We start from the raw sequence: 266,921 nt of genomic DNA, 5'->3' as shown, positions 1-266,921 counted from the left end.
CAGGCTTCTAACCGCAACCTTTCTTTTGGGGTAGTTCTTTCCTTTTCAGGTTGAGCCCTGAGCTGCATCCCCCTGTGATTACTCAAGAGATCTGACTTGGCTTCAGCCCCTGCACCTCTGTCCCTCTGGGAGCAATAACAATGGCAACCTGAGAGTAAAATTTCCTTCTAGCAAAGTATTTAGAACAAAGGAATTTCAGATAAAACAGGGCTTAAAAACAATAAAGAGCCTCTACTCTTGCTGGGCTTTCCCAAGAGCCATTTCAATCTGTTCTACCTCGGAGTAGCCCCTGACCTCTGCCCCCACCTGTGACTTTTTAACTGTTCAGTATTCCTTTGGTTTCCAGGGTGTGTCAGCCTCACAAAACAAGTTCTTGCATCTTTATCGGAGACCGGAGAGAGGCTCCTCGGTGCTGAGATCTTCCTCACTGACTTCCAGGTATGTGCTGAAGATCTAGGTCAGTGTTTCCCAAGGTCTGCTACATGTACCACCAGTGGTACGCGAAAGGATTTCAAGGGGTCCATGGCAGAAAATAAATGACTTACAAGCGTAGGGACAGCACTGGGCGAGGGGGGCATGCCAATAAGTCCCAGGTCCCAAAAGAGGTATGCAAATGGTTTGTTTGAAAAACACTGACCTAGTGTGTTGCTTTCCTGCTAGTTCTTCCCTTTTAAATCAGCTCAGGACAGTCATGAATTTTAATAACCCACCACTGGGCTCACTGGCTGGGCAGTGGGTGGGGGAGGGGGGCCCCGACTTTGGCAGTGATGGCGGCAGGAGCTGTGGGCCCCTTTGCAGTGCCATGGCAGTACTGCTCCAGTTGCAGGCAGCTGGCGGGGGGGCAGCAGTGCCACGGTTTGTGCAGCACTGGGGGCTGACTGCCCTAGGCCCCGTCCCAGCTGCTCTTGGCCCTGCCTGATACCAATCCTATTTTGAAGGCTGATCAGTCAAACCTTGACTCATCAGAGTAGCCTGTCTGAGAGTTGGATTCAATGGTGCATGGGAGCGAAAAGGTGGCCGTGTGGGACCTAGCATTAGTTACGTTGCATGCAGTATGATTCCAGCCGGACTCCTCCCCACCCCAACGCAAGCAATTGGTTCTTTTTGAAACTACAGGAAGTGTCAACATTGCAGTGATGTGCTCAGACACACCCAGCACAGCCAGAGCTGCCCTGAGCTTTCAGGTATCTATACGCACCTCATGCCTTGTTTTGGGCTTCAGCCTGAGGCGGGGTGGAGGTGAGGCTGAATGCTCAAAGCTCCCACTGACCGCACCTGGAGCGACACGTGGTTGGCACTTTTCAGGGACGGGTCTGGAGAGAGAGGTAAAGAAAGCACCGGAGAGGAGTCACTGTCGAGAGTAGAAAGAGCACATTGGGTTTCACCTACTCACCTCGACCTTGCCGGCTTTCACTCCGATTTTCCCAGTGCACAAAGCGTATTATTAATACAATACTTCTCGCTTCTTGTATCTATCATTTGTTAGGTGCTGCCATCAGCGTGCTTTCAGCACTGGACTAGACAAAACCCAGGCAGCCCCTCCCCAAAGCTCTACCAATGTCACGGACGGACGGAGAAGGCAGGAGGAACATGGTGGTGTGGTTCCTCATGAGTGTTGTGGGAGAAGTGTCTCTTGGAGGGACCTCTGCACAGCGTGGGCAATGGCTGGGAGCTGTGCCTTGGTGATGGAGCCAGAGGAGGTGAGCAGAGCACTGAAGCTCACCTGGGGGCAGCAGAAGGGGGAATGTGGGTCCAAGTTGCTCAGGTGCAGCAATGTGCAGAGCTGGGCTTGTTAGGTTGTATATGTGATTTTATTGCTGGCAATGGCCCTTTAAGGAAGAATGCGACTAGTGGCCCAGACATCACCCATTCAGACTAGAGCCAGCACATGAACCCTACCCCTGGCTTCCAGACTGGCACAGCAAAGAAACCCCTCCAAATGTCTGAGGATGCCTGATTGGAGCCACTGATTCACACCCACTCTGCTCACCTTTCCCCACGAGCCAATCAGAAGCACTTCTGTGCCGGCACAAGACTTTGGGGCATGTGTCACAGAAACAAGCCTGGCAATTTTCAGCCTCACCCCTCACATGTGGGGCTCCTGAGTGTTCCTGGCAACAGCTGCCCTTATGGCCTGGCACTGACATGGAGAATTAGGTGGGCTGTGTTATTTCAGAGTGCATGCTTGCTCTGCGTAACTCACAGGCTTGCAGCTCTTTTCAGCCGTCGGTCGCATGGGCTGGGAGGTTTGTGTGCTCGGCAAGGCATCACCAAGTGATGTGAAATGAAAGCCCTCACCTCATGTCTGCATCGTGGAGGGGAATGATTGCCAGAGCACTAAGCAGTCCTCTTATTGATTTAAAGCATCGCCTCAGTCTCTGTCAGAGCGGCTGGTGCTGTCCTTCTGGGTCGCTGCATTTAATCGGATTCCCTCAGCTGCCAGGCAAAGTGGGAGAGCTGGAACAAAAATCCATCTACAATGTTCACTTCAAAATCCAACTCTGTCTCCCCGTCCCCATCCATGGAACAGGCCGACTCGGATGCCTTGGATATCAGCACCAAAGTGCAGCTGTATGGCGTGCTCTGGAAGAGACCCTTTGGGAGGCAGTCTGCCAAATGGTCCAGGAGGTAAGCTGCCGGATTTGTCTGTGATGCGATGCAGTCACTGCGGGACTCCCTGGCTGGCTGGGGGAAAAGGCAAAGTTCCAGCGGTGGAGAGGAGGATTAGAAAAGCTGCTAGACCTGCTGAGAGAGCGGGACAAGTTTTGGGCTGAGCTGGTAAAACAGCAGGTGTTCAAATTGATGGGTGGGGTGGGCCTCTGAAGGTGGTATAGGCTGAATGGGAAAGGAAATTAATGGCAAGTGCCAAGTGGGGTTGTGAGGAGTCAAAGGCAGGTATTAGATTAGCAGCATGGACCTCTGAGGACAGCTCCCCCATTCTTGGACCACTCTATGCATAGGATGTCTCAGCCTCTTTCCCTCCAGTTCTGCTTAACCCCTGCGCCATACATACATCACTTTAGCCCTGGCACTGGTTCGGGATGTCACACTGTGATAACTGTAACAGAGAGGTGGCCATGCTAGTCTTTAACTGTGTGTCGGCTGCAGGTCATTACCTAAGAAATAAATTTATAAGGTGCTACAGGACAGCGTGTTATTTGTCTTGCAGTTGTGAGCCTTGATTCTTTCATGTTTGTAAAACTCCCGGAGATACCTGGATGAAAGATTATTATAGTGAGCTGCCTCTTGTGTATGTATACTGCTGTCTTCTGGGGGGTGAAATCAGAACCACTTCATTGTGTGCCATAGATAATATACAGCTAACAGCAAAAAGAGATTCTTCTTTTGTTCCTGGAGATGGAAAGGATGAGTTGTGGCCCCACCGTTGCTATTAAGTTGTACTGCAGAATAAGAACTGGGAAGTTTGTAGATGGCTATGCCTTCGTTACTGAATTACCTGAGTAAAAAGTATGTACTTTATTATAGAAACAGCAGGTGGTTCTTTGTTTACAGTTAGTTATTTCAATGTAAGTTTCAATACTTCTAAATTTTTTTCCAATAGTGATCAAACAACAAAAAGCAACTATTTACATATCTGTGCTGATCTCTAACGTAGCATGCTTTCACTGGGGCTTTCCTGTAGGCTCTCCATGCATTACTCCAATGCATTAAGCCTTTCAACACCCGGAGAGGCAGGGAATTAACATTATCAGTCCATATTGTGGTCTAATGGTTCAGATCTGGGACTATTGGCCAGGAAGGGTGTATTTCCCTCATGCTACTTGCCCTTCTGTAAAAAGGAGATAAAATTCTGCCCCTTGAAGGGGCTTTGCCTCCCCTGTTGAGAGCACCATAAAAGGCAGAGAAATTATTTTTTTTAGTCCTATTTTTCAACTAGGGAAACTGAGGGACATAATGGTTATCACTTGCAGAAGGCCACACAAGAAGACTGCAACAGAGCTGTTAGTTGGATTCAGGTCTCCTGACTCTCAGTTCTGTGCTTTAACTGCAAGTCCTCCTGTTGGTAATATATCAGTAAAATAGTCTGACCTTGCCAGAAAGGTGGCTTCACTCGGCAACGGTGATTCCCCCACCCCCACTTGTGTGTACTGCAGATTTTTTCTGCAAACTGTGGCCCTCTCTTCGGGGAGGTGATTTCTGATGAGTAACGGTGGCTCAGCTGACGAACGTTAGTTAAATGAATTATGTTTTGAAACAAATGTGATTGTGCTACTGAGAGGAGCCAGGCATTGGTGTTTTCCAGCAAGAGAGAATAACCAAGGGCAAGAGCTCCTCCAAGGCAGATTAGACAGAGTCTTTAAAAGGCTCATTTCCTCTTAATCAGAATCTCTTGCTACCAAACTGTCCAGCTCTAGTTGACAGTTGAGTCATTATTTATTTAACACTGTTCTATTCCTAGAAGTCACCCCCTTCTGCAGAGAGTTGTAAATATTTTAGTGATAGCAGGTGGCAAGAGGTGGGGGAGACAAGCACAAGATGGTGATGGGATGGGATGGCTGTTCCAACCGGAACAAGGAGGCACCTTAAGAGAAATGAAGTAGGGAGGGATTTGGACTTGGAAGGAGAGGAACTTCTGGGATATCCCAGAGTCAGGAGGCTGCGTAAATGCTGAATGGGAACAAGAGGGAATCAGGTGGCATGGAGACAATGCACAGGTGCCTGGAGGCATGTCTTCACTGCTTTCCTCTTTGGTCACCTAGGTCTGAGCACCCAGATTAGCTCAGCCACAGGGTCAAGTGCCCCCAGAACAAAGCCCTGCTTGTGGTATTGTGTCCTCACTGTTTCTGTATTTGCCCGTGTGTGGCTGTAGGCATAGCCCATGGTTCTTTGCACTGAGATGCTCAAGGATTCCCCCCATTCCCACCAGTTACATCAATTGCAAGCAACATTCGCTTTCCTTTGCAAGGAATTGTAGGAAAGTATTGGAGGACTGTCAGCACTTTGGTGATTTTTCGCCTACATCCTCACTGCAAAATGTTTGGGTTCTAGTGAATGAAAGTGAAGCCTAGACTCTTAACACCTCACTTCACCCAGTCCAATAAGTTAGCTCAGTCCTAAAAGAATGCCGCACCGGGGTCAGATGCTTTGCATGGTTGGTAGAGGGCTAAAACCCGCATAAGATCCTGGGCTGATTCTGCAGTGAAGACATACGCTAGGTAGAACAGGGAGAAGCCAGGAAGCAAAGCAAATGGAAGGCTGTGACACACAAGCCAGAGGCAACAGAGATCTTGAAAGCAAAGGACCTGGAAGAAAAGCAAAAATGGAAGACAAAAAGAGAGCTTGAGCAGAAGTGAGATGGCTCAGTGGAAGAAAAGGGGACACAGAAGGGTTGGGGCTCTCGGGTTCTGCCGCACGTGGAGCCATTCCCAGACTTTCCCATTGCAACCATGATCCCCGTAGGAGCTATCTGAGGTCACTCAGTTAGGGTGCACGGCAAATAGAAAGGGAGGACAGTCCTCCGAAACTGGTGGATATTCCAGTATTTAGAGATTTAACCGATAATCTCTGTATTGGAATATTTCAGAGATTGTTGGTTAAAAAATCAATATATGTAGAGACGGGAATTCAGTTCTTCAGCTTGAGATAGGTAAAGTTGTTGATGGTGTATAGTTGCAGATGGATCTTTTCAGATCAGTCCAGAGTTAAATCAATGTGCCTTATAGGGGCACTGGGATATCCTGGGCTTTCATCCTTTATGGCTTGCAGCTTTCCTAATTAGCACTCACAGAACTATGAGATGAAAAAGGATCCTGTCCAAAGGACTTTATACATGTGCAGCAGCCCATTGGCCTGGGAGAACAATATGCTGTTTGGTGTAACTTTCTCTCAAGCATCATGGCAATTAGCATAGGGTAATTTATCCATTAAACAGTGTATATGAAGTTTACCACAACTTTGCAAGGGATTTATATATATCAGTAATACTACTTCAGTCAATATTCCTTTTTGATCTTGAATCAGAGCTGTAGTAACAGACACGGATTGTTCACATCACAAGACCTGAGCAAACACCTACCATTTCAATGCCCTAACAATGCCCTTACGTATCTTCCTAACAAATCTTTAAAGGTGGACCCTGGGCCTGTCAGCCCATGAGCTGGTTGACTCTCTTTGGCTGTGTGTCATACTTGGCATAAGATTTGTTGCAATTCTGCAACAGTGATCGCAACAATGGTTATACGGAGACATATAAATCATCAACGATTCAGATATTGGCATAGAAAGTACGCTTATTAAGTTTGCAGATGATACCAAGCTGGGAGGGCTGCAACTGCTTTGGAGGGTAGGGTCATAATTCAAAATTATCTGGACAAATTGGAGAAATGGTCTGAGGTAAACAGGATGAAGTTTAATAAAGACAAATGCAAAGTGCTGCTCTTAGGAAGGAACAATCAGTTTCACACATACAGAATGGGAAGTGACTGTCTAGGAAAGAAGACAGCAGAAAGGGATTTAGGGATTATAGTGGACCACAAGCTACAGATGAGTCAACAGTGTGATGCTGCTGCTGCTGCTGCAAAAAAAAAAGCAACTGTGATTCTGGGATGCATGAACAGGAGCTTTGTGAACAAGATACGAGAAGTCATTCTTCCGCTCTGCTCTGCGCTGGTTAGGCCTCAGTTGCAGTATTGTGTCCAGTTGTGGACATTGCATTTCAAGAAAGGTGTGGTGAAATTGAAGAGGGTCCAGGAAAGAGCAACAAGAATGATCAAAGGTCTACAAAACATGATGTATGAAGAAAGGCTGAAAGAACTGGGCTTATTTAGTTTGGAAAAGAGAAGATTGAGGTGGGGACGTGATAGTGGTTTTCAGGGTGTCATAAGGAGGAGGGAGAAAACTTGTTCTTCTTGGCCTCTGAGGATAGAACAAGAAACAATGGGCTTAAACTGCAGCAAGGCAGGTTTAGGTTGGACATTAGGAAAACGTTCCTAACTGTCAGGGTGGTCAAACACTGGATTAAATTGCCTAGGGAGGCTGTGGAATTTCCATCTCTGGAGATATTTAAGAACAGGTTAGATATGTCTATCAAGGATGGTCTAGACAGTACTTGGTCCTGCCATGAGGGCAGGGGGCTGGACTCGATGACCTCTCGAGGTCCCTTCCAGTCCTATGATTATTATCCGATAACATCACATCCAACCCATCTTTCTTTCTGCTGTCCTTCCTCCCAGGGCTTTTAACATGTCTGGATTTGCCGAGGGGCTGGATATGAAGATGCTGTATTACCAGTTTCTGCCAAAAGATGCTAATTCTTGATGTTCAGAGAACTAGTGTTACTTTCTTGAGCACAAAAGGGTTTTGCTGTGAAGCGAATCACTCACATGCTTGTGTAAACTGGTTGGGGGGCTAGAACAATTTGTATGGGGGGGTGCAAAGAGCTGTTGAACCAAACTGGATACAGTGGAAGCCATTTCAACCTGTAGTTCCAGCACCTATGAAACTGATCACTGTGAGGCTCAAAAATGATCAAAGCACCCCAAGTCACAGCAAAACATGGCTGGTCAGGTGTGTTAATTCTGAGGGTAGGGGGACCAAGGTTTTTCATTTTAATTTAAATGAATGGACATTATTGGCCAATGCTGTAGATAAGTGACGATGCACTAGTGGTCTGTTGATTACAACAAAGCCTTTGTTCTTATGCAGTCCTATTATTCTTGTTTGACTATTATTTGTCCAGTTTGTGTTTATACACAGCACAGATGGGCATTGTACTGTGCATAGAATGCACAGGCCCATTCCCTGCCCTGAGATGCCTACAACCTAAGTAAAGACCAACATCAAGTGACATGGGGACAAAGCAAATCAGGATGTGGTAGAAGAAGGTTTACACAGCTAAGGGGTTGTGCTGACAAGTTTCTGCTGATCGGGGTGAAAATAACTTAAATTTCTAACAAGTACAATCATATTGCAACCCACCGGGGGGGGAGGGGCCTCATGACAGGTGTTGGGGGTTGATTGGGATGGAATGTGGGGGCTCAAGACAGGGTTTGGGGAGTGTTGGGTTAGGTAGGGGTTCAGGGCAGAAGGTGAGGAAGTGAGGGGAGTGCAGGAGTCAGGGCAAAGGACTGTGGGGTGGAAGCACCGGAGTCAGGGTTGGGGGTTGTGAGGAGAGGTTTGGGGCAAGGGATTGGAATGTGAAAAGCACAGGAGTCACAGTAGGGGTATAATGAAGGCCTCAGAGCAGGGGACTGGAGGGTGTGGGAGGAGTAAGCGTTGGGGTGAGGAGGAGCTCAGGGCAGAGGATTGGGGCATGAAGGGATGCAGGGGGCTGCGCATCGGTGTGCTCAGTGCAGAGGATTGAAGTGTGGGTATGTGTAGAGATGTATGTGGGTCAGGTGGGGGGGACTGAAGCGCCCTTCCCCAGCCCCTGAGATTCATACCAGGACGTTGGTCTTCTCCTTCCCATCACTGTTAGGGAGCAAGAGGAAAGTGCATGGCTCATCTGCCTCCTGCCCTCCTGAGCCTATCTGAATCCTGCCTATGGCCCCAAGCCGGCAGGTGGTAGCACGTGGGCAGCCTGCTGTGTCCGTGTGGAGCTCGTTACAATAGAGGAGGCTCCATGTAGCAGCTGCAGCTCAGGAGTCAGGTGTGAGTCGAAGGGGTGTGGAGAAGTTGTTGCTGTTTCTGTGGATGAGCAGAGGTCGTCGGACTCCAGAGCTCTCCTCAGCTCAGGAAATCACCTGGAAGCACTCAGCACGGCGAGGGCTGGTTTTCACTGTGTGACCTCACTGAGAAGGACTGCCAATGCTGGCTCCCAGCCCTGGAGGGCGGAAGAAACCATCAGGCAAAAGGCCCCACCTGGGGTGTTATTTAGGAGATCCACACGCCTGTTGCCCAGAGCTGAGGTCCCCTCATGCTGCTGGAATTCTCCAGAACATAAGCCAAGAAAAGAAAGCCCAACTATCCGAAGTGGCAGAAGACAGGGTGTTTCTGCCTCGGAGATCACTTGTTTGTCAGGTCAGTACTGTCTCAGGGAATGAAAATCATGCTAGTCCAGCATCTCAGACTCACTATATTTAATCCTGGACTCATGCCAAAAAAGCACTGGTAAACTAAAGGCTCAGTGACCTCTTTGCACTCTGATGAGCCTGACGCTGAGTGTGTGGCCTGTTAGCGCTTCAGAATATTTTGCAGACATCGACTAACCAGCCTCATTAGCCATCAGTGCTACAGAAAAGGCACTTTGTCAGCAGAGACGGGGTACTTGGCTGCTGAGTGGTACGTCGCTTTGCTTTCTAACTCGAGAAGAGCCACCTCTGACCTTCACCTCATTCAGATAATTCTGAAGCCTATAATTTCTTCTCTGTTACTCTTTTAGTTGCAATGTGATTTCAGCGGCCATTACCTTGAGATTGGCTACAGCTAGAAACAAATATGGCAGCTGGAACCTCTTTGACAGCTGGGCATGCGGCTCCCAAATGACAAAGAACAACTGGGCAAACTCTTGTTTCTGTGACTTTGATGTGTCAGCGGCCTCTGGCTCATTGTTCCAAATTGAACCCAGGTGTAATTCCAGTGAAGTCTGTTAGGTAGGGTGACCATCCATCCTGTATTAGGCGGGATGTCACCACTTACTTTTTAAAAGCGACTAATTGTCCTGTATTTGGGCCCTCCCCCTTGCCCCCCTGCTGATCTTTTCCGCCAGCAGCTTTGCAGGCAGGTCATTTCCCTGAACCTCAGGGAAGCGCAGGGAGTGTGGGTGCCTGCTGCATCCTGCCGCTTCCCCGGGGTTCCCAGAGATAGCTGGGGGCTGTGGCTTCCCCGGGCTCACAGGGAGGGCCAGTGGCTGCCACTTCCTGGTGGCTTGGTGGAGCCGGGAGGAGCTGCCCCCCACCCCATATCTCCCATCCCGTATTTGGGACAGGGGGATATGGTCACCCTACTTTTAGGGAGAAATCTAGCCCATAGTTTCAGACATTAGTGTTATGAACCTAAGGCTGGAGCCTATGTAAGAGAATTTTAGGGAGCCAGCTGCTGTAACTGAGAGGGGTGGATTTAAAAGCAAGGTTTCATGGGCAAATGACAGCGTCCAAAGGCAGGTGTCACGGCTGGGGCATGGAAAGCCCAAGGTGACCAAACAGTCACAAAGGACTAATGTTTCCATTGTCCAATATTTTGCTTTTCATTTCTTTCAGGCTCTTCTCTCCTGTCTCTCACCTTTTACTTTCACGCCCCTGCAGGTCTGTTTTTCCCCTCTCACTGCCCCTCCCACAATCTCATTCTATCTCCCCACCATCTCTGCAGTCCTTCCTTCTCACCAGGACATCTCCACCTATGTTCTCTGCCTGTTCTGTCTCTCTCACTCCCTGCTATAAGTCTGGGTCTCAGCTCCCATATTTCTCTGGGTCTTCTGCTCCCCTCTTCACACTACCTTAGCCAGCTCCCCCTTCGGTGTCTCCCAAGGTCCTTACATAGTAACATGATGACTTTGCCCTGTAAGTCCACATGTATAAAGTGGCAAGCTTAACGACAGCAGCCTTCCTTGTAGGGAAAGACCCTGACGTGTATGACATGTCACGAGGTGCCCACCTATAACCCAAGCTTGAAATGCTTTTTCCCCCTCCTCTATTATTATATGCGATGTATTGTAGTATTATCTATCACTGAATTCTATTTCGTTCCAAATCCCCATGGGGTTTGCCAGCCTCTCAGGGGTCAGGACTTTAACATTTCATTAATCCCCCAGAAGCACAACCCTGAGCAGAGCTCAAATCTGCTTTCTCAGGAGCAAAATTTAAATCGTAGGGATTATTGGGAGCACTAAGCAGTCAAACAAACAAACAAAGGCCCCTAATAGTAAACCATAGAGCTTGGATTTGAAGGGTGGGTTTCTACTCACTTATGAATTATACATATCTTTAAAAATAAGATGTCCTTACTGGTGTTGCAAATAACACAAGCTGTTGAAACTGCGATAATAATTTTAAAATGAATGTACTTTTCACCATTCATGCTACAGTGCTGATTGCATTTTTCTCAGTGCAATAGACTTGTGGCTAGTCAGTTTCACATTCTGAATTCCATGAGCTGGAATGGTGCTGCAGTGTGTGAGCTGCAAGCCCTGCAGGAGGAGATCCGTTTGAAAACTAATTTGTTGCAGGAGTGGTGCAGGATCCAAATCAGGCATTGAGTCCTCACTGTGCTAGAGACTGTAGAAGCATGTTGCAAAAAGACAGCTCCTGAAGGAAGGAGCGTACAATCTGAGCTAATGATCGAGGATAACAGGTGGATGAAACAAACAAATAGGTCGGATGCTGGCGTGCAGCTGATGGGAAGAAAGGACTGGAGCAAGGAGCTTCACCCTCAAAACTAGCCAGTCAGACTGTGTGGATATTTCTGATGTCTTGCCTGGGCACCCCTATGGGGTGCATTAGATTCAGCGAGGTAGAATGAATCCCTGGGTGTCAGCAGGTCTGGAGTTGCTGCAGCAATAAATGCTGATGTATTTTCCATTAATGTAAATGTATTGAAAAATCCTGACTCGTGTCACCCAGAGGTGAAACCTAAATGGAACTACTCCAGGATGGAGGGGGAGGGAAGGGGACACACAGAGCCATATTCAGCTTTGGAAAATGGGCATTAGTCTTTTTGAAATGTAATGGCAAAGACTGTTAGAGGCATGGGGATGTCTCAGCCTTATCTGGGTCCCCCCAGTCCCTCCCCATGCTGTCCCTAGGAATTAGTGTAAACTGTGGTCTCTGACATGGGTCAGTGCGTAACTCATGGCATACACCTGAGGTCATGTTGGTATATGTGTGTTGGTACTCTGAAAAACTCTTTGAAAAGCATTGTGGGACTCTCAGATTTTGTTTCCCTCAATAGTTTCAGTTCCAAAATAATGCTACAAAGAAGAGAGAGAATTTTTCTTACTCCAAGGCCTGCAACTATAACATGAGGTCTGGGGGAAGGTCTACGCGGCAAAGTTATTTTGAAATAATAGCCATGATTTCAAAATAACTATCCTAGCATCTACACAATGCAACCGCTATTTTGAAAGAATTTCAAAATAGCAGTCGGCTCATTTTGAAGTTGGTAAACCTCATTCTACGTGGAACAGCGCCTATCTCAAAATAGCTACTTCGAAATAGGTGCTATTGAGACAGTGAATAGATCCTATTTTGAAATAACCCACAGCATGTCCAGTGGTTCTATTTTGAAATAGGCTGTGTGTGTGCAGACACTGTGTTTCAAAATAGCTAAGTGTGATTTCAAAATGCATTTTTAGCTGTCTACCCATGCCCCCTCCTTTCAGAGGGGGCATGTTAATGAGGCAGTTTGGAAGATGCTAATGAGGCGCTGCCATGAATATGCAGTGCCTCATTAGCAGAATGGTGGCTGCAAGTGGTTCAAAAGTGCTGTTTTCGGAACACATGCTGCCCTTGTAGACAGGGGCCTTTCAAAAGGACCCTTGACTTCAAACGCCCCTTTTCCCTAAAACCAAATGGGAAGAAGAGGTGTTTGAAGTCAGGGGGTCCTTTTGAAAGGCCTCTGCCTACACGAGCAGCATGTGTTCTGAAAGCGGCACGTTCAAATTGCGCGTGGCTGGCCTTATGCTAATGAGACACTGCATATTCATGTCAGCGCCTCATTAGCATCTCCTGAACTGCCTCATTAACATGCCCCCTCTGAAAGGAGAGGACATGTCTAGACCCAGCTTTTGTGTGTAGCAATGTTATTGCAAAATAAGCTCGCTGGGAATAGTTCATCCGGAACAATTTATTTCAAAATTGGCGGCTGTGTAGGCACACCCTGACAGGCAAGCTGTGTTTTTTCCTTGTAGTAGTACCTCATCACCCATAATAAGATTAAATACCTGGTGACCCCTATTGACTTCAAGAGGTTTACATAGGTACATTTATGTGGAACTGTATTAAGAATTCTGTGGCTGATGCACAATGTGAAATGACTCCAAGTTGCTCTCTCTTGTGGGTAAGGCAAGTTAAGATTTCGTTCTTATGTCACCAAGAAAGTGCCATTGTTACTGTCATTTCTCACTGGCCTCTGGATTGAGATTTTTCCAGTGTCAAGATGTTTCTTCCTCACTCTACCTCTGGTGCAGTTTAATTTAATCTCACTCAGTGGAGGCGGTTGTTTTCTCGAGTTCTAATTTGCACGTAGCCGATGAAATGTCTGCACTCCAAACACAAAAGAGAAGAGCCTGTGTTTCAGTTATGAGAGGGGGAGCCGTGTTAGTCTGTATCTTCAAAAACAGCAAGAAGTCCTGTGGCACCTTGTAGACTAACAAATATTTTGGAGCATGAGCTTTCGTGGGCAAAGACCTGGCATCTGATGAAGCGGGTCTTCGTCCATGAAAGCTTACGCTCCCAAATATCTGTTAGTCTGTAAGGTGCCACAGGACTTCTTGTTGTGTTTTGTTTCAATTAGAGGAGCAGCAAAAATATTAAATGATCAAATTTAGAAAGCAGCCCCGAGGTCGGCACTTTGTGCTGGTTCTGCGAGAGGGTACGCTAATTGCCTTGCTCATATGTCGCCATTTGGAAACAGTGACGGTGGCGGCACAGTAGGCCACCCATCGCTGTACCAACTGGAGGAACAGTGTTTCTAAGGGTCCTCTGAGGAGTAAGTAGAGAAATTGATAACTGCTGGGCAGGGGACAGATACATGAGAATGGAGTGGCCGGGAACACTGCTTAGGTGATTGGTTGTAGAGGGAGCTACTGTGGCCCCTGACCCTTCTTTGATCCTTGGATAACTAAGGAATGAGTGGTACGCTTACATCCTGAGAGATACTGCTGGACAGAGTGCAGGGCCAGGTGCTTGTGTAGGGAACAACTGAGGCACAATTTAAGAGAGTAGGAGGGGGCTGTAGCCCTTCCTGAATTTGAACCCTTGAACTTTGTTCTCCAGATCATGCCCCATATGCAGCTTCTAACTGCAACAATGCTTGTTCTGCTCCCAGCTTTGCCTTTGGGGCAGGGAGTTTGTTTCTAAGCAGAGGGAGGCAGGGTGATTAAGAAAGGCCTGCAGATCAAGTAAGTGAAAGATCATTAGATGATCATGAAAACATTGCCAGCTACTCCACTTAAAAGATGGGAAACAAAGGCTAGGAATAAACAGTGCTGTGGTCCAGGGATCTGTAATGGACCAGGGCTGTTCAACCGATTTGTAAATGATCAGGGGAAGGGGGGTAATCGGTGAGGTGCAAAAGTTGCAGATGATACAAAATTCCTTAAAACAATTAAGTCCAAAGCTGGCTGCCAAGAATTACAGATGGGTCTCACAAAACTGGGCAACACAGTGACAATCAGAATTCAAGTGCTAATATAAATGCAAAGTAATCCACATGGAAAAATATAATCCCAACTGTCCATACAAAATGATGAGCTCTAAATTAGCTGCTACAACTCAAGAAAGGGATCTTGGAATCACTGTGTTTTCATTCCCTGAAAACATCTGCTCAGTATGTAGGGGCAATTTAAAAGATCTAACAGAATATTGGAAATCATCAGGAAAGAAACAGATGATAACAGCAAATATCTTATTTCCTCTGTATAAATTCATGGAATGCTCACATCTTGAATACTGCATGCAGATCTGGTCACCTCACCTAAAAAGATACATTGGATTTGGAAAAAGTACGCAGAAGAACAACAGAAATGAGTAGGAGTAAGGAAGAGCCTCTGTGTGAGGAGAGACTAAAAAGACTGAAATTTTCTGCTCAGAAAAGAAAAGACGAAGGTGGGGAGGGGAATATGTTAGAGGTCTATAAAACCATGACTGGTGCGGAGAAATTGAAAAAGAAAATGTTAGGTACTCCTTCACTATCAAAACACAAGAAGGTCACCTAAAGAAATTTATAGGCAGCAGCTTTAAAGCAAACACATGAAATTATTTTTTCACTGTCAACCTATGGAACTCTTTGCCGCGAGTTGGTGGAAAGGCCCAAACTATACCAGAGTTCCAATAAAAATGAAATAAATTCAGAGAGGATCGGTCCATGAAAGGCTACTAGCTTGGGTATCCCTAGCCTCTGTTTGCCAGATGCTGTGAATCGGATGGGGTATGGATCACTTGATGATTGCCTCTTCTGCTTATCCCTTCTGAAGCACTGGACAGAGTTGGTAACAAACTAGGAATACACATTAAAATGTTAAGGCTAACCAGTGTCCCTTAAGTAATTTGCAACAAGACATCAGAATGTTAATATTAGAATGGAGTAGAGCTAATATTTGTTTAATTTTACTACTTTTCTATAGGAATTAGATACCGAGCTCCTGCCAGCTAATTGCTAAGTCATCTGTCAAAAATCTAGACTTTTCAAGTGCCTTAATAGCCCCTGGAAACAGCTGATGTGTATGTGGGGGGTGGGTGGGAGGGGAGGATGAGCAGAGTCACCTACCTCCTCCCCTGATTTGCTGCTTGTCTTGTACTGTCCATGTTCAGTAACACCGCTGAAGCTGCTGGCCTCGGTTTATCCCCACCCTTATCACAGCATGCACAGGTCCCCCACAGCAAACTCTGGATTGGCACACCTGGCAGAATGCAGAGCAGCCAGCCAAGCCTGGGGCTCTGTGGGTAGGTCTGTGCTGCCAGCTGGAGCAAAGGGCACGATTCATCCTGCGGGGGTCTATTTAGCATATCTAATGTAGCCGTGATAATTCAACTGCCAACTGCTCTCAGCATCAGCTCTGGTACTCCACCTCAAGGGCAAATGAAAACTCCCATTGACACGCCACAGTAAAGACGCTGTGCGTGGTAAGTAGATCTAAGTATGTCGATTGCATCTATGTTATCCACATAGCTGAAGCTGTGTTACTTAGATCCACCTGCCCAGGCAGTGCCGTAGACCAATCAAAGAGCATGAACTAAAAGGGCTACGTGTTCTGCTGGCTCAGCAAACTGCCTTCGTCTTTCCAGACTCTGGAAATGTGCATGCTCCAAAATATACTCCTGGGCCAGGGTGGCTGGAGTCTGAGGTTTTCAAGCCTCTCTGATTGCTTTGAGGATCACAAGCTTTTGGATACAACACGAGGGCACTGACCCGCTGGCCATTGCTAAAGAGCTCATGGCACTTTTCAGAAGATAAAGTGCTGACCAAATGACAAGCTGGATAATTGCCCTTCGCCTAATTCAAATTCTCACTGCAGTTTCAGTGGAGTAGAAGAAGGTTGTTTGCTTGGCATCTTGCACTGCTGCATTGTGCTGCTGGGTCCTGCTGTGGTAGGACACGGCTGCTTAGTTCCATCCCATAGCTGTCTGCATTGCAGTACTGGGCAGAGCGTGTTACGCAGGAACTTCCATTCTGGATCAGAGCTGGGACCACGTAGCCTGGATCCAGTCTGGCAGTGGCCGGAATCCGATACTTCAGAGGACGATGGAAGAATTGTGAAAAAAGCACAGCTATTGTGTGTTTGTTTATTATTTTTAGCAGGCCTGTGGTGCTAGGGCTTCTCTTCTCTTTACATGAGCAGGAGGAGATAAAAGGGGGGGGGCCCAGGTGGGCCTACCCATTCCCCTAGCACAGAAGCATAAAGGGGAGACCCCCTACAGACTGTGAGGACAGTATTATCCAGGGGTGACACCCCCCACGTGGCTTTTGGGATAAACCACAGAGGATCCTGCCTCACTCCAGCTGGTAGGGGCACAAGAGGCCAATGCAGGGTCTTCTAGGCATTCAGAGAACTTTCCATGGTGTTGACTGGGCTTTCTCTATTCCTGCTTTGATTGGCTGTTTGCTCCAGCCTTTCCTCCTCCCTCTTCCCCATCACCTCAGTTTCATTTCACACTTGCCTCAGCCTCTCACCTCCTGTCCTTCTCTTTTTTTCCCTCCATTTGGTTTATTCCCTCCTAAAACTCCCTTCCCCACTACACAATCAATCCATCAATCCTGGCACTAACATCCCCTTTGCTGCTGTTGCACTGATCACTATTTATGCATCCTTCTCAATCCTGCTGGAAAGGTATAACAAGTGGTCTGTTTTGGGACCAGTTCTGTTCAATATCTTCATCAACAATTTAGATATTGACATAGAAAGCACACTTTGTAAGTTTGCAGATGATGCCAATTTGGGAGGGGTTGCAACTGCTTGGGAGGATAGGGTCATAATTCAAAATGATCTGGATAAATTGGAGAAATGTTCTAAGGTAAACAGGAAGAAGTTTAATAAAGAAAAATGCAAAGTGCTCCACTTGGGAAGGAACAATCAGTTTCACACATACAGAATGGGAAGCGGCGGTCTAGGAAGGAGTATGGCAGAAAGGAATCTAGGGGTTACAGTGGACCACAAGCCAAATATGAGTAAAAAGTGTGATGCAAAAAAAGCAAACATGATTCTGGTATGCATTAACTGGTGTGTTGTGAGCAAGACACAAGAAGTCATTCTTCCTCTCTACGCTGCGCTGGTTAGGCCTCAGTTGCAGTATTGTGTCCAGTTCTGGGCACCGCATTTCTAGAAAGATGTGGAGAAATTGAAGACAGTCTGGAGAAGAGCAGCAAGAATGATTAAAGGTCTAGAGAATGTGGCCTATGAAGGAAGGTTGAAAGACTTGGGCTTGTTTAGTTTGGAAAAGAGAAGATTGAGGGGCGACATAATAGCAGTTTTCAGGTATCTAAAAGGGTGTCATAAGAAGGAGGGAGAAAACTTGTTCTTCTCGGCCTCTGAGGATCGAGCAAGAAGCAATGGGCTTAAACTGCAGCAAGAAAGGTTTAGGCTGGACATTAGGAAAAAGTTCCTAACTGTCAGTGTGGTCAGACACTGGAATAAATTGCCTGGGGAGGTTGTGGAATCTCCATCTCTGGAGATATTTAAGAACAGGTTAGATAAATGTCTACCAAGGATGGTCTAGACAGTACTTGGTCCTGCCATGAGGGCAGGGGATGGGACTCGATGTGACCTCTCGAGGTCCCTCTCAGCCCTAGTATTCCCTTCCCCAGCCTGTGTCTCCCTTGACATCAATTCTTCAGGACACGGACCATCAATTACTCCCTTTTTCTACCGTGCCCACCACAATGGAGTCCTGGCTGGCTTAGCTATTAGGCACTACTATAATAAACATTATTGTTCATGATAAAAATAATGGTGGGATTAGCCTGCCTCCGGGTGAGGGAAGTTTCTTTCTGACTCCCTTTCCTGCCAGTGGGTGGTTTATGCCCTGTACGTGAGGGGATATCACACCTCTAAATGTTTGTTATCTTGTCTAATGGAACTTGGTGATATTTTCATTCTTCACCTAAACACCGAATTCTTTTTTAAATTTTACTAAGCCCTTGGCCTGCAGATGTTGGAATAGTGACTTCCATAGGTGTGTTTTGCATTGTGGAAAAATGTATTTCCTCTCACAGGTTTAAGTGTGCTGCCTTTCATTTCCAACAAGCCTGCCCTGGTTCTTGGAGAGGGCAAGGCGTGCTTTCTTCACCCCACTAGTTATTTTTTAAAGCTCTGACATATCCCCGCTAAAGGAATGAATCTTGTCATCTGCTCTTTGGGCAGCACTCTTCCCATGCCTCTCATCACTGTACTCCTTTCATTGATGCTACATCCTATTTGAGCTAGGGCAGGGGTTGGCAACCTGCAGCTCCAGAGCCCCATGCGGATCTTTGAGAGGTCATTCACGGCTCTGGATGCTGCCGCCGCTAACTCCTCTGCGGCTCTCTATTGTGCCCCCTGGCAAGAGCCCCCCCCCCCGCCCCCGCATGCAAGACCTGGCCACAGAGCTCACCTCAGCTTGCTGACTCTGGGATGCGAGAGGAGTCTGGGGTGGGGCAGGGGAGGTACACATGCCCAAGCTGCACGCCGCTCTTTGAGCAGTAGCATGCTCAGAGCCATGAGAGTGCTGTGCCGTGCTATGCCTCCCACCCCAGCACCTCGAGGGAGAAGCATGTGGCTGTGGTGGCTCTGGTAAATCGCTGGCTTTGGATAACAGCTGGGGGTGCCTGGCTCCGGAGGAGGGGTGGGAGCTGGGGGTGCCTGGCTCTGGAGGAGGGGTGGGGGCTGGGGATGCCTGGCTTTGAGGAGGGGTGGGGGCTGGGGGTGCCTGGCTCCGGAGGAGGGGAGGGGGCTGGGGGTGCCTGGCTCTGAGGAGGGGTGGGGGCTGGGGGTGCCTGGCTCCGGAGGAGGGGAGGGGGCTGGGGGTGCCTGGCTGTGGAGGAGGGGAGGAGAAATTTGGTTAAAGCAGGGGAGGGAGCTGGGAGTGCCTGGTTCTGGAGGAGAGGAGGGGGCAGGGGGTTCCTGGCTCTGGAGGAAGGGAGCAGGCGAATAGCAAGCTCCCATTGGCAGGCTTCCAGCCTAAAGCAGCTGAGAGATTTTGCTGCGGGTAGAGGCATGTGTGAAGCCCTCTCCCCCCATGCAGAGCCACGTGGAACAGCCAGTGGAACTCTAGGAAGAGCCTGCCTCTGGCACCCCATCCCCTCCTATACCCTAACTCCCTCCCAAACCAGGCACCCCTTCTTACACTCCTCCCCCAGGCCAGAATCCTCTCCTGCACCCATACCCCCTCCCTGACTCTGCACCCCAATACCCTGGTCAGGTCTCAACCCCTTCCTTCACCCAAACTCCCTCCCAGACCCCACACCCTATCCTGCACCCCAGTTACCTACCCCAAGCTCCCTGTGGCACCCAACCTCCCTCCCAAACCCCGTACCTTCTCCACAGAAAAGTGCAGCTCTTGACCGCTTACCAAAATCTTGGAGTGACACCCCCCTTAAAAAATTAATGCCCACCCCTGCTTTAGAGAATGACCGTCTGATACTTTCTGCATTATTTTCTCTCTCCTTCTCTAGTTATGTTAACAAAAATGTTAACTGGAAATAATACATTAAAAAAGAGGCCCTGTAACTAACAAATTGACTCACTCACCAAATAAAACAAACAAAAATACCCTATTAGAAGGGAATTTCCCCCCAAAAGGAGAACTAGAGAGTCTTTTAAATCACCTTGGGATTTTGCTATTGTATTCTGACTGTTGCTTCATATTGATCAGAAGGTTTTTTTGTTAAGCCATCATAGTGACACCCACATCCCACTCACCTCTGCCTGTGTCTTTGCTAAGTAGTTGTGCTTACATTTGAATGCTCTTATGGAAATTCATTATTCCTTACCCTGAGTACGCCTTATGATATTTTTCAACACTGGAGTCCATCTGCTATCATGTCTGTCCTTTCGCTTAACTTTGGTGGGTCCCTTGGAAGTTTCTCACTGTTTGCTCTAGATTCAACTAATCTACATAATTTTATCTTGAATTTTTTGCCTTTAGCCAGTTCACCCCTTTTTGCAGGTTATTGGTGAATATACTGAAGAACACCATTCCTAAGACCAGAAGCTGGTGTAAATTGTGATAGCTCCATTGACTTTCCTGCCCACTATGAAATGTTGGGCCCATGTTTTATCGTGTTGAAAACCAACCACTTTCACACGGCTTTGTTTTTTGTTACTTAGTTCGCTTCTGCACCCTGAAGTACTTTATCTCTTAATTCATGAATTCCTATATAGAGGATGTCCTTTGTTAACAGTATTTTCACAGTTCAAAAAAGTTACAGTTGGCGCACCTTCATTCCCAATTTTGTGGCAATATTCAAAGAATTCTAATAGATCAGGGAGGCTGGATTTTTCCTTTTATAGAAGTGATGATGTTTTGCGCCTATTCGCCTGTGCACTGCTAACTCCCTAACTAACACAGGACAAGAAAAGTTAATTGGCTACATATTTGAGGGAATTCTATTTCAGATGACAATGGATGACAACTTTGACAGAATCACTGCGTAGTAATTCCTGGAAAACAATCTTCCATTCTTTAGTGGAGTGAGCGCAGGACAGGGCACAAGGAACTTAGACACTCTAATCCCACTGCTGATGCTGGTTCACTGGGCCAGCCTTGCCACCAGTACACGCCACCACAACTCTATTGTCTCTGACAACGCTGTACCCTCATACGCCAATCATAAATTTGAATTGCCGAGACACCTTGAGCAAGTCACTTAACGTGTCTGCCCAGGTTTTTCCATCCCTGGAATGGAAATAATAAAACCTCCCAGCTCACACAGCTGTTGTAAGGCTACATTAGGTAGTTTGTTCAGTGCTCTGATGAAGTGAGTGCTTTGTAAACGATAAATAGTGGTAGGCATTTGTTGCTTTCCTTCTCTTCCCCTTTCCAGGTTCTTCATCATCAAGGAGAGCTTTCTGCTGTACTACTCTGAGAGTGAAAAGAAGAACTTTGAAAGCAATAAGTACTTCAATATCCACCCCAAGGTGAGCACCCCCCAGCGACTGCCTGTCTGACTCCTGGTGGCCTCTTGGAGGCACATGGAGAGCAGAAGGGGAACACTTCTGACTCCAGCCTTGTAGTTAGATCCAGACAAACTGCCAAGTAGCATGGGGATGTGGATTAATTCAGGTTCCCCACTACCTCGCCAGCTGCTTGGCAGGATATACATCTAACCTCATGATACTGGATTTATACCCTGCTTTGTTTTGGTAATTTACTAATGAGACAGTCAGTCCTGCAGCCACTGGAACAGAGCTCTGCGATGCCAGCCTGCTAATCAGGGAATTGAGTGTATTACTAGTCACTAACTGTAATTAACTCGTAGTCACATACGTGGATACCATTAGAAGCCCACAGAACCGTACATCTGCAGCATAGGGAAAAGGATTCAGGATCTTTCAGCTCACTGGGCTTTATCACCTGAACTGAAGCAGAACGCGTGTTTCTGTTAGTGGTATTAGTCTCTGATTCTCTGTGGATTTCCAGTCTCTTCAGGGCAGCATAATCGCATGCACTTCGGCCGCTCTGATCCCATCCGGGACTGGGTAGCGGTGACACACTAGCCGTCCCTCAGTACATGGGAAACAGAAGCCACACAGGGAAAAGAAGTTGCAGGGCTACAAGTGGGGACACCATCTCCTCATCTGTGCTCCAGTGGAACTTGTGGGCCATCAGGAAGAACTGCGCATCCCTGATTAAAATAGCCCCTACTCCCTATCACCTAGGTACCCCAGCCACCCCCGTCACAGGGCAGGTGGACAGGAGGACACTCCCTTTGAAGTCAGTTAATGCCTCTCTTTAGTCAGCAGCAGGGAGCTCCCTGGGTGATGTGAGGCGCACCTGCTTCCCAGGACCTCCGCATGCTGCCCTTGGGATGCTTCCAGAACACAAGGGGGGGCTAGGTCTCAGGGTCCAGTCCCTGGGCTTAATCGCTTCTCAATGTGCCTGGCAGCTGCTCAGAGAAGTGTCATGGACTGATTTAAATTCTCTGGTTCATCACTAGGGCGTCATACCCCTGGGGGGCTGCATCGTGGAAGCCAAAGAAGAGCCCAACATGCCTTTTGCCATGAAGATCTCCCATGAGGACTTCCATGTGTGTGAGCTTTTCCCTTTTCAGGGCAATGAAAAGGATGTGGGTGCATGTTGCTGAATTGACAGCTATGGATAGTGCTGTCCTGTGTTTTGCAACCCCCACCAGCCATGGCCCACGGCCTTCCCAGTCTGCCTAAACATCTCCCCGACAGCCTCCCTGGAAGCAAAGCATCCGAATGGGCTAACAGGAGGAAACCAGTTAGAACCACTTGGCATGGTGGCAATTCCTATATTATGGATACCAGCCTCCACTAGGAACCTGAATAGGGATGGGGGTTGTTTGTGTGTGACAATTGGCATGTCTGCCTGTGCTCACACCAGTATTTCTCATGTGATTCTTCTTTCCTAGGGTAACATTGTGCTGGCAGCGGAGTCAGAATTCGAGCAGGCTCAGTGGCTTGAGATGCTGCAGGAATCTGGAAAAGTGTAAGCACCCAGGGGCTATTTCCATAAAGTTCTCTTTGAAGTAGTGCATTGCGGGAGGTGCTGAGTATTTGGGGAGAACCAGGCCCAACTAGAGTAACCGCTTGGAAGAGTTCAGCTGCTCCTCCATAGCAAAGCAAATCCTTTTTACCTCCTTGATTTCTGCTCCCAACTGAAACCAAAATGTTCTGAAGCTCACACTCAGCCTTGTTCAGCATACTAATGTTCCACTGATCTGGAGGAAGGGAAGTGGTAATATACTATATAGCCTCGGCTGTCCTGCTCCTTCTCACATCATAGAAGCAGGGCAATTCTGCTGTGTGTGCAGAGCAAGATGCTGCTCAGGGGGTCATGCTTCTCAAAGCTCCCTGGGCTTCAGGGAGAAGGACTTTTGGGTGAGATGGGGGCAGGATGAGGGAGACCTAGTGGTGAAATCACGACTGCGTCCATGTACCAGTCAACCTGCCCCTTCCCTCCCACCGCCCTCATTGAGGTGGAGCACACGTGTCACAAAGGCTACTTCAACCCTGAGACATGGGGTTATTTTGCCCAGATCTCAGCATGCTCAGGCTGTACGGGGCAGAGGGTAGGGTGTATTTAGCTCTGCAAGAGTGTCAACACTTCCTGAAATCAGGAAGTAAAGCAAATCCCTTGAGAGTCTGTTATCGCAGGATTTCCAGCCCATTTCCACCAAGGTCCAGCGCTATAAGCATCTGCATGTTGGATTGCTTACCTGGCTGGAACCTTGAAAAGACCGAAGGTTAATCCAGCATTAGTCCTACAGGTTGCACCTCTCAGATCCGATACTCTCTCATTGCTGGCAGAGAGAGTACCGGGCCGGTGCAGCAGCCCCAGTGGGGCTGGCCCAAGGGTCTGCAACCGAAATCACGAGGAGAGCCATTTTTTCAAATTCATTTAGAAAATCCCTGCCTCAAGAGCTGCAATGCACGTGAATACAAGACAATCCTTAATAAATAATGGCAAACTGTGCTTTTTTGTCGCCCCTTTTTTAAGAACAGCGCACACACAATTTGTACCAGTTAGAAAGTTGTTACCACCGTCTTGAGGCTTTACCTGCCTCAGCTCCCAAATCCATCCCCCAACCCCAGGCTTAACCCCTTCAGCCCCAAACCACCCCCATTACCAGGCTTAACTCCTCCAGCCCCCTAAAACACCAGGTTTAACCCCTTCAGCCCCAAGATTTACCTGCCTCAGCCAATGAGCTCTGCACACTGCCGCTGCTCTGCCATGGCCCCCGCCTTCCCTGGCCTGTCAGCTTCCCCCTGCTGTGGCTCACTGCTGAGTGGCTCTGGAGGCTGCCCCTGCTTAAACAAACAAACAAAATTCTGTTTAAGTGGTGTCAGCCTTCGGAGCCACAAGAGGAGTCAGCAGCAGCAGTGCCCAGAGCCGCAAGTGACTCCTTAAAGAGCCACATGCAGCTCCAGAGCTGCAGCTTGCTGACCGCTGCGCTAGGAGGAGCCCCTGCCTGCAGCATGGCGTTCAGGAGCCAGAACTCCTGCCAGCCCTGCAGCAGTCCCAGAGCACAGAGATGTCTGAGTGCAGAAGCCCTAGACTTCCCCTCATCCGGCAAATTCTCTTGTTGGACACCTGTCAGGTCCCAATCATGCTGGATAAGCGAGGTGCAACCTGCAGCATGTTCTCACTGCTAAGTGCTGCAAAGGACATACGCAGCCAGCTCCAGCACCAACATGTTTCCCCTTCAGTTGTAGCAGCGATATCAAAAGGCAGGCGTGAGGGAGGCGCTGAGTACAGGGGACTCCCACAAAGCAGCCAGCAAAACACTCAGAGGAAAGAGCATGTTGCAGCTTTTCCTCAGGGCCCCAGTACACTGGATGTGTTGCCTTGAGCCCTGCTAGAAAAAGGTCTTCAGATGAGTTTATCTTATGGCATCAGCCCGTGCAGCTGGGGAATGCCCATTTCTGTGAAGAGGGAAGTGTGGGTGAGGAGGGGATAGGCGTGAGTGTGCACGGGCATATCACAGTCAAGTGGAAAGGGCTGGGAAGGCTCACTTTTTATGAGCGCTGACCACAAGGCAAAGCACCCACACAGGGCTCCATGCTCCGCCCCAGCAGCCTGGTGCCCCACATGGAGCTCATCCCTCCCACCAGCCAGGAGAGCTCACGCACAAGAGGAGACGAGTTTCCCTTTGGTTTTGTCCATCCCATCATTTTGTTCCACGGTCTCTGCTCGGCAGTGTCCCTGGTGCAGCTCCCCTCATGCTAGCCTCAGCTGAGGGGCTTGTGTTGATTGGCTGCTGGGTATTTATCTTCTGGTTTTTGAACACCGCTAGACACGGATCTAGATGATGTGGTTCTTAATACCCCTTGAGAGCAGCGCTGGGGCCGGGGACATGGGAGGGAGACTTTAACAGGAGTGCTAGTGCAGGCAAGGGGTTTGAGCCCTCTGTGTACTGACTAGAGGTGGGGCTGGTTTGACGGGGCGAGGTACAAGATAATCCAGGCCTGAGGCAGATCTCAGACACCAACAAAGCGTATTTGGGGATGGAAGGGTTTGGCTGTGGGAGAGGATGAGGGAAGTAGGACAGGTTCTGTTGAGGTCCACAGAGCTGCACTCACTCAGATCAGGGTTGAATTTGGCCCTGGGACTCAAGGTTCTTGCAGGAGACAGGTGGCTTTACCTTTCCAAGCATGGGGAGGGGAGGGGTTGCAGTGGGCACAGGCTGGGATGGGCACTAACAAAGAGAGGGTACCAAAAGCATGAGACCCTGTGTGACTTTACCTTTCCATGCCTAGCCTCCAATTCTGTTCCTCCAACCCCAAGGCTGTGTCTACACTTCGAGAAGTCTTCAAAAGAGCCATGCTAATGGCCATGTCAGAGAATACTAATGAAGTGCTGAAATGCATATTCAGCACCTCATTAGCATGCCGCTGTACATGGCACTTCAAAATTGCCACTTTTTGCTCCCGTGCGGCTCATCCAGCAGATAGGAAGAAGGGGATTTCGAAGCTGGCGAGGTCCTCTCGAAAAGGACCCCATCTCGATGAGCCACGCAGGAGCGAAATGCGGCAATTCCAAAGTGCCGTGGCTGGCAGCATGCCAATGAGGCGCCAAATATGCATTTCATTGCCTCATTAGTATTCTTTAATATGGCCATTAGCATGGCTCTTTCAAAGATTTCTCTAAGTGTAGACGTAGCCCACATGTTTGATGCAGAAGCTGAGAAGGCCACTGGCCCATTTCTAGCCATGCAGCAGGGTTACCCACTGTGCTGGATGAAAATAGGCTTGTGGTATCCACCTTTCCTCCCTGGGCACAATCACTGCAGGAATGATTTAGCTCCGGTGTTCCCCTAGTTGGTTCCTATGACTCTGTGCATGTGAAGAACGAAGATAAGGTGACTTGTGGCAGCCAGGTCAGGAGTAGAGCTGAGCAACAGCCAAAAAAATGTACAGTGTGTCCAGCAAATTGAGCAGGGATGAAAGGGAAAAATAAAGGGACACTGGTTGAGTCATTTAGACACCACATTTAATGCCCTTTTGTTTCTAGAGGAAAAATGTGCTGCTTAGCCCACTGTAGGGTTTCCCTTCATGGTTGTTATTGCAGCCGACCTCTTAACAGCCATAACATAAGGGTGTATAGCTAGACAAGGGTTACAGTAAATAAAGAAGGAAAATGGGAAAGAATGAGACAGGAGCTGGGTAACATCCTCTCCCCTGACTCCTTTGCTTGCACTGTGTGCAGATATGGGCGTCCTTTCTTTAAATCTGGAGCAGGGAGCATATGCAAGTGTATGGGGACACAGACCACTAGGAATATCAGGATGGGATAGTCTGGTGGCTCAGTGAAAATGCCCACCTCCTGGGGGGATGTTTGAGTTGATTGCGTGTCCTGGGCTCTCATTCCCTAGCTTAATGATTAAGCCCAAACATGCCTGATAGATTAAGTTTATGGCTTCTCAAGGGGAAGCTCCCCTCCACTCCTAGAAGGGCAGCAGCCATGGCATGCGTCACTCCTTGAAAGCATTTGAATGTGAAGTGGTGTAAACAGGACGGGGACCTTCTAGCTCTGACAGGCATTCAGAGGGCTTGGTCAGTCTGGAAAATGGGGCCACTGTGCCCATGATAAGGTGATGCATGCTGTCTTTTTAGCTGCTTCTATTAGAAGTAGGTCTGGTCAGAAAACTGAGAACAGTCACAAAAAGTTCATTAATGAACACCTTTGTTCAGCAAAAACATACTAACCACCTCAAGCTGGAAGTGTCTAAGGCCAATGGTGAATAACCAGACTAGTTCTAAAGGGACTGGCCTTGTTGACTGGGATCACAAGTTCTTGCCATAAAGCAGGCAAACCTGCATAACGTCAACTGCTAACAGGGGATCAAAGGGCAAGCTATTCGAAGACCCATAAGAACGTTAGGGTCCCAACTGCCTTTGATTTTTTCAGTGGGCGTTGGGCACCTTATTGACCTTTGTGCCTTTCTCTCCCTAAATCACTCATTCCTGCTGTCATTTAGTGCAGCCCTTTCAGTTTCCAATCGGCACAGAAAACTTTAACCATCATTCAGAAAATGAGCAGCAGTAGGTTTTCTTGGGTCTATTCTGGCTTCAACCAGCGGTCAGCTATCATTGGCAGGGCAGCTAACAAATCTGCTGCTAATTTAACAATGGGCTACTATAGCGTAGCAGCCGCTGGAATTCTTGGGCCCTTTCAATCACTGCCACCACACATGCTCTGGGCAGCTGTGAGGGCTACTGGAGGTGAGGTGCCCCAGCCCTGCTACTTCTGAGACCTCGGATCCAGGCCTCCTCCTTTTGCCCGGGGGTCTAGCAAGGCTAAGTGTATCTCATAGCGCTGAAAGGGGCCTTGAGAGGTCATCAAGTCCAGTCCCCTGAACCCACAGCAGGGCCTATCTCCAACCCTGACAGAAGTTTTTATTTATTTATTTTTTTAAAAAACTTATTTGCTCCAGATCCCTAAATGGCCCCCTCAAGGGCTGAGCTCTCAGCCCTGCATTTAGCAGGCCAATGCTCAAACCGCTGAGCTACACCTCCCCCGACAGCTTGGTCTGTGGCAGAATTTAAAATCAAAGAGTACAGCCGCAAATTTATCACACATCTTCCTTGGAAAGCAATGGCCATCGTAAATAGAAATAGTTAAAAGCCCAGGAAGAAAGAAACTCTTTAAAATATAAGCAACACTTTTGATGGGTTACAAAAACAGGGTTAAGACCCCAATTTAGCAGAGCACTTAAGCACGTTTACAAAATTTAACATATATGTAAAGCTTTGTTGAAAAGGGATAGAGTTAAGTATGTGGTTAAGTTCTTTGCTGTAGCAGGCTTAAAATTCTATAAAAGCCAAATGGTACAAAATGACCAGGAGTTCTCTCTCCTTATGCAAACAATCCAAGGTAACTAATTTCTAAATCCATAAACATGCAGTCCCCAAACCCCAGCTAAACATGTCCTCATACTAGTTGATTTAATATTTTATGGAGAACAACTCAGCCACACAAGCACAGATTCCAAATACCCAAAAAATGGTTCTCAGTTGACCCGCTACAGTACGAGTTTAAATATCAATTATTTAATGTCCCAAAGATCTAAGGAAAATTGTTTGAAAATAGTTGGTTTCTGATTGAATTTCCAAGGCAACTGGCCCACTGGTCATAAGACTGCAGCTTTCATTTGTAACACACGTAAATAAATGGGTTGGTAACTTTTGAAATAAGAGTCAGGCTATGCAGATGTAGGAAACCCATCTTCTTTTAAGTTCAGCTTCAGTAGGCTTCATGTGATTGTATTACAGGGTCAGGTGAGGGGATGACAATTTCAGGGCAGTATAGGTAATAGGATTTGTCAGGACATTTTCCAATGTATTTTAGGAGAAACTTTATTTAACAAAAGAGAGAGTTCATCAAATGCATGAGATTCTTCTTGGAGTTGTAGGCATAAGGTAAACCTGAGTATCCCTCCTCACTCCATAACTCCCAGTCCTGCTACCTTCCCAATTCTCTTTCTTTCTGTTCATTCTCTCTTCAGGACCTGGAAGAATGCTCAACTGGGAGAAGCCATGATTGAGAGCCTGGAAGCTCAGGGGCTCCAGCTGGCCAAGGAGAAACAGGAGTACCTAGGTTGGCTTGAGCAGCTTGTTGTCCTGGGGACTCTTTAGGCTCAGGAGAGCCCCTGGGTGGCAGAATCCTCAATAGCACTGTGGGCTCTGCTTCCTGTTTACTGCTGGTGAGGTCCAGTCTGATCAGCTGCAATTTTTAAACCTGATTAACTTTAAAAAAACAACAACAAAAAAAAGTCAAAAAAACCCCAGCAATTTCTATTCAGCTATCAAGGGGGAGATCAAAATAGAAGCAAATACTAGGGGGTGATTCAGAACATTTATTTTAGGTGCTTAAAAGTATGCACATGTCCAGTCAGTTGTGATCATTAGACTCCTTGATAAATGGACAATTTGACCCTTGTTCTTATAAAGTTTGATCTTCCTGACATGGGGAGTTAGCACCAGGCAGCTGCATTCTGGGCATACCCAGGTACTTGGGTGTTGGTTTTAATTTCTCAGAACTTGCCTTTCTTGTGGTGACTACAGTTCTAGAGTTGTTGGGTGTTTTTAATCCGAGTTTTTATTCTCATATTGCTGGATCCCTCTCTAAATTCTCCCATGTGTCAGTGGCAACAATGCATCTGATGGTTATTCTAGAATATGGGTTTGTGGGGAGGCAAATGGCTCAGTTCACACGTGTACCTTTCAGATCAATAGTGGCTTCTCTGTGTAACTCAGAATACTTACACCTTAGGCTAAGCCACCTATTAAAATAATAATTAATAGGAATACCATGAGCTACACTCTGCCAGCCAGTTTCTGCTAATAGCTGTTTAATATATTTAGCTATTATGAAAAACTTGCACACTAGAAGTGTTGTTAAGTTCGGGAATAGCTTCCAAGGGAATCTCTATCCTTGGAGGCTTCTAAGAACAGGTTGGACAAATAGATGTGGTCTAGGGATGCTTGGTTCCCCCCCCCGGTACTGGGAGCTGGATCTGATGACCTCTCATGGCCCCTTCCAGTCCTGGCCTTGTTTTATAACCTTCCATGGACTCACCTGGGACTGATCTATGGGAGGTTTCTCTCAAGCAAATCCTCTTTCTCCAGGACCTTTCTGGACAGCCACATCTCCCAATTCCCTCCCCGTGTGGTATAATACCATTAACAAATTTTGTAGGGAGGCTGTAGAATGTGATGTAGCTTTGTGGGACTGGAACCCTGGTGGAATGTGATAGACTAGGGAGAGATTCTGCCTATAAGGGCACAAGATTTTGGTGGAGAGACCCAGCCCTCACCCCTGAATGTCATAGGTTAGCCGATTTTTGCTATTAGTGGCCATACATTCCCTCCATAACCCCCAGGAAAGAGGGAGAATTGTTAGTTCCTTTCTCAGATGACAGTCATATATGGGGGAGGGGAAAAGACATCTTCCCTGTTAATTAGCTGATAGCAGTATAAATGTATAGCTGTCTGGATCATTGATCCATAGAAGGGATGTTCAGGGTGACTATTCAGTACTGTCATGCCTGGCCGCTTTTATTAGACAGCTTTTGCTGTGTCTTGCTTTGTTCCAGTAAACTGCCGAGGTTTCTGGTTTATTATTAGCATCCTGGTCAACAGGACAGGAGAGTTTCTGGCTACTGGGAGGTCAGGTCAAGACTCTGGGAGGTGCACCTACTGCCCTAGCTCCCTTCTATTGGGATCCCCTGTACTCCCCCTGGAATGACCATCTGCCCTCCCTCACCTCTGGGGCCCAGTCTTCCCCTTGGGCTGAGAAGCAGCAGGGATTGGCAGATTGCATCAGGAGGTCAGACCATGTGAGACCTGGTCCTTCTGAGACAGGGCAAGAATTATAAGAAAGGGAAGAAATGGCATGGGGTGGGCAGCACAGGTTCCTCAGCTTGCAGCATGAGTAGGGAGCCATGGTTTTCACACCATCTTCCAGCGCTCACGGGGGAATAGTGGGAGGGGCTTGTTTTGTTTTTGGATGGGAGACAGAAAACAGGAGAGGAAAGGAGAGGAGAAGATGCTCTCAGAAAAGAGAGAGTCATGATATTATTATCCATTTGTATTACCAGCTATAGACCTGGGCCCCACTGTGCCACATAATAATCCCCAGCTCTTAGCTGGTGCTTTTAGCCTTTAGCTCTCAAAGTGCTTTCCACAGGAGGTCAATTTCGTCATCACCATCTGACAGATGGAAAACTGAGGCAGGCTGAGGCTTCACGGTCTCCCTAACTTGAAACAATGTCTGCAATTTGTGCAAAGCAAAGTGCATATATTATTTTGAGTTAACTTATTTTGGACTTTGGTGCTGTCCAAACGGCACCAAAGTTCGAAATAAGCGGCTATTTTGAGGTTTCCACGACCCCTCCCACTACGAGTAGTGGCAACAGAATACGCCGCTCGAAATAGCCACGCTAGCCGCGGAGGTGCTCTTTCAGGAAGCATTTGTATCCTGAAGGAGCAACAATAGTCTAGCCATAGCAGCACTGTGACTTACCCAAAGTCACCCAGTAGGGCAAAAGAGACTTAGGAATCGAACCCATTCTGGTGAGTCTGAGTTCAGTTCCCTACGCACTAATGCTCTAAGGGTCACTCAGAGTGTGCAGGACCGCTGGGTACAGACCTGGCTAATAAACCCATGGGAGCTCTTTTTGGCATGTCCAAAGTCTAGCTGCAGCCCTTAGGAAAGGGCAGGGTTGGGATACTTCCTTCCACATAGGAATCTTCTTGGGTTTCAAGCTTTGCATGACAATTGAAGGGACCCAGTTTTAGCTGGGGCACCATAATAGTGTGACCCAGTTTCTTCACAACATCATGCCCCAGAGATGGAAGTGGGACCATAGGTGCTATAGTCATCTGCATGGATGGTGGGTAGCATGCCTGGTAGTAGCGGGTGATCAGCATGACAGAGACAATGGCAACCTTGGAAAGAGCCTTGAATAAAGAGGTGAAGTGAGCAGAATAGTGAACCTGCAAGGAAACGAGGGCTTACACAATGGTGGCTAGTAGCAGACAGCTGAGATTGTGGCTCAGCGTCTAGTCCTAGCTTAAGGAAAGTGTGTGGCCTGCTACTTTGGGTGAGGAACAAAGAGTCAGACACCTGGATGATGTTCTTGGCTCTGCTGCTGACCCGTGTAAAATGCTGGGGAAGTCGCTGAAGTCATCTTTGCGTCAGTTCCTCCAGCTGTGAAGTGGAGAGAGAATGATAGTTTCCCACCTCACGTGGGAGTTGAGGGTCCCCTCACTAATATGCTATAAGAGGCGCAGAAGAAAGACATCCGAGGGAGTGCAAAGTATTAGTGTTGTTAAATATTTGGCAGGAGAAGGATAATAGAAAATCCCATTAAAGTCATGTTGGCCTTAGGATACTCCCAGACCAATGTATACAACAAAGTAGGGAGGTCTGCCTTTTCCATCTCTGTGTGATCAGTGCCCCAGGAACATAAGCATCCCGTTGCGTTACGGATTGCTTTCCTTCCTGCATCGGGCCTGTGTTTGTGTGTGTTTGCAGACAAGCTGATGGAAGAGACAGAGGAGCTGTGTCTGCAGAGGGAGCAAAAAGAGGTGAGTTCCCATTCAAAGCCAATTAAATCATACCCTTTCTATCCTGGGCAGAGACTAGGGCACTCTGCGATTGGAAGGGTTAGCACCGGGCAAAGCCCAAAGGCAGCCATGCTCCTAGCTGCCCCTTGGATGAATGAAGGTACGGCAGCCCAGCCCTTGAGATGGAGTCTGTGCACTTTCTGCTTCACCTCTTCTCACTGCCCCCTATTGCTTTCCTTGGTGGTCGCATCCATGCACGTGGGGAAGGCTGAAAGTCGTTGGGACAGAGAACAAAGACACTTTGAATTACAGCCTGGGCCAAGGAGCTACCTGCAGGTCAGGACTCTCTCTGGTGTCCTTGCCCCCTCCTTAGCCTTGACTGGTGGTACCTGGCCCATTTCTGTCCTTCAGCAGAGACAGACAGTTAGTTCTGGGTGAAATCCCAGAGGTTTGGGGCTGTGTTTTTGGTTCAAATATATCACTCCAATGCTGATAGGAAACTTACCTGCATTATTGGAACTTTTTCAGCAGCTGCTGTCTCCCACTGCACCACCACAAAGCCCTTTCAGAAACCCCTCCTACTTCATTTTGTCTTCTGGTGCATGTCGGGGGTGGGTTCGTAAAGTCTCTGCTTCTTTCTGGGGTCTATAGAAGTGGCTGGTCTAATTCTCCCTCTTTCAGGGCTAACCTCCAGTCCCCTCCAGCGCCTTGGGAGCAGCTGGCTAGGAGACGTGCTGGACAGCAGTGGAGAGGGAGTAATTTTGGCCATGAGCACAGGGCTGGATCCCTACTCTTACAAAGCCTGCCCTGGGCGCTTTCATATTCACAGATTGCAGACAGGAGCAAGGGCAGTTCTGAGGGCCTTTATGCCAAAAGTAGGAACGAAAATGTAATCTACACGGAGTGTAATTGGTCTGACATTCTCCAGGCCCACAGGGCTTTACAAGAATGGTCTGGGAATGCACTTTGTTTGAACTGTTGGATCTGCCATATGGATGTACACTCTTTTATTATTAGTTTGTCTTGTCAGTTTCAGTCAATAGTTTCATAACACTAATGGAGTCACTGTCAGAGCCGTACCTACTGGCTAACTTCAGTACATTATTAAACCAAGATTCCTGGAACACAAGTCCTTCACTGGTCCTCTGTGAGAGCCAGAACCTGCTTCTACGCAGTGTTCCCAGCACTGGTGTTAAAAAATAGTCATTCTGACTGGGTAGCATGAGACCATGGAGAGTGGGAAGATGATTAGTGTTTTTAAACATCTTAGCTAATGTGTGTTGATTACCAGCCTTTTCAAACACTGCTTATTACCTATTGTAGACAAAGACATCGATGATTAAAAACATGTTAGCTGGTTATGGATAGCCGCTAGTACAAATTTCAAATGCCACTCAGTGTCAGTATTCAGAAGCATACAAGGTAGATGTGGTCTAGATGAATTTAATGTAAAGTCGATGCACAACTGGTTGAAAACACGTGTGCAGCCAAAGATGACGTCTGTCTGGATCTGGGCAAGTTTTTTCATGTAGTTGATGGATCTCTATTCCATCAACTACATGAAAAAACCTGCCCAGATCCAAACAGAAGTCATCTTTCTCTCCAAATGCAAGAAAATGTGTGCAGACAGTAATCATCAATGGTTTTCTGTCCAAGTGGAAATATGTATCAAGCGAGGTCCTGCAGGGGTCAGTGCTGCGATCAGTACTAGTCAGTATTTTCATTAACCACTTGGATAGTAGAGTGGAGAATATGCTTCTGAAGTCTGTGGATGGCACTAAGCGAAGAAGAGTTGCAAGCACTTTAGAGGGCTGGATTAGAATTCAAAACAACGGTGTCAAATCAGAGTATTACTTTGGATTCCACAAAATGAAACTGAATACTAAGAAATGCAAAGTATTACGCTTAGAAAAGAAAACCCAATGCACAACTACAAATGGGGAATAACTGGTTAGGTGGTGGTGCTGCTGAAAGGGATCTAGGAGTTGTTGTGGGTCAAACATCAAATATGAACCACCACTGCACTGCAGTTGTGAAAAAGGCTAATATCTCTCTGGAGTGTATTAAAGGGAGTATCAGGTGTAAAACATGGGAGGTAATGGTCCGGCTCTACTCAGCACTGATGAAGCTCCAGGTGGTGTACTGAGTGCAGCTTTGGGCTCCACACTTTAAGAAAGATGTGAAGAAACTGGAAAGAGCCCAGAGGAGAAAAACAAACAAACATAATAAAAGGTTTAGACTAGCCAAGGAGAAAAAGTTAAGAACACTGGGCATGTTTAGTCTTGAAGAGAATCATAGAATACTAGGACTGGAAGGGACCTCGAGAGGCCATCGAGTCCAGCCGCCTGCCCCAATGGCAGGACCAAGTACTGTCTAAACCATCCCTGATAGACATCTATCTAACCTGTCCTTAAATATCTCCAGCGATGGAGATTCCACAACCTCCCTTGGCAATTTATTCCACTGTTTGACCACCCTGACAGGAACTTTTTTCTAATGTCCAACCTAAACCTCCCTTGCTGCAGTTTGTCCACTGCCTCTTGCTCTATCCTCAGAGGCCAAAAAGAACAAGTTTTCTCCCTCCTCCTTATGACACCCTTTTAGATACCTGAAAACCGCTATCATGTTGCCCCTCAGTCTTTTCTTTTCCAAACTAAACAAGCCCAGTTCTTTCAGCCTTTCATCATAGGTCACATTCTCTAGACCTTTAATCATTCTTGTTGCTCTTTTCTGGACCCTCTCTAATTTTTCCACATCTTTCTTGAACTGCGGTGCCCAGAACTGGACACAATACTCCATCTGAGGCCTAACCAGCGCAGAGTAGAGCAGAAGAATGACTCCTTGTGTCTTGTTCACAACACACCTGTTAATGCATCCCAGAATCATGTTTGCTTTTTTTTTTTGCAACAGCATCACACTGTTGACAATTTAGCTTGTGGTCCACTGTAACGCTAGATTCCTTTCTGCTGTAGTCATTCCTAGACAGTCTCTCCCCGTTCTGTATGTGTGAAACTGATTGTTCCTTCCCAAGTGGAGCACTTTGCATTTGTCCTTATTAAACTTCATCCTGTTTACCTCAGACCATTTCTCCAATTTATCCAGATCATTTTGAATTATGACCCTATCCTCCAAAGCAGTTGCAACCCCTCCCAGCTTGGTATCATCTGCAAACATCATAAGCATACATTCTATGCCAATATCTAAATCGTTGATGAAGATATTGAACAGAACTGGTCCTAAAACAGACCTCTGCGGAACCCCACTTGCTATACTTTTCGAGCAGGATTGTGAACCATTAAGAACTACTCTCTGGGTATGGTTATCCAGCCAGTTATGCACCCACCTTATAGTAGCCTCATCTAAATTGTATTTGCCTAGTTTTTTTATAAGAATGTCATGTGAGACTGTATCAAATGCTTTAGTTAAGTCTAGGTATACTACATCTACTGCTTCTCCCTTATCCACAAGACTCGTTGTCCTATCAAAGAAAGCTATCAGATGGGTTTGACATGATTTGTTCTTACAAATCCATGCTGGCTCTTCCCTATCCCCTTACCGCCTTCCAAGCGTTTGCAGATGGTTTCTTTAATTACCTGCTCCATTATCTTTACTGGCACAGAAGTTGAGCTGACTGGCCTGTAGTTTCCTGGGTTATTCTTATTCCCCTTTTTATAGATGGGCACTATATTTGCCCTTTTCCAGTCTTCTGGAATCTCTTCTGTTTCCCATGATTTTCCAAAGATGATAGATAAAGGCTCAAATACCTCCTCTATCAGCTCCTTGAGTATTCTAGGATGCATTTCATCAGGCCCTGGTGACTTGCAGACATCTAACTTTTCTAAGTGATTTTTAACTTGTTCTTTTTTTATTTCAACTTCTAACCGTACCCCTTTCCCTCTAGTGTTCACTGTGTTAGGCATTCCTTCATCAGACTTCTCGGTGAAGACCGAAAAAAGAAGTCATTAAGCATCTCTGCCATTTCCAAGTTCCCTGTTACTGTTTCTCCCTCCTCACTGAGCAATGGCCCTACCCTGTCCCTGGTCTTCCTCTTGTTTCTAATGTATTTATAAAAAGACTTCTTGTTTCCCTTTATGCCTGTAGCTAGTTTGAGCTCATTTTGTGCCTTCGCCTTTCTAAACTTGCTCCTGAATTCTTGACTTGTTTGTCTATATGCGTCCTTTGTAATTTGTCCTTGTTTCCATTTTTTATGAGATTCCTTTTTTATTTTGAGATCACACAAGATCTCCTGGTTAAACCAAGGCGGTCTTTTGCCATATTTTCTATCTTTCCTACTCAGCAAGATAGCTTGCTTTTGGGCCCTTAATAATGTCCCTCTGAAAAACTGCCAACTCTCCTCAGCTGTTTTTCCCCTCAGTTTTGCTTCCCAAGACTGAAGAGGGTCCTGATAACAACCTAAAAATATGTTAAGGGATGTTATTTAAAGAGGATGGTGATCAGTTGTTCCTCATGTCCATTCAAGGTAGCAGGTGAAGAAGGAATTGATTTCAACTCATGTATGGGAGATAGCTAGTAGAGAACTCTATCTAACTACAAGGAGAGTTAAGCTCTGGAGTGGGTTACCAAAGGATGTTATGGAATCTCTGTCACTGGCAGCTTTTAGCAACAGGTTAAGCAAACATCTGTCAGGAGTTGTCCAGGTCTACTGGGTCTGGCCTCAGTGGAGGGGATGGAGTAGATGTCTTGAGAGCTCTTCCAGCCACACATTCCTTTGAGGCTGCGACATCACAATTACTCATTTCATGTCTGCTGTGTTGGATTTGGAAGCCAGACTAGTGTTCATGTGGGATGGTGAGAGAGGCAAGTTAGAGGAGGGTAGTGTGGCTATAGCATAAAATGAACTGAGTTACTGTGGTGGGAGGGGGCTGGAGGTGTCACCATTTAACCTCCTGTGCTGTGCATCCTAGAGAACTTATCTCCTCATGTTACTTCTCAGGAGCTGGAGCGTCTTAACCAGGTACTAGAGGCAGAAAAGCAGCAGTTTGAGGAGGTGGTGCAGGAGCTGCGGCTGGAGCAAGAGCAGATCAAAGGGTAAGGAACCCCTGGTGGGAAGGAACACTTGTTCCTGATGAGACAGCTGGCACTTCCACAGGTGGAGCAAAGCAATCTCAGGTCACTTAGAGTTCGAGACCCCAACAGCCTTTTTAGAGCGGTGTAAATAGGGCGCAAAGGTGATCACCCCATAAACTCTGTGTAGTCTGGTGATAAGTGTACACCTGGATGCCTAGTCCAGACGGTAGCTCAGCAGATTTACTGCTGTTGTGTCCTCATGGGGCTTTGTCTCCCTTGATGATGACCAGAAGGCTGCTTGCATGTGTGTTGAATGATAGGGGCCCAATCATCACAGCACACCCTGGGAAGTTCCCCAAAGAGCACAGACCAGATAAGGATTGAAGGTGTCTGGCCAGGGTTTATTGCCAAGCAAGGTACAAATAACAGTTGGCAAGTAGAGCTTACGGTACTGATGCACTGTGTATATGCACCTGCTGCAATGGACTGGCCCAGTCAGTGGGAATTCCACTGCCCCCCCAGATCAGACAAAGAGGGTCCCCAAGACACCACGTTATATGCACGTACAAACAAAGCACACCTCACTGCTGACGTGAAAGGTTGCCACCCTCTGATGTTATCAGGTTACCACCTTCTGGTGCTACGTAGATACCACCCCTCACCCTGTACCTTGTGGTTTGGGTAGATAATCTCTCATCCATCATGCTGGCATTTTAGACCCTTTCCAGAACCTAGGTCTATATCTGTGAGAAGATGGTGCCAAGGTCTTTTTTAATGAGCTGGTAGTACCTTGTGATTTCAACTTATGACCTGTACCCATTGTCGTTCTGCACCTGGGCCAATTACCAATTAGCGCATCGTGCTCTCAGCCCTGTCTGTGCCCAGTTCTGTCGGCAGAGGCCTGCCTCTCGCTCATAGCTTAGCTTTGCTTTGCGCCACGTTTCGTCCATTGTTGCTAGGCCTTAGGCCTCAGACCAGGCCTGTGCTGTATGGGCTTAGGCCTTCCATCTTATTACACGGACTTAAGCATCTCTCTGTCTCTTGGGTCGAAAAGCCTCCTGGCCAGTTACGGCATTGGGCAGTATTTGTGCCTTGTTGGCACATATGTGCCACAATTCTAGACAGTGGAAGTGCCTGTGCCACAATTGCACCAAACTCAGTGGAGTGACGTTGTGGAGGGATTTGGAGCTTATGTGCCCAGATTGCATAACGCCCGCCTGCAGCGGTTACAATTGATTGAAAGAGGCTTTCACCCACACTGCCAAGGCGGGAGGGGAATTGGGGAGCACTGCCTACCCAAGACAAGGACAGGTGGAGGAGGAGGAGGAGGAACGCTTCCTCTCCTTTTAGTAAAGGGAGAGAGCTTTGGGCGTCCCCCCCGCCATTCCTCCTTAAGCTAGCTTGTGCCTGGCATTTCTGATTCTTGACAGCAGCCCTTCCCAATCGATACTAGAGCGTCCCATGGTCATGGCCAACTCTACAGCCTATGGCAGAGCAAGTGTTGAGTGTGGGGCTGTTATACCCCCACAAAGCACATCATCATTATTGGCTTTTAGGGAGCTGGAACTGACAGCCCAGTCCCTCACAGGAGTGGAGGAGGAGAAGAAGGAACTGCGGAGCCTGACAAAGTCCTTACAGAAAACCCTGGAGGTGAGTGACAGATTTTTCCCCTCTTGGGGACTGCCTTTAGGGGAAAGTCTGATGGAACTAACCAGATTAAACCAATAGGGCCTTGCAGGAATTGCTCTGAAAGTCCATAGAGTTTGGTAGAGATGCAGAACCATCCTAGAGAACTCTCTAGCTGGGATTGAGGGCAAAATCTCCTCTCTTCAGGACAGGGCTGGAGCTGTCAGGGTCCAGTAAGCCACGACAGCTCCCTGAGTCTCTAACTGCAGGTCTAACTGGCCCTACCCGGTCTAAATTACAGCAACCTGCTGGCAACTGTGATGTAAAGCTGCATATGGTCTCTGAGGAATCCTGTGCCAGCAAAGAATGTGGCACAGAGTGGAGCGGCATTGCCATCTCCCTCCCACCCCCAATCCCTGTCCCTGTGTCAGGGTGACTCTTCTAGATTTATGCCCTCTGAGAGAGCCCTCCCTGCCACACGAGGAATTCTCAGCTAGGAAGCAGCACCCTGAATATGGTCTATTTTCCATTCCCCTCTGTGGGATAGGCTGAAAATGTTATGGAAAGGGTTTCATTCTGTATTACTTTCGGTGGATTCTTAGAGAAATGGCCATAGAACCACGTTGGTTTAATTCCTTTTTGATCCTGTAGGACTTTCCCCAATGTAGGTTCCCTCTCATGTGCCTCTTCTTTAGGTTTTTTGGCAGGTGGTTTGCATTTCAGTCTGAGCAGTGGGCAAAAACCAGGAGCTCAATTCCTGCCTGGGCCGGGCTTCAAAGGAGGGTTTGAGTGTCGGGTCATGATTCAGGTCACTCAGTTCCCCCGCCCTGGCAAGACAATGTTTGGGAGTGACAGTGTTAAGGATGGAATAATTTTGTCTTGAAACAGCCAATAGGTTGAGCAGCGCAGGGGAAAACAATGTCATGGGCCCAGCCCCTGTAGCTGATAGCACCCACAGGGTAAGGGGGGTGCTCACTGCCATTCACAGGAAACAGGGGCAAAGAGAGACCTGAAGGGAAGAGGAGGCAGGGGAGTGAGGTTGCACAGTATCAGTGCTGAATGGAGGAAGCAAAGCTCCCCTTTCTTGGAGCACCCTCTGCTGAACGATATGGAGCCAACACGGGCAGATTCCTGTAGAGAAGCCCCAGATGATGATCCATATGCCTGCAAAAAGAAGATTATTAAGGAAGTGATTGCTCCCAGGGTTGTACAGGAAAGGGGTGCGGGGGTCCAAGGTTAAGTGGATGGGGGAAGGAGGGGCAATGGGAAGCCATTAGAGAGGAGTTACCTGGGAAGGTGCCTAGCCAGAGGAGCACCAGTGTCAGCATGTTGGTGGCCTGGCTAGTGATGATGTGCTCTGTTCCAAGGAGCTCTCCTTGGAAAAGCAGAGAACTCTGGAGATGCTGGAGGAGAACGAGAGCCGGCTTGAGCCCCTGCCCAGTGCTAGCAAGCAGCTCAGCAGGGGTCTGCACAGCAACCTGCAGCAGATTGAGGAGAAGATGCACCAGCTGCTGGAGGAGAAAGTCTTGGCCGAGAGAAGGTGAGTTGGGGAAAGTAGCTTATAGGGTCCCAGAGAAGGAAGGAGGTGTTGGGAAGGAGCTTCCATTACCCCTGCAGTGGGAAGGTCATAGTAAGAGGAGACACTAGACTCCCATTCCCGACCTAGAACTGTGATTATTGTGAAGCATTTTCTCTGTTTTCTCTGTTTTCCAGAGAAAAAAAGGTGGGACGCCTGCCTAAAATGCAGGAGTGTCCCGGTGAGAAGGGGACAGATGGTCACCTTATTCATATTAGCCTAACAGCAGGCTAGGAGCATGCTCTAGAGATGGACCTGTTGTGTGGATAGAGAACTTCATCTCCCAGAGCTGTTATTCTGGAGTCCCTACAGTTACCTATTTCAAAAGAGACGCGAAGGGAAACAATTTGCCCTCAGTGAATATGTGGAACTAAAACTGAGGCTGATTGGATTTGCAAGACCAGCCCTGCTTTACCTGACTCTCCAGAGCAGCTGTCACCCAGGTCTTCTTTCACTTCCTTTCTGGGAGCGACAAAGGCCAGGCAGAGGCCTCTTCTAATGATCCTTTCTCACACTGTGTGGCAGGATGAAGGAGAATGAGGAGCGGTCCCAAGCCTTGGAGGAGGAGCGGGAGTTTTACTCTTCTCAGTCGCAGGCGCTGCAGAACTCGCTCTCGGCGCTGACTGCAGAGAAACAGCAGACGGAGAGAGACCTTAAGGTACTGCGTGCGTTGCTCACTCAGTCTGCCCTGGCTTCAGGCCTGGCTAACTATCCTCTTCTTCTTCCGCGTTCACTGCAGCTGGAGGCTTCCTCTCAGTTCTCGGAGCGTGATGTAGCTTTTCTTTGGAGACCTAAGATGGGAGAGGGTAAAGCTTTGGGGCCCACTTGGTCAGAGAAATACTTACTGACAATGTCAGCCTAAATGAACTCAATCTCTGTAGAACAATTCTCCATGGTCAGCCCTTCCACTCCACAGGCAAGCAGCACGAGCGGATGGAGCAGAGACTTTTGCCATACCTTTAGGTCAACAGGGTTTTTAGACTGTGATGGGAGAACCAAGTAAATTCCTCTGAGTAGGGCCATCCCCTAAGAGATTGCCCTGCCTCTGCTATCAGATGCTCATATCGTGGGACTCCTAGACACTCCAGATGATCTCAGCTGTCAGAGAGCTGCAGAGAGTGACCGCCCTCAGCTACCCAGGACCCAAATATTGTAGGTATTTACAGATAAACACCAGAACTGAACAGGGTCAATGCGGTCTCTGTAGAGTGGGGCTTACCGGTTCCCAACTGCTGACGTGATTGCACTGCAACCTGCACCAAGTGATTCATAAGAAGGGTCTTAGCTGTCCCATGTCAAGCTCATTGCAATAAATGGGCCACATGGCACACTTTGGGAACCACTTTTCAGTTAGTAACAGAGAGGTAGCTGTGTTAGTCTGTACTCCAACAAAACAAAGCAGCGGAAATGTAGCGCTTTAAAAACTAACAGAATGATTTATTTGGTGATGAGCTTTCTTGGGACAGACCCACTTCTTCAGATGAATCTCATTTCCAATACAGACTGACATCTGTAAGTACAGAGGACCAAAAAAAAAAAATTGCAATAAAAATTGACAAATCAAATATGATTGAAGAAAGGGGGTGAGAGGTGGGGGGATGTTAATTGTCCTGTCTGAGGGATAGTAACAGAGAGAAGGCCGTGCTAGTCTATATACTATCAAAACAAAAAAGCAGTCCAGTAGCACTTTAAAGACTAACAAAATAATTTATTAGGTGATGAGCTTTCATGGGACAGACCCACTTCTTCAGATCATAGCCATACCAGAACAGACTCAATATTTCAGGCACAGAGAATCAAAAATAAAAAAAGCAGTAAAGTAGCACTTTAAAGACTAAAGACTATTTTGTTTTGATAGTTTATAGACTAGCATGGCTTTGTCTCTGTTAAGAACCAAAAATAGTAATCAAGGTGGACAAATCAGAAAAAAATGATCAAGGTGAGCAAATCAGAGAGCAGAGGGGCCAAAGCAGGGGGGAGTCAAGAATTAGATTAAGCCAAGTATGCAAACGAGCCCCTATAGTGACCCAGAAAATTCCCATCCCGGTTCAAACCACGTGTTAATGTGTCAAATTTGAATATAGAAGAGAGTTCAGCAGCCTCTCTTTCAAGAGTGTTGTGAAAATTCCTCTACAGTAAGACGCAAACACTTATGTCATTAACAGAATGGCCCACTCCATTAAAATGGTGGCTGACCAGTTTGTAGATCAGGAATGTTTTTATGTCTGTTTTGTGCCCATTAATTCTTTGTCTAAGAGAGTTTGAAGTCTGTCCAATATACAAAGCATGTGGGCATTGTTGGCACATGATGTCATATATGATGTTAGTTGAGGAACATGAGAATGTGCCCGTGATTCTGTGACTAACCTGGTTAGGTCCAGTGATGGTATCGCCAGAATAGATATGTGGACAAAGCCGGCAGCGGGCTTTGTTGCAAGGAAAAGTTCCAGGACTGGTGTTCCTGCAGTATAGACTGTGGGTGAGAATCCTCATAAGGTTGGGAGGTTGTCTGTAGGAGAGAACAGGCCTGTCACCTAGGGCCTTCTGGAGTGTGGCATCTTGATTAAGGATAGGTTGTTAGTCTTTAATAATTTGTTGCAGTGGTTTGAGTTGGGGGCTGTAGATAATGACCAGTGGTGTTCTGTTGTTGGCCTTCTGAGGCCTGTCTTGGAGTAGCTGCTCTCTGGGTATTCGTCTGGCCCTGTCGATTTGTTTTTTTATTTCTCCTGGTGGGTAATTCAGGTTTATGAATATTTGGTAAAGATCTTGTAGTTTTTGGTCTCTGTCAGTAGGATCAGAGTAAATAGATTTGTGAGTTGGAGTACATATTCAAATTTGACACATTAACACATGGCATGAACAGAGACATCAATTAGCTCACGCATTACAAGGACTGCTTCCCTTCATTTGATGCTCCTAATTATCTCAGATAGGACAATTAACATCCCTCTCACCCTCTTCCTTCGGCCCTATTTGATTTGTCAGTTTTTGTTGCAATATATTTTTTTCTTTTTGGTCCTCTGTACTTACAAGTGTCGGTCTGTATTGGAAATGAAATTGATCTGAAGAAGCGGATCTGTCCCATGAAAGCTTGTCACTGAATAAATCATTTTCCTAGTCTTTAAAGTGCTACAGTTCTGCTGCTTTGTTGTTTTGGAGTCCAGGCTCTGTTTCACATGTCTGTTATACCACCACATATTTCCCCTCATAAAAACTGGGTATCATCCCCTGATTTTAGCCAAAGGGCAAAGGGAAATGGATTTCCACCTACCTTATCACAATGGGCAGTTCAGTCGGGGTAGACACTCAAAAGTCTGAACGTTTTACACCCTTATCTTGAGTCAGTAACATTTGAATAGAAATGTTACAAGGACGGTTTTTTATTCTCCTCCAAGAGCTTCCCTCTATTTCCTGTTCTTGTTCACTAGCAATAACTGCTCAAACAGCCTTTCTTGTGGTGTTGCAGCACCTTTGATTCCAAACAGAGCCTAGAATGGTTGAGGCAGCTTTGAAATCAGGAAGTCTGAGTAACAGACAGTTACTCAAACATGGCTGAGCCTCAAGGAGGAGATCCATTTGAAGAACCGATGAATGGCGTGCACGGTTTCTATCTACACTGCCTCTCCCTGTCTTTAGCTCTTCATACTCAACACCATGCTCAGCTTTGGGTTCTTTACAACTCCTTGGTCAGCAGCAGAATTACTGTTGTGTTGAATGGCTTTTCAGAGTGGCTGATTTCCTTCCATCGTCCTCAGGCTGAGATGAAGGTGCGTCTGGATCTGGAGAAGAGACTGAGGGAGGCTGAGGAAGCCTTACAGAGCTTGGAGCAAGGCTTAAATTCTCTGGAATGCAACAAAGAAAAGGAGGAGAAAATGAAAACAGATGTCAGCAATTTGAAAAGTAAGTCACCCGTCCTCCAACCCCCTCTCTGGTGGCAAATATGTTCCAGACAAGGGATCACATTCACAAGCACGGTGCCCACAGACATCATAAGCTTAGCAAGATGGTGGTTAGTGAGTTCTCAAAACACTTTGCTGTCTGATAGCACCTTCCCCCTGCAGACTCCACAGGCACTTTTGCAAACCTTAGTGAGGTTAAGTCTCACACTCCTGTGAGGAAGGACAGAGTTCTTCTTTCTTTCCCTTGTTTTACACACACAAAACTGAGGCATGGGAAGATGAAGTGACTTGCCCTAGGTGTAGGTCCTATTGGAAACCTGTAGCAGACCAGGGAACAGAACTGTCTCTACTTACACTGTGTCAACCTAAGTACATTGACCATGGCTCTACATAGCTCAGATAGGAAGTATTGCCTTATCAGCACTTATAGCAGTGGGAGCCCAGTTTGACTGTAGACCCATGAACACCTAAGTCAGCGTAAGCTGTCTTGTGTCATCCTAACTTTGTAGTGCAGCCCAAGGCTTAGTAAATGCAAGATCAGGCCCACAGTCTACATCGTCAGTGCAGAATTCTACCTTGTGTTGGGTAACTTTGAGCAGAACCCTTAGGTGTGGCACAGAAGAGGAAAGTAACTTTTCACACAGGGACTAGAAACCCTCTCAGCTTTAATTTTCTTCCCTAAGCTTTACTGGGTCTCCTCTTAATTCACCCACCCTCTTTTATTCTTTTCAGCGCTTATAAATAGCACACACTTCCAGCCTGGCCTGCAAACCCCACCTCCCCCCTGCTCTTTCAGGACAGGGTCAAGATTTGTTCACAAAGATGTCTGCCTGTAGCTAATGTGTATGTTCAGCTGCGGGAGGGGAGCCAGGCTGGAATGGCCAAAGATGTAGCTGGTGAGGGCAGAGGCAGTGCACTAGTCTATTGTAGAGGAAACTGGGCCTACGGCTGAAATAGAAGGGTATGTAGCAGGCCAGGACATGGGTGCATTGGTGGAACTGTGGGCAGGAGACTGGAAGAGTAGGAGGCTCTGCAGCTCAGAAAAGAGGGACATCAGCAGAGCTGCTCCGTGATCTCTGCTCAATGATCTTTGCCCAGCATGTGCCCACACGGCGAGTGCCATCTGTCCCTCCTTTTCCAAAGCTCACCTGGAGAGAGAATGACACACATGCAAATTCTCTTTCTTGGGAGCAATATGGAAACATTTTCCACCTTGGGGGACCCCCATCTCTCTCCGGAGCCTTTGAGAAACAAACAGTCCCACTCTGCCCTTTCACTCATTGGTGGAAGGTGGCTGTGCTCACCACTGGCCACAGCGTCCTTCTGCCTCGATTTACTTGGCAGTCTTCAGGCTCCCTGAACCAATCTTAACCTGATAGTGCTTCGCATACCTAGTTTCTGGAGATCCATGAAGACCGCCTTTCTCCTAGCTGCCAAGCGAAGAGCTCGCTGGCTCCTGGCTAGTGACTGTGCTGCTGAGATGTTCTGGCTGCAGCTGCTGGAATAACAGAGCTGGGAGGAGATGGCTCCTGTGGGACTGGTCATGGGCTCTTGTGGCTTCATTTTACCAGTCTGAATCCAGCCCACATCTTTGTGTCTAGAAGTAGCTGCCCCCGGCAGAGCTTAGAGTGAAAGGGGGGTGTGGGTGTGTGTGTGTGGGTGTGTGGGGGTGTGTGTGTGTGTGGTGAGGTTTGCCTGAGGGGGCAGTTCTGTTTCATGAAGAGCACTAGGTCACTGAGGGACACACTTTAAGCCCCTAGGTTAGCATCAATGCTCCACTTACTTTCACACCGCTTTACACCCTGCCCCCCGGACAGTGAGTGTCTGTAAAAAGGGTTCAAGATCAGCCCCTCCTCTGAGTGGCGTTACAGGTAGGAGTGCCTAGTCCATCTCCACGGGCACCGCAGAGCTGTTCTGAGCAGAACAGCATGTCTGGTATCTAGCATGCCCAAGCGGGACAGCCCAGTGTTAATGTTCAAAGTGCTTCCCCTGTATGGCTGCCTGGAACATCATCTCTGCAGAGTTCTTCGAGGAGTGCATCCGGAACGCCGAGCTGGAGGCCAAGATGCCTGTGATCATGAAGAACTCGGTGTACCTCCACAAGGCTGCCACCCGCCGGATAAAGAGCTGCCGACTTCACCGCAGGAGGCCCAGCGCTTCATGGAAAGACTGTAAGTGTCAGTGGCTCTTCCCCCGGTGGGCTCTGGGGCGTGACGAGGTGGGGGCAAGGGGAGGCGTGGCAGATGAGGTGAGGAATGAGTTCTATAAATGCTTTATGTTTCTTGCCCCCACCCCAGCAGCATCCCCCACCTATGGGGCCCCTGGCAGAGAAATTTCAGGCACTCATTCTCCACCTTAAGTCCCTGGCTTCTCACAAGTGTGGCTGAACCTGCCAGTGCCATCAGCTCTCTGGGTGCATGCTGGGGAAGCACGCTCCTGTCGCTGAGTTGCTTTAGGTGGCTTATCCACAGGAATCCCCCTTCCTGGGGCCCTTGTGCAGCCTGACAGCAGCAAAGCATGGGAGAAGCACTGCCATGCCCTTGTTCTTGCCCCTGTCTGAGAAGAGCAAGATGGAGTTATTACATTTGTTCTCACACGTCATCCCAGGTTACTACCTTCTTTCCCCCAAGGCTCAGGCTAATAAGGATTTCACTGCCTGGCACTAGCTGCTTTTCATTGGCTCTCTGTTGGATCTGGGTCTTGGGCAGTGGGGCGGGGTCTGTGGCATGGCACAGTCTCACCTGCTTTACTGCTGTTGTTTCAGTGAAACAGTCCCAGTCGTTCATCTTCTCACAGACAGAAGCTGATAACATTGAGGAGCTGAAAGAAGCAGCCAAGAGGCTGAGCCGGGACCAGCACTTCCGGGAAACCCTCTATCAAATCATGACGTCGCAAAAAGACTCTGTCCCAGGGGATGAAAAGTGAGCCCTCGGCTCTGCCCGTCAGGAGGGGGCTGCTGCTCTCCCGCTCGCCGAGCAACTCCTCAGAAGTTAATCCACTGGGGGTTGTTCCTTTGTGGGGAAAGAGCAGAGGACAGATGCATGCAACACTTTCCATGGTTGTGGCTTTTAGTTTGTGTCCCTGAGCAGTGCCAATCTCTTTCCCTAGGCTGCAGGAAGGCTCTGCCAACCCCCTCCCAGATCACCTGGGTTTACTTCTGTCACTTCCGTTAGGGCACGTTCTGCCAAGTCAGTGTTAAAATGAGTTGCATGCTTTTAGCTAAAGGAGTGTTTGGTCATTTGGTCACAGTCTAGCTCCATTGCCAAATGTAGGAGTTGCTGATAAGCCTCTTTCTTAGGCTAATGTCCAGCTAGTGTACCTACCTGCTGAGGAGCAGCCCAATTGCTCTGTCTCACCTTCTTTCCTGGCTGGTCCAATCCATCCCTCGGTATCTGTGCCATGAAGAGGCATGTTCCCTATCATGCTTCCTAGACGCTTGCGGGTATATCCACCTTCTGAGTGCACACAGTGACATCAAGCTCAGAGCAACCTCTTGATGTTTGGCCTTTGAGCAGGTAATAAAGCCAGGCTGGGGAGGGCCTGTCACCACCATCCATGACAACAAGACAGCACGAAGTGGGTGGATGAAGAGAACCCAGCAGAAGTCCTGCTACCGCTGTCTTAATTAACACACAGGCTGTTGTGCACCAGTTTCCTCCCGGTCCAGAATAATGCCACCACGCTCATCTCAGCTACCTTCCTGGTTTCAGGTCAGGAATAGGTGTCTGTTAGACTCTAAGAACCCCTCTCATTACATTTCGCCAGGTTCTAGCAGGATGGACACCAGTGTTCCCTGCAAGCTGAGGGCTGGGGCGGCCACCCAAGAGAGCTTCTGGTGGAGTCCAGCTGCAGAGCCCCCACAGCCAGCAGCATGTGTTTCTTGTGGTGGGGCACAGCCACCCCTGCCTGGGTGCACACAACAAAATTTATTCCATGCATGAATGGAAAAAAATGAGCAGGGATATTGATGGACTGCTTGTGTAGTTCATCCATGTGTTATCAATGGGGGTGCCCTGGTGAGAGATCAGGGCTTTCCTTTCCATTCCCTTCCCAACATGGGCTGCATCCTTTCCAGAATGCTGCAAATGATGTATTTGTCATGGAAGCCCTGACTCAGCCTAAGCTGGAAGAGAGGATTTGCCCAGCATGTAATAACGCTGTAAATTGCTGAAGAGAGAGGAATCTTTTTAATGCAAAACTGATGACCACTAGCCCCTTCTTTAAGTAACAGGCTGTTACACAGGGGATATTAATTATCCAGAATACAATAATAGTCACACTTAGCACTCAGCTATCACTTACAAACACATGTAGTAGCGGGAGTATTAATATTCCCATTATACAGATTGGAAAACTGAGACCCAGAAAAATTAAGTGGCTTCCTGGGATCTCAGCTTCTAGCTACCTGCTCATTCGAGGAGGCCACGTTTCCTATCTACAAAGCGTAGCTTATAGTTAGAAAGCAGCAGTGAGGCTGGAACCGGGCCTCCTGCTGTCCCAGTGCACATGGTGCTCATTAAGCTGGAGAGCAGTTGTGCTGCTCTGGTTCGGCAGGGCTTGTTTTGCATAGTACGCAGAATTCCATTCTCCCCTCTCCATCCAAAAGCAGAGCCAAGCAGTGATTCAGGAGCTGCAGCTGTTCCTTGGGCAATAAGCACGACATCAGAGGGGAGCTCGTGCCTCATTTTACACCTTTGTGCAGCAGTAGCAGGCACTCTTCTGCCCGCAATGGGATGTGCCCGGCAATTCCACTGTCCAACATCAAAGGCATAAAATGTTGTCATCCGATAAGTGACCTTGACAAAAACGCCTCCTGAACGGTTTTGATCCTTTTGTGTTTTCCACTCCTATTTGCTCTGCAGAACCAATCATAGGTGCTGGAACTATGGGGGCCTGAATTAGAGAGGTTGCGGGGGGCTCCAGCTCCCTGACTTGAAGCGGTTTCTATTATATACGGGGTTCACAGTTTGGTTCAATGGCTCTCAGCACGTACCTCCCCAGTATAAAAATTACTCAAGCACCGTGGGAGCCAATACAGCTATGGGCGAGAAAGGTGGAGTCTATTCTTCATTGCACATTTCTGACCAAAACACCTTCTCATGTCCAATTGCCAGCTGTTTGTCACTTGATGATGTCAGAGGGAGAAGGACACATCTGAATACCAGCGAGCAAGTTCGCAGCCCTGGCAGTGAGAAAAATCGCCTTGTGAGTTGTTACCACAACACCTTTGTTCTGCATTCCTCCCGCAGAGCTGCCGCTCTCAGGGCGTGGCACAGCAGTTGCATAACAGATAGAGCCACACTGGGTGTTTGCAGAGTCACCATGGGAAATTACAGTATCGATCATTGCAGCTCCCAGAAGACAAATCAATCAAATCATGGTAGCAGTCCTCAGCCATTACCAGAGTGAAAATATTGTCCTTGTTGTTGATGATTATTCGCGCCGCAGTAGCCAATTCCTAAGAGCTTTGGTCATGGACCAAGACTGCTTTGTGCTAAGTGCTGTGTGTTGCCCAGCTATGACAGGAGTGCACATACAATGCCCACTGCCTGGTCTGCCACTTCTATTCACCTTCCTGTAGTGCAGCAGAGTCATAGTGTTGAAAGCCAGCAGGGACCCCTTAGATAGTGTTGTCTGACCTCCTGTGTGTTGCAAGTCATCAACATCCCCTGTACACTGAAGCCTACAGTCAAAATGAGACCACCGTATTACAGCTCATAACAGACTAGACTTCTATGCGTCACAGGTAGACTAGGAGTGAACACAGCCCCCCAGTACCTGCAGCGCCTACAATGGCATGGAAAATGATTGAGATTTACCTGAGAGTCCTGGCAAATGAGCAGAGAAAGGTGAAAAACCTTCAAGGCCACTGCCAATCTGACCGGGGAGGAATTTTTCCCTGAAGCCACGTAAAGTGGTTCGTTAGACCCTGAACATGGGAACAAGAACCAAGCAGCAGAAAGAAAATGCTCAGTGCCCTTCCAACCCACTGGCCCAGCTCCAGCCATGACCTTCCCTGACGCTTCAGAGGAAGATTAAAACAAAACAAAACAAAACAAAAAACCTCCTTCCTTTGTCTTTTAGAAACAATAACACCCACTCTCCTGACTTGTCTGGTAAACACACTGCTGTCCTAATTCCAGCTGATGTTCATAACTTCCCATATGTCGTTGCTACATTAATTTCACGTTGATATTATTGACCAGGAAGTTATTAGTTTTTAAGCGATACCTCACAAGGCATATTCTGTATGCACATTTTTAGAGTAGTATGTAAGGGATGGATATAGGGGTGCACTCTGTCGCAACCTCCCAGAACGCACTGGGGAATAAAAAAAAAAAAATCACCTTCTGACCCCTGCTGGTGGAAACCCTGAAGTAGGAGATTTAGAAACATAAAACAAACTTCTGAGCCCTGCCCATTACTATCACAAGCAACCCTGACACACAATGGCGCTCATAAATGTGCCCAGCTCTTGAAACTAATCTAATTGTTTGTCTCCTTGAGGCTTAATGTAGGGGATGTTCCAGAACCTCACTCTTTGATGAGGTTAGAAACCTTCTGATTTCCAGCCTGACTTTCTTCCTGGCCAGTTGATACCCATTTGTTCAGCTGTTAACGTAATCCTTTAGCTCTTCACACACACTGTATTTACCTCCCCCCGCTCCGCCCTGATTTAGAAGGAGCAGCCATAGTTCTCAGCTTTCTTTATGCCAAGCTACACAAGTCAAGCTCCTCCCGTCCCCGATCATCCTAGGAGCTCATCCCTGCACCTGTTCCAGTTTGAATGCAGCTGTCTGAAACACAGGTGACCAGAACTGTACAGAGTGTTCTAGTCGTCCCACTGCCTTGGCCCCCGGAAACGCATCCCCTAGAAGCACATTTGCCTTTTTCACAACTGCAGCACACTGGTGGCTCATAGTCACCCTGGGATGGCCCCACACCCCCAGACACAGATCTTGCTGCTCCTCGGCCCATCTCTGCTGCTAAGCAGTTTAATCTTTTTTTTTTTTCCTAAAAGTAAAGTTAAGATGCACATGAGTTAAACTAAAAACCTCCACTTGGAATCAATGGACCGCGTGCCTAACCGGCCAATTCACACCACAACATTTTTTTGGAGCACACTAGCTACCATTTTTCTTGATTTTTAGCTGCAGAGGCTACAACTCAATCTGCTAAACTGTGTCTAGGTTGCCAGGAACTGTCAGCATGAGACACGCAAACTGCGCAAAACATTTGCATATCTTTTGCTGATAGTTCTGTCGGGAAAGGCTTTTCTGACATCCACATGGGGTCAAATGTCAGAAAACCCCCCTCGCCAAGACATCCCTTCTTCCTTGTGGAACATGGTGTACAGGGATGTCAGCAGAACACCCCAACCGGCAGATCTCTGCTGCCAGAACTGCAGTGTGGACGTGCGCTCTGTCGACAGAAGCCTGCCATCTAAACCTAGCCCGAGTGTATAGCTGTAAGCCTGGTAGCCCCCGTTGAACTCAGGGCAGGACTGGGCCCACATGTTCTTGCTTGCCAGACCCCTGTCTTTTCTGTGCAAAGTGCCATGCTCACCGACAGTGGTACGGACACAGTTATTCCAACCCTACAGCTTTAAATGGATTTGCAATGTAATGCAGGAAAAGCAGACAATGGTCAGAGGCTAGGGAAACTGATCTGCCTAGTCCAAGAGCACCATTAGTTAGTTACTGTCAGGCAGCTTGGCCCCACCCATGGGAAAAAAAAACCCAAACCCTCGTGAGGTCTTTGAGTGGGAGAATTCTGGGAGGTCTGCCTTAGGGAGGGTCCCTGAAATTGTTCTGTTGGGTGTGTGAGGAGGGGGCATATGTGCCTCACCCCCCATGTAAACCCTGGCAATTCCACCCTCCAATATGCAGCTCCTCCAGGTTCTGCACAGGCTGTAGGTATTCGGCGAGGCCCTAAGCCAGAGCTGGGCAAGTGAGTGGGCCACCTGAGTGTCCCTCCTTCACCTCAGCGGGCTGCACGTTTGTCATGAACAAGACGGTCTCCTGGGACTGGGTAGGTTCACTAGCTGCGAGTGCGCAGCTAGAATTTGTGGGGTGTGTAGACGGAGCCGAAGCAGTGCTTGGCCTGGCTGCCAAAGGCGCACACCGCTCTCACAGCCGTGTTGTATGCAATCTGCGCGCACCTCACTGCGCCTCCCGCGCTTTACGTGACCGTCACTTCAGTAATACTAGTAGGAAACACCTGGGCCGCTGGAAAGCAGTGGACTCTTTTACCACCCTGCGTGTGTGGACAACAGTCAACAAAATGTCTTTCGGGCCTCACGTAGGACCCCCCCCAATGAGCCCCATGCAGCTCACAGACTGCCCACCACTACCCTAAGCCCTGCACGTAAAGCCCCACTGTTTGGTCCACCTGGCTACTCTAACAAGGGCTCTGCCCAGCAGAGGTGGAAAAAAGTACCCAAAAAGGTCACGTGAGTAAAAGTGCAGCTGCTGTCACTTCTGGGTACTTGAGTACAATCCAGATGTGGTGTGTGTACTTTTACTTGAGTAGTTTTCCGGGGGGAGGGGCAACCAGTGACTTGCACTTAAGTACATTCCCCCTCTCCCAAAGTGGCTGTACTTTTACTCAAGTAACTTTTGGGGTACGTTTCCTGCCTCTGTTGTCCGCCCATTGTTGCTTCTGAAACCATTTTTCCTGGTTTCAGGACACCTCCTTGAAGTATATTTTGCATCTGCGCCTTTGCATCCTTCAGTGTTTCTGTCAGGCTGATCAGTACAGTCTGCTAGTCCACACTGAGGGCGGTTTGGCTTTTGTGTAACAGGCTTAAAATCATTGCATGGAAAGGCTGGAAAAATGATTCCGTGGCTGGCAAAGGCGGAGGTCTGATGACAAGTCACTTTTCCATGCAGTTATCAGAGAGGTACCCAGCTTAGTCTGCATCTTCCAACACAACAAGAAGGCCTTTGGCACCTTATAGACTAACAGGTAGTTTGGCGCATAAGCTTTCATGGACACAGACCCACTTCATCAGCTGCATCAGTAGGGTTCCAGAGGAGGGTCTAAATTTATGTTCCATTCAGGGCATTTTTTTTTCCAAACAGAAGTTTGCAGCCTGCGGTTCCTTGGTTAACTGTGGATCTGCAGCACAGTTCCTCTGCGGCTGGCTCCTCCTCTCTGCTCCCAGATGCTGCTACAGCTGCTCAAGGGCCACATGACACATAAAAGTCCAGGTGCTTGGAGAAGGGAAATGAAAACAAAGAGGAGGCACCACCCACTCCGCCCCAGAGTTAGCCAGGGATGGAGAGAAAAGGAAACTTCCTTCAGAGAGCAAGAAGCAGCACAGTAAGAATAACTCTATATATCCCACCTCCTTGTGTGTGAAGTACGTCCCACCTGTGGAGAAGAGAGACCTCAGCTACAGAGCAGGGCTCTTTTCCTCAAGCTGCAAACACTTGTGCTCCTTGCACTCTGGTGGCTGCTGTGTCAGTCAAGATGGTGGTCCCCCTAGAAACACTGTTCTAGGACTATTTTTGCCTGCAAGCAATTGCTGGAGGCAGGGAAGGCTATTTTTGTCAATGGGATGCGGGGGGGCGGGGGAAGACACTGCAGAAGACATTTTAGTTTGTTGCAGCTTCATTTCAGCGTCGCCTGAATAGCTGCTAATATATGCCTTGAAAAAAACACTGAGTTCAGCTGAAACATTTTGCCATGAACTTTTCAGGTGGTTGCTAAGGACATTGTTGGTCTTGCGGTTGTTAAGCTGAAGAGAGGCATGTTTCTGCAATCTGTGTGTTGGTGTCGAGCCAGGAAAGGATGTTTGCTTAATTCTGTAGTCAGGTGTTCTCCAGAAATGTGAACAGAGAGAATGCCTGAGCTGTAGGAAACACCTGCAGCTGGGTCTTTTCCCCAGGGGTTAATATGGCTAAGCAGAAAGCAAAATGAGTCACCTTACCCCACCAGAAAGATAACAAAAAACCAGCCCCTCTTGTGGGTCAACCCAGTCCTCCTGCTGACCCTACAAGCTCCCTTTGACAGGCAGCTGCCCTTCTAAGGCCTGTCCCCTGAGCTTAGATGCAGGAGGAGGGAGAAATAGAGCTGGAATTAACCCCTTGCTCACTGGTGAGCAGGCAGCGCCATTGGTGATAGCTGCCCTGTGCTGCAGCATTTGTTTTTTCAGCTTGAATGGGTCACTAACGATCCTTCCCCTGCTAAATCTGTCAGGTGCTTTGGCTAGGGCTTTACCTGGAGTCACTTTTGCTTCTGCACGGATCGGTTCCCTTCCCAGTGCCTGATGAGTGGGCATTCTGAGCCCCTGCTTGGGAAGCCACTCCGAAAAGGAGGGGAACCACGCCGCTGTTGTGTGAGAATTGCATTGGATGCTGCCGTCGCTGCCTTACCTAACCAATGCAGTTTAATTGTTTAGAACTCTATTTTTTTCCTTTTAGTTTCCAGAGGGACCTTACCCAGGGAGATTGGAGTGCAGGAGATCCACAGCCCTTCATGGGACTGAGGGAAAAATGAAGAGGCTTAGGGTTTGTCCTTCCCCCACCAACCACGAGGGCCAGATGAACATGGGTGGAAGTAGCAGGGGCAGCTGATCTTTAACTAGGAAGCACCAGAGACCAGAGGGAGGGAGTGGAAAGAGATGCTTTTCTTGCAGTTGCTGCTGCTTTCCAGGATGTTAGTTGTGTGGCTAGCAGGGTTCCTGGTAGCCCTTTGCAGGACCTGCTGTGTGTGGTGGAGTCCAGCCCTTTCCTTGAGTTGCAGACTGCAGCAGGGGAAAAGAAAGCATTTTTCAAAAACTCACACAAAACAGAAATGTGGCAATAACCGGGGTGGGGAGGGGGGCGAGACAAAGGGAACTTGGGGCCAAGAACTGCTGCTGGTAGGTTTGGGTGCACATTTTGAGTTTTTCGTGTGCCTTTAAGAAAAGTATATTGGATCCCGTAAGCACTGCTGAAAATGCTGCCCAGAGGGAGCTTGTACAGTCAACTCTTTTGTCTGGTATTCGTTCAGTCGGAACTCTCAGATAACCGGCACAAACATGCCGCATCATGGCAGTAACTCCCAGCCCCAGGGCTGCCAGAGTTTTCCCCAGCCCCATCGTTGCTGGAGTTCTCCCAGTCCCAGGTGGCTCTCCAGGGCTGGAGCTGCTGGAGTTTCCCTGGCACATTCCTCCAGCCCCAGCCAGTTTCCCAGCCCCGGGAGCTGACTGTGCATTCCTCCAGCCCCAGCTGGCTTCCCAGCTCTGGAGCTGCCACTGTTCCCCCACCCACAGCCGGGGATCCCATGACTTTCTCTCCCTGGCTGCCTGTGCCTCCCCAGCTGCTCTCTGTTAACCAGCATATTTGCATATCCGTCCACCTCCCGGTCTGGGGTTGCTGGATATGAAAGAGTGTATTGTATTGTGAATAACAAGAAGTCTTGGGGCACCTTATTGACGAACAGGTATTTTGGAGCATAAGCTTTGGTGGGCAAAGACCCGCTTCATCAGATGCATGAGTGCGGGGGGGTGGTTTCAGAGGGGTATTTAAAGAGTGGAGTCCCAGTAAGAGGGAGGGCCAGAGCTGACAAGGTCTATTCAGCAAGGTGGAAATGGCCCAGTATCAATAGTAGGTATCAAAAGAGGAAAAAACAAGTCAGATCAGATGGGGGGATATGAGCCATTGTCAGAGTCTAATGGGGAGATCTTAACACCCAGGGCAGAGAAGCCAGCTCGCAGCTTACAAAGGCAGTTTCTCTGCCCTGGGCATTAAGATCTCCCCATTAGACTCTGACAATGGCTCAGATCCCCCCGTCCGATCTGACTTGTTTTTTCCTCTTTTGATACCTACTATTGATACTGGGCCATTTCCACCTTGCTGAATAGACCTCGTCAGCTCTGGCCCTCCCTCTTACTGGGACCTCACTCTTTAAATACCTCTCTGAAGCCACCCCTCCACTCATGCATCTGATGAAGCGGGTCTTTGCCCACGAAACCTTATGCTCCAAAATATCTGTTAGTCTATAAGGTGCCACAAGACTTCTTGTTGTTCTCGAAGCTACAGACTAACACGGCTACCTCTCTGATACTGTATTGTGGTTACTCCTGAAAGCACACAGCCACCTGCAGGCCAAAGTCAGCATTAGTACATGGGCAAGAAGTCCCAGTGCGTAGCTAAGTTTCACAGATACCCTTGTTATTGGACCTGAGCTTTCAGGTGCCTCAGGGGACGGTGAGAAAGTTGGGAAAATGAGAGAGAGAAGGTCCAAAAGCTGAGCCCTCCAGCCATCAGGTTTAGGAGCAGGATTGTCTGAGGAGACAAAGTGTCTTTCCAAGGGAAAGGGAAAGAATTTCACTTTGGAGAAAGTCACCACTCTCGTCTCCCTCTCCCTCTTCCCTCCCTGCAGCACACTGGTTCTTGTACGCAGAGACAGAACACACTGCTGCGGCTTTGTGCACTGTGACTGACAACTAAAAGCAGGAGCAAAACAAACTCTCTGCTACCCAAAGTACCCCTGATGGTGAGTCAGCGTGGCTGTTAAGGACACCCCTCTTTCCTCACACCACACAGGCACATTAATAGGCAAAAGAAAGGTCTGGCTCTCTGCAGGTGGACTTTTGAGGGCGCTTCCTTGGTTAGGATGATCTGAGGGAACTGGACTTCTCAGCTGCAAAATAAGGACATAAAAATCCCAGCCAGTGTCCAACCCCCATTGCTTCAGAAAAGGGGATGAAATTGGATCACCATCTGGTTAAAAGAGTAGGAATAAATAGTCAGTTGGCTGAATAGAGAGCAGTAAATATTTGTGTTCCCCCTACACCCCTGGAATCTGTTCAAAGACCAGCACCATTCCACATATTTATTAATGGGGTCAAGAGTGAGGTGCTGATGATGCAAAACTCCTCAAGAAAGTTAAGTCCAAAATAAACTGTGCAGGGATCTCACAAAAGTGGGAGACTGGGCAACAAGATGGCAGATGAAATTGAAGGGTGAGAAATGCAAAGTAATGCACGTTGGAAAACAGAATCCCAACTATATGTATAAAAGGGGGGGATCTAAATTAAGTGTTGTTGCTCAAGAAAGAGCCCTTGGAGTCACGGTGGCTGGGTCTGTGAAGACACCCCCCCCCCAATGTGTAATGTCTGTCCATTGTTGGGAATTATGAGGAGAGGGATAGATAGCAAGACAGAAAATATCATATTGTATAAATCCATGGAATGCCCGCATCTCGAATACTGTGCCCCACATCAACAGGATATATTGGAATTGGGAAAGAACAACAAACGTGATTTGTCCTATGGAACAATTTCTGTAGAAGGAGAGATTAATAAGACTGGGACATGTCAACCTGGAAAAGAGATGGCTAATGGGAGAAATGACAGCGGTCTATACAATTATATTCTGAGGGGTGATTCAATAGCAGCCTTCAGCTTCCTGAAGGGGAGCTCTAAAGAGGATGGGGAGAAATTGTTCTCAGTGGTGACAGATGGCGGACCAAGGAGCAATGGGCTGAAGTTACAGAAGGAGAGGAGTAGGTTGGATATTAGGAAAAACTACTTCACCGGGAGGGTGGGGAAGCATTGGAATGTGCTGTCTAGAGAGGTGGTGGATTCTCCATCCCTTGAGGTTTTTAAGTCCCAGCTTGACAAGGTTGGGGTTAATCCTGCTTGAAGCAGGGGGCTGGACTCAATGACCTCCTGAGGTCCCTTCTAGCCCTATGATTCTGTGATTCTAAGATTCTAATAATGGCTGGTATGGAGAAAGTAAATCAGGAAGTGTTATTTGACTTAAACCCTTGTACTCCGCGTGGAGCACAGGTTATCTACAAGTCTCCTCCTCTTCACTCTGTCTCCAGACAAAACTTATAGCTGGCTGCACAAGTACCTCTCTTATAACACAAGAATTAGAGGTCACCTCATGAAATTAATGGGCAGCAGGTTTAAAACCAACAAAAGGCAGTGTTCCTTCACACAACACACAACCAGACTGTGGAACTCTTTGCTGGGGGACGGCCACCTGCAGCTCTGGAGCAGCATGCCAGAGCTGCTTGCAGCTCTGAGCACTGCCACTGCTGACTTCACCTCGGAGGCTGCCGCTGCTTAGTTTTTTTGTTTAACAGGTGGCCGCCTGATAGCCGCTGAGCCGTCAGCTGTGCAGGAAGGAAGGTGGCAGGGCAGGGAGCCCTGGAAAAGGAAACAGGCAGGGCTTCACGTGTGGGAAGTCAGCCTGCAGGAGAGCTGGGGTGGGGCAGCCAAGCTATGCTGGAGCTGAGCAGCCGCACTGAGAAGGAGGTGGCGGGGGGTGTAGCAGCAGTGTGCAGAGCTCATTGGCTGAGGCAGGTAAATCCTGGGGTTGCGGGGTGTGGTTTGGGGGCTGAAGGAGTTAAATCTGGAGGCGGGGGCAGGTTTGTGAGATGGGGATAAAGCTTGGGGTAAGGGGGCTGAGACAGGTAAAGCCTGGAGATGGGGGTATCAACTTTCTAACTGTTACAAATCATTGTGTGTGCACAGTTCTTAAATTAGGGGTGACAAAAAGTGCGGTTTGATGTTATTTATTAAGGACGGTCTCGTATTCACCTGCACTGCGGCTCTTGAGGGATTGATTTTGTAACTGAATTTGAAAAAAATGGCTCTTCTCGCTCTTTTGATTGCACATTTCTGGCCAAGACTATAACATGGCTCAAAACAAGGACTGGATAAGTTTATGGAGAATAAGACCAGCAGTGGCTGTTAGCTCGGATTGGCAGGGATGGTGTGTCTAGTTTCTGTTTGCCAGAAACTGGGAATCGGTGGCAGCGGAAGGATCACCAATTACCGGCTACATTCATCTCTTCTGAAACACTGGCATTGGCCACTGTCGGCCTACAGGATACTGGGCAGCTAGATGGACCATTGCTCTGACTCAGTATGGCCATTCTTATGAAACTGTGCTCCTTTCCCTCTCAACGCCGAACAGTAACATGGGAAGAAAAATGCTTCCAAACCCCGGCTGACACAACCTCGGAAGCATGGAAAAGTGAGGTGCTGGGAAATGGTTATGTCTGAGTAGTGACTGACATGGGTGATAGAAAGGGAGGGAGGGAACATGGGGGTGTTGGGATATGGACTGCTGTCAGAACACTGATCCCCAGTGAAGTGGGTGCTCAGAGAGTCTGAAAATCAGAACGGAAGCTTAGGAAGTGCTGTTAGATCCCCCTGCACGGCATCTACCTCAGCCTCTGTGCTACACTAGACTACGCATGTGCTGGGCCAGGGATGCCCTTCTGCAGGTGTGTGAGGATGGCTCACTTCCATTCCTTCTTTTCCTCTCCCTACACACCTGAGCCAGTGACCCCTTGTCAGCTGTCTCAGAGGAGAAGGTGAGGAACTGAGGAAGCAAACAGACTAAACTTGGGTGTAAATAAGGGGAAGATCTGTCCCATTCAGCTTTACCCCAAGGGGAGCAGTGCATTTGTATCTCCTTCTACACTCTGCTCTATAGCAAGCAGGCCCCTTGATATCTCTCATGCCTCTGCCCAACTCTTGACAGCTGCAGTGCAAAGAGACCATGCACCGTAACTGGCACAGAAACTTCAAGGGACCTATTGCTCCCTCATCCAGCCCAGGACAGGAATTCATGGTTAGACCTCGGGGTAGTGGCCTGTGAATACTGGCTATGGAGAATGAACAGAAACCAGATCGCAGAAGAGAGAAATTGAGGGGTCTGGGGAGGGGAGGAATGATGTCGGTTTTGGGGAGAGACAGGAGAGTTGGGGGCTTAGAGCAGAGAGAAAGAGGAAAATGCAATGAGAATGTGGGCAAGAGGGGAGGCTTTGGGGAGAAGGACCGACAAGAAAGGGAGTGAGTGCAAATTCAGGGAAGAGAGGGTGAGGTCCCAGCAGGGAAGAGGGAGAGGGAAATGGGGCTTTTTGAGGTGTCCTGTAAAGGAGCAAAGTGGCCTTGTGACGTTTTTACTGTGCATGCTTCAGAGAGAAGGTCCAAAAGCATGGTTCAGCTGTTGGTTTTGTGCGTGTTTCAAGCTAGGACCTATTCTGATCCTGCCTTTGCTGGAAGACTGTGAATGACCAGAGAGGGGGCAGACTCATTTATGTGTAAACAACAGGGCTGCACAAGCTACCATAAAACAGTGAGAGGGAAAATTATTTTCATTCATACCATTTAAAACTCTATGGATTTGCTATTGGGAAAGAGGCTGTACATTAAACCCCCCCCCTTCCATACCCTTTTCAGTGCAGACTGCTAAGAAAACATTTAGTGCACATCGTCTGACAACTTTTGATGGCCTGGTTTACACACAGTTTTTGTGCCAGTAAACTGTCAGTTAGGGAGTGTCTGATTTTTTATTTTTTTTTTTACTATAACTATGGCCATACTGGGTTAGACCAAAGGCCCATCTAGCCCAGTTTCCTGTCTTCCAGCAGCAGTCAAAGCCAGGTGCCCCAGTGGGAATGAACACAACTAATCATCAAAGCTCCATCCCCTGTTGCCCTTTCCCAGCTGCTGGCAAACAGAGGCTAGGAACACAATCTCTGCCATCAATAGAATTATCCTCCATTAAGTTATCTAGTTCTTCCACGAGCCCAATAAAAGACTTGGGCCTTCACAGCATCCTCTGGAAGGGAGTTCCACTGGTCACCGATATAGTTAAACTGGTACCGCCCCTAGTGTGGACATAGTCATACCGGTATAGAAAAGCTTTTCCCAGTATATCTTTAGGCCACTATAGACTTCTGCTTGCAGAACTGCGTTGGTCAGAGATGTGAAGAAGGTTGACTCGTGACCAATATAGTGGTGTCAGCAGAAGGCCCCAATGTAGATGCAGTTATACCAGCAAATTTGCACTTCCACTGTTCACTCTGCGTTTTGTTCACTCATGTGGGAGGTGTTTTACTACATTGCTCTAGAGCGCCGTGTTTCTGGTTTAGCCATAGGTGGCCGCAGTAGGAGTGCCCTCCCGGTACGCTAGCCCCTTCCTAGCCTGGGTGTCCCCGATCCAGGAACTCCGTGGTTCAGACCCTAGCAGTGGGGGAGAGGCAGTGGCTCTGCTGTTCCCCTCCGCCCTAGATGGAGAATGGCAACACAGTGATGCACTTCTATGGAGGCTTTTCCCCTTACCTCTCCCACAGCAGTGCGGGGAGACGGTGCCTGGGAGAAGCCAGCCATATGTGGCCTTGGAAATGGGGTGTCAGGTAAGTGCCCTACCCCATCCCTCTCATGCCCAGACCCTGCAGTGCTTTCCATGGCCTGGAAAATTCTGTAATCCAACACACCCTCTTTCCCAGGCTGCCAGAGTAAAAAAGTTCAAGAGTATTGTTTACTGATATTCCAATATCTGTGAAGTGCTCCTAGTGTAAACATAGCCTTGTTCTCCTTCCCATGCAGGAATATTGGTCTAAAATTCGTTCTGATTGTTTCCACGCTCTTGGGATGTTCTGTTTTACCTATACCAGTACACCTTGGCTATGTCTACACAAGAGGCTTTTCCTGGCAAAACTGGGCCTTTGTCCAGAAAAACCACAGCACATCTACATGCAACATGCGCTTTGTCGACAGTTTGTTGACAAAACTGAGCACATCCGTCAGCAGCTTTATATCACTCCCCATTCAGGTATAACGCCTCTTTTGACAGTGTTCTGTCAACAAAACAGCTCTGTGGATGCTCCGGGGCCCTTTTGTTGACAGAGGGCTTCCAGTTCACCAGGTAGCCCTGTTTGCAGAGCTTCTGGTCAGTCGTTCTGTCGAGAGAGGGCCAGGCAGTCTGGCTGCTCTCTGTTGACAGAGTGGATTGCTCCTTCCATCTGCTTTTATGTGTAGATGCAATCTGCGACAGAAGTTTTGGTGGGAAATCCCTTCCAAAAGTAACTTCTGTCAATGGAGGCTTCTTGCGTAGATGTGTAGCCGTTGTGGGTATCGACACTTGGGAGAACCTTGCCCAAGACAATCCCCAGTGTAGAATGGTAATCCATGACGGGGGTGGTGCAATTTGAGACGTCCTGCCACAGTGCAGACGAAAAGAGGCGGAGAAGAAAAGAGTGTCAAAAACTGCACCGCCCAACCTCCAACAGCTACCAACACCTGCCTCTTCTGAGATAAGACCTGCGGCTACAGAATCGGGCTGGTACGCCATCAGTGGACTCACAAATAGGAGGGTGACATGAAAACATCCTATTCATTAGCAAGTTACTGCCAAGAAACAGCCCCTAAGTGATGAAGGCAAGACTTCGCATTTCTGATCTTTCCCGGCTCTTTTCTTCCGGCTAGTGAGGACAGCTGCTGCAAAATTCAAATTAAAAAAGTTCTGTGTTGTTTTTCTTTTCTTTAAACAGCTGCTTGAGAGCCCATGATTATTTTCTTGCTCACCCACCTCTTGGGATGAAACGGAGAGAGGAGATTTTATTTTTAGCTGTGGAGTGGGTGGATAATGAAAGGCTTCGCCGGTGTTATCCTAAGAAATAGTTGTAACCCTCCCCCTGCTTCCAGTGAATGGTGAAGCTGAGTCAATGACTAATTGTTTCAGCTGGATCCATGCGCAGAGTGCGTAGGCCCCATATACGCACACACACACGGTTCTGCGAAAGCAATTCATTCTTCAATCTCAAAACAAAAAGCAGTCAAGTAGCACTTTAAAGACTAGTAAAATAGTTTATTAGGTGAGCTTTCGTGGGACAGACCCACTTCCTCAGACCATAGCCAGACCAGAACAGACTCAATATTTAAGGCACAGAGAACCAAAAACAGTAAGCAAGGAGGACAAATCAGAAAAAGATAATCAAGGTGAGCAAATCAGAGAGTGGAGGGGTGGCGGGGGAGGTCAAGAATTAGATTAAGCCAAGTATGCAGATGAGCCCCTATAGTGACTCAGAAAGTTCCTGTCCAGGTTTAAACCACGTGTTAATGTGCCAAATTTGAATATAAAAGCCAGCTCGGCTGCTTCCCTTTGAAGAACGGTGCAAAAATTCTTTTTCAGTAACACACATACCTTTAGGTCATTAATAGAATGCCCCATTCCATTAAAATGTTGACTAACTGGTTTGTGGATCTGGAGTGTTTTGATGTCTGTTTTGTGCCCATTAATATTGAGTCTGTTCTGGTCTGGCTATGGTCTGAAGAAGTGGGTCTGTCCCACGAAAGCTCACCTAATAAACTATTTTACTAGTCTTTGAAGTTCTACTTGACTGATTTTTGTTTTGATAGTGTATAGACTAGCACGGCTTCCTTTCTGTTACTATTCAACATGCAAGGCACTACATTTAGCCGTTTGGAATGGAGATCCATCAACTACATGAAAAAACTCGCCCAGATCCAGACAGACATCATCTTTCTCTCCAAATGCAAGAAAATGGACATTGTACCCAAGGGACTGACAGTGAAAAACCCATTACAATCAATGTACTACACTGACTACAGTGAGCATCTATGCAACACGGTCTCTAAGAAACTGAGGAACCACTTCATCAAAATCCTTTACAATAAACAAAAGATGATCAAAAATGAATTCTCTGAACTTGAAATTATCATCAACAAACAGGCATCCATTGAAGACCCCACAGTACGAGGCTTTACCAGTGCCAGACAAGACATTTATAAAACACACTTCCACTTTCTACAAAAAAGAAAACAGAATAAATTTTCTTCATTACTTCATTCCTCAGGATACTTCAACCACAATAACAACAGCTCAACCAACAACATTGTTAACCTTTCAGACTACCAACTCAGCCCAGCAGAGGAGTCCCTCTTATCCCAGGGTCTTTCCTTCTGCCCTACCTCCTCCACGAACTTAATACAATTCTGTGGTGACCTTGAAGCCTTCTTTTCGCCGCTTCCGTCTAAAGGAATTTTTCCAGCACACCTATGAACAACAGTCTGACTTTCTCGACCCCCCCCCACCAACAATAAAAGAAGAAGAACTCTATGTGGACTCCCCCTGAGGGTCGTAGTGAAAGTCTGGATTTCTACGTACTATGCTTCCACAACCGTGCTCAGGCTGACATTATACACAAACAATGCCAAATGAGACACAGTCTCAACTATGCTGAATGCCATGCTGTCCAGAGTCTCAAAAAACCCAGACATCATAATCAAACCAGCTGACAAAGGGGGTGCTGTTGTCATCCTGAATAAGTCAGACTATGAACAGGAGGCAGCCAGACAACTCTCCAACACCACATTTTACAGACCTCTCTCCGCTGATTCCACTTTGGACTTCCAAAGGAAATTACAACAACTACTGAAGAAACTCCCTGCTGCTACTCGGGACCTCATTAACTCAGACACACCATCTGAGCCACAGCCTGGATTATTCTATTTACTTCCCAAAATCCACAAACCTGGAAACCCTGGACGCCCTATCATTTCAGGTATTGGCACCCTTACCACCGGACTATCCAGTTATGTGGACTCCCTCCTCAAACCCTATGCCTCCAACACTCCCAGCTATATCTGAGATACCACTGACTTCCTGAGGAAATTACAAAACATCGGAAAAGTTCCTGATAACGCCATCCTTGCCACAATGGATGTAGAGGCTCTGTACACTAATATTCCACATAAAGACGGATTACAAGCAATCAGGAATACCATCCCTGATGCCACCACAGCCAATCTGGTGTCTGACCTCTGTAACTTTGTTCTCACACACAATCATTTCCGATTTGGGGACAATTTATGCCTCCAGATTAGTGGAACTGCTATGGGCACCCGCATGGCCCCACAATATGCTAATATATTTATGGCTGACCTGGAACAACGATTCCTCAGCTCTCGTCCCCTATTACCCCTCCTCTACTTAAGATACATTGATGACATCTTTATGATTTGGACCCATGGTACAGAGATTCTAGAAGAATTCCACAGAGACTTTAATAATCTACACCCCACCATCAACTTATGCCTCTATTACAACATGCAAGAGACACATTTCCTGGACACTACAGTACTAATCAAGGATGGCCTGATCAGTACCACACCGTACCGAAAACCTACTGATCACTATACTTACCTACACCCTTCTAGCTTCCATCCTGCACACATGACTAGATCCATTGTTTACAGTCAAGCTCTTAGATACAATCGCATTTGCTCTGATACAACTGACAGAGACCAAAAACTACAAGATCTTTACCAAATATTCATAAACCTGAATTACCCACCAGGAGAAGTAAAAAAACAAATCAACAGGGCCAGATGAATTCCCAGAGACCAGCTACTCCAAGATTGGCCCAAAAAGCCAAGAATAGAACACCACTGGTCATCACCTACAGCCCCCAACTCAGACCACAGCAACGAATTATTAAAGACCTACAACCTATCCTTAATCAGGATGCCACACTCAAGAAGGCCCTGGGTGACAGGCCTGTTCTATCCTACAGACAACCTCCCAACCTTATGAGGATCCTCACTAACAGCCACAGTCTATATCCCAGGAATACCAGTCCTGGAAACTTTCCCTGCAACAAAGCCCACTGCCAGCTTTGTCCACATATCTTCTCTGGAAAATGCCATCACTGGACCTAAGGTTACTCTCAGAATCACAGGCACTTTCTCATGCTCCTCTACTAACATCGTATATGCCATCATGTGCCAACAATGCCCAGATGGTTTGTATATTGGACAGACTTCTGACTCCCTTAGACAAAGGGTTAATGGGCACAAAACACACATCAAAACACTCCAGATCCACAAACCAGTTAGTCAACATTTTAATGGAATGGGGCATTCTATTAATGACCTAAAGGTATGTGTGTTACTGAAAAAGAATTTTCGCACTGTTCTTCAAAGGGAAGCAGCCGAGCTGGCTTTTATATTCAAATTTGGCACATTAACATGTGGTTTAAACCGGGACAGGAACTTTCTGAGTCACTATAGGGGCTCATCTGCATACTTGGCTTAATCTAATTCTTGACCTCCCCCGCCACCCCTCCACTCTCTGATTTGCTCACCTTGATTATCTTTTTTCTGATTTGTCCTCCTTGCTTACTGTTTCTGGTTCTCTGTGCCTTAAATATTGAGTCTGTTCTGGTCTGGCTATGGTCTGAAGAAGTGGGTCTGTCCCACGAAAGCTCACCTAATAAACTATTTTAATAGTCTTTAAAGTGCTACTTGACTGCTTTTTGTTTTGATAGTGTATAGACTAGCACAGCTTCCTCTCTGTTACTATTCTTCAATCTCTGACACTATTCAAGGTCTAAGCCCACAGGTCTGCTTGTGCACTTCCATGCAGACATGTAGCATCCCATTCGATTCCAGTCCTAAATTGCCATTCTCCAAAGGTTTTCCAAGGCACGACCAGCACTGCAAGCTATTTCGCAGGTGTGCCCTCATGCCATTCTGCCACACGTGACCTCTGGTACCACTCGCTCTCTTGGTCCACAGATCAGTAGAAGTGCTGAGCCAGCCGACTTCAGATGCCACCTGTTTGTTTTTTTGATTTTTATCAGTTGTGCTTGCTTTTGAGTATTCTCTTTGCTTGGCAGTTCAATTCCAGGGTTTGAGGTGAAGGACTGGTACGTCTCTGCTCCACAACAGTACATGATGCCCATGTTGGACTACTGGACTGCATACCACACCCCATTTGGAAACCTTATCAACCAATCCTAATGCTGTACTGGTCCATGCTATTTTTTGGAATTGGTCTAACAAATCTCAGCTCTTCTTCAGCCGATGCTATTTTGCAACCGATTTAGCATAATGCCCTGAATATGCAAGCACATGGGAGTCCCTGGGGAAATCACGTCAAAGAACTAGTCCTGATTTACTTTACTCAACTGTGTTGTTCTTCTTCGTGCTTCATGGCGGACGTCCATGCTCTGTGGCTCACTCTTACAGCCTGCCTCTCTTTGCTCCTGTGTGTTGATCCCTGCACGTGATTCCCTCAGTTGCTGTTCCTATTCTCGACTCCTAGCCGCAGGCGAAATCCTAGCAGTAGACACCAAAGTGAAAGGGCCATTAGTGCTTTGGGCTTCACATGAATGCAACTCTCTGCTGTATCAGGGCATCGCTGCAGGAGTGTCTGTGAAAGGTACAAGGTCCCTCCTGCCCTGCTGTCTGTAACTGTGCACAAACTCAGACATCATCTTTCTCTCCAAATGCAAATGAATGGACATCATACCAAATGGACTAAAGGTGAAAAATCCTTTGTAATCTACATACAGCACAGACTACAGTGAGAGATTATGCCATACACCCTCAAAGAAACTGAGGAACCACCTAATCAGCATCCTGTACAACAAACAGGAGAACATCAAAAAAGAGCTCTCAAATCTGGAGTCCTTCATAAAAAACCAACTTTCAACACAAACTTCCACACTGCTGAACTTTACTAAAATAAGACAGGAGGTTTACATTAGACACTTCACTACTCTACAGAGGAAAAAGGACTGCAAGCTGTCTAAACTCCTGCCTGCCACACAGAGCCACAGCAGTGGTACCACTAACTCAGCCAGCAATATCATCAATCTGTCCAGCTACACACTCAGCTCAGCAGAAGAGTCTGCTCTTTCTCGGGGACTCTCTTTTTGCCCCACCCCCCACACAAACATAATACAGTTCTGTGGTGATCTGGAAGCCTACTTTCGCTGTCTCAGACTCAAAGAATACTTTCAACACAACACTGACCAGCACACCATTACACAGACACCCTCCCAGCAGCACAAGAATAACTCCACGTGGACTCCTCCTGAGGGTAGAAATAACAGTCTGGACCTATATACAGAATGCTTCCACCGACGCGCACAGGCAGAAATTGTGGAGAGACAGCATCGTTTGCCTCACAACCTCAGTTGTGCAGAACGCAATGCCATCCACAGCCTCAGAAACAACCCTGACATGATAATCAACGAGGCAGATAAAGGAGGAGCTACTGTCATCGTGAACAGGTCTGACTACCAGAAGGAGTCTTCCAGACAACTCTCCAATATCAGATTTTACAGGCTACTTTCCTCAGATCCCACCGAGGAATACACTAAGAAACTACACCATCTGCTCAGGACACTCCCTACACAAGCACAAGAACAGATTTATACCAACACACCTCTAGAGCCCCATCCAGGGCTATTCTACCTACTACCCAAGATCCACAAACCTGGCAATCCTGGATGCTCCATCATCTCAGGCATTGGCACTCTCACTGAAGGACTGTCTGGTTATGTGGACTCTCTCCTCAGACCCTATGCCACCAGCACTCCCAGCTATCTCCGAGACACCACTGACTTCTTGAGAAAACTGCAATACATTGATGACCTACCAGAAAACACTATCCTAGCCGCCATGGATGCAGAGGCTCTCTATACCAACATCCCTCACAAAGATGGAATAAATGCTGTCCAGAACAGTATCCCTGATGATGCTACAGCACATCTGATGGCTGAGCTCTGTAACTTTATCCTCACACACAACTATTTCAGATTTGGCAACGATATATATACCTTCAAATCAGCGGCACAGCTATGGGTACCCTCATGGCCCCTCAATATGCCAATATTTTCACGGCTGACCTGGAACAACACTTCCTTAGCTCTCATCCACTAACACCCCGTCTCTACTTACGCTACATTGATGACATCTTCATCATCTGGACCCATGGGAAGGAGACTCTGGAGGAATTCCACCAGGACTTCAACAACTTTCACCCCAACATCAACCTCAGCCTGGAACAGTCCACACAGGAGATCCACTTCCTGGACACCATGGTGCTAATACACGATGGCCACATCAATACCACCCTGTACCGTAAACCCACTGACAGCTACGCCTACCTTCATGCCTCCAGCTTCCATCCCAGACACACCACACGATCCATTGTCTACAGCCAAGCACTAAGATATAACTGCATTTGCTCCAACCCCTCCGACAGAGACAAACACCTACAGGATCTCTACCAAGCATTCTTGAAACTGCAGTACCCACCTGAGAAAGTGAAAAAAACAGATCAACAGAGCCAGACATGTGCCACGAAGCCTCTTACTACAGGACAAGCCCAAGAGAGAAACCAACAGAACACCACTAGCCATCACCTACAGTCCTCAGCTAAAACCTCTACAGCGCATCATCAGGGATTTACAACCCATCCCGGACAATGATCCCCCACTTTCACAGGCCTTGGGAGGCAGACCAGTCCTTGCCCACAGACAACCTGCCAACTTGAAGCAAATCCTAACCAGCAACTATACACCGCACCACAGTCACTCTAACTCAGGGACCCATCCATGCAACAAACCTTGTTGCCAGCTCTGCCCACATATCTACACCAGCAACACCATTACAGGACCTAACCAGATCAGCCACACCATCGTGGGTTCATTCAGCTGCACATCTACCAATATAATTTATGCCATCATGTGCCAGCAATGCCCCTCTGCTATATACATCGGACAAACTGGACAGTCTCTACGTAAAAGAATAAACGCACACAAATCAGACATCAGAAATGGCAATATACAAAAACCCGTAGGAGAGCCCTTCAATCTCCCAGGCCACACAGCAGCAGACTTAAAAGTAGCTATCCTACAGCAAAAAAATTTCGGGACCAGACTCCAAAGAGAAATTTCTGAGCTACAATTCATCTGCAAATTCGACGCCCTCAGCTCAGGCTTAAACAAAGACTGGGAATGGCTGGCTAAATACAAAAGCAGCTTCCCCTCCCTTGGTGTTCACACCTCCAGATCAACTGCTGGTAGTAAGCCTCACCCTTGCTGACTGAGCTAACCTTGTTACCCCCACCCTTCCTCTGGCTTATTTATACCTGGCCCTGCAGATTTCCAAGACCAGCATCTGATGAAGTGAGTCTGTGCTCACGAAAGCTCATGCTCAAAACTTTTCTGTTAGTCTATAAGGTGCCACAGGACCCTTCGTTGCTGTTACAGATCCAGACTAACACGGCTACCCCTCTGATACTTGTGCTCATAACTGTGCCTCTTGCTAGGGCAGTGGATTATTACGGCTGGTGGTGGTATGTACTAGTAATCATACCCCAGCTCTTGAGTCACATTTAGATTCTGAACTTGAACCTCAGGTCTGACTAAACTGTGTGGAATATCCCTATATAGGAGCCCCATGGCCTTAACCCTGTGCTGTAACTCCACTCCTGCTCCCACTGCAGCCCTGCTAAAGCTTGGGCTGGTAGTCCCACAGGCCACTCACATAAGAGCCAGCTATGGGACTGGAAAAGCAGGCTGCCACTGATTTTCATCAGGCTGGCTGCAGCCTCCGTTGTCCCTGCCCCATCACTTCCTGTCTTCAGGCAGCTTGGGGTGGGGTCTAACCAGGATCCCCTTCAATCCCCATGTACCTCATCTCCCTCACCCCCTGCCAGCTAAACAGACAGTTCTCTTGCTTCTCTTTTAGTAACCCCAGTAGGACAGCTCTGCGTGGACACCTGCTCCAGAGGATTAATGTGGAGATCCTCCTTCCCTATTGGAGAACAGGATGGCAGTCAGAACTGCTGGCCCTAGAGCCAGGTTTTCCACATCTTCCACATTTTATCTCAGCTTTATGGAGTCTGTTTGCTGGCGCACACAGAACAGACAGTACTTTAGGTGTCACACCTAGCCATCTAAGGAGGTATTGTTCTTTAAAAGTTTGTACTCATGCAATTAGTCTCACTGTATTATTGTGTGTGCACACAAGGGGCAGACTTAAGGTTGCCCATTCTATCCACTTTGTTTTTTTGACATTCGGATGCATAGGTATGAAATATTAATATCCTCTAGGTCTTAAAAAGCAATCTCTTTGAAAGAAGAAAGATAATTCACAATGTGGAAATATTTGGCTGGCCACGGGGATATGTAACTGCAAGAAATCGTTCTGTTTTCTGTTCATTGAACCTTCAGGTTTAGGGGAGGCAGTACTGTCCATCCCAAGCATGTAAAAATCACAAGTCAGGCCTCAAAAATCGTGATATTAGCTTAAAAGTTGCGAGATTTTAAAAAATGCATTTGAAGGTCTTTTTATTTGTTTTCAGGTTTTTCAAGCTTTGTTCTGCAACCTCACAGCTAGAAAACTGAAATTTCACTTACTCACAATCCATTTTGTGTTTCAGGTTCTGTCTTGCAGATATTCAATAGCCTCTTCTCCTACAAGCAGAGGGAAAGTGCCCCTCTCTCTCCCTGGCTTGGGTAAGATGCAGCCCTCCGCCCTACATTCCCCCACCCTGTTGGTGTGGTGAAAGTGTCCCCTCTTGTTTCAACCACTTTAGCCTTTACTGTCTAGATAAATTCTTATGCCACACACAACACTGTGATGAGGCAAGCCATTATCTCTTCCTCCAGCTTGCTAGAGACGTTACATTAGTTCTTTCTCTGCTTTTTGTAATGTTTTCCTTAGGCTGAAATAAACATCACCTTGGCATGACTTGCTTTCTTTTGGTGGGTATGCGAACACATGCCAGACTTAAGAGGAATAATCAGCTCCTAGGAGTGAGACTCTTGTGGGTCTTAAAAGCTTTTACTTTGTTGACTGTAAAGGAACTGAGGCAAAACCTGCAGAAATCTGTATAAAGTTGCTCATGCATTTTTAATAGCACCAGATTCCTGCCTGGAAACTGCCATGCACTTAGCACATAAAGCCTTTGGAACTGAACATTTTATGCATGGAATTCATAGAATTATCTACCTAATGCAATGCAGCATTCGCTGCACACCTTCACGAGAGCTTTCAAAGCTAATTCAACAAGTCATGTGACTTCATGCTTTGGGCCCAAACCTGGAAGCTGCTGCACATCTCCTGGAGCTGATGATCTCAGTAACTGCCAGAACTGGGATTTTCTATGAACTCAGGGAGAAAATTCATTGTAAAATGTTTTGTAGAAGACAATTTTCAAACTTTCCCAACTTGACTTTCCTTCACTGAATCTTCATAGTTTATATTTCCCTGTCAAATGTTAGCTTCTTCTCCTCTGGGTGAGCTTTGGTGCTACAGCTGATAAAAATATCACAAGAATTACTGCCTAATTTAGGAAAAAGTAGGAGGGGAAGTCCTGTCATTTCCAACAACCACCATGTCCTTTTTTTTTCCCCCTAAATGTTTTAGATAATTTCCCATCAGGCAGAGACCAAACCTTTAAAATTTCAGCCTGAAAATTCTTAACGATTTAAAAAGGAAATAACTATAGCACTATAATGATGGTTGTCCCTGCTGTTCCCTTATTACTGAATAAAGAATCGATTCCTGTGAGAAAGCTGTGCTTAGGGAAACAATTCTACAAAAAGGTACCAACTAATTCAGTATTCAGTTAATGCAGAGTCTGCATTAACACGAATACAGAATATGCAACAACAAAAAGCAATTTCAGGGCAGGTACGGCCTTGTGATGCTACCTGTTTTTCAGTGGGCTCTGTGAAATGTGTTGGTCAGGCTCCTTCTAGTTTCATATTACAAAAAGCACTGCTGCTGCAACTGACACTAAGGTGATCGTCACATTATCTAACTGGAAAACTATTTCAGCTTTGTAGAGGTACAGGGTTGGCCCAAGGCTGGAGTCAGAAAGTGGGGAAATGGAGGATTTTGGCGATGGCTGAGGGAAAGAGACTACAGTGCTTACTAATTCTTCTCTCTCTCCTTCTTCTGCAGAATAACCCTCTGTCCCTCTCTTCAGGTATTGGGAAGTGCTGGCTTGAGAACTGAGTGGTGGAGAACTGAATTGGGAAGCATATGAGGTGGAGGAGGGCAAGTTCTCAGTTTGTGACAGGCTTTGTTAGGGAGCGATCCATTTGTGCAAGTTTTATAATACTGCTCATTACCATGGTACCTCTAAAGTCCCCACTTGAGGCACATAGGTAATCTTCCAACTTGTTGGTTCCAATGGCCCAGCTTGGCAAGGTTTCCTTCAGGTGGGCAGAGCCCACCAGGCCACTGCTTCTTGTTTAGCTGGGAAATGCCCTGGAGCCGGCCTGGTTTTGTAGGTTACATGCTCCGGGCAGTCCTAGTGCTACAGGTCCCATTTTGCAGTGGCTACCCAAATGCCACAAAGCTTTTTTGCACATGCTCAAAGTTCTACAGCCCATGGAACTGGGAGAGGGAGGGACACATGGACCAATCAAGCAGGGGTGCTGTGCCTAGTCATTATAGCTGGTGCTGGAGTGGTGAGAACGCCATCCAAATTTGACCCTACTGTCTCTTTGTCCAGATGAAAGGGTGGCCAGGCCAGCTAGCACTTTGATCTGCTGCACAGAGAATCCATTCCTGTAGAGCAGACCTCAGGGGAAACATCAAGAACTCAACTAGTAGTGTCACCAGTTGATGTGTGGCATGGTAAGAGAGAGAGGAGACGGTCTGGCTGAGGAAGCATAGCATCCTCTTTGTATGTGCTGGAAGGGAATGGCAAGAACTGTAATTGGATCCCTGCTGGTGAGGATGTCAGGCGGGGAGGATGGGGGGACCAGAATTTACTCCTCCATCCTCCTCAGAAAATATCTGAATTGGTCCTCCTGCTGTTTTGTGGATAAATAGAACACGCATCTCCAGGTCTGTCAAGCCAACATCTTTTGCCAGCAATAATTTCACATAAATCAGACAAGCAAAAAGGCCTGGTTCTGGGATTTCCGCTTCCTGTAATTGATTGATTTCTTTTTGACTACACATGGAGCTAAATAAGATCCCTTCATATGAAGAACACTGGAAAATTTTTGCCTCACACTTGCATCCAGGGTGTTTTAGCATCTCTGAGTATTACTTGGAACAAAATACAAGATAATTGGCTCCCTTCAGAGTGTGTGTGAAGGGGTAGGAGACTCTGCATGCATATGGAGGGGGGAAACTGTGGGGTTTCTATGGCAACAGTGCTGAGGGGAAGAGGATTGGGTGTTGAAGGAAGATTTCATGCTTTTGAGATGCTGACTAGGCTGGGACTGTTTTTCAAAGGTGTTTGTTTTTGTCCTGTTAAGGTCGCAGTGCAGTGTGTACCAAAGTACTTGCTTGCCTGTTCAGAAAGAGGAAAAGATGTTATTCAATGCACTCTGGTTAATTAACACTGAAGGGCAATAGGGGAGAGGATCTGTAGGACCATATGTTTGCAAGCAGCAAATCAGTTGCGCCTCTGATAAGCTGGGGGCCCCAGAGAACAATAAACTGAACCCTGTCTCCTTTCTAAAGGAAAATGGGTCAGCTGTTGCCATGCCTGTTGTCCTGGTTCATCCCCAGTCCTCACAACAGACACTGAATATAGTGCCAGAGCTGATTTCATGGCCCCCATCTTTCCTGAATAGAGCATTTGATTCATTTCTCTATGAAACAGCACTAGATAGCCAGCCGTGGGCACAGGAGGAGACAATAGGAAGTAGGGAGTGACTCATCTTCAGATGAAAAGCTGTGTCTGAAGATGATTCAGATTCTACTTTTATTTCAATCTATCTAACCTTTATAGATGTTTTTCATAGAGTTTAAGGCCAGAAGTGACCACTAGATCACCTAGTCTGACCTCTGTAACACAGGCCATTAAATTTCACCCACTCATCTCTATGGCGATCTCAGTAATCTTACACTGAGTTATAGCTGGGTGAAACTGAGACCAGGATTTGACTCTGCTTCAAGGCGGCAGGAATAGACATCTGGTGGGTCCTGCCCAGAGGACATGGAAGCAGATAGTACTGCCTTTGCTCCATTCTTGAGAAGCTGCTGCCCAGCTGGTCTGTGGGAAATGGGAATCGGAACTTGGGAGAGGAAGGGCTCCGGGGACAAGCCGCACCGGCAAGAATTGTCAGTCTCCTGGGCTTAGTGGGATTCCTCTCATAATTTGATGTGGACTGGCTGATGTGATCCTAGCCAAGTTCTCAAGGCAGTGGAAAGAGGGGGCCATAGGGCCCTGCAGTGGAAAGATCATGGACTGATCTATGTTTCTAGAGTGGCTGCCACAGACCCTGGGATCAGGCCTGGGGACTGGGTAGGAACTGAGGTCATGGGAGTAGCTACCCCAGCGAGAGCAGAGGCTAACCCCACTTTTCAGCCAGGAGCTGGCGTCTCCCAATCCCCACCTCCCATGTCTCCCCAGGCAGGGTAGCAACCCTACTCCTCCCCTCTCCTATCTCTGACGCTCCAACCTCCCTCTTCTTCCCCCTTGCCCCACCTCCACCCATTGCCCTGCAGAGTGCCTGCCCTGACTCCTCTTCCTATTCTTGAAAGCCCGACCTCCCCCCACCTCTGCTTGGTTGAGGAATGGTTTGGTGGGCACCTGTTTGAAGAACACACAGTGCAGAGTGGGGAGCATTGTATACAAAATTAAAATGGATCTTCAGTGGCCTACAGGCATGGTATCTAAGCACAGCGCTTACTCCATTTACAGTTCAGGCTGCAACAGGAGCCCTCCCGCCCCATGAGGAGTTGAGCAGGGTAGCAGCCAATTCGAGAACCCAGGGGCTCATTACTGATGCTTTGTCAAAGATGTAGCAGGCCATGCTCTATACAGACAGACTAGAGGGTGCCATCCTTACCCTGAAGGGCTTACAAATTAAGCAGACAACACATTGACAGAAACAAGGTGCCGGAAAGCAATAATGTTGTTTTCACTTTGGCTTTGTCTACACTAGCCAAAAACTTCAAAATGGCAATTCGAATGGCCATTTGGAAGTTTACTAATGAAGCACTGAAATGCATATTCAGCGCTTCATTAGCATGCGGGCGGCCACGGCGCTTCGAAATTGACTCGGCTCACCGCCGGCTCATCCAGACGGGGCTCCTTTTCAAAAGGACCCTGCCTACTTTGAAGTACCCTTATTCCTATGAGCAGATGGGAATAAGGGGACTTCAAAGCTACGTCTACACGTGAAGTCTACATCGAAGTAGCCTATTTCGATGTGGCGACATCGAAATAGGCTATTTTGATGAATAACGTCTACATGACCTCCAGGGATGGCAACGTCGATGTTGAACATCGACGTTGCGCAGCACCACATCGAAATAGGCGCAGCGAGGGAACATCTACATGCCAAAGTAGCAGACATCGAAATAGGGATGCCAGGCACAGCTGCAGACAGGGTCACAGGGCGGGCTAGCGCTTCCGGGGCAACAGCTAGCCGCTCCCTTAAAGGGCCCCTCCCAGACACACTCAGCCTGCACAGCACGCAGTCTGAGGAGCCATAGGCACACAGACCCCGGGCGCCGCAGTCATGGACCCCCAGCAGCAGCAGCAGCAGCAGCCAAAGGTCCACCCAGCCGTCCCTGCAGGAGCAGGGCTTGCCCTGCTCCATGCCATGCGGGAGGCAGCTGAGCACCTCCTTGCCACACAGGAGGAGGAGCGGCCCGCAGGGGAGGAGGACTCAACCCCCAACCCTGCAGCACCCCGACCCCCCCCCCCGGCCTCACACGCCAGCGGCTGTGGAGCTACCCCACCAGCACCGACTGGTGGGAGCGGCTGGTGCCTGGGGAGTGGGACGACGACCGCTGGCTCAGGAACTTTAGAATGAGCCGGCAGATATTTATGGAGCTATGCCAGTGGCTCACCCCCACACTCAGGCACCAGGACACCGCCATGCGGCGTGTCCTCCCAGTGGAGAAACGGGTCGGCATCGCTGTCTGGAAGCTGGTCACTCCAGACAGCTACCGATCCGTGGGACAGCAGTTTGGCGTCGGCAAGGCCACCGTCGGGGCTGTCCTCATGGAGGTAAGAGGACCCACGGGGGGAGGCAGCCCTGGCAGGGCAGGGCAGGGCAGGGCAGGGCCACACACACCCTGCTCACCCCTCATTGGTGCTCTCCCATGTGCTTCCCCTGTAGGTCATGTGCGCCATCAACACCCTGCTCCTCCACAGGCTCGTGAGGCTGGGGGACCCGGATGCCACCATCGCGGGCTTTGCCACCCTGGGCTTTCCCACTTGCTTCGGGGCTCTGGATGGGACTCACATCCCCATCCGCGCCCCAGTGCACAGTGGAGGACGCTACATAAACTGGAAGGGCTACCAGTCAGTGGTCCTCCAGGCCTTGGTGGACAGCTGGGGCCGTTTCCAGGACATTTATGTGGGCTGGCCTGGCAGCACCCACAACGCCTGGGTTTTCCGGAACTCGGGCCTGTGCCGCCGGCTGGAGGCGGGGACCTACATCCCCCCAGCGGGAGAGCCCTGTGGGGGACACCACCATGCCCTTCTGCATCATCGCAGATGCGGCATACCCCCTCCGGCCCTGGCTCATGCACCCGTACACAGGCCATCTCTCTGCCAGCCAGGAGCACTTCAACATGCGCCTGAACCACACACGCCAGGTGGCGGAGCGCTTATTTGGCCGCCTCAAAAGGCGCTGGAGATGTCTCCTCACCCGCCTGGATGCGGGCCCCACCAACATCCCCCAGATTGTGGGTGCATGCAGCGCCCTACACAACCTGGTGGAGAGCAAGGGGGAGGCCTTTTTTCAGGGCTGGGCTGTGGAGGCCGGCAGGGCCGACGTGCAGCCACCTGCTGCCCCCAGTCACCAGGTGGACCCCAAAGGGACCCGGGTCTGGGAGGCCCTGTGGGCCCACTTCGATGAGGCCGCGGGGAGAACGCTGCCAGGCCCCCCCCACTGCGCCCCCCCCCATCCTCCACAACACTCCCTGCCCCTACGCCCACACCACGGAGCACCCAACAGCACACCCCCTCCCCAATTTCCTGCACAACTAAAAGCAGACACTTGTTTGTGAAATCAAACTGGTTTACTTTCAACTCTGTTCTATAACTAACTAATACAAACTATATACAGGACCTTCTAACTAACTTAAATATGAAAAGTGTACATATATATTAACAAAAAAAACAGGGATAACAAGGAAGGGGAGAACTATTTACATGGGGGGGGGACTGGGCAAATGGGGGGCACAAATAAATAAATACAAACTATATACGGGGGGGGCACGTCCTGGGCCCCACGCCCCTATAGTCCGGCACTGGGGGTGGGCGGCCGGGAGCCCTGTCTCGGCCGCAGCCCTGTCCGGGGCTGGCTGGGGGCCGGGTGGACCGGCAGATACATCCAGCGAGTGTCAGCTGGCCCCAGGTCTCCCTCGGCGGAACGGCCCTCGGTGGCGGGGCGATGGCAGACGGCGCAGCGACGAGCGGAGCAGCGGGTGGCGCAGCGGGTGGAGCAGTCAGGGCAGGCCAGGTAGTCCGCTATGTGGTTGAATGTCTCCATGTAGGCCCCCATGCCTCTTGGTGCCAGGCCAGCGCCCGCTCCTGGAGGTGGAGGCGGCAGCGGCGTTGCTCCACCCGCAGGCGCTGCTCCGCAACCTCCATCTGCCCGCGGTGGAGGGCCAGCAGCTGGGGGTCCGTTGCCGGCAGCTGGTGCTGGGTCCGCCGTCTTGCCCCCCGTGGGGCCGGTCGGTCCTCCGCCGAGGCGCTGGCCTGGAGCGATGGCCCCGGAGGGGATTCTAGGACCACTGATGCCTCGCCGGCGCTCTCCGGTCCTTCCGATGCTACAGCTGTGGAACACAGGAGGGGGGGAAGAAGAGTGGAGACAGGCGCTGGTGTGGGCCCCGAGCCGTGGCCCTTGTCCCCCCACCCCTGTGCTGCAGGTTCCCCATCCCCATCCCCGGGAGATGCTGCTGTGATGGGGTTCAAGGGTCCCCCTGCACTGCACCCTGTCCCGCGGCAGGAGTGACTCTCACTTCACTCAGCAGGGTCTCTGACAGGAGAGGTTTCTTCGGCAACAGATGCCCAGTTTCTCCCAGAAGTGACAGCACAGCAGTCAAAGACAGTCCTTCCAACCCGTCCTGGGGAGAAGACCCCAAGGGGTGCCCCTCTGAGGTGTAGCTTTCCCCCTCCTCAGGCTGGCTGCCTTCCAGCTCTCCCTTCCCCTAGCCTCTAACTGCGGCCCCCGATTCAAACCCAGCTTGGCTCCTCCCTCCTCTTTGTTCAGGGCAGAGGTGTAACCTGCCAGTTGTAGCCCCAGGATCATCCTTAGCCACTGGGAGCTATTCAGCTTGTTGCTCGTATCTAGCCTGAGACTCGCATTTGCACTCCCCCCACTCCATCACATGCTGCTGCTGCTGTGGCTGCTGCAGGGTGTCCCACCCCCTCCTCCCGGGGGACCCTCGAGGTTCCGCTCCCCCCTGCCCCGGGGATGGGGCATGGCACTGTCGTGCTGCGGGGGGAAGGGGCTGATGCACTCCTGTGAGGGACATGGCACTGCTGTCCTTGGGGCCATGGCCATCTGGGCATGTGGAGGGCCCTGGCCACATATCTATTACCCCCGCCCCTCAACCCTGGGGGTGTACACCAGGATCTGGAGCCCAGTGTCGATGGAGGAGGAGTCCCCCTCCTCCTCCTCCTCCTGCTCCGGTGCCCCGGGGGTGGGCTCCAGGGGGGGCCCCCGGGGTGTGGGGCTTGCCTCTGGCTCCGGGGCCTGCTGGGGCTCCTCAGCCGAGATGTCAAGTGTGGCTGGAGGGGAAGAGGTGTGCCGGGGGCCCAGGATGTCCCTGAGCTCCCTGTAAAAGGGGCAAGTGACGGAGGCGGCCCCAGATGAACCGGCCGCATCCCGGGCCCGGGTGTAACCCTGCCGCAGCTCCTTGACTTTACTCTGGACATGGTCCGGAGTGCGGGCAGGGTGACCCCGGGCAGCCAGGCCCTCGGCCAGCCGAGCGAATGCATCCGCGTTCCGCCTCTTGCTCCCCATTACCTGGAGCACCTCCTCCTCGCTCCAGAGCCCCAGCAGGTCCCGAAGCTCAGCCTCCGTCCAGGAGAGGCCCTGCTGCCGCTTCCCGGCCTGGCTCCTGCCCTGGCTGCCCTGGGAACCCTGGCTCCCCTTGGGGGGCATTCCCTGAGGGTGCTGGGGGGGCTGCCGGGCGGCCATCAGGTCGGTTGGGGGTGTGGGTGGCTGCAGAAGAGCATGCAGGCTAGCCACGTGTTACTGCTGCTGCCTGCACGCTCTCTCAGCTTCCTGCACAGGAAGGGAGGAGGTGGGGACCTTTAAGGGGCCGCTCCACGTGGCCACCATTGAGCTGAGGGGCTGGAGAGAGCGTCTCTCAACCCCTCAGCTGATGGCCACCATGGAGGACCCCGCAATTTCGAAGTTGCGGGACGCGCAATGACTACACGGTCCCTACTTTGACGTTGAACGTCGAAGTAGGGCGCTATTCCCATCCCCTCATGGGGTTAGGGGCTTCGACGTCTTGCCGCTTAACGTCGATGTTAACATGGAAATAGCGCCCAACACGTGTAGCCTTGACGGGCGCTATTTCGAAGTTAGTGCCGCTACTTCGAAGTAGCGTGCACGTGTAGACACGGCTCAAAGTAGCCGGGGTCCTTTCAAAAAGGAGCCCTGTGTGGACGCGCCGCGCGGCAGCGAGCTGCGTCAATTTTGTAGTGCCGCAGCCGCCCACATGCTAATGAAGCGCTGAATATGTATTTCAGCGCTTCATTAGTAAACTTCGAAATGGTCATTTCGAAGTTTTTGGCTAGTGTAGACATGGCCTTTATGATTGGCTCGTTCGACTTTAGGCTACTATGGGCTATTGATTCAGAGAGAGCAAGCTCCTGTTTAGACTTGTCTCCCTAAGCTGTGGAGGTCTGCAGGAGTGTGAAGCCCATCAGGTAATCCAGCAAAAGAGATTTTGGTTTAAGATAGCCATGGGCTTGATATACTGGGGACTCAGTTCCTGAGGCAGCGGTGCTGTCCTTAGGAAGAGCTGGAAAAGACCAGTTTTGCCCAGGGGACTTATACCTGCCTAAAGGGGTGGGGCCAAGTTGGACCAAACCTTGGCTGATAAGAGGTGGAGTTCTCAGACTGGGTGTAGCAAGGTGCTGTGGCCTCCCCTGGACCCAGAGGCGGAGGAGGCTGCTCAGAGGCCCTGGTGGGTGGGCCCAGACCAGAATACATGGGCCCCACCCCTCAGAGGGCGGGGCCTACAGCCAGAAGGGCCGGGGCAGGGATCGAGGCCCATTACAGGCTGGGCCGCCAAGCAGAGAGAAGGGCCCTGACCAGGCTCCTGGGTGCCAGGGGTAGGGGACCTGCTGCTCACCAGCCCACTGGCAAGGGTTACCCTGAGCAGGTGCAGATGAGGCTGCCATTGGGCTACTACCCTGACTTCCCGGATCTACTGGGGTCCTTGTGCCGGTGGAGGGCCCCCTCCTCCACGGCCCTGCCAGGGCCAGAAAGACTGCCTGGGGCTAGTTACCTGGGGGCCTCGGAAGAACAAGGCCCTGGAGTTCTGCCAGATGCTCGCAGCGCAGGAGCCTCTGACTGTCCGGAGCCCACAGTCCTGCCACCAGTGGACTAGCCCAACAACATCGAGATGTCTGACTGGCCGGAGCCACTGAGGGCAGAGTACCTGGATGAGACTGACAGACCAGGCCTACTGGGACCCTGTGCTGGCGGAGGTAGAGGTAGGAAGTGGCCCCTGGGGGAATGCTCCCCCTGAGCCAATGGCGGTGTGTTGCGCTCTGGATCCCCACTGCCAAGCTCAGGTATGAATGATCTGTAGGGCCCCAGGCTGGGTCGCAGTGGAGTGGGAGGGTCTGCAACTGCCCCACCCTGCCTCCCTGGAGGGACAACCCCCTCGCCTCTCTAAAGCCACCCCTGGTTAGGTTAGGGGAAAGCAACGTGACTGCTGCCCTGCCCTGAACTGAGGGCTGGGCCCCCCACTCAAACTGTGCGCTTACCTGCAGCCCAGCCCTGAAGCAAGGGCTGGGCACCCAAATTATATGTGAGGCTGCTGCCTGGCCCTGCACTGAGGGCTGGGATCCCAGTCGGTGTGTTTGGCTGCAGCCCTACCCTGATGCAAGAGCTGGGGCTTCCACACAGCTTGTGTGACTGCTGTGGGCAGGGCTCCCAAATTGCTCACTTGCCTCCAGCCTGCCCTTAAAGGGGACAAGGTCCCAGGGTCAGCCCAACACAGAGGGCGAGCCGATTGGCCCGCACCACCCAGAGGGGACACTGCCCTGGGCCAAAGTTGTTATGCTCAGCAAAACTGGAGCTGCCCAGAGAGAAGCACCTAGATCAAACCAAACCACTGCAGAGGAGAGAACAGCTATGTAGCTGTGAGTCTGTGTAGCCAAGTCCCACAGCTCCCTGCTGAAGGTTTGTGCTCAGAGTGGAATTACCATGGGTTATAGTGTGACCTCGGTCCAGTTTTGAGGTTTGAGTGGGAGTTTCTGGTCAAGTTTGTTGCTGCTTCCAAACAGGAGTTTCTGGATAACAAGGCGAGTGATCAGCGTGGTTACCGATGTTTCCTCACATCGCTTCTGAAGCATGCGAGGGTTGTCTGGCTGTGAGTTGCTCAGGCCATAGTGTTGGATTCCAGAGTGGCTTTGGAATAAAGCTTATTGTGTTTGCCGAGGGAGGGACCAGGTGACTCAGAAGGAGGTGGGAATTGAGGAGGGGAGGCACAAGAGAAACCTGGCTGCCCACTGCAAAGGGGACAGGAATAACTGAGCAAGGACAGACCACAGAAGTTTACCCCCAGGGAGGGCAGTTCCAGCATGGCCTCAAGTCCTCCCCACAGAAACACCACTGAGCATGGGAGCCCAACACTTGAAGCACTTTCCCACTCAGGCAACTGTTTGCATGAGGAGGAGTAGGCTACTTCTGACAAACTGTCCCTGTATGGCCAGCCTGCAGTTACACACAGTTCTGCGTAGCCAATTCACAGCCTACAAAAGAGGACTGGGGAGACTGGTGGTTCCAGTACAGGTTAATGGGGTCAGAATCCAACACTTGGTGTACCAGGGCTGCAGTCAGACAGTGGTTGGAAGAAATGGAAACCTTTGGGTGCTATATTCCTTCAGCACATCTCTGGGGATTTGTATTCTTACACCATGGTGAAAGTCCAGATACCCATGCAGAATCACACGGTGATAACCCTGGCCCTGAACTTAGCCTGCCCTGTAATCAGTGAGCAAGACGCGGAGTTCTGGCAGGAACTGATGGGATTCAGAGGAGAAGATTCCCCACAGGGGAAAGGGGGAAGAGCAGACAATGCAACGAGAGGGGAAACACCCACACCCTCCCAGGGCTGGTTGGGCTTGGTGGTGACCTTGGGGAAAGGAACACCAACATCATCAGGTGATGGTCACAATACTATTAACAATAACCCAAGGGGAGGGACTTCCATGTCCCTTTTGGCTTCAGGCTGGCCCAGCATTTGGGCGAGGCAAGCAAAGCGGTTGCCTTTGGCCCTGCACCTTCAGAGCCTCACACTATCAGCCCTGTGGGGCTGGATCTGGCAGGAAAGAAAACATGGCACAGCCTTTGCAAATCACCATTCCACTGCTGGCCACTAGGACATTTCACAGAGCTGAACAAAGAAGGAAATCCTCTCACACTCACTCTGAACCTCTCCTGTTACCTGCCTCTGTTTGCAGGTCTCAAGTTCTTCTGGCAAGTGACTTTTTTTTATACCAAGTCTTCCTGCTTAGCTCAGTTCAGATCCACCCCTCACCACTAGGCAGCAATTAACCACTTGTTTACTTCAAACAAAGCACCTTGTAGCCTTTAGCTTAGGGCTGGGGCCAAGGCCCAGTTAGGCAGCCTGTACTCAGAAAACAAGCAGCTGGCCCAAAAGCTTAAGGGGAGTGGTGCATTAGGTTTGGGGGACACATTTTTTGAGGGATTTGTCAAGCTTCTAGTTTGGTAAAAATATCTGAGGCTTTTGAGCTGGGCAATGGCTGCGTGTGCTGCAGAAGCTATGACTGTAGGTGCACCCAATGTGCAAGAGACATCGAATAGAAGAGGCCTAAAGAATCCAGGCAGGCTGAAAAGAAGCCAGTCCTTGAACTCAAGCCCTGACATTGTCCATATTCGCTTCAAGGAGGAGATAATTAGGACAAAAATATCCAAAGAACAATACTGAAATGTATTTAGTGTTTGTCATTTTCCCTAAAAGCAGATAGAGAGGCTGGTGGGAAAGACAGCAGACTCAGGAGAGGAGCAGCCAGGTGGAAAACATGAACCTTTCAATTTTCTCCTGTGGGCAGCTCTAGCTGTTTGTCATGCTTGTAAGAAATCAGAAACCACAGAAAAGAACTTTTGTTTGCAACAGCCACTCCAGTGCCATTCAGCCTGTTCAAGCTGCCCAGCAAGGATCCCTCTAATTTTTTGTTTAAATAGCTAAATCTTACTCCTATTGCCTAAAAGAGCTAAGGGGTAGCAGTCTTAGACCTATTTTGTCTTGTAGGTCCCTGCTGTTTCAGGATCCCTTTGCCTTCCCCACCCTACACACTCTCACTCTCTCCTCAATTCCCCATTTGCAATTCTGTCTTCAAGAGGCTCAGCAACTGAATTCCTTGACTAAATTCCATCTAAATCCTCTTGGAATCCTGGGCCCATGTAGTAGACTGTGGATGTACATGGTATGAACTGAGACCACTGAGAATTGCCCTTGGTGGGGGAAAAGGGGCAATTGTTGCAGTCAGGAGATATTTAGTGGGAGAGAAATCTTTGGTAAGTAGAGACAAGGACAGCTGGGTGAAAGCCCCATGCATATTGGTTCATAGGCCTCCACAAAGCTTAGTGAATGGCTCTCCAAAGCACTGAACTAGGATGAGTTTACAGAACAACAGAAGGAGATGGGTGATGAAGGGCAGGCTGGATTGGTTTTAAATCAAAGCTATTTAAATTGCTTTAAATAAGCAAGCAAGAAACCTTGTTTCTTTTAATCATTGTTTTTTAATCTTGTTTAGCATTTGTACTTTTTAGCAATTTTCCTAAAGAGAGGTTGAGGCTCATTGGTTAGTAATGATTAAAACATACTGATTTGTGACTAAATTTGGCCATTACACTAAATGGGGTACTTCCTCCAGCTGGTTATACTAAACTGTACATATTCCTTTGAGCAATTATATAGCTTACATTTATTTATATTCTTAATGTTTACATTTTATTATGTTAAAACATGGTCAGTAATGCATTTCTTAACAGATGATGATTAGTTGGTTACTTGTGATTTGGGTCAAGTTCTATTTCAATGAATATTTTAATTTAAAAATGAATTAAATACACAAAAATAGAATTTTTTTAATTAGTTAAAGGTACCTTTAATCAGCTGGCTACCTGAGAAACATTTAATACAAATGTCATCAAAAGTATCTGATTTATTAAACAAACGAAGTCTTATCTGTAACTAGTGACTGTTTCTGGTAACCATGCCATTCAAAAGTTTAGGATTAGTAGAGTTCATCCTCTCGCACCTACTTTTTATTCATAAACTTGTTTTCCCACCTGATCTATCTGCTTTTTCAACCCACAATTTTGGTTCCTTAACTTTGAATGAACTAATCATTAAACTGAGCAAGCCGAATAGACTGAAATGAAGTAAATATTCCCTTTTGCACCTGCACCTGCAGAAATCTATTGATTCAAAAGCTGGCTTAGCACTTCAACAAACACCAGTTCAATAGTTTAATTTTCTTTAAAACTTGACAACAAATACGTATGCTTAAAATGTTTCAAATTTAACTTTTAAATTGTTAATAAGTTTAGGCCTTACCCTAGGCTGTCTTAGCTTCAAACAGATATATTTGTAAGAATTGCCTGCATTTAATTTAAATTTTAAAACATTTGATTCTTTTGATTTAAAACAAAAATCAGTTAAATTTTAATCAATCCTTATTGATACCTAAATTTTACTTTTGAGGGAACCCTGGTGAGAAGAGATGAAGCATTTCGTTATAAAAGGGATTCAAATGCCTTTTGAATCTGTCATTTGGTATTAATTGAAGGAGCTGCATGAAGAGGCTGGAAGGGAATCTACTGATGATACTAAGGCTGGTCGACACTAGGAGGTTAGGCCCAATTTAGCTGGCTTAAGTCAATTTTCTAAGCAAGTAGTCTACACTACAGGGTCTGTTCAGATGACTCTAGGGGCTTCTAAGGTTTTTTTTTTTGGTACTACTGTTTTTATGAGGCATAACGCAACTACGAACTTGCATGGTCCACTTTAGGGTAGTGCAGAGGAAGCATTGTGAAATTCATCATTCTTGGCCTCCTTAACTTGTCCCACAGTGCCCCAGTGTGACCACTCTGACCAGCACTTTCAGCTCTGCTGCTCTCCAGGTGTGCACAAAATAGCTTGGAAAAACTTGAGTTTCACTCCCTGTTTGTAGGCCTAATAACCATTTAAAAAACCAGCATAGCAAGTGGAGCAGGCAGCGCGCACCTCAGCAGCACATCTGGCCATGGATTCCCAGGGTTGCAGATGAGCTCCAGCATGGAGTGTGCAGGAGATCCAGGGCCTTATAGCTGTGGGGTTGAGGGATGAAGCTGTGCTGGCAGAACTATGAAGCAGCAAAAAAATCCCACAAACATCTATGCACAGGTCCCACAGGGCCTGGTGGATGGAAATAGAGGAGCTCAGGCAGGCACATCAGAAGACAAAGGAAGCAAATGAACATTCTGGGTCATGGCTGCAAATATGCCACTTCTATGAGCAGCTGCATGGGATTCTAGGGGAAAGACCCAGCCACTGTCCCCAAAGAGTCCATGGATAGCTCTCAAGAGATTCCTCTGGCAACAGTGAGAAAAGCACTATAGGGGCAGGGATAGTTCAGTGGTTTGAGCATAAAGGCACTAGAGGGGCAGGGATAGTTCAGTGGTTTGAACATTGGCCTCCTAAACCTAGAGGTGTGAGCTCAATCCTTGAGGAAGCCATTTAGGGATTGGGGCACATAGATGTCCAGGGTGGTGCTTGGTCCTGCCAAAAAAAAGGGGGCAGGGGACTAGACTAGATGACCTCCCAAGGTCCCTTCCAGCACTAGGGAGAGATACACCTCTCCATTACATGTTAGAGGAGGACACCAACAATGGTGAGCAGGTGATCTCACTAACAGCTAGGAACTTTTTTGAGGTTTAGATCTCATCCCATCCTCCCAGGATGTTTCACAGCTGGACCCTGATTGTAGGAAGGGCACCTCTTGGGAGATCTCATTTTTAATCATATTGTAAGTAGGTTAAGGCAATTGGGTGCAATCTGTGGCAGGCAATATACCTACACAGCCCAGAGCCCCTGGAACAACTTATTTATGTGTCTGGGCACAGAACAGCAATCCTCCCTGTACATCTCTATAAAGCTCTCACACAGGTAGTCCTCCACCATGGAACACCTTTCCATTGCAAGCCAGCAGGAAGTAATCTGGTGTCCTTGCATCACAAAGCAGTGCAGCATAATGACCAGTTTTCTGACACCGTTCAGTTAGCATCATTCCTTACCAATGTGTGTTGCTCTAAGTGAGCTGATACCTTGCATGGAAACCGGGAGGAAGCAGAAGGAGCATTAAGCTATCAGAGAATAAGCTGCTCCACCATGCCTGGACTTTTTGGTCTCCACCTAAGCTCACAGAGTGCAGCCCAGCAGCCAACGAAAGCAGCTGGGGCTTGTTAAGAATCAGTCTGCAGGGAAAAGTCTAACTGAACACCTGCTGCCAGTTAAAGCTTTCTGGCTTGCTATAAAAGGCTTCCCACCAGGCAGTGGTAGGAAGTAGAAGAGCAGACCAGGAAGAGAGGGTGGAGGACTGAGGTTTGTGAAGAGAGAAGCTGCTCAACCAGGTACAGAAGGGAAGGTGCTAGAGGGAAGTGGTGGGAGAAGTAGCCCAGGGAAAGGCTGTTTGTGTTTGGGGCAGGTGGAGAGCCTCAGCAGCTGCTTCCCATCTAGGGTCTCTGGGCCAGAGCTCAGAGTAATGGAGGGGCCTGGGCTCTGCCCACCCTTATCTCTGGGAGAGGCACCCTAACAGAAGGATGGGGCATCAGAACCTTCTGAAGAGGTCTTGCCTACCCCTGCCTTGTGACTTGCCTCTCTGGGATACCCTCAATATAACTGACTGACTCATGGGGATTAGGGGGTGTCCACTATTCCTGGAAGTCCATTAAATGAGAGGGTTTACTGCCCAACTGGCCCCTCCAGGCTCCCTCAGCCCCACTCCCCCCACCCCCAAAACAAAACACCAAACAAGAAAAGAAACCCCTGCCACTCACCAGAGCTGCTGCTGCCGCAGCTGGAAGACCGCTGGGACCCCACCACATGCAGATCCAAGTGCCTTGGTACCTGTGGCTCAAGCTGCCTTTCCACACAGCTGAAGGGACTCCCACCGGAGCTGCCATGCACTCCTCTCACCAGGGGCGGGGCGGGGTGCATACTTGAGTGCCAGTCTGGCCACGTACACGCCCTACCAACAGTGGGAGGAGCGCATGGTAGCTCCTCCAGGCTGTGGCAATGTAAGTCTCAATTTCTCTTTTTTTTGGTGGTGGGGGAGAATGATTTTGCAGACTTTGGGAACAACAGGGGGACGTCCATTGTTCCTGAAACCCGCTAAATCGGGGCCTGTAAAATGGAGGGTTTATTGTAATGGGAAACGCTCAGTAAGCGGAGACCCTTGCCTCTGGAAAGACCAAAGGCAGTGGAAGGGCCACCATGAATCTGAGGCACACTAACATCTGCCAAGAAGCACAGTACCCTTAGTGGGCTAATAAGGGACTTGTCACAACACCCACAGTGCTTTGCTGACAAAGTGGAAGCTGCCCACCCTAATGGGGATGCACTCCACCAGCTTCATGTCCCAGTGTGGACATGCAACCTCATATTTATAAAATTGGGTGCTAAAGAAAGCAACCTTAACACATTTGACCTAATATCCTAGTGTAGATGCACCCTAAGACTGGACTGAATTATCTTTGCACATAAAGAAGGGACTAAAGCTCAGTGCATCTTCTCCAAAATTACAACACATTGGAGCAGGTAGTTCTGTCAAACAGTTTTTAACGTTTCCTTTGAACTGATTAGAATTACATTAACACTTGCAGCTAGTGTGAAATGCTTGCTTATGAGCACGAAAATAGACACATTGGCTACTGGTTTCTGCACAGCGGGTTTGATATGCATGTAGTGTGCATTCACTAGTGGGCTTTTTGTTTAAAGTCTGGTTGGCCATGTGGGTATAACTGAACAACCAACTGATTCACGATTGAGGGCCAGGGCTCTCACTGCGCAATGCGCTACTAGCAACGATGATAAGCCTATAGATTGTTGGCTGACATTGAGAGTTTAGCTTCTCAACCATGTTCCAAACACTGGCTGAGTTATTTGTTGAGAGAGAAATCTGTGACCTCAAGGTCGCAGGATAAGCACTTTCTTAGTGTGTGATCCACTCCAGTGGATTAATTAACATGTTACATCCCTCCAATGTCTGTTTTCTGGGGGCTGCAAAAACAAGAGTCTTGTGCTAGCTTTGTTGCTCTGGAGAATGTAGAAGCTGTATGAACCCTTTCAAAATGGCTACTCTACGTGCTTGTCCTCCTAAGCTCATTGGTTACAGCCTGCAAAATCGAGGGCAGGGTGTGGTGGCTTTGTTTTGTTGAGTGGATAAAGCCATACGGTGCAAAAAAAAAAAAAAAAGGCATTAGAAAGCTTAGGAACATCAAGAATCAAACAGTCCCTTTGTGCATTGAGCCTGAGTACTAGCTGACATAGATAAACAGGAAGAAAATAATCACAACACATTCTATGTACATGTGTATTTATGTGGCAAATACATTGCTCCTGAAAGTGAATGATGGATCAGACTGATAGGAGCTGGGAATAATGAAGGCAGCTGATGTGTAGGCGTTCTGTGCTGCTAACAATGCACCTCAGCCATGACACATGGCACTCTTGCTCTCCGCCCTGGGCTGCCACGTGGCTCTCTGTATGCACCACGCACTAATTTGAATTCCCTCTGGTTGGTATTGCACTCAGATTTCTGCCTGCGCACACAGACTGACAAAGGGTGACTTTAGGGTGAGTTTAAGTGGCTAAAAATACCTCTTGAGGATCTGGGATGAAATGACCAGTATGGTCAGCCCACTGATCATTCCACTCAGTGGCTCAAATGATTGACCAAATGACTTTTACACGAATTCCTACTGAAATTTAATTTAGAAAAGTTGGTACAAACTCATTCCTTTGTACCTTTTATTTACAGCATGAGGATCTTCTCACCAATCATAGAAACATTCTGTGATTAGGCTATCCACGGCCTCGGGCTGATGCATGAGGCTGTATGAGTTGGCGAGAGGATGACTCAGTAGGAGTGGTCATTTCAACATCTTGCCGGGCTACTAAAACAGACAGTTAAGTCTGCAAAATAAGAGAATGGAGCTCAGAATGGATGTGTCCTTCATAAGACTTGTTCCCACTTAGCCAGTGCTCTGTAATGGGGATCACTTGAAAGCCTGGCCATCCCATCGAGGGCTTTTATCTCAGACCTGCATTGCCGTCACTGGTGATGTTCCTTAATCATAGGACAGTCAAGTTTTCTGGAGGCCTCTTCCTACACTCTCTCGAGCAGTTTCCCCCTTCTGTGCTACAACAATATATCCCATGTTTATTGTAGTGGTATTATAATACATATGGTTATGACATAATTATGATGCATCTTGTACAAAACATGTCATGTATAGTGTCTGGGAAAAAATGTGAAGTATGACCATCCTAGGTGTTTGCACATATATCTCATTTTTGCATCTGAAGGTATGAATACTGATTTTATGCATGTAATTCAAATGCTGCTACACCTGGTGACACCCACTAGGCAAAAGGCTTCCAATTCAGACAGTTGCTTGTGAAGGGCCAACAACAGAAACAGCAGGCCTAAGGAGAAGCTTATGCCATGAGCCTTCCCTACAATGCTCCAGACAACCTATAGGTAACAGCTGCCATGAATCAGTAGGGCATGTGACCAGATCCCTTAACACCATTTTTGTGCCTAATTCTGCACAAACTGGTCTGAGAACCTCTCGTCAAACAAACATTTTTCACCATATGGAAAAAAATGTACAAGGTGGGTAGTGATGTCATCTTGTAGCCTCGTCCCCTCTCCCCTGCCTCCCCCAACAAGACTCCTGAAAACACCTGTGGAACAAAAACTAAACTAGAGAGGAGTGCTAGTCCCAGGCTAAAGCAGTTTTTTAGCCCCTCGTGTGGAAAGTTGGACTGCTTGCATCGTCAGGATGAGAGATTGCTAATTTTAAATCCTATCTAACGAGTATATCAGCCTTAGTTTGTATTTATTTGCTAAGTAATCAATCTGTTTGCTGTCACTTATAATTACTTAAAATCTATATTCCTGTAGTTAATAAACTGGCTTTGTTTTTAGCCCAACTATGTGTTTTGAGTGAAGTAACTAGGAAAATCTCCACTCTGTAAACAAAGGCTGTTGTGTATCTTTCCCATATTGAAGAAGCAAACTTAATCAATGAGCTTGCATTGTATAGTAGGATCTCAACATTCAGGAACTTACGGTTTGCAAATTCAATTATTTGTGAGCAGACGCTTCCCCAGGGCTCTGAGAAGGAGTGCCGGCAGCTGCCACTTCCCAGTACGCCAGGGTGGGGAGCACCAGTGGCTGCTGCTTCCTCTGGGCAGGGAGCACCAGCAGCCAGGCCCAGGCAGGAAGCAGCTGCCATATTCATGAAATTCAACATGGATGTGGGTTCTCAATATGGAACCCTTGTGAATGTTGAGACCCTCCTGTACAAATCCCTGTGCTGTGCAAGATGGTTTTATAGTTCAGCAAGGGTGGGGAGCTGGGAAATTGGCTCTTTTCTTCTCTTCACCCTGAAGTGGCACTCAGGCAATTCAGTGGGGCGTGTGGTACTGCCTGCTGTTGTATTGAGTGATAACAGGACCTGGAGAGCCTGGCTGTCTCACCCACAGAGCACTGTGAGAGAGGCCAGCTCAGTTGAATGATTAGGGGACACATTGGTTCCACTGGCTCCCAGACTGCACCTGGTGGGACCCATCACATCTGCTCTGTTATTCTGTTCCCCTTTAGATTCTTGGCATCCATGGAAGGCACTTAACTGAAGGGGTCCTGCTAGCCCTGGTGCCCCTTCAGGTTTTGCACAAAGCGACAGGATGCTTTCCACCATATGCTTCATTCTTGACCCCAGATGTGATTAAACTCTAACTTAGGCAAATAGTTTGGTCACTGAATCAGAATTACTGACATACCGTGTCTTGGAGCTAGGCTAAACTAGAAAATGGACTAACTGAGACACATCCACAACTGCACTCCAAACTAATAAAAACAGAATGAATGCTGGAGCGACCCTAGTTCCCAACCCCTGGTTTACAGTTCAGGGTAAACAAAGTAAGGGAAACAGCAGTAAAACAAATCCATGAACTCCAAGCCAGACTGTTTTGAACAAACAGGTAGAATCTGGCCCTAGCTATACAGGTTAGAACTTTATGCACTGCACCTGACATCCAGGAGACGGGCACCTTTAGAAGTAAGATTGCTGACACACCAGAAGCTGTAGTAGCCCCACGGGCCTGGTTGCTGCTGCTCATTGGTGGGGCATTGGCACCCTTGCTTCCCCCTCTAGCAGTGGCTAGAAGTCCTGCAGAGACCTATCCTGCACAGCCCCTGCCCCAACCTTGTTGGAGCTAGGGAGCACTGGGTGTCCCTCTCATATTGCCCCTGCTGGCTAACACTGGAAGTCAGCACTTGCTGGCCCAAGAAGAGGGCAGGTATTTTGGGGGTGGAGCTTGGAACCAGGGGAGGGGAGAGGTGTAGAGAAGTATACAGAAAGAAGCAGCCCCTAAGGACCCTCCAAGAAAAACACAGGTTGTTTCCATTTGGAAAAGCTGAAGCCCTTTTTTGGGACCAGATTTTAGATTTCTGCATCGTGAAGCATTCATCTAGACCTTGCTAAAATATCCAGCAGTGGGGGCTGTGCAGGTCATCTCCACCTCATAAAGGAAAGCTGTCAGGCTACAGACAGGGTCTGAGCCATTCCCAGCTGACCTACACCCAGCTCATTGTGGAGGAGACCAGGTTAGGGCTGGGCCACTGGTATGAGGAGAGGGGCTCCTAGGCTTGCCCACCTCAGCCAGTATGAATTTCCTTTACATGTAAAATATTTTCCTCTTCCTTTTTTTCAGTCCTTGACAGGGAAGTTCTTAGCACACCCCCTACAAGAGTGGCCACATGGCTGCTCAAGGACTGTTGCCTGCCAAGTGATATTAGATAAACAGTGGTCATTGGTCCCCTGCCTGCAAAACTAAATCTAGTAGCAGTGGTTCTCAACCTGTTTACCATTATGGGCTGCATCCAGTGATATGTGTGTGGCCCTGAGGATGTCACATGGGCTGCAACTCTCTGGTCTTTGAGCTACAAGCAGCCCATGGTCACAGGTTGAGAATCGCTGACCTAGAGCAAGCTGTGGAAGAAATATGCCTCCACACCCTGTTGCACTCAAGCTGGCCCCCTCACCCGAGGCTCCTCCCACTGACCATTTTGTGAACATTCAGAAATAGAGGTAGTGCTGACTCACATGGGCTACTTCTACGCCTAGTAAAAACCTCAAAATGGCCATGGCTAATGGCCAAATGGCAGAATACTAATGTAGGTGCTGAAATGCATATTCAGTGCCCCATTAGCATGTCACCGGCCGTGGCACTTCAAAAGTGGGGCCGTTAGCTCCTGTGTGGCTCATCTACACCAGGTCCTTTTTGAAAGGATCCCATCAGCATCGAAATCCCCTTATTCCTAGGAGCTCATAGGAATAAGGGATTTCAATGTTGGTGGGGTCCTTTTGAAAAGGACCCATCTGGCTAAGCTGTGCGGGAGCAAACCGTGACACCTTCAAAGTGCTGCAGGCAGGGGCACGCTCATGAGGCACTGAATACGCATTTCAGCACCTCCATTAGTATTCTTCGACTGGGCCATTAACCATGGCCATTTTGAAGTTCTTACTAAGTCTAGACATGGCCATTCAGACTCAAATAAAGTGCTGTGAGTTTTCACTTCCACATTCATGGGCTGGAGCATCCCTCCTCGGCTCCCCCACGCCCTATGCTCTTGCTCTACTGGAGCCCTAACAGGCCTGCAAAAGAACTGCAACTCCATATTATACTACTCTGCACTTCTACTGCATCTTCCAACCAAGCATCCTGGTGTGTTTTCCACGCACTTCAGCTTTACAACACGTATGAGAGGTAGAGAAGTAGTGTTAGCAACCCCACTTTCTAAGTGGAGAAACAGGGTCGCACCAATATTCAATTACTTGCCCTGGGTAACATAGGAACCTTGTATCACAGGTGTAAAGAGAACCTAAAATATCTCACTTTAACCACCAGGCCATCTTCCCTCCTGCAGGTACTATTTTCACAGCCAACCAGTCTCTGATGGAGGTAGTTCACATCTGACTTTTCATGGTCCAGCTATTCACTTTTTCACACACACATACCTAGGTATCTATGGGTGACAAAATGCAGAAATAGATAATTATATGCAAATTTTGTGCATATGCACAATTGCAAGTGCAAGATTAGTGAATGATCTGAAATACTGGTCTTTAAGGCAACTCTTTGAATTCTTTTGCATTTCAATTTCCTGAAAGCAGCTAATAGTTTCTCAATCATCGTTCTTCTCTGAGACTGTTGAGTACGGCTAGATATGCTGTAATCCTTCGATTCCTAATCCTTAACGTGCTTTCTGTAGTATGGTAGCTCTTATCCTGGTGGTTCATGAATACAAAGCACCAGCTCTGAACCTTGCAAATTCAGATCCAAAGCTTGCAGCTGGCTCTTATTTCTGTCATGGGCCAGGATACCAACACCCCTGAACTTTGGGGCAATCGCAGTCCAAACTTCTACAGGTTGGGCCCACACTCTTGACGATCACCAATAGTTCTTGTAGGTTGCATGTGACCTTTATCCTTTTCTACTCAAATTCCAGAAGTTTCATAAACCATAGGTTCAGTTCCCCCAGAGTTCCCTGTCAAACAGTGCAACGGCTGGAAGCACAGTTCTGAACCACATGCAAAGAATATGGCGCTGGGACTGTACTGTTGAATGAGGTGAACAAAAAACCTGGATGTGTGTGGATATGTAATGAGGGAAGGGGAAGCCCACCAAAAAGAAGCTGAAGTGTATTTTATAAACTAAATCCAAAACTAACCAGGCAAGCTAAGCAGCAGTAGGGTATGCTGCACGCCTGAGGGCCCAGCTGTGTGATGGAAGTCCTCGGATCACATAGCCGGGAAGTTCCAAATGGCACTCTATGAACTCTCACCTCTTCCAAACAATGCCCTAAGGGTACAATCAAACCCTGTAATAATTAAATAGAATTCCAGTCTAATTGTTGTCAAATGCAAAAGGGGCAGGGAGTTCACTGCAGCCTTCAACAACTGCTTTCCTCCTTTTAAATCCCCCAGGGTTTTGTTCTGGCAACTTCATGGACTTTGCCTCCCTTTATTGCTGCTCCCAACACAACTCTTCTTAATGGTGGAAATGTTGCACTTTAAAGACTAACTGAATGATTTATATGGTAGTGATCTTTTGTGGGACAGACCCACTTCACCAGACCAATTTCATTTCCAACACAGACCCTTTTGAACTGAAGAAGTGGGTCTGTCCCACAAAAGCTCATCACCGTATAAATCACTGATAGTTTTTAAAAGTGCTACATTTCTGCTGCTTTGTTGTGCTGCAGTACAGACTAACACAGCTACCTCTGTTACTCTTCTTACAAGGTGTTAGTTTGAGTCACCTCCCCTGCAGCTGTCTCAAATAGCTTTTCTGTATCTCCCCGTTTCTTCCATCTTTTCACAAATCCCCTCAGAAAACCTCTCTCCCATCATCTTTGCTTCCTAATTTCTCCAGCTCTTCATTTATTATTTCTGTGACAGGTTCCAGGATAGAAATGGTATGAAAGGCACCATGGAGCGATCGCTTTTTGCTTACAACAGTGTGAAAAGAGCTGCTGCCTATTGGAATAGGGATAGCTCTGCTACTCAGCTAAAACATATAACTTGCAGCCACTAATTTCTAACCTATTTAAATCTCCCACGTTATGGCTTCTCATTCTTCTCCCAGATGCTCAGCAGTTCTTTTTCTTTTTTCTCAGAATGCACTAAATCACTTTGCAGTTGGTGCCTCTGGCTCCCTAGTGGGGGGAAAAAAGGGCTGAACGAAAACCATCCTGTGCATGTTCAGCAAAGCGTTTTCCCAACAAAACTTCCCTGCACACACAATGTCAGGAGGCATCCAACACCCGGGAAATCACAACACATTGTCAGGGAGAGGACTCAGAAAAGTAGCGATAGGTCACAGAGTAGACACTGAGCAGCTTTCCATGAACTCTAGCTGAATGACCTGAAAAGAATCAGAAGGGCTTGCAAATACCATGAGATGTTACAGGAATCTCTTGATAGCTGTATTACAGGCTAGTGTCCTTGCAGATGTGATTTCTGATTCCTACAGGATCTGACAGTCTGCTTTGTATCTATCTACATTACGAGGCAACAGGCATACACACAGCCGCTTACAGATTTGATGAAATTCTGCATCACAAGTAGAGTGTCTCCACCAGGGAGAGTTTTTAAATATTATGAGATTCTGTGTGCACCACCAGAAATCTATAGTACAGCACATTGTCCCTTTAAAGAGAAGAACCTGCAAATTCCATCCATATCCTTAAGAAATTGTCTGCGTTGCAGCTGTGTTCCTGTACCCACGCAGCTGCAGATTCTAGGAAATTCTAGTGGAATCAGAGCAAAACAGTATTACAATGTAGTACTGAGCAAAGAGGATGTGTAGATTCTGGGTGTTCCTATGAGGGTCAGTCTCTGTTACAGCGGTGTCTAATAGGAATTCAGAGATTGCCCCGCTTGTGGATGTCTCCACACGCACTAATTAAATGCCCTCCCTCCAGAGCCAGGCATCCCCAATCTCCTCCTCCCCACATTATAATTCAATGCCGGCAACTCACCAGAGCTGCTGTTCCAAGCAGTGAGGCATGTATCCAGAGCAGGCAGACAGCACTCCCCATGTGCGCCTCTCAGGAGGAACACATTTAAAGGCTCCTACTGTGGAATGCAGCTAGAGACACATTCGCCACAACGTGGTGTTCTAGTCGCCCATATGGTGAGTTGTGAATATACTGGGCACCCCTGCTCTATTACAAGACAGTGTCTCCCCTGCACAGAGTGTCCCTTGCCTTGCAGCATCGAGCAGGTACAATGCTCACCCATGTTGAAGGCATCTTTTTACTTAACACAGACACAAACATGAGAGCTCCCATTAGCATTGCAAAGCTGTAAATTAATTTCAGAACTTGCCCGTAAGCCTAGTCCCTTTTAAGTGGAAAGGCCCCTGCTTCCTCGCTTCCAAGCAAGAATCTGCTCTGGCCTCAATCCCAAATGCCCTCGTCTCCTAGAGAAACGATCCTTTTCCTCACAGAACATACAGACCTTGTTCCATTGGATCAGCACAAGATCCAATCCTCGGGAATCTTGTCCCTGAACTGGAGCTCTAAGATGCCTTCCCACTTCCACTCCCACCCCACCAACAGCCACAGAAAGGCGAGGAGGAAGCTCCCTCATCCATGCCAGAGAAGGCCCTCTGAAGCCAGTGGACAGGCGCCCCTTGACATGAATGGGCTTTTGTCAGCCCTCTCCTCAGGGCCAAGGCTCTGTTTAAAAAAAAAAAAAAAAAACACTTCCAAATGATGGGCTCACATTGTTTAGCGCAAGGCAGATCTTTGTATGGGAATTCCTGAGGGAAGGCTTTTGGTGCTATAAAGTGAAAGACTTTCATTATACACATATGGGGAATTCAGCTAATGGGGGCACAAACAGCTTGCTAACCACTGAAAAGCAAACACAAATGATAGCATTGCACCTCCATTCTGCAGTGCCCTAATTCTTCCTGAGATGCTAACTTTACTAGGGATACCCACCAGAACTTTCTCAGTAGGACTGCACTGTAAGAGCAGGGAGCAGAAGAGGACAAACTGGGCATCAAGGGGTGAGCCGATTGGGGCTCAGCTGCCCCCTGTGCTAGGCTAGGCCACGCCACCTTCCCAGGTGCAGGGAACAATTCCTAGGGCCACGCAATGCAGTTTTGTGACTGAGCAGGTCTGCAGGTCATCAAGAGCAACCTGAGCGCAGGGAGACAATCAGGAGCAGAGAGACACACCTTCACTCCCACACAGAGCACCTGGGTGGGGTAAAGGAAGTGGTTTATATGGTGAACTGTTCTAAGACGGAGAAACAAATCTCAGCCCTGATGCATGGGACTGGAAGCCTTAGGCTCCTTGGAGTAGTCTGCTCATGCAGACCAGTCAGTTGTCCTTCACATTGCCACAGAAAATAGCAAGCTCAGGTTGGCAATAAGAAGTTTTAAGGGACTTTTCCCCACACATTTGGGGGCAAGTAAGGGGTGATCTTCTGGCTACAACCAGATGTCAAGAATTTAAGCCCTGGCCACCTCTAAGAAATAAAGCATTGCGCATTTTTTAAAAATCATAAGGCTGACTTGGTGTTAATTGAGGATATGGAAAAACAAATCCCTCATCCTCCCCTGCAAAAAAAGTCTAAACCATTCCCACCATATCTACTAGTATCTGCATCTAATCACTTATGTCCCACTGTTTGCCTCTGTTGGATAAGGCACCTGTATACCAGTCCACTCTCCCAGCTCAGCTGTATTGCAACTGTTCAGGCAGAAATTTCTGCCTTCCACAAACAGCTCAGAAAGTGGTGTGGACTGTGGAACACGTCACACTGACAAACCCACAACTATGCCTAAAAATAAGAGCAGAAATGTGACCCTCCCACCCCCGCACCTCCATGGGTGCAGTACCCAGATTTGAGCATGATGCCTTCTGGGGCTCCAGGAACTTCTATCAGACAAAAGAGCTAAATCAGTGATTCACAGGAATAGTCACAAACATGTCAGTGGTTATACTGTGTGAGTCACATTCATCCAAGGTGTATCTCTACTGTCAGGCTGGTTACTTCCAGGATGAATTGGGCCCTACACGTTTAAGTTTAACCCCCAAAACGAGGAGTACTCTCCAAGTTCATAAAAATGGTGTTCTAGTCAGACCAAGACAAGTGATGTGCGAATATCTTCCACTTCTCCCTCCAAGCACTGCCCTTGCTCCTTGTCTGCTCTACCCTTTCAGTCCATAGCTGCTGATTCATCTCATTCCTGGCATGCAGTAGCCCTGCTCTCCTAGTCTAGGGCTCCCCAACAGGGCTATATCCATGCAGTTACATTTTATGGTTCTCCATATCAGAATAAGGAAATCGTGTAAATACCTCAAGGTGTTGCAGGACATTGGCACATCTAGCAGAAGAAGGGATGCCAGCTTCACTCTCAATAATTCCTTCTCCAAGCCAGAGCCACCTAGAAAGCAGGGTTCAGAACTGCCACTCTCATATGAACCCAGGCCTGCTCTTAATAATTGGGAAGGGTAGTGGAGCTCAGGCACTCCAGAGTGATAATCCCAGCTGTTAACACTGACTTCTGGTATGGCAGTGGACAAATACTGTGATTTCTCTGTCTCAGTTTCCCCATCTGTAAAAATATATAATCTCTACGGCATTGGTGGTATTACATCATACTACAGTGATATTTGCTACTGAGGGGAGACAGGCGAAATATGTAAAATTACGTGGCTATTGGTATGGGTGCTTTTGGGCTAGAAGCTGGCACAAACCCAATCGTTGCACAGAAAAGCTGCTGTTGCCTAAAAGGGTAAAAATGCACAAGGACATAGATTAAAGATGCAAAATTCATAGCCAAACCTGGCTTTTTAACTCCTTTCAAAGTTTAAGGTCATTTTAGCTTTTCCTGTGATAAATGTCAAGATCCAGAGTTCTTACCTAGGCAAAAATCTCACTGAGGTCAACGGGAGTTTTGTTGGAGTCAGATCTTAGTGGTTTGACTCAAAAAGACAAACTATGAATTTCACATCTGCATTTGTTTGGAACGCACGCCTGGGTGCGTTTGAATCTGGGGTGCTGGTTGAGGCCCATTTTAACACTATTTTAAGTAAGGCTGGGTGAACTGGTCAAAATAAAATATGAACTCCATGGGCACACAAACTCTCATACCCTCTTTGGTCTGACTTGCCACGGACTTACATCCATTTAGTCCTGAGCCTTAACTCAAACTCACAAGAACGCCTTGAGCCTTTCTGGAATGGCAAGCAGTCTGGAGAGGGCTACAAGGGCTGGAACAGTTCTGTCACTGTTTTCTTGACATTTCCACTCTGACCTAAACCAGGATGTGCTGGAAATGTCAAGAGCGAACCTGTGCTGGTATGAATTTGCAGCCTAGCTTTCCAGACTCCAGAGACTGGGCAACACCTCCAGCCCTTTGGATCTTACCTATACTACCCCTGCTGAGTTTCCAGCATCAACAACTGTATGGCACACTAGGCCATTGCCTGCTTCCACTGAAATCAGTGGGCGCTTGGCCATTTATTTCAGTGGGAAGCAGCTTTGACTCTGTTCTCCCTTTACCTTGTTGTCAAAAAGATTTAAAAACTGGTTGCATATATAAGCAGTAACTTTATTTCCTAAGTGTTTTGGGAACTTTTATTACCAAGGATCCTCCATTTTCTCTTATCTCCCCTGTGTTCTACCTTGGCCCTTCCTCCTCTTCAAAACTCCATGCCAAGATAATCTGCTTGTAGTCAGGGGAGGTTGATGCCTCAGGAATTGCAGCATCATTCTATATTTTTCATGACTCAGCATGCGATATGTGATGATCTAATTGCCAGAGATTCCTGCATCCTGCAGCTGACTTTCCTAGCTTCCATACACAGCAGGCCATGAGGCTGCATGGCAACACAATATTTGCATGAAGGCAATGATGCTGCACCAAAACATCACATCATCAGACTGTACTGTAAAATGCCAATGCAATGTAATGACTACACAGTGACTTTCAAAAGACCACACAGAAGCTAGAAACCTGTCTGCCCTTCATGCTAATGAAAATCTCCCCCACAACACTCTGATGGCTGAGTTTGGTTCCAGCAGACTAGTTCCCAAAGGCCTTGATTCAGCAAATCACTGAAGCATGAGCTTAAACTTATATGCTTTAAGTTGACGCCAAAGCTGGCAACCATTTGCAGTCCCCTTCAGAGCTCATCTGTATGACTCCTAGGTGGAGGAGCACTACCAGCAACGTGACATGCAGCTAGTGAGAATTCCCAGCCTGTGCAAACTCCTGCAACCAGTGACTGAAGGAGTGCAGGCAAGCCTGCTATTCTAGAGAAAAGAGAACCAGTCACAAGGCTGTATAGTCTGTATGAGAACTAGCATGGTTATTGGTTGTACAGCCTGGAGTGACCTGACTCTTCTCTCCCAGTTTGTTATAGCTGTTCTTGCCAAAATTCTTTCACTTTGTTCCTTCCACCCTTCTCTATTTTTTTTTAAAAAGTAAGGCTATTAAACACAGCATCACAAAGTAATAACAAGTATCGGGGGTAGCCAAGTTAGCCTGTATCTTGTAGACTAACAGATATTTTGGAGCATGAGCTTTCTTGGGCAAAGACCCGCTTCGTCAGTAATACGTTACTTTCTGGCAACTAACACAGGCAAGAAAATTCACAGATAAGTGAAAACTATCAAAATCGAATCTCCTGGCTGAGGGTACTGTCACTGGCAGGGGTCAGGCAGGCCTTTCCTATGTTCAACACTACATGATCAGCTTGACTCTTTGAGGCTGGGGAGAGAGGAAATGTCATTTTGCTTAAGCAGTAAGCAAGTGACTAGCAGTCAGCAGACAGAACTAAATGGACTAGCAGATTCAGGATAACAAGAAGTTCTGTGGCACCTTATAGACTAATAGGTATTTTGGAGCATAAGCTTTCGTGGGCAAAGACCTACTTCATCAGATGCAATCCTGCAGACAGCTGTCCAGCTTCTGTGTGGTCTTTTGAAAGTCACTGTGTGGTAATTACATCTGATGAAGTGGGTCTTTGCCCACAAAAGCTTATGCTCCAAATTATCTGTTAGTCTATAAGGTGCCACAGGACTTCTTGTTGTTCTCAAAGATACAGACTAACACAGCTACCTCTCAAATCCAGGACAGTAACTCTTGCCCCTAAATTTCCCAATCCAGACTAGACACTGGAGCAAATATAGAGAAAACGTCTCCTCTTGGATCTAACATATTTTACCTTCGTTGTGTGGCTGGAATGGCCAAAGTAGGTTAATAGAAATTTTATCATGGACTGAAAGTACAGATTTGCATTGTGGCCAATACAGTCAACACCACAAACTCAGGAACAGAATTCAGGCCATCATACATTTATCTCACATCCATGATGTAGAGAAGCACACAAGTATAAGAACATTTGTATTATTAGAAAGTCTTTTTTTCCTAGCACGCTGCTTGATATGCAACCATGTGAGTGAATTTATTCTTCCAGTAATACTGGCTTGATCAGGCTGTCTTAAGCAGGCAACATCCGCATTTATGTCAATGGGAGCTCTACCTGCGTGAGAACAGCAGGATTGGGTTCCATAATTCTCCTTTGCACACCTAATAAAGCGTGTCCACACGCAGCATTTGTATCTAAATAACTTGGCTGCACATTCAAGCCAGATCAAAACGATCACTAATCAGTCAAGGGATGAATGTTACAAAGGGGTCCAAGTCTCAAGAGTCTGAGTCTGGATTTGAAGCTAAGGGTATTTGGTCTGGGTTTGGATTTGTCATAGTAGTGACAGGGTCAGTTGTGAAATATGGATCTGGCTTGTCTGGAAATTAAGAGGTGAGAGTTGGTTCCAGCATATCTTTCCTGAAGATAACCACCCCCGTGACATTAGTCACAGAAACCCCCAGACAATGGTACAGGTTGAATCTCTCTAGTCTGGCACTTTTTTGTCTGGCAACATCCATAATCCAACACGATTTTAGTTAGCTGGATGACTACTTTACTTATGTTGGGTGTGACCAAGTTTCCCGTGGTCCCATAAAGGTTGTTTCCAGCTACCAGTTCTGGCTCTGTGTTCTGAGCAAAACAAAGCAGCAGAAATGTAGCACTTTAAAGACTAACAAAATGACTTATTTGGTTCTGAGCAGTTATTTAGCTCTAATTTACACCTAAATGTCTTCTAAGTAAGCGGTGGAAGTGTTGGTAATGCTGCTAGATAATATTGACCTCTTGTGGGCTGGCAAATGCATTCAGTACTGGTTAGGTCCCAAGGGCGCTGGACTAGAGAGGGTGAACCTGTAATTGTTAAGTCTTTTTGTTTGTTTTTTTTTAAAAGAAAGTTCAGATACTTAAGTTGTGCAGGGATCATGTCAGAGTATGTGAGTGATCTCAGAAAACAATCCAGTGGCAGAATCTTAGGATTATAATGATATAATAACTGATGAAGTGATTGTTTCATAGTCCTAATCATCCTCCTTTACTTTGGCTCAGTTGTGAGGAATACCAAAACTATGTTCTACATTGGCTGGCAGAATGGCTAGGACCACTTCTAACTATGAACAACTCAACCCTGCCCACGAAAGCTTATGCTCCAAAATATCTGCTAGTCTATAAGGTGCCACAGGACTTCTTCTTCTTTTCAATCCTGAAGATACATTTGGCTTCATTTTACATGGATTTTGAGATCAATTTCTCTCTCCACTGACATCAGCAATTTAACTCCCACCAAAATGAACAGAAGCACAAGCAGGCTCTAGGTAGGAGCCACTCTGAATAAGGGTTAGAGGAGTCCCTGCAGTCTCAAAATGAACACCACAAAATAGCCTTCCAAATGTGATGTGAGTCTATCTCCTCAGCCAAGACAGCTAGAAACAGTGAAATCCTGGGCCCACTGAAATCAATGGGAGTTTTATAATTGACCTCAATGGGGCCAAGGTTTCACCTTGACTAATTTTTGTACTGAAAGCTTAGGTTGTGCCCAATCTGTACATGTCACTGGGTGTGTCTTCACTTGCATTCCTCTTTTGAAAGAGGAATGCAAATGAGAAATTGAAAATGCAAATTAGGTATAAATTTGCAAATTCAGCACTTCCTTTGCATATTCTAATTTCGAAAGAATCCTTCCTCCCTTTATTTATTTGAAAGAGCAGCATCTACACTGGCTTATTTCGAAAGAAGCTCTTTCAAAATTAAAATATGCAGATGAGGTGTTGGATATGCAAATTTATCATTCACACTTGATTTACCTCATTTGCATACCTCTTTCGAAAGAGGAATGCAAGCATAGACACACCCACTCAGTTTACATCAGCACACCTAGCTCCTACTTTTGAAACCTCCTCTTTAGACTTTACAGCTACTATGGGACTGGTGGAGAACTTAAAATATAAAAATAGGACACCCGTTTAGCTTTATGCTCTAGCATAGGAGAAATTTGACTTTAATGTTCTAACTGACTAGTGTACCAAGTGGTGCGCGTGAGGGGAAAGAAACCTTTCTGAACATGTTGATCAAACGGCGTCTACCTAAAGGTTTTTGCTAGTGCTTTCCCAAGGCAAAAGTAATTCCTGGCAAGTATGTTTTACTTGTCTTAACTAAAATATATTTAAATACAAACAATTATAAATTAACATTAGTAATAATTTGCACTTCTTTATCACCTTTCATCTAAACATTTCAGAATGATTTACAAAAATTGATGGTGATATGACATTTAACAGAGGCGTAAACTGAGGTACAGCAAGGCTTCATGCCTGATTTTTTGCTTCCTTTTAAATTAATTGGTGTTTTGCCATTAATTTTCATGGCAGCAAAATCAGGCTCTAAGGATTTATCAACACAGCACAAAAAAGCCTCCCAGAAAACATAGCAATGAGTTTGAGGCCATGGCAACTGTCTTGTCATGCTGAAGGGCTACAAATACCAGTGTAGACTTCAGGCTCAGGCTCTAAAACCCAGTGGAACAAGAGGGACTTGGACCCCAAGCTACAGCCCAAGCCTGTATATCCACTTATTTTATTTTAGCCCTGCCAACCAGCTGACATGGATCAGTCCCAGGGTTTTTGATGCAATGTGAACATACCATTAGCAACTTGCCAGGAGTTCCATAGCAATCAGTGGCAGACCTGGAAATAAAGCACATGACTCTTGACTCCTAATCCCCTCTAGTTTATGTTACCCAATACTTCTTTCCAGTGATCCAGAGGGAGCAAATTCTATAAGACTTGGTGTATACCACCCACCCTCTTCAGTTCCAGCACAGGTTGCTTTTTATACTATTTCCATGGTTACATACCCTGGTCACATTGGTCCTAACATTATTATTTCCATAACATCCTCTCTAAAAATCTGTAAGATCTGCTGCCATATCAAGGAAAATTTTGAAGAGCATCTTATTTAGAAATGAATCTGTGAAATGCCACACATTTTGTCTTTCACATTCCCTGTATTATTGGGGTCATTTGTAGGAACACAAGAGCTTCGCCACTCCTGATGCCTGTCCATCTGAAGAGACCACGTTCAGCGTGTGATATCACCATTTCGACATCCTGCTATGCTGTCACAGAAAGTGCCCTATACTTCTCCTTAGTGAACAAGCTACTGATGCACTGTGAACCTGTAAGAAAAGAGGCAAAGTTTTCTGTATTTGAGCAGCTATGTTTTCAAAGCAATAGCTAAGCAGAAAATAAATGCAGAAAATCTGAGTAGAATGCTCTCTCTATATATAGAATGTTTCCCATGAGGTGTGGGCAGGCTTTTCACAGTTCCCTAACAGCAAACACTCATTCCACATACCTAGTCAGAGTTGTGAAAATGCCACATTCCTGTGCAGAACAAATCCACAACAAAACATAATTTACCCCAGAATGTGCATTTGCTGTTCTACCTTAATAAGGAACAAAATTATTAGCACCCAAGGACACATAAATGTTGTAATGTTTAGTAAGTCATGGTTAGAGCTTGGTAACTATTCACTGCAAATAATTTACTTGAAAAATTTAGTCTCTTTTTCTTTTCACAAATGATTGTAAACAGGCAGGTTTTCAGAAGTTTGTTCATCTTCTGACATTCAATGGATAGCTTGTGCAAACATTTCAGTTTATGGACTGCTCACGAACCTTTCACCATAGTTATTTAATCAAGTTAATCATAATTTTTGATTTTCTATTAAAGCTCTGTGCGACTGGTCACACAGTATTGTTTCTGCTCCCTGATTGATAACTGCATAACACATACACAGAGCTTTCAAGAGGGCCACACAATCCCTTCCAGTGCAAATACCTCCGGGAATGCATATTTGCAGTAATATTTGTGATCACTTCCTGTTCTGCAAACTTTTTTTCAAATCAAAATTCCTTTTGTAATCATCTGTGGATAGTGACTAAAAGGGGTTGTGAATATGATCATCAGAAAGAACTTTGGAGGGTGGTTTCAGTAAATTTTGTAAATTTTTTTTTGCGGTATCTGCCCAGATATGGTTATGATATCTTCTTGCATGTTATTTTAAAAATCCTGTTATAGGCACCTCTTTCCATATTTTACATCAGTAGTGGCTAAAGTGCATCCCATGGGTCAAATGCATCCCACGGAATTCTATAATCCTCATCTTTAGTATGGAAGCATGACATGAGAAAATGACAATTCCCAGCCTCTTGAGCCAAGATGAATGTCACTCAAATAAAAATGAAGTATTACACACAGAGGTGTAGGCTCTACTGTATGGACTTGTCATAATAAAGGTGAGAGTGATTGCAATTTGCTCCATTTTACGCAAATTTGAAGTGGCCCACATTTCTGGGAAGTTGCCATTGCATATCTCAGTTGAATAAAATTGTGTACTTTCTGCTTTAATCTTTGAACACATCTTTGTGTGGAGAGGGGATGGGGTAACTTGTCTTCTGACAGGGATAGCAAAAATCAGTCTTCTAAAACAGCCTCCAAAACAAAAGCATTTTTAAAAAGTATGTGCAATAGCTGCCATGGGGCCTGTGCTGTATTCTGCTCCCCAAAAATAATAAATTAGGGTTAAAAACTGAAACTTCTATTATGAAAGAGCTTTCTAATATGTTTTGATGGTATCAGATGACTTATTTCCCACTTTTCCATACAAAGAAAAGATCTTTCATTTTTTATCCAGACTGGCGTGCAATTGTGCCTCAAAGACCATCTTGTCAAAGGTGCGCGTGTTCGTTTCCTCACGCACCTTTTCCCGGACATGGAAGGATGCCCGGGCAACTGACCTGGCATTTTCCAAGACAGTTTTCTTCTCCTTGAAGATCTGCTCACTCCTCTCCAGCTTCCTCTCAATAGACAGGAGAATCTCTCTGCGTCGGAAATCCTCGTACTGTTCCACCTTTTGCTTGTTTACTTTCTGCATTTTCTCCTTCTCCAGCCGGCTTAGGACGACCTTTCGTGCTTTCTGTTGGACCACCTCCTCAGCCACCTGGGCAGCATGCTGGAGTTTCCTTTCAGTTGCTTTGGCCAAGGCCTCCAAGTGTTCCTTCTGCTCTCTCTCCTTCCTCTCGGCTACCAGCTTGGCCCTTTGGATTTGCATTTCCTCCCGCTTAGCTTTCTCTCTAAGTTCTTGGTTCCTCTTCTCTATTAGCTGCTCATAGTTCTCCTGGGCCTTGTGCAGGTTAATCTCCAGAGAAGCCTTTAGCATCTCTTTCTCCTCTGCTTCTTGCCTGGCTAGTTCTTTGAGCAGGGCCTCATGCTTCAACTTGTCAGCTTGATTGAGCAACTTCTTTTCCTTCTGCAGCTGCAGCTCCTTCTTCAGCTTCTTCTGTACAGCTGAGGACAGCTTCTCCTGCAAAAGCTGTTCCTCCCGTTCCAAGAACACTTTCTTGTCTTCTTCCTTTAACTTCAGGTTGTGCTCTTGATGGAGCTTCTTCTGCTTGTCTTCCAGGATGGCCCTTTCCAGCCTATCCCTTTTCATTCTGTCTTGCTTCTCTGCTTGTTCTCTCCACCTCTCTTCATACATCAGGCACTGCCTCTGCTTCATCAGGGCTGCCTCCTTCTGCCCTTGGGTCAGCTTCCCACGATGCTTCTCAACCTGAGACTCCCACATCTTCTGACACTGTAGCAGAGCCCTCTGCTTCTGTTTCTCTTCCTGCTCTTTCTGCCGCTCAGCCCATCGCCGCTGGCTGTCCCACTGGAGGTGAGCAGCATACCTCTGCTCATTCAGGATGTTCTCCTCCTCGTGCTTGGCTATCATCAGGGCAGCGATCTTTCTGTCCCTTTTGGGCACCTCCGTGAGACCTTTCTTCTTCTTCACCTCCTTGACAATCTTCTCCACTTTCTTTGTGGTCTGCGGGGAGTGGCTCAGATCACCCAGGCTGAAGCTTCGGCCCACCAGGGAGTTCATAGCAGCCACTGTCCTAGTCTGAGGGGTCCCTTTGGGCCATCGGTCCCTAAAGCTTTCTCCACTGTAGGAGGAGGATGATGCCCCTGATTCAGAGGAGGTTTTGTTGGAGAACCCCTCTCTCCGTTTTTGCAGAGAGTCCAAGGAGTGGCTCTTCGTCTTGGTCCCACGACCAGGAGCCCCCGGCTCTGGGGCTAGGTCACAGCTCCCATTGGCGGTGGGTTTGAAGGAGAGCCTGGCAGCCGGGGAGGGAGGGAGGCTGCTTATCAGGGGAGTGAAAATCCTTCTCTTCTCCTCTCGGATAATCCTTTCTCTTTCCTCCCGGCACTGCCGCAGCTTCCTCTGCCGGTCCATCTCGTAGACCTCGTACAGGCCGGCTGCCACCCGCATGGACCTGCCCGGGGCCTCCCGCACCAGCTCGTTGAGGGCCCGGGGCAGCAGCTCCACCGGCTTGACGGCGCAGCGGGCGCAGGCTTCCAGCGAGCGGGGGCTGGTGAGCACGTAGCGGCTGCCCTCCGCCGCCGGGCAGTCGAAGTTGAAGAGGTCCAGGTGCAGCAGCGGGGACTGCTCGCGGCGCCTCCCCGGCTCCCCCGCCGGCGTTGGCGGCGGCGGCCGCGGGGCTCCTTCGCCCGCGGCCGGCGCCGCTGCCAGGGCCGCCCCATCTCCCGCTGCGCCGCCGGGGTCGGGGCACGTCTCCTCGCCCGGCTCCGCCGCTGGATCCACCATGCCGGGCCCGCCGCAGCCCTGCGGGGGAAGAGAGGGCAGGTGAATGGCGGCGGCGGCGGCCGCCAGGGGCCGGGCTGCGCGTGGCGCGTGTCCCTTCCCGCCCTGCGCGCGGGAACACGCCGCCGGCAAGTTGCAAAGTCATAACTAGCGGCGCAGGACGGCAGCGGCGGCTGCCCGGGCCGGGGGGCGTCCTTGGGGCCGGGGGCTGCCTCGGGCGCGGCCTCCCCCCGCTCAGCCACGGACCCGAGGCGGCCGAGCAGAGCTCGAGGCTCACCGCGAGCGAGCAGCCCCCTGCCGCGGGGTGGGGCTGGCTGCAGCCCCCGCCGGCCGCCCATGTCCCTCCTCAGGCAGCGCAGCCTGCGGCTAATGGCCCTGGTCCCGCACCCCGCCCAAAGCCCCGGCTCCCTCCCCCCCCGCCCTAACCGCCCGGCTGATGCCCCTGGTCCGCCGCCCTAGCCCCCCCCGCGGCTAATGCCCCGGTGCCTCCCCGCTAATGCCCCGCTCCCCCGTCAACCCAACGTGCCTCCGCCGCTGCAGACAACACGCCAAGGCTGCCCCGTGCTGCCGGGCTCCCCCCGGGCCGGGGCGGCGGGCACTTACCGCGCCCCGCTTCGGCTCTGCAGGCGGCGGTGCGGGCGTTTGTCTCCCGGCCGCCGCCTCTGCGGGGGATGTACCGCTCTGCGCGGGGCTGGCTCAGGTTCGGGGCGGGAGCTGTAGCAGCTGCCCCTCCATGGCTCCCAGCAAACCCTGCGCAGGCACTTCACTTAACCCCGGGAGGAGGGGGCATCGCAGCCGGTCTGTAGGGAGACATCTGGTTACACCCCGACCTCTCCTCTCCACAGTCGCCCAAACCTGGCCGTTTACCCTGGTCTCCTTCCAGCCCCACCCGCGCCAGCTTCCCTTGGTAGAGGCAGGGATGTGATGAGAGCTAGGCTGGCCTGAAGGAGGGGGGGACAAGCCACCCGCAAACCCATCCTGCTTCTCTTCTCATGCCCGGGGGGCGGGGGGAGCGGTGCGCCAAGTGGCAGGGGGTCACCCCGGCTGGCAGGTTTAGTGCGTTTCGGTGGAGGAGGTGACAATTGCATGAGCTCATTCATTCGCTTCCCGGGGGCTCGCCTCCCTCCTTTTTTAACTCTTTAGAGTGCGCTGAAATAAAAGAGCCAGGGGAATTCTGCAGGAGAGCATCTGGTGGGAGGCAACAGCTGCTATCCTGCCAATGCCATGAAGAGTATCTATGTGTTGTTTCTTTAAGCTATGAATGTTTGTTAGGTTTTTAAAATTGTTTTACTGTAGTGCATATAAGCCCCCATGGAAGTTTGGGACCCATTGGGCCAAGCTCTGTATAGATACTTAATAAGAGACAGTCACCACCCCTGAGAGTTTACAGACTATCTAGTCAAAGCAGAAGAAAATCTGGAGGAAAAGGAGGGTTATTAACCTCATTTGGCAGATGGGAAACTGAAACAGAGATTAAGTAACTTTCCTGAGGCCCTAAAGGAAAGCTGTGGCAAAGCTGGAAGTTAAACTTATATCTCCTGAATCCCAAGACAGGTGCCTTGACCACAACACCATATTTCCCCTACTAGGAATGTTATCTACTGTTTTTATTCAGTTTTTGCTTGCTGGGGAAAGGACAGAGGGACAAGAATTAACTATGCAAATATATTGTAATAAAACTGCAGCCTCATTTGATTTAATTATTCTCTCTACAGTATTCAGCTTGCCTTGGCCAATGCACACTTTACTGTCACCTCTGAGACAAAAAGCTTTCTGCTGTAAAAGCAGAGTTGAATTTACGGGGACTCTCTGCTAGCTGTCAGCCACATACCGCCTCAGACACATAGCTTAGCCTGTCTGATTCTATCCAACAGAGGAGGGGTTAGCAGAGAACAGCGTCCTTAGGGGGGCATGACATTTCATAAGGCGGATCGCAGCATGATCAGCTGCTGGGTCTCAGTCTCATCCGTCTCATTAAAATGTTGAGCTATGTTACTGTTATTGTGTATCTGTATTTACATTTATATACACCAATTAATAAAGCTTGTACATTCTCCATACTCATTTTCTTACATGTGCTGAATGTTTTGTGTTCTTCATATGAACATAACTGAAATTTCTGTTGGTTTGGATTGCATTAGACAGGTTGGTGGGGGGCGGGGGTTGGGGGGCTGCTAATTGCAGGGCTGAAAAGTGGGGCCCAACATAAAAAGTTTGCTCACCCTTGCAAGAGAGGGTAGTAGTAAACACGCTGCGATGGAGCGGTGTGTGTGTGTGAGAGAGAGAGAGTCAGGCTGGATGTGTGTGTCAGGCAGAGCAGCTCACAGTGGCTAAGGATGACCCCCTGGGGCTGTAACCTAAGCTGGGAGGTAACACCTCTGACCTCAATAAAGAGCAGGGAGGAGCCGAGCTGGGGTTTGAATGGGAGGTGGCAGTTAGAAGGAGGGAGAGTGAGGGAAGGCAGCCAGCCTGTGCGGAGGGGGAAGCTAGACCCCAGACGGGGCATCCCTTGGGCACCTTTCCCCAAGATGGATTGGAATGACTGTCTCTGCCTGCTGTACTGACACCTCTGTACTGAGCTGTGCCTCTGTCGACTAGTAAACTTCCCATTCTATCTGCTGAGTGAGAGTCGTTCCTGCCTGTGGACGGAATGCAGTGCTTGGGGACCCTCTGAACCCCATTACACACGCTAGCCAATTCATTACAACATTCATGCTGTTAATCAACTTCCCATTTAACCGATACATTTAAAGTTTAGGGTTAGTTGATTAAGAACATGTAACCAGTCAAATGACTTCTAGAACAGTTCCAATTTAAGGGTACGGTGTAGCTTAAGGGTCAGATGTGGCCTACAAAGGCCCAAAATGCAGTCTGGGAGTGTTCTCTCCTTGTAACAGCAAGATAATAACAACTAATAAAATAATAGTGGTATTAGGTGTGTCATTACTGCCTAACTAGGTGTACATCTCTACCTCAGGGAAAATATTAGAATTGCACGTGTTTTGTGTTGTGATATCAACATCGTGCACATTGATAGGCAAATTTATACACAGCCCTTTGGCTCTTTGAAAGTTGCTATTGCAGTCTTCACTGTTGCCTAATTTGGACCTTGTTTCTTCTGATTTACTTATGGGCGTCTTCATACAAGGAATACTAAAACGCAGCCTTCTATGTCTTTGAAATATTAATATGCACAGTCTGCTGACAGGGCCATATGAATGTCTGTGCAGAGGACTAATGCAGACCAGAGCCTGAATGTCAAGAAGCATTCTGGAGGGATTGCAGAGGCACAGTTTTGTCACTGATCCTTTATTCGCAGAACCATAGGGACATTTCTCTTTTACCCTACAGCTTGGGTAGCTGTGTGTACATTAATAATCCAAAGTGAAGGTAAAATGCTACCAGTCTGCTTCGATACATTTTATGTCAGCTTTGCACTGAGGAAAACCACAGTTCAGTGTGCAAGAAAATGCGGAATCAGGGCTGTACAAGCTAGTGATGGAAAAAGATTTACTAACAAAGCTAACCCATCTTTCTGTCAATGCACAGTTGCTATTTGTTGTACATTTATTAACATTTTGTCCATTTTAGTTTTAAATTTTCCTGTGCATGGCGCTTCCACCGTTTTTCTTAGGAATCCATTGCATGGAGATCTCATTGTCAGGATGCTTTCCATTATATTCAGCTTAAGTTTTCCCTTTCTTAACTTGTGGTCACTCTTCTTAAATAAGTGTCCCGTTCTTTTATTATGATCTAATTAGTCATCTCCTCTTTGGTGTTTACACCTTTCAAATGTTTGTAAATGTTTTCATGTTCCCTCTTAGCTGGCTGTGAGCCCAAATAACCATGTCATCCTCATAAATGGAGCTTGCAGGTTTGATGCATAACTCAGTGGTGAGCATTGGTTTTGTAAAACCCCGGTCATGAGCTCAATCCTTGAGAGAACCTTTCCAGGTTCTGAGGCAGGTTTTTTGTATATTTAAAATGTCTGTGTCAGGGACAGGGATAGATCCTGCTGTGAGTGCAGGGTCCCCTCCATCTCTGAGAGATGCATACCTCCATGTTTCTTTCTATCACCTGATCTCACTTCAGTATGTCAGTAGCTTTCTGATAATTAGCTACCCAGAGCTGAACACAGTATTCCATGTGTTGTTGCATCAGCAGAGAGTGGAAACAATTTATATCGTGAGGCTGCTGAGAACCATTGAACCAAACTGTAACTCTGGATAACAGAAATCACTTCAAGTTGGGGTTGCTGCAGTGCGCGTGCGCGCACACACACACACACACACACACACCAGTTCCAGCACTTATGTGCACCAGAGCTACGTGAATAACTGTTACTTCCCTGCTCTGGGCCATGGTTCCTCTGAATGCACTGCTCATAGATGTGTCAGCCTTTTTCTCTCTGACCACCATGCAACTCAGCTCTTATTTGCTCTGACTCCTAAATTTTCTTTAAACATTACTGCCTCTCAGGTCTGTCCCTTCCAGTGCATATTTGGCTCCTGGTGATTTCCCCATCAATGTAATGCCTTGCATTTTCCGAGCCAAATGTCATCTCAGGCTCATCTGCATTTTTTCCTCTCCCTAGGTCTCTTGATGTGAACTGGGGCTCACAACACCTCCATCTTAAGCCCAGATTGTTCCTGTCCCTTTCATGGATATGTGGGGAAGGAGCTCTCTTACTTCTTTATGCAGGGTCTAGCATGACTGCAGTCCTTGCAGTCTTATGATACTAAAGGAGAAATGGGGTGCGGGGTGAGGGGGAGCCAGTAGAGAGAAAGGAAGTAAAGAGAGTCATTCAGTAGCCCTGCCTGTCCAGCATCCAGTATCCTCCTAAGGGGCATTAGAGTGTGTGCAATCCAGCATAATGCCTCTTAGAGCTTTCCACAGTGTGACACAGCTGTCTCCCACTGCAAGATGATCGATCATACATGATCTAGAGCTGTGATAGGCAACTTTGATTAAATGCTGCTTCTTCCCTTTTTTGAGGTCTTTAACGAAGATATTAAAAAAGCAGGACCTCGGGCCTATCCCTGTGATAACCCCACCACCACACACTCCTTCTTGTTCAGTCACTCGCTGCGTCTCATAACCCTTTGTTCACTGTTCGCTGTCAGTGCACATCACTGGGTTCATAGCTGCTTTGAAATAATGCTGGGAGTGAGACTGGGTCAGACACTGTACACAATGCTTTTTCAGCCGCAGAGGGGCAAAACTCAGCGCATCACATGCAAAATGGAAAGGAACGAGCTGCCAAATTCGAATTAGAGAGAATTTGGCTATTGTACCTTAAATAGTAATATTTAGCATTGTGCCTTTAAGTTACTCCATCGGTTTGCCCTTTGTTTTTGTTTCTTCCCATTTTGCATTCTGGCTCCAGTCTTGAACATCTTTTGCACCCTCATTCAGCGCTGGCAGTCTTGTGGCTGCTCACGGCCAGTGTACACTTCTCCCTCAGAGAGACATGCACAGAGCTGGTTAGGCCACTTTCCCTCCTCCCCCATGTGCCTTCTGTTTTGTCTGTTTCTTAATCCCAAGGCCAGCTTCTCCTATTCAGAAAAAGTCCAAGCTATTGTGTCTGCGGGCCATGCCTGACTTGAAAGGGAAATTGACCAGCTGTGGCAGCTGCTCTATTCCCCTGCCCTCCCCACATAGCACAGTGACATCATAAAACCAGTATACGCTGCAGGTGGGTAGCCCTAGAAGGAGCTTGCTCCCTCAGGTCTACCTATCCAGCTCACCAACTGCCCTTGTGGGCACACCCATCTTCAGGCAAAACCATGACACTCATGAAACTGGCATTGTAGGTGCTGGAACCAGAAGCATTGGGGGTTGTTTGCATCCCCTGGCTTGTAGTGCTTTCCATTAGATATGGGCTTACTGGTTTGGTTCAATAGTTCTCAGCACCTCCCTTTATAAAAATTGTTTGAGCTCCCCTGGCTGACGTCTTACTGGACAATGCTGTTTTAAAGAAATGACCACTCATCCATAGTGCTTGCATCTCTAGCACTGCAGTGCTATATCGCTGCATGACAATCTGCATGCAAAACGAATAAGAGACAATGAAAACAGCCCGTCTGGTTGTACTGTCCAAAGTGAGTGAAATGCAGAATGTAACCAAGCAAGATAAATAATGAGCTGGAGATTAGAGTTTTAAGATAATGTTTAGTTTTCAATAATCTGAAGTGTTATTTATAAAGCTGAAAAGGAGAATTGTGATTCTTTCTATATGATTTTAATCTGATTGTTCCATTGTTTTTTCCATTAAAGAGATGCTAAGAAACTGTGGTGCTTTTGAAATTTTGAGAGAATAAATCCTTCTGGCCTTCCTCTGCATCAGACTTGGGAGGAACAGTACTAAACCTGCATTTTGAGGAAGAGTCCCCGCCAGAATCTTTAGCCAGAGCCTTCAAACTTTAACCTGCTCCTGAACAAGCAACCTATGAAGTAGTATATTAATTTTGCCTTAATTAAAAAATGCACACACCCCCAACACCCACATTTTCCATAAATGTAATCTAATGTTCCAGCCTAACTCAGAGTTCTCTTTCTTTTCTGAATTCTAATTGTTCTGTTCTAGTAACATCCACCTCATTGGGCTGCATGGTGCACTCATATGCATGGGAAAGAGGGCAGATGAATGGCCCACTCTCATATTGGTGTGAGGGGTAGTGGGCAGAGGAGGAGGGAGGGAAGCAAAGGGCAGCTGATGACAATATGCAGACTGAATCTTCACTGCTTAGTACTCTAGTAACAGACAGATGGCCATGTTAATCTGTATTCTATCAAAACAAAAAAGCAGTCATGTAGCACTTTAAAGACTAACAGAAAATTCATGAGGACAACAGCACCCTGTTTTTCAGCTGGTTTGATTATAATGGCTGGGTTATTTTTGAGACTCTGGACAACATAGCATTCAGCATAGTTGAGATTGTGTCTCATTTGGTGGTGTTTGCATATAATGTCAGTCTGTGCGCAGTTGCGGAAGCACTGAAAGTAGAAAGCCAGACTTTCACTATGACCGTCATGGGGGAGTCAACATAGAGTTCTTCTTCTTTTGGTGCTGTGAGGGGGAAGAGGGGGTTTCAAGCAAGTCAGACTGATGTTCTTAGTCTTTAAAGTGCTACATGACTGCTTTTTTTGTTTTGCTTAGACCTCTGCAGTGTCCCTGCCATCTGCATGCGCTGAGTGTAAAAATGCATGTAAGCAGGACTGTATCACAATGGCAGCACTTTGCATAGCTGTAGATTACTGCGTAGTGAGAAAGGCAATGAAGAATCAGGACTGTGGTGCTTGCACCAGGGATTCATGGGAATTAGAAGGCAAAAATTAAAACCACACTCACATGGTATAAGTGATCCCCAGAAGATATACTTACATCACACATACTCACCTTGCACTGACACAAAAGGCCCATCCACACTGCTTAATCTACTTGCTGCTGGAGATGGGGATAAAAGATTTTCCTGTGATTCTCCCATGTGTCGCACGCATAGGGACTAGAGAAGAATTGTGATGATTGGTTGAGGTACCCATGCTGTCACAATGACATGATTTAGCAATAACCTGACCTGTTGACTTGGCCCTGACTCCAGTCATAATAACAATTATATACAACTATTCTTAACTTTGCTTACACGCAATATGTATCTTCAAATGTAACCTGTGAGCCCTAATCATAGCAGTAAATACTTTCATTATGATAGCACTCACAGACCCTGAGTTTCAAAAAAGTTTTAACTACAGTATATGTAAAATTTGAAGGGTGAGAACCAAAGTCATCTACTAGGTAGAAGAAAAGGGAAAAAAAAGAGATGAGACTTATAGAAAAAAATGTTAAAGGGCCTATTGTACATTAATTTTAACTATAATTAGTGGATTTACTTCTTAATTCCCAGAATAGTAATTCTGTACCCATTGCTGTGAGCTTGGCAAGGATATGCTATGTTATTCATGCCAAACAAAGTGGTAGAATCCCTGTCTTAAGTATAAAAATCAACTAATCCTAAATTATGGAGGTGCTACAAGTGCAGCATAATGTCAAGTTAATTTCTCCTTCATGCCCCTGCTTTCCCCCAATTCTTTAAGAACAGTGAAGAAATTTTACCTGAGCTGTGAAAGACTATGGCTAGAGGAGATGCCAAATAGAGGTTACTTCCGGTTTATAGTGACTTCTGGGAATACTGCCAAATTGAAGATTTGCTAAAGGGAATTCTTCCTAATTCTGATAATGCTTGAAATAAAACTCCATGCCAGATGTTGCCTCAGAAAACATAAAAACTGCTGGACAGCAGGTTTAATATGCTGCCCTTCTGCTTAGCTTGTGCTGAGTTCTTTTTGAAAAACTGAAGATTTATTAATTCCTGGAGTTTGAGGAAGCTTGCAGAGTCATTGGCTATGTTTGCACTAGTATTCCTCTCTTGAAAGAGGCATGCAAATAAAGGAAATAGAAAATGCAAACAAGGCACATATTTACGTATCTGGCACCTCATTTGCACATTCTTCTTTTGAAAGAGATTCTTTCGAACGAAGAAAAGAAGTGTAGACATGGCTCTTTTGAAAAGTAATCCTCATCTTCAAAAGAGCCCTTCTTCCAATTTTTTTTTCCAGGAAGTTCAAAGATGGGGTTTACTTTTGAAAGAACCACATCTACACTGCTTTTCTTCTCTCGAAAGAAGAATATGCAAATGAGGTGCCAGATATGTAAATCTGTGCCTCACTTGCATTTTCGATTTCCTTCATTTGCATGCCTCTTTTGCAAGAGGAATGCTAGTGTAGATGTAGCCATTGTATCTGGCAACTTGGAGTCAAAAAAAGGATCCAGCATTACATCTAAAGATGATATAGTAGATTGGTAGCAGAAATGTAGCACTTTAAAAGACAAACAAAAGGATTTATTCAGTGATGAGCTTTTGTGGAACAGACCCACTTGATCAGATCAATAGAATTTCCAGTACCGACTGACATCTATAAGTACAGAGGCCCAAAAAATTGCAATAGAAACTGTGTCCTGTGTACTTGATTTGACAATTTTTATTGCAGATTTTTGGGTTTTTTTTGACCTCTCTACTTCTAAACGTCAGTTTGTACTGGAAGTGCGATTGATCTGAAGAAGTGGGTCTGTCCCACAAAAGCTCATCACTGAATAAATCATTTTGTTTGTCTTTAAAGTGCTACATGACTGCTGTTTTGTTTTGTTAGAATATAGGCTAACACAGGTGTCACTCTGTTACTATAGTAGATTGGTGCAGAGCTAGTCTACAGAAACTAAGCCACTCCACACTGGGCAGGGAAAGATGGAAGGAAACAGTGAGGGAGGCATTGGATACCAATGGGCGCTGAGCCCATATGGGGCTGTTGATGATGATGATGATTACCTGTAAAGAACAGACTAGATACCAAAGAATGAGCTGGTGTAACCTGAAGAAAACCTTCTGTTTTAATATGAAAAGATTCTAATAGCTACATTTAATTACAACACAGTAAATTAACACAAGAATGACTGTCCTCAAGATAAATTAAAAACTTAACAATCCCATAGGGAGCTGAAAGTTTGTCACTGTGTTGATGTAAAGGAGGCCAAAGGGAATACAGCAAGGGTCTCAAACTCAGCTTACCTTAGGACCAGTGCCAATCTTCCCATTCTCCTAGTGAGCCCGTAGGCTTCTCACACTGGCAGGGCTTTGGGGGAAGGGGTCACTCCCCTACCACACAAATACCCACCTACCACCCCCAGATGATTTAAAACTCCCGAGCAGCCCAAGCCACTGTTACCGGTAGCACAGTGGGACTTCCTGCTGCTAGCTCCATGCCACTGCCGGCACGTCCCTGTGGCCTAGGTGTGTGCGGAGTTGTCCTGTCCATAGGTGTCAGCTGTAACGCTATTAACTCATTGTGTGAAACTGACTAAATATCAGTGATGCCAACTCTTCTGATTTCATCACTAGCCTCCTGATAATTAGGGCTCCTTTCTTCTGGGACGCCTCAGCCCCAGTCTTAGAACTAAGCAAGATCTGAGAAATGTACTACCTGATGCCTCATGCAATGCTATCAACTGCAATTGCTCTGACTTAGTACACAATGCGTGTTTGCTGGTGTCTGGTTCTAGAAGAGAATCGCAGCCTTCTCTTCCCTTTGTCTTTTTAAAGGAAGACTTTAGAGTCACATGGTTTGTGGAGAAAAACTAAAAATCATGCCCTGAGCTCAGCCACAGACCTCCAATACCGAAGGCCAAATAAAAGGATCCCCGAGTGATTTCAGGAAGTCGTTGTCTTTTGGGGAAGGAGGGGTTGGAGGGGTGTTATATCCCTGTTATATCTTTAATTCCTGTTTGATTGCTGTATGTGCCACTTACTGAAATACTGCCTGTAAGTTGAGCTCCATGTGGCTGTATTAACCATGTGACCTACAGCACCATTTAGTACCATAGACTTACACAGTGCTTTATAAATACAGTTTCTGAAGAAACTCGTTCCCATTAGAGCCAATAGTGGTTTTGTCATTGATTTAAGTAGGAGGAAGACCTGCAGGTTAAGGCCACATTTGTCCTGAACAGTTTACAGCCTAGGTGGGGGTCTAAGAGGAGGCATAATTCCTGCTGCTGCAATACTGGGCTCAAATCCTATATTACCAGGGTAAAAATCAAATTGCTGTAACAATGGAAAAAACAATGGCCCACATTGCTCCAGGTAGGAACGGCTCCTGTAGGTGATAGGAGACTGTAAGTTTTTTCTGAACACTTTTGGATGATTTCTGCGAAGAATTTTGCCTGCTTGTTCAGCACAAATGGCGTTCTGTTCCCTCACTTGCAAACCCCATGATTTTCACCGCTGTTCGTAGTGTGCTTTGGCTCCCTTTCTGCTTATGATAGCACAGTTACTGCACTGGCTGTTGGAGAGCCAGGACTTCATATCATGCAAGAGGAAGCTGACTATTAATTTAGGTAGTGTGTCAGTATGAATCCAGGAAGCAATTGCTCATGCGTGTGGGGGAGGATGCACGCAGCTTTACATTTCTTCCCACCTGACCATCGGTGCTACCGCAGCCGCTGGCTTGAAATAGTGACAATAACTTGAATACGTGGTTTCCGCACCCTCACTATAAAAACTTTCAGAACTCGTGCTCCTGGCCTCTGTTAGCAGGTCCCCAGCTCTAGAGAGAAACTCTAGGGGAGGAGAGGAGAGAAGAGGAGGATGTGGCTGCTGGTGCAGAGGAAAGGCTCTCCCCTTTGATGCTCCCCAGATAGGACTCCACAGGAGATTTATCCACTCTTTGTGTGGCTATCGGGATAACCTAGGCCTCACGCATTGCTGCTCAGAAGATGGCACCAATTTTTCCTCAATTGCTTTATTTCAGAGCTCTTTGGGGGATGAGTCTTCATATTTACATCTTCCCTGAATAATCCTTGATTAATTAGTAACAGAGAGGAAGCCGTGCTAGTCTATGTACTATCAAAACAAAAAAGCAGTAAAGTAGCACTTTAAAGACTAACAAAATAATTTATTAGGTGATGAGCTTTCGTGGGACAGACCCACTTCTTCAGACCATAGCCAGATCAGAACAGACTCAATATTTAAGGCACAGAGAACCAAAAATAGTAATCAAGGTTGACAAACCAGAAACAAAGTGATCAAGGTGAGCAAATCCCCGCCCCCTACTCTCTGATTTGCTCACCTTGATCATTTTTTTTTCTGATTTGGCAACCTTGATTAATTATTTATGTTTTCCTAGTAAATATGTAACAACTCCCCATGTGTAAATTAATAGCTCAGAGAAGAACAGCAAAGATGCAGCTGAAAAGGACACGTTGGGAGAACAGTTTGAGCACAGGAGAAAGCTGGACAGATTGAAGTGAAGAGAGTTTGTAAGTGCACAAAGAGATGGCACAAGAAGCTAACAAGAAGGAACAAGGAGACTTTGTTCAAGTATGAAAAGAACAGGAAGAGAGGCCCCAGGACCTATCAAAGGTAGCTAGAATCCAAAAATAAGAGCAAAAAGCTTTTAACCAATAGACTGCTTCTCAGTGTTCTGTATACATGCAGGTAGCATTTACCTGCTGCTTTGTTAGGCACATTTAGGACTTCATCCTGATGTAATTCAAACAAGTCCAATGGACTTCCATGGGCGAGTACTGCAGAATCAGGTCAAGGCTGTGCTACTAAATCCACAAAATATAGGCCTGATCCTATATGTGGTGAATGGCTTAGATGTGCATTGAAAATGAAAGACAGCGGCAGGGGCAGGTGTAACTGAGGTTGAAAACAAACGACTATCAAGCACGCAACACGTGGGTGGGCTAAACCTGGGAATGGCCTAGTAATGAGCCTTCTGACAGGAGTCCAAGTGCTGTACAAACAATGTCTTACAAAACTCTTGGCAGGTATGCAAGTACTGTTCTTTGAGCAAAGAATGTCAGTCTCTGGGGCTGCTGTGTTGAATAGGCCTGAGTGGGCTCTTGCTGCATTATGTTCAGGGTTAATGGGTCTATTTGGCTCACTTGAACTTTTCAAGAGCTTTTCGCAAGACTGTCCAGAGGCTGGTGTTACACTGATGGTGACCATGTCTACAACTGGGCAGGTGCTGGCAACAGGGGCAGCCAAACTGCTGGGTGAATGAGGCTGCTGTTGTAGATTAAGCAGAAGGCTCATAGGCTCCAGAGCCCCGGATCCTTGAGGCACAGACTCTCTGGGTGACCGTAGGGCTGTTGTTACCCTCTGTCACAGTTTCCCCGCCTGGGACAATGATAGTCCTTTTCATAAGAGGTTTGGAAGACTTCCAGTGAGAGTTGCTGAGTAAGACAAGGCTCTGAGAACTCCAGGATCTGCGTCCATTGCGGTAGGTTAACTAAGCCAGGTCCTTATTCCTAGGTCAGAAAAACACAGATGGGGACCTATGGAATTTTGAGGGTCCTTAAAAAGCATTTTGCAGGTGCATGTTCTTGGCCTGAGCTGCAGCTGCTACCATGAATCCCACCTCAAACAGGCTGTGAGCTGATGCCGCACAGAAGAGCTGCCTACAAGAGGGCAGTGGAGAGACCCAGGTGTCATGTGCACACAAGACAGGTGAGGCTGGTGGCCAGATAAACAGGCTGGATTCAGAAGTGAGAGATCTTATACTGACCAAATAGCAGCTCTCAGAGTGATCATAGAATAGTCAGTTGAGTGGAACGCCCCTCTGTCCATAACCTTCATAGATTTTGAAAATGCCTTTGACAGTATTGATAGAGACTCTTTGCGGAAACTGCTGCAACATCGTGGCATCTCATCCAAAACTGTTAACCTGATCCATTCAACACATGAACCCTCAACACGCCAACTTGTTCACAATGGTGTCTTGACAGAATCCTTCAGCATACTCTCCGAAGCGCAACAAGGGTGCCTATTGTCACCTTTCCTGTTGTTGGTCACAGTAGACTGGATGATGAGCAGGACAACAGATGGCCATCAACAGGGACACTTTTTCAAACAGCTAGATATTCTTATTGTAGATTAAGCAGGGGGCTTGTAGGCTTTGTTTCCCTTGATCCTTCAGCCACTGACTCTTTGGGTGACCATGGGGATGTTGCTACCTCTAGCCAATAACAGATGGCCATCAAAAGTGGACGCTTTTCAAACAGCTAGAGGACATCGATTTTGCCGATGGTGTTGTTCTTCTTTCACATCGCCATGAAAGCAAGGAGGAAAAGGTTGCAACGCTAGGCAAAACTGCCTCAGTGACTGGACTGAGCATTAACAAGGAAAGGTCCAAGACAATGAGGATCAACCAGTCCAACAATGACCCCATAACACTGGGAGGAGATGGGCTGGGAGATGGGGAGTGCTATGGGAAGAGACAAGGATATCAATGCCAGGATAGGAAAAGCAATACCTGCATTCAAGACTCACCATCCCATATGGAATAGTAACAGAGAGGTAGGAGTTAGTCAGTCTGTACTCCAACAAAACAGAAGAGCAGAAATGTATCACTTTGAAGACTAACAAAATGATTTATTCAGTGATGAGCTTTCGTGGGTCAGACCCACTTCATCAGATCAATTTTGTTTCCATTACAGACTGACATTTATAAGCACAGAGGACCAAAAAAATTGCAATAAAAACTGATAAATCAAGTACATAGGACTGAAATAGGTGGCAGAGGGATGGGATGTGTTAAGTGAGTTCACAAATAATATCTGCAAAGACAAAACTGTGAATCTTCAACACAAATGTGAAGAGTGTACTCTTGTATGAATGCAAGACCTGGTGTACTAAAAAGTCTTCAAATAACAAGCTACAGACATTCATAAATGGGTGCCTGAGGTACATCATTTGCATCAAATGGCAAGACTTCATCACAAATAAGAAGTTTTGGAACAGAGCAGGACAAGAACCACTTGCAAAGAAAGTGGGGATGGCGAGACCACACTCTCAGAAAACAATCTTCTAGCCTAGTCCATCAAGCTCTCAAATGGAACCCACAAGGACAATGCAAAAGAGGAAGACCTTGGACAACGTGGATTGATGGACAACTGGGGTACTCCTGGAATCAGTTAGAAGTTTTGTCCTGAGATAGAGTACAGTTGAGGAGACCCATAGATGATCTATGTTCCACTCAGAGTACAAGGGTTGAAAAAGAAGAAGAAGAAGAAGTGCAATAGTGGCATATAAAGAAGTCAGTCACCACTAATAGAAGCACAGACTCCATTAGCTACTGTAACTCAGCGACTAAAATAATGAGGTGGTAGGGTGAAGATGATTGGTCACAGATCAGTGATGTTGCACACTCCAAGGGCAGAGATAAGCTTTCATTTGCAGAGTGAGGTAACAGTACTTCAGATGTTATTTTTGCCCACTGCCTGTGCTTAAACTTCTGTGAGATTCCTTCCCAGCTGAACTCTCCAGCCATTGTTCATGCATCTTCTGTCCTTCCTCTGCATTAGAAGGAGATTTCCCTGAAACTGCTTTGTTAGGCGTGTGGGGTGAGGGCTAACAACTTTAACTTGCACAACACACCTTATGGTGGAAGAGTCTGACAGGGGCGTGTGTGTGTGCTTGTGTACCTTGAAAGCCTGTCTCTCTCACCAGCCAAAGCTGGTCCAGTAAAAGATAGTTCCTTGCTTACCTTGGCTTGTTAAGAATTTAACTAGCAGGCGGGGAATGGGGAGGACAAATCCCAGAAGGCTGTTGTTTGTAGGAGATATTTCTTTCCAAATGCCTTATTAAAAAGGAAGATGTTCCTGTACCATGTCATGTGAAAAGGCATTAATTCACTTTTGTAACCTGAGTCCGGTTCAGGTGACTGCAGTGAGGAAATAAAGCGGGATGGCGGGAAGAGATGCTGTATGTCACCTTTTCTTTGCCTCTCCAAGCAATGGAAAGCTCCCGGGCCACCTTTGATGGAAACTTAAATTTTTTTCTAAGAGAGAGGCTGAAACAAAAAAATCTTTGAGCTGAACTTTTCTGCCTGTTAGAACACGTATGTGAAGTAGGGGGCGTGCAATGTGGCACCCCCATGTTTTATGTGGGGCTGCACTTCTTGCCCTGCACACAGGAGCCGCGTTTACACTAGCCGGCTATTTCGAAATAGCCGTGCCAACTTTGAACTGGAGCCTGTCGCGTCTACACTTGCCGAGCGCTATTTCGAAGTTGAAATCGACATAAGGCGGCGAGACGTCAAAGTCGCTATCCTCATCAGGAGATGGGAATAGTGCCCTACTTCGACGTTGAACGTCGAAGTAGGGCACGTGTAGACGATCCGTGTCGCGCAACATCGAAATAGCGGGGTCCTCCATGGCGGCCATCAGCTGAGGGGTTGAGAGACGCTCTCTCCAGCCCCTGAGCTCTATGGTCGCTGCATGCAGCAGCCCCTTAAAGCTCCCTGCCCCCTGAGTTCCTGTGCAGGAAGCTGAGAGTGCGTGCAGGCAGCAGCACAGCCATGTGCCCAGCTTACATATCCTCACCAGCCCCAACCCAACACCCAGCACCCATGGCATCCAGCCAGCCCCCCAAGCGCCCACAGAGCACCCCTCCCAAAGGGACCCAAGGCTCCCAGCCTGCCAGCCAGCGGGGGAAGAGGCAGCGGGGCCCCTCCCGGATGGAGGCTGAGATCCGGGACCTGCTGGGGCTCTGGGGTGAGGAGGAGGTGCTCCAGGTAATGGGGAGCAAGAGGCAGAACGTGGATGCGTTCGCTCGGCTGGCCGAGGGCCTGGCTGCCCGGGGTCACCCTGCCTGCACTCCTGACCACGTCAGGAGTAAGGTAAAGGAGCTGCAGCAGGGTTACACCCGGGCCCGGGACACGGCCAGCTGATCTGGGGCCACACCCGCTGCTCGCCCCTTTTACAGGGACCTCAGGGCCATCCTGGGCCCCCGGTACACCTCCTCCCCTCAGGCCACCCTTGACACATTGGGCGACGAGCCCCACCAGGCCCCGGAGATGGAGTCCGCCCCGGAGGCCAGCCCTGCACCCCAGGAGCCTCCCCAGAACCCCACCCCTGGGACACCGGAGGAGGAGGAGTCCTCCAGCGACGGGGGGCTCCAAATCGACCTCCCCTCCCGCAGCTCCAGCAGGGCGTCCACCCAATGGGTGTCCCCCGACCGTGGGAGCGGAGCGTCAGGTATGTACCCCCCCCGGTGCACACCCCCAGGGTTAAGGGGCGGGGACAAGAGACATGACCAGGGCCCTCCACACACCCAGATGACCATGGCCCCGAGGACAGCAGTGGCATGTTCCTCAGAAGAGTCCATCAGCCCCTGCCCCCCAGCAGGACAGCGCCATGCCCCATCCCTGGGGATGGGGGTAGCGGAACCTAGGGTCCCCCGTGGCGGGGGGTTTGGACACCCATCATCATCATCAGCATCTCCGGTGGACAGGGATGCAGAGCCAGCAGCAGAGGGGTGTGGGGACAAGGGCCATGGGTCAGGGCCCAGACTAAAGTCTGTCTCCACTCTTCTTCCCCCCTCTGTTCCACAGCTGCACCATCGGAGGGCCCAGAGAGCACCAGTGCAGCGTCTGTGGTCCCGGTCAGCCCACCGGGGCCATCCCAGCAGGCCAGACCCTCGGCGGAGCACGGACCAGCCCCAGGACGAGCCTGACAGCATCAGAGCCATCTGAGGGTGTCCACGGACCCCCAGCTGCTCGCCACCCTCCGGCGTCAGCTGGAGGTGTCCGAGCGGCACCTGCAGGTGGAGGAGCAGCCGCTCGATCTCCAGGAGCGAGCACTGGCCTGGCGCCAGGAGGCTTGGGGGGCCTTCATGCGCACCTTCGAGGACATTGCGTGGCACTTGGCCCCCCCAACCGCTCCGCCCGCCGTCCCTCCACCATCCGCCGTCCTGGGGTCTGCCGCCGAGGGGGACCATGGGCCTCCGGACACCACCCGGCCCTATTTGCCGGTTCTCCCAGCCCCCACCCAGCCTCGACAGGGCCTCCGGCCAAGACGTGGGTCGTACCCCCCCACACCAGGTGCAGGACAATAGGGGGTGTGTGGCCAAGGACATTGCCCCCCAAGGGCCCCCTCCTTTGGACATATTCCCCCCATCCTTGTAAACAGTTTTTCTTCTACCCTGTTCAGTACCTGCACCCCCATGTACATAGTTCCCCCCTTCTTCTTTTAATAATTAATACACATTGCTCAGTTTTGTTTAAAAAAAAATTCCATTTATTGCACAGAAGTGTGTGTGGGGGGGGTGCTCTCGGGTTCTCTGTGGTGTGGGTGTGGGGGCAGGGAGTGTTGTGGAGGATGGGGGCGTGCAGTGGGTGGCTCACCTGCAGCTGGCCCTGCCAGCGTTCACCCCGCAGCCTGGTCAAAATGGGCCCGCAGGGCCTCCCAGACCCAGATCCCCTCAGGGTCGACCTGGCGACTGGGGGGGCAGTGGGTGGCTGGACGTCGGCCCTGCCAGCCTCTGCAGACCACCCCTGGAAGAAGGCCTCTTCCTTGCTCTCCACCAGGTTGTGGAGTGCACTGCACACGCCCACAACCTGGGGGATGTTGGTGAGCCCTGCATCCAGGCGGGTGAGGAGACACCTCCAGTGCCCTTTGAGGCGTCCAAAAGTGCGCTCGACCACCTGGCTCGCATGGTTCAAGTGCGTGTTGAACCGTTCCTGGCTGGCTGTGACATGGCCCGTGTAAGGGTGCATGAGCCAGGGCCGGAGGGGGTACGCTGTGTCTGTGATGATGCAGAGGGGCATGGTGGTGTCCCCCACAGGGATCTCCTGCTGGGGGATGTAGGTCCCTGCCTCCAGCCGTCGGCACAGGCCCGAATTTCTGAACACCCGGGTGTCATGGGTGCTGCCAGGCCAGCCAACATAAATGTCCAAGAAGCGGCCCTGGCTGTCCACCAAGGCCTGGAGGACCATGGAATGGTATCCCTTCCTATTCAGGAAGCATCCTCCACTGTGCTTCGGTGCACGGATGGGGATATGGGTCCCATCCAGAGCCCCAAAGCAATTTGGGAAGCCCAGGCTGGCAAACCCCACGATGGCGGCATCCAGGTCCCCAAGCCGCATGAGCCTGTAGAGGAGCAGGGCATTGATTGCGTGGACGACCTGCAGGGGAAGGACACGAGAGAGCACAGGTGAGGGGTGTGCAGGGTGTGTCTGGCCCTCCCCCCAAGGCTCCCCCCCTTTCCCCGCGTCCTCTTACCTCCATGAAGACAGCCCCGACGTTGGCCTTGCCCATGCCGAACTGCTGCCTTACAGATTGGTAGCTGTCTGGAGTGGCCAGCTTCCAGACAGCGATGCCGACCCGTTTCTCTACAGTGAGGGCACGTCGCATGGGGGTGTCCTGGTGCCGTAAGGCAGGGGTGAGCCACTGGCAGAGCTCCAGGAATGTCTGCCGGCTCATTCGGAAGTTCCGGAGCCAGTGGTCGTTGTCCCACTCGCCGAGCACCAGCCGCTCCCACCAGTCCATGCTTGTGGGGTATCTCCACAGCCGGCGGCGTGTGCGGCCGGGGGGGAGGGGGAGGGCTGGGAGGGCAGCAAGTTCTGGGGCTGCTTCCTCATCCCCCGAGGACAGCTCATCTTCCTCAAATAAAAGATGGTCAGCTGCCTCCTGCATGGCACTGAGCAGGGCAACCACTGCTCCTCCAGGGGTGGGTGTGTGGACCTCTGGCTGCTGCTGCTGGGGGTCCATGGTGCTTACACGGGGTGTGCATGCCTGTGGCTCTGCAGACCACGTGCTGTGCAGGCTGTGTGTGTCTGGGAGGGGCCCTTTAAGGGAGCAGCTTGCTGTTGCCCCGGAAGTGCTAGTCCACCCTTTGATGCTGTCTGCAGCTGTTCCTGGCACCCTTATTTCGATTTGGGCTGCTTTTGTGTGTAGACGCTCCCCTGCAGCGCCTATTTCGATGTAGTGCTGTCCAACGTTGATGTTGAACGTCGACGGCACCAGCCCTGGAGGATGTGTGGACGTTATTAATCGAAATAGCTTATTTCGATTTCGCTACATCGAAATAAGCTATTTTGATGTAGCATACCAGTGTAGCCGAAGCTAGGTTCCTGGAAGCCTGCCCCAGGCTGGTTCTGCACCTGCCACAGTCCCCATATCCCTGTCCAGGTCCCCCACTTCTGGAGACAAGGCCCTGCTCTCAGCTCCATTTGAAGGGGCAGAAATGGGCAAAGTGGGGTTGCTGAAAGCCAGCCCCTATTAAGAGTGATCTGTGCCGCTGCATATTAGTAATGTATGGATCCTGATGGGCCCAAACCCCAAGGTGCCTATTCCTAGCATAGACGGGTGAGAATCAGAGCTTGAATTTATAGGCAACCTTATTATCTTGGTTGGGCACACTTGGTTTCACACGTACAGGTAGGTCCTTGTACCAATGCTGTGTGCATATAAAGTGGAAGGGCTTTTAAAATGTAGTCCACTAGCGTGCCCACATACAAACTAGAATGAAAGGATTTTTTTCTCTTATTGCCACCAGGGGGCACTCACTGATCAGCTTATGCCATTCAAATGGCACCATTGGTTTTACTGCATTTCCCAGCATTGATCTCTGTCTCAGTCCTGGGATTTTGGAAGTGGGGAGCAAGGCTCCGTGTCACATTGCCCTCCTGAAAGAGAGATGGAGATGTTATGGTTATGCTAAGTAAAGTAGCCATTCAGCCCCTGCCTCTCACCCCCAGAGCAGAGACTTGTCCACTGTATTTCATTCTCCATCCCTAAAGGTTTTCAAGTCCTGGCTTGACAAGGTCTTGGCTGGGATGATTTAGTTGAGGTTGATCCCGCTTGAAGCTAGATGACCTCCTGAGGTCCCTTCCAGCCCAAGGATTCTATGATTCCATTCTGGCCTGACTGGTTCTGATACTACTGTCCTGGCTCAGGTAAAACTGCCCTGGAGTTCAGTGCTCACTGACGGGGGCCCAGAAAGTAGAGGAGCCAAAGATTTGCTGTTCAGGGTGAGGGTGGTGGTAGGAGCTGGAGCTGATGCCTCTGCTTTATACCAGGAGATGAGCTGTTGTTCATCTTTAAGATGTTACAGGACGGCTTGCTTTGTTTTACGGTACAGTATAATAAACTTGGGCTGATCCTAGCTCCAAATGGACAATTCTTTCCATAACACCCACCCTAATCAAGTCAGTCCACCCAGCAGACTCTTCTCAGGAGAGGCCCAGGACTGATGTGACCATAGGTGCTTCAGGCCAAGCTGGAGGAGCATTAGCAGTGCTGGCTATAGAGCTTAAATCTGTAATTGCGGGAATGGGAAGACCTCATATCAGGAGCGAGGTGCCTCCTTTGTAATGCTGGCTGAATCAGATGGGTGAAATTTGCACAGCACCTGACTGTACCTTGGCTTAGCCCTAGGGTAAGACCCTCACACACAGAAGCTGACAGCAGGAAAGAAAGAGCGTGTGAATGGAAAGTATCAATGCTCTTGATTCTCTAATATGGCAGCTGTCACTCAACACATCAGGCTGTCAGCCCTCTCTTGGTGGCCTGACTTCCCTTCGAATAAGAGGGTCCCACGCTCATAAATGGGTCAAAAAGAAAATAATTCCCTGCACATGACAGACCTCACCCCACGAGAGCTGACTCCATTGGGCCTGTGCTTCTGAGACTCGCAGGGCACACGCCAGGTTGCAGCAAAGTACTGCTTCCATCCGTTCTGGGCCTTCAGTCAACTGGTTAGAGCGTGGCTTCCCAAACTGGGGGGCTTGAAGAAATTCCAGGGCGGCCACGAGGCGACCCCGCGACCCCAGTCATTCCCCCCACCCAAACAAAGAGCCGGTCTTTGCTTCCGACTCTCAGCCCCTGCCATTTTACGTGGGTAACCCAGTGCAGCTGCTATAGAAAGCAGGCAGCCAGAGAAGACCCACGTGGAGCTAGCTGCCTCCTGCAAAGGTGAGTGAATATGGGTTGGTGGGGGAGGAGGAGGAGCGGATGGGGATGGGATAAGAGTGGGGGGCTGGTGGTACCTGGGTTTGTGGGAGGGAAGGAGCTCAGGCAGGTGGCTTGCTGGGCTCGTGGGACTCATGGGGCTTGGGTGGCTAGCGCCAGCATTGCAGAACTCAAGTGGCTCGGACTGGCGGCTGGCCCCGGCAGCATGGGGCTCCGGTGACTCCAGCTGGCAGGCAGGCAGCAGGCCCCAGCAGTGTGGGGCTCTGGATGGTGGGAGGACATCTGGCTCTGCCAGCATGGGGCTCTGGTGGCTCGAGATTGCAGGCAGGTGGCTGGCGTTGGCAGCATGGGACTTGGCTGGTCAGCTTGGGCGGCTGGCCTGCAGCTGGGGTGGGTGGCTGGTGGGCGGGTGGCTTGTCCCAGCAGTGCGAGGCTTAGGCAGCCAGTGGGCGGGCAGGCGGGTGGCTGGCCCTGACGGTGCAGGGTTTGGGCAGGCAGCTCTGGCAGTGCAGGTTTCAGGAAGGTGCTGGTGTGGGCAGCTCTGGTGGCTGGCATGGGACTCATGCAGCTGGCCAGCTGGGGTTGCACCAGGCACCCGCACGGGGCAAAGACGAACTATTTTGTGCTTATTTTTAATTTTAAATAACATTTTTATATCAAGTTTTTGTGTTTCTTTTAAACTATTAATTGAATTTTTTGTTAAAGCGGGGGTTGGATGATGGTAAAGAAGAGGTGGGGGTGGGTGTGAGTGTTTCTTAAAAATCAAAAGGGGGGGCGTGATGCCGAAGAGTTTGGGAACCACTGGATTAGAGCATGGTCAAATGCTCATAAAAGTATCTGCTATGAGAAGAGGTAGTAGTGTATTGACTATGTGGGCCTGGCGCACTCCTGTTGAGTGAAAACACAACACTGGCTTATGATTTCACTTCTGAATCAGGTTCAGATGCAAAAATAACATTCTCAGACCTTTGTATGACATGTAGTGCTCTCACCTGAAATAGTTTGGTCGTTTAAGAGTACACACTTGAGCCTTGCTAAGACTGACTAGAGAGCATCCATTATCATTTCAGAGCAACCTTCCAGGCGTTGAAATTTATTTTCATTATGCATTGGAAGGAAACCAAATTCTTATGAATGTTTTTGCGAAAATTGAATTCTGTCTGTTTTTGTTGGACTGAAACCCGAGACTTTCAGCTTTTTGATTTGCGAAGAGGTGTGTGGGAGGTTAGGTTTCTTTCTCCCATCCTCTCCACCCACTTCCTATCGCTCTGACTCAGGCAAAGAAGAGAAGTGAGCAGTATCGCCTGCGCTGCAGACCGGTGCCCTAATCACCAGGTTACAGTAGGTAAGAGAGTCTCTGCTTCTTCTGCTGTTTCCTTTGTAGGTTCTGAAGTGGAGCATGGAGGGGGAAATGAATGCAGTGATCTCTACAGCACTGCGCAGCTATAGGCTAGTAACCCTTTAGTGGCACTTACTGTGTTCCATATTTCAGAAGCCCAGTGAAAACGGTCAGAGCAGTAGTGTGTTATGTAGCTAGGCCTTGCATTTGTCTCTGTTTAGTGAACATGGTCATTTGGGGCCCTGCTATGACTGTGTGGCTTCTCCATACTTTTTTTCTTGTGTAAAGGCCAAAAGATACAACAGCACAAAGAAAGAAACTGAAACCGTTTTGCTTCTCAACGCCAAAAAGTGAGAGATTGAGTAACTCCTGCTGCACCCCCACCCACTTTAATGTGCCATTGGCCTCAGACCCATCTGGAAACCACCAGGACTCTTGTTGAAACTGGGTGGTGTCCCCCAAGATGACCTTTCTTAGGAAGGAAAACTAACAAGTGAACAAATCAGCCAGTTAATGGCAAAAGAGTACTGAATAATAGCAGGCTCTGTCTTGCATCAAGGAGGAATTATACAGGAATATACACCCAAAAGAGAACCTCCTGCAGAAGGTTATACAAGTTACAGCCATTTGGGCATATCAGCAGAATGAACAACGAGCGAAAAGTCAAGACCCCAGTATTTGGCATAACGCATGATTCAAATAGGAGAGGCAGACCCCAGAGGGAATGGGTAGATGATATAGTCGACGGGTGTGGAGCTAGTCTACAGAGACTGAGTCACTTCACACTGAACAGGGAACAATGGAAACAAATATTGAGGGAGGCATCAGACACCAATGGGCGCTGAGCCCATGGTGGTTGATGATGATGATGATGATCTATCTTGCATTGTTAATTAGGGCTACCTTAGAGAGCATCTGGGTAACTTTTTATAATCAGAGGAGTAGCTGTGTTAGTATGTAGCTTCACAAATGACAAGCACTTCTGTAGCATCTTAAAAACTAACAAATTTATTGATTAGGTAATGGGCTTTTGTGGGTAAGACCCACTTCCTTAGAATTAGAGTAGATAATTAGAATCCAGGGATTATATAGCAGGCAGGTAACCCCCTTTTTCTTTCTTTTTTCCTCCTTCCTCCTCCTCTCCCCAATCCCTGCAGTATAAATCCCGGATTCTAATTGTCTACTCCAAAGCTGAGGAAGCAGGTCTTACCTGGGAAAGCTCATTACCTAATAAATAAATTGGTAGTCTTTAAGGTTCTACAGGACTGCTTGTTTTTATGATCAGAGCTAAAATGAGAATACGGGCAACCCGCTGTAGAATTGTAAAACCCTAGAACTGTAAGGGACCTCGAGAGGTTATCGAGTCTATTTCCCTGCCCTCTCAGCAGGACCAAGCACTGTCTAGTCCATCCCCGACAGGTATATATTTAACCTGCTCTCAAAAATCTCCAGTGATGGAGATTCTACAACCTCCCTAGGTAATTTATTCCAGTGTTTAACCGCCCAGACAGTTTTTCCTAATGTCTAATCTAAACCTCACTTGCTGCAGTGGAAGCCCATTGCTCCTTGTCCTATCGCCAGAGGTCAAGGAGAACAGTTTTTCTTCCTCCCCCTTTTAACACTCTTTAAGGTGCTTGAAAGCCGCTATCATGTCCCCTCTAAGTTTTCTGTTTTCTAAACTAAACTAGCCCAGTTCTTTCAAACTTCCCTCATAGCTCACATTCTCTAGACCTTTAATCATTTTTCTTGCTCTTCTCTGCACCTTTTCCAATTTCTCCACATCCTTCTTGAAATGTGATGCCCAGAACTGGACAGAGAACTCCATTTGAGGCCTAATCAGTACAGAGTAGAGCAGAATGACTTCTCGTGTCTTGTACACTACACTCCTGTTAATACATCCAAAACTCTTGTTTGCTTTTTTGCAAAAGCACCACACTGCTGATTCATATCTAGCTTGTGGTCCACTAGGACCCCTAAATCCCTCTCTGCAGTACTCCTTCCTAGACAGTCATTTCCCATTCTATATGTATGAAGCTGGTTGTTTCTTCCTAAGTGGAGCACTTCGCATTTGTCCCTATTAAACTTCATCCTGTTTACTTCAGACCATTTCTCCAGTTTGTCCAGATCATTTTGAATTATGACCCTTTCCTTCAAAGCAGTTGCAACCCCTCCCAGCTTGGTATCACCTGCAAACTTTTTAAGCATACTCTGTATGCCAGTATCTAAATTATTGATGAAGATATTGAAAAGAACCGGTCCCAAAACAGATTCCTGCGGAATCGCACTTGTTTTACCCTTCCAGCATGACTGCGAACGATTAATAACTACTCTTTGAGAATGGTTATCCAGCCAGTTATGCACCCACTTTACAGTGGCCCCATCTAAGTTGTATTTTCTTAGTTTATTGATAACAAGATCCTGCAAAACTGTGTCAAATGCCTTACTAAAGTGTAGGCATATCACATCCACCACTACTCCTTTATCCACAAGACTTCTTATCCTGGCCAAAAAAAAGCTATCAGGTTGGTCTAGCATGATTTGTTCTTCACAAATCTATGCTGGCTGTTACCTATCACCTTATTTTCTTCCAGATGTTTGCACATGAATTCCTTAATTACTTGCTCCATTATCTTTCCCGGCGCAGAAGTTAAACTGACTGGTCTGTGGTTTCCTGGGTTGTTCTTTTTTCCCTGTTTGTAGATGGGCACTATATTTTCCCTTTTCCAGTTTTCTGGAATCTCTCCTGACTTCTAGGACTTTTGAAATATGATAGCTAAAGGCTCAGAAACCTCCTCTATGAGCTCCTTAAGTATTCTAGGATGCATTTCATCCAGCCTTGGTGACTTGGAGACATCTAATTTTTCTAAGTAATTTTTAACTTGTAATTTTTTTATTTTATCCTCTATACCTCCCCCCTTCCCACTAGCATATATTGTTATGCATTTCTGCACCGGCCTTCTTGGTGAAGACTGAAACAAAGAAGTCATTAAGCACCTCTGCCACTTTCAAGTTTCCTGATATTGTTTCTCCCTCCTCACTGAGTAGTGGGCCTACCCTGTTCTTGGTCTTCCTCCTGCTTCTAATATATTTATAGAATGTCTTCTTGTTACCCTTTGTGTCTCTAGCTAGTTAAAGCTCTTTTTGTACCTTTGCCTTTCTAATCTTGCCCCCGCATATGTGTATTGTTTGCTTATATTTATCTTTTGTAATTTCTCCTAATTTCCACTTTTTATATGATTCCTTGTTAATTTTGAGATTCTGCAAGCCAGGATGGTCTTTTATCATACTTTCTATCTTTTCTTTGCAGCAGTATAGCTTGCTTTTGGGCCCTTAACAATGTTCCTTTGAAAAACTGCCAACTCTCTTCAATTGGTTTTTCTCTTAGTCTTGCTTCCAGTGGGACCTGACCTACCATCTCTCTGAGTTTACCAAAATTTGCTTTCCTGAAATCCATTGTCTCTGTTTTGCTGTTCTCCCTTTCACTATTTCTTAGAATTATGAACTCTGTCATTTCATGGTCACTTTCTCCCAAGCTACCTTCCACTTTCAAATTCTCAACAAGTTCCTCCCTATTTGTTACAATCAAATCTAGAATAGTTTCCCCCCAGTCGTTTTTTCCATCTTCTGAAATAAAAAATGGTCATCCGTGCAGTCCGAGAACTTCCTGGATAGTGTGTGCGTCACTGTGTCAGTTTCCCAACATATGTTGAGATAGTTGAAGTCCCCCATCACCACCAAATCCTATGTTTTGGATGATTTTTGTTAGTTGTTTAGAAAAAGCCACATCCAGCAATACTACCTGGTGAGGTGATCTGTAATAGACCCCTATATGATATCACCCTTGTTTTTAACCCCTTTTAACTTAACCCAGAAAGTCTTAAAATCTCTGTCTCCTGCACCCATCTCCACCTCAGTCCAGGTGGGCTCATTTTTAATGAATAAGGCAACATCTCCTCCCTGTTTACCCTGCCTGTCCTTCCTGAGTAAGTTGTACCCCTCTATACCAATATTCCAATCGTGTGTTATCCCACCAAGTTTTTGTGCTGCCAGTTATGTCATAGTTGAGTTTATTTATTAGGATTGCAAGTTCTTCCTGCTTATTACCCATGCTTCTTGCATTTGTATATAGGCATCTAAGTTGCTGATTTGCTTTTGCTTCACAGTTCTGCCTAGCCCTTTTTTCTCTGCTGTTTTAGCCCATTATGCCTCCCACTTCCAACGTAACTCATGCATCAGAGTGTAAACTGATCATCACAGTGGTCAGGAAGGTTTTTCCAAGATCCGCCCACGTGGTATGTGCAGTTGGCCAACAGCATAAGGTGGAAGTTTTGGTTTTGGTGTTTTGTTTTTTTTTACACAGGACGTTAAGGTACTAAACAGTGCTGGAGGCAGAGTATTTTGCTAACAACATCAGTGGTGTGATGTGGTATAGCAAATCCTTGTTAAAATATTAAGTTTGCACAGCATTTTGAATGTGTAAAGTTATGTAAGTGCTAAGTATTGTACCACAATAAACAAAACAAAGATGTGGTTAAATTTCAATTTCCAATGCTGAGGCCCTTAAAGAAATACTGAGGTGGTTACTGCCTGGGAGAGCGACAGTGAAATTCCCTTAATAAAAATATGTGTATTAAATACAAAATGCCAAATTAAAAATATCTGAAAATGTTTTAGAATCTCTGCTGGTTAAAATCAGGCACCTTTCTAGCAGGAGGCTGCTGTTTCATGAGAATTACAACAGGAAATGCAGCTCTAAGGTCAGGAAGATCAAAGCTGTAGACACAGGAAACTAGATTTTCACAGCTCTTTTTTCAGGTGTCTGAGTGTTTTCTTTGTCTTTTTTTTCTCTTTGATTCAGCAGAGATGTCTTCATTCAACAAAGAAAAAGTGATATTAGAAGGGTATTATGTCAGGGACACAATAAAATGCAGAATTTGCAGCAAAACAGCTATAGAAATTGCTTGGTAGCTTGCTGTGTCTCAGGTGCCAGCGTTGCCCTTCCTGTCTTGGTGCATGTTTTCCATGTGAGGAAAGCAAAGGATGAAATCCTTGACACAATGTGGTGTTGATGGATAAGGAAGGTGACCACATATTAGTGTCTCTGGAGAGGCAAGAGGCCAAGAATGTACATGAAAAGCAGGGCAGTGTAGTTTAATGTCTGGAACCCTGCCCCTGGCATGCACCCATATATATGCTTCCCACTGCCTCAGATTTTGACTCATCTTTGACACGATACAGCTGGAGGTATGTGGGAGGAGCAGGGGGTGTGGGTGAGTAGGGTGCATTTCTGGCTACAGATCCCCAGCTGGACCTGTAGAGCTAAGGCGGCTGCATTTCCAGGTAAGGGTAGCGTTGCATGAGATTGCTACGGGTGGTGCAGTGGGACCTGTCAGGTGGTGACCTGAGGAAGGTGGAGATGCTGAGCCGGCTGATGGAGTTGACAAAGAGGACAGTTATCAGAGCTGAATGCGCCAAGTGTGCCGATATGTTGTGCCCACACTGGCATGCAGTGCATTGGGCCTGCACCTGCGTGAGCTGCCCTGAGGGTTGCCTGTATACAATACTGCCTGCTCAACAAACTGTTGTGGCCATAGCTGCACTGTGGGCGCTGGAGCGGCACAGCTGTGCTGCTGACATGTAGACACCTTCTACAGCAATGGAAAGGGTTTGCTGCTGCTCTCGGAACTCCTCCTCCCTAAGGCGGGGTCTCTAGGCTGGTGGCGGGTGCATTCTTCCATCAACCTAGCTGCATCTACACCGGGCTGTTAAGTGGGCATAGGTGCAGCACTCTGGCGTGTGGAATTTTCACATCCCTGCGGGATGCACCTATACTGATCTGAACTGTAAGCGTAGAGCAGGCTGAACGGTGGGGAAAGGGTTTGCTCGAGTGAGTCAGAGCCAGAGCAAACCTCCCAGCCTGGCTCAATAGATTTTTGGGTAGCAGGACTCCCACTAACTGTCTGCGAGTGTGTGCTGAGAAGCTGAAGCTCAGGCTGGAGCTTGGGGTCTGAAACCTTGGAAAGGGAGTTGACGCAGGGAGGGAGAGGCCCCCGGCTCACTCTGAAATGCTGTGTAGATGCATTCATGTGCTTGTCAGTTAGCTGACAGGGGACAGATGACCTAAGTTCCTGTTCTATAATTAACAGACAAGGCCTAAAAAGCTGGATACTTCGCAAATGATCTGAAACGATATGGTTAATCAAGTTGACATTTAAATGGTCATGTTAAAGCTGCAGTGAGCACTACGTTGATATGGAAGGGGGCAGTTCACGCCTGCTTTCAAGCTAGTGTTACAGGCTTTTCTTCCACAGGTTCTGGTCACATTAGAAGGTTTTTGTCCCAACCATGTGCACTAGAAACGTATGGGCAACTCCTCAGCTGTCAGCGGAGGCGACACATACCTCTCTATGGGCTGGGGATCACAATGTAGAGGTTTGGAGAGGGACAGTGACCACCCCCTGCATGGCCTGTGGCACCTTTCCCACTTTATCCGCATCTCCCACAACTGCTCCGAGCCAGCCAGTGTTACATTGTCCCCACCCCCCTCGCAGCTTCTTTCCCACTTCTCCCGACACCTTCCTGATGTGGATGCAGAGCAGATACCCAACACCTACTACCACCCAGCCTAACTGTGGCTGTGGCTGACCAAGGGACGGGAGTTAGGCCAGGTCTACACTAGACATTAAAGTGGATTGTAGATACGCAATTCTAGCTATGGCTATTGCGTAGCTGGAATTGACTTATCTCCAGTCAGCTTACCTGGCTGTCCTCACAGAGGGAGGCTGATGGGAGAAACTCCCATTGACCTCCCTTACTCCTCACAACATTGAGGAGTACAGGGGGTCAACAGCCAATCCCGGATACCTTGATTTCGCACGTCCCTATTAGGCTTGCAAAATCAAACTCCGGAAGATTGATCCTGATGGGGTCCATCTTCCGCACGGTGAAGACAATTCTTAGTGGGCTTCCCTGCACCCCTCAGCCACTCTCGGTTCCATTCCCACTCTGACAGAAACAGGGGTGCGGCACCTGACCCCACATGTCGCCTCTGGGTGCCAGTGTAAATTACTGCAAGTCTGTTGAAATTGATGGAGGTAGGCTAATTTATATCGGTTGAAACTCCGGCCCTTTTTAATTTTAATTTTAATTTAATTTTTTAAACGAATGCTGAAATTCTGCTGTAATGGATGTGAAGCACCAGTGAAGTGCTCTCATAGCATGCCACAAATCCACCAGACTGACCTGCTCCTGACTAAGGTGCCGTTGGGAACAAATAGGGGAAGACACTGGTGTGGGAGGAGAGAATGTCTTATTTTGAACTAATTTAGTGCCGCCACCTGGTGCTTGATTAATTGGATATTTGCACTATCTAGCAACAGAAAGTCATGGAAGACTCTCTCGGTTTTTCGTCCAGAGGATACAAGCAGCTGGCACCTGTGCCCATGGAAATCTTCTGTGTTTGAAAACGAAACTGGGGGTGGTGGCAGACAGGACACTGCAGTGCTCATGTCCCTAGTTGTCTTCTTTAGGTCTTCTTGTGAAGAGTTGTTTATTTGTGGATGTTAATTTTTTTGATTAAGAACCAAAACAATTTTTAAGTACGGACAATTATGATCTGTTGCGGCCATCTGAATCACTCAGCCAGTTTTTAACCTGTTGGTGCTTCTTGCCGAACTACCGTGTGTGTGTGTGTGTGTGTGTGTGTGTGTGTGTGTGTGTGTGTGTGTGTGTGTGTGTGTGTGTGTGTGTGTGTGTGTGTGTGTGTGAGAGAGAGAGAGAGAGAGAGAGAGAGAGAGAGAGAGAGAGAGAGAGAGAGAGACTGTTTGCTGCTGCCACTTTCCGTAACTGATCACTTACAATTCACCACCCATTTTGCTGCTTTTAACCTACTTGCTTCCCTTCTTGCAAATTACTTATCCGGAATCAGTCTGTCCTCCTCTCTCCATCTGAGTCATCAGTGCTTGTTGGTGCCCGACTATTCGTTTCCCTGCTCCACCATTCATCATTTTCGTCTTCTCTTCTGAGCTCTCATCAGAATTTTACCGTAAGCATCTCTCTCCCCTCTTCTCCAAAGTTATATTTTGTCAGATATACTACATGAAACAAAACTAAGCAATGTTCATACAAATGTAAAAATCAATTTATTAGAAGAAAAACAAAAAATAAAACAAACCAGCTAGCCTCCCATCCTCCCAGACTTAACAAGATAAAACTATGAGAACACAAAGATATGTGCAGGAAAAGTGACCTGCATGAGTGCAGAGTGTTCTTGTGATATTAGTATCACCTGGGAGCCTAGAAGACCTGCTTAGAGACCAGAAGCCCATTCTTCTACAACCACAACAAAAAGATGGCTCTTGTCCTATCCTCCGAGGCCAAGAACAATTTTTCTCCTTCTTCCTAGTAACCCTCTTTTAGTTACTTGTAAACCGCTATCATGTCCCCTCTAAGTCTTCTCTTTTCTAAACTGAACAAGCCCAGTTCTTTCACTCTTCTCTCATAACTCATGTTCTCTAGGGCTATGTCTCGATTGCTGAGAATTGTTGGCAGAAGATACGCAAATTGTGCAAAGCGTTTGCCTATCTCCTGCTGACACTTCTGTTGGGAGAGGCTTTCCCAGCAGTTGGCCTGTCCACACAGCGCCAAATGTTGAGAAGATGCCCTCTGCTGACACCTGCTTTCTTCTTCATGTAATGAGGATTACCAGGATGCTGGCAGAAGTCTCCCAGAGTGGCAGACTTCTGTCGGGTGGCCTCTGGGCTCCCAACAGAAGCCTGCAATCTAGACGTAGCCTAGACTTTTAATCATTGTTGTTGGTCTTCTTTGGACCTTTTCCAATTTCTCCACATCTTTCTTGAAATGTGGTGCCCCAGAACTGGATGCAGTACTCCAATTAAAGCCTAATCAGCACAGAGTAGAGAAAAAGAATGACTTCCTGTGTCTTGCTCACAAAACTCCTGTTAATGCGTGCCAGAATCATGTTGGTTTTTTTTCACAACAGCATCACACAGTTGACTCAAATTTAGCTCGTAGTCCACTATGACTCTTAGATTCCTTTCTGCAGTACTCCTTCCAAGACAATCACTTCCCATTCTGTCTGTATGAAACTGATTGTTCCTTCCTAAGTGGAGTACCCTGCATTTGTCCTTATTAAATTTCATCTTGTTTACTTCAGACCATTTCTCCAATTTGTCTAGATCATTTTGAATTATGGCCCTGTCATCCAAAGCAGTTGCAACTCTTCCCAGTTTGGTATCATCTGCAAATTTACTAAGCATACTCTCTATGCCAATATCTAAATCATTGCTTGCTATGTTGACAGAAGAATTCTTATAGTAGTATCTCAGTATGTGGATGCCAACAGTCTGAAGTTGGAAAACACTGCTAAGATGCCTACGTGGCGATGAGAAAACTATGTGGCTGGTCGTATTTCTTGTGGTGGTCTGCGGGAGTAATGTTTTAAAAAAGTTATTAAACATAATGAGAAGTCTTGTGGCATCTGACAAAGTGGGTCTTTGCCCACAAAAGCTTATGCTCCATTACATCTCTTAGCCTATAAGGTGCCACAGAACTTCTTGTTGTTTTTGTGAATATTGACTAACAAAGCTACCCCTCTTATATTAAATATAATAAGAGTCCCACAACTCTGGGGATGTACTTTTAGGTTGGTGTTCTACCAGCTTCTTCCTGCCCATTTGTGAAAAGGATGAGAGACCAAAGTGATAGACCGGGGGCAGGTGGTGGGTGGAGGAATCATTTGTCATCTATGATGTTAACGTCTTAGGCCTGGAATCAAATGCCTGATGCTGTTTTTGGTTTGGTTTTGTTTTTAAGTATGTTTCAGTTCTCCTGAAAAAAAAAAAAAAAGCTTAGGTATATGAACTGTGTGCTATAAGGACTCAATCCAAAATTGTTTGTTTTTAAAAAATGTCAAGACTTTTAAGCCACTTATGGGACTTGTTTTAAAGAAGCTTAACTTGGGACTTTTGGAGGTGTGATGTTGGTACTGCTGCGGGACATATACTCTTTTCCCCTAATCATAACTCCAGTTACAATTGTCTATTTAAATCTTGGCTCAGAGAGGTATAATGGTTAAAACACAGGTGTCTGGGTTCTTTTACCTGCTCTTCTATTGAGTTGCTCTTTGATCTTGAACCAGCTCTTCAACTTCCCCATCTTGAAGATGAAGGTGCCTCCAAGGGGGTTGTGAGCCTCAATTCGTTAGTATTTGTAGTATGTGTTGGCAGCCTTTGAGTGCTGTCCATATGCAAAATGTGACTCCTATTGAAAACCTGTGGATTTACTCTGAAATCGAACCCTTGGCTTCAGTTAGATGGCATCCACTGAAACAGAGACCCAGCTCAGTGGAGTTCGTAAGTTATTGGCAACCCGGTCTGTCTCCGGTGCCAGAAATGCCCCATAAATATTTGTCTCAGTTCCCACGGGACTTTTTTCAAGCATTGCTGATCCTAGCATAAATGATTCTGGGTTCTAGTGAAAGACTCATTGTGAGATGTTGAATGTGGATTGTCATACACCGAAAGAGATTTTAACCCCCTACTTACACCACCGTCTCTTTAGCCAGGCCAGTAATGTCCTCATTACAATGTGGCAAGGATTAGATTAGGAGGGTGGGCATAATTTTATTTTGCACCCAAATATTATTGAGACATTTCATACCAGTACTCCAGTAGAGACTGCTCTATCAGGGTTTACCAATGGCTTGTTTCTCACTTGGTGGTTACTTGTTAACAAGTAGAACACCATATCACTCTCCTATTTGTGAGTCCATTGATGGCTGATTAGCCCAGTTCTGGAGCTGTGGGTCTTATCACAGCAGCGGCAGGTATTGGTAGCTGTTGGAGGGGCATGGGGCAGTTTTTGCCACTCTTTTATTCTTCTCTTCCTCTCATTGTCTGAGGCAGGACCTCTCAAATTGTGCCACCCACTCACAGATTACTGCTTTCCACTGGGGATGGTCCTGAGCAAGGTTCTCCCAAGTGTCAACACTGATGCTGCACTTTTTCATGTGTGTCTTCAGGACATCTATATAGCCTTTCTCTGGCCCACAAAGCTCCTCTTTCCTTCCTTCAACTCAGAAAATGGATTCTGGTTTGGGAGGTGCCGATCGGATATCCAAAGCACATGACCAGTCCAATCAAGTTTTTGGGGAATGATAATAGCTTCAATGCTGATCATGTTCAACTCTTCCAGTACACTAGTGTTCATGCACCTATCCTCTCAAGAGATATTTAGGATTCTCCTGAGGCAGTGTTGTTGATATTATTCAAATGCCTTCAAATGACACTTGTATGTTGTATAGGCTTCACATGTGTACAGTAGCGCTGGAATAAGCACTGTGCAGTATACAAGGAGCTTTGTCTTGGCAATGGCTTGTTTATGACTAACTTGGAGATCCTATTTTTATTCTGATTTACTCTAGTGTTACATCATCCTCCTTTTTACAGTGAGATTGACAATTGCCTCCAGTGCAAAAGTCAAGTCCAGTTCATGGTAGCTCTTGGATACAAATAGGCCATAAGTGGTAAATCATCGGCAATGTCATGTCTGTCAGCAGGTGATCAAACACCTGAGTTGACAGATGACTGTGTGATATTTGGAACAAATTGATGTGTACAGTTGATACTTGAATTAACTATAAGAAATCATAAAGCAACCTAAATGTTCTTGAATGGAACATGCTGGAAATGAAGCACTTTGAGACGATTACTACAGGTAACATGAAGATGGAAACATGCTGTTCAGCTGCAGGCAAGAATGCCAATAAGGTCCTATCCTTCATCAAAAGGGGAATTTTAAACAACCTCAGTGGAAAGAATTATTCCACTAGTTGCATGCCCATCATGTACTTGGATTTCATCAATAACCACGAGCTACATATCTCATAGAGCTGGAAAGGACCTTGGCAGGTCATCAAGTCCAGTCTGGTATCCTCTTGGCAGAATCAAGCACCATCCCTTTTATTTATTTAAATCTATTGCCCCAGATCCCTAAATGGCTGCCTTAAACCACCGAGCTATCCCTCTCCCCTGTTCATCATATATTCAGCATATTATGTCTTATGTCTATATTTCAGTGCCAAATTTTTGCTTGTACTTTTTCCATCTTTTCAGCATTGATGTAAGTATGATTCTAGTAACTGAGGGGAAAAAATAAGATTCTAACTAATTCCACCAAATGAAGACTATAGAACAAGAAAATGAAGACAGAACATAGTTTGCTGCCATCAACGGCTTTACGCACAAAAAAACAAACTAATCCCTCACCCCAAAATAAAATCGTAACTCTAAAACTTCATTCAAGTGATAGATGGGAATATCTCAAATTCTACAGTGAAACCTCAGAATTATAAACTCGTTGGGGACAGAGGTTGTTTGTTACTGTGAACAAAACAAATGAACACTGATGTAAAAAGAACTGCGAAACTTTACTATGAAGAAGGAAAATGCAGCTTTCCCTTTATTTTTTTTAAACTAGTTTTATGTCTAAATGAGTACTGTGCTGTATTTGCTTTTCTATTTTTTGGGCCTCTGATGCTGCATGACTGTGTTAGCGCAAAACTGTGTGGTTCTACTCAGGGCTTAAGTAGCATACAGTAGGCCCCCGACTTACATCATTTCGCCTTGCGCGTTTCTTGGAATAACATGAGTTTGAAATCAACAATTACGGCCAAGTTGCTGCGCCTTGCTACCAGGCCCTGGTGTACCCCTGCTGCCTGCAGTATGCCTCAGCCACCCCTCCTGCTGGGCTCTGCTGCCCCCTTCCACTCCCTGCTGCCCATCTCAAAACTTCAGGGACTCGGCAGCTGCGGTGAAGATGGTGGCAGCTCCACGTGCCTGCTAGCTGGCATGGTGGCGCTGCGCGGGGTGCTCACCCTGCTGCTCTCACCACCCCGGTTCTGCTTTGCGGCTCCCTGTGCCCACCAGGTGGCGTGGCAGTGCCGTGAGCAGCACCACTGCACCAGTTGGCAGACGCACTGAGCCACAAAGCCAGGGACGAGGGCGGTGGAACATCAGGGTGCGCGCTGTGAGCAGTCCCACTGCACCAGCCAGAAGGCGCGCAGAACCATGGACTGGGGCAGCAAGAGCAGCAGGGTGAGTGCCACAAGCAGAGCTGACGTGCAGAGATGCCACCATCTTCAACAGGACTGCTGAGCTCCTCCGCCACTGGCAGCCCTGGCGTGGAGGGATCCGAAGGTGGCAGGACACCCTGCTCCCTGGGCTAGCTCTTTGCCCCCGCCCCGTCCCCATCCCAAGTTACATGAAATGTGGCTTACACATGGTTGCCCGGGAACGCAACCTGTGCTTAAATACGGGATTTACTGTATAAGTAATATATGGGCTTGTGCTGATCCTATGTATGAGGTGAATTTCATCACAGATGTATTGTATGGAGTAACAAATTGCCTTCTCAGTTTGAAAACAAAAACAAATCCTGAATGAACAGTTTGTCAAACAAGTTGATCACAAACTGGCTGATCACAAATTTTCTATGGACCTATTATGGACCTGTTATAACTGATTCAGTAGGGAAAGGTTGGTGGGTTGGGGCTGTGGGAGAGGAGTAGGGGGGTTCAGCTTGGGGTGGGTTACGGCTACAGTGGGGCGGTGGGAGGAGTTGACCTGGGGCTGCACAGCCCTGAGGGGGGTTGAGCAGGAGCTGCACATGGGTGGGGTGTGAGTCACAGATGTGCAGGAGGAAGGGTGTGAGCAGGGCTGCGAGGGACTGGTGGGGGAGCGGGGCTGCAGGGGGTTTGAGCTGGAGCTGTGGGGAGTTTGAACCATGGCTGGGGGAACGGGATTTTGAGTTGCGCTTAACTCTCGTTAATGCGAGTTAAGCACAACTCAAAACTGAGCATTTCAAGGGATTACTGTACATTGGTTTTGAGTTTTTATTAGGGTAGTTTTGTTAACGTAGTGTAGGCTCACATACCATTTGATTAAAATATTTATCAACTTATGTACTTTTGGAATTAAACAGCCAATAAAATATTTGTTTTGGTTAGGATTTTAATACAAAACTCTGGAGCATTTTGAAACAGTCAAGTCTGAGTTACAGCACGCGGGAGTGAAATTGACTAGCTCCAGAAAGTAACTACCCAGTGTTAACTCAGCCTAAGTTAAATGCAGCTGTAACCCACACAACTTCTGGGTGAGGTTCACCATCCCATGTAGTAGCACTCAGACTGAATCTCCTCTACAGCTTTTTCAGAGAGCTGGTTATCTTTTAGCTCAAACCACAGCATCTCATGCGCTAAGCTCCAGAAGTCCAAGGTTGGAGTCCCCCCGTGGGCAATTACACAGCCACCCCCAAAAAGCAGGTTGCATTTCCACATAAGCTTGCTTCCATCAAGGTATGAGGCTGAATTCATCGAGTATTTGTAGGATCTCACTCAGATTTGAGCTCAGGCCCCACTTCTGCCCACGTGCAAATCAGCTTTGCCTGGGCCAGCAAGCACTCAGGCTCTCGATCTCTCTACTGGCTAGGAGGACGAGTAGCAGTGCAAGCCCTTCTGCGTCTTGTCATTTTGTAGCATGGAGGTAGCTGAAGCTGTGGCTGAGTCGGACGGGCTGGGCAGTGCTGCACGGATCTGCTTGGACGGCTGTGAAACCCAGCTGCAGCCATTGTGGACCTGGCTTTCCTATGCCGGGGGGGGGGGGGGGGGTTCTCACGTGCAGGCTGGGGAGCAGGCAGCCCGCGAGCCTGACTCCCAAGGGGATGAGGTTGCAATGCGGGAGCTCCCTACCCCCGGGGCAGGGTCCTGCTCCTGCGGAGCTCAGGTCAGCAGTGTCCGTGCTTCTGTGCGAGCTGAGCTGCCTGGAGGCTAGGAAGGTATCACACCTCTGGGGCGGCGGGGGCTGGACTCCCACGTGTCCGCACACAGACACTGCCGTGCTGGCCTAGCGTGGCTTGGGCCCGCCCCGCCGCTCTCCTGCAGCAGCGGCTAGGGGCGGGGGGGCAGGCTGTCCCTTTAAACGCCGGCTCTAGCCGTTTAGGGTTCAGCCCCGCCTCTTCCCCGGCTCTGCCCGGCCGGCGCTAGAGGTGAGCTAGCGCGAGAGCGCGGGCGGAGCCACGCGGGCGGGGAGAGGGCGGGGGCAGCCGGCGGCTCGCGCTCTCGGCGGCTCACGCGAGGCTGGTGCGGACGGGACGTTCTGCTGCCGGTGCCGCTCCGGGTCCGTCTGCGGCCGCGAATGTTCCATCCGCCGAACCCTGCGCCCGGCTGCGCTCCCCGCCTGCGCTCCCCGCCTGCGCCCCAGCGCGAGCCGCGGCCACGCGGGCCTTGCCGCCAGCCTGCAGCGCCTCGCGGGCGGGGGCAGAGCCCGCTGACCTGCCAGGGAGCTGCTGGGTGAGTGGCCTCCGGGGGGGAGGCGGGGGTCAGCTCCGGCCGGAGAGGCACGTGTGTGAGAGGGCGGGGGCTCGCCCCCCACCCCCGCCCTCGGCCTTCTGGGCTCGCACTTCGGTAGAGCTCGGGGTCCTGCCTGGGCGCCGGGACCTGTCACTAGCCAATCGGGACCGCCCCGCTTCCACGCAGCCCTGCCTGGGCTCTCGCAGCATCCGCTGTCGTTGGGAGGGCGGCTGCCGCCGCCGCCGCCTGGAAGGGCGTCCGCGGCTCCGATGCGCCAGGTCTGCTCCCAGGGGTACTAAGGGGTGTGCTTAGGACTGGGGTCGGTGAGAGCAGAGTCTCTTCCTGAGTCCATTGCGGCGTGCCTGGCTGTGACTGCGGCTCCGTTGTGTCCCATTGGCTGGAGGGCAGACGCCCAAGGGAAATCCCATTGCTTGAGTCTTCTAAAACTAGCCTGGACAAAGCCTCTCTCAGGTCAGCCCTACAGTGTCCCCAGGGAATCGACTAGATGAGCTATAGCTCTCTGTTTCTGGCGCCTGTGAAAAGAAAAGTTCCTTTTATTTTTTTAAGCGGTAGAAATTGGTTAGAGGCAGAAAAAGCTCTCCTGGTAAAACAAACTTTGTCGATGCCGGTAACGTTTAGTTCTTTTGTGTCTCCTGCAGTAGACTGCTGGGGTGATAGTTCGGAAATGGTGGATTTCCTGTGAAAAGCTGAAACTCTCTGTCTCACTGCTGTCTCCTTGAAAATTGTTGCTTGACTTTAATGGTTTTGCTAGTTAATCATGTTCTGGAAAGTGAAACCGAATGCTTTCTTTGTATCCATACTAAATATTTGAGTTCTGTTTTGCCAGTTTCTTTTTGTGGGGCTAGATTTAAAATAATTTAGTTGTTAAATAGAAAGAAAGATGGGAACAACGAGCGAAAAGAACAAGTGACTCAAAAGTGCATTATTAAATTAAAAGTGTGTAGACTCTTACAGATGCAACCAACTCCTCTTCCAGGAAACATGATATGGAAGTTTTGTTAATCATTGACTGTAGACAGCATGTTGATCTTGATTCCTAAAAAGTCAGCTTAATGTGATTAATTTACCATCTACAGCAGAAACAAATATTGCTTTTTCCTGCCAAGGGAAACTTAGCTGCTGTGTTTGGTCTGACTTCCCTAATGTTTTTGTAGACAAATTTTGGGGGTCTGCAACTAGTGAGAAATAGAAGAATAGGATTAATGTGTTTGACTTCTTGAATAGTTCTAGAATGCAAAGTCTAACCTAAATCACTGTTAATTTTTGAAACAACCTGTGTATTTACTATACTATGTAAATAATGAACAATTTTCAGTTGAATTTTCTTACTAGTCTATGAGAGTAACTCTAAAGTTATCCCAGTCAGCCTTTCAGACTACTTTCTAGTGTGGAGGAGACTGGTTGAATGCTTTATTTTGGGTGATAAAAGATTGAGGCATGTGTATATAGCAGTTTTAAATCTAATAAATTGATAGTCCTTGTGCTCTGCAGACAGTATTGATGTGTGTGGACTGAGATATACTGATGAAAAGTGCTATGGTGAGGCCTAGTTATTTATTAGTTTAGGTGTTTTATCTTGTTAAGTAGATCTAACAACTTCCACTTCCTTATGTGAAATTTGAGTTCAGTTGTGGGGTAGGTGGGGAGCACATGCATTTCTCTTGCATTTATTTGTGTAGTAGTACAGGTTGAACCTCTCTAGTCCAGCACACTCTTGTCTGGTCATACCCATTGTCTGGCATGATTTTAGTTAGTCAGATGTCCGCTTATGATTTGTGTGGCTAAGTTTCACATTATCCCATAAAACTTGTTTACAGCCACCAGTCCTGGGTTTCAGTGTTCTGTGTTGTTTAGCTCTCATTTACTCCTAAATATCTTCTAAGAGACCCACTAAGCAGTGGAAGTGTTGGTAGTACTTTTAAACAATATTGACCTTCCATGGTTCAGCAAATTCTCATGGTACACACTGTTCAGGTCCAGACTGAATCAGAGTAGAGAGGCTCAACCTAGAAGCTGAGCATCATGTGGCTATACACTATGTAAGCATGTAAAGAACTTCCTGAGTTTAGCCTTAATGGCTTTTAGATGTTTATAATAAATACATAAGTTTTTTAGCTGGTTCTAAATATCCCCTAAAGAACTTGTAACTCGCCTATTGTAAGACTGTAAGTATGTTAAAATCGGTGGGTTGAAAAAAAGCTTCAAGTGAAAATGAAACTGAGTGGTCAATTTTCAGTGTTCGGAAGGAGAGAAATGGAGGAAAATGAATAACCAGTAAACCAGTGATTCATTTCTAATACCTTATTATGGAATATTTTAAAATGATGATGTGCCTTCATACAGGACTTAATAAATACCCATAGGTTTGAATGGGTTTATTTAAGGGGAAGCTTAATTATTGTGAGTGGATGGGTTTTGGCTTATTATAATGTAGCTTTTATTTGATGTTGTCCCAGGATGGAGGGCATCAGAAGTGTAGGGTGGAAATGTTCTGAAGTGTTGAGTTGCAAAGAATGGAGAAACGGACTCAACACTTCATATCTCATTATACTTCCTAGTGGCTTTTTGTGCATCTTCTCATAAATGCTGTTGTGTAATGGTGCGTCACTTGGCAGGAGTTTCATGTTACAGTAATTCCTAGGTTGGTTGGTGTTTTTTGAGAAGTGCAGTTTGTTCTAGAAACTTGCATTTTAGAACAACAGGCAGAAGTTCTTTAGTACCACTTAAGAAGGGTTTTTAACACTTACATTTCTGGTTTAGTTCCAAGGCATCTTTACTCTCAGCTGCTCAGCCCCTTTCTCAGACTGTGCCAAAGACAGCAGACACCAGCTTGCTGTTTGAATTCTGCATCAGAGGTGAGAGGATGACATTACCTTGTTTCCTCTTCAGTAACAAATCCTTTAATATTTTGCTTCCTTTTTCCAGGGCTAAAGCAGAAGTGAAATGGTCATTCTCGGTAACTTGGGAATTGCCCAGGCACTGTACAGAAAGGGGAGGGTTTCTCTTCTCAGTTTGCATCTGTAACTGGGACTTGTAATGTGTCTGAGTTTTGTTTCCTCTTGATGAACAAACAGAGGATGATTTACATGTTAAACCTCAGTTCTCTAAGATTCAGAAGCGGATAGTACAAGCATAAATGTGGTTTTGTGTTAGAAGTTGATGGCTGATGACTAGTTTAGAAACAGATTTACGAACAGATGTCTGCCCTCTTTTCTTCCACACTGTTCCTCTCCACAGATATAAGTGGAAGGTAAAATTCTTTTGTGGCATCATAATTTATGGATACACATTAGATTAAAGGGTCACAGCAACTTTAAAAAAATCACTTTCTTTTTTAAACTTAATAGAGTAAAACGTGACGGTAACTTAAAGAAAATAACTGCACATTTGACAATATGCGATTAAGATGGGCTTTTTCCTGTTGCGTTTGCATCTTACACAACAGTGAGGGAAAGAATAACACTCTTTAAAAATTGGAAAATTCAGTTTCCAGCAGGGTGGATTGATATAAATGAAGGTGATACAAATCACAAAAACAAAGGGTTGGGTTTTGTGTGTGTTTTTTTTTTTTTTTTTTTTTTAAATCAAGTTAACCGCACAAACAAGACAGACTGTGCTTATTTTTGAATAAGTCTCACTGAACGTGCTAGCACTTCTGTTCTTCGAGAGAACAAATATAGAATGGGGTTCCCTTGGAAAAGCCGAGTGAAGCTGAAGTAAAATAGGGACTGGATTTATGACATTACCATTATGATCTGTGGTCATGATGTTAAAAATAAGGAACATGTATTTAGTTATATAAAATTAAATTACACTCAGTGGAAACTGGCACTTCTAGATTTCTTTTAGGGTACCTCAACTACAGGTAAGATTGACTGTGCCACAGTCAATCTCGAGTTTGATTCAGTGTGCCTGATAGGAATATGCTAAATCAAACCTGCAAGGAACCTGTGTCAGTGCTAATACTCCTGCCCCTCTTTGGAAGTAAGGGATGTCAATGGAAGCAAATGCTCCTGTTCAGTGGAGTCAGCACAGAAGCACAAATTTAATATAGGTCAGCTCTAGCTGCATAATTAATGTAGCTGGAATTAAATACCTTAATTCAACCTTCTGCAATTGTGTAGACCTGCCATCACCAAAACATTCTGTATGGTATACTTGAATGATAGATTCTAAATCTAGGTAACTAGTTTCACAAGCCATAAAGATTAGCTAAGCTAAATGTTTTTTCCTAGCACCATCACACACAGCAAACAGCTTGAGAATTTACTTGCCAAATCACCCTTATACTAAAAGGCATAGAGTCTTAAACAATTCTTTTGCAATGTATCATTCTTGAAGTTACTAATAAGTTGATCCACTCAGCTACATCCACATCTTCAGCCCCATCATTCTGTCCTAATAAGAAACTTTTTCTCATGATGTTTCATTCTTGCAACTAGGCCCTGCATTATCTTCTTGCACCACTTACACTTGACACAATTTCCTTTTTTTTTTTTTTTAAATCCAGAGCACTAATTTCTTCAAAATATTCCTAGAGAGGGCCTGTCTTATACCCAGAAGCTATTACTGCTTTTCTTTGGTAAAAGTGGGGGGGGGGGGCAGATATTGGAAGCTGAGTGAGTGTGTTTCTTTCCAGTCCATTCCACTGTCCTTTCCCATTCTGTCTCCATCTCCTTTTTTATATTTTGTCTCTACTTTAAGACAATGTCTCAGTTCTCTCCTCTGCTGTGCTTGGCTAAGACCCACCACATAAGCACACAACAAAAACAATCCTATCCAGCTTGTCTGTCTTTGTGCATCACTTTAGTCTGCTGAGAAACAGCAGTTGAATGCCCAGCACTTTCAAGAAGGAAGAGCTAGTAGAGCCATAAATTCATTTTTGAGATTGTAAATGTATATGCACCATGTCTGTGATGAGACTTTTGTTGTAATGTCGTATTTTAATTTTTAAAAACAATAAGTAAAATCAGATTTTTTTTTAATCCTCTTTAATCCACCCTGATTTCTAAATCTCCAGATCATTGGGAGGGGGATTTTTTGGGTGGTATACCTGAAGCCACCTTTAAAATGATCTACAATTTTATAATACTACCAACTGAAGAAAAAAGGTCTCATTTTTCCTTGTCTTAAACCAGGTTAAGTGACGGCCATAACCAAAAAGAACCTACTTTAGAAAGATTTTTACGTGAGTACTTTTTTTTTTTTGGGTGAAAGGTTCCGAATCAGACTGTGCTGCAATTGTTCTGTAGTCAGAAAGCATCAAAGTTCCCTTAGCCACTCCCATCTCCCTTGCATGGTCCTCAGTGTGACTCTGCCTTGGCCTGGAAGGGCCATCTTCCGGGTGAGCCTGTGTGAGCCATTCAGTTGTTTCTCTCTGAGACTGAAACAGATGTTGAATGGCAGTTGGAGCATTTGGTAGTGTCTCAGAACTGGACTGCGGTAGGACTGAGGCCTTTTTTCACCTAGACCAGTGTTTGTGAATGCGTGGTACGCATACCCTTTGGGATGTGCGAGAGAAGTCGTGGGTGTACGCATGCTGTGCAGCTCTTTGAACAATAAAATGCTTACCAGAGCTGCAAGGGCATTGTGTACCACTCTGCGCATGTCCCTTCCCTGGTGCTTGGAGGGAGAAGTGTGTGGTGGTGGCTCCGGTGAGTCACCGGTGTTGGATTATAGCCAGGGAGGAAAGAGGGTGATGTGCCTGGCTCTGGAGGAAGGGAAATCGGGTTAAAGTGGGGAGGGCTGGGGCTATCTGGCAGAGCCAGTCTTAGGGGCAGGGGAGCTGGATGGTTGTCTGGGGCTGCCAATTTCAAGGGGCTGCCGAAATGGTCGGGCTTGTATGGGGCTGGATTCAGCAGGCACCTGTTGCATGGGGCTGGTGGAGGGGCAGGGCTGCCGCTGAGTGGCCTGGTGGCTAGGGTGCACTGCAGGAGGGGGTGCAGCAGGGCCTGGCAGGAAGGCTCAGCAGTGGCAAGGGCACTCTTGCTGCTCCCCCTCCCTCCGCTGGCAGCCCCCCACCCTCACCCAGTGCCTCCTGTTTGCCTGGGGCTGCCAATTAGTTAGGCAGCAGGGTTGGTCCTGGCTTTGGTGGAGGGGGGCTGGGGGTGGGGCGGAGTTGGGCTAAAGTGGAGAGCAGGGGGTGCCTGGCTCTGGAGGAGGGGAAGAGGATTGGGTTAAAGTGGGAAGTTGCCGGTCCCTGGCTCTGGAATTTTAACTTTAATAGGAAACGCTAAATTAAGAAATCAGTGTCTCCAGAAAATGGTTTAATTTTGGCCCTCAGAAGCTCGAAACCTAGGTTTGAACATCTGATTTCATCCAAACGAGCTCAAATTTTACATTAAACTATTTTCTTGTAATTTCATTGATGTATATATTTTTATGCAAGCATATGTATGAATAAAAATATTGGACTTCTTTATGTTCATCTAATTTTGTATCTTCTCAGTCATAAGTACCATGACAAGTTTTATTGCCTATAGGCAATTTTTTCCAACTAACCAGTTACAATTAAGATATTTAAATAAATGTCTTGCAATGGTAGAAAAAAGTTTGCATGTCTGAAAATTGGGGCCACTTGGGGTTACTTACACATTTTTTTTCTTTATTTGAAAAAAAGAGTACTTTATTTAGTGGGGAAAAAAGGGGGCGGGGGTGCTGTGAAACACAGGTGTAGACCACTGAATAGCCAGATAACAGCAATTATTTTGGCATCCAGCAACTTGTCTTGGATTCAGCAGGGTGACCCACATGTCTCCCAGGAGCAATCCAGTCTCAATTTTTAACTGTTTTCTGTAACACTGAGAGAATCTTTTCAACTCTCCAAAAAGTAAGACCTTTGCTGTTAATAACCTGTTCTTCAGCTGTGCACTTCTCCAGGAAGAAACCCAAGGTTGTTTGTGTAGTTGTCATTCCACTTTAATCTTTCTGCCTTCGCCACAAAAGCTGCAGTGATGACTCTTTCTCAACTGAGAAAGGACTGACATGTCTGCTGTAGTCTGCTTCAGGCTTTTTTTTTTTTTTTTTCAGGGCTCTGGCTTTATTTTTTCAGTATGCAATTGAACAGAACAACTGCTGTCCATTCCCAGTAACCTAGAGTCTGCTGCAGTGGCAGTTCTATTCTTTGCAGGTATCTGAAGGCTACTTTCCTGAAAGCAGTGACCTGCCACAGCAGCCAGTTTGTTTCCTGTAGCTCTGTCACCCTGCCCAAGAGTTTTTATTGTAGGAACTGTCCTATCCCCTCCAGGTCTCTCAGGACAGGCCTACACCGTGGCTTGTAAATATGTTTCTAGCTCATCGCTGACAGGTGAGGTGGGGCCTACCTCCCCTTAAATGACTAGCTGTCCTGGGACAGCAGAGCATTGACATTTTAATTATTACTTTCTAAAAAGCCTACATTTTAAAGAAAAACACACCTGTCTCAGTGTAATAAAGTGAAGGAAAAACCATTATACAGATCTTCCCATATCTAGCCAAATAAATTAAGTCAAGTGCTTCTGGTGAGTTCCTTCACACATTGCGGAGCCATTTAAAAACTTGCAGGTATTGGCAAGGCTGCCTGAATAGAGGTTTATAGTAAATGTGAAGTTTCACTTTTTGAGCAGGTAGGGTTAGATTCCAGTCTCCATCATATTCAGATCTGAAGTAATTCTGGATGTAGATGAGTTACTTTAGATTTATATTAATATGACAGTTGCTGTACTAGAACTTGGGGTAAGTGGATAATTCTTCAGTATACTATGTGTAGCCAACCAGGCTCGGGTTCCCCAGAGACGAGGCTGCACCCAGAAGGCGAGTGCTATATTTGATTTATTGAAAGCACGTGACACCCGCGGCGGGAGCCCCGGAGACGCCGCAGTCACCTGTGGGGGGGGAAAAGCCGACGCGCCAGAGCTTCGCTCGGGGAGAGGCTCTGTAACAGGCCTCCTAACACTAGCTGATAAAGCTGAGCTCATTAACATAAGATTGCCTAAAATTGCCTATGCATTTCTTATCACTGTCTCTTGCGGCCTACTGCCAGCATAGCCTTGAAATCTTGGCAAGCGCGCCTTGTTCTGCCCCTGTTCCCATGGCAGTTAGTTTTGCAGCTTTCACCTTGCGCAGACTGGTCTGTTTAGATTCTCCTGAGGATTCACAGAGGGGTCGGTCTGCTCTCATGAGACCGTTACAAACTCTTCTCGCACCCTACACTTTGTATTTTGGTTAACTTCTCATTGTGTCTGTTTAGGAGGCCTGCCCTATTGTGGGTTTGTTTGGTTTTTTTTGTTTTGTTGCAGCTTCACAAGCACAATTCCCTTTGATTTCCGTGGGAGACTTGGGCACAGAGCCACTGCAGAATAGTTCTTCAGCTTTGTGGAGTTATATCTGTAGGAAGTGGACTTCCTTGCGCTGCAAGAAGTGAAACCTACTAATTTGGCTGTTGGTTGCAATACAAAAAAGAATGAGTAAAAACAGGAAATAGTGTTTTAGCTCATCTGTCTTTGTGCTGCAGTCCTGAGACAGGATATTTTCAAAGAACGCACGTAGTGCTGTAGTTCAGAATTACCCGAGCGTTGCTAGTAACAAATCCTTTGGCAATAACTCTTTAAACATACTCTGAGTTTTACCTTTTTGCTTTTTGCCAAACCATGTGTCTCTAATGTGTGTATTCCTCCTAAAGTAGGGCTCAATGGCAGTGGAAACGCAGCAAGCTTAGTGGTAGCTAATACTTTTTTTTGTGGCAATGCAAGAGTATTAACAAAGGGGCTCTCTCCCCTCAGTTGTGAAGACTCGTGTTTCTTAGTCCTCCTCATTTTCTCCTTGCCTGCATCTTTTACTTCACGAATGTGAAAGGTAGGCAGGCTTTCTTCACAGGGAAAAAAACCTGTGTTTCATGCCACTCTGTTAACTTCCCAAGGGGGAGTTCTAGCCTTTAAATTGGCCCACCCAGCAGTAAATCCTTTTCCCTAATGCAAATGTGCAAAAGCACAATGTTGGTGGTTTTACTTGTCTGTTGCCTCTCTGACCATAACCTTGTACATAAGACACAGCTGACAGCGCACAGTGAAATGAAATTTGCTTCTGGAAGCACTCCTGCATCAAAGGACAGCCACTGCAGTCTACTCTGTTCAATCTGAGTTCATTGTAAACCTCTTTGCAGCCAGAGATAATGTAAACTAACTTGGTAGAAAAAGTCCACTTTTAAAATATAACTGTACTTATTAAACAGTGCACCATTTTAGGTTAGTACCCAATAAAGAAAGTAGATACTAACTAGTTTGAACTCCCCATTTTAAGTTTTATGAAATCCCGTTTCAGTGAAAATGTTGAGGTGCTCAATCCAGTTTTCTTTTCGCATGTTTTTTAGTTTACAAAACCACATTAAATCAATGCAAGAGCAAGAAGAGGAAATGAAATAGCCTATAAAATAGTAAGTGAAAGTAATCAGGTTAGGTTTTGTTTGTTTTGTGATGAAGTTAAATAGATGGTGAAAATTGAACTAGAAAATTCTTTTGCAATATACTAAGGCTACGTCTACACTAGAGTTTTTTGTGTGTAGATGCTCCATGAGCTTTATCTACAAGAGCCGTGTAGTCACTCCAGAGGGCCCTTTAGTTGTCTACGGAGTGGATCAAAAAAAATCTCTTATGTGTAGACATGATCTGTCGACAGAAGCGTTGTTGGAAAAGCTCTTCCGACAGTAACGTCTGTAGACCTATGCTTCTCGTATAGGTGTAGCCTTCGTAGTATGGACACATTAGGATATCGCTGTATTGCAGCTGGAAGGTGCAGTTCCCATCCGGGTGGATGGACTTACAAAAGGTTATCTGGAGCTAGCATACTAAAAATAGTCTTAATGGGCATGATGGCACTAGTGTTTGGGTCACTTGAAATTGGACCCAGAGCGTCGGGCTGGCTTGGATTTGGGTAGGTAGCCTGAGCCACTGCCAATGCTACAACAGCCACAGTGCAGTTTTTAGTGTTAGACTCACATTGGGCCATGCAAAGCTATCTATCTGTGTTGGGAACCCTTCTTCCCAAGTGCAGTGCGGACATACCCCCCTCCCCTTTTTAATGTTGTTGATGTCCTGTGTGTGAGGGCTGCACAGTGAGGTACTAACTCTAAATAAAGTTTGTCTCTTTCAACAAGGTAAGTCTGTGCTTTGTGGTGTGCCTGTTGAAGGTTTTTAAAGGGTACGTATCCAGCTGGTCTTCCAGGAAAGCTGTTAGTTTATATGCCGTATTTTAAATGTGTAGATGAATGATGTGTCTGAGCTTTGATATTTTTGCCCTAAAACAAAGCTTCTGAATTTTTTTTCTGATTTGGTGACTTGAATCTCTTGACAATCTTTGAAAATAGGTATTAAATTATACTGAGAGCTGTCAATTTTCATTAAATCTTGGAGCCCACTTAAACACCTGCTTTTTTTTTTCACTTTTTTTAAAAAAAGTGAATGTCAGAGTAGACTAGCATACCAATACTCTGAAACATGCTTAAATGGAGAAACTGGATAAGAGGTGTGTTAGCTGTGGCCATCCAGTAATGCAAAAGGTAAAAAGCAATAAAGAAAATTGAAATGTAACGAAAGAATCTTAATTTGGCTCGTTAGCAATCCCTGCTGACTTAGGCTGTCTGTGTATGTGTATGTATTTAATTTTTTTCTTCAAAAGAAGACACTGACACCAAATTTGACTCTCTTCACACTATTACATCACTTCAAGAACAACTGTTTAATATAAAAAATACTAGTCTTTTTGTGAAGTAGATTGTGTACTCTGCTTTTAAAAGAGGAAAAAATCCAAAGAAATGGCCTAACGCTGCTCTGACCTTGTATAATACCACACAGTTATCTCTGCCAATTTATAGGCAACCTGTAATCAGTCTGCCAAATATAGGATCTTTTCACAAAAGATATAAATCCAAATGAACCTCCCAGGAGGCTTTCTGTTGGCAGAAGGAAGAAGTCCATGGTGAAGACTGCAAGATACAAAGAAGCAAGAGCTTTTGGGAAACCAGTAGTGTTGCTTCACAATATTGCCAGAAGAGCACTGTGGCAGAGCTACATGCCAAAAGTTAACTTCTGTGTAACAAGCACAAGGTTACAGTGGAGATTACGTCGTGGATTGTGCACTGGTTTCATTTCAGCAGCCTATAAAAACAATTTGCAGAAGCCTCTGAAGTGACCCACGAAGAATTTTTGACAGATTGGGAGAAGGAGCTACTTCCTTTATATTTGCTCTTTGAGAGATCCCGGTGGCTTTAATCTCAATTGCATTAAGTCGGGTGTTCTTTGGTTTTGGTGGAAGACTGATTTTTTTTTGGTGGTCTTGTGTACTTCAAAAGCAAAGGCATTGGGGTTAAATATGTAGTAACAAATAAGAGTTTAAACAACCTGAGTACAGATGATTTCCTTCTCCATCATTCATCTTTTGTCTCTTATGATGTATCAGTTTCCTTAGTTCCTGGTTTGCCCTCTGATCTTTCAAGGTAGAAAATGCAAAGTTATTTTTTTTTGGTTTTTGTTTGTGCTCTTTGGGCCTCCTTTTCCACCTTTTTTTTTTTTTTTTTTTTTTTTAAAAAAAAAAAAAGAGGCGCAAGTCCAGGGGTGCGCAGTAATTTTTAGCTTAGAGTGGGGGTACTCCATGAATTTTTGGAAAGGTGTCAGGGCCTGCACCTTTCTTATGAAATTACTATCTGTTGCAGGGGCAGGTGAGAGACAGCCCAGGGCCTGCAGACTGCATCTGGCCTTCCACTGCCTGGGTAGCAGTGGGGGCTGGTGGCCATGGGCTTTTTAGATAGCTACAGGACCCCCTGTCTGCTGGGGATGGGGGTAACTCCCACAGGCTCCCCTCTGGGGTTGCTGAGGTCCTTGTGACTGCAGGGCTGTCAGCAGGTCTCTGTGCCCCAGCCAGGCTCCCTGCCACAGTGTTCCTGCCAGGGCTTCTTATTGGGACTGGAGTTCCTGTAGTGGAGCTCCCCTACTTGGCTCTCTGCCTCAGGGCTGCTGCTGGGGTTGTCCAGAGCCCACCAGCGGGGCACCACTCCAGCCCCCGACAGCTGGTGCTTTCTGTTCCGGAGCTCTCTGAACCAGCAATAGCCATGGTCTTGCTGGATGAGAGAATTTCAGCCTGTATTACTCATTCAGCATTAGGTTCCATTTTATGCAAATATACATGTTTATCCTTTGTATTGACAGCCTGTACTTGCTTGCTTGACACATCAAGAAGATGTAAGAACCTGCCTATTAACTCTGAATCCTCACTTTCATTCTATTTTATTAAGGTCTTCATCTTCGCTGGTGTCTATACCAGAGGAAGCTTTAGAAACAAGTGCATTTCCTTATCTGCCCCCACCAACCATTTTCAGTTTGCGGTTTCATATGTAGATTGTCCTTCCTGAAGGAACAGTCTGTATGTGTACTAATTCAGTGGCTCTCAGCCTTTCCAGACTACCTCTCAAGAGTCTTTTTTTTTTTTTTTGAACTCTTGCCTTTCATCTTACTTATGAACTACTTGCTTACAAAATTAGACAAAAATATGAATTGTCACAACATACTGCTGAAAAATTGCTTGTTTTCATTTTTACCACATAACTATGAAATAAATGGAACATAAATACTGTTTCCATTTCAGTGTTTCGTCTACTAAGCAATGTAATTGTCATAGCATGAAATTTTTAGTGTTCACTGATGTTGCTAGTGCTTTTTATTAGCTTAGTTTTACAACAGATTATGCATCTCCATGAGTTGACATAATCCCTGGAAGACCTCTGCATACTTCCCTTCCCCCACCTCCCCCCCCCCCCCCCCCCCCGCCCATGGGCAGTGTTCCTTCTAATTTTTTCCATCCATGGGCAGAATAAATTATGTGCACAGAGGCATATGTGGGTGTGGAGCGGAGCACCATAAAAGCACAGGCTGTCTGCCATGGGTGCTCTGCTAATTCGGCATCACAGGACTCTCCTCTGACCCACTGCCCAAGCGTTCAGCTTACAGAGAACACTGTCCACGGACCCATGTAACCCTGACTGAGAGTCGCTGCTCTAACTTGAGCATTTAGATTTCTTGTTGGTTTCTCCATTGTCAAAAGCATCACGTCACTTGGGAATGCAGGTCCCGTGGACTATCAATGAGACTTGTGCTTCTAGGTCCTATAGATACTTGTTTTATAAATCAAAAAATTTTTTGGAGACAGCTACAATTAACAAATGTTAGGTTTAGAACTCAGTATAGTGACATTTCTTGCTATGTGTTGGAACATGTAACTGAAAAATGCAGGTATGTGAGTGGACGAAAGTGAACGCATGTAACTTTCCTCCCTGCTTGTCTCCCTTCCCCTGCTGCTTGCTGTGGTAAAAGTGAACAACAGAAGGCTAGAGATCTGAAGCTCTCCTACCCTTTAACAGAGGTCAGCGATGTCAGTGGTAAAAATGTGGAGGTTAGTAGTAATTCTTCAAATTATTAAATGACATACCCCCACCCACCTGTGTCATGATTACAGAAATTTTGTCCAGTGTTCTTTGTCGTGCAGCATGGTGGCGTGACCCCTGCCCTTTAAAATAGCACACCCAGTAACTAGTCCTATGGTCTGTGGAAGTTTTTCTTGTATTTCTTGGCTTTCCATGCTGATATAAGATGCTGCAGGTTGTGTGTGTGTGTGTGGTTTTTTCCCCCCTCACTCTCAGGAGCTGGAGCGTAGACATACAATGAGGAACACATTGAATCTGATTTAATGTTTTTAAAATGAGTCAACTAACCCAACCTGTAAGCAAGCCCCTTCGTTTTCCGTTTAAATCAATTATTTACTTGTTCCCATAATATAAGAACTGGAGGACACCAAATGAAATTAATGGGTAGCAGGCTCAAAACTAATAAGAGTTTTTTCTTCACACAGCGCACAGTCAACAGGTGGAACTCCGTACCAGAGGATGCTGCGAAGGCCAGGACTCTAACAGAGTTTAAAAAAGAGCTCGATAAGTATTTGGAGGTTAGGTCCATAGATCGCTATTAGCAAGGGGTAAGGTATGGTGCGTAGCCTTTTGTCAAAGGCGGGAGATGGATGGCAGGAGACAAATCGCTTGATCGTTGTCTTTGGTTCACCTCCTCTGGGGCGCCTAGCATTGGCTGCTGTCGGCAGACAGGGTACTGGGCTAGATGGACCTTTGCTCTGACCCAGTATGGCCGTTCTTATGTTCTTAATTTTTCCTGAAAAACTCAAGTGTTACAAAATGTTCATTTTCCAGTTCATCGCTCTACGTTTGTATCATTTGAATGTATAAAAATATGTATGTTCCTAGCAAAATAATAGATATCACAATACGAGTATCGTGACAAGTCGTCTCTGTGCACAGCTGCTTTTTGAGGTAAGGCTGTGCATTAGTCTAGAAGATACGCAAACAGGCACATGTGCAAGCGCTGAAGAGATTCCTACGCGCATGCACATGCCCATCACCAACAAGTTTCAAGCTGCATAGCAGAAATGGCTTACAGATCTGGCCCACTAAAATGGGAAGAAAATGAAAATTTGTATCCATGTTTTAGAACACAAGAACATTTTTGGAAGCTTTCTTTTTTAAAAAAGGATGGAGTTGTGCATGCATTGCAAGTGGTGGTGTAGCCCGATTATTACATGGGAATATTTATAGACTAATAAGTCATCTGTAGTAAACTATTGAAATGAGCGTTTTATTTGGGGATGATAGGTGTAATATTTTCTTAAATTCCAGGGCGCGTTGTTTTTAGTTCTGCGGCAACCTGTATTGATGAGTGGAATTCAAAACTATTTACTGAATAGTTCCCCTCCCCCTCCAGCCACCAAAATAAATCCCAGCATTTACCCAGAATCTTTTTTCTTTTTTTCATCTGTTTGTTGTAAACCTAGGCAGAGAGCTACACGGAAAAACAGAATTGAACTGAAAATGAAGGGATCACCTGTAAACAATATTCCTGGCTGGGCAGAAAGGGGGAAGGTTGAAGATGTGCTTAATTTCAGTCTTAATGTAATGCCTTTTCTTATCGGCTTATTTTCCTCTCCTGTTCATCTTTTAAAAGCTTTCCTGTGTCTTTAATCTGCTCTGCAGGTGACCTTTTTTGATGAGGGGGTACAGGTTGGGCAGTCAATCCATACCTGCTTCTTTCCCCACTTTCATGTGTTCCAAGGCCAGAGGGAGCCATTGTGATCACCTAATACTGTGTCCTTCGTGATGCAGGCCATGCAACTTCCCCAAAATAGATCCTAGAACATGTTGTGTGTGTGTTTTTTTTTTTTTAAAGGCAAACATCTAGTCTTGATTTAAAAATTGTCAGTGATGGAGAATTTAGTGTAGCCCCTGGCAAATTGCTCCAGTGGGTAATTACTCTCTGTTAAAAATTAATTCCTTATTTTCAGTCTGAATAGATCTAGCTTCAATTTGCAGTCTTTGGATCATGTTACACTTTTTTCTCTTCTAGATTCAAAATTCCATTGTTAAATATTTGTTTGCCGTGTAGGTATTTACAGCCTAATTGGTTCACCCCTTAACTTTCACTTTAAGCCAAATAGACTGCACTCTTTCAGTCTCATTATATAAGGCTAGATTTATAATCTTTTGGTCATTTTCATGGCTCTTCCCTAAACCATCTCCAATTTATCAACATTCTTCCTGAATTGTGGGCACCAGAATCGCTGTATTCCAGCAGAAGTTTTTTATATGGAAGTAAAATTAACCTTTCTCTTCCTACTTGATGATGAGCTCCTGTTTATGCATTCCAAAATAGCATTAGCTCTTTTGGGCTCAGCCTCACATGGGGAACTCATGTTCAGCTATTATCCACCACTTCCTCCAAGTCTTTATCCTGGGAAGCAGTGACCCTGAAAGTTTCCCCTGTCCTGTAAGTATAACCTATGTCCTTTTGTTCCTAGACACAAACATTTACATTGTTTTGTCAAAATGTGACTTGTTTGTGTGTGCCGTTTGCCAAACGATGCAGATCCCTGTGAATCGGTGCACTGCTCTCCTTATTTACGAATGTCAGTCCCCCCAGTCTTTGTGCCATCTGTGATCTTTATCCGTAGTGATTTGTATATTTTTTTCCTCGGGTCATTGATGATCTTAAATAAGAAATGGCTGAGGACCTGTACCACCTGACTGGAAACACACCTAGTGAGATGCTCAGTGATAATTATCCATTTACTGTTATGTTTGAGACCTATCAGTTAGCCTTCTTTTAATCCATTTCATATATGCTATGTTCATTTTATATTCTAGTTTTTAAATCCAAACATTGTGCAGTACTAAGTGTAGTGCCTTGCAGAAATTCAGGTATAGTATGTCAACTGTTACCTATGTCAACCAAACTTCTAATTTCATGAAGTTAGACTGTGTTCTTACTTGGGTTTTTAGGAAGAAGGGGCTTTCAAAGTCAGGGGGGTCCTTTTGAAAGGCCCCATCTACAAGATCAGTGCACATTCTGAAAGCAGCACATTCAATTGCACATGGCCACCATTATGCTAATGAGGTGCTGCATATTTGTCTGTGCCTCATTAACATCATCTGAGCTGCCTCATTAACATGCCCCGTGAAGGCTGCATGTGTAAAGACCCAGCTTAAGTGTTCTACATCCTAGTTACGGTAGATTATGATCACTTTAAAGTAGGAGAATATTACATTTAGGATTAACTCTCTGATGTGAAGAAATTGGAGAACCCTATCCTAAATTTCTACTCCTCTGATTATATTGGTCTTTGTTTTTTTATTTTTATTTTTCAAAAGGAAGTGCTGGGCCCTGCATCACATGAGAGGGAATACCAAGCTCTGTTTCAGAATGATTTTATAAAATCTAACAGAAATTAGTCAAAAGAAATTTGCTGCTGCCCAGGTGAAACTTCATGTGCCTGTTTCCTTATCCAAGGACTGGCTGGCTGGTTAGTTATAGGGGTTTGGCTCATACCAAGAACCTAAAACTTCACATAAATCCCAGTTCAGTCCCTGCTTTCAGGAAGAGAATGTGTGCATGTGTAAAGCTGTTTGTTTGCGATGGCCGTGATAGGTTTTTATTCCCGGTATAATGGAGCCAGTATATATATCTCTTTTTTTTTTTTTTAAAGTTGCTTAGACAGTGAGGTCCTGTGGCACCTCATAGATTGACCAGAAATATCAGAGTGTAAGTTTTCTTGGGCAGAGACTCACTTAGTCAAACGCATATAAGTTACTTAGACAACTTTTATAATAGCATAGTTGACTTATGTTTTTTCTCAGGGCAAACAAATTCATGTGAATTAAAGTACTGTGTGCCAGAACTCTTCTTTTATTAAAAAAAAAAAAAAGCCAGGCTCACAGATTCAGTTGTGTGCTGCAATTTTTTTTTTTGCTGACTTTAAAAAAAAAAAAAAAAAAAAGACATTTACTTGTAACACACTTTCTCTTAACATGCTTGGTGTTCTGGAAAGTCAGTGGATTCAGGCAACTGGTAGTGGAAATATGGTGTTGCATATTAAAGTTTATCACAGTGATAAGTGACAAAGGGATTGTTCTGTGAACTTTTTCAAAATGTGTTTATGAAAATGTGGGGTGTTGGACTGTAGTGGTAACTAGATGCTTGTCCACTTTGCTGCTCTGTCGGAACTGTTATGTATTTGTCCACCTTGGGCTTTGAGTAAAAAGGCCCAGGATTTGAGCAAGTTATGCACCCTGACCTGTTTTTGCACTAGAGATGGCTCTTTCCAGTGAGGATTGAGGCAACTATGGGAGGAACCCTGTATTGCTTGCTGTACTTGCTCTGCCACAATACCAGTTGGCAGGGCTGTCAATGATGCTTACTCAAATTTACTGAACCGTCCATGTGCCTGTGGGCCCTCCCCCATCCTGTATTTGGAAGGGAGACCCATTGACTTTAGTGGCGTTTCTCTAAGTTTACATATGTGATGGAGAATAGAATGTGATCCACGGTTTCCACTTCAGGGAGATGTGGTGCTGTGATACCTAAATAGAAGATACATTTGAAAGACTTGATATCGGTGTATTGAAAGTTTACAACTGTCCAAACTTAGAGAGGAATCTGTTACTGATAAAATTATTTTAAAGGTGACCTGTAGTGTTTAGTGGAGGATGAGGTTGATAGCTTTGGAGCTCTTGGTCTTCAAAAAATGTTGCATGGGCACCACAAACACCCTCTTCATTCAGACAATAGTTATTTTGTAATTACTTTCTATAGCATTTGTTGTACTTTCATATGAAGCATCTAGCCATGGCTGGAGAATACTGGAGTAGGTAGGCTTTTGCCATGATCCAGTATTGTAATTCGTCTGTGCGTGCATGTGTGTCTGCACGCTCTATGTACTTCCCTTTGGTCTGGAAAGAGTCTTCTGGGTTGGAAGGGTAGTTCAGTTTCCATAGTGCTTTGTTTGTTATGGTAGCACCCGCAATACGTTAATTACCATCCACAGGAAGTGGCAGACGAGTTTCCACTGACAGGCAAGTAACGTGACAGCTGAGACTGGAGAAAGAGTAAGTACACAATTTAAACCAACCAGGAACTAGCCCATTCCCCTTCTGCTGAGCCAGTGGTAGTAAGTAGATGTCATGGCAAGAGTGAATTTCGAGAAAGTATTTGAAGGATGGGAGAAGTAGGGATTTGCCTTATAGATCAGTTGAGGGTAGAGGCATTCAGTGTGTAAGGATGGCTGTGGAAGTAAGGGGGAAATCTGTTGTGAGAGAAGTAGTTACCCGTTTACTAATGATCCACCCAGGTATGTTAGGGTAATAGGAAGAGTGAAGGGCTCTGAGGGTTGACGGATTTCAATGCGATGTGGTGGCAGAGGAGCCTCCAGCGTAGGAAGTTGAAGAGGGGATGATAGACCAGACAAAAATCTGATTGTAGCAGCTGCGGTTTGCTGGACTGAGGAGCAAGGTTTGGGGAAGACCAGAGAAGAACTTGCAGGAACTGAAGCTGGAGAGGACAAAGGCCTGAGAGAGCGCTTTAGTGTTTGTGGGAAGTTAAGCTTTTATCTTAAAAATGTCTCTGAAAGAAGACTAGTACAGGTAGAGCTGGTCAGGAAAATGGCAACTATTTCTCACGTTGGGGGAGTGAAATTGACTTATGGAAACTGCAGGTTTTTTGGAAAAACTTCAGCTGTTTCTGTTAGTGAGATCAAAACACCGCCTGGATGTGTGGGGTTGAACGGAAAGTGACTTGCATGCCACAGAATGGTGCAGCTGTGAGCTGGACTGACACTGCCTGACCTGAAAGTCTCCTCCTTTGGGCCTTTCTGCACAGGAAAAAAAAAAAACTCTCGCCTCTCTCCAGCTGTCCTGGGGTAGCGCTTCTGGTGCAGATGCTCTAACCAAGGGAGAGCGCTCTCCCATTGGCTTAAGTAATTTCATCTTAAGAGGCAGCAGCTGTGTTCATGCCAGCACAGCACTGGATATCAGGGAGGTTAGGGTTAGTGTATCATTCGGGATGTGGATTTTTCACACCTCCGAGCAACATAGTTGATACTGAAGTGTGTGGTGTAGAACTGCTCTTGAAACTTTGGTCAAGGCTTAGGTCTTGCTGTCTTCAGAGGGTGCCAACATAACTTATTTACTGGTGCACCTTTTGTCAAAGAGATATATCAGTGAATTGAGGCACTAGAGACTTTAGGAGGCTTAGTTAACTGGTTTACCTACCAGTTAACCAGGATTTTACATCCCTAGTATGGCCAGAATTTGTGCAGGGTTCCAGGCGGCTCTTCTTGGTGTGAAATGACACTGGAAATCTTGGCAATTTTGTAGCCATAAAATTCATGGTTTGAAAAGGAGACCTAACTGACTCTTTTCTTTTAGGCACCCCAAGAGCAATCCTCCATCAGTTTACCAGGTAGTTTTGTTTGCTTTAGATTTTGTTGAAAGGCAATGTGAGCCTCAAAAAGGTAACAAAAGCTTATGTACTAAGTGTGGGTGTATTTTTATTATTTGATATAGACATGCTAAGTGGCAACTAGACATAGAACTTCTCAGCTTTAAAAATCATAATTCACTGCTGCTTGTGAAGGAGACTCTTGGAATTCACTTGGGAGAAGGGAGAGACTTCGCGCTGCCTCTCATTTAATTAAAAATTCTGTTTGCCTAATGAAGACCTCTGGAATAAACCATTTCACTGTCGAGCGTTTTCCAGGCTGTAGAGGTACAGATTTTGCTATCCCGATGAAATGCAGGCATTCTGCTTTACCTACGACACCGGTGTGCCATGCTGGCTTCCTTGAAACAGAAGTTATGGAATAAGAGTGTCTAGTTAGACTAACACAGCTACATATGATACATACCTATCTTCAAAAACAACAAGGAGTCCTGTGGCACCCTATAGGCTAACAGATATTTTGGAGCATGAGCTTTCGTGGGCAAAGACCCGCTTCATCAGATGCATGAGCGGGGGGATTTTCAGAGGAGCTCACGCATCTGACGAAGCGGGTCTTTGCCCACAAAGATTATGCTCCAAAATATCTGTTAATCTATAGGGTGTCACAAGACTTCTTGTTTTTTGTTAGGTGTGGATTCTCTTGTATTCAAGTCAAAGAATAAAGATGTGAACTAATTTCAAAGCCAAGTTTGCAAGATCTGTCTGAGCCCCCATTCACAAAAGTTTGTTTCGAAGAGCGTGGTTTCCTCTTGTGTGGAACAGAATTGGACATCTAACAGGAACGTCTGCCTACTTTGTCCTGGTGCAGTGCCTGTCATCTCAGGGTTTCAGATCACATTACAGGCACTCACTAATTTTAAAGCAGTAAGGCTCAGACCCCAAGGCCCGACTTGACTCAAGTTTCGAAGATCAAGCTCTGCAGGATCTTGGGACCAATCCCCTGAGTTAGCACAGTTTCATTCTAGGTAGAGCGGTGGGTAGGCAGGTTCAAATGTGGGTTTATGTTGCAGTGAAGACACTGATGGCCTCCCTTCTAAGGGCAGACCTGCTTTGACCCTATTTTAGGCTAAAGCCTGACAAGCATTCAGTGCATCACAGCATGGCTATTGTGAATTTAGACGTAATTACATGGTGTGGTTGCTCTAGGTCCCATGCTGTGAAGTGCAGGCTACTTATTTCCCCAGCAGCACCCTCTTCCCCAGAGGGGAGTCCTGAGGCTGTGTCGAATGTGAGCCATGTGCAGGCTAACCTGGATTACAGGCTAAAAAGTGACTGTAGGAATTTATATTGTGGTGTTATGTTTTTCTCACTTAGAGGCTTCCAGCTCAGATGTCCAGTTAAAATCAAGCTGTGACTCTTCTGACTGTCAGTACCACAGACTCCTCTCCTTGAAATTAGAAAGCACAGCTAAATTCTACCTTTGATATCATCACCAGTAATAAAGAATTGACTTGTATGAGAGAGGCCTACATTTTCTGTAAGTATTGGTAATTTTCCTGTGTGTCATGGGAGCTCCTACCGTACAGCTGTGCACGTGAAGTCTTTTTGCTCACTCCCATTCTGAGTTCAAGTGGGGAGCTTTGGACCACTTTTGAGTTTCCTTTTGGGATACTGCTGCTTCCGCTGTATTTCCATGAGGCAATGGTGTCTACCTTTCTTTCAATTTCCTATCTGGGTCAGCATGTATTTCCTATAACAGAGCTTGTGCTGGCTGGAAATGGTAAGCGAAACAGCAGAAAAAAAAAAACCCTAAAAAGGCAAAACAAGTTGTGTTTTTAGACATTGTTTCACAAAAATGTAGCTTGTCAGGAAAAGGTGGCTTCTTTCAGGGTGGAAAGATGAAGACCTGGTAACTTTAAAATGAGAATATAAACACCCACCTTCCTCTGCTTTTTTTTTTTTTTTTTTTTAAAAACAAAAAAAACTTGAGGATGATGAAGTTCTGATGTCATTTTGTTGTTTGCATGGGTCCCTCACTCCAAATGGTGTTTGACTGTGATGCCCCTAATCCTACCCAATCGCCATCTTTCCTCTGGGGCAATCCTTCTTACTACTTGTTGTAGCCACAGAAGCAGGAACATTCTTGGCAGCATCACCAAGCCAAGTGTCTGGGCAGCACGGAGGAAGCGGTGCAGAGTAAAGCTGCCCGTGGAATCCAGGAGTCTGTGTTTATAACTTCCTGTAAGCAAATGCCTGTCATTGCTAAAATAGTTCACAGGTTACTCTTGTATGGGGGCAGCAGGAGAGTTGATCCTTGGACTGTGAGGTATCTGGGCTTCTTGCCCAAGCTCTTGAAGTATAAAATTAATACAGGGCTGGAAGTAAATGTTCAAGACAGATTTGTACACAGGACAAATACAAGATTTTTTACAATATAAACCTTAATGGAAGGAAGAACGTTTTGTATTTTACCTGCAGCTGCTAAAAGAGGGCTTTTATTTGGGGAACGTGAGAGACGTGGAGGAGGTGCGCCACTGACAGTCGTGCACTTGGCCAGTCATCGTCTGGTTTACTTATTCTGTCACTTCAGACACGGTGGTTGTTCTGAGCAGAAATTTCCCTCCCGACGCTTGTGCTTCTGTGAAATTCTGTTAATCCTTTTTGCCATCACCCTCCTGCCAGGGAGAATCAAATTCATGACTTGTGCTTCAGTTCCACAGAGCAAGTAGGAATTTAAGCTGGGAGGAAATAAATAATGGACAAATATGGCAAGCAATGCAGGGGGAATTGTTATGAAAGGTGAATGAATTTTCATGGTAATTATGATTCTGAACACATCGCTAACTGCTGGGAACTCTCTTCCCTGAGCAAACTGGGTTCACTGATCTACATTCATATAAAAAGAGATTAATAGATTTTTTTTTTTAAGACGAGAAGGCATCATTCAGGCTGCCCTTCTGAGACCATTTTATGGAGACCATAGAACTGTAATGCCTAATTGACACCTGAATGAAATGTGAAATCTAGATAAGGGCTATATCAGTGTTTTAGAATTTGATACAAAACATTAATTCTGCACTTTTTTGGCTTCCTTTTTAGTTTTATATCTAGTTTGAACTGTAACTTTTTTTTTAAAGGCTTGCTGCGTTGAGTCTAATATGGTGCGGTGCCCTTTTAGGGACTGGAGAGGGTTACGTCTAGGACTTACTGTGGCAACCATCCAGCTTACACCAAACTTTTTTGTTTTAGGTGCTGAACAGTTCCACCGTAATTCTCTAGTCGCAAAATTAGTCTTTCAGTTCAGCATTAAGATTGCAGTGGGTAAAAGAAACCTTGTTAATACTAATCAAAATTTCTAAGTGAGTAGTCTAATCCCTTTTGACTCTGGCATCGTTTCGTGCAAAGAGCTCCTAGCCTTACTGTGGAGGCTAGAGTGCTGGCAACATCGGTTGTTCATCAAGCCGGATGCTAATTTTGAGGCAGTGTTTGCGGGGGTCAGAGGAAAGGGGATTGACATTTCCTTTTATCTTTAGAGAAGTGACCTACTTTGCTTTTTAAACTGGAATTGTCATTCTCAGTGTGCCATATGGCATTCCTGGTGAAGCAAGCAGATGTTTCTCTATTTTGCTTTGTTTCTTTCCACGTGTCCCTGTCTGCAGAGGGCTGTCAGCAGCAACAGCTCTGGTACTGTAGGGTATTGGCGTGAATTTCTAAATGCATATTAAAATTCATGTCAAACTGGAGGAAGGAGCTGTTTGGGATGTGTATCTGAAGCATCCTTTTGAGCAAGTGCAGTAACTAGATTGTTAGATTCTGGGTCCAGGCTCCCAGGCAAAGAGGTTCTTCTTTGTGTGACTGTCTCTGTTGGCCTCTGCAAAGCTGGTTTCTTAATATGAATCTTGTACTCTCCCCTGGTGTGTCTTGTATGTATGGTGAATTTAATCCCTGTTCACAAATCTGTATCACTTTATATTCTGGAGGCATGCTATGAGGGGGTGGAGATGCTTTTGTACATAAGGAATTGCTTTCTCTCTTGTATTCACTCTGCAAGTCTAATTGTTCTTTCTGGTCTGAACCAAGGAGCTGCTGTTCTAATTTAGTAAGGTAGAGCAGGCATATCAGCATGAGAGAGAGCCTTTCATATAAGGGCCCAAGTCCACACTTGTGGCATCACCTAGTTGAGAGGTTCCCAACCTAGGGTCCATGAGGGCATTGCAGGGGTCCGTGGGGAAAAAATAAAAGAAATAAAATGATCATAGAAAATAAGCTTTAAATTGCCAAGTTACAATCTATTTAATTTCAAAATAATATTTTCCAATAATTGCTGTCTGAAAATCTGTTTGTGGTTTCCTTTTTTCATTTAATGAAGTGTATGTAGCAGCTGGAATTGACTTTGGGGGCCCACACTAGTGGGGAGGGGGGAGTTGGGAACTACTGACCTAGTTTGGATTGCAGGAAATAACTGCAACTATAAATTAAAAAAAAAATTTAGGCAGTGCCCTCAGCTGGGAGGACTCAGTCCTTTTGAGGTACTTAAAACCTGCACGAAATTCAGTGTAGGAAAGCCAGTGGTTAACAGTGGTTTTAGTTTAAGCATGTGCTGGAACTGCACGTGTACAACCCTCTGTGGGTAAGTCACGGATTATTTATGAGCTTTCACAGCAACAATGACTTGTGCATGTTGTATGTGCAGCTTGACTATGCACGTACGGTAGTCAGCGTAGGTCTAGGTGCTGGTTAGCTACGTAGAGACACTGGGGAGCCCATGGCCCTTCATGTGAATGTTGGGCTCTGGGTGGTTCCTTGCTCAAGTCATTGTCTCTTTTTCTGTCTCAGCTGTGCTAGTTGATGGCTGCTTCCACCCACCCGAGAGTCTGCATTTCGTGGTAATGTGTGGATGCTGAGGGCAGTGGGGGGGAACGTTGTTGTACCACTACATACCCATTAACTTCACTGAGGCTGCTCTGCTTTAATAGGGCCTTTTTAAGGTGAAATATTCATGTGCAGTAGAGAGTGGTTTGGTTAATTGAGGCCAATATGTCACACCAATGTTGCTCATTATGTAAATGTTACCAGAACTGTGCACCAGTTGACTCTAAGGCCCATCAAGTACAGGACAAGCATAAGTATTAAAAAAGAGACCGAGAGCCATGTTAGTCTGTTTTCTATCAAAACAAAAAAGCAGTCGTGTAGCACTTTAAAGAGTAACAAAATAATTTATTAGGTGATGAGCTTTCATGGGACAGACCCACTTCTTGACATCATAGCCTTACCAGAACAGACTCAATATGTAAAGCACAGAGGTCCAAAAATTATCATTGGGGTTGGCAAATCAGAGGAGCAGAGGGAGGGGAGACTGAGAACAAGATTTCTGCCAAACATTCATAAACCTGAATTACCCACCAGGAGAAGGTTGGCCTTTTTTTAAATAAAAAATTCTCAGGGCCAGATGAATACCCAGAAATCAACTACTCCAAGATAATTCCCAGGAAGTCCATAATAGAACACCACTTGTTACCTATAGCCCCCAAGTCAAACCACTGCAACACATCGTTAAAGACCTACAACCTGTCCTAAATCATGATGCCACACTCCAGAACACCCGAGGTGACAGGCTTGTTCTTTCCTATAGACAACCTCCCAACCTTATGAAGATGCTCACTTGCAACTAAACTTTTCCTTGCAACAAGCCCCACTGCCAACTTTGTCCACATACCTATGCTGGAGATTAATCACAGGGCACATTCTCCTGTTCCTCAACTAACATCATATATGCCATCATGTGCCAGCAGTGCCCACACACCATGTATATAGGACAGACTGCAAACACTCTTTGCGAAAGAATGAATGGCCATAGAACAGACATCAAAAATCTCTAAATACACAAACCTGTCAGCCAGCACTTTAACAGAGTGGGCCATTCTGTTAAAATCTCTCTTCAGTAGAACAAACTCTCAGCTCTTTAACAACCATCTACAGAGGGAGTGCTCAGAACTAACGTTCATATTCAAATTTGACACATTAACTCATGGTTTGACCAGGGATGGCAATTACCTGCCCTATTATAAGGACTGTTTTTATATACTTTTTGATGTTTGATCTGATTCTTAACTCTCCTCCCCCCCACACTCAACCCCGGCCCTCTGCTCTTCTGATTTGTCAACCTTTAACAATTTTTGGACCTCTCTGCTTTATATATTGAGTCTGTTCTGGTATGGCTATGATCTGAAGAAGTGGGAATGTCCCATGGAAACTCATCACCTAATGAACTATTTTGTTAACCTTTAAAGAGCTACATGACTGCTGTTTTTGTTAAAGTGAGTGGAAGGAGGAATGTTTACTAATAACTTAGCTAGCACATTCCATTGTGAGGTGGTGCCTTCAAACCAGATGGGCAACTAGACTGTTGGACAACTTTATTTTATTTGTCAGTTTGTGGCAGAAGCTTCCTATTTTTAATCCAGCATTCACTGTTAGTGTTTTGAAGGAAACTTGCAGCTTCCTTTTTGCTACAATTAGATTGCTTGGAAGAAAAAATTATTTTCAAAATATCAGCCAGTGTAATCATAGAACAATGTGGCCTGAAGCTGAAGTGGGGAGACACAACCTGCCAAGTGTGTGTGTCTAGCTTTTTTTTTTTCTTAAAATCTCTGAATGATTTGAGTGCCAGTCCTGGCTAGAACCAGCCAAAGTTCAATCCAAAAACTTCAAATAGTTGATTTGGATATTGCATCCTTTTACCATAGCCTAGTCTTCTCGAGGAAAAAGTCTAGCCATGCTCAGTGGGAGGAGGGAATGTGGAAGGGAGCACAAGCAGAACTGGTACAGTATTCGTACCCTTTTAGTGTAGGAATCCTATCCAAAACTGGTGTTGAATCCTGAAATATTTCATCTTACCTGCTCAAAGGCACGTTATCCTTTTTTACTGTGTTGCTATTGGGTCTAAAAGTACCTATGGATTTGGTGTTTAATGTGATGGAATGGAGTGAATGTGTCAGTCTAGCTGAGGCCACCTAGGTAGGCCAGGCTTCAAGTGTTAGAGCACTCTGGAAGGTGTACAACACTGGATGAGTGTGTACACAGCAAAGATTGTGGAGTACTGAAGGAGGCTCTGTTTCCATCTTCCTTGCAGTGAAGATATGGGCCATGACAGCTGATCACACTGGGCTCTGAGGAGGTAGGAGTTTTTCTCAAATAGTGTGACAGAAGATAGTTGCAGTATATTCTTGCCTTATCCTTCTTGGTGAATGTGGCATGACCTCCCCACCCACTAGTTCTGCATGCAAAACTAACTTCTAGGGTTAATCAACTCAGTATTTATTTTATCCACTATGTAGATTGTAAGTTCATTGGGGGACACTTTTTTTTCTCGGTGTCTGTACAGGCTAGCACTTCGAAGCTTCTCGGCACAATCATAGTACAAACCAGAATTGTCTAGTATGCTGCTGCTTGTGTCTAATTCTTGATCAAACTGCTGCCATTTCCAGCTGGTCCCTAACTTTTAGGTTAGGCAGGCACAGAAAGTGTCTCTGTGCCATTATCAATGGAGATCGATCATAAGTGACTGAACACATAGAATTGAGTCTGGAAGGTGGGTGGGTGTGCGCAAATCTATTTCAGACAGAGCTAAAATTAAATACTATCCTCTATTTAAAAAAAAATTCAAATCAGTGTTTAACATTCAAATCTGGAACATTTAAATAAGTATTTCAGGGCAGATTCTCGCAGCAGCCGGGATCATGCTACAGAGACAGGAGGAAGTGACAGTCTCGCCCCTTTGCAACAGGGAAAAGCTGTACTTGGGGTGTTTGGGGTGAAAGCTTAGACACCTTTTGTAATAGACCAAGAGCTGAGACTACTTCCAGTTCCAGTTACTTACTTTGCAGAAGTTCCCATAGCGTGCTTAGTGCTTTCAAAATAAATTAACAGAAATCCCCTGCCCTGGGAACATTAAATCCACTTAGGTATGACACAAGCAGAACTGTGTGAGGTAATGTTTCAGTATTCTTTGTACATCTCTTAAATAAAACCGGATTTCTCATCCCTCCATCTGCAACCAACTCTGAGGTATCCCAGCCAACCTGGCCAGCCACTGGTGTATTCCGGTGTGCTTTTCTCCAAACCTGCCCACTGAAAAACTTGTGTTTAAATGTGTAAAGCTTGAAAATCATGTCCAGTACACTGTAATGGCAGCTGCAGCCAAGATACCTCTTGCACAGGGGGTGGTTTGTATTGGATATTCCAAACGTGTGTGCGTGCGTGCGTGTGGAGACGGGGACAGTAAGTAGTCTCACACTATATAACTTCTTTGCCTTTGTACCAAATTCCTCATGTATTTTGGGGCAGAATGGCTCTGGACACATGCTCTTTCTTCATGGGTTTTTTTCATCTCCTATTTAAAGTGAAGTCGCCAATATAGCTGTAGCTAACTACCAATGCATTTTTTTGCATGGTAAGTGCTTCTGTGACAAATGTTTTTGAAAACTGTCCTCCTTGCTTTGAACCTTCTGAAGTAGGAGCAGAGGCGCAGGGGAAGTGGTTGCAAATCAGATTATACTTCTGAAATCAGAATTGTTTGGGTTTTATTTTCCTAAGTGTGTGCACTAGTCTGCAGCTAGAGTTCATCCTCTGGCACAAGTCCAATTTACAATCACCTCTGTGGCTAGATGACCATAATCCCTATTTTTGAGTAATTTATCAACAAGTACTTGCTAGTCTCTTGAAACCACGTCTTAACTGTATCAATCGCTCTTTCGTTGTACTAGATGCCATACCTATCAGTAGCAGACTAAATAGTGAATAAGTTTATCAACTTCAGAAAAGGGCCCCTCTCCAAAATATTGCTTTACATAGATCTAGTGGTGATCTGCTTCTTCTGAGACTCTTTCCTGTGTCTTGTCCAGCAGGTCTGAGGCAGAACTACCTAGTGGCTTTAGTGTTCTAGTTGAATGTGTTTTGAGGTGAAAGATTACAAGCACTTAATAGTGGGGAAGAAGGCTTTCTCGATTACTGTACTGCCCCTTTCCACAATTCTGGGTTGCTGGGGTGAGTCTGAAAGCAGGATTGCCTTTTTCTTTTTAGAAGACTAGCTTTTTGTGTTTCCAGGCCGGTTCTTTTCTACGAACACACAAATGTACAGCTGAAAGGTACCTTAAAAAGTCATGGGCCAGACCCCTGCACTGAAGCAGGACCTAGTAAATCCTGAGTATCCTTTTACATATGTTTCATAGCATCATAGAACACTAGAACTGGAAGGGACCTCAAGAGGTCATAGAGTCCAGTTTCCTGCCCTCCCGGCAGGACCAAACTCTTAAACTTCCGAATCATGAGGTTCCACCTCCTCCTTTGAAAGCCTGTTCCAAAGTTTAGCTACCCTTACAGCAGGGTGGGCAAGCCTTTTGGTCTGAGGGCCATATCCAGGTATGGAAATCATAGGGAGGGCTAATGAACGCTCACAAAATGGGGATGGGGTGTGTGTGTGTTTGGGGGTGGGGGGTGGCGTGAGCTCTGGTTTGTGGTGAGAAATGAGGAGTTCAGGGTGCAGGAGGGGGCTCCAGACAGGAGGTTGGACTCTGGGGTGTGGGCTCTGAGGTGGGGCTGGGTACAAGGGTTTTAGTGTGTAAGAGGCAGCTCTGGGCTGGGAGTGAGGGGGTTGGGGTGCTCAGAGTGCAGGCTCTAGGCTGTGTTTACCTCCTCAAGCGGCTCCTGGAAGCAGCAGCGTATCTGCCGTCCAGCTGGCTCCCATGCAGAGGCATGGCCAGGTGGCTGGCTCACTGCACTTCTCTCTGTCTGCAGGTGCTGCCCCTGCAGCTCCCATTGGCTGGGAACCACAACCAATTTCAGCTGCAGAGGTGGAGCAAGCAGCAGGGGCCATGCATGGAGCCTTCTCTTTGCCCGACACATAGGAGCTGGGTGGCTCCTTTGCTGCTGTCTCTGGGAGCCATGGCATGCACAGAATAGGGCAAGCCCCAGATCCTGCTCCCCAGGGGGAGCTCTAGGCCTGGATTGAAACAGGTGATGGGGCTGCATGCATTCTGTAGTCTGGTCCCCTCTGCCTTAAACTGTAGTTAAGAGTTCCAAATACCGAACTGAGTTGTTACAAATCTGAAGAAATGATTTGTAAATGCAAAAGTTCATGGCCTATTAAATCTGTTAGTCTTTCAAGTGCTACAGAACTGCTTGTTTTCTTTCTGTCTCCAGATTTAAGCTATTCACTGTACTTGCTGTGTTCCAGAGTGACTGACTGGTCCCACAGAACTGAAAAGTCCCCCTGTTTTTTTTTTTTTCTCCTCCTCCCCCCCACTCTCTCACCTTTCCTTTTTTTGCCTATGACATTCCTACAAATTATATATATTTTTTTTCTTTTGATTGGTATTATGCCATAACTCATTTATAGTGCTCCAGGCATTTGACAAGTTAAGTGGTAAAGTACATAGAAAAGTTTCCAGATTTGGAATTAGTGCAGTTTGCGGCTGGTTCTGCTGGCATTGGGGACCTGCAGTCTCTTCTTTCCTTTATTGCAGGCTGAACTGGCTGCGCATCAGCAAAGAGATATAACTAAGCTTGCCCTTGTTGCTGAAATTTAAAAAGGTAACTTTTTTAATTTAAAAATAAAAGTAGGAGTCCTATGGCACCTTAACTTGTGCCCTAAAAGAAATTTAAGTCTTTAAGTGAGCTTATGCCCTAATAAATTTGTTAGGCTATCTCTCTGAAACTCCCCCTAAAATTAGAGGCATAAATCTCAATGCCTTTTTTTTCTTAATCAGAAATGGAGATCCCTTTAGAACAGAGATACTGTTGCTTAATGAACAGCAAAATTCAGTCTTAAATAAATAGTACATATTATTCCAAAGGGATCTTTTTTAAATCAGAAATTGGATCCCTTTGGAATAATACATAATTTATGTATTAAGACTGACTGACTGAATTTTGCTATTCATTAAGCAACAGTATCCGAGCGTCTTCCACCTCTTCTAGTGTGTATTTCTTCTGCCCTATAATGCCCTGTTTCACAGCAGCAGAGGTTGTGGCAGTGCTCTTTGTTTCTTGCTGCTGAACTGTTGGGCTGTCGGTAGCTAAAATACGGACAGTGTTTTAAACAATTCTTTACTGAGCACGTGAAAGACCACTGGTGGAGCATGCCTAATTGTTCTCATTTGACAAAGACACAAGATGACCATGATATAGCAGGGGAAGCTGGCTCTTAGCTGTGTTTAAAATATAAATTTCTTGGAGCTTGCGTATGCTGAAACACAATGGCCAGGGTCCCGGTTCGAACACTCTTGTCCTTTGACAGAATTGTTCTGGTTTATTGTGTATACAGGACCAGGACTGGGTCTAAATACTCTCATAGCTTTGGCAGAAGGAACCATGCTTTTGATTGTCACATGATGATTATATTCTAACAGGCTTCCTTAACATAGTTGCTTGTGAGGTAACCAAGTGGTGGTTTTTATGAAGTGAGCGGCTATAACTTTGTGTAGGGTGAAGCTGCCAAACTAGTCTGAATTTCATATCTAACTGTATGTACTGTAGTTTACAGATGCGTGGAGCTAATGTGTTAGCTGGCTGGTGTGCCCCATATTTTGAACAGAGCATAGAAAATACTGACTCTCCTTCAGTGCCTTTCTCTTGAATGTCTGAGTCATGAGTGACTGGGGGAGGTATCAGGGCAAAGGCTATAAAGTGCATTGTCAAAGGTCATGGTATTGTTATGACAGATATCGTGGTTGACCAGAGGTGGAGATCCTGTTTAAGTGTATGTGTTAAATATGCTTTCCTCCTTCCCCTTTAGTTTAGCTAGAGGGGCTGTTTGTTGTGCAGTAGTGCTCCAGCTGAGGGGCAAAAACCAGGTCTCCTGCACTGTTGAAAGTAAAGTGCAAAGTGTGTGCCTTTTTCCTCCCCACCCCACTCCACCCCACCCAACAGTGGACCTTCAACTGGGAAGGACACAAGAAAGATATGTTGCTCTCTGGAGGTGGCTTTAGCTCAGGAGTGCAGATTAAAGAGTAACACCTGCCTGCTAAGAATAAGCACTCTTATCAAGAAGGTGGGGCAGTGTGTGTCAAGATCTATTGGCTGTGTGGTAAATAAAACTTTCTGAAATCCTATTCAGCTTGAAAGGAACATTCATGTGATAAGATGTTAAGCCCCTTGTCCTCCTTAAATGTTTTGCCTTTACTGTTGTGTAGTATATTTTGAGTAGGCTCTTTCCAGTTGCTGCCTAATTTACTTGAGAGCTAGAGCTACAGATGTGGTAGCTGTTTTCCCATGTTTGTGTTTTTTTTTTTTTGTTTTTTTTTTTTTGATGACTTTTAGGAGGGTGAGGATTACTTAAGCCTGCAGAACTTTGAAGAAAGTGCTTGCCACGTGTTTTTTTTTTTTTTGGAGGCTTTGTCTAACTACTATTACTTAAACCCTTATACTCTGAATAGTAACAAAGAGGAAGCCGTGCTAGTCTATACACTATCAAAACAAAAAGCAGTCAAGTAGCACTTTAAAGACTAGCAAAATGGTTTATTAGGTGAGCTTCTTCAGACCATAGCCAGACCAGAGTGGAGCACAGGTCATCTACAAGTCTCCTCTACTTCATTCTGTCATGGGACAAAACTTCTAGCTGATTCCAGGAGTACCCCGTTGTTCTTCAATCTCAGTAGATCTTCTCCATGTTGTCCGAGCTCCTCCTCTTCTTCTGTGTGTCTTTTTTTTTTTTTTTTTTTCCCCCCCCCTTGTGAGTTCCATTTGTGAGCTTGATGGACTATGCCAGATGATGGTTTTCTGTGAGTGTGGCCTCGACTAGTTTGCCTTCAGAAACAGCAGAGATAGGAGGCAAAACTAGCTGTGTGTGTGTGAATCCTTTGTGCAGCTGGTCTTCTCTCCAGCAAAAGACAGATTTTGCTGTGAATGTTTCATGTCTCTTGAGATTGTGAACAAATACTATGTTAGTGTCCTTGCTGTATCATGGCGTAAGTCGGTCTGCTCTTCTTCCCCACCTCAAATGTGTTGGACTGGGTGTATCTTAGGATATGGGGCTAAGGGATTTAGCCTTGCAAAAATGTTGGATTAATTCAAGGCCCATGGCTTTTATTGGTACATATATGAGCTAGAAATCTTCTGTTCATTAGAATTCACTTTTAATAGCCTGGACTTGGAAGCAATGCCCGTTGAGAATGTTGGAGGATTGAGGAGGAGTGTGGTGTGGTTTGTTTGTTTTGTTTTTTTTTGGTTTTTTTGAGGTAGTAAATTTGTCTTTCAGTAAATTGCCTGTTGCAGAGATGCAATAAGTTAGTTGCTTTGGTGAAAGAAAAGGATTTTTGTCTTTAAAAATAAACCTGGAGTTACATGCTCCATTCACCAATTGAAGGGAAACTTCATTCTGTCTGCTGTAATAATCGACTTGCATAAGAGCCCTTAAAAATGCAGCTTGTGTTTTTTCAGTGAACATTAACTTCCCATATTGAGTGGAACCTGTTTGTCATAGTGAATATTACAATGCCTTAGGACAAAACAAAAGCCCACAGGACATTAGAAGGTTCCACAAGGAAGGAGAGTGGGCCATATAGACTTTCAAAATTTGGTTGATGATGGGAGTTCATATTTTTCAGTGTAACTTGCTGCGGTGTGCAAACATTTATAACTCAATATAATATAGGTGGGACAAAACTCACCTGCAACCTTCCTTTAATACTCTACTCTTGCAATACTGGTCACAGTAATTTGTAACTCCATACATGGTGTCCGCTTGGCATATAGCGTGGCCAGCCAGAGATGGGGGACAGAAGTTTAATTAAAAAGAAAATAAACTAGTCTGCTCCACTGAAGTAGTGATCCTCTGATATCAGCATCCTTTATGCCATTAATCACTGTGCCCTGAGGAAGTGCCCAAGCCTGCAAGGGCATGTTTACATACCAGCTGGGAGCAAGCTGTCCAGTCCCAGTAGACAAGACTCCGTAACTGGCATCTTAAAAATAGCTGTATAGATGTTGTGGCTTTGGCAAGCCAAGGGCGGTCAAGCCCCCTTGGTCCACTATACTTACGCTTGGGTGTCTAGTGTGAATCTCCACCAGACCTGCTGTGGCCATGCTGTTTGTTTTTTAAATTTAGCACTCTAGCTCAAGCCCACGCAGATGAGGCTGCCCAGCTGGGCGGGCTGTTTCAGCCACAGCTAAGGGCAGGGGTGGGCAATAATTTTTGATGAGGGGAGAGGGCACTTACTAAGATTTTTGGTGACTAGTCAAGGGCTGTGCTTTTCTATGGAGAGGGCGTGGGGTCTGGGGTGGAGGTTGGGGGCAGAAGGGAGCCCTGGGTAGGGATTGGGGTGCAGGAGGAGGTGTGAGGGCTCAGAGGGAGTTTGGGTGAAAGGAGGGTTTGACCTGAGGCAGGGGATCAGGGTCCAGGAAGGTGGCAGAAGTAAAGGAGAGAATTCTGAGCTGGAGGAAGGGGTACAGAGGGTTTGGGTGGAGGTGACCTGGGGTAGGGTGTTGTGATGTGAGAGGTGGTGGGGAGCCAGAGGTAGGCTTTAGCTGAAAAGCATTTACCCCGTGTCTCTGTGGTGTGTGCTGGCAGTGAGTCGCGCGGGGGGGGCTTTGCATGTTGTCCCCTACCCCAGCAGTCTTGCAGCTTCCACTGGCCAATTTCTAGCCAATGATTGTTCTGGTCATCGGAGAAACGTGCAAAGTTCCCCACCCATGTTGCATGGTGACAAGAGGCACATGGAGCAGGGAGCCTGCCTGAGGATCCAGATAGGGCAGGCTGTGGGCTGGGTCCAAAGGCTTGAATCCGGCTCACAGCCCTGGATCTTGCCAATCCCTGGCCTAGGGTAAGGGACAGCTTTAGGATACCTACCTAAGGAATGAGCAAGGCCATATGTGCAAGTGCCTTTCTTCAGGTTTTTTGGGATTTTGTTTTTTCTGACTCTTCAATGGCGTTGCAGGCTTTGTTTGCTTTCTCTTGAGCTAAGAAGAGTCAGATCCTACCTATCTTGCTTGTCCTGGTTTCCTCTTAACGTGAGCGGAGGGAGTGCGGGGGATACAACACAGGCACAAACACCCATTCTGCTAACATAATATAAGCTACTGTGGGGCCGTACAGCTTGCACTGGGTTTGTGCCTTAATACTCCCAGAAAGTGCACAAACCAATCGAGGCCACTTTCCTCTTATTGCCAGTATTTCAGGTACAGTATGCCTGGGGTCTTTGACAGCCAGCGTCGTAGGGAATTGGAGAGTTGGTATCTCTGGAGAAATGCGTATTGCCTTTGAACGTTACCACTTACAGGAATGCTGCTACATTCTGTTGCAGTAAAATGTATTGCTCTAGGAACAGGGGCAGAACCAGATGTATTGGGATGGACAGGGGGGTAAGTTTTTTCCCAAGTAGGATACATGAGGCAGGTCTGCGACTGTTAAATGACATGATAAATGAGCAACGTGTTCCACTGGAAAACATGCTTTGCTATTGAACCACCTTTTTAGTGTGTGGGTGACAGGAAGCCCCATCTTTAGCTGCTCTTACGAGGTTTCAGGAAATTGGCCTATTCTATTCTCATATCTATTGTCTTGGGGCAGGGGGTTGCATTAAAAGAGAAGTCTAATTTCATGTCACATTTCTGTGGAGGATGAGGACAGCCTGAGTCAACCTGGATATGTGTTCGTAAGCGATATCTCCTGAGACAGCAAAACAGCAGTAGGAGCGTCCCTAGTCCCTGCTTTCTGAATGCTCATGTCTTTCCCTGTTCATCTGAAAGATCCCTGGGACTGAAGAGTTCTTGGGCTGCAAGTGGAGTAGCCATTTTTTGTCTGTGAAAACACGAGGCTTTCTCCAGATTTGAGTGGCGTACCTCTTGATGAATGTAAAGTTACTGCTATCTGTCCTTTTTGATGTGACCTGCTACATCCTTGCCATGTAACAGCATAGCAGGGCACAGAGGAGGAACAAGCAAAAGCAGCTGTGGCCTGTTCTCTCCTTCTGTTCTGGGTTTTCCATCTGCTTTTCCTCCCTTTTTTTGGAAGGTAGGGCAGGGAGAATTTTGAGTGAGCTTCCAGGCTACTTGGGGAGCAGGGGGCTGAGTCCCTGCTCACATAGACTAGCTCTCTTCTGGGTTTGCAGGCTAAAACTGCAGTAGCTGCCGACTTACGTGGGGATTGCGAGAACACAACCCATGCGGAAGTCAAATTTCCCACACAACTTGTGGGGGCTGGAGTCAGAAAACTGAGGAGGGCCCCAGCCCTGGTCAGTTTCCTGGCTCCAGCAAGTGGAGGAGAGCTAAGGACCAGGGCAGCTGCCCTCATTTTCTCTGCTCCTGTCAGTGGCGGCAGCTGAGAGCCTGACCACCTCTGCTGCTGCCCCTGATAGGAGCGGGGAAACCTCTCCTGTCAGGGGCAGCGGCCCAGTTGGGTGCTACCTCTGACAGCAGCCAGGAAACTGAGCACTCAGAGGCGCATTAACCCAAGATGCACACAACTGTAGTGTGCTTATTTCAGGGGTTTACTGTAGCAGTGTACCCAATATTTCATGGGCAGGTTGTCTGAGTTACACACCCATGGGGTTTGCCTGGACTTGTACACTCATCCCTCGTTTAAGGAGTCTTTGCTAAAACGAGGGACACACAACTTTACCATTGTCCACTATGCGAGTGAACTTCCCCGCTTACGTGAGCCGGCTGCAGGGTCACTGGCAAGGGGGCGCAGGGAGACCCACAGCCCTGCGGCTAGAGCTCAGCCAGCCTCAGGGTCCCGGGCCAGGGTGCGGGCTGACCCGCAGGGCCCGCTCCCAACACACCGTCTGTGGCAACTTCCCGCACACCCCCTGCCCGTCCAGTCCCAACATTTTCCACAGCCCCCCACACAGCCCCCCTCACCTACTCCCAACATCCACCCCACCCCCTTCTGTTCTGGACCCCCCACCCTTGCAAAACCCCCAGGTACCTCTACTGCAGCCAGGAGGAACAAGCCGCCACCTGCAGGTTTTAACCCTCCCTCCCTTCTGCTCATGGTCCCAAACTACCCCAGCCTTTAACCCCTTCCCAAGCCCAGGTTCACTTACCTTTCAAAAGCAGTGCCACCTGCTGCCACTCCAAGCACTTGGATCCAATCAGAGACTTTTACAAGCATTTTAATAGGAACTTAGTACCCTCCTTACAAGTTTTCGCCTACGAGAAAAAAGTTAGGAACCAATTGTGCTCATACAGCGAGGGATGAGTGTACTCAGGGCCGCTATCCCACTCCACTGCTTGGCACTGCCCAGGCTGCGCCGGTTACAGTGCTGTTTTTAACATGCTAGCTCGATGAAAGCTGGCGTGAGTGTGTTTCTGCAAGCTCAGGCTCACACTCCTCACTCCTAGATGTGGCTACCGTTCCAGGTCTGTTCAGAGCAGAGTTTCAGATTGTTACCTCAAAGTGGGGCTTTCTGGATTAATCACTCTTGAATTCTTCTAACGCATCGTTTCACTTTAACCTGACATAGGTCCCCCAGAAAGACGAGACCTGTGGTGGTTTTGTCTGGGGGCCTGTTCAGCTGTCTTCCGCAACCTGCAGCACTGAGTCACCTGCTGTAAAGCACGGCCTCTTTTCACACGTCACAGAACTGGAAGAGACCTCAGGAGGTCATTGGTCCTGCCCAGAGGTCAGGGGACTGGACTCAAGCATCATCCCTTTTTTAAATCTAGTTGCCCCAGATCCCTAAATGGCCCCCTCAAGGATTGAGCTTACAACCCTGGGTTTAGCAGGCCAATGCTCAAACCACTGTTTTCAGCAAGACTTGCCTTGGGAGCAGCGCAGGCCTCATCCGGCATACATGTGCTAATCGCTATGGATTTGGGGCCCAGCAGGGGCTCCTAGTTAAGGAAGAAATTCACCAAAGCCTGAAGTACCACAGTGTACAGGTGTGCATGCCAGCAGGTAGGACTCACTGGGTTAGCAGATATTGCCAGACGGTGCACTTCTGGTGCCTGGAGCACCTTGTAAAATGCTTGCTTAGGTGGTCAGTGTATGTGTGGTTTTCCTTGCTTGTTTTTTAAATTGCAGTATGTAATTAACAAAGTGCAACAGTTGGGCATTTGCATCTAGCTTCAAAAGAGTTGAAGAATAATTTTCCCCATGACTGCCTGCCTTGCAGCTGTGGTGTGCACGTTCCCTCCTGCCCCCTTAGAGAGAGATGCCTTTTTTTGTTCTCGTCCTATGTTCTGAAGCTCTTCCCACTAGCTTGACAATTACACTTCCAGCAGATAGTGTATATGCAGGGACTTTAATGTAAATTTGTACATAGCACAATTCTTTGTTCATTTTTTTTGTTTTCCAAAATGAATGGTGGAAACCTGAGCGCACTTGGTTTTGGTCACAGGTCTACAGCAGGCAAAGCCAACTTGGAATAATTAAAAGTAGGTTTCTTTCTGTGGTTGCTTTTGGTTGCTGGATTTTCAGGGTGTGCACATGTGCATCAGTCATGGGTAGTAATGATTCTTGTTTATAAATGGGTCCTATGACATTAAGGCTCTTAGTTGTGTGCTTCTGAGTCAGTACAAGAAATGGATGGATAGTGGGGAACAGAACATAATAAATGTGAAGCAATTAATGGTGGTCATGAAATAGTGGAAGTGGGAGAAAGTGTGGGAGTTCCAAGCCTGATCAAAATTAAGCTGATTGTTTGTTTGACTTGAGACAAAATGGTGGCTTCTGTTGTGTCACCTGAAATCAGCTGAGACTCCCGAGCTGAGTGTTAATTTTTGTGTGCCTTGTGCTTGCAAGTTCTCTGGAAAGTGCCTTTACCTTTTGGAGCTTACTCCCTGCATATCTGAGGCACACCTGCCTCAGTTGAGTTGAGCAGAATGTTATTGATTGCAGGTTCAAAGGTGTTGAGAATTTCTGAGGAGGGGTGTGTGTGTGGTGTGGTGGTTTTTGGTTTTAGTCTTAATCACAAATGCCTCAAATGACAAGACAGTATTCAGTTTTCTATTTTAAATGCTACATGTGCAAAACTGCAGATGGCTAAACATAGCCAATACAAAATGTGCCAGAAATTGTAAACATCACTTTTTTTTATCACTGGGTAGCTTTTACAGCGATTTTGTGCATGCTAATAAATGAAAATACATTGAGTCTTAAAACGTGTGCAGGTACTAGCAGCAGTAAAAGGAGGACAGTGCCACGTAGCTTTTTTGCAAAGTAGAAACTTTGTTCTGGTATGGCTATGGTCTGAAGAAGTGGGTCTGTCCCATGAAAGCTCACCTAATTATTTTGTTAGTCTTTAAAGTGCTACTTTACTGCTTTTTTGTTTCATTAAACATGTTTGTGTTGTAAGTGGTTTTTAAAATCTTTTTGTATATTTCAGTGAAAACTTTAATTGATAAATTTCCATGCAGTGTGAGAATCCTAAATCAAGTGATACATTTATGCTTGAGAACCAGAAAGTGAAACATTTTTATTTTTTGGAACTTTTTTTCTTTTTGAACTGGGTCAGTAAAACCAGATGGTTGAAAAGTGCTTGTGCTGACAATTTAAAGTATTGAACTAACTCCTGCGAGCGTTTTCCCCTTTTTTTAAATTGTTTGAAATGCCTAATATTTGAACATATTGTGTGAGCCTTCCCTTTAAAAACTGCCTTGAGTAATGTTAAATTGTATATTCTTCGGGGAGCGGGGGGGGGGGGCGGGAATACTCACACCTTAAAGTGAAGGTACTGGTGTTTCAATGTCTGGGAATGAGATCAGCTGTCCTTTAAATGCCCTTTGTACTTAAAAATTGTTTGTAGCTTTACTGTTTCTGTCTTTGGCTGTGATTGATGCCAAATAAAATGACAAGCTAGTTGTATGGGAAGCTTTGATAACAAAGGGCATGCCAGTTGGACACCCCTCTTTTCTCTGTAATGCTGCAGTACTGTGAAAGGCTATTCTGGCCAGATGCATAGCATGTGGATGCTTTTAACATTGTAAGTTGAAACAGAAATACAAAGTTTAGGGGTGTGGAGGTGCGTATTTAACTGTTCATTTCATAAAGCCAGCCTTCATTGCACATAGACCTTGTGGTTTTGTTTCTTGAAACTGAAATCAACACAGCTGTATAAACTAGAAGAGCAGTGTGGGTAGGTGTAGGGAGATCAACATGCCAGTCAACACGCATGGCTTCACAATCCCTTTCCCTTTAGTAAGAACCTTCTCGCACTTCTTATATTGGCTTTTTCAAGAGGTTCTGTCTCTTGTCATTGATGTTCCCTTCTCTGAAGCCCTGAGTTGAATTGGTTGCTTTTTTTAAAATGTTTGTTGGTGTTGGATCTTATTTTTGGAAAGTACTGTGGAACATTTTGTGCGTATATGCTGTTTGATTGATGAAGCCGGGAATATGAAACCTAGCTCTTGGTGAAAATGCAAAACTATCCTTTCTAAAGGGAATTTTTGTAAAGAAAATTTCTTTTAAAAGAAATCAAGTGGCAAAGTCTTTAGGAATATCCTGTATTGTCCCTCCAATCCCTAAATTAAGCACCCCTTCTTCCCTGACTTAATATTTTCACTTACATTGTTACCCACTATGTTCAAGAAAGTGAATTCTTGGAACCCTTTCTTAATTCTCCAAAAGTTGGCTGCTGTTCATTGGTGGCTATGATGATTCTTTAGTGCAGGGGTGCACAAAGTTGGGGGTATATGCCCCTAGATGGGAAGTGTGAAACTTTTAAGGGAGATACAGCACAATTGGGCCGCCCTTGCCCACAGCCTCAGTTATCTTCCCCACAGCCACTCTGCTCCTGTTACCCAGAGCTCTGCTGAGAGCTGTCTCCTGGTCTTTTTTTCTCCCCTAAGGCAGCAGCTCGCTCTGGGTGTGGCCTTTGCTGCAGGAGAGCAGCTTGATTAATGACCCTCCTGCAGGGAAGTGAGCTGCAGCAGCTGAATGTTCAGGGGAACGTGGGCCGAGATTCTTGCTGCATGCAGTCTGCCCCATGCCTTACAAAAAGTTTTAGAAGTCATGTTCAGACTTAATTACATGAGGCACCCTGGGCTGGGCTTGCTTCAGAGCTCCTGAGTCTGATATAAAGAGAGAGGGGTATATTTTTGTTTTAAAGTTTCATTGCTGTTGAGAATCCCTTACAGTAAGAAGCAGCGTAGGTTGGAATGCTAGCACAATTACTATCAAACGCTGTATTTAGCGCCTGGGTCAGAGAAATGATCCCATGGGCTCAACTGGTTTAAAAAAAAAAAAATTTGCTGGTCTCTGTTATATGAGCTAAAAATAAAAAGCAAGTTTTTTAAAAGAAAAAGCAGCATTCAGAAAGCTGATTTACCTGGGGCCTTTGCCAAACACTGTTGCTGAGGGAGCGCTGCATGTCACTTCCAGGAGGCCACAGCTTGCTTCCAGGGACAGGAAGTTGGGCAAAAAAGTGGGACCCCATGTAAAAAGTTTGCTTACCCCTACATTGGTGTAGAATCGTAGGGTTCTAGAACTGTGTAAGGGACCTCAAATGTTCTTGTAATTCTGTGGAGAATAGAGGTTGTTGTGAATCAACTTACCTGTATCTCAGCACAGTAAGGTTGCGACATTCACGAATTCAGTTATTTGCAAATGCTGCTTCTCTGGGGCCCCTGTATTTGCAAAAATCAACATTCGCAAGGGTTTTGAATACAGAACCCTTGCCAATGTTGTGACCCTACTGTACTGATTGTCCCTTGGTTTCTTTCCCTGTCTCACTCGGATACTTGCAGGACCCCGTTGGCTGTAACGGCACTGATTTTCTGTCTTTCTAGAAAAGTAGCTGCTTGTAGTACCAGACAAAGCTTTTCTGATCTGTCCTGTGACTTTTTTCCTTTCAATTGCAATGTTTCGTAAATACCTGTCTCTACAGTGAACTCTTTCATATCTGGCAGGCCTGGGACTGGGGGTTGCCAGATATTCAAGTATTCTGGATAATAGAGAGGTATACCTTGCAATGCATAACACTGACGGAAGACAAGATTAGATATTAAGTAAATAACAGAAGTATGCAGAGTACTTTACCAACAACAGTAGTGTTGTACACTGTATTTATTTATAATTTACTTTCACTGTGTACCTATGGAAAATGTAACTATAATGCCTTAAGGTTAAAATGCTGGTTATTTGAGTGTCCTGGATGATTGGATGCCAGATATGGAAGAGTTGAGTGTATTTTAATAACTCTTCTCAGTGATAAGTAAACCAGTGGGTATGTCTATGGCCACTGTGTTGCCCCAGTGCCATAGTGTAGATGCTTCCAGCATCCGTAGAAGGCAGTTTTCCTTTGAAGTAGGTCATGCACCTTGAAGAGGTGATGGTGAGGTCCATAGAAGAATCCTGTTGACCTAACCCCAAAAGTAGGCATGGCTTGGTCAATGTACCTGTGGTGCCCAGGGCATGAAATTTTTCACAGCTCTGAGCACCATAATAGGTTTACCTAAGTTTTAAGTATAAAGTCGACTTGTTTCTCAATGGGACTGCCATGTGAATTGAAGTAGCATTGTAGTTGGTAGCCTAGGAGGCTGTCTCATGAAGCAGTTCAGGATTTAAAAAGTCCATGTTCTGTTACAAACTAGTGAAAAATAAGACTATTTTAAAGCAACTCAATTGGTTTAATTATTGCTATGGCTAATTGAACAGTTTAAAAGCAATGGTTCAGTTATCTAAACTTTTAAAAAAAGAATCAAGCTTTAACAGCTTTCAGTTGCATTACATTGACGTAAGCTTTTTTTTTTTTTTTTTAAATTTTTGTGGTTAAATTATCTTACGAAGCTTTGAAGCAAGCTTCTACCCCCAACACACTCCTCATGGGAGTTGATGTGGTTTGTTTTTTTCGATCCGTCTGCCTTATGAGGCTTCTAAAATAACTTGCATTTGCTGGTAAATTCTTATTTGGGGCACTATTTTTAAAATAAGTCAGTTTGTGGGTTTTTTGTGTTTTAAACCATCACATCTAGTTAGTCTTTTGTGCCATTTTTCAGTTTTGCTGTAGGCGTCACTTCCAATAAGGCCAGAAGGGTCTTTGGGTCTTGTTTCAAAAGGAATGCTGTGCAGATCCAGAAATTTTACGTGAGGACCATGCTTTTCCCCCGTGTGTCTTCAAGATATAATTACATTATAAACATTCCTTTGGGGCATGTGGGGGGAGGGGGTGGCCACTGGTTGAATCGGTATTCTGATGTGCTTGAGGATGTTGGGGGTGGAAAATGAACACGAGTCTCACATGTGGTATTGAAAAGTGGGCATTCCAGACATACCAAGTGCTTCTCCAAACAAACATTTAGCTGGAATTAAGGCTTAAATCTCAGTCCATTTCCAGGGTTCCAGAAACAGTGACACACAAATAGGGATATAGTTTGACAGCCAAAGCAACCAGGAAATCTCAAACTCCTGATGTGCCAAGGAAATGAGAGAACAGTTTGCATCTGTTTTAGGTCCTTTTCTCATGACCTATGGTCATTTGGCAATTCAAAGAGCCTTTCCGCAAGAGGCCCAGGAGCACTGCTTTTGTGAAGTGGTGAGACTAGGAAATGAGTCACAGAGCTGGTGGAAAGTGTAAAGGAATGAGCCATAACAGTTGGCAGCTTCCAAAGTTTTGGAGGAGAAGGGCATAGGCCCAGAATGAGAGAGCAATTTTTTTTGGCCACACGTGAGTTATACAGTAGACCCCTGAGTTACACAAAGGGTTGTATTCCTGGGCAACCTCACGTAACTCAAATTTTGTGCAAGTCGGAAGGAGCCGGGAGCCAGGCGGCAGCACATCCACTGATCAGTTTCCTGGCTCCCACCAGTGGAGGGGAGCCAGGCTTCTGCCTTGTTCCTGGCTCCTTGCGACTTGCACAAAATTTGAGTTATGTGAGGTTGCCCTGGAATGTAACCTTCACATAACTCCGGGGTCTGCTGGCTCCCCACTGCGAAACTGACAAGCACAGCAGTACCGGTCAGTTTCCTGTCTTCTATGAGTGGCATCCTAGAGCCTGGCTCTGGGCTACCTGCTGGTCACTGGAGAGGGGAAACTGACCAGTGCTGCTGTGCTGGTCAGTTTTCTCTGGCCCAGTCAGAGGCAGCAGCTGAGAGTCTGACTTTCAGCTGCTGCCCCTGACAGGAACCCAGAAACTGACGAGCACAGCAGTCACTGGTCAGTTTCCCTGCTCCTCTGAGTGAGGGAGTGATACCTGGCAGCCTGGAGTCAAGTGCCAGCTCCCTGCCACTCAGAAATGTAAACCTGAGAGTTGCAGAAGGCAAATGTGTGTATCTCGGGGTTTTACTATATATGCCACCAGAATTAGCTTGATATGTGTGGGTGGTTTAAAAAAAAAAAAAAAAAAAGGGGGGGGGCAGAAAATACATTTTTATATGGTTTCATTGGAATTTAATCCCCACACTAGGGGATTATTGTAGCACCTACTACAAGTCACTATTGCCAACACTTCCACTGCTTACTGAGCTCTTAGAAGACATTTAGGGGTAAATTACAGATAAGTAACAGCACAGAACACTGAGAGCCAAGACTGGTGGCCATAAACAGACTTAATAGGACAGCAGGTAACTTGGCCACACATGAGTGGTCACCTGAATAACAAAAATCATGCCAGATTACAGATGTTGCCAGACGAGAGAGGTTCAACCTATACTAAACTGTCAGAGCAGTTGACTCATTTCCGTTTAAATTCATGTGGAAGTGTGTGTGCACATGTAATGCACAGCTGAGATTTTAGGGGTGTTGCTACTTGAATCTACAGCATTAGAGTCTAGCATATTTAGCCGTGCCTTGTGAAAGCTCGTGTGATGACTGGTGCGGAGCTATAACCAGGAAGTGACTGCAATTTTTATTCTTCTGGGTGCATAGCGTTCCTTCACAGGGCGCATAGATACTGATTTCATAACTGGAAGACCAGCTTCTGTTTGATTTGTCCTTTTCAGTAACTAATTCTCTTTAAAATAGGCATATTAAGAAGTCTATATAAACAATTGTATTGCACATTTCAAATTTAAATGGCTATATTAAAGAGGCACAGCCCACAGCTGTAATCATACAGTTTTTTTGTAAAAGAACTGGCTAATGGTGAGCAACAGTAGCCTTTAGAGTTATGCATTGGCTCAACAACCTTGAAATGTTTATGGGACGTTCAGGGTGTTGGCTTATTTAGAGCCATTGTTTCCTTTCCTGATTGATTTTTTTTTTTTCTTGCAATTTTTCCCTTCACCCACCAATTACGTTTAATCAACAGTCATACAGTAAACATCCTTCCCAATAACCAGGCTAGCATAAGCTATTTGTGAGTCACTGCAGAGCAGCACTACCACATGTGTCAGATTTCTGCTGCTTCCGGGAGGTACCCAGGGTTGGGAGACATCTCACTACCACCTGTCCTCAGTGCGGTGGGGGTGGGGAGAGGAACCTTTTTCCTATTGGGACCACTGATGTGCTGCCCCCCCTCCCCCCAACATTCACTCCCTTGAATAAAATCAGTTGCAGGATAATAGAGCCCCACAAGGTACTGTGTGTGGAGGCTTGGGCCAAAAATGAGGGATGCAGGAGGGGCTCTAGGCTGAGGCAGAGGATTGGGGTGCAGGAGGGGGTTAGGGCTCCAACTGGTGGTTCAGGCTTTAGGAGGGGGCTGTGGATGAGGGGTTTGGGGTGCCAGAAGGGGGCTTTGGGAAGGATTTGGTGGTGGAGGGGTGGTATCTGAATGGGACTTGAGCTGGGGTAGGGAAGGGGGATGCAGGCTCTGGGAAGAAGTCTGGATGTGGGAAGGGCCTCAGGGTGGGGCAGGAGCCTGGAGGTGCAAGGCACTTAACTTGAACAGCTCCTATTTGGTGGCACAGTCCTGGTGCCGCACTGCTGCCAGCATGTCCCTGCAGCACTTGTGGGAGGCAGGCAGCTCCATGTGTTGCCCTTGCCTGCAGGCACCACCTACAAAACTCACGGCTCCTGGCCATTGGGAGCTATGGGGATGGCCCGTGCAAGCACAGCCGAATTTTCCCAGTTGCCACGTGCCGGCAGTGGGACTCGCAGCACCAGCCCTGAGTGGCTGTAGTGGGGCAGACACAGGGCTTCCTGCCTGTGATGTGGAGACTTGTCATGGCCTGGATGAAATTAAGCAGGGAGCCAGATCTTTCCCAAGGGCCAGAGGTTCCCACCCCTGCATTAGTGTGAAGAACCCTTGTTCATAGCTTGCAGGTCTTGAGATTGGCTCCTTGACTGCATTACAACGTGCGACACAAGCAGCCCCCGCTTGGCCTACACAGGCTCCTTTTGCAGACTAGCAAGAGCTACATCCTGAGTCTCTCCTGCATCCCTAGAGTGTCCAGCCACCAGCCCCCTAGTTGCTTCCCAGAATTCCCAGAGTCTCTGCTCCCAGCACAACGAACTGGATCTCTGTATTCCCCTCACCTCACTGTTTCACCCAGAACTTAGATATCTTTTGTAGTGATACCAATAGAAATATTTGGAAACGAGCAGTTACATGTAAAATAAAATCCTAACGTGTGGTAGAGCCTAGATTTCGTTAGCAAGACATTTCCCTGTCTAACAAAGTTCTGTTTTACCCATAAGTCCTTTCTCCTTGTTCTTAGGTTGACTGCAACCCTCTGTTCATAACAAAATAAAAGTGTGCTGGCAGCTTGTCCCCCTCCATGAAGGATACCCAGCGTTTCTATGTGGCTGGTTACAGTTCCAGCATTCTATTGTCTTTGTTCCTAAATGGCACACCCCCTGCTGCTTGTGTTTTCATGTGGAAAATCTCCCTGTAGGTTTTGCAGTCTTTTGATGAGCATTTTGCTCAATTTGTAAATAGGCAGCTACTGTGAAGCGCACAATACTCAACTTACATATAGCCAGACAGATGAGCATTTCCTTCCAAAAAGCAATTTATTATTGTTCGGAGACCAGCCCCAATTTGCAGGCCTTAAGAACGTATTTGTTTGTGTGTTTATGTATCTACCCATAACTTTCACAATGATTATGGTCACCCCTGTGACATAGGCTTTCAGCAGAAAGCTTCTGTGCTAGCCTTTGCTGAACTAATTACCAGATCCCAGATATCCCAGTAAGCCTTATGCAGCATTGTGCTCTTGCCAGGCGGGCACCAAGGAGCCCATGGGTCACGCAGGGGGACACTTCCTCACATTTTGCTACGAGACTTCTTAGAAAGGAGAATACAGAGTTGTGCTGTATAGTGGCCAGCGACCAGCTCGGCAATAGGCAGTGACAAAAACATAAATAGGAATTTATTCCTCTGTGTCCATTCTTTAGCGCTTCCCAATGAGAGAGGTACGTAGCCTTGTGGTGGGGGTTGTGGTTTCTTAAATACATGTAAAAGTCATTGTGCCCTTGAGTTGGGGGGAAAAAATTGCAGCACCTCTTCTTGATATAAGCCGAAAGGCTACTTGGCTCAGTATGAAGCATTGCATTCTGGGGTTGGTAATTTAGTCCAGAACAGTGTTTCATGGAAGAATGAAACTGACTGTAGGTCATATGGTAGAGAGGAGCGTATATCTAGGCCATCTCCTTTAATATACATCTAAAATCCTGTGCAGTGGATATGACTATAGTGGGGACAAAAGCATTTGTCTGTCTGGTTTCTGTTAAGTGTGTCTCAGTTTCCTGTGGAAGTAAAGGTTTTTACTCCAAATATGGTCTAATCTTCACTTAAAAAATAACTGGCATCGAGTAGCTTAATCTGCTTTGCACGATGGAAAGAATGAGCTGGGTGAACAGAGGCTCAGGCACTCATCCTGGAGACGTCATAAACCCATTCTTATGCTGCAAGTGTGACATGCTGGTTATGCCCCCACAAATTTATTTTTGTGGTTCCTAGCATTCAGACAGATGCTCACGCTAGCAGCCTGCCCTACAGAGACGCTCCAAGCCTCTAGTTAACGTGGTGGTTTATTTGCTGTCTTTGCTCCCTGCTTGAGCTTTCTGACTCAGTGGTCAATTAATGTTCTTCCTTGAGAAGTCTGGAAGTATTTGTGTGAACTAGGGACCTCCTTTATCTAACCTCTTTAGAATTGTCTTTGGCAAAATTTAAAAACAAAAAACCTCTAGTTTCTGGCATTTTCTTTGCTCTGCTCCTCACTTAGTATCAGATATTGGAGACCACCAAATTTATTACCACACATGCCTAACACTGATTTTTTTTTTTTTTTTTTAACATATATAGTTAATACATTTTATTTCTTTGCCTTGAAACATAAAAAGGATTTTTCCTTCAGTGAAGGCTAGTCAGCCTGAAAAATCCAAGACCTAAAGTGGGTCTGTTTTTTTACAAAAGCAAAAGAAACCTTTTAAAATGAGGGAATCCACTGAATTTGAAAAAAATCATAGAAGGGTTTTCCCTCCAAATTCCTCTCATTTGAAAACATGGAAAGATCTTCTCCCCCATTGAGAATCTCTCTCTGAACGTTTTAAGTAATATGGAAGACTAGAGGGGTGTTCAGATACCTTGACTAGAGCATTAGCTTACTTGGCAAAAATGTAAACGACACCTATTTTAGTTAAAGAATAACAGGAATTAGAATTCTGACTTCCCTTATGGGGATATTTTTAGAGAGACAATCTGAGTGGTATATAACTCTAAATTTTATGTGAACGGTAATAAATCTTATGATATGGAGTCATGCCTATTCAGCCCTTCCCTTCATATAAAGGGAGCTTTCACGTGTGCTATCTTGATTCCTACTGATCTTTCACCATCAGGGCAGTGCTTGTTAATTTGGTTTATATTGGGAGTGTTGCAAAAGGAGGCACACTGGTTTCTGAGTGTACAGGGATGATGATGATGATGATATGTCCTTGAATGTAATTGGCTACACTCTGAAGTCCAGAGGGTGATATTTTGACCTGTGTCTTTGGCATTCCTCCTCAAGATAGTCTTTAAATGTCTGCACGTGTGCTGCCTCTTCTGAACTAGCGCGCGCTCACGCTCGCGCGCGCTCTCTCTCTCTCTCTCTCTCTCTCCAGGTAGCTAAGGAAGGATTTGATTCATTTCTCCTGTCTAGTCTGAGTGCTGTTTAGTTCAGACATTTTTAAAATCGGCTCCTGTCAAGCAAAACTGGTTTACCTGAAATCTGTTTTAAGCAGCATCTCCAAATGCTGCATTCTGTCTGGTTGCTTTAAAAGGAGGCTAGAAAAGCGAAGTGCTGTTTCTGTTGCCCTCATCTAAAATGAGCAGATTTGAGCCAAAAAATGCTTTGGCTTAGATACGCTGACCTTCTGACATTTCATTCAAATCTTTGATCTCTGCCCCACCCCCACTAACATACGGACAAATTCACACGGGTTATTCTTAAACATTAAAACAAGCGGTAACCTTTCCTGGTTTCTCTTTGGTTCCCTTCCCCTCTAATTGTATATGGATCTGTCTTCCTCACTTACGTTTTTCTTCTGTTTTTTTGTTTTGTAGGTTCGCTCCCAGACTACCAGAACTGTTTTAAGATAAAAACTATTTTGGGTGGATAAGATGTACCATGGAATGGTAGCACCAAAGAGCAACACAGCCTCACCACTTGCCTTGACTGGTTATGGATTATTTCTTCCATTCATTATCTTCAGTACTTTCATCTTAGAAGGACTGGCCTCAGGTAAACAAAACCTTCACAATACTTTCTCATACTGAATGTGCAAAGGGACTGGATTTTAAAATACACAAGTGGGCAGTTTGTCATCTATGTGGTGGTAAGCCCAAGAGTCTAGCGTGTGAGAGAGCTTCTAGGCGCCATTCCCTTTCTGTTTGTGATTGTGCTTTTTCTGCTACCATGTAACATATGGACAAATGTGTAGCAATTACAGAAACAGCTTCCATGAAAAAAAATACTACTGGGAAGGGCCTTAATGTATCTGTGGTGCTGCAAATCTGACTTCTAAAATCTGGAAACAATCTACAGAGTTGGCACCAAATGCTCTGCAGATAGCAGTTTGGGATTGATTGATTTTTATTTTGGTCTTGTTTGGTAACTTCTGATGTGCCACTTGACCTGCTGTTAACCCTTTCCAACTTTGTCACTCATCTCCTTTTCTTCTGGTGTGTCCTTACTACTTTATGCTCTTCTGACAGAAGAGTGTGGTGGGCGATGCAAATATGGATAAAACTGGTTGGTGGAGAAAGTGACAAATTCATGACTCCCTACCATAGGGGGTCATATTAGTAATGGAAACACACAAACAAGGTATATCCCAGGCCTCATCGTTCTCTTGCATTTAGGTATGTATGTATACAGTATATATTGAAAGCTGATAACCATCTATTACATTTTTTGATGGTTTTTGATACATTCCACCATGTGTATCTGCCCTGGTGATCACTAGAATGAAAAATATTGGGAAGAGGCGAGCAGAGGGCATCCTTGTTACTATACAGTGATCTAGATAAAACTTGCTGCAAAAGAAATTGTTGACTTCTAGTAGTTGCTGCTCTTTGTGGCTGTACCTGGCTGCTGGAAATGAAGTGTAAGTTCCAAATAAAGCTTTAGCCTATTTATTATCCTTTCTGTTGCGTGCTAGAAGTCCTACAGCCCCAGCACTGTAAAGGGTAGAGTTTTAAAGACTGAAAACATGGGTTTGGATGTGTGGGAAGGGATGTGTCATACAAGCAAAGCACAGTAGTCTAGTCTTTGTTAGTTCCTGTTTTTAAGAAGAGCGTCTGTTTTAGATTTGCTTGGTTGGCTGGGACTGGGAGGGGGAAGACCTTTTTGAAATAGAGGTCTGTACAAGATGGGGTTGAAGGTCAAAAGTAAAGCAGAGGGAGCAAAGAGGGTGAATAAAGTCCTGGCTTCAGTAGCTGGAGGCAGGAGGATGTAAGAATTGCAATTAGAAGTTAAAATTGGCAAATGTTGGAAGCTTGATTCTGGGGCAGGGGTGGGTTTTTCCTCTGTCTGCACCAGGGGAGGGCAATAATTTTTGATGGTGGATCATACAAGGAATTTGGAAAGAGGTCAAAGGTTGCACCTTTCCATGATGGTAATGTAGGAGGTGCTGGGTCTGGGACAGAGGTTGGGCCCGGAAGGGAGCTTGGGGTAAAGAACTGAGGTGCAGGGAGTGGGGATGTGAGGTCTGGTAGAGAGTTGTGACCTGAGGTAGGGGACTGGGGTGCAAGGGTTTTACCTAGGGTAGGGGGGGGGCTGTGACCTGCAGCGGAGGAGTGCAGGAAGGAAGGAAGAGGGTTATGTCAGGTGGTGGGGCAGAGGGGATGCAGAGGTTAAGAGGGGCTGAGGTGCCAGAAGCAGGCTGTGGCTTGGGAGGCTTACCTGGGTGACGCCCAACAGATTTCTTAGGCGGGGCTGTGCTCTCTGCCACAAGAAGAAATTTTTGACCCAGCTAGGTTTGTACTTCCTGCGGGAGGGGAAAGAGCCTCCTTTTTGGGACAGTCTTTCTGAACAGATGCTTTTGGTTGCAGTAGCTCTGGTTGAGGTCTTGGTGATGGATTTAAATGATAGTTGCTAGGGGGAGATGGGTGATGTGACACAACTGGGGGTGCCCCTGCAGCAGCTTATCAATTGTGAGTAGCCCTAGTGAGTGAATCTGCCAGAGAGCTGAGATCCAGAGGTATAAAGGGTGTACAGGCATATCCACTGGAAAATCCTTTCTTCCTCCCACCACCCCATATCAAACTTATTTATTTATTTTTTTAAAAAAGCTCACTTAAATGCTTTGGAGGCCTGTGGGGGAGTGTCACAGTAGAAGCTCTTGCTTAGTAAAGACTCCTGTGGTGGTTCTGTTGTTAGAGTTGCTGCCACAAACAGTACAAGAATTGTCTTGGTAAAACAATAGGCTTCCTTCTTGTCAGAGCGACAGAAGGTAAAGGCTGAGGTTAAAGCGGAATTAAATATATATAGGATTGTGTAATGTGTATAATAATGTAGAGATTTGCTTATTTTATACTTCGTAGCATCTGTTTCTTCAGCGGCAGCTTGTAGGTTGGATATTCATGTTTTTTAGACAAGCGCTTGTTTTCCTCCCATGTAGGTGGATGTAGAGGACAGACCCATTTCCAGTCAGCTGGTATTTGGATTCTGTGTTGTGTTCAGTGGATTTTATTCATGCCTGGATTTTGCTGTCTCCCCTAATATATCCCTGAGGAGCTTCAGGATGCAGGGGCTAAGTTGCTGAGTTACACATGTTGGAGTGTTTTAGGGAATACAGCTTTGAACTTTCAAAGTTTTCATTCAAGTGCAATTCAAGTTCAGCCAAACATGTAGTATGTGAAACAGTACAGTGGAGCTGCTTGGAAGACAGTGAATTTGGAGAGGCTCCTTCAGTTAGCCTACCAGGAGAGAAACATGAGGAGTGGGTCTCTTTCTCTTTAGAAATGCTTATCTTGCTTCACAGCCCCATGTCTGAGAGGAGTCCCATTTGAGGAAAGAGTGGACCCCTAACAATACTCCTTCAGGTTTATAACCGAGGCTGTGTACATGGCAGGGTTTCGTTTGACAAAACTGGCTTTCTAATGTCCAGATTCCCAAGGTGTTCTGTCGATGCCACTTTTGTCAACAGCATTCTGCCATTTTCCCTATGAGTTAGAATGCCTCTGTCGACAGAGATTGGACTACAGCGGAGCCCTCTGTGAACAGACAGGGCTTCCAGGACACCGGGCAGCCCTGTCTGCTGTACTTCCAGTTGGCCATTTTGTCAAGAGAGCAGCTGGGCAGTCTGGCCACTCTGTCAACAGAGCGGATCGCTTTTTGGATCTACTTGGCAGTCTGGCCACAATCTGTCCACAAATTGCTGTAATGTGGACACAGCTGGAGTCTTCTTCCACACTCTTTTTTAATATATGCTTTCATCCTAGCAAGTTTTCAAAGTCTTAGTAATGGAAGATTATGGAGGTTGGAGACAGAAATAGCATTCTGGAAAGGGGGGCAGATATATCACAGTTGAATTCCCATTGTACCTGCTTCCATCTCCTTTGTAGGATGCATCTGGAGTTGCAGCCAAGCTACAGAGGTGGTGTGCTTTCTGGGGATGGAAAGTGTGTGTGGGTGTGGGGTGGGAGTATGTTTAAAAACAATCTTCTTGCTCTTCACCAGGAGAAGAAATGAAACATAGTGCCTCTCAACCCTTTTTTGAGTTCCATCTGATAAATGTCAGGGGGTAGCTGTATCTGCAAAGACGACAAATAGTCTTGTGGCTCCTTATACGCCAACAGGTTTATTGGAGCATAAGATTTCGTGGGCAAAGGCCCACTTCGTCAGATGCATCCCATAAACCTGCTAGTCTGTAAGGTACCACAGGATGTCTCATCGTTTTTCCCATAAATGTTTGTTCCTCTCTCTTTAGAGTTGCTCCTGAATTCCCAAGAGCCTTGTGTTTTGTATTTCAAGCCAAATGGCTTTTCTGGCAGATCTATTTTTGGAAAGGCAACAATGAGCTGTAATGAACGTTTAACTTAGGGCACTGTTGGCAAAGTTTCCTATCGCACGTGATCGTAACAAAGGCAAAGCTGTCAGTGTATGATGATTGAGGATTTTGGTGGGTCACTCACGGTTAGTGAGATCTTATAACTGGTACCAGAAACCAAACCCCATGTTTGTATTTTAAGTCACATTCCCATTACTACGAATATAATGTGTGCACGCTCCCTCATTAGCCGGGGTCAGTGGCTGAGGTCTAGAGACTGGGTGGAGTTGGGGGGAAGAGCAAGGCTGGGTGATACTGCTCCCCCACCCACACACTTCACTGAATATTCTTTAGTGCCCCCCAAAGGGAGTATGCCTCCACAGTTAGGAAATCACTGTCCCACAAAAACAGGAAGCACTGTTTTAAAAGCACTGCATTAAGCAAATATCAATAGCCATAAAGCAAAGATCTTAATGCTGAAGCTCAAAAACACATTAAGATACATCTGAGGCAGTCTATGCTACATGATGATAAAATCGCATTTAAGGGAATTAGCTCAATTTTGACAATGTCACCATCTTCACTGTAAATGCCATTAGCTTGATTTTAGGCCGCTCTAAGATCAGTATTCTAGCGTCAAGTTTGGATTAAGGCTAGTGTGTAAAGTTTCATGTCTTTTAGTAGACTTTATTAGCCTCCAGAGGTATCCCATATGTGTCCCACAATGCCCCACAGTCGTCCACTTTGGTCACTTCTATCTCTGCTGCTGTCTAGGTGATCAGGAATTAGGAATTCGGTACCAGGAAGCCTGTAGTGGCTAGGCTGTGGGGTCATGCTTGTATGCGAGTCCGGGAAACATCTTTCTTTGCTATCAGCCTGGTGAGCACATCTACCTTCTAAAAATAGTCCCAACACAGAGATCATTGTTGTGGTGTCTACCTCTGAGCTGAGCAGTTGGTTTTTTTTTTTTTAAGCCAGCCCCTGCCCTGTCCCACCCCACTACATGGCAGCTGGGCTGTTGGGGAGTGGGATGGGGGCTCATGCTTGTATGAGAGGCCAATAAACTTCTTTTCTGCAGTTTACATTTGTACAGACCCTCCCCACCCCCCAGGTGCCATGCAGTCAAGGTCTTTCCCTGCTAGCGTGTGCCCCCTGTTCAGTGCGAGCCATGCTGCCAGACAGCACCATGTCCCAGCTTGGGCGCAGAGAGGGCTCCAAAGGCAACTAAGATTTTCAGGGGCTTGCAGCCATCCAGGGGAAGTCTTCCCCCGCAGCTAAGACTTTCTGGGGACTTGCTGCCCCCTCCCCACCTGAGCAACATTGAAGGGACAATGTCAACTGGCTCTTCAACCACTGATCCTCTGGAAACCCCCACCCAATGGGATGATGTGGGCTGGCCCCCCCCAACAGTCTATGGGGGCTGGCCCTGCCCTCTTACAGTCCATGGGGGCTGTCTCCACCTCACCCCCAAGCAACCCTGCTTGTTGAAATTTGGCAAGCCCCATTCCCTGCATTGGAGAACTTGGTGAAGTTAGTGGGAAGCCAAAAATCTTTCTCCTAACTTTTCCTGTCCTCCTCTTTCTTCAAGCTTTGGAAAATTTCTTATCAAATGGCCCCCCCTTAAGACAGGGAAAAGTGGCTGGAGGGCCAGTTGAGAAGACACAGACACCTGCTGCTTTTTGTAAAAGCTTTGGTAATTCAGTTATAAAAGTTAGAGATTTCAGTTAATTTGGCCATCTTTGATGCTTTCTTTCCAGTCTCTCTCTCTTGGCGGGTTCCTTATCAAATGGGTTCCTTAAGACAAGTCATACCATGCTGTGGTTTAAAGGGGGGTGGGCGGGGAGTAGCTGAGGGAACGGTTGACATGTGATAGTCATCTGGGTGATGCCCTACTTTTCCTTCTTTCCTTCTGGAAAAATGGCCGTTTGCTTCCCATGGGAGGGGAGTAAGGGCAATGCAATGTGGGAAGATGACACGTCATACTCACAGGGCAATTTTTTTCCTATACTACACCAGCAAAAATACCCAAAATGCTACGGAGCTGAGGGAACTGTGGGATAGGTTCCCACAATGCACTGTTGCAACAGTCAATGTGTGGTGACTCAGTGTGGCAGTAATAAGATGACTTTGTGGGGCGGTGAGGATGCTCAAATTAAAATTAATGAACCCCAGCATCACAAACTGAATTTATTAAAATCAGCTTTCTCAGTGTAGACGTAACATTACTTTGGCTAGCTTCTAGTAAAGTTTGCACCATATCAAGTTACTTGTTTTTAAAGACACCCTCCCCCCACCCACCTTTCTGATTTGTACCTACAAAAGCCAAAGACCTGGAGAGGAGTTATTCCTTCCTGTACATCGCTTTTGATGCCAAGATAGCAAATGTGATGTTTGCTCTACTAAGGTTACTCCCTGCAAAGATTGTGGATGGGGCTGGGTGATGTTTGCATCCCATGAAACAGCTAGCTTGCTACTCCTGCTCTGTCTTCTGAGCCCACATCCAAGGCCCAGAGGGATTTTGCCTGCTTTATATACATTTGAGCAGAATAGCAAGCAGAGGGTTGTTTTGCTTCTGTAATTATGCTAGATTAAAACATGAAATTCATGCTGCTGTAGCTGAATTATTTAGTGGTCATGACAGAACTCGTTAGTTTATGACCCAGTTGATCTAGGCTGTCTGTCTTCGTCTGACTGAACAGCATTTGCACAGTTCTAACTTGCTGGGGTCATTTCAGGGCAAAAAAAAATGGCCCACCAGTCATGCTAAAATAGTGCCAGTAAGAGAAAGTGATTGGACTGGCTTTCATGGTAACCCAAAATCCAAAGTGGGGATACAGCATCTTGGAAAAAAGGAAGAAAATTAGCAATGAGAGAAGAAGCAGAGGAAGGGCAGGAGAGACCCGTGGGACGCTCAGCAAAGGAGAGCACATGAATGGGAAATATAATGCAGAAGTTTAGAGTGAATACAATGGGTCAGGGCAACCTTTGGCATGCAGCCCATCAGGGTAATCACTGGCGGGTCATGGAATGTTTTCTTGGCCCATGGGAGCTGTGGGAAGCAGCATGGGCCGCAGGGACATGTTGGCTGCTGCTTCCTGCAGCTCATGTTTGCCAGAAATGGCAAGCTGAAGCCAGTGGGAGCTGTGCCTGCCGATTTGGTCAATGTGAACCAACTATCTCACTGCCTCTAGCGGAGCCTGGGAGAGGTTGCTGACCCCATGGCGTAGAACAGTGGGTCCAGTGATACCAGTGTTTCTGTTGACTTGGTTTGTGGAACTAGGCTCAGGTGGAATCAGAGCTAGATCACTCAAATGTACTTTTGATGCTCAAGCAAACAAGATTTAAATTACTTTTCCTGAACCACCCACAGAATTTGCTTGGTCTTGCAAAATCAAATTGGGAGGCTTAATAAAGGTAAGATAACAGTACTTTATTAAACTTCCCTATGTCCTTCATGGGCTTAGCTAATGTGTGCAAACTGACATGTAATTCTTGCTCCGCCCTGAGAAATAGGGCATGGCTTAAATAGGTATCTGAGTGCCAAGATTCCTGACTGCCATTTACTTGCTGTACAAACATTGGGCAAGTCACTAATGTCTGTATCATCCATAACATAATGACAGATGTGCCTTTGCGTAATTTGGGAGTGAGACCAATTTACTCTGTTTATGAAGCACTTGGAGATCTGCAGATGAAAAGTGTTGCAGTAGTACAAAATGTTCACTTGAGTGATTCAGAATAGTCTGTCAGAACAGAGGAAAAAGTGCTGGTCTGTATGGTGGTGTGATCCTTTTTACTCTATTTTATTTTTTTTTTTTTGTTAACCACCATGCTCAGGCTGCTGCAACAAATCTCTGGTGGGACACTTCTGAAACTGGACTGGCAGCAGCCAGAATTCCTTCCTTTGCATCGGTAAACAAGGTTGTCACTTGCTTTTTGCTTTGCCTGCTCCAGGAGGAGGGGTCCTCAGGATACCTCCCAGGGACTGAGGCTGCTGCTGCTACACTACCATTCTCCCATCTGAGGTGTAATGGTAATAAGGCTCTAATGTGCATATTCAGTGCCTCATTAGCATAATGGCAGATGCCCAAACAAACTTCAAATTGCAGATTCCCAGTGTAGAAGGGGACAGCTTCAAAATAAGCGCCCCACTTCGACATTCCTTCAGTCCCACAAAACTAGATCGGAGTGAGGGAATGTCAGTGGGATGCTTATTTCGAAGCTGCCCCCATCAGCGCCATCACTCTGCAATTTGAAGTTTGTGTGTCTGCCATTATGCTAATGAGGTGCTGAATATGCACGTTAGTGCCTTATTGAACTGCTTCAAATTGCCTCATTACCATGGCACCTCTGACAGGTGAATGGTAGTGCAGCAGCAGCCTTGAGAGCCTGTACTTCCCAATTGTACGTTGTGACGACAAATTTCTGTGTAAAAATAAATAAAGCCCCAAAACCTTCAACAGAAAAACAAATTCTGGAAGTTGTGAAACTTGAATTGTTTACACGCAATCTGTGGCAAGACTATGCCAGTTAAGAAACCTAATTTAGATTAAAGAGAACTGAAATTTAATAATAAAATAAGAAACTCCAGCCATAAATTAGCCTTTAGAGCTAATTGTCCAATTCTGACTCGCTCCTGGGGAGCCTGTCACTGTCTTCTCAAGTGGAGGCTTCCTTTTCTGGTCGCTTTTGGACAACTATTGCTTTTTTAAAAAATAAAAATTCTAATGTAGATGAGATGATTAGGAACATTAGTGACCGTATGTCCTTGTTTTGTGAGTCAGTCTCTGCTGTGATATCAGGGGGTGGTCTTGTGATTTGCAGCTGCTCTTAAGGACTGTCCTGAATGCAGTTGCTCTTCCCTGAAGAAGGGAAAACAGTGCAGTGAGTCTCCACAGAAGGAAGGGGGATCCCAGGAGGCAAAGACCAGCTGAGGCGCAAAAAAAAAAGAAAAAAAACCCAACCAACCCTGCCCTTTGTTTCTCTAAACAAGAGGGTAAATTGCCACAGGTTCCATGTCCCACAGATTGATGGTGAAGGTGGACGTTGCATATCTTTACTGGGCATCAGAACTAGTCTTTTCGGTTGAACTTTTTCCCTCATGCAAACTGCAGGAGCAGATTATTATAGCAAGTAAATGAATAATTGAGCACGTCCTGGTCTTTAGAAGAAGACAGATGTTGGATATAACGCCTGTTGCTACCAACTCATTAAAACTTGAGCCATTCTACTTGAAATTTCTCTTGATTATTTAAGTGTAGAGTCCAAAAAGGTGGTCTTATTGCTCACCTTGCCATGGTCTTCAGGGAAGAGGAGCATAAGGGAGGGGAATGTGGAATGAGACACTTCAAATTTGACTTGATATTTAAATTCTTGCCCCAAGATACCGGAGTCACCAACGAGCTTAGAGTTAGCCCTGCTGTAACAGCGGGCAGGCAATCCCTGTGCCAGCTGAGGATCCCGCCTCTCCAGCCTCTTGAGGTCAGTGGTAGATCATGATCAACTTCACCAGCCTGTTGGGGCTAGAAACTGGTAATCTGAGTGAGGCCGGAAGGCTAATGCTTCTTCTTGAACGTGTGTCTTTTTTTTTTTTTTTTTTTGTTCTGGTGTTTATTGTGCAAAGATGACTAATCAGAATTGTTTGTTCCCTGATGTTCACTGCAGACTAGGTTGAAGAGACAAACACATCTCCCTTGTAAACTTTTTATGTAGGGTAATCCTGGGGCTTGGCTGTGCCTTTCTCTGTTTGTTTTCAGCCTGCAGTGTTCGATAACTCTCTCAAGTTTTGGGTTTGTGTCTGAAGTTTGTGGGACTATATCCACTTGAAATAGGATAACTAACTTGAACTTCTTACTTGCAGTTTGGTCTCTTCCCCTATCGCTTCTTTCCCTTGTGATGCCTGAATTGCATCTTCTGGCAGCTGAAGCTCTAGGTTTATAAGGCAGCTTGCAACAGGAGGGGACTGGACTCCATGACCAAGGGAGTCTTGCGTCCTCTGGTTCTGTGTTCCAAGTAGGATAGATTTCCCAACATTTTGGCCTCTTTATTCCCAGTTACCTGATCTATTCTTCTTCTTCTTCTTCTTCCCCAATTTCCCATCCCTGCTTGTCTCTTCAAGCCCTCATAGTATGGGTTAAGCATTAGCAATGCTTGTTGCTTGTGATTCCCATCTCAACAGTCTGGCTGACCCAGTTGGGGGCAAACATTTGGGTGCCTAGCTCAGGAATTGGCTTATGCCTGCTCTAGGAAAAGTAAAACCTAATACTAAGGACTTCAGTGTAGTCAGGCTTCAAGTATTTTTATTCTAAGTATGGATCTCTCTCGCACAAAAGGAAAAAAAAAAGTGGGAGAGCTTTATACTTTTCCTTTACAACCAGCATTTCCCTTCAGGCATGTGAGCCTCTGGTTCCACAGGTGGCTGGCTTCTATCTGAAGAATGAACAAGTTGCAACTTCAAGCTCTGAAAGGAATGCTCTGGAGGCTTTCTGAAAGGGAAGTGAGTCATGCCTATAGATACAGCAGCATGATAGAGCACTAGATACTTTCATCCCCGCGTATACTGTAACTTAAAATTTCTTAACAGCTACGGTCCTATTGCAGCCTGGGTCCCTGCCAGCTCTAAATAGTGCCATGCTGGCTTTTGTCTCAACTCAGCCAGCTCTTCCCAGGATGCAGCTGCCTACTTCCACCTTTTGAGTTTGCTCCTTGGATCACACTGAACTCTGTATGTAAGCAGAAGGAGAGAACGTGGGCTGTACAAGTCTCTCTTTGTTAGAACAGTTAGGAACTGTTAGGGAGATAAGATGAAAGATACCATGGTACGCACACACTTTGAACACTGCATTTCTGATCGCCAATCTCAAAAAGATAGATTAGAATTGGAAAAAAGTACAGAGAAGGGCAACAAAAATTAGTGGTGTAGAACAACTTCGTCTTTTTATGCTGTGCCCATATGGTATTACAGTAAATAGTTTTCATCTCCAGTCATACAGACTTTCATATCCGGTTCTATCATCCGGAAGTCTCAAATAAGGGGCTTTTCAGCCATAAGTAAATTTTTGTTACATTTTCATAAGTACTGTATAGTAAAAGTAAAAACAAACTCAGCAAATACAGTGTAAGTTTACAGTGTACGGTACTACTGTTGGTAAATGCAATACTCTGCATAGATTTACTTAATAGCTAATCTCGTTTTTCTTTGTTTTTATGCATTGTTCGATATACCTCTCTATTGTCCAGAGTATTTGAATATCCAGCAACCTCCCAATCCTGGGGCTGCTGGATATGAAAAAATTCATTATATTCAGCTTGGAAAGAGATGACCGAGCAGGGATATAATGGAGATCTGTGAAATGAAGGGTATGGAGAAAGTGAACAAGGAAGTGAGCAGAATCAAGGACTGATCTCTGCTGCATAGCTGCCAATGCATACCCACTTTAGTCTTTAAGGTGCTACAGGGCTGCTTGTTGTCTGTGAAGCTGCAGACTCACACAGGTACCCCTTTGATCCTCTTCTTTAATGGATAGACAGGGTTGTATTATTATGAGTGGACGGGAGGGGAGGATGCAGGTTTACTTTTGTTTACGGCATCATGTTTGAGAGCACCCTGTTCACTGTCCCTGCTGCAATTACCAACACCTCTGTTAAGAGTATTACAGGGATTTTAAAAGTTGATTTGAGGCCTGAGAGAGTTCATAGCGCACAGGGGAATTAAGGGACACTCCTGAGGGATGGAAGCCTTCTTAATCATCGGTGGCAAGGTATGGTGGGAATACGGGTGGCTGAAACCTGCTGTCACTGACCTTGTGTAAGTGCCCTGAAATTATTGGTGTAGACTAGATATGGAGAGGGGTTGAAATGCATGGCTGTGAAAGGGCTGGAGAGGAATTGTGAGTAGAAGCCTTTGCTGTATTTGGAGGGATGCTCTGTGCATTTCAGAGAGGTTTCTAATCTTTCTCTTGCTTGTATTAAAAGCTTGCAAAAGAACTTTCTGACCTGCCTTTTTGGCTCCCTTTTCCATTTGGCCACCATTGTTGCTTTGTCTGCACCGGGGAGTTCTTCAAACGTAGACAGAAAATTTAAACTTCCACAGCCTTGGTGGGAAATATGTAGAGACAAGTTCAAACCTGTCAGCATGGTGGTCTGAAAACTCCAGCAGCCACTGTAGGAACCTTGTCGAAACCCAGGCTTTGGTTTAAAACTAAATGTTCTCAGAGTTGACAAGCTCTCTAGGGGTTTGCAGTAGAGAAGGTTTTTCCCTAATGCAATAGCATGAGGAAAAAGTAACACAAACTGTAGCGGAACTAACACCAGCAAAGAGGTGAGCTGGGAGAATTGTGTTATCTGCTGCAGAGGGAATTCAGCCTGGAATTGGCTTTCCTGTGCTAGGTGTGTGGGGTTGTTTGTTTTTTAAAAAGGCGGCTGTTTTGTCTCTTAGCTGCTTCCAAGAAAAAACTTAAAAACAGTGGCTCAGGGAAAACAGTTCACCACCAGATACATTTTTTTAAGTAGTTGATATTTTAGTACAGCAAGAGGAGAGCTGCTCCTGAATACTGCTAGTGCAGTTCAGGCAAGGCTTTTGCTGAGCCATGTGCTGATTTTCTTTCAGACCCTTCTTCCTTTTTTCCACATGGGACAGATTTGGAGAGCATAGATCTGACGTTTGGCAGTCCCCATGACTAGTGCAATATTTCTTCCTCTTTCTTTTAACTCGCTTGACTTCCCTAGGGAAGGTAACAAGGCATGTCTTACAAAGCTGAGAAATGTATTTTTTTCTGTTGGCTGGTTTGATTTCAGAATACCAGCCTTGAAACACAAGACAGCAATACTAAAGTCTTGAAGCAAATTCCAACCATTCAAAAGATGGCTTAATGGTGAGATTTAACTTTTTGGTTTTTATCTTGTGGTTTTGGAGTCTGTCCCAAGTTTTCAAGCTTTTGTCTGCAGTTATAAGAACTAGAAACTTTTTTTGTTAATTTTTTTTTAAATAAAAGGCTGAAAGATCACATGATTCCAGTAGCTTCAGATTTGGGAAAAACCATAGTGCAAGACTCTCAGTGAAATTTTGAGAATTGGTAACACTGATATGTTCTCCTGTCATTCTCCATGTGCCTGCTGGAGGCTGCTCCTTTCCAATATGGCTCGTTTGCCATTAGCTCAGAGTACATTCTTCCTGTGCTGTAGACGTGCTGATATGATAGGAAAATCCAACACTTCCTTGAGGCTTCAGCCAAGTCTTTGTGCTGGATCCCCTCTTTTAGTGCGTGATCTTGCTGACATCTAGAAATTGGGGCGTGTTTTGGACCTGTATCAGAGCGGGGATGAATTAGACACCTTCAAAAAGTTTGGTCTTTGTTCCACGCCCCCTCTTCCTAAAGCATGGAATGCCCAGGCTTCTGTATATGCAAGACTCTCTTGGCACTGAACCAGTGTTAGACTATCCTAATAGATAAAGCACAAGATGAGATACTAGTTCATGTCTGATACAGACCACCAGATCCTAACTAGGGAACAAGATGACCAGCTCCAGAAACACCTATATGCAACACATGGGATAAAATCTGCATAATCATGGAGGACATCAGTTTGAATGACATGCTAGAGGTTGCATGCTGCCAAAATGAAAAAAATCTTGGAATTTCCAAGGTTGCAAGTGAAAATTGCCTAACTCAGTGGCTTAGTTTACAAAGTCAAATTATTTTAGGTAGTGGTTTTTAGCAGTTTTTGAGGACTTGATCACAGAGCTAAAAATAATAGATTTACAACGTGTAAGCAGAATAAAGTCTGCAGCAGTAAAATAGACCCATTGCTTTGATAGGGCAAATTTCAGAAAGCTGAAAGTGAGGTAAGAATTATTTTTTTTTTTTTTACAGCGGAGATAGCCAAACAGCAGTGTCCTCCAAGCATCTGTGCTTGGACATCTTATTCACAATTTACTACCCCTTCCAAATCAATAATGAACTTTTTGGAAATAGCAATGTTTGCAAAACTATTCAAAACAGTGAAGTCCAAAGCTAACTGTAAAGAGTTTCTAGAGGAAAAATCTCACAAAACTGTGGGCTGGGGCAATAAAATGGCAGCTGAAATTCTCCATAAATTCATGGTACAGTCACTCTTTGAAATTGTGTCCAGTTCTAGTCTTCCCTCCCCCCCCACGCCATCTCTAATGGAACTGGAAAAGTTTCTCAGAGACTGGCAATGAAGATGAACAAGTATCCTGAACAGCTTCAATATGACGATAGAGAGAAAAGGCTCTTAGGAAAGTGAAAAAAATCAGGAAAGGTCAGGAATAGAGAAGTGTTTACCCTCTCCACAATACAAAAAATCAGGGGTCACCCAGTTAGATTTAGTAGGCATCAGATTTACTAAACCACAAGTGTGTGGGTTTTTTTCCTTGTCTCCCCTCCCCCTCCCCCCACCACAAATCCACAAGTTGTCATAGGGAATGAGTTCCCCAGGTTATTGTTTATGGCCAGCTATACAGCTTTGGCTTATCAAAGAACTGCATAAGCTCATGGCAGAGGGTTGATCAGTGACTGTTGTTCAGTACACTTCTTGAAGCACCTGGCACTGCACACTGTCAGAGAGAGGCTACTGGGCTAGATAGGCCACTAGTCTGACTCATTAGACCAGTTTGTCTGATCCGGCTCCTAACAAAGATCTATGAGGAAGAACTGAGCCAGAAAAATGTGAAAGATTTCCAGCTAAGAATACCTGACTAGATGCCTGAAAGTCTACAACTGAGGAAGAGGACAGAGCTGTTCTTTATAAAGAGGGTTGCAGGGGAGTTGCTAACAATTAATGTAACTCCAGAAGGTATGAATTATATAGAACTAGTAGGGGAACCAAAGAGGAGAGAAGTCTGTCATCAGCAAAAACAAGTGTTGTTTTTTTTTTTTTAAATATTGAATAAAAATCCTAACTATAGTAATAGTCCTTACAACAGCTGCATTAGTAAATAAACTAAGATGCAGAGCTTTACTTTGTAGGTGGTGGTTGGTAGCATTAGCTGGTCTCTTGTTAATTCACAGGTGGCATAGCTTTGAGCAAGCTCCAGGCTGCAAGTGGGGGAGAAAGGGTGGGGCTGAGCTCCCCCCCCTCAGGTTCATATGAAAATTGGCTGGCCTGCCAGTCTTGGCACCCATAGCAGAGGTTGCTGACCCCTGTCTTATCAGATGGTGATTAACGCTTTTCCATCCCACTAATACTTCTGGAGCTGCTTGAGTTAGATATTTTTGAATCATCAGATTCAGATCACTGGCATCCAAAGTATTGAAGGAGCTGACTGTAGAGTTTGCTAAAGCATTTGTGTTGATTTTCAGTAAGTCTTGGAAGACGGGAAGAAACTGAACCTGCCAATTTTTTTTAAAAAAGGGTAAATGGGATGACTGGGGTAATTATAACTGTCAGCCTGAGATCAGTCACACAGGCAAGATAATGGAGCTGCTGATACAAGACTTCATTAATGAAGAATTAAAGGAGGGCATGTAATTAATGCAAATCAACATAGTTTTATGAAAAATGGATCCTATCAAGCCAACTGGATGTCTTTTTATAAAAAAAAAAAAAAAAAAAAAAGATTGTAAGTTTGGTTGATAAAGGTAATAGTGTTGATGTAATAGACTTAGATTCTGTAAATCATTTGATTTCTTACCACACAGTGTTTGGATTTTTTAAAGAAATGTAGAACAATATAAAACTAGCACTTCATATATGACGTGGATAAAAGGCTGGTTAATAGAGAGGTCTCAGAATGTATCCCTAAATAGGGAACCATTATCAAGTGGATATGTTTCCAGTGGGGTCCCCTGGGACCTTGTGCTTGGGCCTGTGCTGTTGAACATTTTTATCCGTGATTTGGAAGAAAACCTGAAATTATCAGTGATAAACAACATGAGCTCCCAGTGTGGTGCTGTGGCTAAAAGAACTAATGCTATCCTGGGATACATAAGTGGGCATCTCAAGGAGGACCAGAGAGGTTATATTATCTCTATTTGGCACTGGTATTTGGCTGCTAGAATCCCGTGTCCAACTCTGGAGCCCACAATTCAAGAAGGATGTTGATTTGATTGGAGAGTTTGAGGAAAGAGTTGTGAGACTGATTAAATGATTAGAAAACATTCTTTATAGTGAGAGGCTCTAGCAAAGAGGAGGATTGGGGGTAACTCAATCAGTCTAATATCTATATGCAGGAAACAAATATTTAATAATGGACCTGTGATAGATAAGGACCAGACCAGAGGCCCAAACTCGGTAAGAATGATGCTCAAATTGAGTGACATGCTTCAGCTGTTATGAATTTGTGACCATGGGGGGGTGGGGAAAAATCCCTTGATGAGGTTTAAACAGTGGCGCTGACAGCTGCCACAGACCCTAGGGCAAGGTGTGGGTGGGGTTGCTGGTTCTGCATCTCAGAAGAGCTGGGAAGAAGAGTGGAAGAGGCAAGGCTAAGGGCAGTCGTCCCTCAGCACTGCTGCAGCATTTCAAAAGGGACCAGAGCTGCTGCTACTAAAGTAGCTGGAACGTCAGGTCCCTTTTGAAATGCTGAGCCTGGGAGCGATGTCCTCCTCCTTCCCCTCCGCGCGCTCTCCACGCATTGGCAGGCCTGGGTTGGAAAAACTGCTCACTGGCAAGAGTCCTTGTACAATTCAAGGATGATCTATGGTAATCTGATTTAGCGTTCACATAGGTTCTTTGATAACATTTTCTGTAATCCTTTTAACATAATAAATGTCCTGTCTTTAGAAGCAGCAACGTGGCAGCCTATGACTGTGGCAGCTACAACGTTTATAGTGGTTTGGAGAGTAAACAGAGCAGACTTTCTCTAGGCAGTTTGTCTTTGCTATGGAATTCTCTTGGTTGGTAAGCAAGAGAGGTGACTGTGGAGCTGGAAGGCTGCCCCAGTTGACTGTGGCATTACTCCTGAATTGTGGTACATCTTCAACAAAAGGGGCCTACGCTATGGCTGGAAGTTCTCTGAGATGTTTTCTGCCCAAGAGCATCACCTTCTGTCCTGCTCAGATTCAGCTGGTGTGATGGATGGAGAACAGCTATCATGTCGCTTCACCTCAGCTGCATGCAGTGGTACAAGATCAGAGATTTTTTCTTTGTGGACTCCACAAATACAGGGTCTAATGGAGAAAGGTGCAGTTCCCCTCACAACATGTTTGGTGCATCACCCCCGCCCCCGCCCAAGAAAGACTTGAAGTACCATTTTAACACTTTCCTTTGGACACATTCTGTCTGTCTCTCTGAGTGTCTCGTGGCTGACAGCACAGATTGCTACAGAAGGCTCCAGGAGGAGGAGTGTGGGTATCTGCCCTCCATACACTGACAGCAGCAGTGTGTCACTAAGCAATTTTCATCCATTGATCTTTCCATGGCTGCTCTCAAATATTGGCATTCCACTTCCTGTCTCTGTTCAGTGAGTGTAGTTCTGATGGCAGATACCGGGAGAGTGAAGTTCTGTCTCCCCACCCCCCAACTCCCCAAAAGATGGGTATAGAGTAGGTAGCAGTTCAGAGCTTCCTTTTTAGGAGGCCAGGATCCTCTCCCTGTATTGATGGTGACAGAGTGGCCTGCTCTCTTATTGTAGGCAGACATGCTGCCTTGCTGACAGAGTTTACAGCTGCTGCTCTGTTAAAGGATATTCTTTATCCCATAGTTACAGCCAATCTGTGACAGCGACGTGGAAAGGCAGCACTGTTCATGAACTGGATCTAGTAACTTGACTTGTAGTGTTCTCTTTGAGATAATGTGTGTTTTGATTTGTTGAAGTATATAAAACCTTGTGCCTGCCTATATTTGAGGCTGAACTGAGCCATTTGTCTGCAGTCTTTCTTGCTCTGTGAAAAAATATTTTTAGAGATTTTGAGGAATAACTAACTGTAAATATAAAGCAACTGCAAATAAATAACAGAAAATCCTTTTAATGTACTTGGTACTGTGGTAGTCATGATATAGTCAGTGTTTGCCACCAGTTGGCTCACAGAGTTAGTGGGGGGACGTGGGGGCGCATAATGTCTAGAACTACAACCTGCCACATCATCCTCCTCATCAATAACTGTGGACTCAGCGCCCGTTGGTGTCTGATGCCTCTCACTATTTCCTTCCATCTTTCCCTATCCAGTGCAGAGTGGCTTAGTTTCTGTAGACTAGCTCCACATCAATCTACTAGATCATCTCTTCATTCTCTGTGGGGTCTGCCTCTCCTATTCAAACCATCCATTATGCCGAATACGAGGGTCTTGATTTTTTTTTTTTTTTTTTTTTTTTTTTTTTTTGTTCGTTGTTCATTCTGCAAATATGTCCAAATAATTGTAGCTTCCGTTTTATAGCCTTCTGCAGCAGGTTCTCTTTCGGCTGTATTTTCCTATGTGATTCCTCATTGGTGACCACCTACATCCATCCTATTCTCAGAATCTTTGTATAACAACTCCTTTCGAATGCCAATATTCTTCTTCTCGAATCTTTCGTTATCACCCACGTCTCACATTCGTACAACATGCTGCTGAATACACAAACCTGCTACAGCTGTACACTAAACCCTTGAGAAAGAGACAAGCTGGAGGGAGATGGGAACCAGGCTGGCCCCTGTTTCTGAGCTCCCTGCCACTGTGGGAGCAAGGGTAAGGACCAGCCCTGCTAGACCAGGGGAGCCAGGAACCACATGGCAGACTGGTTCCCATCTCCCCTCGACTTGCATGAAAATTAGTTACTCAGGGGTTGCAGAAATGCAACCCTGCATAACTTGACGGTTTAGTGTATGCTAGCTGTTGGTAAATACAGGTAGAACCTCTCTAATGTGGCACTCTCTCATCCGGCAGCATCTGTAATCTGGCATGATTTTAGTTAGCAGGATGACCATTTATCATGACTGTGGCCAAGTTTCCAGAGGTCCCATAACATTTCTTTACGGCCACCAATCATGGCTCTCAGTAATTCACCTCCTAAATGTCTTCAACGAGCCCAGTATGCAGCGGAAGTGTTGGGCACGTGGTAGGCAATATGGACCTCCCATCATCTGGCAAATTCTCTCAACTAGCACCGGTCAGGTCCCCAGGGTGCTGGATTAGACTGGTTCAACCTGTATTACATGGGGTCATGAGAATACTTGATCAGACCTGTGATCGATACGCTCCAGTATCCTGTTTGTCATTGGCCATCACCAGCTGCTTTACAGAAAAGTGGAAGAAACGCCATACTATAGTAAGTTGCTTTCACTGACCGCAATATTCTGCCTACCTGCCCTTAGTTTTGTTTGTGCACTAAAGCATGAGGGTTTCTTTTTTTTTTTTAAATCTTTGCTCTTCCTTGTCTGATTCTTTTAGAGTGACTTTTTTCAAAGGACTTGCCAAAGTTCTATGACTATATTCATCCTCCATTAACAAGAGAGAACATGGAGAGGCTTTTTTCTTTGTCTGTACAAGCATTGCCCAAACACAACTCTCCTCCCTCCCTCTACCGCCTAACCCTCATTCTGAGCCTGTTTGAAAGAACAATGCCTGTGCCTACCACTGCCTTTTCCGTAGCTGCTCACCACACATGTATTCATCACCTTGGAAAAAGCATCTTTCTGCCCCCCATTTATCAGAATTTGGATAGCAGCTGCTGATCCTGTAGAGCGTGACACCAAAGCAATGGCTTTGGGAGCGGGGAGTTACAAAAGGCCCTGCCTGCTTAAATCATATGTGTAAGGGCACAGCTGGAGCGTCTGTCTCCGAGTTCTTTGCATTTGTCCTCTAGTGCTCTGGTTGTAATGACATTAGCATTTCAAAAGGGGGATTACCACAACCCCAAGTTCGAAGAGGGAGGTATTTTGGCTGCTAGTAGAAAAGTTGCTTTATGGCTATCAATATTGCTGATTTAAGTACAGAGCAGATCTGGCACACTGGAAGAGGGCACATCTTGGTTGAAAGCAGACTTTTGAGAAGGAAAAGAATGATTTCAAACAGGACTAAAAATGTAAGCAGTGAAACATGGAATTGTCTTTTTTTATTAAGAGTGACAGTCACCTACTGGAGAAGTTCAATTAAATGGACCAAATCATATTCAGGGGAGGCATCCTTCAATCATGCGAACATGAATAATTTTGGAGGCTTTTGGGTTTGTTTTGCACCACAAACTAGAATGGTTTGGTGTATTTCTGTGTGTTATAGCTTGCCATGCTAGGAAAAGGCTGTTTGCTTTCAAACCACGTTATTTCTAATAATACTCCTCTGAATTTTGGGACATTATTTATATTCATCTTGGGCCTGTAATGACCCTTCTTTTAAAAAAAAAAAAAAAAAAAAAAAAAAAAAAAAAAAAAATTACCTGAATCTTGGGGCCTAAAACCACCAGAGCAAATCTCCTTACTCAGAATATCAGAACTTGTTAAGGCCCTCAGTCAGGCACTAGGCAGTTTGCCCTTTTTAAGACAGAGGACCTCAAAGTATTCTTAATTTCAGCTTTATGTTAGGGACTTGTGTACATTGGGAAAGTCTGGACAGAGACCCCAAAGTTGTTACTAACACTTTTTGATCTCATCAGCGGTAGCAATAGACGGAAGCTGTTGTGCAGTAGTGGGGCAGCCTGTGGGCCACAGGCGGCCTGTTGGGGTTCTGTTTGTGACCCAGGAGACATTTTGTTTATCGTTGCCCGTGTGCTGGGATACCAGATAAGTTGGTTGGTAATACCACTAGGGAGGGAAAAAAGACGCATGTAAAGCAAGGGAACGTGACGTGGTGAGTGCTGACCGCACACAATAGCGCCTGAGAGCCAGGCGTTCCTTCCTTCCTTCTGCATTCAATCAAAGCCCTGCTGCGGTTCAGTTGGCACCCTTGCAGATTCTAGGTGTGCATCACAGTTAAAACTGCCCTGTCCCTGGAGATCATCTTGATTACAACAGGCCTTGCAGCCCACTGAGATGGAGGACAACTTATGCTGTTGCTCGCTAGCCAAGGTTGCCCATTGCTGATCTAGTGCAGGAGGTGAGCAAACTTTATGTTGGGGCCCCCACTTATTTTCTCTGCATTTAGCAGAACCCCCCCACCCATCTAATGTAATCTAAACGGATGGAAATTTGGGTTATGTTCATATGCAGAGGGGTGACAGCACACCTTTCAGCATGTGTAAGGGGGGGAAGTGTGTAAACGTAAAAACTTTTATTAATCAGTATATAAATGTGAATAGACATACATAAACAATAACCCATTTCAAAAATTTTAATGATGGGCGAGCCTGAGACCTAGCAGCTGATAGTGCTTTACACCCCTTAGGCAATTTTATGCCTCCCCCCACCTCCCTGCTCTAATGGATATATAGCTTTAGGGAGTTCCTCATATTCTATCCACTGGGTCGTCAAGGTTTGCTTTGAGCATGGTGGGCTGCCCAGTGCAGGGGTTGGCAACCAACATATCAGTATCCATATTTTCTTTAAATTTCAGTTAAGAACTCAATAATTCAAGAGCTGCGATGCACGTGAATACGAGACTGACCTTAATGTCCAGCCATACTTTTTGTAACCTGTATTTTAAGAACAGCACACGCACGCTGATTTGTAATGGGATACATGTTTACTGCAGGAGGTTCACGGTTTATCGAATAATCTGGAGGGATTTGTAACTGCAATAACATCAGGAGCCACAAAAGTCCTTAAAGAGCTGCGTGTATCTCCGGAGCCTCAGGTTGCAGACCCCTGGTCTAGCGCCTAAAGATGCTGTTGACTGCCACAAGCTGCCTGTGCTAGTACTGCTACCAGTGATGGGTTTGAACTTCTGGCGGCAGAGAGGGAAAATTTTAGCAAAATCTCCTGATGTCTGCACATCTAAAGAGTGGTCTGCATATCTGTCTCCTTATGTGCCCGTAAGGCTTTTTTCCTATTGTCCACCTGTCGTCTTGCGCTATTCTCTTTACAGCCTACAAAGAGATCAGTATTAGTAGTAGGCATCCTTCAGTCTGCATAGACTATGGATGGTATGATTAAAAGTGGAGCAGGTAGGTAATAAGGATTTGATACAATAGGAGCTGCTGTGGAAGCATCTTAGAACACTGAGCTACATCCTAGTTACTGAGACTGTAACTTTTATTGGGATAGTGCAATCCCTATTATATACCATAATGCTCGCAATCAGTGTGGACTATGGGAAGGACACAAAGGGAAGCAATACGCATAGGAGAGTGCTGTCTCCAAAAGGTGGCAGAACCTGTTTCTCTGGAGCTAGGCGTCCACTGCTTAGTGATCAAAAGTAAACTGAAGAGCTCAAGAAATGTGAGGATGCAGAAGGGGGAGATGAACTGGTCAGCAGCTGTCTAGGATGACAAGCTGAGGCAGACAGGCTCTGTGGTGGACTCTAAAGAAATCAAGCCTTCCTGAATCTAGGGAACGACCTTAGGGAAGAATGAGGTACAGGTTGAACCGCTCTAATCCAGAACTCTCTCGCTGGTAAATTCAGTAATCCATTATGATTTTAGTTAGATGACTGACACTTACAATGGGTGTGGCAAAGTTTTCCATAGCCCCACCAAGCTGGTTTACAGCCACCAGTCCTGGCCCTCTGTGTTCTGTCCTGTTTATCTGTAAGTTCCCTCAAGTGTTTTCTAGGAGCCCAGTAAGCAGTGGAAGTGTTGGTAATGTGCTAGAAAATATTGACCTCCCATTGTCCGGCACTAGTCAGGTCCCGAGGGTGCCAGATGAGAGAGGTTCAACCTGTTCATCTTGAATCTGCGTTTTATTGCTGGTTTTTCTCTGAAGTACTTTTGTTCTAAATAGCGAACACTCTGCTTTACGGAGGCTGCTTGATAACGCTATTAAACATTGTCACTATCCTAGAGGGAATAACATTGTGGAGTCAAGGCGTAAGACAGACCTGCTGAAGTGAGCACCAGAGATGCATAAGGACTGCAACCGAGGGCCCAGTTTGAGAGTGGGTGAATTGTGAGATTCAATCTCAAGGGAGGTGATGGCCTATAATGTAGAGGGTCAGAGTTGGAATTTGCCCAGTAATGAAGATGCCTGGTACCTGAAGTGCCAAGGCAGGAGTGTTCCCCCCCCCGCAACATCTCTGCTACCTGCAAACAAGAATTGAGCAAAAGTCTTAATCAATCTGAACCAGACATTATGGACTTCAGCCACTGTATGTGTCTTTTGGGGCTGCAGCCACTGGGGAGGGAGCGGGTACAAGTGGAGACTTGGGGGCTTCTGGCACTGGGGAGCACTTGCTTTGCCTCTGACTTCAGCCTTCAGGGGGTAGGGGCTTGTGGCTTCAGACCCACAGTTCCTTTCCCAGTTGCTGCCTCGGGGGGGGAGGGGGGGCATTGGTCTCTCCATAGTTCCTCTCCCAGCTTCAGTACAGAGAGGGGTAGCTCTGGGGCTCATGGCTTTAAGTGTAGGGAGAAAGGTGAGGCTGAAACTCATTCACTCCTTAGCTAGATCCTGAACATATCTTCCTGCCCCACCCTTGGGCAGAAGTCCCAATTCCCCATGCTACTGAGGGTCAGAAGCCCTGAGCCCCAGTTCAGAGCCCTTACACTTCTTAACATGTGGCTGTAGTCCTAAGGTCCTCGAGGTAAAGCCTCTAGGCGTAAAGTACTTGCTTTTCTATGTGTGTGTCTGCACTGCTGTCTAATTACTTCTGGACCAGAGGGTGTAAGGTTGACTGGCCAGTGTGTAATTCTGGTGTTCCTGTTGGAGATGTTTTACCATGTGTGCTTGCCCAGCAGATACTATGGGACTGTTTCTACTAATCTTGGGAAGCGTATCATTTTCTGTAAGTGTTCTCATTTGTTTATAGTCAAGTTTGTGACTGTAAAATATTGTGACAGGATGGGGTGGCCTCAGCTTCCTACCCACGGATTGAACTAGACTGAAGACTGGATTTTACATGCAATAGGTGGGGCAAACTCAGCTGCTTTTGCTTGTTTTTCTCCCAGCTTTCTGCAGAGCTGTGATGGATGGGGACCTCTAGATGCAAAATCTGTATGTCGCTATGCTCGTGGTGTTTGTCCTTTCTTGATTTGTTTTTGTCTCTGATGCAGCAAGCATGACAGCTGAGATTCCTCTGGAAATTTGACTGCTGTCTTGCCAAGAACCTAACACTGAAATAGTCTGTTCGCTATTGTGCCTGAAGTAGGCTTCTGGAAAAACAAACGCAACGTTCATTGGCTTTCCCTTGTACCTACCTGTTTTTGGTGACAAAGTTGGAATGTGAAGAATATTAAACTCCGCTAGTGGAGAAGGATGTTTGGGAGATGCTAAAACTGGTGGGGTAAATGGTTAACTGGTAAGCCTCACCCTGGATGAGGCTTATTCTGGTTATGGTAACTAATTTAAATGGGATTGTTACATCCTACCTAAAACCATAAATAAGGTGCAATGGATTTCAGTTTAGGGAAGTGAAGAACGCAAGAAACAAGAATGAGCTGCTGTGGCTTCTGAGGGATCGCTCAAAGTTGAGCTTTTAAAAAAAAAAAGTTCATTTTGTCTCCTTTTTCTATTTGAGGACACTGTTATACGTTTAATGTTTGCAGGGGAAGGATAGAGGCTGCAAAAGCAGAACAGTTTCCTTTCGTCACACAGCTTTTAACCAAAAAAAAAAAGCAGTCAAGTAGCACTTTAAAGTCTAGCAAAATGGTTTCTTAGGTGAGCTTTCGTACGAAAGCTCACCTAATAAACCATTTTGCTAGTCTTTAAAGTGCTACTTGACTGCTTTTTGTTTTGATAGTGTATAGACTAGCACGGCTTCCTCTTTGTAGCTTTTAACCAGACTTTCAAACAAGAGACTTTATTCTTAGGATCATCCTTCTAACGTCTGACAGTACAAACTATGAAGCTGTATTGAGAGAGATGGTAAATGTCTAGAGGGTAGTGGAGCCGTAAGCACTAAATAGGAAGAGTTTTTATTAGAACATTTTCAGAATTTAAAAAACTAGACCCTGTGCTTGATTTGAGAGAACCACAAATGGTGGTAACAATTGGTTTGAAGAAATCATTTGATCGTCTCTTGACTTTATGTAGTAACATGGTCACAAAGACTGAAAGCTGTCAGGTTAAACACAGTGCCGTATATGGTGGTTTTGGTCATCTTTTTATCTATTTCAGTATAGGAAAGGGGTTTAGTGGAATAGCTATGTTCAGATTTAGTTAGCATTGATTTAAAATTTACAACAGCATTTCATCTAGTTAGAAGTCAATGAGGTTTAGGCTCCTAAGTCACTTTGGTTCTTTTGAAAATATTACTCATCTTTAACCCTCTAAAAGAGGAAGTAAGCATCACATAAAAGTTGCAGGTAACGATGGATTGGGAGGAGGTTGCAAAAACTAGCGAAGGAGAGAAATAATGCAAAGGGATCTGAAGAGTATAGGGAAAGTGGACAGAAGATCAAGTGACTCAAATTTAATGGGGGGGAAAAAGCATTTCAGAGGAAAAATAATCCAGACTTCAAAGAAGAAAGTGGGGAAGCCTTCTTTCTGAAAGCGATTTAAGGATTATAGTGGGCTGAAAATAAACCATCAGTTTTCAATGCAATAAAGTAATATTTTTGGCCTAAATGTGGAGGCATCGCCTCATGAAACAGTGAGGTGAGAGGTGAACCCTATCACTAATCTGTCCCTAGTCATGTAGCCAGGAAGCATCTGGGTCCCCTCAAATTATCCAATTGTGCACTCTTCTCCAGAAGAGCTCTATCTTTCCACCCCTCTAAAATCATCATCAAAGAAGAAATGGATGATCCAGTTAAACATCTAAAAGTGGGAAGTGCTGAGAGAGAGGTGGAGGTTGAAGCAAGCTGCAGGCAGTAGAGGAATAGAGGGACTGGAATCTCTCCTGGAGAAGTGGGTGCCTGCTTCTGATGATAGAGGTGGCAAGGATCATATAGTCTGGTCCCTTCCTGGAACCACTTGCCACTCACTGGACAGAATTGCAAGAGGTGCTGTAAGACTGTAGCTTTCTTGAGTTGCTGACTGAAGAGTTGGGCTTTGACTAGACTACACAATTTTTAGCAACATGGTCACGTAGCTAGCAGTCCAGCAGTGGAAACGCTGTCGACAAAATACTTCCACTCATTATGATCGGTGTTTGCATTGTTGAAAGGAGAGCGCTCCTGCCGACAACGTTCACACTGCCGCTGGCCATGGCCTAACTTTTTTGTCTTTTGTGGGAGGGGAGTGCAAAGGCTTTATTAAGCACCTGTGAATGACACAGTTTCGGTGGTTCAACTGGAAGTGTAAGCAAAGCCTTAGTCTGATCAGTGAGCTGGTCAACACTTGATCAACAAAACATGTTGTTCACAAATGCTTTGAAGAAATGTAAAGTTTTGCCACTCAAGTGAAAGTGTGAAAGCTATTGCCCACCGAGCGCAACCCCCTCATTAAGGTGGAAGTATTTTGTAGACACACACGTTCACCAACAGCATTTCTCATGCACTGACTTTTGGTGACAGGGCTGTGTCAGCACAGCCTTGTTGCTGAAAACTGCCTACGCTGGTGCTGTCAAGAGCAAGGTTCCCTTCACCCCTCACAAAGGGAAGGGAATGACAAAGAGGCGACTTCTTGTCTGGCTGCAAGCATGCAATTTGCAGGTCCCACTATTGGCTACCATAACTGCTAATAGTGTAGTAAGCACAGATCCTTTTTCAATGTCCATGATAAATTTCTCCATCATCCTCTAGTGCCTGGCTCGGTAACAAATGAAGTGGGATCAGAGCAGGCCCTCTTAAGACAGGCTTACAAATATATGGTAGTGACTTTTGGAGAGCATTGTATAAGATCACACTGCAGCATTGGTAATGGAAGTGCCCATGAGAACTATAATCAGATCACTGGAACAAAGATGACCAGTCTCTTCTTAGTACTTTAAATTAAAATACAAACAAGCGTAAGAGGTTATGGTAGGGCTGTGCAAAGTTGGGTATTAAATAGCTCCTCCTCATTTTGGTCTGTTAAATAGCTTTAAAATATACCAACATGTAAATTTGCTTTCACTTTCCCCAAAGTAAGAAAGTTCTTGTGGTAGCCTCTGTTATGGATGGCAAAAGGGAGAGGCCATACATGCTTTGTGATCCCTGAGACACTCTTTCTTGGGGTACCTGGAAACTGAAAGCTTTTGATGCCTCTGACAATCAGGCCTGTTATGTTTAGGATTTGGAGAGATGGAAGGAAAGGAAAAGTGTAATGTCCACAGCATCGATCATAGAGAAATTAGCATGGTGTCTTCAGGTGATTTTTGGTGGTATTCCTCTGTTAGAGGGATTAGAATCGAGAATGGAGTAAAATGACATTGTCCTACTTGCTGCAGCAGTACTTCATGCTGCCTTCTGAAGAGGTCTGGGGACCCTGCTCTATGTATTTGCAAGCCTGTCCTAGAGGTGATTGTGTCTGAGGGCTGGAGTAAAGGCGGTAAAGAAACAGAATGATGGTGGCTGCCTTTGGCAGGACTTATGGGAGAGAATAGCTCTTGAGCATTTGTTTTAGTCTCTGCTGTTTTGTGTGTAGTGGGATGCAGCTCTTAACGTTACATAAAACAACCTCAAACCAGCAGTCATGTAGTGCTTTAAAGACTAGCAATTTATTCGGTGATGAGCTCTCGTGGGACACCTGCTTCTGACCCACAAAAGCTCATCACCTATTAAATTATTTTGTTAGTCTTTAAAGTACTACAGGACTGCTGGTTCGTTCTGTTAGAATACAGACTCTAGCACCGCTGCCTCTCTGTTACTATAAAACAACCCCCATAGAAAAGGGAGAGATCCCTTCAGATGTACTGAACCTGTGGGGGGTGGAATGGGTGGTGTGGGAAAGTCCAGCAGCATAATCCTAGTGGCCTCTTCTGGCGGTCTTTGCCCTCTGCTCTCAGAGGGTGCCAACAAAAGGGCAAGGAGGAGGGTGGTGCAGAAGCCTGCCTGAGTTTAACACTTCTCATAAAGAACAGAGGGGATTTACTTGTTAATTGCTTAAGTGTGGATTGTTCTTCCATTCAGAGTGTGAGAGGCCTTTTTATTTGGTGCTGGGGAAGGGGGGGCAATATGTGATTGAACTGCTGCTTTCATTAATCCTGATACACAGAGATTGGAGCTCTTACTCTGACACCTCAAACCTCTCTTGTGGCCCTGGAGATTATCAAACCACACATTAATGGAGAGTTTGCCACAGAGGTCGGTAGTCAAACGATCATGTTGACAGTGGGAAGGTGGAGGACCCTCAGTATAGCTTCCCATTTCACCTTTTAGGTGCATGATCGCAGAAGGGGGGATTCGTGGGGACAAACTGCCCACACTAACAAGACGATGTGCCAGCTTTGTTCTTATCCTGTCCTTACAGGAAGGCAGCGGTTGGTTTGGGTTTTCACTTTTTGGCTAATGGCTTGAATTCAGTAACAATTCCTCTCCAATACCTGGAAGGTTATTTTTGAGAAAATAATAATTTGCTTAAATTTAAATATTTTCTTGGCATCCAGCTTTTTCAACAGGAAAAAAATGTGAATATTACTATGAGGTGCGTATGAAGGGGCAAAAAGTGAGTCTGTCAGGTGGTAAATGTTGGGGTTTTGGTTTTGAACTCTAGTGTAAGGTTTGTTTATTGACCTTGACCACAGGCACCCCCCATCCTTGAGTAAAATGGGGGTAATCTGTCTCACGGAAGTGCTAAGGCTTAAAGTGAGTTTGTTAAAAATACCTTGAAATCCTTGCATAGGAAGTGCAGAGATTTTAGTCAGAAGCCTTAATGAGGAGTCTTGTATTTTTGATCTCTGAGAGGAGGATCAGATAATAAAAGCCTCAGATCTTTTGCAACCTTTGAAGGCTGAATGTACATACAGGGAGTGTCCTTATAGTTTGAGGATGTGGGATTGAATTTCAGTTGGTGACCTAATTAGTGGGCAGTAGCTGAGGACAAAAGGACTGGGTTTAAATTAGGTCCTTGGTATTCCACTAATACTTTTTGTGTCTGTGTGTGTCTATCAGAGAGTCTATATTGATTTGGAAATAGATTCACAGCCCTCTTCATGTATTCATTTTGCAGATCATGGAACTGGAAATAGGTTAAATGATGTGCCTGATGTGCTGTCAGGAGTAGAACTCAGAACCCCTGATTACAGCTGAGCTCCTGATTAAGTTGGTTTGAGCTGGAGAAGGGGAGGGGCACTAATTACCACCTCCCCATTTTTTTCTTGTTGAAATGGGAAAAAAGATTTGGTTTGACAAATGATTTGAAATGATATTGTGAAGCAAAATCATTCTCTTTTTTAAACACAATATCAAATGTTCCTTTTGACTAATTCTAAACAAAATTTTTTCCACTTTAATTTGTTCAATACTCTTCACCAGACTGAACCCAAAGTCATATAAATATATTGTCACCCTGAAACTGCATTTTTCTGCAGACTTACTGTTCAGCCAAAATGATTAGCTCTAATCCCAACACCTGGAACAGAGTCCTTAAAATGGAGCTGGGTTTTTTGTTTAATCCATTTACTTTTCTTAGAGTCTTTCCTAGCATAGAGTCTGCCTGAAGTGGCTCCTTCAAAGAGATTGCTTTGGGTTGTGTCTGGGAACAGAAGCAGAAAGGCAGAATAAAAGGTGGGCAGCAGCTATCTAATATGATTTCCGCTCTAAAGCTGGCAGTGATATTCTGCGAGAGCTGGTAGTCGGATAGCTGTGACCAGAATGTCAGGAGAAAATTCTGTTAAGTCTCATTACGTAGAGGGTATATCTAATGCAGGAGACTGACTGTCTCTTACGAGCAAGTACATGAAGCTGAAATGTAAGAATTTGTTGCCTCAGGCTGGAATGAAAGGTTTTGGTATCATTCCCGTCTTCTGTATGTATTGTTAATCGTGCATTGTCCGTTACAAAGAAGGCTCCACAATGTCCCGCTATGGCTGCGGAGAAAACCCAGTAGAAATCTGCTACCATTGGGGAGAGGGATACCTCAGTGGTTTGAGCATTGGCCTGCTAAGCCCAGGGTTGTGAGTTCAGTCCTTGAGGAGGCTATTTAGGGATCTGGGGTAAATAGATTTTAAAAAAAAAAAATTGTCAGAGATGGTGCTTGGTTCTGCCAAGAGGGCTGGGGACTGGACTCAGTGACCTCTCAAGGTGGTCCCTTCCAGCTCCAAGATGCATCTCTTTCTCTTATATATATGCACACACATGCCCACACATATATACATACACTACTATTTTTCCCATAAGTGACTTCAGGTGAGATTCATATTATACAGGAACAGAGATTTCACAAAAGCCATAAGAATAAACAAAGGAATCCCCTTTCCTGGAGAGAGATGACCCGTGTCCCTTTTAGGTCGTGGTGATTTTTGAATCTGACTGAATAAACTGTCTGCTGTTGACCTTCTGTCTTCTATTTTTTTTTTTTAACTGGTCAGATCATATTTGAGGCACTCTGTTTCTAACAAATTTGACCAATCCTTATAGAATTTACTAGAAACCTTTGGGCATTACAGCATTGTACTATTACTCACTCAAAAAAAAAAACCTATTACTCTTGTAGATATTTAGCTGTCATTCTTTGAGATCAGGTTTATACCAGTGATAAGGGGGATTACTTCCAAAGATTGGTGTGATAAATGTCTCATGGGTTTTCTCTGGGGATGTGTCTTAATGACAGGAAGTTAACCTAATTGGCGATAGTGTTACTCCTCTTTCAAAAACATCTGGTCTGAAACCCGTATCTGTCATGATTAAATGATTTAAATGATTTTTCTCAAAGAAACTGTATAAGTGTTCTATAATGTTCCCAAGTGTATTTCCCCTAGGAACAGTCATTCCATTCTATATAACCTGGTTCTTTTGTGTCTTGTTAAGAAAAGTGCAAGAGAAGTTGAAGTAATTGGAAGGAGAATCTAAACTGTGTTTAAGCAGGTCAAATTGGCCAGGAAAGCTGTAGAGAAACCTTCACCCCTTCCCAGCAGACTGATAAGAGGAATGTCAGGCATTGTTGTTGAAGCCATCTGATGGATGTTCCTGCCTGGAGTGAAATGGGGACTGCAGTACAAGCAGGGAGGTGTGGGGATCAACCTGCAGTGAGTCTTGCTGTGGCCCGTGACTGGTGGTGATGAGGAAACAGGGAAACCTCCCACCTTTTTAATAGCTTTCTTTGATGTTGGAGGTGAGGGGGATGGCTTTGCACTTCCCCTGCCAGTTGAGGGAGTCCTTTATAGTGTTAAATGGCAATATTGGCATATACAAAACTTCAGCAATTGGATTAATGCTTATTGCTGTGTCAGTCTGACTTTCAGGAAACTTAACTGACGGTGGTCAGGGAGGTCTAGCTGCTGGATCCTATGGGATGGTTCCCACTGGTGTTCTCAGCTGTTGAGCAGAACTGGCCTTCAAATTCGTGGGAACTAGGGAATTCTCTAGTACACCTAAGGGAAATGTGTACACACGATGTTTAGGGAGCAGTTCCTTTTGACATTCAGGCATACTGATGCTGACTGTTTCTTCCCGAAAAAATCTGAAATGTTGTGCGTGTTGAAGTTTGCATAAATTGCTCTCCTGCTGCTTTCTATTATGCATTTGTGGAAACTGGCTAAAGTGGCATTTGTAACTTCTCTCACACTCCTGGCTGCTGTTGCTCAATGTTTCCCCTAAAAACGTGACTCAGAATGAAATCTATTGTCTGCTGGAGTGAAAGTTAGGGGTTGCTGTATTGAGATGTGTGCGCGCCAACTGGGGAGGGGGAGGGAATTGTCTTAGTCTAGGAAATGTCCAAGCTGGAAAAACAATCCTTTCCTTTGTAAAATAATAACATAGTCTCCATCAGTCTCTCTCTTTCCTCTACACCTTCCCTCCGCGTTCTCAAAAATGCCATTAGACTCAGATGTTTATAAACGCATCTTTCATGCTCAGGAGTCCTTGCAAATAATCGCATGAACCTCATAGCATTGGTTAACTGCAGCTCCCATTGAAACTTATGACAACTGAGAGGGTTCAGCACCATTCCGGATCAGCCTGTCCAGTGAGTTATACGAATACCAGTAGCACATGCACTGCTTACCCAGATGCGGTAGCCTTTATTTCCTCTTGCAGTAGGTATAGCATCCTGGGGTGTGAAAACCTGTAACGATAAGGAAAGACTCTAAACCTCAGACAACCTTGTACACTTATGCACCCAAAACCTAGTTAAGCATTACTGTTTTGTCACCATAATATTATTTGTACATTTCCCAGAATAATGCTCTTGCTCTGTTGCTTAGAAATGCATGACGGATGCTGATGTGCAAATAAAGTAGTAAACAAGGGACACCTGAGAGAACCTGGCAGAGAAAGATCGTGTTAAGCAATAAACAAAATTCAGTGAAATATTACAGCTAGAGGATAAAAACAGTTAATGATCTTGCACAATGGATGCCCTGTGTCATTTTAAAACTAAGGTGTAGTATTTACAGCTGGTAACCCAGCCATGCTCACCGCTTCCTTTGAAACTCTCATGCCAGTGAAAACTTTAGGTGAGTCCCAGAACTGGAAAAACCAACATAAATAGGAATAACAAAACAGAGGTATAATTTTACAGTTATGCTCTCCATTTTATGGGTTTGGAGGGAAGAAGAATACACCACTTAAGTGGCCAAATTAGTCTCTGATATTCAATCCCTCAATGCCAGTGAAAGTATTAATGTTTTTTAATTTGTCTCTCGTGTACAGAATTAGCCCATGGAACAATGGACAGAACCTCACCTCATGCAGATTGCTTGAACTTCATAGTAATTTGCATTAGCTGAGGTTATGTACTACAGAAGATTCATAGTGCTTGCCACACTCCAAAAGCACCAGGAAAAGAGCAGAAGCAGTTAAACAGTGGCAACTTGCATAAATTGTTGGTGTCTTATTTGGTTAAAACAATATACCTTTCCAGTGGTGCGAAAGAGTATACACGTGTGACATACAACACATGCTTGCTTGTGTTTCTTGAGTAAAAGCAATAAGGTGTGATAGACTAAGAACTTAAGCTTATGATTCTTGTAGGGTTCTGTCTGTTTTTTGTTCTGGAATTAGTGTAGTTGGGGTTTGTTTTTTTTTAAATCCTCTTCCTGATGAAGAGAGAGAATGACAATGAATCTTTTTTGTCACCTTTTTTTTTTTCCTTGAGTTCACACTACACCCTCAATTTACTCAGAGGTTGTGTCCTGGTCAACCTCCACATAAACCAAAATTCCCATAAATTGGGGGTGGGGAGGTTGGGGAGATCCCCAGAATTCCCCGGCTGGGGAAAATGGGCAGTTGGAGCCTCTGCTCCAGCCTACAGCTCCAGCTCCTCTTGCGGGCAGGTGGGGCCCGGGGTGGGGTGGAGCATCTCCTGCTTCAGCCACGAGCCGTGCGGAGCAGCCATGGTGCTCCTGAGCCAGCCGGCAGCATGGGAGTAAGCAGCAAGGTGGGGTACAAGAAAGTAGGGTTACCCCGGACTCAACTTGCATTAATATAAAAACACCTAAGTCGAGTCTGCGTAAAGCAAAGGTCTACTTTGTAGGTGTGATTGCAGAACAGTCTTTCTTCTTTCAGGTCACATCACCTCCAATCTTCTGATATGCTTTTTATAATTAGGTGCTACAACTTCCTTGTCTGTGGCTCAAGCCAGTACTCCCAGTAAACATGTCGAAGAGCAATTAGAGTTTTAAAGAACAATAAATTACTATTTTTACTGTATACTTTGTGGTTACTTTCACTGCCAATCATGGTTTTGAAATTTGATGACATTGCATAGGGTTAGCAGCCAGCAATGTGCTAAGATTTTGCTGAATTTGACCTTTTCACATATACATTTATTTAACTCAAAAACAATTTGGTGTGGAACAAGTCACATGCAAAGCAAGAAAGGCTGCCAGGGTACTGTAATGGTCCAAGCCTTCCCTATTACATGGGAATGCAGACCCAAAATGCACATACCTGTGCATATGACAGACTAATCTACAGAGCATTTTCTTAACTGAACAAGGAAGAAATCTAAACTGCTTGTGTGCCAGCAAGTTAATAAATTCACAGCTCATTAGTGAGTTCGTGACCCAGCACAATGACCACGGTATAGGTATCCTTTTGGCTCCCAAGTGACCTCTTATCTGCCTCCCTTTTATATGGGAAAAGGAAGGTATTAGTACTGTTCCGATACCCAATTCTAGGTGATCAGAATGGAGAAAGTCATGCTAGTCTATATACTATCAAAACAAAAAAAACCCAGTAAAGTAGCACTTTATTAGGTGATGAGCTTTTGTGGTACAGACCCACTTCTTCAGACCATAGCCATTCCAGAACAGACTCAATATTTAAGGCACAGAGAACGAAAAACAGTGATCAAGGTTGACAAATTGGGGGAAAAAAAAGATCAAGGTGAGCAAATCAGAGAGTAGAGGGGTGGGGTGGTGGGGGGAGGTCGCGAATTAGATTAAGCCAAGCATGCAAAAGAGCCTGCATACTTGGCTTAATCTAATTCTTGACTCCCCACCCCTCTCTCTGATTTTTTTTGTCACTTCAAATTTGGTTAGATGTAGTGGGATCTACAGGAAGGCCTGCACTGTGGTCATTTGAAAATTCAAGCTAGTACAAAATGTCTGCCTGAGGTGTCCCCACATAACAGCAGTGCTGTGTAATCTCCCATTGGCTGCCCTCCAGCTTCCAGGTGGAATCCAAGGGAGTAGTTAAACCTCTAAAGCACTTAAGTGATTTAGGCAGTCACCCCAGTAACCAGATCCTACCTCCCACTGTGAAGGTCGCGTGATTTTGGTCAGGTGAGTATTGCCCTCACAGAAAGGAAGGCGGATTCTGGTCTGACTCACCCTGAGAAGTACTGGGTTTTGGAAAACATGCCTATCTGGGCCTGCCACAGTAAGGGTTTGCTAGTCCCCTGGGCACTCGGAGGAGATGAGCTGGAAGGACAACAGGTGATTTTAGATGGTGGTTGGAGGTGCTGCATCTTGTCTGAAATATTTGTTTTTAGTGTGAACTGCTTAGTTAGGAGTGAGTGCTTGAAAAACAAATAAAATAATGTGAAGGAAAATATGGAGTAATAGGGAGTATAGTTTGTGTATAGTTACAGTTCTTACAAGAAATGGCTGGAAATGAAACTCATTTTGTGTACTATGTATTTAGGGATTATAAATAGTTGCTGTATGTCCGCTATACTTTCGGTACTGATGCTGTTTGGTCCGACAGACTCGCCCTTGTTGCTTGTTTGGGAGAGGGAAGACACAGTGGGACTTTGCCTGTCTTGCTAGGGAATGCTCATGGGAATAAGGGGACTTCGAAGTAGGCGGGGTCCTTTCGAAAAGGAGCCTTGTCTGGATGAGCCACGCGGCGGCAAGCCGCGTCAATTTCGAAGCGCCGTGGCTGCCCACATGCTAATGAAGCGCTGAATATGCATTTCAGCGCTTCATTAGTAAACTTCAAAATGGCCATTTGAGTGGCCATTTCGAAGTTTGGGGCTAGTGCAGACGTAGCCAATGTGAGGAAGAGAAACTTGCTGTGTTTCATAAGATAAAGGAGTAGCAGCATATTCACCCCTTGCTTTCTTAAACCCTCGTGAATTACTTCTGAGCCTCTAGCTCCATCAGTTGGTTACCTTTGTGGCATGTTCTGTTTGGGTGTGTCTGTGCTCTGATACAAAACCTACAGCACTGACTCCGAGCCTGCAGTACTGACTTGTGCTTGCAGGGCTAAAAATAGTGCTGTAGACGTTCAGACTTGGGTGGGACTTGAGCTCTACACAGTAGACCCCCGAGACAGGTGCACTCGCGTTGTGTGAATCACGAGTTAATGCGACTGAGTGGTGGGCAGCTGTCATGTGGCTCCGGGCTGCCTGCCACTCAAGGGAGCTGGGAAACTGACCAGTGCAGCAGTGCTGGGTTTGAGAGGATTTGGGCTGTGACCTGGGGTGGGAGGCAGAGGGCTTGGGAGAAAGACGAGAGTTCCAGGTGCTCGCTCTGGTCTGGAGATGCTTATTTTAGGTGTTCGCTAGCCAGCAGCCCAATGGGACCAGTTGCTCTCTGAGGGCAAGCATGCAATATTACACATGCTTCTATATCAGCCAGGGGTGTAGTTAGACTTTCTCAGTATAAGAAACATTCCTGCTCCTGGTCCTTGGCTGTGTGTAACTTGAAGACTTCAAGTAGATTCAGCATTACTTTGCCCATTTATTATGAAAATGCCTTTCTGAGGAGCCACAACTTGCAACGTATCCTGAAAATAGCAAGAGTGCGTCAGTGTTAACCTCTTGTGGGATGCAGTCTCTAGGCACATGTCTGATACTGAGAATACGTCCGTCTCTGGACTTGGCAGTGAGCCTTGAGCTCTTTCTGATGAAGTACCCAAATGGAAAGAAGATTTGTGTCAGATTGCATAAAGAACTGGCTTGAACTATAGGGGTCTGCAAACCTTTGGCAAGATGGCACAGAAGTGAATGGCCATGCCAAATTTTAGACTGTCTCCAAAATATCTTATTTTATGTTTAATATCTACTGCTTTTAAGGAGTTACTAGCCCTGTCTGTGGTAAATGGTTGAACGTTTGCATGGACAAGTCTCCTGACAAGCCTTTTAAATAAATAAAGGAGAGAAATCTACCTAGCTGTTTAATTGTCATTCTTGTAATTACCATGAGCCAAGACAAAGATCAAGATATAAATGGAGTATCTGAATAATAGGATTTCCCCGCTGCTCACAATCACTACTTGGTGGAGGGGGAGAGATGTCAAGCTTGCTGGGCTTACTCTGTTTGCCTCCTCCATTAGAAGGTGTCATAAACCAGCTTTAAATAGAAATTTCTATAACTGGGGCTTTCACTTCTCCGGGTGTTCTCTCAGGGTAGATAGACAAAGACCCAGGATCAAACTGAAAACTTCAAATTGTAAATGCCATTGCTACAACTGGCCCAGAGAAATTCCAAATTAGGACTTTCACATAGGTTGAGTCAGCGTAGCCAACAGCTGCTGTAACAGAAGGGATGGAAAATAAATTGGCTCAAACGCGCTGGAAAAGTCCATTAGTGAATGAAAGTTCTATGGTGGGTCTTTAGAATTACTTGGCTTAAAATTACTTCTCATGACCAAATGAAAGATAATTTTGGTTTCTCTCTGAACTTTTTCCTACCAGTCTTACAAAAATGATACACACTTAAAGCAAAGGCTCGTGATGTGAAGTTCATTCTGATTTGTACACAGTAAGATCCATCACTCCATCTGCATCCAATCAAAGTGCTGCTACAGTTCAATCAGCATGCCCTACAAATTCTGGGTACTCAAATGCAGTTAACAAAATTACTGCATCCCAGGAGACCATCTTTTTATAGCAATCTTGTGTCCTAGTGCGATGAAGGGCTTTTAATGTGGCCCACTCATAACCTAGATTGTTGCTCCTCTCTGGATTAGAGTCCTATGAAACACCATATCCAGCAGAAATGCAGTTGGCCCTACACCAGTCTCTGGAGCAGAGAAACCAGGACCAGTGGAACAACAGCACTTATTCCAGCTGGGATTTGGACTAGCCAGCACAACCTTGTGGTCGGGAGTATCAAAATCTGCTAACAGATATACAAGAGTCCATGTGGCCTCGTGATCTTTCTCAGTGCTAGATCATCACTATTCGTTATTGCCTTTGCATGTTTATCTTGTACAAGTATCTAGCTGCCTCCAGTCAGGGCCCCCTTAAGCATGGTGTTAGGCCCTGAGGATGCTTAGAGATAAAAAAGAGAGTGCTTTGTTGTTACTGTACTTGGACTGAACATCCATCTGGAAAAAAGAGAGAGGGAATGATGTGGCTAATGTGTAGTCTCTGAATTAGTTTTGCGGGGAGGTTTTTCACAGGAAGTAAAAAAGCCCTTGGGGAGATAAGAAGTTCAGAATCAGTATGTGTAGGTGGGAGGGAGGCGTGGAACTCGTTGGAGGGCGTGTGTCCTGCTCAGGCCTTTCCAGAGACTTGCTCCCAAATTCTACAACCTGTGAGTTCCCAGTTCACCTGTGCGCAAAATACCTAGCTGCTGCTGCTGCTCGTTATGACAGCAGTGTGTCCTCCCCGAATTGCTGCTAAGCTGGTGGGAGGGAAAAAATGGCATCGCTTATGCGGCGAGCACAAAAGAGTTCAGCCAGCGGGGCCAACAGACTTGCCAGGCCCGTGCAACAAGGTGTGTGGAGGGGCAGCGCCATGCTACCAGATGGGGCAGGGCTGGGAGCAGCCAGCCATTAGCGCTGCCCAGAACATGCTGTGCCAGCCCTCAGAGCCATCCAGAACCTACCTTCACAGTGCTCCATCACTGATTTCAGGAGCCCAAGGCTCTGTGGCAACCGTCCTCCCCTCAACATCCATGCCCATGAAGCCAAAGTGACCTTGTTAGGGGCTGGGGAGATGCTTGTGCTCTTTTGAGGGCTGTTTAGGGATGTTGCCCATTCATAGGGGCTGGCCGTGCAAACTTGACCAAGGCAGGTTCTTGCCATTAAACTGAACCTGTCAGTTTTGTGCGGGGGTGCCTGCTGCATCGTTCACGCTCTCCTGGTGCCTCAGACTAGTAGGCCAGACAGTCTGCCTTGCTTGCAGAGTGCGAGCACGTCATATGGTTAGGCGACTAGATTTCGTCTCTCTGCACCTGATAGTACCTTTCATCCGAAGATCTTCGAGCCTTTTTCCAGACATTAATGTGACCAAAAATGGAAGCAGCCAGGATTGATTAGCAGCTCATCCCCGTTGAAAGGCTCCCCGGTTTGGTTTGGTTTTATATTACTGTATAGTATCCAGAAGCTGCATCAGGATCAAGGCATTGTCGTACCAAAAACTGTGTAAACACAAACAGTGGTACGGTTTCTGCCCCAGGCAGCTTAGTCCAGCAATCATGGCAGTTTCTTGACTTCTGGCCTGTGAACCCAAGCAGGTTGTGACTTTTCAAGGACGATCTTTTTTTGCTTTGCAAAAGGTTTGAGCATGCCTTCACCTGGCTGCAACAGGGTTTGGAAACACATTAGTGCTTTACAAAGGCAAGACCAACCTCTACTGTTTACTGCATGGGTGGCTGCTGTACTATAACGTGATATACTTCACCATACAGGCCTTGCCTTTGCAGACTGGCTCTCTATCTGACCTGGAAATTCCTCAGTATTCATTTGTGTGAGGTTTTATTTCTTCTAATAAAAAGGAGTGGTTGGCAAGTGGTTTATTTATATGGAATATTATTCCTTCCCTCTGTTCATGCAACGGAGTGGGAGGGGGAATTTCCCAAGGTATGTGTAACTCCCATTGGCAGTCCAGTGAGAGAGGTGACGAAATAACTGCCTTTTTGTGTGTCTCTGAAAATCTCCCTCATAATCTGGAAAACCATTTCATATATAGCTTGTAGCAATCCAGAAGCATGTCTAGCCACCTTCATATGACTCTGAAGAAGTTCAACACCTTAAGAATGGAAATAAAATTCAGTTCTAGAAACAAGAACCTGGTGCCCTAGAACAGGCTGAAGTGCGAGGTTTTGGTTTTTGTTCGAGGAGAGGAATAAACTACTGGAAAAAATTACTTTGAATGGGAAAGGAAAAAAAATCCATTTATAGTGGCAGTTGTAGGTTTCCTCTGTGGTTAGCTAATCATGGCAGAGTGTTGATCAGCATAGTGTGGGGTTTTTTTCCCCCCTAGCATTGCAGCACGTTAATTAAGTTAAATTAACTCTGCGTTTCTACTGAGTCACCAGCTGGTGACTGCATTGGAGGAAGGCTGCAATTAGTCTTCATTTCTTCCCTTTTTTAACCATCTCTTTAAAAATTTTTTGTGTATGGAATGTCTGGGACTGGGTCTATTAATGTACACAGCATAAGTACTTGTGTCTAATTGTATAAATGCACCGCTATATGATTATATAGACAAATCTCCTTTTTTCAGTTTCATCTCATTTATCCACATTAGTTCATGGAAAAATTAAGCCGCCGCTTCAGAATGTTTCATTGATAGGGAAAACGTAACTTCCCAGTAAAGTTTCCAATCCTGCTCCTATTTTTATTACCTTCACTGAGCACAGGACCTGGATCAAATAAGGACAGAGAGCTGGTTTCTGTTGGGCTTTGCCTTCATTCAATATATTGAAGTACAAAGGAAATTACATTTGGGGATTTTTTTTAAAGGCCCCTCTGTTCTATGGGTAGAGTATGTTGAACTTTGCATGTTCACAGTTGAATCCTTTTGGTTTTGCTGTATGCAAATGAAATATAAAAAGGTTCTTCAATCCCTGTCGGGGGGACTGACACCTGGTGGCCGTTGTCATCTTGCCTGTGTACTAGAGAAACCGGAACTGTTTGAAGAGAAGATGGCTGGAGGCTCTCCTTGCCCCACAGAACATTATTACGGTAAGAAGACTGAGGAAGGTGTGGATTTCAGATGATTCACCGCTACCATGAGAACTCGGAGTTCAACTTAAAGCTTTTACATGGTATACTTGGGCAGCTTGCTGTTGTTGGAAATAAATGGTCAGTCATTAGCAGCGGGTAGCTGATGCAGTTTACATAACTTAGATGTTTCAGATGCTGCTGCTTCCTCCATTTTATTTATTTTAAATAACCATGGTTAGCACAGTTGGAGGCAATGCCTTGTATCATAAGGGGGAATGGAAGAACGTATGTTATACTTTACTCTTTCTAGCCAGAGACTGCATTTCGCTGGAGACAGCTGTGAGTTGAGGAGTAGAGGCCAGTACAATTCACCACCACCTGGTGGCATTACGTGGGTCAGAGCTCAGCCAGCCTGTTTCGGAAGACAGAATAACCCTGAGTTCTGATAACGCTACTGGAGGAGAAGCCTTTGCATAGAGGACTGTAATCACATCAGCTAGAAGTGTTTAAAAGGTTGGATGCCAACATAGACAGCCCCCAAAAGTCAGGTAGTTGGTGTCTCACTCCTACCCCTGACATCTTGAGATACTCATTTGTCTAAGTGACCCTTTGTTGGTATAGAACTGCTACCCGAGAGATCCTTTCTCTTTTGAATATTTAAGGAGTCATTTCCTGATCTAATATTGGGTCCTAATCTTGGTACAGGCATTTGTATTAGGAAAAAATAGAGCTGACTCACCTCCTCACCTCAAAAATAAGGCTGAAGTAGGAGGCCGCCATAGCAGAATGCTACAAATGCAGTGAGGCAAACCTTCTATTTGCTGCGCATCACAAACTATTAGCCCCATCTCAGGTTTTTATGGTCCTGTGTGTGACCTGCTGTGGCCATTTTTGTGCCTATCAATTCATGCACCCCTGGCCCTATCCCTTGTCATTGCTTTCTGAGTCAGATAGGCAAAGGTGATGGGGTCCATCTGGGTGCCATTTCTCTGCAACCCAGCAGCATGAGGCATAGTTTTCTGGGAGGAGGCAGGGAGTGCCCTAGTGTGGTACAGCTGGCCTAAAGACATCTGAAATCAACAGACCTACCCCCCACTCAAAGTCAAACTGCTTCCTGAGGGGGCAGCTTTGCTTTCCTTTTGTGGGTGGGAGGGCTGTTGCGGGGGGTAGGTGGGGGGCATACAGTTGTTCCGTGCTGACAACAGATGTCCGCTCCTCTTCATGCACAAGCTGCGCCTCTGCTAAAGAATTTTGTAAGCAAATACCAGTGTTGCCTGAGGAAGGAAGGAAACGTGTCAGTTATGGAAGGGCCTGTATTGTTTAAGCAGAGTCCTGATTTACACAATATTTTTGAATTTTTTTTTATTTTGTAATCACTGTTTCAGGTGGCTTAACTGGTGACTGCTATAGTGCTGGCCTTCCTACAAACCAGTGTGTTTCCAGTCAGTGGTATAGCAAAAGGGTTTGAAGAAGCCCTTTAAAGTCATAGTGATACAGTGACTGGGGAAATAAGCAGTCCTGTGGCACCTTACAGACTAAGAGATGTTAGGTCATGAGCTTTTGTGGGTAAAACCTACTTCATCAGGTGGATTTGGAGGGGAAATAGGTAGTGTGGGGTGGGGGTGAAGGGGAGAGAAAAAAATTTCCATACCGAGACGTAGCAGCTGACTGGCCAAACCCTTTGAGCACATAAGGTTCCTGAGAGAAAAGGAGCTAGGCTAGACAATGGATTTCCTGGCAGCCAGCTGGGAAGGTTTACATAAGAAAAGCTTTCAGTGCTGAAAATGGTATTTGCTGTACCAGTGCTTTAAGTTCCCATGTTATGAGCCTACAGCCTATTTTAGTGCATTTCCCTGGTGAATGTTGGGTCTAAGCAGTCAGTTTCTGCAGAATTTAAAAAAAACAAAAATGTAGTCCTTATGAGAACTCTGCAAATGTGATCTCAGATATAAACTACTGGATAGTAACAACAGCATTGCTAATCTATATACTATCAAAACAAAAAAGCAGTCCAGTAGCACTTTCAAGACTAACAAACCAGCAGTCATTTCGTACTTTAAAAAAATAATTTACTAGGTGATGAGCTTTTGTGGGACACACCTGGGATCTGAAGAAGTGGGTCTGTCCCACAAAAGCTCATCATCTAATAAATTATTTTTTTAGTCTTTTAAAGTACTAAATGATGGCTGGTTTGTTTTGTTAGAATACAGACGAACATGGCTGCCTCTCCGTTATCACTGGATTGTTTGGCTTCAGACTCAAGCTGGTCTGTGCTTACCTTGAATATCAGCGGCTGCTAAGCCAATTGCGTTACCAAAAATCGATTTTTGCAGCTGTCGATATTGGTCCTGGTCCTCACTGCAAAATGTCAACAGGAGCGCTCCTCCCAACAGCATTCCTTAATCCTTGTGGCTCGGAAGGAGTTTTGGGGTCGACGTTGACCCCAGAATGTGCTGTTTTGCAGATGGCACCCTGGAAGAGCAAACTTAAGTGTTAGATCTTCCGCAGCGAGTGTAGCCCCAGGCTCAGGGAGGCCTCTGGTGTCTTTGCTGCTGCTCATAGCCTTGCCAAGCAGTACAGAGTGAAACCAATGTTCTGGCTGGTTTTCCCGCTGCTATTCGTAATCTTAAGGGCAGTAGTGACACTGTTAAATCACCATATGAGGCTTATGCTGCTCTGCTTCAGAAGTTTCTGGGCACCAGAGACGAGCTAGAATATATTCAGTGAGGAGCAGGGACCCTAAAAGGAAAATGAGGCAGGGATAAAGTATCAAAGTCCTGTTGTTCTCTTTTCTGTGCTCTCAAAACAACCAGGAGGCGAGGAAGCGGGTATAAGAGTGGAGACCTGCCCTCGCTGTAGACGGAACTTTGGAGGAGGAAGAAAAGACACATGCTGTTTCTTCCAGCAGCTGAACTGGGAGCAGGATTGCCAAACATACCAGTTATTTGCCAGCCATCTGGCTGGTACGTTTGGGAAAGCCTCCAGAGCCTAGAATTTCTGCATGTTGAAATAGAATGTGTAAAAGGCTGCAGAGTTCTGACCCATGTACAATACACAGACACTGCATTTTTGCCACTTGGCTAACGTGAGCTATATCAAACACCATTCTGCTGACTTTGGACGCCATTTTCAGCACCATGTCAGTTGGGATGGCAGCTTCTCTGCTTGGGCTCTGAACGTGGCAAACAGTTTAACTCAGTGGTTCTCAGACTGTTCTTCGTTATGGGCTGCAGGTTGAGAAGCTCAGTGCCCCCCCTGCCCCGAATGGGGCTGGGGAGAAGCCCTGGACACAGGGCCAGGCTGGCAGAGGTGTCTCACCTAAAACTTGAGGGTGCTGGAGCTACCCCACAAATCCCCAGTTCCCAGCAACCCACTCTCTCCCACCACCTCTTCCCTGCAGCACTTTCTCCGCCTCAGCCAACCCTGCCCCTTGCCAGATGCAGCTGTATGTTAGTTGGGCTGCATGCAGCCAGTGGGCCACAGGTTGAGAAGAGCTGGTTTAGCTGAACCAACGTTAGCAATGGTGTGAAACATCTCAATGTATGTAGCTTAGAGGAGGTGTGACACCTTCCAAGTACCCTAGAACTTTTGGGGACTTTTGAGAATGTTACTGAAGACCCTTGTAGGGTTCTGCAGTGTCTTTCTGCTTCAGTCAAGAGACCCTGGTACGAACAGACTCGGTGTCCTTTTTCTGCCTATTCCCAGAGACAGGAAACAAGCCCTTGAAAGGTGTCCCTAGTTGCCACATCTGTCTTATATATTTCTTCACGTCTTTGTGGTTAGTAACGTAAACAAAAGTGGCTGTGTTCTTGGAAAGCAGAGATCCAAGCCGAGGTGCTCGTAGCTGCAGCAGAGTATGCTGAAAGAAAACTTAGGAAAGTACATGGACAATAATAATGGCTGGGATTTGGGGAGTGGTGGGAGCCAAGGAAACCTTACCATCTGCCAAGAGGTGTAAAAGGGAATGTGTATTGCCCCAAGGGTAAATTTCCCTTCCAGGGGCTATTCTGCACGCTCTTACAGTAAGAGAGACAGCACATCAGAAGAAAATAAAATGGATCAAAAAGATATTTCTCCAGAAGTGATGTTTCCAAGAGATATGTTCTTACCACAGAACAAACATGAGGCCCGATTACACCCATCTGGAAATAATCGCGCGCGTGTGCGCGTGTGTGTGTGTACACTGTTTTCCTTTGTAAAGAAATAACTGCCCACTAGATTGAGCTAATGGATTAGTCAGAGACCTACTCAGTAGGTTTTACCACAATCATAATACAAAGCTCTAGCTAATGCTCACTCCTGCCAGGAGTGCAGGGAACAGGCTAGATAACCTCTCAAGGTCCCATAATTCTACGAATACGTGGGACTACTTATATCTTGTAAAGCAATGCTACTGTATTTTTTTTCATGCTGATAAAGGCAGTTCTTGAGACTAACCTTGAATGTGCCTCCAAGTCACTTGCAGATCCTCTAAAGCAGGAGAACGGGTAACGCTATAACCTTCCTGCCTTGAATGATCTTGATCGATGGGAAAGGTGCAGTAGATTTGAGATAAAGTGTATTTTCTAAACAAAACTGAAGCATTCCACTGTTGTCAGGTGGCCGCAGGCCCACTGATGCGGGGGAGCAAAGCAGGCAGTTGCCCCAGGCCCCTTTGAAACATCACAGCAGCACTGCTCCAGCTGCGTGAGGCTAGGGCGAATGGGGGCCAGCGCTGATGGCTGACTGCATTTGGCCCTGCCCCTTCTGGAGCAAAGAGACATGCCCCCCCCCCCCCCGGTCCTAATGCCTGTGGCAGCTATCAATGCCGCTGGCTGTGAAGGAGCATAACCTTCACCACATAGTTGAATTGTATGGTGTGTGTGAGACTCCAGGCCAGGCAAGGAACCCAGCTTGTCGACTTCTGTCCTCACGCCGTGCTCTCTGAGTGCGGTAGCAGCCTGTTGGGCGGAGGCATGCACACCTTAAAAGGTCTGTAAAGCAGCCACCTGTTCCCTCATGTGTTCCGTCACGAATACTTCAAAGCTGCCTGGCAAGCCTTGGTTGAGGCTGTCTTTGTGAGGATGGTGTTTGTGTATGGTGGTGGGGCGTCGTTCATTCGGGAAGCTTTCTGTGGTCCCAGTCCAGCTCTTGTTTCAGACTTTGGTAGGAGGGACAACTTTAACGGGGACACCAGGGATGTTAGGCATCTGAAAACGCTAGCAGGATTTCGCAGATGACTTGGATGGGGAACAAATTGTAAGTCAGGGGGGCTCAGCTCAATGAATTTGAAAATGTCTCGGGGTGCAAGAAGGGGGTAGGTAGCGGGAGCATGTGGACCATGAGGGTGGGGGGCAGTGGCTGAGGGTTGTGTCGGAGGGGATGTAGCTGCTGCAGGGCCCGGCGGTGCACTCCGTCTCTAGTTGGCATAGCAGGGGCAGCTCTGCATCTTGTGGCTATGGCTGTGCCAGGCAGGACTGTGCCATCCTACACAGTCAACCATGGCCACTGGTATCCAGGCATTAATTGTGGACTTTTTTCCATCAGATTCAAGTACTCTATTAGTTTTGGGTTATGGTCTTAAAATCTGTACAGTAAACACCCCCCCACACACAAGTTGCACGTCTCTCGGGTTAACGTGACTGCTGCCCCTGACAGGAGTGGAGAAATGGCTTCTGTCAGAGCAGCAACCTGACTCTTGCTGCCCCAATAGGCGCTGGGAAACTAAGCAAGGCAGCAGCCCTGGTCAGTTTCCTGGCTCCAAAGAGTGGAGGGGAGCCGGGAGCCAGGCTGCCCCTCCTTCAGCAGCTCCCCTCCACTGGCTGGACCCAGGAAACTAACCAAGGCTGCTAGCCTGCTCAATTACCAGGCTCTGCAAGGGGAGAGGAGCCAGGAGCCAGGCTGTTGGTCCTGTGCCCCAATTGCTGGCTATGTGCTGGTCAGTTTCCCAGGTCCTGCAAGCAGCAGGGAGATGGGAACCAGGCTGGCCCCTGGTTCCAGGGTCCCTGCCACTCTGGGAGCCAGGAAACTGACCAGCCCTGATGATGATGGCCTGGTGGTCTGGTCAGTTTCCCAGCTCCTGCAAGCTCACCAGAGCTGAGAACCAGGCTGCAGCCTGATTTTTCCATCTCCCCTCAACTTGTGCGGAAATTTGAGTTTTGCAGAGGTTGCGGGAATGCAACCCCCTGCATAACTCAAGGGTTTACTGTACTTTACATAAATTCACGTTGTGGCAGGAGTCTGTGCTTTTTCTCCATTTGTTCTGTGGTATTTAAGGGCATTGCAGAATCCAGTTATTTGGGTGTTTACTCTTCTGCTGTGAAAGTGGAAGTCTTGTCTGTTTTTGCTACCCTGTGTGCTTGTGTGTATTTCTTGAATTGTTTGACAGTCCCTGTGCAATGTGACTTTGTCACTTGGTGAGATGATCTGCATTAAACAGCAAAATAAAGAGAATCTGAGCTTCATACTCCTATAAGGGGTGACTGGGTTTTTAATGTTTTATTCATTCACTAAGTAGCAGCTGTGACATCCACTCACCATATTGGAGAGCCAATGGGATGAAGAAGTTTGAAATTCTCTAACTGCCAAGTGTAGCTGAGAACAGCCCGTCATAGGAGACATGGAAAAGCTGAACACTGACCTTGGCTCCTCACACCAGCAGGCTGTGTTCAAAACGTATGTTTTATGTTGTAAAAAAAAAAAAGGCTGTGCCAAGGCATAGACACAGCATTCCAATTAGCTTTTACTCAGACTGAGCTGTAATGGCCTCTTGGGAAGCTTGAAATTATGCTTACCTGGATTTGTTTTATTTCCTTCTGTTGCTTGTTGCAATGTTGTGAAGTATCTCCTCTGCCTAGAGCTTCGTGCACTGCTCATGCCTCTGGAAACAAGAGTTAAACCATCAGTCGGGGGGCAGGGGGCGGGGTGAGCAGGGGGAAACGAGGCAAGAAATGCATGGGAATTCTACTGAGATTTTAGATACTTTAAAGAGCCGGTGGCTCTTGTCTCCTAGAGATGGCTATCAGCTCCCCCTGGTTTTAGAACACGTAATATAAAGAATTGTGGTGATGTTTTTGAGACAGTAGTAAGCAGCAAGCCTTTGACATGGGGCAGGAAGGAAGACTGGGGGTCAGAGAAGGGCCTATTCTGTGGCTGAAATTTTTGCTCAGGTTTGAGCAGAGCGGTTTGGAACATCACCGTTTCCCTTCTGTAGCTGGCGTTCCTGGAGAACACATTGGCAACCTGCCAAATTGCAGGGGAGCACCCTAATGTGATGCTGGGCCCGCATGCTGCGCTAAACCCAGAAGCAGAGAATCTCTGTTGTAAAAGAGAACTGAGCCAAACTTCTCATGAGCATTCCGTATCCCTGGCCCAGCACACGGTCTTGGTGGCCCGTTCTCTCTTCTGGGGCGCTAAATGGAAAAGGGAATTTCACGCACAGCCGTACACTCAGATCTGCCTATGTCCCAGGGAAAGGGGAAGAGAGAGACAAGCTGGGCTCTCCCTGAACATGTCGTCTTACGGGGTTCAGCCCATGGTCCCAGCAGCCCACCCGGCAACCCACCCTTCTTATGGTACCACATGGGGAAGAGGGGTCCCCTAGGTATTCAGGGCGGAGTGGGGAGAAACTGGGATAGATTCCCTCAGTCCTGTATCCAGTGTTCCCTCTGGGTGGCTGCCCAAGAGCTCAGCCTAGAAGAGATGCAGGTGCTGCCCAGCTGATGAGCAGAGTGCCCTCAGGCCGCAGCGGCATGTGCTTCAATTGGTGGTGCATGTCCACGCATATCGTGGGATACATCGCAAAATTTATTTCACCCATGGATGGAAAAGTTTAGACAGAATACTGCTTGTATCTCCAGGTGTGCCGTGGTGCTGAATGGTCTGGGTTCGCACGCGGCTCCTGATCCATAATGCAGCTGGTGATACAGTTGCACAAAATATCTTTTCCTTTTTGGAAAAGATCTAATTTACATACAAAAAAAACCCCCCATAAACAGTTAGGTTGCAAAATCAAGCAGCAGGCTTGGAAATTGTCTATTTTAGCAGGTGCTAAGTCATGAAACAAACTTTAGCTTGTAGCCACATGTTCTTTGATTTTCTAGAACCCTATCTTGAGACACCAGGTGCCTGGTTTGCAGACGAACAGAGCACTCGGCTGCCATTAAAAGTCAGTGGGAGCTGTGGATGCTCAGTCCCTGTGGCATTAAGGCTGTATGGGCTCAAACAGTGGTTCCCAAACTTCTCGGCATCACGCCTCCCTTTTGATTTTTGAGAAACCCTCACGCGCACCCCCCCCCACCTGTTCTTTACCATCATCCAACCCCTTTTTTGTGTGTGTTTGTTTTTTTTTAAAAATTCAATTAGTAATTTTAAAATAAACCCAAAGTTGATATAAAAGTTACTTGAAAATAAAAATAAATACAAATTTTTCTTGGCCCCTTGCGGCTGCTTGGTGGAACCCCAGCTGCCTGAGCCCTGTGTCAGCCACTAGAGCTGCGCACCCGCCTGAGCCCTGGGCTGCCAGAGCCACCTGTCCAAGTTGACTGAGCCTTGCAGTGTCAGGGCGAACCACCCACCCGCCAGCCCGAGCTGCGCGATCCCTGCAATCCCAGGGCCAGCCACTTGAGCCCCCATTGAAGCCCTCCTCCACCACCAAAGCCAGGGACCCCTGGTGTCTCTCTTACTCCATCCCCCTCCCACAAGCCAGTCACCCCAGCTCCCATCTAACTCCATCTTCTTCTCCTCCTCTACCCATCCCCAACCCACACTCACTCCCCTTTGCAAGAGGCAGCTAGCTCCATGTGTCTTTGCCAGTTGCCTGCTTTCTATAGTGGATGCACCGGGTTGCCCATGTAAAATGGCAGGTGCTGAGGTGGAAGCAAAGGCCATCTCTTGCTTTGGATGGGTGGAAATGACAGTGGGGGGCTGAGTCACCTTTCGCCCCCCCCCCCCCCCCAAACTCTGGAATTTCTTCACGCCCCCCAGTGTGGGGACCTATGGTTTAGAGGAAAGAATACTGGATTGGGAACTGCTTAGCCCTAATTCTGCACCTGCTACTGAGTCACCATTCGGACGTGGGCATGTCTCTGTATGTGTGTTTCTGGCATATAAAATGGAAAGGGCAATACTCTTACCTCACAGTGGAGACAAATTATTAATATTTGTGAGGCACTCGGCTTCCGTGGCAATAAGTGTCCTAGAACAGTCAATGAGGAAATGACTAATTTTGCAATCTTTGCACTGTGTGCAGAAAATAAGACAGGGATCACTGAATGATGATTACAATATTCAGCTGCTTCAGTCCGCAAGCATCACCAATCCTGTGCACTGAATGAGGCAAGGGGTTTGTAAAGGGAAAACAGCATGTGATCATGTAATTTGAGAACTGTTCATTCTGATTCATACGCCGAAGGAGGCTGAATTAAGGTTGCTTAGGTAACCTAAATTCCGGTATTGCCAAACTTTCAAGTGATTGACTGTAACCTAACATTTGTAAGTAACGCTTTTTGTATATAATTTATATGGCATTTTACAAAAGAGCATACCGAACAAAGAAATACAACCCTGCTCACTTAGATGTCTGATATAAAAGGCATACATGGCTACAGTGCGAAGAATGGAGACTAGAAGAAACACTCTTAGGTGCTTGTGTAGTGAGGGTACCTCTACAGTGGAATCAAAGACCCATGGAACAGCTGTAGCTGGCCTAGGCTCACAGGGCTCAGGTTCAGAGGCTAACAATTGCAGTGTAAACACTCTGGCATACAAATGGACTCTGGGACTCTGTCCCCACCCCATGGGGTCCGAGAGCTGGGATTCCAGCCTGAGCCCAAATATACACATAGCAATTTTACAGGCCCTCAACCCCACCAGCTGGCCAAGGGTGATGGCTTCAGTGTAGATTACCCTTTATGGCTAGAATCCAGTGAAAACTGCTTAGGTGTACCTTGTCACCAGGAGCTGTATTGAGCTGCTTGCTTCATAGCAGTATATTCCAATAGCAGGTTTCTGGACCTATCAGTTTAAACGGGGGAGAAAAATCTTTGGGACACGGCTTAGCAGGTGAGCCTTCTTAGGAATGAGATGTTGATCTGCCTTTAAAGGGAGACGTGATGGCCTCTACTCCCCTGCATTCAGCATATAAGTAGTGTAAGAATATTCTCTGGCATTTAATATTTTTTCACTGTCCAGATGACTGGAGGAGGCACGCTTTCAGAATAGGACGGGTTCCTCAGCTGATGAGAGGGAGAGGAAAGCGGAAAGCATATCTGACACTGTGTGCTGCAAATATCAATAAGCTGCCAAAGGGGATGAACTCAAAAGCAGCAGAAATTCTGTTTTCATGCCAGTCCCCTCATTTTCTGCTTTTCCCCCCTTGCACGAGTGTTCATTCTACTGGCAGAGCTGGCCTCTAACTGAACTGTCTTCAGTCTTCCATGAGGCCGTGATGTGCGTTTGCCACTTCTAAATAGCAGCGTTACCCTGCTGACATTTTTGCCACCCATTGGGCACGTTGTCCGGGTGAGGCACAGTGCTCCAACTGCATGGCCTCTGTTTTTTCCCCCACCGTGGTTTCCAGACTAATCTGATGGCTTCCAGCACAGCCTGCTAGGTAGGTTACTACAGCCCCCTCACCTGGGCTCGCAGGGTGCAGCATCAGTACCAAAACAAATACAAAATAAATGTTTCTGCCAACTGGGCTTAGCTCTCAGGCCCTGTGAGGCTATTTCACCTTTCTGCCCCTCCCTGCACTAGGCTCTGCTCTCAGACCCTACCTTTCCTTCAAATGGAGCAACTCTTGTAGCTGAGACGAAGGTCCCTAACCTTGGCATTACTCAGGTCAAGTTAAATGTCTTCACGTCCCCAGCACCTGGTGAAAATGAATCCTAGAATGCTCCGAGCTGACTGAGGAGATACTTGACCCATTAGCGGTTACCTCTTAAAAGTCATGGAAAATGGGAGAGATTCCAAAGGACTGGAAGAAGAGCAAATATAAATGCCAATCTACCAAAAAATGGACGACCTTGGGAGTTAGACTAGTTAGTTTAATTTCGATACCTGGAAAGATAATGGAGCAAAAAATTAACTAAGCAATTGTTTTGCACATACCCGGAAGATATAAGTAACATCATGGATTTGTCAAGAGCAAATCTTGCCAAACCAACCTAACAGCTTTCTTTGACAGGGTAACAAGACTTGGGGATGGGGAAGGGGTAAAGATGGTATATCTTGACTTCAGTAAGGCATTTGAGAGTCCCACATGATAGTCTCATGAGCAAATTAGGGAAAGACAATCTAGATGGAGCCTATAATACAGAAGACCCCTGAGTTAGGCGAGGGTTGTGCTCCTGCGCAGCCTCACATAGCTCAAATTTTGCGTGAGTTGGAGGAGCCGGGAACCAGGCGGCAGCCTGGGTTTGTGGGAGCTGGAAAACTGACCAGTGCACTAGTGCTGGTCAGTTTCCTGGCTCCCAGCTCCCCTCCCAGGGTGGGAGTCGGAAAACTGACTGGCACTAGTCAGTTTCCCAGCTCCCCACCGCTGTGGGAGCCAGGCACAGCTTCTCCCTGGCTCTCCCCCCGCTGCCCTGCCCCCCAAATGGGGGAAGTCAGGTGGGCAGACAGTCATGTGATGCAGCTTCTCCCAGCTGGGGGAAGCCAGAGAAGCAGTGCTGTCTGCCCAGCTTTCTCGTAGCTGGGGGAAGCCAGGGAGACTCCAGCTGGGAGAAACTGAGCCGCCAGCCCCATGAACTCCAGGATTTTGATTTGCGCTTAACTAGTGTTAATGCAAGTTAGGCGCAAGTCGAAATCGTGTATATTGGGGGGGGGGGGTTACTGTAAGGTAGGTGCCTAACTGGTTGGATGACTGTTCCCAGAGAGGAGTTATCAGTGGTTCAGAGTCGCACTGGAGGGGCCAAACAAGTGTGGCTCTACAGAGGTCAGTTTTGGGGGCAGTTCTGTTCAATATCTTCATCAGTGATTTAGATAATGGCATAGCAAGTGCAGTTGCACAGTTGGCAGACAATGCAAAGGCGGGAGCAGTTTCAGGTGCTCTGGAGGCTGTGAATAAAATTATCTGGACAAACTCGAGAAATGGTCTGAAGTACATAGTATGGATTTCAATATGGACAAATGCATAGGACCTCACTTAGGAAGAAACAAACAATTGCGCGTGCACACAAACTGGTAAGTGACTGCATAGGAAGGAGCACTGTGGAAAGATGCGTGTGCGTCACAGTGGATCACAAGCTAATTGAGTCATCAATGTAACACTGTTGCAAAGAGGAAATCATTCTAGGAGGTGTAAACGGGAATGTTGTAAGCAAGACAATTCTTCTGCCCTATGCCATGTTGATTAGGTCTCAGCTGGAGTACTGTCCTCTTCTGAACATCACATTTCAGAAAAGATGTGGACGTATTGGAGAGAGTCCGGAGGAGAGCGACAAAAACGATTAAGCGTCTAGAAAACATGACCCGTGAAGGAATATTGAAAAAACTGGGTAGTTTAATCTGAGGAACAGAAGCCTGAGAAGGACATAATTAACAGTCTTTGAGTACTTAAAAGATTGTTATTAAAAGGAGGAAGGGAAATTGTTCTCCTTAACCTCTGATTGTTGGACAAGACGTAACAGTCTTAAATTGCAGAAAGGGTAGTTTAGGCTAGACATTAGGAAATGCTTCCTAACTGCCAGGGCAGTTAAGCACTGGAATAAATAGTGTAAGGAGGTTGTGGCAGTTCTGTCACTGGAGGTTTGTAAGAGCAGGCTAGATGAACACCTGTCAGGGATGGCCTAATTCTTAGTCATGCTGTAAATGCAGGGACTATACTGGATTATCTCTTGAGGTCCCTTCTACAGTCTTGTGATTCCTTTGAGCAGAGGGAAACCATATTCTCTCTCCATATCAAATTGTGCAGGCTGAAGCAGCAGTCTGGACCTTAGGGAGAGAAGAAAACCAATAATGATGTGACCTTGTAGGGGAGATGTAGGACTATGGAATTTATGGGACTGCCTAGAGAGGAGTGCATTCTTGAAGCAAGTGTCAAGTGACACTGCTATGAATGTCTCTTAGGGGTTGGTATGTCTTTGCTGCACTGAAGCAGGGGGACTTCATGGCAGTTAGTCTGAGCCCAAATTGTTTCTGCTTAGACTGGAGCCCTGCCTATGAAATCCAGCAAGGAAGCAGTGGCTACGTCTACACTCGCCAGAAATTTCAAAATGACCATGCAAATGGCCATTTCGAAGCTTACTAATGAAGCGCTGAAATACATATTCAGCACCTCATTTGCATGTGGGCAGCCGCGGCGCTTCGAAATTGACGCGGCTCGTCCAGATGGGGCTCCTTTTCGAAAGGACCTCGGCTGCTTCGAAGTCCCCTTATTCCCATCTGCTCATAGGAATAAGGGGACTTCGAAGTAGCCGGGGTCCTTTCAAAAAGGAGCCCCGTCTGGACGAGCCGCGTCAATTTCAAAGCGCCGCGGCTGCCCGCATGCGAATGAGGTGCTGAATATGTATTTCAGCACTTCATTAGTAAACTTCGAAATGGCAATTTTGAAGTTTTTGGCTAGTGTAGACCCGGCCAGTGGCTCTGAGACCAGGTTTCAGACTGAATGGGAACCTCTATGCTGTTTTTAGCCCAGTAACATGAACTCCGAGATCCCAAGTCACTTGACCACTGGATTTTGTCTGTGTAGACATGGTCTAGTTACCTTGTTTTCAAGTCTTCTTGAAGCTTTCCTCTGCTTGGTGACTAACTTACAGTATTGGAATAGAAACTAATGCTCAGCCACAATGCCAGATTCATTGGGGGGTGAAACACAGGTAATGGATCTTCCTTGCTGTATTATAGTGTTTCTTCCTATGTCTTGGAACAAATACATCTCAGAAGCCAGCAGGAAAAACTATGACCACGTGCCACATGTTCATTTGACTTTTGCAATACTTGCACAGTTTGTCTTCCTCTATCCAACATCTTCATGGTGGCTTTCCTCTTTCTTCCAGTTTGCCCCCGTCCACCAGTGCCTGAGAATGGAGGCTACAAATGCCATCCAACTCCTTGCAGTGACCCTCTGACCTCCGACAGCGTCATAGAGTATATATGTGATGAAGGCTACATGCTGAAAGGTGATTACAAATACTTGACATGCAAGAATGGAGAATGGAATCCAGCCATGGAAATTAGCTGTCGGCTAAGCCAAGGTGAGTAATGCATGGCAGCAAATAGAGAAGGTAAGAAAGTCTTAGCTTCCATTTTAGATTGTCTTCATGATTTATTCTGTGTTTCAGTATTTGACATCTATATTTTGGTAGTTTCTAAAGAATGCAGTAAGCTTGAGCCTGTTCTGGTAGGTGCTGTATAAACAAAATCAATGGCAATCCCAGCTTGTGGTGTAAAAGACAGAACCTTTCCAGCTTTCTAGTCCTGCCCATGTTCTTCAGCACAGCAAAACGGCATATGAAGATGGGCCTTCTGGGTGCAGTTACTCAGGGCTTGAGTGGAGGCTCCCCATTGGCCTGCTGAGACAATAGATTCCATCTTGCTGTGTTAGAGAGTAAGTGGCCGTTAGCGGTATGACGTGCTCTTTCAGTGCTGCTCTTCTGGCTCCTGGCAAGCTGACAATACCTCACACACCTTGTTTTGCCTAATAATATTCTCAGGAGGGACAGGGCTACAATAATAATGCATACAATACCTTCCTCACCTGAGCAAACTTTGTGCACCTGGACCTGTTTTGTGTGTGGGTTTCTGGTTCACCAGTGCTTTCCAACAACCTTTTGTGGAGGGGCTGGTTTATTTGCTTTGGGAGCTTGCAGCCTGCTGCAGCGCAGAGCTCCATGGTGCTATTCATCTTTGGCTTGGCCTCATGAATGTTGCTGATTGCGAACATTTTTCTGTTTTCTTTCTTTCCAAGTGGAAATTGACTGCTTTTGTTATGTTGGGGCTCTCCCAAATTGGAGAGAAATTCCTCTCCCATGACAGGAAAGTAAAACAGTCTGCAGAAAAATGTTATGCAACTGTAATTTAATTGTCCATGGGATTTCTAGTTTTAACAGGGATACTCGGTAAAAGCTGGGGGCAGGGGAGGAGCCCTTGTAAGCCCATTTACTGCTATGTCTCAGCAGCAACAGTAGAGCGTTCATAAACCAGAAAGCACAACTTGTTCACTTAATCAGAAAGCTACCAGAAAGCACCCCTTCTTGCAGTTCACCTGAGCTCTGTGGTCACTAGAACCTATTGGCTATGTCTATGCTATCACCTCCCTTCAAAAGAAGGATGGTAGTTAGGGTGTTGAGAGTTTACTAATGAAGTGCTGCCATGCATAGGCAGCGCTTCCTTAAGCAAATTCCCACCCCCGGCAGCATCTCCAAAGTTTTAAACTTGGAAGTACCAGCATGCATCTAGCCGCAGCTCGCCCACTGCTACTTCGAAGTCCCCCTACTCAAAATTTTGAGGAGAGCAGAGGAGTAAGGGGAGTTCGAAGTTGTCCTGGCACTTCAAAGTACCCGTGGGTGAGCTGCGGCTAGACGCGTGCTGGTACTTTGAAGTTTAAAACTTCGGAGTTGCCACGTGCGGGGGTGGTTTGCTTAATGAAGTGCTACCTATGCACAGCAGCACTTAATTAGTAAACTCCCAACACCCTAATTACCATCCTTCCTTCGAAGGAAGGTGGTAGTGTAGACAAGCCTCTTGTGTAATTCCCAAAGAGAGCCTTTTTCCTTCGGGTCACTCTTACAGCCCTTACGCTGAGCACCTGTGCAAGGTCAGGAGGGGACCAAGCAGAACCTGCACGTCCTCTTTGAATTCGGTGTAGAATTGTCAGACTTCCTCTTTCCCATCCTGCTTCCTCCCCTCAGTCCCAGACTAGGGATGTTAAAGAGCAAGTAATCTGGTAACCAGGCAACGACCGAGATTTCTGTTGGTTACTCAGTTAACTCCCCCGCTCCCCTTGCTTCTGCTGCTCCTCATTTAAAAGACTGAGCCAGCACTCACGGTGGTTCTGCTTCAGTCCCTGCGGGGGCGGTGGGGCGGGGAGAGTGGGCTCTTCTCTCCCCCTTCTTCCTCCCCTGCTCTGCGTTTGAGGCAGTGGTAAACAAAACGTCTCCCGACCATGCATAGAACCCTGATGGGCCATGTGTGGCCCGTGGTCTGTGAGTTGTCCACCATTGATGTAATAGCATTGGCTACTGCATAGAACAGCTTTTGGGGGGAAGATCAGTTCAGAAGAGTCTGTTATTTTAGAGACGACAGAAGCCACGTACAGGCAATTAAAGTGCAGAGAGGGAGAAGATCTCTTCAGTTGTCTTAATTCTGTACTGGCAGGGAGATGAACTGTTTGCTAACAGGTTTGTTAGGCTATGTCTACACTAGCACTTAACGTGGGACTGTGTTGAACGCTGGTGTAGCATGTGCTTTCTTGATTTTTCTCCTGCCAACACAGCTATTGTAGCGCAGCTGCCCTGTCACAATTTACTTGTGCCAAGCCATGGGGATTTCCTTGCTTTCCTTGGGCAGATTGTTCCTTTGGCTAAGAAATCCTGTTATCGAAGCACTTGCCCTGCTGTTCAGTCTAAAACGCCCTTCTTTTGGGCTAAATAATTTTTCTGCCTTTCTCCCTATAGTTATCAAGACTCTTCGCAGTTGTCACTTAATGAAACTGTATGTAAAAACAACAAGTCCAGTGACACCTTAAAGACTAACAATGTTATTAGGACATAAGCTTTTGTGAATTGCAACTCCATGTCCCAAGATGCACAGAGGGAAAGAGACGCCATAGCAGAGACGCAGCAATGGGGATATAACATCCAAGCTAATTCCATCAGGGTGGATGTGGATAAGATGATACCTCAAGTACAAAGAACCTTTCCAAATACTACTTAGACGCATTCTGAGGGTGTCAGATTTGCATAATAATTCCAGTTCAGAATATGTGTTTAACACACACACTCTTTTACTGCTATTCCTTGAGACTCCCTCCATCTTACAGAGAGCATTGAACCTACCTTGTTCACATGATGGCTGTTCTGTGGCATCAACCGTTTAACTTGCTTCTTTTGGCTTTGCAGATAAAGATTCACCCCCAGCGATTGGAGTGCCCACCCTCTCCATCGTGGCCTCCACAGCAAGTTCAGTAGCTCTGATCCTTCTCTTAGTTGTGTTGTTTGTTTTGCTGCAGCCAAAGCTGAAGTCTTTTCATCACAGCAGGTGAGCTCCGTGGGAAAACTTTGCAAAGAGGTTAGGCATTGGGAGATGGAGTATTTATTTACATGTGCTATCTGTTAGGGTGTTGGCTTTACCTCCTCTTTCTGTCATCTCAGCCCCATCACTCTTTTTTCTTTTTTTGTCCTGTTCTTCTGGTTTTTTTTTCTCCTCATCCTTTGCTGTTTTTCTTCATCAGCCTTTTTTTCTTCAAGGCTATGTCTACACTAGAAGCATCTGTCGACAAGGAAATTTCGACAGAACCTCTCAACAGATTGCATCTAAACACAATTTGCTCTGTCGACCAGAGAACTGCCAGACTACGCTGCTCTCTGGCGCCAGAATGGCAGTGCTGCAAAGAGGGCTGCCTGGCAACCAGACGTCCTCTCTGTCGACAGAAGTGTCTACACTGCAGTTGATTGTTATCCCTCAAATTTTTGAGTATTGGAGAGGTAGCCATGTTAGTCTGTATCTTCCAAAAGAACAAGTCCTGTGGCACCTTATAGACTAACAGATATTCTGGAGCATAAGCTTTCATTGGCTTCCTCAGATGCATCAAATTTTTGAGGGATGCTATTGAGGCAAATGCAGAGTTCTGCCAAGACTCTGTGGACAGAATGCTTAAGTGTGTATAACGCTCCCTGATTTATGTCGACAGAAGGTGTGGGCGGGGGGCTTCTGTCAACAAAACTTTGATGTAGACGCAGCCCAAGTCTGGTGCTTTGATCTGCTGGTCTTTTGTAAAATCTGCTCATGTCATGATGAGCAGGATTTGGTTTTAATGGCCATAAATTTGTCATCCTCTGTTCTTTTCAATAAATTTGCTGCTGACAAAAAAAATGCCATCACGCTGATGACCCAAGGACACGCTCTCTTTTCATCTACAGAACAGACCTGCTACTAGAAGTCTTAGCACAAGCTTCCCTTGCCCGCTGCCCTGCCAATGTGCCTCAGCCCTTACCCGGGGAGGCTTAGTTTCCAGCACCTGTCTGTCTGAGTCCATTGAGACTGCCAGCAATGGGAATCAGTACTAAGGCACGCTGGTGTTTTATGATGTGAATGTCGGGTATCAAAAGCTGGGCCCAACCCCCGCCAGATTCACGTCCTGCGTGCTGTGAATGGATCTGAGGAAAGGGCTATCCCTTGCCCTATTTAAACCATGGGCCTCACAAACTCAAGACCTAGTCAAGCTGTGGCTTTTCCCACCTCACCCTCCATGCACCCATTACTTATAGCTGCCCTGCTTTGTGCCTCCAGCAGCAAAAAGGCCCAGGCAGTATTAAGGGTGGCAGGGTTCTGGGGGGTGGCAGTGTGTGTCCATGGGCTTCAGGAAGTACAACATTTGTGAACTGAGAAGTAGTATGCCCAGCTTCGCCTGGAGGTCCCCTGAACTCAGGAACAACCCTGGGCCTAGGCAGCGCTCTGCTTCTTAGTTTCTGTGGTTACTCTTCTCCCATTTCTCCTGAGTAGCTGTTTGCTCTTCTGTTTTCTGTGCTGTTGAATGTAAGAAGTTATCCAAATAGCACTGGGCTGTCCTGAACTTCAGCCTCCTTTCTTTTTTCCAGAGTTGAACAATTACCAAGGTAAGAGCCTGTGTATTGACATCTGCTCCATCCCCTGACAGGGCCCAGCTGCACATGCAAGAGATCCCTCAGTTGCTTTTGTGGCAGTGAATTGTGCTGAGTAAAGGCACTGACCAGGCAGGGTAAATTGATAATTTGGGAGCTTCTGCCATAAGAGCACATCTCTGATTATCCCCACTGGGGGAAAATTAACATACAGGGCGTTCGTCCTACTGACCTGGGGAAAGACAGGTGTACCTGGAGGTGGAGAGGGACCCACATTTCAGCAGCTGCCATTGCTGGGGGTCTGCACTGTGTGGTGCTACCCTTCTTCGGGGTGATACAAGCGTCTCTGCTGAACCCACCACTGCTACACCATACGCAGCTGGTGGGAGGGCCTTGCCTCATTGGAAGGCAGAGTTCTGGAGCAGGCCCATCCCTTCAATAGTCCCAGCCACTGTGACAGGAGCAGAACTCGAGCGTGATCACTTGCATGGCAGCAGCACAAGGAGGTGATTGCTTGTTTTGTTTTTAATGGGATCTTGGTAAAACCCAGTACTTCTCCCCCTGAACAGGTTCCTATTGAGCAGTGCAGTTGGGGTAAGGAAAGGTTCCCTCATGGCTCGGTGGGGGCTCACAGGAAGAGGAGTCACATGCTCTGTTGTCTTTCTCTTTCAAGACGTGATCAAGGTGTATCTGGGGATCAGGTTTCCATGATGGTGGATGGTGTCCAGGTGGCCTTGCCGTCCTATGAAGAAGCAGTCTATGGCAGTGCGGGGAGCTGCGTTCCGCCCTCGGATTCGCGGGTGCAGATTGTGCTGTCAGAGGGAGCTGGGCAGAGTGGAACAAGTGAGATGCAGCAGCAGCAGGACCCAGGGGCACATGACTGCTTTGTTGGTGAGGACGAGACCCCAGGGCACTCTGGACTGTGTGAAGCCAGTGGCTGTCAGCGCTCCGAAACTGTGCTAGTGCACCAGGCCACCACATCTTCCTGGGTAGCCGGCATGGGTAGCAGCAGACGTGTGCACAAAGATGCCCAAGACTCTGAAAGCAGCGATATACAAAGCCTTTTATCACTCACGTCCTCCGAGGAATACACAGATGGTAGGTGACGCGAGGAGGGAGCGCTGAATGAGACGCTAATGTGAATAAGAATAGCTGCTGCAGTGCAGCTAAGCTAGGATGGGAATTACAAGGGCCATTGAGTTTCATGCTTCAGGGCACAAGCTGGTCACCAGCTGAGTGTTCCAAAATTTCCCTGCCTCTGCTGCACAGTATTACGTAATTAGGTGCACACTGGGAGCTCTCCAGCTCCCTCCCCGGCATTCAGCACTGAAGGCAAAATGCCGGAGTAGGACCATCGTGGGGCAGTTCTGACATGTGCTTCCTCCGTCCTTTATCGAGCGGGTTGCAAAGAACTTTGGCTCCAGCAGTATGGGGGAAACGCAGTGCAGGCCTGTGCAGGGGCGGCTGCGTGCTGGAGGGGGGCACCCTTTTGAACATGAGCACTTACACGCCTGAGGCTCTTCCATTTGGGGCTCTGTAACTGGCAAGGCTGGGGACTGGCTAGCGTTGTGCATGAAGCACTACAGACCCAGAGCATAAGCCTCGTTTGAAGTCCTAAGAGGAAAGAGATGTGATGGTCCTTGTGCCTCAGTCCTGTAATGGACAGAGTCCACGTAACGCAAACCAGGCCTCTGGGTTGTCTGGGCTCTGTGGAGGGAAAAGCTTTAGGACAGAGCACCATCCTGCCTGCACACGGGACAGCCTGGGATTGCCACCTCCCCACTCTACAGCGGCACCAAGTTTCACAGACAGTAGAGCAGCCAGGGCAACACCTATAAGGTGGCAGTGGTGATGCAGGTGAGCTGCTGGAGTCCCCCTGAGTTCCCCTCCCCCCATATGCTCCTCCCCCTTTGGGGTACCCCTTGAGTCCCCTGCATGCCCTCCTGGGGTCCTCTCCCTGAGCCTCTCGGCATTCCCCAGCGTGTCCTCCCTCAGGCTGTGGGGGCCCTGCTAATTTCAGGGACGAAAAGTGCGGCCCGGCACAAAAGGTTTGCTCACCCCGCAGTAAACTATCTAAATGGTTAGTTTAGTGTGTCAAGATCATGCTGTACAGCCAGTGCACACTCCTCCCCATTGGAGCCTGTGCTTGCTGAAGTTAAAGGTTAACTTGCCACGGGTCTATTGTCCAGCGGAGGGCGATCAAAATAATTAGGGAGCTGGAGCATATGACTTACGAAGAAAGGTTGAGGGAATTGGGACTGTTTAGTTTGCAGAAGAGAAGACTGAGGGGGGACTTGATAACAGCCTTCAACTTACTGAAGGGAGGCTGCAAAGAGGCTGTTCACAGCGGTCACAGATGGCAGAAGACGGAACAATGGTCTCAAGTTGCGGTTGGGAAGATGCAGGTTGAACATGAGGAAAAACTTTTTCACTAGGAGGGTGGTGAAGCATTGGAATGGTCTACCCAGGGAAGCAGTGGAGTCTCCATCCCTGGAGGTGTTTAAGTCTCGCCTTGACAAACCCCTGGCAGGGCTGATCTGATGGGTTTGGTCCTGCTTAGAGCAGGGGGCTGGACTCGATGGCTTTTTTTAGGTCTCTTCCAGCTCTATTGTTCTATGATTCTGTTTGTTTGCTGCACTGTTAGGCTAAGACAAAAAAAAAAAAAAGTGCTGATCTAAGTCCTGCTAAGATGACAGGGAGACGTACTGCCTGGTTTGTGGGGAGAAGGGGGCCTGGAGAAATGCTGCACTAGCCTTGTACTAGGTTGTGTCTGTATGTGGTGGGGCGGGGGGGCGTGACTTAAGCCCTGTCTGTGCACATTGCTCCCCTCTGTTAGAAGCTCCGTGGAGTGACTGTAAAGTCTGACCTCTTTCTTTTCCTTCCCAGATATTCCATTGTTGAAAGAAGCATGAGGCCTGCTGCACTCGTTTAGCCTTCTCCCTCTTGGTTTCCCCTCTTCGTCCTTGGACTGCAAGCATTCTGTGCAGCCTTCCCCACCTGCGCCAGCTGGGCCCTGGATACTTCCAAGCAGAGACCCTCCTGTTGAAGATCCAAAGGAGGTTGCCAGGTTGTCTCCTGGATACGCCAGTTGGGTTGGTGCGGTGTCGGCCTCCCCATCCCATGTGCATTAGGGGCTTGAGTGATGTAATGAGTCTAAGCTCCTCCCTTTGCCAGATGTTTGACAGCAGGCTCCAGAGAGCAGCTGCTACTTGTGCCTTCCTCCTTCTCACACCGGCTTGTCACAGCTTCTCCCAGGTCTCACCAGCTCTTCAGCAGTCTGGAGAGTGGGGGCCAAGAACTGCTAGCTCATTGGGTGCAGGCATTGCTTATATAAGGCCTTTCTTCCAGTAGCCTCTTGGTGACTAGGACAGGACAGTGGTCCTAAGAGGGCTGAACCTGGGGTTGGGGAGAAGTTCCAATATGGGTGACTTACACTATCCAGCAGTGCTCATAGTTTTTAAAATAAAGTGGTATGTTCTGTAATTTAGTTGCATATTAACAATTAGGCATCAATGACTACTGTAAAGGCAGAGAAGTCTGACATCATTCACAAGATTTTTGGAAGCCCCTGAAGATTTGCTCCTTTTTCTTTCTTTGGTGTCTGTCCTACCTGATTCTCTCTCCTCCCCTACCCCCGCTCCATAGGCATACGCCCTTGATGTAGCAGAGTAACATCTGTCCTCAAGATTCCACTCGAGAAAATCCCTCTCATTCTTTCATCAGCCTCACAGTCCACTCGGCTGGGGCTGCAGCTGCTCCGAGGGCTTGTCCATGCTAAGTGGAAGATCGGCCCCCAGTCAGGGTTGATCTTCCAGAGTTTGATTTTTTGCCCATCTGGTGAAGGCGTGTGGCAAAAATCGATCTCTCTGGGGCCAGCAGTTGACCCCTGTGCTCCGTGCTATCATGAGGAGCAAGAGAGGTCAACAAGAGAGTATAGGTGCTAGGTCTTCACGAGGGAAATAAGTCGATTGCAATATGTTGATTATAGCTATGCAAATGCCATAGTTAGAATTGCATTTTTGAAATAGGCTGCCTTCCAGTGCTGGTCTAGCACAGTCCTGATGCTGGACACTAGGAGAATTCCTGGAAAAAGCTACTTGTAGACAAGGCCTACGAGCAAGAATACTTACAGAACAACCCTGAGTACCTGATCACCAATTCAAAACCCTGTGTTAACTGCACGTTAGGCACGTTCTCCTGACAGTTTGCCACGACTGTGCCCAGCTTATCTAAAGGCCTGTTCGTTTGCAGGTGTCTGACGCTTTATTTAAAAATATCACAGTTGTTGGTGGCTGGCAAACCCAAGCAGGACAACTTTGACTTGACCTGACAGTAAAAATGGAAGAGTAATTCAGACACATTGCCCCTTACTTCCTCAATTTTTCTGAGAAACATTAGGGCTTTAAATGTCCTCTGGATTCATTGGCCATCTTTTGTTTGAAATTGTGTCAGCAGTAAGACTAACACTGTCCACTTACGGGGTTTGTGGTTAGCATCCCCAGTTACCTGCTAAGAGAGACTATAACACAAGGCACTCAAGTACTACACAGCGCTTTGAGTAACTGCTGCATGTCTTCGTTGCCTTACATGGAAAGAGTTGTGCTGCTGTTTTATCCCAGTGGGATCTCTTTGTGCATGCGAGGCTGCTGCTTCATGGGGCCGGGGCTGGGCAGCGGGTTTGTTAATCTCCTTCTGAAGAGTGCCGTTGACTGTTTGGTTGTGTGGCCAGTATGGAGATGGCAGAGCAGTTTTTAAGTAGTGACCTGGAATAGCCACCTCCCTGCTCCAGAGCAAGAGTTCCAAAGACTCTTTGGACAGAGCCTACTTAATATGCCTAGGAACACACCCCTCACCCCTTATGTGCATAGGGCCAGGTAAGACATGGTGGACATTATGTGAGTCGCTTCCTGCCTGGATGATGCTGTACAGGAACAACTGTGTCCCATGGCCAAGTGGGTGTTTGGGGCATGGCTGCGGATTCAAAGGAGTTAGGCAGGCAGGACAAGGGACAACTTCTCTGTAGTTGGTTCCAGCAGCAGTGTTTGGCCCCTCTCTCCCCCCCCCCCCCCCCCCAAAAAAAAAAAAAAAGTCTATGCAACTCATTAGCTGGACTAAGGAAAGATCTGAGGATGGAGGTGTGTGCGCTGTCCCACAGTACCCTGGTCGGGCGGTCAACCAGGAGTTGCCCTGAAATAAAACCAGTGAGCTTGTATGTGAAATGGAGGGAGCAATGAAGTTTGGCTTTACACAGCATGGGGTGACTTCTGGGTGAACAGCTCAGGCCCGTTTCTCTCCCCTTTGTAATTCTACCCCTGCCCAGAGCAGGACTGTATTAGAGTACTTAGTGTTATGTAACACTTTTAAAATGGATTATTGCTACAGTAAATGGGGGTTAAGCTACAGCTGCAGCAGACAGGGATTGGCTGCAGCAGCCTCCCCTGCTCGTTAAATTCCCTGATGCTCATGCCTGTTAATTCCCAGGACAGCTGTAACAGTGCTGTGTCTCTGGGAAACAGCTCCTGTTTCCCCATGCCATGTATCTCATGAATTTAGTCACAAGAATTGTTTAAGAAACACGGATAAGTTAAAAATGTATTTTAAAACCAACTTCTTACCTGTTTTAACACCTTAGCTTACCACAAAAATTTGACAAAGTGGACTTACACAGTCCTTGGTCATTTTGTTTCTGTCTGGACAATTAAAAACCACATTTGTTTCATTTCCAGTTTACTAGTGCTGCAGTACTTGGTTTTCAGACAGTGCAGACACAAGTGTATTTGTCTGTAAAGTATTTCCACTGGAATTTAAAAAAAAAAATCATCATGGAAATACTTACCTTGTTCATCTTAGAACTATTCTACAAAAGCAAATGTTTGAAGTAAATGGCCCTATAAACTGGTCTCCCACTTCTTACTGACGTGCAAACACTGGATGTTTTCTTCCCTTCAAGCAAATGCAAAATAGAATTAATCGTTCTTTAATTAGCTTAACCTTCCCTGGTAATCAAAGCTGACACCCATCAGCCTGGGGGCAAAGGTCAGGTACCACACTAATAGGGTTTTCAGCTGACAGAAGACCATTCTCTTAATAAAGCCAGAATTTGATCCCAGTGATTGACCTTGCTCTGAATGCTGAAACTGAAGGTCATGTACCTAGCAGAAAGCATACACAGTCTACCCACTAGCTCCCACCCACAATAGTGTGGTTATCCCAGTTCTGAGAGAAATAATCAACTGTAGAAGAACAAACCAGCAGTCATGTAGCACTTTAAAGAGTAACAAAATAATTTGTTAGGTGATGAGTTTCGTGGGACAGACCCACTTCAGACCTGGAGATACAAAACGAAAGTGGGTGTGTCCCACAAAAGCTCATGAACTAATAAATTATTTTATTAGCCTTTAAGTGCTACATGACTGCTGGTTTGTTCTGTTAGAATACAGACTAACCTGGCTACCTCTCTGTTACTGAAATAGTTTCCCAGAGTTTCATTCCTGGGGTGTAGGGAGAGGGGAGGGAAAAGATGTGTCTGTAGTCTTAACCATCACAAGAAATAGACTGATAATGGATCATGACCTCTGGTGCAGAGACCTAATTGTAGCATGTTGAGTGTCTGGTAATCTCTGATGCCCCTAGATGCCTTGGTGGTTGCAGAAAACCAGAGCTCTACTTTCCTCTGTGGAAGCTTCCATGTAGACTGGAGACATTTGATCCCAGGCAAGCCAGGGCAAGTCGGAACAAGCTTTAGGGTTATTGTTTTTTTGCCTTCCCAGGCATTCAGCTTTAGAAATTACTTTCCTATAAAAGAGCAAGAATAATGAGCGGAAAATGTAAATAATGAGCAGAAAATGTGTTTGAAAACTTACCTGCTGGATTTTTAAAAGAAACCCCCTTTTCTTTCTCCTTACTGAGCAATATGTGGTGTTACCTGCACATCTTTAAAGTCTGACATAGTCTTGAAAGTGCAGGAATCAATGAAGAGAACTAAACTGCTAAGTGAGAGGCTGCATACTCAAAACTCCCATTTTACTCAGTGGGAACAAGAACTGCAGAATTCAGCCTTAATAAATCACCACTTATTAGCATTAAATTGGAGTGAAGGACACAACCTTCTTTATTATCATAGACCAGAGTATGCCAAAGGAGACAGCCCCCCAACATATGCAGTTTTGTCATCTTTCACATGCTGCACCCTGAAATTCTTAACAACATTCAAATGACATAATTATACATGAAAATTTAAACTAGCTAGCACTTATTAATAAAAAGCATAAGGGAGGGATAATGTCAGGAGGAATTTACAAACTCTGTGCAATAGAAATTCTTCTGTGACTTGCTCTCTGTCCTAATGGAAAGCTTGTTTAAAACCAAACACAAGGGTATTGCTCTGCCGTGTGTGCAACCCAAATATTACAGCACTGGGCTAGGGTGGGAGATCCAAAAAATAAAACTGACCACAAATGACAGTAATCTGGATTAGTTTCTTGTCAGTGCCCAAATTATGAAATGTAAAGTGGGAATCATTATGTCAGTGGTGGAGTGGTTTAAAGATGGGTAAGGAAGATTATTAGTTTGTTTTGTTTATTTAAATAAGGGCTTCACTCCTCTGCGAGTGCAAGGAGTGAAGTTCTGCAGTATTCTTCTCCCTTGTAGGAATGCTGCACAATTAGAGCTCTGCGGATTTGGGACTGAGCAGACCAAGAGGATTCCCTTCCTTTTAAACCACAGGAAACTTGCAACATAAAATTACACTGTGAGCATCATCTTATGTGTTTTCCCCTTGGAAGTGCACACTCAGGGTTTCCCCATTTAACAATTCAATAGCCTTGTGGGATTTTTATGCATCTGGAACTGTGAGTTGGCCTTATAATACATGGAGTAATTTGGGAGGGTGAGAAATATTAACATAATGTGGAGAATTTGGGTTTGATTTGAACCAGGACTGAGCACAGCAAGTTCTGCTGTAAGACAAGCTGGGCTGGGAGCTCATTACTATGAGTACAGAAGAAAAAGAGCCTGAGAGAACCAGGATGTGGGAGAGTAGGAGGAGTTGTTAAAAGCTGTAAACAGCCCTGTAGGTGGCTCAAACTGTTGGGTGCAAATGAGTGTAACGCTGAGTCCATAAGGAAGGATTCGTTGTGCCTAGATGTTCAGATACTAAAAACCAGCCACTTTACCATGGAAAAGGTGGAGACCAGCAAGACACATGTTCATATTTCTTTGTTGGTGAGTTTATATCACATTGTTACAAACTAATTTGAAAAAAATATTTACTTTTGGAGTAGCAATTGTTTTAGTAATATTCTTCGCTTCATGCATCCTGGACACCCCACCTGGTCTCAGTTTCACTTCCTGGTTCTCGAAACGCTAGCATAATGTCATCCTGCAAAAAATAACTTCAGATTAAACTTGATGAAAACATTTGTTCACAAACTTTTATAGTTTAACTTCAGCTCTCTCTGAAAGGCATGGGGAGCCAATCTTAGGCAACCTCTCTGAGCTTCCACTTTGAGGGAGTGTTTTTATCTGGGAGTGTTATATGAACCCTCTCCCAATATTTCAGAACCTTATTTAAAACAAAACAAACCTCAAGAATAATTGTCCCACTCTCATGCCTCCTGGGATAAAGCATGTAAGTCTCCCAGACACCTATTTAGAGATCTGTCGTACATTCTGCTTTGAAGTGGGCTTTCTGGTAACCTTAAAGGGTTACCTGTTGTTGCACCAGAGTGGATGTGTCTGAATTAAATTGATGCTCTTCTGTTTTAACATACGCTTTTGCTTCTGTCCAAGGGTGACCCAAAGAAAGGGGCAGTCTAATTCTGCTGGAAAGTTATGCTTTATTTTTGATTTTCTACTTTACATAAGAGTTCAAACCAAACACAAAGCTGAACTGTCTTGTGGAGCAGATGCTCTGTGATGCCATGGGCAAACTTCAGGTAGTTACAGATAGGGATGCTTGGTTGCCTTCAATACGTTAATTTGTTTTCTGGTTTCTATCTGAGTTCACCACTATGGAATTGTTTGCGGAATGGTACTCCTATATGTGGGCTTTTAAAACAAATGAAACATAATTGATGCTGTGCAGGATGTCACGCAATCAGTTTTATTTTGCTTTATTTTATATATATATTTTCTGGTATCCTGTACATTGCAGTGGGTGTGAAGATAGTATTTTAATATTTGTACAAAGTTTAATTTAATTTTAATTGTTCTATGTATATAACTGCATTTCTAAATTAAAAAAAAAAAGTTCTTTTGAAGTGAATGTCTGACCTCTGTCGTGCACTTTTTTTAAAAAAAACCCTTTGATCTCATGCTGTTTGGCTGAAGCGGAGAGACCAGCAGCCAGATATTTGATAATACTTGGAGATCTCCAGCTGGAAGATACTAAGTGTACTGCAGACAGCAAATGAAGCCTTAACACACCTGGGAGACTGAGGCTGGGAGTGGTTATGGGTCTTCCCCAAGGCCGTGCCACTGCTGTGGCAGTCTCGGGAATTAATCCATAGCTCTTGAATCCCAGACAACCCAAAATCTACGAAACTGGCAGAGTGGGTTTTCTGTTCCCAGCCTAGAACTACAGTAAAAGCAGTGTTATCTGGCACTTAAATAACTGGCAAGGGCTCAACTAACCAGAAAATTTGATTATCCAGTAAAAGTTGTTTGCAGAGCTGGGCTAATTATTTTGAGGGGAAAAATCCTCTGAGCTAAAATTATTCTGCTTGACTGAATGCTTAGCGCTGATTTTTTTTTGGGGGGTGGGAAAAGGGATTTACAAAGGGAAAAAAACCCAGTGCAAACCCTCTGTCTCTGACCAAACTGGTTTGGGACTGGGAGCATATAACACATAACATGTAATCTTATAACTTCACATACAATGCTGATACAAACATTTTGCCAAGACAATAATATGCATCAGATATATTTCAATGATTCCTCACAAAACATGCTGTGTACAAAATGTAGCATACCCTTGTAAAAGCAGTGCACAAAATAATATAGATGGACAGAGGTTTCACTTCCCAAACTTATCTAGCCTGTTATGGCGATGCCTTAGGAAAGCCTTATAACCTGCTTCTCTTCTCCTGTCAAGGAAATCCTATCTTTCAGAAGGCAATGAGGGTAATTTGTTGCTTTGTGCTGACATGGTAGAAGATGGTAACTCTTCTACTAAGTCTTGAAGAGTGTGGAATTTGATTGCTGGACATTTTAGCAGTTTCTGTGGGATGGTTTCACGTGGGCCAACACGTGAGATGTATACGTCATGTTACCATGTGAGAAGGGAGTGGGAGGAGCTGTTTAAAGAAGTTTGATCAGTAGCACATTTAGGGGAAGAAGCGATGGATTTTAGCCAGGCCATCTTGTTCAGTCCAAACATAAAGCTTTTTCAGAATTTCCTATAGAGTGATCATTTTGCCATGGGCTTTTCTGCGTCCCAAGTCCCAGCATAGGAAGAAGCGTTAAATATGCCACAATGCATATTCCATTCATCCTCTCCCACAACTTCCAGACATCCATACAGTATCTTGGTGATGTCTGGAATACTTGTTCTGAAATCTAAGAGCCTTCTTCCAGTCCCATGGCATGTGTGGCCATTCCAGTGTCATGTGGACAGGTGAGGTTGATGCCTTCTGGGAACAGATTTGTATAGTCGTGTTTTGCATGGGGCAGCAGCTCTTGCAGCTGGCAGCAGCTCCTGCAGCCAGAAATAAGTATCATCCTGCAGCTTTTATCTGCTAAATGTATTGGAAACAATTTGCCATCTTGGGTTTGTGCCTGTAGCAAGTGAGAGCCGTGTGCGGAAAAGCTTGACTGAGGTTGGCTGCATTGGGGAGGGAAAAGTCTGCAGCATTAGGCACCGCCAGAGCCATCTCTTGAAGGAGCTCAGTTGGCAGAGAGGCAGCCCGACAAAAATGCCCCTGCCACACAACTGGCTTGAGGAAACCTGCTCCAAAGAGGGAACAGACGTGCACAAACCAGACACCTCCATCTGGCGTTAAGCCAGCCATTTCAGCATGCTTTCCACGCCCTGGGGAAGACATTCTCATTTGTGTGGCTTATCCATGAAAATAAAACCAGCGCTACATCAACACCATCATAACCACGTGCATGAATCCTGTAACAAGTGTCCATGAGCACCAGCCTTGCTGCACACAGCAAGCCCATCCTTTCCAACAGGCTTCCAGATCCCTCCCACCAGTTTGTCGTGCACTAGGTCAAACCTTTCCCACTCTTTGGGCTCTCCCTGAGGCCTCAATTTCCTCCTAGCCTCTGACCCACTTTTGGGTCTACCCCGGGATATGGAAGCAACCCTCCAACTCCTTATTCACAGGGGCTAATGGCTTCCTGTTAGATGTCATCTAAGCAGCAGGTTTGCTTTAAGTGGAAGAGGGTTTATTAATGCAAGCCTCCCAGCCCAATACCTTGGAACAGCAGAATTATCATGACAGCACAGAGATGGCTCTGTTGTTGGACGTCACCATCATCGACCATTGTTAGCTGGGAATTGTGTGCTCCTGAACGTGCTGTCGTGCAGGGTGATCTCTCTGCCCTGTGCCCTCGGTGAACCGTGCAGGCCACTTGCGCTCTGTTCCCTTTCATTTTGCACGACAGTCACTAACTCCAGCTAGGTTCCTGATGGTTCAGAAACGCCAGCTTGATGATA

General features: G+C 46.3%; 3 protein-coding genes and 1 long non-coding RNA gene across 6 annotated transcripts; 2 read left to right on the top strand and 2 right to left on the bottom strand.

Annotated features, from left to right (window-relative positions):
- Nucleotides 1-2,479: 2,479 nt before the first annotated feature.
- On the top strand, nt 2,480-47,398 carry PLEKHD1 (pleckstrin homology and coiled-coil domain containing D1). Its single transcript, XM_074998876.1, has 13 exons — nt 2,480-2,628; nt 21,133-21,226; nt 22,246-22,335; nt 22,684-22,760; nt 28,780-28,871; nt 32,313-32,365; nt 37,299-37,393; nt 38,929-39,022; nt 40,366-40,538; nt 41,100-41,232; nt 44,330-44,474; nt 46,495-46,644; nt 47,238-47,398. The coding sequence occupies exons 1-13, from the start codon at nt 2,480-2,482 to the stop codon at nt 47,396-47,398; spliced, it is 1,506 nt and encodes a 501-aa protein (XP_074854977.1).
- On the bottom strand, nt 40,303-43,967 carry LOC142015396 (uncharacterized). Its single transcript, XR_012646144.1, has 3 exons — nt 43,846-43,967; nt 40,990-41,197; nt 40,303-40,476 (listed from the first exon to the last, which is right to left on the bottom strand). It is a non-coding gene; the product is annotated as an uncharacterized LOC142015396 (long non-coding RNA).
- Nucleotides 47,399-105,676: 58,278 nt separating the features above from the next.
- Nucleotides 105,677-109,799, bottom strand: CCDC177 (coiled-coil domain containing 177). Its single transcript, XM_074998875.1, has 2 exons — nt 109,724-109,799; nt 105,677-109,141 (listed from the first exon to the last, which is right to left on the bottom strand). The coding sequence occupies exon 2, from the start codon at nt 109,121-109,123 to the stop codon at nt 107,159-107,161; it is 1,965 nt and encodes a 654-aa protein (XP_074854976.1). The 5' UTR covers nt 109,124-109,141; nt 109,724-109,799; the 3' UTR covers nt 105,677-107,158.
- Nucleotides 109,800-145,863: 36,064 nt separating this feature from the next.
- On the top strand, nt 145,864-264,521 carry SUSD6 (sushi domain containing 6). Of its 3 annotated transcripts, none has more exons than XM_074997176.1 (6): nt 145,864-147,139; nt 196,318-196,495; nt 250,493-250,690; nt 253,556-253,694; nt 255,930-256,354; nt 258,143-264,521. In XM_074997176.1, the coding sequence occupies exons 2-6, from the start codon at nt 196,375-196,377 to the stop codon at nt 258,166-258,168; spliced, it is 909 nt and encodes a 302-aa protein (XP_074853277.1). In that variant the 5' UTR covers nt 145,864-147,139; nt 196,318-196,374; the 3' UTR covers nt 258,169-264,521. The 3 variants fall into 3 exon arrangements, with proteins under 3 accessions (XP_074853277.1, XP_074853279.1, XP_074853278.1); XM_074997178.1 differs by lacking the exon at nt 145,864-147,139 and adding an exon at nt 147,273-147,417; XM_074997177.1 differs by lacking the exon at nt 145,864-147,139 and adding an exon at nt 147,515-147,610.
- Nucleotides 264,522-266,921: the final 2,400 nt, after the last annotated feature.

The sequence above is a fragment of the Carettochelys insculpta genome, chromosome 6 (assembly GCF_033958435.1).
Source record: "Carettochelys insculpta isolate YL-2023 chromosome 6, ASM3395843v1, whole genome shotgun sequence".
In the NCBI taxonomy this organism is placed as follows: Eukaryota; Metazoa; Chordata; order Testudines; family Carettochelyidae; genus Carettochelys; species Carettochelys insculpta.
The sequence above is the reverse complement of the archived record's forward strand: the minus strand, read 5'-3'. Positions and strand labels throughout refer to the sequence as shown.

Excerpts from the sequence above, each read along its gene's own strand:
- PLEKHD1 (XM_074998876.1), top strand. The coding sequence starts at position 2,480 with ATGTTCACTTCAAAATCCAACTCTGTCTCCCCGTCCCCATCCATGGAA. Across the intron at positions 2,629-21,132 it reads TCTGCCAAATGGTCCAGGAG|GTTCTTCATCATCAAGGAGA; the intron begins GTAAGCTGCCGG and ends TCCCCTTTCCAG. Across the intron at positions 21,227-22,245 it reads ACTTCAATATCCACCCCAAG|GGCGTCATACCCCTGGGGGG; the intron begins GTGAGCACCCCC and ends GTTCATCACTAG.
- CCDC177 (XM_074998875.1), bottom strand. The coding sequence starts at position 109,123 with ATGGTGGATCCAGCGGCGGAGCCGGGCGAGGAGACGTGCCCCGACCCC.
- SUSD6 (XM_074997176.1), top strand. The coding sequence starts at position 196,375 with ATGTACCATGGAATGGTAGCACCAAAGAGCAACACAGCCTCACCACTT. Across the intron at positions 196,496-250,492 it reads CTTAGAAGGACTGGCCTCAG|TTTGCCCCCGTCCACCAGTG; the intron begins GTAAACAAAACC and ends TCTTTCTTCCAG. Across the intron at positions 256,355-258,142 it reads CTCCGAGGAATACACAGATG|ATATTCCATTGTTGAAAGAA; the intron begins GTAGGTGACGCG and ends TTTCCTTCCCAG.